Source organism: Muscardinus avellanarius (assembly GCF_963383645.1).
Source record: "Muscardinus avellanarius genome assembly, chromosome: 20".
In the NCBI taxonomy this organism is placed as follows: Eukaryota; Metazoa; Chordata; class Mammalia; order Rodentia; family Gliridae; genus Muscardinus; species Muscardinus avellanarius.
Window position 1 is genome coordinate 3633579 of NC_137806.1, and position 288358 is coordinate 3921936.

Consider the following 288358-nt stretch of genomic DNA (forward strand, 5'->3'; position numbering starts at 1 on the left):
TTTTAAAACAGTATAATTCCATTTTCCTCTCTCTCTTTGCTTTTTTTTTTTTTCTACGTTTTCAATGTTGCACTGGTGTTACCTTACGCTGACTCACAAGATGTGAATGTTAAATTTGGGGAAATTTTGTAATCTGACATTAGTAATAGTGAAAATAACTACACTGGAAGAGCTAACTACTGAGTGTTTAGTAACACACCACTATATATTTGACTTTTACTTGTAAATTCTACTAACAATCATGTGTTCTTTTTTTTAGCTGTTTCTTAGGAAATTAGGAAAAATGTTTCCTTATTGGTTCGTACATTATGTTCACCTTTTCCTTTAAGTCATTGAATATATCTGTAAGAAATTTTAAAATACTAATATTATAATTCCTGTACTTAGGTCATCTCAGGATCTGTTTTATTGATCTTTTCCTTGATTACAAGTCATGCTTTCTTGCTTGACTGTTTAGTGAATTGTGAGTATATGCTGAACATCATGCATAATACATAATAGAAAGTACACTATCTTATCTTTTAAAAGATATTAAATTTTATTGTAGTTACTGACTGGTCTTTTCAATCCTATCAAGTTTCATTTGATTTTTTTATTATTTGTGGAGATTCCTTTCATTCTTGTCCTGTCCTAATGAATGGATCTCAAAGGAGGAGCAAAATAATTATTTTTTGGTCGTACTGGGATTCCTGGAAGCCCTTCTACCTCCGGGCCACACTCCCAGACCTATTTTTACATTTTTATTTGGAAACAGGGTCTCCTAAGCCAGTGCGCACGGCTGGCTTCGAACCTGCGTGATCCTCCTGTCTCTGCCTCCCAAGCGCGGGGATTACAAGCGTGAGCCACCACGCCCGGCGAAGCAAAATAATTTAAAATAGCCATTTCACTTAAATAAAAAGTTATGCTTCTCAGAGTGACATGTGTGCACATCAGTTGTCATCTATGGTCATAGTCTGAAAATAACTACAATATTTCGTGTGTGTATGTGTGTGCATGTGTGTGTTTGTGATTATTAAATTGACTAGGTGCATTCTACCTCTGACCTACAGCCTCAGCACTCCCTTCTTTTTTTTTTTTTAAACAGGGTCTTGCCAAGTTGCTGAAGACCTCACTGAGTTGCGAGGCTAGCTTTGAGACTTCAGTCCTCCTGGTCTTAGCCTCCCAAATACTGAGATTACAGGTGTGTGCTGTCAATACCCAGCTCAAAATAACTAAATTTTTTTATTTTGGTGGCACTGGGAATGGAACCCAGGGGCATTCTACCTCCGGACTACACTCCCAGACCTATTTTATATTTTATTTGGAAACAGGGTCTCTTTTTTTTTAATTTATTTTTTATTGGTGCAATGTATTCATACATCATAGTGGTATAAAGAAAATACTTTTGTAGACATACATGTACATCTCGCCCAGTTAGCCCCTACCACGATCCCCACCCCATTCCCTCCCCATCCCTCCTTCCCACGCTTGGCTTACTGGTTGACATCTAGTATTATAGCAATTTATACAATATTAACATTGATAATCTCACATAACAGTTTCATTTGTCTGGTACCAAACTTTTGATGACTTAAAGATAACATTTCAATATTTCTTTTTGCTTTCTTTCTTACCAGAGAATATTTTTTTCTTTTTTTTTTTAGGTGAAACTATCATACATTTATTTATTTATTTTTCAGAAAAAATCTATCCTGATATGGAATATGGACTCTAGATACCCAAAACAGTCTCAAAGAAGAACAAAGCTAGAAGATGTATATTTTCTGATTTCAAACCATATAAAGCTACAATAATTGAAACAGTGTAGTACTGTTCTAAAGGCAGATATATAAACCATTGGGGCTAAATAAAAGCCTAGAGATAAATTCTTCCATACATTGTCAAGTTATTTTTGACAAGGTTTCCATGAACTTTTGGTGGAGGAAATACTAGTCTTTTAACTAAATATTGTTGAAAAATAATAATAAATGAAAAAGAATAAAATTGGACCCTTACCTAACACATATACAAATATTAACTCAAAATAGATAAAAGACCTAAATATAAATCTTAATACTATAAGCTTTTAGAAGAAAATCTGGGTCATAAAACCTCACAACATTGAAATTGGAAGTGATTTCTTGGATATGATTTCAATGGCACAGGCAAAAAAAGAGTAAATAAACTCCCTAAAAAATAAAAAAATATTGTATATCCAAAGACAATGTAAACAGAGTTAAAAGTTACTGATCCTCTTCCAAGAGTTCCTCCTATGACCCATTTCTCCCTAACTCTCACATATTAGGGAAAGCATCTGATTTCTTATTTTTTGTGCCTGACTAATCTCACTTAGCATAATGTCCTCCAGTTCCATCCATTTCCCTGAAAATGATGTAATTGAGTTTTTTTTGATGGCTGAGTAAAATTCCATTGTGTACATATCCCACAGTTTTGTAATCCATTCATCTGTTGATGGACATCTTGGCTGGTTCCATAGTTTGGCTATGGTGAATTGTGCAGCTATGAACATAGATACACATGCATTAGTTTGGTAGTTTGGTTTCTTTTCTTTTGGGTAGATACCCAACAGTGGTATTGCTGGATCAAATGGAAGATTTGTTCCCATTCTTCTGAGGATTCTCCATACTGTTTTCCAAAGTGGTTGCACTAATTTGCAATCCCACCAACAATGTCTTAGAGTTCCCACTTCTCCACATCCTCGCCAGCATCTCTTATTGTTTGTGTTTTGAATGATGGCCATTCTAGTTGGAGTTAGGTGAGATCTCAGGTAGTTTTGATTTGCATCTCTCTGTTTGCCAGTGATGTTGAGCATTTTTTCATGCATTTATTGGCCATTTGAATTTCTTCTTTTGTGAAGTGTCTATTTAGTTCATTTGCCCATTTTGTTATTGGATGCTTTGTTTTCTTAGTGTTGAGTTTCTTGAGTTCTCTGTATATTCTAGATATTAGTCCTCTATCAGTGGTGTAGGTGGCAAAAATCTTCTCCCATTCTGTTGGCTCTCGATTGAGGTTCTTGATAGTTTCCTTTGCTGAACAGAAGCTCTTCAGTTTCATGCAATCCCATGTATTGATTCTCCTTTTAATTTGTTGTGCCTTTGGGGTCTTGTTGAGGAAATGTTTGTCTGTGCCTATGTGTTGTAGTGTTGGACCTATGCCCTCTTCAAGGAGCTTCAAGGTCTCTAGTTTAATTTCCAAGTCTTTGATCCATCGTGAGTTGACTTTTGTACAGGGTGAAAAAGTGGGATTAACATCCAATTTTCTGCATATGGTTAACCAGTTTTGCCAACACCATTTGTTGAAGAGGCTATCTTTTTTCCAGTGTATGTTTTTGGCCCCTTTGTCAAAAATCAATTGGCTGAAAGTGTGTGGACTTGTTTCTGGGTCTTCTATTCTGCTCCATTGGTCTATATATCTGTTCTTTTGCCAGTACCATGCTGTTTTTATTACAATGGCTTTGTAGTATAGTTTTAAGTCAGGTATTGTGATTCCTCCTGCGTGGTTTTTGTTGCTGAGAACTACCTTGGCTATTCTGGGCTTTTTGTTATTCCAGATAAATTTAAGGACTGATTTTTCTATGTCTGTGAGGAATGATCTTGGTAGTTTAATGGGCATTGCATTAAATCTGTAGATCACTTTTGGGAGGATGGCCATTTTAATGATATTAATTCTGCCAATCCATGAACATGGAAGGTCTTTCCATCTTCTAAGATCTTCTTCGATTTCTTTTTTCAGTGTTTTATAATTTTCTTTGTAGAGATCTTTTACTTCCTTGGTCAAGTTTATTTCTAGGTATTTTATTTTTTTGTGGGAGATCCTGAGTGGAAGTGTTTTCTGAATTTCTTTTTCAGTGGATTTATGTTTGGTGTACAGGAAAGCTTCTGATTTTTTAAGATTGATTTTGTATCCAGATACCTTGCTGAATTTGTTGATCAGTTCTATATGCCTTTTGGTTGAGCTTGTTGGGATTTCTAAATATAGTATCATGTCATCTGCAAATAGTGAAAGCTTGAGTTCTTCTTTTCCTATTTGTCCTCCTTTGATTTCCTTTTCTTGCCTTATTGCTCTGGCTAGAGTCTCTAGTACTATATTGAAGAGAAGTGGTGATAGTGGACATCCTTGTCTCATTCCAGTTTTTAGGGGAAACTCTTGAAGTTTTTCCCCATTTAATATGATGTTGGCAGTGGGCTTATTGTAGATTGCCTTAATAATGTTGAGATATGTTCCTTCTATTCCAATTCTCTGCAGTGTTTTTATCATAAATGGATGTTGAATTTTATCAAATGCTTTTTCAGCATCTATTGAGATGATCATGTGGTTTTTGTCTTTGATTCTGTTTATATGATGAATTACATGGATTGTTTTTCGTATATTGAACCAGCCTTGCATCCCTGGGATGAACCCTACCTGGTCATGGTGAATGATTTTCTTGATGTGGTTTTGAATGCGTGTTGCTAGTATTTTGTTTAATAGTTTTGCATCCAAGTTCATCAGAGATATAGGCCTGTAGTTTTCCTTCCTTGAACTGTCTTTATTCGGTTTGGGTATTAGTGTGATGTTGGCTTCATAGAATGTATTTGGGAGAGTCCCGGTTTTTTCTATTTCCCGAAATAGTTTGAGTAGTATTGGGATTAGTTCTCCTATAAAGGTTTTATAGAATTCACTTGGGAAACCATCTGGTCCTGGGCTTTTCTTTGATGGTAAGCTCTTTATTGCTATTTGAATCTCTTTGATTGTTATTGGTTGGTTTAAGTGTTCTATATCTTCTTGACTCAGTTTAGGAAGGTTGTATTTATCTAGGAAGTTGTCGATTTCCTCCAGATTTTCCATTTTGTTGGAGTATAGTTTTTCAAAGTAGTTTCTGATAATCCTCTGGATTTCTACGCTGTCAGTAGTAATGTCTCCTTTTTCATCCCTTATCTTCATAATTTGGGTTGATTCTCTCTTTTTTTTAGTTAGGTTGGCTAGTGGTTTATCAATCTTGTTAATTTTTTCAAGAAACCAGCTTTTGGTTTTGTTGATTTTCTGTATTGTTTTTTTATTCGAAACAGGGTCTCTTAAACCAGCTGAGGCTGGCTTCGAACCTGCGCGATCCTCCTGTCTCAGCCTCCCAAGTGCTGGGATTACAAGCGTGCACCACCACGCCTGGCACTACTAAATTTTTAATAGAGCATGAAGCTCATTGAGCAGACTTATGAGTTTTGGCTTTCGTGCAGTCACTGGAATCCCTATCTTCTGCTTGGTAGATCATACAAGTCAGTTCCATTCATTATTAACTTTCCTGAGAAAATCAAATTCAATTTCAATTCCTCATAAAATAGTTTTCTTAAATCATTGCTCTGAATGGTGAAAAAATGTCTTTTTAAGTACCAAACTATAATAGTTTTAGATTTGTACTATAAAATGAACGACGGCCACATGACGGCAGGAAGGACACATGGACCACTCTTTACGTTCTCTGGAGCAGGAATGCTCAACCTGTAGCTCCTACACATCTCACACACCACACACACACACCTCTTACAATTTTCTATTTCCAACTGTCAGTCTGATGACTACATGCACCTTAAAAGTCATAACAAGGCTTAGCTGGCTGATACAGTGGGAGGCGACAATAACCCGTGTCAGAACCTTCTACCACTTTCTGAAACAGAGCTACTTGGCCCTCACCATTTGTGTGCAGTGGGACTCGGTGTTACCCTTGGACGTCCAGCATACTGTTCTCAAAAGCGAAGTATTAGTTATCTTCAGCCCAGAAAGTCTCAGACAGAGGCTGTCGACAATGATCTCTCCAATTTAACCATCTATTAAGCTCATTACAGTGAGAACTTTATACTCAAACCTTTAACACCAAGAGAAAAGGATATCATAGTAGAAGCCATAAGGTAAAGCGAAGGTCTACTCGACCTCCAGCCATGTTTTATTTCATTTTATTGGTACTAGGGATTGAACCTAGGGGCGTTTTACCTCTGAACTACATCCTCGGCCCTTTTTAGTTTTTATTTTGAAACAGGGTCTTGCTAAGTTACTGAGGGCCTTGCTAAGTTGCTGAGGCTGGCCTTGAACCCGAGATTCTCCCATATCACCTTCCCAAGTACTGGGACTACAGGCATGTGCCACCACACCCAGTTTTCTCCAGGCTTTTTATTTTTTATTGGTGCATTGTAGTCATACATCTCCATGGAGTACAAGATGGTGGATTCACACATGCACGCATCACTCATTTAGCCCTTCCCCAGTTCCCGCCCCTTTTATCCTTCTCATGTTTGGCCTAGTGATTGACTTTGATACATTTGTAGATGCACATCCTCTACACCAGGAAATTTGCCTCTTCCTCTCTCCCATCTCCCCATTTACGTCTCTTTATTTGCTCATCTATAGGATTTCCTTCTTTATCTAGAGTCCCTCCTCTGACCCATTTTCTCCCTGGCTTCCCCATATGAGGGAGAGCATCCAATTTTCTACTTTTTGTGACTGATTAATCTCACTTAGCATAATGTTCTCCAGTTCCATCCATTTCCCTGCTAGAAGAGCCCGCCGCGGTGCCTGCAGCCGCAGTAGTTAGAGGCGGGTGGGTACTCGTCTGCTCTCTGCTCTGCCTTCGAGCTTTTTTTTCTGCCACCTTGCACTCGTCGGTGCTCTGTTCACATTTTTGCTGGTTTCTTTCTTTTGTCAGAACGCTGTTTTCACTGCAGTAGAGATCAAGTGTCAGCAGGACTGATATGTGGTGCTTCTGAGGTTGCCATATTTCCAGAAGTTTCTCCAGACTTATTTAAATGCAACTATTTATAGAAAAGCTAATAACATTAACTAAAAACCATACTGACGCTACTACCACTATTATATTATTATTATTATTATTATTATTATTATTATCATTTATTATTATTATTATTAATTTTGCAGTACTGGGGATTGAACCCAGGGGCATTCCAAGCTACACTCCCAGCCCTATTCCTTTTTAATTCTTTATTTTGAAACAGGGTCTCACTAAATAGCTGAGGCTGGCTGCAAACTATTAATTTTTTTTAAGTATGTTTAGAAGAATTTCGATAAATGCTAATATAGTAGTACCCCAAGAGAAATGGCATGCCAAGTAAACTAAGATCACGTTCTAGCTACTGTTAGGTGAACTATACCAAGTATGCTGGTGTGCATCTGTGATCCCAGTGCTTTGGAGGCTGAGACAGGAGAGCACAGGTCCCAAACCAGCCCCAGCAACTTAACAAGGCTCTCAGGAACTTGGACTCTGTTTCAAAATAAAAATAAAATAGGGATGGGGTTACAGTTCGGGGCAAAATACCCCAGGAGTTCAATCCTTAGTACCCTGACACATACACACATAAATTGTGAAATGCTCAAATTGATTAAAAAAAAAATCCGAAAGCCATATAAGGAAGAAATGATAAGTCTCCACAACTTGGAAAATGGGGCTGTTCTTGAACACTAAAGGAGAGAGTTTCTATTCGGGCTCAGTCTTTATCTCTGCTTTTGCTGATTTTTTTCTTTTTACCTCTTTCCAAACATGATGTATGTTTATTCAACTGCCCAAAGGGATCAAATAGACAATATTTAATATCTCTTCTAACCACCCCATGTTATGGTATTTTTCTCTGCCCTTTTTAGCCTAATGCATCAAGAATCAGAAATAAATCTGTAGCTGGGTGTGGTGGCACATGCTTATAATCCCAGCATTTGGGAGACTGAAATTGGAGGATCGCAGTTCGTGGACAGATTAGCTACTTAGCAAGGCCCTTTGCAACTCAGTGAGACCCTGTTTCAAAAAATAGAAAAGACTGAAAAATAGGGCTGAGAGTGTAGCTTGGAGGTCTAATGCCCCTGGGTTTCATCCCCAGTATCGGAAAGGAAAGGAAAGGAAGAAAGAGAGAAAGAAAGAAAGACAGAAACCTATATTTCACAAAATAGGTTTGAAGCTATTTTAATATTTCTCATTACCATTCTTTCTTATGCTAATAATTCATCACAAACTATACTGAAAATTGTATAATTCAAGTGCTACACCACAATCGTCCAAAACACCTCCTGTTTTACTTGTTACTATGAGTTCTACAGATAATTACTCAAAGTATGAAATGAAGCAATACTCATTTTTCTTGGCCCAACATGTCAATCCCAGAGCTATTTCTCAGGAAAACAACTCTCCTATCTCTAAAGAAGTCCAGTACTCTGTTCTTCACCCCTTTCCTGTGCGCTGACCCGGCACTGGCAGTTACACTAGTTGATTTGCGTGGCCTTCATTAAATGTCTGTTGATTGGCGATGGCAGTTAAGTGCCGAGGGGGCTCATCAAGCCAGATATCTACTGTTAGTCTCGGCCACTTGCTGAGATGATAGTTTTCAACCCTGGCTCCACTTCAGGACTGGCCCCTGAACCTCCATCTCATGGGCAGTTCTGCCCCCGGGCTGGCCTTCTAACCCAAGGCGCTGCTTCTGCTATGCCGTGGAGGCACAGAAACGGGTCCACAGGAGGGGAGATGTACCTGATCCTGATTTGGGTCCCTAGGACCAAATATAGTACCCCAAACACAAGTACAAGATTAGGAGCTGCTGCTCTGAGCTCGCACTGTTTCTGGATAGTTATCTGCTCAGTCTCACCCCGCCTCAGCTAGCTAATTGCTCACCAGGGCCTATTAGATTCACCTGAATGTAAGCCCATAAACCTCTCTGTCTGTCTCTCTCTCTCTCTCTCTCTCTCTCTCTCTCTCTCTCTCTCTCTCTCTCTCTCTCTTCTGGGAATTGAATCCAGGGCATTCTGAAATACTGAATACTTTATAACAAGTACTAGGTGTAAGCCTGAATCTGACATCTATCAATGCAGCGTGTTGAATTTTGGAAGTAGGCATCAAAACCCCAATAATTCTCTTATTACTTTACTTCTTTGCATCTTTGTCCCCCAAAACATCTCTTCCTGAATTTCTGTACCAGCTCAGTTGAGAACCACAAGCAGCCTAATACTAAATGCTTTATAGAGCTACTCATCTGAAATTCCGCTGTAGTCTTCTGTGGAAAGTAAGTTTATATTAAAGCCTTCAATTTCGAAGTGTTATCATTGCTACCCTCAGCCCTTTAGATTTTTTTTAAACAAGGTCTTACTAAATTGCTCAGTCTAACCTCTAACCTGTGAACCTCTTATCTCTCATCCTCCCAAGTACTAGGGTTACAGGAGTGGGTCACTATGCCTGGCCATTAATCTCCCTTCTGTAAGGTCAAATAAAATAGATGTTATGGATTTTACCTTTAAGGTCAGAAATCCTTGGGATTCATTTCTGTATTCTATCTTCAGTTGTGTCCCGTCCTGTTACTAAAAGGAACACAGCGTCCCCTCAGCCAGCACTGCGAGGCGAGAGGGGCTGTGAGCACATCCATGGATCTGATGGGGAAACTCAAATAACGAAAAATTTAAAATATCAGGAAAATATGCATGTACAATAAGTATGAGTACTATTTCCTGAATCGCGTATGTGTGTGTGCATGCACACACGCTCGCGCTAACCTCTGAGTTAGCCCTTTTTTATTTTTTTGTTTTAAAACAGGGTCTTGCTAGCCAGGCATGGTGGCGCACGCTTGTAATCCCCGCACTTAGGAGGCGGAGACAGGAGGATCCCGCAGGTTCGAAGCCAGCCTCGCTGCCTTAAAAAAGACTGTTTCCAAATAAAATATAAAATAGGTCTGGGAGTATAGCCCGGAGGTAGAAGGGTTTCCAGGAACCCCAGTACCACCAAAAAACAAAACAAAAACGAACAAACAAAAACGCAGGGTCTTGCTAGGTTGTCGAGAGCCTTGCTGAGTTGCTGGGGATGGCCTTGAACCTGTGATCCTCTTGTCTCAGCCTCCCAAGTACTGGAATTACAGGCATGTGCCACCATGCCTGGCTCTTGAAACATGTCTTTAAGTTGTATGAGTGTGAGTGGATACCATGGGGTATAATGTCAAATGTATTTTTTTTTTCAATGAGAAGGAGGAAGAGGAACAAGAGGAGGAAGAGGAGGAAGAGGAGAAAGAGAAGGAGAGCCATCATCTTGAGTAACTCAGGATATTTACAGGAAAAAAAAAAAGTAAACCCATTTGAAGGCCTGAGTGGGAAAATGATGATTTATGCCTTTAACTTAATTACTAGAATATGTAAGTTGCAAAGGACATGTTTTGGCTCCATGAAAGAACAGCTCCTTCAGCTCAAGCATCCTCAGGGGGTGGGTGGGTTTCTGTTTAAGAAGCAGCACGCTGGCCTCCTGCGTGTGCTGTGGGAACTGATTTCTGATGTTGGGCAACAGCCCAGTATGATCTAGTTCAGGTCTTTGGCTGGTTGAGGCAATTGTCTCTCTACAATGACCCACAACTCCCCAAGCTGCCGACCTTTGCTCTGGAGCGCTCAGTTTTTAAGCTCTTCTGCGTGTGTTTTACAAACAATTTTTATAACTTGAACCTTTTTCCACACTTTTATATAGTGCTTCTTATTTTAAAATAGTACTTCTGGGGTGTGGGGAAGAGTAATTTCAAAATGGTAAAAAAAAAAAAAAGTAATGGCTTTAAATGGAGACGAGTACAGGTAATGTTCCATTTTCCTTTATTTTATTGCTCCAAAATATAAACTGTGTGTTACAAAATGAGCAAGAACAAATAAATAATACCAATTGTAGTAAGAACATTTTGAAATCAGAAGTTTTAAGAATAAACTTACTTTTCGCAGAAGACTGCAGCGTAATTTAAGACGAGAAGCTCTACAAAGATCTCAGTCTTAGAGTGTGCGCAGTTCTCAGCTGAGCTGGCACAGGAAGTCAGAAAGAGATGTCTGGGAGACAAAGATGCCAACAAGTAAAATGATGTGGGTATTTGTGTGGGCTTTCATGCCTATTCCCAAGATTCAAAATGCTGCATTGATAGATGTCAGGTTCAGGCCTAGACCTAGTACTGGTTATAAAATTTTAAGTATTTCAGATAGAAAAAGAATTCTAAGAATTGGACAGAATTCCGCTATGGGCTCGACAAAGATCATTTTAGTAATGAAAATTTGCATTTGAACATCAACCCCTGTTTCTCAGCTCAGGAAGGTTCTAAAAGGTAGTCTGTAGAGAGAAGACAGTCTGGGAGAATGGGTCTTCCATCTCCCACGGTCTCTTCAGTTCTATACTACTCAAGCTTGTTGTTCCTGACTGCCAAGGGACCGTGAACTAAGTCATTCGTGATCCACAGAGAAGCACAGACCATCTCGTCCTTCAGAGAAGAAGATGGAAATAAGAAATGAGTTTCTAAAGTGAACCATCGATTTGCCCTGACGGAACAAGTCACAGAAGATTTTCACATGTTCCCAAGCTTTAAAAAATTCAAGATTCATTTTGTATTAAGTAAATTAAAAAATCTCAAGTGCAGGAAGTATGCTTTTCCAGTTAGCTCCATTACATAAGAGAGGTGAACATGGACTTCCTTACAGACCTTCTTCTGTATGCTTGGGGGTTAGAATATCCATGGACTTTCTCCACAAACACACATGACAACGCATGCCCCTGATAGAGATACCCTCATTCCTCACTTACTCCAGCTCCCCATCAGCAGTGAAATCTCCTTTATAGCTTTAAAGAAATCAGTGTCCATATACATAACTGTCAATGCCAATCTCAATATCACATAAAGAGAAGGGGAGGAAGTGGGGAGAGTCGGAGGAAATTCACGAAGCCCTGTGTCAGTGCATGTCCCTGTCACCCTGAGCCCCAATACGGTGGGAAACTACAATACACCAATAAAAGTATGTTTGAAAAAAAAAGAAATCAGTTGGAAAAATGAACGAGTTATAAGAGATCTAGAACCTTCTGAGTTTCTTTCCCTGTGCTCCTATCATAGAGTAGAAAAACAAGAGTTGCTCCGAGGGCCAGGGTTCCTCGGGACTAGAATTTAGGATTCCCAGTAATTATCAACAGGCTCACCCTGTTATACTTATGTCATAAGTATATACAAATACTTATACTTAAGTCACAAGTATATACAAATGACAGCCACCATTTGTCTTTGCAAAAGGGTATGAGAACTTGCACATCCTCCTTGTCACGACATCTCATTATATCCGCAGCTTAATAAAACATCCTCTCATCCATGACCTTGGCCCTTTCCACCGCTAGGAAAAATGTTGTGTCTGCTGAGCAGGATTTTTCCTTCTCTGTGTCCAGTGTGCTTCTTACCCATTAGAACCTCTGCAAACGGAAGGCTATTACTTTCCTCTGACGTCTGTCCTCTGACTATACGCACCGTTTGCACTTTCCTTTTTCCTAGCCCCTAAACTTTCTGCTATCTTCTGGAATAAAGCCCTTTTAACAGCGTGAAATCTCACAGTCACTCTTGGACTACGGGTACTTTTCACCCCAGTTGCTCCCTCACTGATGAATCTTAGCAGGCTGAGAAGTCTCTAATCTCTGAGGCCCCCACACGATTTTCCCAGGTTCAGATGGAAGCAGTGTAGACCATCCTGCTTTCTTCCACTTGTCTATATAGAAGAAGGTCTGCTGTGTTTAATTACGCTGTCTCTTAGGATGCTCCCAAGTTTGCGCTGCACTCATGAGTTTTAACTCTTCCTTCTAGTGACCCGGGCTGACTCCATTTCCAAAATCCACTTCCAGAAGAACTTCTACTAAGTATGACATTCTTATCTTCTGCCATCTATCAGAGCATGTTCATGGCCTAGCTGATGGGCTCTTGGGCTTTTTCCCCCCTAGTTTTCATCAGGCTTTTTCTGATTTTATATCTCAAATCCACTCTTTTTTGTTTCTGTTTTTGTTTTCTGGAGGGTGTGTGTGTGTGTGTGTGTGTGTGTGTGTGTGTGTGTGTGTTACTGGAAATTGAGCCCAGAGACATTCTACCCACAACCCTGTTTTGTATTTCTTATTTTAAAATGGTCTCCCTAACTTGCTGAGGCTGGCCTTGAACCTGTGATCCTCCTGTCCCAGTCACTCAAGTACTGCGCCTGGCTTAAATCTGTTTTGACTTGAGATGCCAATCACAATTCTGTAAGGATGTGATGCATCAGTAGCAGTTACTCTCCACCCCCCTGTTCTGTGCCAACAGGGCAGGGGCAGAGGTGAAGGTCAAATCCTGTTATCCTGTGTAGGTGAAGGTCAAATCCTGACAGCTGCACCTCTGGTCTGTGCTGGGAAGCACCGGCCACACCCAAGCCCAGAGGCCTGGCCAGCTTTCTGAGTACTTACTCTAACTCCAGGGTTGCCCGGCAGAATGTGCTGTGGGTAAAGGACATGATCTAGAGTCATTTGCATCTCACCGCTACTACCTGCGTGACCTTGGGCAAATCTTTAGTATTTCAGATCCTCCACCCCCTGCTAAGGATAGGATAAGGATGAAGAGAAATGCGTATAAAGCTCTCAAGCCTGTCACACAGAGTTAGCTTAATTATTAATTATTATTATCAATAGGACATCAGCAAAGCCTTCATTGAATCCCGTTTATTTATTGAAAGTCTTTGCAATTTTAGAGCATATTCTCGGGGTTTTCCTGTAGGTCAACAACTACGGGCACCTTTATATATCTGTTACCGTGAACTGGACCACTTAAAGGAAAATCACTTAAGACTCCCCAGTAAAAAAAAAATAATAATATTTGTTGCTCAGAGAGTATGTATGTTTCTCCAGGATACAGGTTTGATTTGTGTGTGTGTGTGTGTTTTCCTGCAATTCAATCAGTAGCTATCATGGAAAACCCAAAGAAGAGATAACTTATATTCTGGTTCTGTGAGGTTAAAGGCAGTTCAGGAACTCAGACCCACATAGACAAGTGGTCGTTGGCATAGGCTAGAATATAACGTGGTGTGTGTGTGTGTGTGTGTGTGTGTGTGTGTGTGTGTGTGTGTTACTGGGGATTGAGCCCAGGGGCATTCTTTTTCTGAGCTATACCCCCAGCCCTATTTAAAAAAAATAACAGGATCTCACTAAGTTGCTGAGGCTGGCTTCAAACCTGCAACCCTCCCATCTCACCTCCCAGGAAACTGGGATTCCAGCCATTGGAATATAATTAAATGCCTATAGAGGCAAGCTATAAATTATGAGGAGCTCTAGTTTGGGTCACTGAATACAACCAATGCTCATTAACTCCTACCACTAATAACAAATAACATCGGGAAAATAGAAACTGGACCAGTGCCATCCCAAGATAATAATTTCCAAAATATATAAATTGGTCTTCCTTTCCATCCATATTGATAGGGTCTATGAAAACTCACTTCTTGATAAAGCAACATAAAAAGTAAATGCCCAGAACCATCAGAGTTGGTTCAGTACAGAGCTAGATTTGGAGGAATGGAGTGAGAACCTTCCCTCCTGCATCCAAGCCATTGGAACAATGAACAATTGATACATATTTGAGATCCTGTGATACTCAGACTTTCTGAACCTATGTAACAATCCTATCAGCAAGGTCCCCTCTGAGTTTTCCCACAGCACTCACCTCTACAAAGCCTTAGATTCTTGTCAACATTCCCAACAACTGCTGAGAAGCGACCAGCAGCCCGCAGGTAACCCGTGGCATATCTACTCGGAACAGAAAGCCACTAGAAGGCTAAGAGAACACAATGTTGTTGTTTTTTTCTCAGCTAAGCACCTCTCCTTTGTTACTTAATCCTCATGTCTAAGAAATCTTATGGCTCAAAAGAGAAACCCTCTTATAAAATGTTTATATGAAAAGAGTTCAAAAAATTACCATTTACCAACCCAAAGCAGTATTCAGTTACATAGTACAAAGAGAAAATCTGTGTTGGGTAGAAATTTCATTATCCTACCGGATATTAAAATCCTGATATCAGACTTGTCAACATTGTGATAACAAATACAGCCCTAAAAGTGATTGCTTCTTCGAATATATCTTTCAAGATCATTTGTAATGCAGTAATATCTGTACTACCCGAGCTGCTAATATTGATTAGCAGCCAAGGACATTAATCAACTGCATACAATGAGAGACAAAAACAAAAAGGAGCCCAGGAGCGACCTTAGCAGGACAGTTTCTACCAAGGGAACAAAGATCGTTTGTTTTTTTCAGCTTCTGGTTTCTTCTGAATGATGTTAATAACCAAAAGGAAGGTGCAGTTTCAAAAGAGTGAAAACATAGGGCGGAAATGGAAAATACACAAGAAATGTATCATTCTTAGCTTGACTTACACATTCTAAATTTAAGAACAAAATGAATCAGGCACGGTGGCACAGTACTGGAGAGACAGGAGAATCACAGATTCACAGACCAGCTAGCAACATAAGGAGATGCTCGGCAATCTAGCAAGACCCTGTTTCAAAACAAAGAATAAGGCCAGGCGTGGTGGCGCACGCTTGTAATCCCTGCGCTTGGGAGGCGGAGACAGGAGGATCGCGCTGGTTTGAAGCCAGCCTTGCTGGTGAAAGAGTCCCTGTTTCCAAATAAAAAATATAAAATGGGTCTGGGAGTATAGCCCGGAGGAAGAAGGGTTTCCAGGAACCCCAGTACCACACACACACACACACACAAAAAAAAAAAAAAAGAATAAAAAGGGCTGAGGATGTAGCTTAGAGGTAGAATATCCTTGGGTTCAGTCCCCAGTACCACAAAAATAAGAACAAAATAAAACCAAAAGTAATAAAGAGATCGTTTCTGAAACCTTTAGTAAGAAGCTCCTTAGGACAAGATTCAAACATCAAGGCAAACTTTCTTAGAGGATTCAAACAGGCATGATGGTATGTAACACCCCACGCCATCCCAGGTTTGGAGATGGGCCAGATAGGGTTGATATTTGCTTGAGCGTGTTTGCAACACATAACTCCAACATGCAAGCAAGCAACTGAAGGGAGAGCCCTAGTGGCACTCTGTTCTGTCTGTGCAAATGGCCAGTTGTGATCGCTGGACCACCTGCTTCTAGAATGTCTTCTCTTGGTTGCCAGATAGTACGTTAGCAAACCCCAGGATACAGATGCGAGGAAAATCTGGAAGATGACACTGGATGGTTCTCCAGATCAGCAGTCTCCCCAGCTCTGGTCTCACATGGTAACGTAGACTTGGAGTTGAGCCCCGGTGAGTCATCACCTCAAGGGCGAGCAGGTGTGAGCATCACCCGTGTCGTTCTCACCAGACCACAGTTCCTGCTCCTGCTAGAAATAATTCTTGCCATTTCCAGGTGGCCCTTTGTATCCATCTGGGTCAAAGGCGGCTTCTTTGAAAAAGCAACTGAGATGTATTTCCCACTCAAAATAGAAACAACGGTGTAAAAGGGACTGAGAACAACCGATAATAGCAACATGAAAAACCACACAATGAACCTTTAGTTGGAGGATATTGACGTGTTCACAAGAGTGGGTGTGTATGTGCGTGCGTGTGTGTGTGTGTGTGTGTGTGTGTGTGTGTGTGCATGCACTGGCCTGCAATCCTCCATCTCAGCCTCCTAAGAACTGGGATTACCGGCATGTGCTACCACACCCAGCTTTGTTCTTAACCTTAACTCTCAAGGATTCCTCTGGTGTCTTGTGACCTTCAGATCCCAGGGCACCTTCTGAAGTTTTCTAATCCTGTAGTCTAATGACCTCTCACAACTCTGCTCACCAATTTGGAGAGGCTCTTTCTTTTTTTCTCTGTGCTTTGAAAGTCAAGTTAATAATTTCTGGGAAAAGGTTCAAAGAAAGAAGACTTCTTCCTTAGAAATAGCACATTACTTGTTTACAATCTATCCTGAAAAATTAATACTCCCTCACCTCCCCCATCACACACCCGTAACTCTGGTACTGGGTAAGATGAGCATCCATAAAACAAGGAGACAAAGTCAACAGGTACTAAAAGGCAGGCCTTTGTCTTGTCACCACTGAGTTTTGGCTAAAGCTTCAGAGCTGACACCAGGGCATCCATATCTCTCTCTCTCTCTCTCTCTCTCTCTCTCTCTCTCTCTCTCGCTCTCTCTCTCTCGCTCTCTCTCTCCCACTCTCACTCTCACTCTCTTTCTTCCTCTCTTTCCTTCTTTCTTTTTTTGAGACATGGTAGCCCGAATTTGGCCAAGCTTTCCTAAACATGCAATCCTCCTACCTCAGCTTTCCAAGTCACTGGGATTAACAGGTGTGCAATACTCTATCCAGCTAAGGGGTGAATTTTGTGTGTGTGGTACTGGGTTTGAAAACCAGGGGCATTCTATCTCTGAGCTACATCCCCAGACCTATTTTATTTTTATTTTTTATTTTGAAACAGAGTCTCACTGAGTTGCTAAGGCTGCCCACAAACCTGTAATGTTCCTACCTCTCCCTTCCTAGTCTCTGGGATTACAGGAATGTACCACCACACCTAGCTAAGAGGTGACTTTTTAAGAAGCAGAGAGGGTTACCTTAGCCCCCGTCCCTTGCTTCAAGTCAAATAAAAAAATTCCATAGACCCACTCTTAGACTATAGAATATGTTCCAGGAGGGAGCATTGCACAGTGGGAGGCTTGCCAAGATATGCGAATCCATGGGGTCCCTGTCTATTAAGAGCCCAGCAGACATGGAGATGTTATCTTCTAAGAGCCTGATGTGGGTGCCCTTGAGTTTAGGAGACTCAGAGATTGGCGCCTTGAATTCCTTGTAGGTAGAAAGGATGGAGAGGAAGAAGCATGCCTTCACACATACTAAATCACCAATGGAAAAGAGTTCAGATCCCACAGAAGTCATCTATTGCGGTGGAAAACAGTACCAGCAACTTTTTCTTGGTGGTACTAGGGGTTGAACCCAGAGGCATTCTACCTCCAAGATCACCTCCAGCCCTGCTTTTTATTCTTCATTTTGAAACAGAGTCTCACTAAGTGGCTGAGGCTGGCCTTGAACCTGTGATTCTCCTGTTTCAGCCTCCCAAGTACTGGGACTCCAAAGGCCCACCACCACGCTCTGTTAGTACCAGGAACTTCTAAATCAACACACACCTGTTGTCTCCGTGATCCCGTGGTCAAGGGGTCAAGGAGGCTTACCTGGGTCCTCTGTAAGGTTGTAATTGAGGTGCTGCTGGGGTTGTGGTCCCATTCAAAGCTCGACGGGGGAAGGACGTGTTTCTGGTCTCACGCTGTTGTGAGCAGCATTCAGCTCCTGGTGAGTATCCTGCAGAGGTCCTTAGAGTCTCGGTGGCTGCCAGGCAGGGGCCACCCCCAGCTCTGTGTCACACAGCTCTCTCCACAGACAGCTCACAAGATACCCACTAGTTTCAAAGCCAGCAAGGGAGACAGACTCCAATCTCAAGGGGAAGGGGAGTGGGAGGGGGAGGGAGAGAGCTTGTCATGAGAAATAGCTACATAGAATGTTTACTATCACCAAAGCCCTTGAGGACCAAGGATGAGCTGCGGACAGCACCAGCTGTTTGAGACATTATTACTCTCTCTATCCTTCTCCACTTTCACTCATCCTGGAAGATCCAGAAGCCAGAGGGAAGGATGTGTGTAAGACCTTGGAATCCCCTTCCCTACTGGGAGCATCTGATCCTACAAGGCACTCGGAGCTGGAGGACGCAAGGTGAAAGCTTTAAGGTAAACAAGAGGTTAAATATTCTTCCTAGTGTAAACTGCATATGGCTGTGCATACCTGTGATCTCCGTACTCAGAGGCTGCGACAGGAGGATCGGAGGTTCGAGACTAGCCTCCACAACATCGTGAGACCTTCATCAATTTAGTGAGACCCTATTTCAAAATAAAAAATAAAAAGGGTTGGGGATGTATCTGGGATGTAGAAAGTTCTTGGGTTCAATCCTTGGTGCCACAAAAGAAAAAAAAAAATTAACAGTGTAAAAGGAACATCCAAAAGGAAAAAACAGGAAATACACCTGGAAATTATCAGCCCTTCGGGACTCAGCCTTTTTATCTTTTCTGACTTTTAATTTTTTTTTACTTTTTAGAATTTTCCTACAATAAGCACTTGCCACTGAAATGTATAAGCTTTCCCAACTAGAAAAGAAAAGTAAAGAAAAGAAAAGAAAAACCTGAAGAGCTTGGGTTTTCTGCTATTTCGCAGTTCTATAACCTCGGGGAAATTTTAAATCTTGCTTAGGCCTCATCTCTCATTCTTAACCTTTGAATAAATAAGCTAATTGTGAGGCTCAAGTGAGATAGTAGACAGCATGTTTAGTGATTATCAGGTACTTGGTATATCTGAGGGGCCAGTAAGCTATTATTACCACTACGATCATTATTATTATAATTATTATTAGTGGTGATTAAGTAAATTTAGAATAGCAGCCTATTCCAAAGTAATTAAATAAAAGTCCCTCTTTCAGATAACCCATAATTGAAATGGATTAGAGTCATGCATGGTGGCACACACCCACTACGTGGAGGAGGAAGGAGACAGGAGGACTGCAGGTTCAAGGCCAGTCTCAGCAACCTAGTGAGACCTTGTTTCCAAAACAAAAAATAAAAATAGCCGGGCGTGGTGGCGCACGCTTGTAATCCCCGCGCTTAGGAGGCGAAGACAGGAGGATCACATGTTCGAAGCCAGCGCGCTGGCTTAAGAGACCCTGTTTCCAAATAAAAACTATAAAATAGGTCTGGGAGTGTAGGCCAGAGGTAGAAGGGCTTCCAGGAACCCCAGTACCACCAAAAATAAAAATAAAAAAAATAAAAATAGCTGGGGGTATAGTTGACGTAGAATGCCTCTGGACTCAATTCCTGGTATGAAAAAAGAAGGGGAGGGGAGGAGGGTAAAGGGGGAAGAGAAGATATTACAGTTCTCCAGAAAGCAAGCACAAGGAGTGAGGAAATAAATGTGACAGGTTTATTTTTAAAATGTTTTTTCTTGAGCTGGGCATGGTGGTGCAAGCTTGTAATCCCAGTACTTGGGAGGCTGAGACAGGCCGCAGGTTCGTGGCCAGCCTCAGCGACTTAGTGAAGCCTCTGCAACTTCATGAGAACCTGTTTCAAAATGAAGAATAAAAAATAGGGCTAGGGTGTAGCTCAGAAGTAAAATGCCCCTAGGTTCCACCCCCAGTACCACAATAAAGAAATAAATAAAACATACATACATACATACATACATACATACTGCTTTTTCCAGGCAGCCTTTGAGTAGAGATTCATTTTCAATCAGGGGAAAAAATTTATGTATCTGAAATTGGTATCTTGCAAACAGTGCTAAGTACTCTGCCGGAGCCAGCCGGCAAGAGTACGGGTTCTGAAGAGAGAGGCGTGAGGATGAAGAATTTTTAATTCTAATGCGGGGGAGCCACCAGCCTCCTATCTCTACTGGCCGACCCCTGTTTCTGGGTCAATATTTCCTACTGGTCGACAACTATGCCTGGGTCAGTATTCTCTATAGCGCCAATGCTCCTGGCCGACTCCTACTTCGGGGTCAATCTCATCTTTGATGCACTGACACCGACGCTGGGTTTGTTTTTCCAGAGGTATTTATACACAGCTACACATCATCAATAGTCTCGTGCTGTCACCACCGGAATACAATACAGACCAATACAAAACACATACATCACAGATATGTCAGTCAGTACCCTCGTGCCATCACCATCTGATCTCCCCAAACCTTGTGGACTCTGGGCGAAGGACAGTCAGCTGAGTCAGAGATATTAATTGAGGGGAAAGCCTTAATGGCTCCCCACAGTACTCTCCGGGTTTTCCTGGTGAAACATGATTACTAGAACTTTGACATCAGACCAGTATAGACTGTTGCTGGTTGTCACTAATACTTATTATCTGGGAATTCCAATAGCTAGGGTCCAAGCTATGGTTTATGTTTGCGTAAGGTTGATTGAGCAGTCTTCTATGAAAGTGTCTCCTTGTCGAAGCCCATCCAATTAGAAATTCTCATTCTTTACGTTTTTGGCTGATATAATCTACAGATAATTTCAATTGACACATCAAATTTTATAAATCAAATATTAAATTTTAAAAACGTTTTCTTTCTATTATATATATATATATATATATATATATATATATATATATATTTGTGTGTGTGTGTGGTACTGGAGATGGAACTCTTCTCCAGACTACACTCCCAGACCTATTTTATATTTTTATTTGGAAACAGGGTCTCTGAAGCCAGTGAGGCAGGCTTCAAACCTGCACGATCCTCCTGTCTATGCCTCCCAAGCGCGAGGATTACAAGCCTGCGCCACCATGCCCGGCTATAGCTATTTTTTTTTATTTTTTTTTTTTTGTACTGGAGATGGAACCCAGGGGCCTTCTACCTCTGGGCTACACTCCGAGACCTATTTTATATTTTTATTTAGAAACAGGGTCTCACTAAGCTGCTGAGAGCCTCACTAAGTAGCTGAAGCTAGCTTCGAACCTGAGTGATCCTCCTGTCTTAGCCTCCCAAGTACTGGGATAACAAGCATGCACCACCATGCCCAGTCTATGATAGATAATTTAACTATTTAAAACCTGGATCCCCTCATTCGGGGGGCTGAGATGAGAGGATCTGGGTTCACAGCCAGTGAGGTCCTTTGCAACTTAGTGGGACCCTGTTTCAAAATAAAAAGTAAAAAATAGGGCTGGGGATATAGCTTGGAGGTAGACGCCTCTGGGTTCTATCCTCAGAACTGCAAAAATAACTAACTAACAAACAAACAAACAAACTTGGAAGTAAGACTCCATGTAAGTGAAGAAGCTAATGAGACCATCAAAAATATCATCCAGAGCCGGGCGTGGTGGCGCACACTTGTAATCCCAGCATTCGGGAGGCTGAGACAGGAGAATCGGAGTTCACGGACAGCCTCAGCTACTTAGTGAGGCCCTCTGCAACTCAGTGAAACCCTGTTTCAAAATAAAGAATAAAAAATAGGGCAGGGGTGTAGCTCGGAGGTCGAATGCCCCTGGGTTCCATCCCCAGACCCTCTAAATAAATACATAAATACAATAATAAGATGATATAAAATAAAATAAAAATATCATCCAGGGAAGACCTTGGAGCTAAGAAAGTGTATAATGTTACTTCTGTTTAGCTCAGTTTATTCATTAAGTATCTTTTCATAAACTCATTCAAGAGTCTTCAAGAATTATTGAAAAACAGGAGCTGGGCGTGGTGGCGCACGCTTGTCATCCCAGCATTTGAGAGGCAGAGACAGGAGGATCGTGGCTCAAAAACAGTCTCAGCGACTTAGTGAGGCCCCCTGCAACTCACTGAGACCCTATTTCAAAATAAAGAAGGAAAGATAGTGCTGGGGGTGTCGCTCAGAGGTAGAATGCCCCTGGGTCCCATCCTGAGTACCAGAAAAAAAAAAAAAGGAGAGGATTGTATCCTAAGTGCTTCTAAAATCCCCTCCTTCCAAGCTGGGCGTTGTGGTGCAGGCTTGTAATCCCAGCATTCGGGAGGCTGAGACCAGAGGATTGTGGTTCGCAGACAGCCTCAGCTGCTTAGTAAGGCCCTTTGTGACTCACTGAGACCCTGTTTCAAGATAAAGAGAATAAAAAATAGGGCTAGTTGTAGCTCGGTGGTAGACTGTCCCTGGGTTCCACCCCCAGTACGAAAGAGAAAGAAAGAAAGAAAGAAAGAAAGAAAGAAAGAAAGAAAGAAAGAAAGAAAGAAAGAAAGAAAGAAAGAAAGAAAGAAAAGAAGGAAGGAAGGAAGGATAGGGTTGGGTAAGTCAGTGGTAGCATGCTTGCTTAGATGCAGGAGGCCTGGGTTCAAACAGGAAGAAAAGGAGGAGGGGGGGAGGAGGAGGAGAAAGCAATAGACACAAGAGTCACTTTAAAATGAAGGAAAGGAAGAGTGGGTAAGAAGAAAGAGAAATAAGAGGCTGGGAGAGGAGAGAGGAAAGCAGGGAGGGAGGAAAAAGGAAGGAAACAGCCTTGCATTCAGATGGCGTCTTTCTGAGACGTCATGGGGCAGGCCCAGGTGAAAACAGGTCTTTTTCTGATTTATACCTGAACAAGTGTGATTTGTTCTTAAAACAAATTAAAACTGAATTCAAATGCAGAGTGGATAGTCTAGGGGAAAGTGAAATTACCACTAAATCAGTAAATCATTCCCTACTTCTTTGGGTTACATTCACCTCTAGTTTTGCTCTAAATACCATTCAAAAAATCAATTTAATGTCTCATGGCAGTAGATGTGTTCTCTATGCTTCATTAGTCAAAAGAAAAAAACACAAAAAGTTCTTTTTTTTTTTTTGTCTTACTGGGAATTGAACCCAGGGTGTTCTTCCACTGAGTTACTAAGTCACCCAGACTGGCCTCGGACTTACAAACCTCTTGCCTCAGACTCGTGAGTCATTGGAACTACAAGCATGTGCCACCACACCCAGCAAGCACCAGAGTCTCAAATGGCTTCTACTGGAGGAATGAAATTAGTCCCTGTTTCTCATCCTGCACAAGAATCAACTCAGGATGAATCAACTAGAAATTAGACCAGAAACTGAAATTACTAGAAGAAAATATAGGACCAACTCTTCAAAATACAGTCACTGGTAGAGAGTTCCTCTACAGACCCCAAAGCTCAGGAAATAAACCTGAGAATCAATGAATGGAAATGCACAAAATTAAAAGGCTTTAGCACAGAAAAAGAAACGAGTCTGAAGAGAGGGCCGACAAAAAAGAGAAAATCTTTTACCAGTCACTCTTCCGGTAGAGGACTAATCTCTAGACTACATAAAACCTTAAAAAGCTCAACACTAAATAAATAAAAAAATCCAATAAAAAATTGGCAATTGTACTGAAGAGGCACTTCGCAAAAGAAGAAATACAAATGACTAATAAATATATGAAAAAATATTCAATATGATTGGTATTCAGTGAAATGCAAATCAAAATAACATTGAGAGCCCACATAATTTTAGTCAGGATGGCTACCATCAAGAATACAAACAATAATATATGCTGTCAAAGATGTGGGAAAATGGAAACTCTTCTACGTTGCTGGTCGGATTGTAAATTAGTAAAACCACTATAGAGATACTGTGAAGAACTAAAAATGAAACCATTATATGACCCAGCTACAACCCTCCTTGGTATCATTCCTCACTATGATATTTAATTATAATGCAAAAATAAAAGACTTAAAGCCAGAATATTATAGTGATACATGCTCATCTGTGTTTATCACAGCACAATTCACAGCAGCCAAATTATGGAACCAACCTAGGTGTCCATCAAGATGAATATATAAATAAAATAGGGCATATATACATGTAATGAAACCTTACTCATTCATAAAGAACAGAATCGTGTCATTTGCAAAAAAATGGATGGAATGAGAGAATATGCTTAGTGAGATCGGCCAGTCTCCAGTTAAGGGTCATATGTTTTCTCTAATAAGTGCAAACTGGAGAGAAAACAGGAATCAAAAGGGACTTCAGGTAAATGAGAAGAGAGACCTTTTTCTGTACCTTAAACTTAAATATTATGCATTTCTTATTAACTTTTCATTATGAAAGATTTCTCATTCTTACACCAGGAACACATGGTCAGGACCCAGCCATCCTTCCGTTATACTTAGATTGCTACTTTTAGTTAAATAATCAGGATTTCTGCATTAACTTGTATAAGTAGATGTAATATTTTTCCTGCAACATCAAGTATAAATGTGTGATTACATTTTAGTTTTTGATTCATTTTTTTTCTTAGAGCTTCTAGTTGTGTTTTCTAATCCTGGTTTAAAATATCTTTCATACTTGATACTTCCATAAACAGCACATTCCTTTCCAGAATCTCCTCTTTTCTGGGCATCTCTCCTCTGGAGTCATGCTTTTCCCTACTTGATGGGTTGCTTCCTAAGCCTACTGCGTCCTATCATCCTGGGGCTTCTAATTGGCCTACCGTCTGGGTCGGATTCACTCTTTCCATGAGCTTATGTTTTCCTCTAATTTGGTTTACTTTCTTGTCCTCTTGAAGCACATTTTCATCTTCCTTCAAAAAAATTCATGGAAAAAAATCCCAAATTTTGTTTCATCATCATCTTCAGATGAAAGTTACTCTGAATTCTTTTTAACAGGGCAACAAAGACTTTTAAGTATATTTAAAGTATTCAAACAAATACTAAACATTATTTGAATATGACTAAACTATTAAAACTTGAGAATACCTTGCCTGTAGACTTTTAATGTGATAATAAAAGTCCTCATAGAGCCAATTTTTTATTACTTAACAAACAAAATCTTCCTAGCCTCTACATATTTTCTGAGAAAGTATCAACATGGTTTAGGCAAATAAGGCTAGAAAGGAACCAATCTCCAGCCCACAGTTGTATACTTTACACTAAGTAACAATAATAAAATTATTTAATAGATGGCTAAATTGTGCTATTTTCTTTCATGTGCAGGAAAAATATCACTTTAGATTTTAATTGACAAATTTACCATTAAATGTATATGTTAAAATGAAGGTTAATGGCTAAAATAGCAAAGCACCTCAGATTCTAAATCAGTTCAGGGAAGTAAAAATGTATAGAGAAAAAATTAGAAATTCAACAATAGTCATGAAACAGCAGTGAATAAAGCAAAATGTTAAAAAAAAGGAATTTTAAAAATGTTAAACACAGGACTTCCGGGAAGATGGCGACCGAGAAAAGCGGGGCTTAAGAGCCCCGCTAACAACCAATCTCCATTACCACAAAACCAGCGCCTTTCATAGCCAGAAAACACCATCACCAGAAAAACAAAAAAACCACCAGGCTCCAGAGAGAAAGCGGACTGAGAACAGAGCTCAGAGCCACAGAGGAGATACACGCACCCGAGGACGCGGCAGCAGCGCCATACTGCCGGCGGTAGCGGCAAACTCACCGGACGGCTACAGCAAGTCAAGGTGAGCCGCTGCGGAACAGCCAGGCGGGATCTTTCGGCGCAGAGAGCATTTAGAGCTCCCAGTGGCTGAGCTCAGCACACGCTGCAGGAACTCAAAGTGGAACTCAAAACCAGAGAAGAAAAAATACGCCAGCCTCACGGCCGAGGGCGTGGCAGCGGCGCCATATTGCCACCAGCGGCAGCAGCAGTGAATTCACCGAGTCCAGTACAGCTACATCTGCGTACTCAAGAACAGTGAGTCAAATTGCGGGACACAGAGGAGAAATCCCAGTACTGTACCCCCTGGGACTTGACCCAGTGGGGGAGTGGCGTTGGAAGAGATATCACACCAGAGGAGAACGTGCAACCTGGCACCCCCCATAGTTTAAAGCAGCCTCTATCGACTCCCTGGGTCAGAGACTCTGTGATACAACCCAGTAAAGGAGTAGTGGGGTCTGAGATACTACAGACTCGAGATCCAGAGCACCTTAAGTGAAGTCATAGTGACCCAAGGGAAGAACCCAGAGAAGACACAAACCTCCGAAATCATGGGAAAGAGGAATAACACTGGGGCAATGAATGCCCACAACCCCACAACATCAGAACCTGATAAAACAGAAAATCAGAGATTTCTAGAAGATCAAATCAGGAAAATAACTATAGAAATAATAGAGGTGCTTCGAAAAGAACTCAGAGAGAGCCAAAAAGAGATAAAGGATGCAATTAATGAAGTAAAGGCCTCAATTCAAAGCACAAACAACCGATTAGACCACATGGAGAACAGAATCTTGCTCTTAGAAGATGAGCAATCCAAAAATGAATGCATAGTTTCTAATCTAGAAAAAATATACAACAGCAGGAATCTGACATTGAAGAAATATGGGCCCATCTTAAGAGAGCTAACCTAAGAATAATTGGAATAGAGGAGGGAAAAGAAAGTGAAACCAAAGGGATCAACAATCTCTTCAAGGAAGTAATAGCAGAAAATTTTCCAAACTTAGAGCAAGAGGTTGATACACAGGTCCAGGAAATTTATAGAACTCCCTTTAGACAGGATCGGAGAAGAGAATCCCCACGCCACATAATTGTCAAAATGACCAATGTGGAAGCCAAGCAGAAAATCTTAAAGGCAACAAAAACAAAGGGCCAAGTGATATTCAGAGGCAAACCAATTAGAATCACTCCAGACTTCCCAAACCAAGTCATGAGAGCCAGAAGGGCTTGGAGTAACATATTCCAAACTCTGAAAGAAAACAACTTCCAGCCAAAAATGTCCTACCCAGCAAAACTTTCTATCAAATTAGATGGAGAAATAAGAAGCTTCCATGACAAACAGAAACTGAAGGAATTTATGTCTTCAAAACCAGCACTAGAGAAAATACTCAAAGAGATTAACTACAAAGAAGAAATAGGTAACACTCACCAGAACTAGAGAAACAAGATTTTCCATCCAACAGACAACTAAGATTGGTTATCTGTGGAGATTCATTACTTATGTTAGTCTTTTACCTATCTCTAAATTGTATTGTTTGCCTTTATTGTTGTTAATTTTTAGGATTTCTAGTTGGAATATTAATATACCTTCAGATATAGCATTTGGAAATATTTTATCCAATTCTATTAGTAACTTTTAACTCTGTTTACATTGTCTTTGGATATAAAATATTTTTTTATTATTTTTTAGGGAGTTTGTATATTCTTCTGTTGCCTGTGCCATTGAAATCATATCCAAGAAATCACTGCCAATTTCAATGTTGCGAGGTTTTATGACCCAGATTTTCTTCTAAAAGTTTATAGTCTTAAGATATATATTTAGGTCTTTTATCTATTTTGAGTTAATACTTGTATGTGGGATTAGGTAAGGGTCCAATTTTATTCTTTTCCATGTAATTATTATTTTTCAACAATATTTAATTAAAAGATTATTATTTCCACCACCAAATGTTCATGGAAACCTTGTCAAAAATAACTTGGCAATATAGGGAAGAATTTAGCTCTAGGCTTGTATTTAACTCCAATGGTTTATATATCTGCCTTTAGAACAGTACTACACTGTTTCAATTATTGTAGCTTTATATGGTTTGAAATCAGAAAATATATATCTGCTAGCTTTGTTCTTTTTCAAGATTGTTTTGGGTATCTAGAATCCATATTCCATATTATGATAGATTTTTTTTCTGAAAAATAAATATATAAATATATGATAGTTTCACCTAAAAAAACAAAAAAAAATCCTCTGGTAGGAAAGAAAGCAAAAAGAAATATTGAAATGTTATCTTTAAGTCATCAAAAGCTTGGTATCAGACAAATGAAACTGTTATGTGAGATTAACATTTTTAATTTTGGATACATTGCTATAATACTAGATGTCAATCACTAAGCCAAGCATGGGAAGGAGGGATGGGGAGAGAATGGGGTGGGGATTGGGTGGGGCTGACTGGGTGATGTGTGCATGTATGTCTACAAAAGTTTGTATCCCACTATGATGTATGAATACAGTGCACCAATAAAATAAAATTTAAAAAAAATGTTAAACACAGAGATAGTAAAGTAGTATTAAATAAAAGCCTATATATTTCAGAGTGAAACTATTAAAGGTATTTAATTGTACTTTTAAAAACTATGTATTAACTATAAAGAGATAACACTAAAACAAAACTTACAAAATGGTTAAAAAGAGAAAATATCACACAAATACATTAAAAAGAAAGCTGTTGTAGGAATATTAATAATAATTAGGAGTTAAAGCAATCGAAATTTAAAGACACTAAATACTAATAAAAGAAAAACTACCTACCAAAAGGATACATACATGGATCATAAACTTCCATATACCAAGTATTATGCTGAGAGATAGAATATTCCCTGAAGAGCTCATGTATTAATGCTCAGAGTTGATGTAATCAAGCCACAGGGGCTGTAATCTCATTAGTGTGGAGATCCACTGGGATAAATTTACCGGGCGGTAACCTAGGTAGGCAGATCTAACTGGAGAAGGTGGGTTCCTGGGGGTGGGGCTTTAGGGACTGTGCTTTTGTCTGTGAACCCCCTTGTTTGCTCATTCTCTCTTGCATCTTGATTCCATGATATGAGAGCAGGGGCTCTGCTCCCTCTCCTCGCTCCCTCTCCTCCATCTCTCTCCTACCACTATGCCCTGAGGTCCGTAGACCTGGCTTCACATGGACTTAACCCTGAATCTACAAAGAACTGGAGCAAATAAAGCTCCCTTCTTCTCTCTTGCGTGGTCAGGCTTTTGGGATTATGACAGTGAGGATGCTGTCCAAGACACCTAGTAACATGGTGCCTAGATGCATATGGCAAACAGACACAGCAGCAATAAATAATAAACCTACAGCCACCATGAGAGGTTTTAACCTTCTCTACCAATTTTAGTTCTGACTTCTATAACAAGTTACCATAGAATAAGTGGTTTAGACAACAGACATAACTCCCCAAAGTTCTGGAGGCTAAAGTTCCGAGATCCAAAGTCTGGTTGTTATGTATAAGAAAGAGATAATCTCTGTCTTATCCAAGCTATGTCAGAAAAATAGATAAAAATTCTTAATATCAAAGACAGAAACAATCTAAATGCACACAAGAAGCAGGGAAAGGTATGGGGCCTCCTACCTTGTTCCCTGGAGACATCCTCCCCAGACCTCACTCCTCTGGCCCATAGTATAATGAAGAAGCCTGTGCTGGGGTATAAACACTCCTGCCTCACACAGCAGGGAGAATTTAGATTGCTAATTACATCCATTTATAGCCCAGATAATTCTGTATATACATTCCCTGCATTTCACAAGTCCATAGATTCTAGGTTTATAAAATTATATTTTATTTATTTTGGTACTAAAGGATGAACCTGGAGGCATTCCACCTATGAACTATACTGCCAACCATTTTTCATAGCTTTTATTTCTGAAACAGGATCTCACTGGGTTTTTGAGAGTCTCACAAGGTGCTGAGGCTGGTCTTGAACCTGTGACCCTCCTATTTCGGCCTCCCAAGTATGTGGGATTACAGGTGCACCGCCACATCCGCATCCTGAACCGTGAGAAATAAACGGCTGCTGTGCTGCTTTCTCGTCTGTGGTATACAGTGACAGCAGTCCAAGCAAACTAAGACCAGGATCGTGGGATATACCCTTTGTGTTCTTTGGCGAGTTGGACGTATCTTAATGTTTTAACATGCATAAATTGGTAGGTATTATGCAAGGGCCCAAAACTGTATGGAGCAGACAAATAAGACATTTTCTCTGGAAATGTGTACGTGTCATTCCTTGGACAATTCCTGTCCTGAGTCCACTAAGCAGCAATGTTTTTGTGGAACTGGGGATGGAACCCAGGGGCACTCTACCTCCGAGATATACCTCCAGACCTATTTTTTATTCTTTATTTTGAAACAGGGTCTCACTAAGTTGTGGAGGGCCTAAGTAGCTGAGGCTGGCCTCTAATCTGTGATCCTCCTGTCTTAGCCTCCCAAGTACTGGGATTACAAGCATGCAACACCACGCCTGAGTTGGATCTTGTTTTCCTTAGACTTCTATCCTGTTTAGGAGCAAAGAAGCTCGATGTCACAGCTGTGCCTGATAGTTAACTTTTTTAGTCAATGAAGTAGTTCTTTGTGAATTACCATGCACCACAAATGCAGACCAAATGACTGGTGTTTATTTTATACTTCAAATTTTTAAATGCTAATGGAATATTTCTGCAGCAAAACAACATTAGACTAAGAGGTCCTCGTGATAAAATCACTATTAAAAACTTAGATAAATTAAAAAATAACTCAATAGGATTTTATAAAATAAACTCATTTACCCTGAATTTCTAATTTAACAAATACATGCATCTGCTAGATGAGAAACCTTTAGGAGGAAAAATATAAAGAATAAAGAACTCTTGAGGAGTAAAATTGTTGGGTCGCAGGCAGTAGCTTGGGCTGATAAATAACCTGGAAATGCTTTTTGAATTCTGTGAAATATTTGCACTAATAGCTGGGGAAAATATTCTCCATACACTGCTCTAAGTCCAGAAGGCCAATTTCTCTGGGCCCCACATGGATATCTTCACACTGTTTAGAGAACTGACCTCAGACTAGAAAACTGAATTAATCTACAATCATCAGCTGCCACATAATTCACTGAGGAAATATCTTAGGTTTAACTGGCTTAGCATCCAGAACATGAAATGGTTGATGTTTAGTGATATCGCTCCCGTATGTACAAATGTGTGTGTGCGTGTGTGTGTGTGTGTGTGTGTGTGCGCGCGCGCACGCGCATCTTCAGTATATGGCAAAGGGTGAGCCAAGCCTTTCTAGTGCCATAAGCGCTTATTCATCTAGAACAAAAAGTACAAGTCATTTCCATTTTCAGTCTAAATAATGCACACCCTCTCGTCAGATGATGACAAATGTTTTGTGCACATCGCCTCTAATAAACACTACAGACGCACTCCCTGTTTGAATATAAAGATGCATGCTGCGCACAGGTCAGCACAGCCGAGCCCATTGCCACACCACATCACAGGGCGCGGCTCTCCCAGCCCTCACTGGGTCACAGCCTGGAGCTGACTGCCTGCAGTTTGCAGCTACATCTCCCCGCAAATTGCAAAGCTCCGTGTTGCCTGAGGCAGATTTGATGTCAGGTTACTTTTGCTCAGCCTGATTTCCTGATCATTCATTGCTTAGATGGCTTCAAAGTAATCTTGAAGCTCCTTTGTGACCTTTTAGCATACATCTATCCATTTCTTTTAGCATACATCCATCCAGTTCAAGATATTGCATGTGCTCTGCTGAAGGGAATCTTTTAAAAGACTAACTCACTCAATCTCTTGATATTTTTCAAAGGAGTTATCTTGCATAAAGCCAATCAGCAGATGTCTCATGCAGGCTGGTCCGAGGGGTGCTTTTGTGACCAGGAGGGTTCATCCCAGGACCTCTGCACCAGGACTTTCCTGTCATGTTGTGACCACAACTGAGGCTGAGGTGACACTGGCTGTCACTCCCACCCTCACCATCCCACAGACTTCCTTAGCCTCCATCATATTTGGGACCAAGGCCGAGAGCCCTGGGGTCCAAAGGAGTAACACCTGGGTGGCATCACAATCCCAGACTTCAAATTATACTATAAGGCAACAGTAGTAAAAACAGCATGGTACTGGCACAAAAACAGGCAGACTGACCAGTGGAACAGAATAGAAGATACAGAAACAAATCCACACACCTGCAGTCAATTAATCTTTAACAAAGGGGCCAAACTCATACACTGGAGAAAAAACAGCCTTTTCAACAAATGGTGCTGGGAGAACTGGCTATCCGTTTGTAGAAAGATGGAACTAAATCCTCACCTCTCACCATGCACAGGAATCAACTCTAGATGGATCAAAGACTTAGAAATTAGACCAGAGACTGTGAAGTTATTAGAGGAGAGCATAGACTCAACACTACAACATATAGGCACAGGCAGTAACCTTCTCAACAAAACCTCCAAAGCTCAGGAAATTAAAGCAAGAATTAACAAGTGGGATGGCATCAAACTAAAAAGTTTCTTCTCATCAAAGGAAACCATCAATAATCTAAAGAGGAAACCTACAGAATGGTAAAAGATCTTTACCAGATCTTTTACTTGGATAGGGGGATAATATCCAGAATATACAAAGAGCTCAAAAGACTCTACACTAGCAAAACAAACAACCCAATCAAGAAATGGGCAACTGAACTGAATAGACACTTCACAAAAGAAGAGATACAAAGGGCCAATAGATACATGAAAAGATGTTCTTCATCACTGGCCATCAGGGAGATGCAAATCAAAACTACACTGAGATTCCATCTAACCCCAGTCAGAGTGGCAAGCATAAAGAAATCAAACAACAACAAATTCTGGTGAGGATGTGGGGAAAGAGGAACTCTTTTACACTGTTGGTGGGAGTGCAAACTAGTTCAGCCACTATGGAGATCTGTGTGGAGATTCTTTAGAAAACTGGGAATAGATCCACCATGTGATCCAGCTATACCACTCCTGGGTATCTTTCCAAAAGGGTTGAAATCAGAGAACTACAGCAACATATGCATACCTATGTTTATAGCAGCACAATTCGTAATAGACAAAATATGGAACCAACCCAGGTCCCCATCAACAGATGAATGGATAGCAAAACTGTGGGAAATACACACAACGGAATTCTATTCAGCCATAAAGAAGAACAAAATCATGTCATTTGCAAGAAGACGGAAAGCCCTGGAGAGCATTATGTTAAGTGAGATCAGCCAAGCACAGAAGAAGAAGGGACATATCTTTCCTCTAATATGCCCAAACTAGGGAGCATTGGGGATACCAGAGGGACTCCAGATAATGGAAGGGAAATCTCAGCAAAGTTTGAATGGAAAGATAGGAGAGGAAGAAGGCTAAACTTGATTAATGAGGGGCTACTTCCAAATATGTGTAAAAGTATGAATATAGCACGGTTACCCTGGACAATTATTGGTGGGAGGTGGGAAGGGAAAATGGGGGTGGGGGGAGAGGGCAACAAGTAGTTTAAATGTATACTATTTATTTTCAATAAAAAAGTATTAAAAATCTAACAATAAATAAAATAAATAAAAGACTAACTCACTCAATCGCTTGACATTTTTCAAAGCAGTTATCTTGCATAAAGCCAATCAGCGTATGTCCCGTGCGGTCTGGTCCGAGGGGTGCTTTTGTGACCAGGAAGCTCATCCCAGGACCTCTGCACCAGGACTTTCCCGTCATGTCGCGACCACAACAGAGGTTGAGGTGACACTGGCTGTCACTCCCACAGACTTCCTCAGCCTCCATCATTTTTGGGACCAAGGCCAAGAGCTCTGGGATCCAGAGCAGTAACCCCTGGATATTAGGGGAGGCAGAACTCTCCACTGAATGCTGGCAAGGAGCTCCTCAGGCCGTGTGCCTTCGTGTTCTCCAGAAAAAAGCAAAAACAGGTAGACAGAGAGAGAGAAAAACAAGTACTTTTAAGGATTTGCTTACACAGTTCTAGAGGCGTGGAAATTTCAAGGCCTATGGGCAGAAAGCCGTAGCTGATGGTGTACACTGCACTCAGAAAATCCAGCAGGAAAATCCAACAGGAGATGAGATTTTACTTCCTTTTCAAAAGTATAAAAAGATCAACAGCTCAGCTCAAGCAGCCAGGCAGGGGTTCCTCTTGAGAGAGAGTTGGCCTTCTCTGTTCTAATCAGGCTTCCGTCTGATTGAACGAGGCCCACCTGGGTCAGCGAGGGCACCCTGCTTTACTTCATCAACTGATTCATGTTAATCGTACCCCACAACACCCTCAGAAATACATCCAGAATAATACTTGACCAAATAGCAAGGCAGCTTGCCCGGGCAAGTTGACATGCAAAACTAACCGTCACACTTTGAATCAGGATCTAATCTGTAAATAAGAATCATTTCAGAGTTCTTCAAAATCCAGATGTCAGGCTTGTATCGCAGACCTATTTAATAAAAACCGCTAGAAGATGAACCAGCATTACTGCTTTTAAATCACACCCAGGTACTCGCAACATAAGTTCCAGGTTCAGAACCATTGCCCATGAAACCACCCTAAATGAAATTACCTTTTTCTCTAATCTTTGCTTTGCACCTGGGCATGATGGGAGCCAAAGAAGGAGGAAGGTTGCGTGGGCTTTTGCTTTCTCTGTAAATTGGAGCGGATACAGGAGTATCTAGCTTCAGAAGTAGGAACAAGAACTGGGAGAGTAGCTCAGTAGGAGAGCACTTGCCTAGCACATGCAAGGCCCCGGGTTCCATCTCCAGCATTGCAAAAAATAAATTAATTAAAGTAAGAGTCATTGAAGTCCCCAGTACACGTTGCTAGCAACAGGGGTGGTTCCACGACTACATGAAGTTAATGCGTGGACATCTGAGCTGACTGAAGCCTCTGTCTGATTGGTGGTTTCCCAACCTTTACCTGTGTTGATTGATGGTTTCCTTGGCCAATACTTGAGCATGGGTCTTGGAAACAACCTTTGTCTGGTTACCTGACACTAAATGATTAGGAGACTAAAGAATATCTCCAAATAAAGCCCTTTCCTGTTTGCAAACAAGTGCCCTAACCAATCTATCTGCAAATCCCACACTGGCGTACCTATCTCTCCTCCCTGTTCCCAGTATATCTGGATTTTCATGTTCCTGATACATCAGTCATCACGCGCATAACATTAACAGGGTGCATCTGTCCACCTGCTTGCACTGCTAAGCTATAAACATCCCCACACTCTGTCTAGATCTCTTGGGCACCCTCTCTCTCGGGAGTTAGGAGAAACCACCAGGAAACTCAAGCCCCCATGTGGAGAACCAGTGTCTGGGCTTCCAGCCTCCAGGCCCTGCAGAGAGCCCAGCTGAAAGTACATCACCCACCAGTCTCTGAAATACCTGAGCCTGCACAGATCCCAATTCTGCAGCTTGCGGTCCTTCCCAACGGAGGCCGCAGATATTAAAGAGCAGAGACAAGCTGTCTCCACCAGTTCTTTCCAAATTCCAAACTGTGGGGACTGTCAAAACATGGTGTTAGAATTCCTTACCTCCTCCTGGTGAAAACCACGGTTATATGAAAAATAACTAAGCATGTCTTCGAAGATGCCTCATGGTCTTACGTAACTCTGTGCCCTGGATGGTGGCCACCGTTGCTCTGATTTGGCAAATAAACTGGTCACAGCCTGTCCAGAGGGTAAAAGTATCTTGCAGAAGCGTCTTATACTCAGCCTGCCCCAGTGCATAAATAAAACCGAGCATGGTGGCCCATGCTTGTAATCCCAGCACTTGGGAGGCTGAGACAGGAGGATCACAGGTTCATGACTAGCTTCAGCTACTTAGTGAGGCCTTCCACAGCTTAGTGAAACCCTGTTTCAAAATAAAGAATAAAAAAAAAAAACTTGGCTGTGAGTGTAGCTCAGAGGTAGAATGCCTTGAGTCTAATCCTCCAATACCACAAAAAAAAAAAAAGAAAATATGTCTTACTCCACCCTCCCTCCCCAGCTCCCTGTTTCTTCTTCAGACTGGCTAGATCAGGTGCAAACCTCCCCAGCCTTGGTCAGTTGCACAATACAAATAGACAAAATATATAAGTATAATGTAATGCTTGCTTTATGTCTCTACATTTTCTGGTTAATATTACACAATAATGGTAATTGGTAGAAGCCGCCAATCATTGTCCTCATTGACTTCATCCCTAGCAATCTGTCATTATTCTCCAAATGACTGTTAGATACATTTATTGAGAAGACTCATAATGATATATTCTATTCATGTTTTTTTTTTTTTTTTGGTAGTACTGGGGTTCCTGGAAGCCCTTCTACCTCCGGGCTATACTCCCAGACCTATTTTATATTTTTGAAACAGGATCTCTTACACCAGCGTGGCTGGCTTCGAACCTGCGCGATCCTCCTGTCTCCGCCTCCCAAGCGCGGGGATTACAAGCGTGCGCCACCAGGCCCGGCCTATTCATGTTTTTGAAGAGGCTGGGTCGACGAACTCCATTGACAGGAGAGTATCGTGAGCTCCGTTTATTGATGCGATGTTGATGAATCCACATAGATACCAGACTAAATGTTTTCAATTAAAAATTCAAAACCAGCCAGGTGTGGTGGTGCACACCTGTAAACCCAGCACTTGGGAGGCTGAGACAGGAGGATCGCAGGCTCACGGCCAGTCTTTATCCAGCTGAGTAATGAGGTCCCATATGGCTGCGTTTACTTCTCCAGTTATCTCTGCATGGTCGCTTTTCTAGTGGGATTGGGAGGAGAAAGACAGGCGACAATAAACGCAGTGGCGCCACCACCAAGCAAATCCCAAGGCACAGCTTCCTGGCTACCGCCAATGCGGCTTTGTAAAAGGAGCTGCCTGTCTCTGTTCAATAAACCTTTAGGTTATTGGCTTCTCAAGGTCCACTAATTGTTTCCTGGTATTAATAAAAGTAACTGGTTACTTTTGTGTCATGCAAATCTACTTCTTCCACACCAAGATGCAATGAATGGCTCCATGCTCGTTTATTCACCCGACAAAAGAAGGCATCACAGTCTCTGAAACTGTGTCAAGAAGCAGAAATGCATTTTCTTTCTTTTTTTTTTTTTTGGTGGTACTGGGGTTCCTGGAAGCCCTCCTTCCTCCGGGCTACACTCCCAGACCTATTTTATATTTTTGAAACAGGGTCTCTTACGCCAGCACGGCTGGCTTCGAACCTGCGCGATCCTCCTGTCTCCGCCTCCCAAGCGCGGGGATGACAAGCGTGCGCCACCACGCCCGGCTGGAAATGCATTTTCAATATCGTTTTTCTAGCCAAAAGTTATGAATGTGCAGGGAAGATCAGAGACACAGGATATAGTTTGAGTCACGTCATTGTCATGAACTAGCTTTATGGCCTCCAAGAGGGCCTCCTTGTCCTTCTTTTTGTTCTGAATCGATGATTCTGAGACATATAGATTTGCTCTAAATTTATGATTCTGATCTGCACCCCTTTGGTTAAATAAATGTGCTTCTGTTTGTAATTTTTTTTTTATTTTGCAGGTCTGGGGATGGAACCCAGGGCCATTCAACCTCCGAGCTACACCCCCTGCCCTATTTTTTATTCTTTATTTTGAAACCGGGTCTCACTGAGTTGCAGAGGGCCTCACTAAGTAGCTGAGGCTGTCCGTGAACCACGATCCTCAGGTCTCAGCCTCCCGAATGCTGGGATTACAAGCGTGCGCTACCACGCCCAGCTCTGTAATCCTTACCTTTAGTAAATATTACAAATATCAAATTAAATTTTAATTTTTTGTGATAACTCAAGTCATAAGATCTTAATTCCTGACCCAAGCAAGAGTACCTGGGCTAAACAAAAGTATTTTAAAAGATTTTTTTGCTCTCAGAGAAGCTACTTACATTTCCCAAATTATATGTGATAATTTTGGTAAATAGGAAGCTACATGAAGCCATGTATGGTGGCACACACCTGTAATCACAGTACTTGGGAGGCTGGGACAGGAGGATCCCAGGTTCAAGGTCAGCCTCAGCAAGTTTGCAAGACCCTGTTTGGCATGAAAAATAGAAAAGACTGGGTATATAGCTCAGAAGTCAAATGCTCTTTGGTTCAATCCTCAGCATGGAAAAATAAAATAAAATAAAAAGAAGCTACACATGAGGACTGGTAGTGAGAAACACAGAGAGAGTTTTTGCTTTATAGCTATGACTATTGGCCACAAGGCTTTGGGTTGCCTTGGCTCTTCATTGCTTTGAGTTACATTTCTTAGTCTTTAGGATTTGGTTCAAGAAAACAAAAGAGAAAATAATATTTATGATATGAAAACTATCTGTCAAACAGCTAATCTTTTTCTGGAGGAAAAAAATAACCTGGCTTCAGTTTAGAAAATAATTCTGTGAGCTAAGATCACTTCCCCAAGGTCATGCGGCCTCACATAATAAAACCAAGAAGGGACCTGGTGTCGGTCGCAGTGATGACTCTTACACGATCTTCCTCAAGCAGTTTTATTACCCCAGCTTCTTGTACAGTTCCCGCAGATCTTCTCTCTCTCTCCCCAGAAATCCTTCCCTTATATAGAGCCCAACAGCCAATCAGCAGACCGTTCACGTGTACAACTCATGGGCACAGCCAGTCCATTGGCTGTTGCCCTATGGCATGCGGTGTTCCCGTGTATCTCATGCTCTTGTCGTCATACTTCCTGAAAGTTGTTTACCACCTAAGCGCTCTGGGGAACTTCCGCTCAGCGCCATCTTAGCTCTCGGACTTACTGGCTGATGGGTGGGGCCCGTCACAGTTCCCCCCTTTTTTGTTTTTTCAGACAGGAGAGGACAGAGGACTCAACCCCTGTATGTTTGGAAGGGGCTTCTAGGCCCACCACCTTTTGCCAGGGACGGGACAAGAATCAGTGGCAACCCGTATGCAGTTGAGCATGCCCTCCTCGGGATGCACCCTCCCGGGGTCCCGAGTGCAGTCCTGGCTGGCATCCTGTCATTAAGACTTTCCCATCGCCGCAAGCCATATTTGAGGGGATTGTCCCAACTCCATGGCTGCAAATGCCTGAGCTATGAGCACTTGATCTGTAGCGCGCTGACGGATTAGTTTTCTAAGACAGTAGAGACATAAGATACACAGTAAGACCAGACAGAGACCAAGAGCACCCAGTCCAGCCCACTCTTTTAAATGACGAGCTGCTTGTTGGATCCAGGACATCAAGGTGCGGGCCATCACCGGGTCAACTCGAGTAGTATTGGTTTTGATGATCTCCAACCGCAACTGTTTTGTCAAATTGTCAAATTTCGATGACCAGTTACCTGTAAGATATGCAGAAAGCTCGCGAGAAAGATTAGCGGCAATAGACGCGTTATCATAGGGAATTCCGGTTAGACACAGAGCCGTGGAATGCCACTCACAGCCAAGCTGTGCCAACCGCCATAGCACATCAATTTGTTCTTGTATTAAATCAACTCTTTGATTTAATATCATTATAAACAAGTAGTATTGGAACAAGACAAGGTATCATTTTGCAATGTACCATTAGACATAAGAAACAGGAAAGGTGAAACAAGACACACTAGAGTGGGACCAAATGTAATATTTAGGCCTGAGCGATTAAAGGAAGCGTGATCCTCAAACGTCTCAGAAGTGTTCCATATTATTTTAGTATGGCCCAGGGAACCACCATTAATCATGATAAGGGGAGCTAAATCCGTGCAACTGCCATCTATCCCACAAAGAAGCCACAGATCAAATGGGTTAGAATGAAAGGCCATGGTCGGGCTCTGATAAGTAAAATTATAACCTGCAAAAGTAGAATTTGCTCCTGTGCCAATTTTAGGGGAAAAGGTAAAAAGATTAGTAGTCCACTGTGTAAGCCTAGATTGGCATCCAGTTCAGGGTGGAGAGATTGTTTTGTCAAAACGAGAGCCTTGGCAGCGAGGGGCCCAATATGGCTGCCTTGATGGTCTAAGACGGGTAGAATTTATTTTGTTAGAAAAATTAATGGGCCAAAAGCCTTTTATTCAAAAGGAGGTAGAATTAGCTATACCATTGGTAACATTTGGTCTAGATAGCCAAGCAGCAGTTTAATTATACAAGCTAATGCAAGGAGGGGGACCAACATCAAGCAGGGAATGATTATGAATCAAGGAAAAGCGATCAAGAGAGCGCTTAGGTGGTAAATAAGCGGGGGAAAACTTGAGCAGAATGACTCAAAGGCAATGGAAAAGGAAAAGCAGTCAGAAGCCCCCATTGTGGATCACTTCCTATCCTTGGAATCCACAGTATCATGGTCCCCAGAAGAATCAGTCGATGGCTCATCATCCTTTTGTTTCACCAGACGAGTCAGCCGCTCCGGAACCCAGACAGGATCGGCGCCGTCCAGCCAGCTGCCCTGGACTGCCGAGGTTCTGATCAAAGCGAAGGTCCCCGTACGGGCCACCACTTGTCGGTCGCAGTGACGACTCTTACACGATCTTCCTCAAGCAGTTTTATTACCCCAGCTTCTTGTACAGTTCCCGCAGATCTTCTCTCTCTCTTCCCAGAAATCCTTCCCTTATATAGAGCCCAACAGCCAATCAGCAGACCGTTCACGTGTACAACTCATGGGCACAGCCAGTCCATTGGCTGTTGCCCTATGGCATGCGGTGTTCCCGTGTATCTCATGCTCTTGTCGTCATACTTCCTGAAAGTTGTTTATCACCTAAGCGCTCTGGGGAACTTCCGCTCAGTGCCATCTTAGCTCTCGGACTTACTGGCTGATGGGCGGGGCCCGTCACAACCTGGTCCTCCTCTGTGGCCAGAGAGTTCATTTCCCACTGTTATGCCAAAAGGCATTGGCAAAATATTGGAACAAATGTTGACCTCTATGTGGCTTCCTTTCTTCAAGATATCTCATTAACAGGCATATTTATGGAACCCTAAGTCGCATATTATTGCCATGATTGATTTATTACAGCATATCATTGATTGATTCCCATTCAAATTACAATAGTCAGGTGGGGTATAACACAATGCTACAGCATGTGCTTAAGATGTGTGAGGCCCTGGATTCTATCCTTACATCATAAAAATGAATAAACAAATGAACAAACAAACAAGAGAAACAGAGCAGGCAAAATGGCACACAACTGTAATTCCAGTGTTTGGGAGGCTGAGACAGAATTACAGGTTCAAGGCCAGCCTCGGTGACTTAGGGAGACCAAGTTTCAAATACAAAAAGGGCCGGGGGTATAGCTAGGAGGTAGTATACCTCTGGACTCCACACAGTAGGCAAAATCAAAAGAGAGAGAGGAGAAATAAAATAGCAATCACTACAGAAGATCAAAATTATGCCATTTTCATGGGCATTCAATTATTGTATGTCATGTATGTACACATTAGAATACTGGAAGTGTTCTGATAAAGGCTCTTTGCTAAGTGAGGAAGGCAAGAGGCTCAGATATCCCTGGAGTAAAAGAATTCATCGTCCAGGATGTGCTCATAGAAATGCAAACCTTTGCTTTCAGCCATTCACAAACAAGCGTTGATAACAGAAGAATCTAGAAAGGAATGGGAAAAAGTCCAGGAAGGTTTCAACTAAAAGATCACAAAGTTCATCAGAGGATTGGGATGAATGCTGCCTGCAGGTTCCTCATGTAGAGAAGAAATGCTAAAAAAAAAAAAAAAAAAAAAAAAAAAAGAATGCTTTCTTCAAGGTCCCCCGGAGAATAAACAAATGACTGTCTCAAAGTGCGTATTTTGAGAGTGTCATCCAGAAACCAATTATAAAGTGTGGACAGATGTAGAGGCCCACACAGGACCTGAAGTCTCTTCATGTTAGTTCCAACAATGCACTGCGCTACCCTCCCTAGACAAAAAGGAGCAAAGAAAAGAGTGGTTGGGGGGCAGCAGGCAACGGCCACATCGGGCCTGAACCCTCTGCCAAGGAACGCTGCCCACCACTAGTGACTGTTCCAGTGAACCAGGAAAATCAACGGCCCGCTTCATTCTCCACCCCCAGCCCCAACCACCACTGGCCATTGGCCAGACCCAAGTAGAAGCCAGAGGTCAAAGGAACCAGTTGGCATAACCAGTTGATGACCCAGCTTCCTAGGACAGAAAGGAGAGTGGGGAATGGATCTGAGCGGGCAAATGGAAAGTGTGTGAACAGGGAAGGAGAGACTCCACTGATACAAGTCCACCGTAGCGGGAAAAGACGTAGGTAGCAAAGCCTGACCTGAACTCTAGCTTAAAGAACAAAACCGAGGTAAAAGCCCCTGGGCTCAATCCCCAGTACTTAAAAGAACGAGGGATGTGGCACTTTTGATTCTATGCTTGATGCCGGCAGTCCTGTCTGCGTAGCTCATGGAAAATACTTCATCTTCTGGAGGAGACAATGTAGAGGAAACAATGAGCCACTTCTGCTTGGAGAAAGAACAATTGTGTGTCTTAAAACTCATTACAGGATGGAAAAAAGAACAATTCATCAGAAAGCTATGCTCCCCATCTACATCCACAGTACAGAAAGGCTTCCAAGCAAATTATCACAGCTGAAAAGAATGTGTGCAATCCTTGCATTTTTAAGGCCAAAAATACACTTTCCTTGGGAACTAAAAATAATAACGAAGTGATAAAGAATCAGACTTCAGATGTCGCACCAGTTTTAACCAACCTTTAAACCATGTCAGGTGCAAAGGTGTTTTATTGTTTCATAGAATTAACTAGAATCAATTGGCACCTGTGCTTCTCTGCCTCACTCTTTAAGCTTGTCCTGCTGGATCTTCCTTTCTCATCCTGGTATGGAAAAAAATCCTCTTTTCTAAGCACTTAGATATTAATAAATATTAATAAGTAGCCCACTATCAGGTATGCCAATGTTCAATCTGTCATCCCATCTGTGGCTCATTCCCCTTCCCACAGCTCAGAGCTTAACCATATTCAAAAACTTGGAGTAGGAATATTTTGTTCTTAACAACAAATCTTTACTCAAGGTTCCTCTACAGTTGAAGCTGGAGGATCCAAGGAAAGCAAAAATAAAAACAGCCTGAGAAATGTAGCAAGACTTTCTGAGCCCTACCAAGACTGTTTCAAAACACTCACACATACATGCACACATACAACATAGCATCGGGAGTGTACCTCAGAGGTAGAGTAGTCCTGGGTTTAACGTCCAGTAATACCAAAAAACAAAACAAAAAGATCAAAACCAGATTCAGAACTTAAAGGTTTCCCATGGTCTCCGTCTCTCAGATATATAAAGCTCAGCAATGCTCAGATAGCGGTGGCCTCGGACCCCAAACTGTCAGTCAGTTCTTTCATGTATGCCTCAACGCCCAATTCTACTTTAACCCAGTTATAATCCATTCATTATCAATAGGAAAATCTGACGGTTTGTTGGAGGTTTTCTGAAATTTCCAGTTTAAAAAGCTTTGTGATAAAAATGAAAAGCTCAAAAAAGAAATACCAGAAACATACTAGAAACATACCAGAAACATACTAGAAACATACTAGAAAAATTACCTGGCCACATAACTTCAGGTGACACTATATATCAAAGACTCGTGTACTGACCTCTGTCGGGGAGCTGCTCCGGGTGGTGGAAACCCTCCAAACTACTGAATTGGGAGTTGTGGCCCAGCTGAGTGATCTTGAGTGATTTTTTTTCCTTTCCCTGGAACTCTTTATCCACCTTCCCCAATTTTTCTCATCAATTTCTTCAATTTATCCAGTTTTGTACCTCTCTTCAGCGAGGTTTACTGGCACCTCTGTCAAAACCAGCTGACCCCAATGCATGGAACTTTCTACACTGCGTTCTGTTTAGTCATCTATACTATATTATTAGCATAATCTCATTACCCTGGTTCAAAATCTCAAAGGCAAGTGGTTTAAATTCTCCAACTTTATTAATTAAAAAGACTTTTTCAACTATTTTAGGTGCTTTGCATTTTTATACCAAAAAATTTTTTTAGTACTGGGTATCGAACCCAGAGATATTCTACCTCTAAGCTACACCATCAGCTCTATTTTTTTAATTTTTTTTTTTTTGGGTGGTACTGGGGTTCCTGGAAGCCCTTCTACCTCCGGCTACACTCCCAGATCTATTTTTACATTTTTATTTGGAAACAGGGTCTCCTAAGCCAGCGCGCGTGGCTGGCTTCGAATCTGTGTGATCCTCCTGTCTCTGTCTCCCAAGCGCGGGGATTACAAGCGTGCGCCACCACGCCCGGCTGTTTTTTTTTTAATTTTTAAAAGGGGTCTCACTAAGGTGCTGAGGCTGGTCAAACCTGTGATTGATCAACCTCTTCCTCTCAAGCATTGGGATTACCGGCTTGTGCCACTATGCCTGGCTCCATACAATTTCTGCCCCAAAAATGTTATATTGTACTTGGTTAAATACAACTTGTGTTAAATTTAAAGGTTAATGTAAGGAGAATTTATGTGGTAACAATATGGGGATTCCCAGTCCATGACCAGCAATATTTTATAATTTGTGATAAAGCAATCTTGACCATATTTTAAAATTTATTCTTAAGAATTTTAAGTTTATATGCCTCTGAAAATGGTTGTGAAGCCTGATAAAATTTCAGCCCTTCTCCTATGTTTGTAACTTCTATCTCCAAACATTTCCTGGTGTGAAAGCCCTCCTTCCCACCTCTGCATATGTGCTAGCCAGACATATTGATCAAAGATGTCTCTTCATTAAATGTTGCTTGAGAAAAATATTCCTTGGGATATTGACTTGGGAAACATTAATCTAACCCACTTGTCAGAGTCAAAAAATACACCTGAGCTATTAGTTACACATATAAGTCATAATATTAATATTCTTAAGCAAGTGATATTCATAAAGCAAGTTTGGATCATAAAGTGCTCAGGTTTCCAGTTTTAAGAGCCTGTTACTCGTGTTTTTAGTTTGTAGGGTAAAGGGGTGTCTCGGTCAAAACTCCCACCATTACAACCCAAAACTGACCACATTACTTTGAGCAAGGAAGATTTACGTGCTCACCAGTTTGGGAAACATCAGGCTGAGTCCACATGAGGCCGGGGCATCAGCTCAGTGCACGGCACCAGGAAATCAGGAAAGGAAGAGAGCAGGGCTCTGCTCTCACGTCATGGAGGTCAGAAGCGAGAGAGCAGGCGAGCAAGGGATTCACAGACACGAGCACGGTCCCCCAGGCCACCCCCAGGGACACACCACCTGCCTAGGTGACCACCCAGAAAACCCATCACGATGGACTTGTACACCAATGAGATTACAATCCTCATGACTTAACCACATCAATCTATGAGCTCTTCAGAGCTTTATAACCTTAACAGGGGGAATTCCGTGATTGACACTTTTTAAATTTGTAGACATGGGGGTTACTATGAAAAAGGACAGGCAGAAAATAATAGAACTTTGTTCAGTCCTATTTGCATCCACCCATTCACCAACCCGTACCTCTGCTGTTATGAAGGTCACTCGTCCTCTCAAGAAGTAATTGCTCCCATCCCTAAACTCCTACAACCTCACACTTCCCTATCACTACCTGTCTTTATTAAGTGCATGTAGTCTCACTTCTACTAGATATAAATTATTTGAGGGCAAAATCTCCGCTGATTTATTTGTTTGTGTCTCAGAATCTGGGACACCACAGAAATATAATAAATGTTAAGTGAAAGCAAATTTTTCATCTCCTTTCCTACAGTGTATAATACAGAGTTTGTCCTACATTTGAGCATGACTCCTCACCCCTATATTCTTCCAAGTGCACGTTTTTATTTTTGATTTCACTATAAGCATTTCATCCTAAGTGACATCCTTATCTTAACAGCAAAAATTTACTCTTACTGGATTGTATAAATCCCTCTCTTTAAGATTTTAAATCTCCTTTTGGCTAGATAGCACCTACACCAAAGACATTTAACTACACTTCTAGTCATTGGTGACAACATTTGCTAAATTACTTTCTTTTATACCTATTAATATATTCCAAGGTTTATTTGTTATACCTGTAGATATCTAGGGGCATATTTTGTTGTTACCGCAACCACTTACCCTACGGCTTTTTTTTTATCTTAATGTGTTTAGACTGTCAAATTGGCTGGAGTTAATCATGCTTCAAAGTACTGTGCAGTCCTGAAACTCAGGCAGGGAGAGAGGAAAGTGGTAATGCAAACTCTGCTTCAGTAAATCACTGCTTAAAGCAGGGCCTCTGTCTCCCAAGTGCAATGACCATAATGGATTACAGGGGGTAGAAATTAATTTTCCAATCTCAATGTAGCATCCTATGGCATGGGTGTTGGGATTTTGCATCTTCTTTTAGCCATAATTTCTTTGCAAACAGAACTGAAGGAAAGTCAAAATTGATTCTATTTGGAAGTGGAGACTTAGCTAGGAAACAAATTAGTATTGAGTTATTATGCAGAGAATGCCCCCCACCAGATGATGCTAATCTGTTCACTGGACCTTTGTATGCTAAGGGGTTGACACAATGTGCCACGGTATCTGTCCTGTCCACTTTTGGTGTTCATAATCTGGAAAATGTTCATAATCTAGAAAACCTAAATATGAAAATAACAAATCTTCCAAAGATTTATTATTTGTATCCAGGAAGATCTTGGACTGGGACTGCCTAATCTGTATAAATAGCTACAATGATGACATCCGTGTTATCTTATAAATTATGGCACTAACCCAATGTCTCATCTTGAAACAAACAAAATCCTTGTTACGGTTGTTTTCATTCTAGAACTCCCATACTAGAAACATCTCCTTCAGAGATATAGAGACTATCCTTGCCAGATACATTTAATCAGAGATGCTTTTTCAATAAATATTGCTTAAGAAAATGATTCCTTGGGACCCTGTCTTAGGAAACACTTGTCACAGTCAAGAAATATGGCTGAGTTATCAGTTATACATTTAAGTCATGATGTTAATATTGAAGAAAATGAATATTCATAATGCAAGCTTGGGTCATCAAGGGCTCAGGTATCCAAAATCCATACTTTTGAGAGCCTAATCATTTATTTTCAGTTTGTAGGGCAAAGGGGAAATTCTATAAATGTCACTTTTTCCATTTGTAAAACATGGGAGTTACCACAAGTAAGGGCAAGCAGAAAAAAATGTGACTTTGTTAAATCCTACTTTAATAAAAGACAGTGTGGCCGTTTATGTACAAAACAATAAAAGTGAAGCTGAGACAGGAGGATCATAAGTTTGAGACCAGCCCCAGCAACGTAGTGAGAACCTAAGTACCTTAATGAGACTCTGCTTCAAATTTTAAAAAATTTAAAGGGCTGGGGGTGTAGCTCAGAGGTATAATGACCCTGGCTTCAATCCCAAGTACGAGGAAGAGAGAGAGAGAGAGAGAGAGAGAGAGAGAGAGAGAGAGAGAGAGAGAGAGGAGAGGGGGGAGAGTGGGAGAGAGCGGGAGAGAGGAGGAGAGAGGGAGAAAAAAGAGGGAGAGAGAGGAGAGAGAAGTGGGAGAGGGGAGAGAGAGAGGGAGAAAGAGAGAGGGAGAAAGGAGAGGGAGACAGAGGAAGAGAGAAGAGGGAGAGAGAGAGGGAGAGAGAGGGAGAGAGAGGAGAGAGAGGGGAGAGAGAGAAAGGGAGAAAGAGAGAGAGAGAAAAGATGAGTATTTAGATAAGATAAACAAAAAGTGTTCCAACCTCCTTAGGAAAGCTCCATAAAGAACAAAGAGCAAGAATATTTTTCTTTGGGTATTGGCAATGGTAGAATGAACTAGTGGATGAAGCAAGAATTCGATTCAGACAGACCTAAGATAAACTGAACTCTGCTGCTTTCTATAAGTACAAAGGAGCATCATAAAGAAGAAATGCCTGTATGTTGGGATGGTGTAATGGTAAGCCTCAATGCAAAGGTATCTCCTAAACCAAGGCCTAAAAGATCATAATATCTTAGCCAGGAAAAGCAACGGGGGGAAGGGAGTTCTAGGCAAAAGAAACAATACAGTTGAAGACCTGGAAGCGAGAGTGAGTGTACCATACTGGAGACACTGGAAATGACCTGTTCCGGCAGGAGTCAGAGTGAGAGCAGTGGGAGCAAATGATGTGAGATCTAAGAAGAGCGGTGTCGTGGCGAGATGTAGAACGTCCCCTGAAACCTCATGTATATGTTCAAAGTCGATACGATCGGGTCATGACGACTGTAATCTTATTGGTAGAAAAAATCCATTGTGATGGATTTACTGCGTGGCGATCTAAGCCAGTGGGGTACGGCTAGAAGAGGAGAAGGTGTGGCTTTGAGAACTATATATGAACCCTCTTCACCCTGCTCATTCTCTTGCTACTGGCCTCCATGATATGAAAGCAGAAATGTGTTCTTCTCCTCTTCTCTGCTTCCTGCTGCCATGCTCTGAACTCTGCAGAGCTGACCCAACATGGGCTGAACCCCTGAAATCTCCAGAACTGTGAGCAAACAGGTCTTTCTTCCTTTAAGTTGCGTGGGGTCAATTGTTTTGGGTCACAGTAGTGAGAATTCTGACTGAAACAACTGGATTTCATTCTGTTCAATTTGGTCTAAATCTATCTATATGCTTGAGGAACAAATTTTTCCCCAAAGTGTCCTCTATACATCGTGAGCAAAACCCTAGCTTGATGTACAAACAGATTATATAACTAGAAGTATATACCCTTTACTCGAACAATTGAGTCTCAGCCAAATATAGCAGAATAACCTTCGGCCAATTAGAAGCTGAAAGCTGCCCAAATATGGCCACATAAGGCAAATGCATTATAGCCAATCAGGTTGTGTCTGTCACTGGCTATAAATGTGGCATGCACAAGTGGTAGAGTGGGGCATTCTGGACCACCTTGGTTTAGGAATGCTGTCTAATTCTAGAAACTTCTTGCTTCAGTAGACTTTGTTAAATTTAACTCATCTCAGATTTTTCTTTAATGAACCAAAATGTAAAGACTTCCGTTGGAAGAAAAAGGTATTATTGAGATGTAATTTAAAAAAGAAAGAAAATAAATAATTTTTTTCTCTGTGTAGATCCTTAGGAGGAAACAAAGAGGGAGAAGTCAATTGAGAGTGACTGGAAAAAAAATCCAGAATGTAGATGAGGCGTCCATGAAGCCAAGTTGTAAGCAGAATTCAACCTCACTGTTAGATCTCCAAGTATCAGCTGCTGGAGGAAGCAAGAGCAGAAAGAATCACAGAAAACGAATCTGACTTTTCCAGCCACAAGTAAACAGGAGCATCCCATCAGTAAGCTCTAAGAAGAAGAAAAGGGCATGCCATAATACTCTATTAAGTGTTACTGAAATAAACTTAAATAATGGGGTCAGGTTGAAACCCTTCTAAAAGACTCCAGTATCAGACATCTCAAAAATATTTTTAGCATGAAGAACTATTTTAGAAGCCAACTGTCTGTTCTGCCTTTTAAACACAAGAGTATCTATGAGCCTGGAAAAGTTTAGTTTCACCAGCTAGTGTTGCAATACCCAAAGGGTAGAAGCCACTGGAGGTAAAAGAAAAATTTTAGGCTCTGTTAGGCTTAGTAATAGTATAATAAAAGACTCTGAAACTTTCCAAGTAGAGCATTGAAGTGGTACTGGTAGTGAATACAATTTCTACGGGGTGTTGGTTTTAAGGAGAAATAGAGTTTTTTAAAGACTTTGTAATTTTTTTTCCCTTTTAGATGGCTATTTTAATGGTTTTAAGGTTAAGGGCTTAGAAGCTGCTCCTGTGAAGAAGTCTCTATTTATGTGTTTCAGGGGGCAAGAACTTTAAAAGTTAGAAAGGATGAAAATCTAGCTCCCTTCCCACCACTTACTTTGCACAACTATTTTACTTTTTAAAAATTTTTATTGGTGCATTATATTCATACATTTTTAATGGGCTGCACGATGGTAGATACATACATGCACACATCACCCAATTAGTCCTTACTTAGCTCCCACCCCATTCTCTCCCCCTCCCTCCTTCTCATGTTTGGCTTAATGATTAATATTGATGTTTGTTAAAGTAGATCACATGCATTAGAGATTGTCCATCTTCCCCCTCCCTTGCCTTATTTGCTTATTTAAAGAACCTCCTTCTTTGTCTAAAGTTCCTCCTATGACTCATTATCTCCCTAGCTTTCCCATATTAGTGAGAGCATCTGATTCTTATTTTTTTGTGACTGACTAATCTTACCTAGGATAATGTCCTTCAGTTCCATCCATTTCCCTGTAAATGATGTAATTGTGTTTTTCTTTATGGCTGAGTAAAATTCCATGTGTCCATTTCCCACAGTTTTGTAATCCATTCATCTGCTGATGGACATCTTGGCTGGTTCCATAGTTTGGCTATGGTGAATTTTGCAACTATGAACATAGATACACATACATTAGTTTGGTAGTTTGGTTTCCTATCTTTGGGGTAGATACCCAGGAGTGGTATTGCTGAATCGAATGGTAGATTTGTTCCCATTCTTTTGAGGATTCTCCACACTGTTTTCCAAAGTGGTTGCACTAATTTGCAATCCCACCAAGAATGTTTTAGAGTTCCCACTTCTCCACATCCTCGCCAGCATCTGTTGTTGTTTGTGTTTTGAATGATTGCCATTCTAGTTGGAGTTAGGTGAAATCTCAGGGTAGTTTTGATTTGCATCTCTCTGATTGCCAGTGATGTTGAGCATTTTTTATGCATTTATTGGCCATTTGAATTTCTTCCTTCCTGAAGTATCTATTTAATCCACTTGCCCAATTTTTATTGGGTTATTTTTTAGTGCTGAGTTTCTTGAGTTCTCTGTATATTCTAGATATTAGTCCTCTATCAGAGGAGTTGTTGGCAAAAATCTCCTCCCATTCTGTTGGCTCTCAGTTGAGGTTCTTGAGAGTTTCCTTTGCTTTACACAAGCTCTTCAGTTTAATGCAATCCCTTGTACTGATTTGCCTTTTATTTTCTTGTGCCTTTGGGGTCTTGTTGAGAAAAATTTTACCTGTACTTATGTGTTGCAGTGTTAGACCTATGCCTCTTCAAGGACCCTCAAGTTCTCTGGTCTAATTTTGATCCATCCTGAATTGACTTTTGTGCAGGGTGGGAAAGTGGAATTTATTTTCATTTTTCTGCATATGGTTAACCAATTTTGTCAACACCGTTTGTTGAACAGGCTTTTTTCCTATGTATATTTTTGGCCCCTTTGTCAAAAATTAATTGACCATAAGTGTGTGGCTTTGTTTCTGAGTCTTCTATTCTACTCCATTGGTCAATGTATCTGTTTTTGTGCCAGAACCATGCTGTTTTGTTTTGTTTTGTTTTACTATGGCTTTGTATTATAGTTTAAAGCCAGGTATTGTAATTTTACCTGCATGGTTTTTGTTGCTGAGGACTACTTTGGGCATTCTGGGTTTTATGTTGTTCCAAATGAATTTAAGGAGTGATTTTTCTATGTCTGTGGGGAATGATCTTGGTAATTTAATGGGTATTGTGTTGAATCTGTAGATCACTTTTGGAAGGACACCCATTTTGGTATTTACTCTGCCTATCCATGAACATGGAAGATCTTTCCATCTTCTAAGATCTTCTTTGATTTCTTTTTTCAATGTTTTATAATTTTCTTTGTAGAGATCTTTTACCTCCTTGGTTAAGTTTATTCCTAAGTATTTTATTTTTTGTGGGAAAATCTGAGTGGAAGTGCTACCTATTTTGAGAGATAGAATCAGGCTAGATAAGTGAGACAAGCCAGGTGTGGTGGTGCACACTTGTCATTCCAGTGCTTGAAAGCCTGGGACAAGAGGCTTGTCGGGGCCCACTCGGCTGGACCGAGATGGCACCCAGGCTTGTTGCCAGCGTGGATTCGAGATGGCACCTAGGCTTGCAGCCAAGTCATGAGACTCACAAGATGGACGTCTCCTTGAGCATGCGCAGTGTGCCATGCTACGTGCCTGCAGAATGATCAGTGACGCAGCACCTCGTGCTGCCACCAGCCTGCCTATTAGAAAGTCAGAAGTGTGCATGCCCTAGCTGTGGGAAGCTTGGGGTTGGTAGGGAATAGAGGGAGGGATTTTGATGCTGATATATATTGTGCTTGTTGTACGCATTGTCAGACATATTAAAGGAGGAAGAAGAGACATATTATTGAGACATATTAAGGATCCATTAAAGAAGAATTCATATTTCAGCTGAAGAGGTGTCTGTGTCGTTCTCTAAGCCCCTGCGGGTTGGAGTCTTGGGGGACGATAGAAGCTCACAGGCTTGAAGCCAGCCTCAGCAACTTAGCAAGACCCTGTTTCTAAATTAAAAAAAAAAAACAAAATAAAATAGGGCTGGGGGTATAACTTGAAGGTACCGCTCAATTAAATCCCCAGTGCCACACACAAAGGAATCAGGCTACATAGGTACATGTGGTCCAGCCTTGACCAGAGTCTCTAAGCAATTGCTGAAATGCATGCATCACCTCTAGCCCTCTGTTCATAATTCTACTCTGTGTTTTGGCATTTGATGCCCTTAAATTTCAGTTGTATTTCCTATTTATCTCTCCAGGGGAACTAAGGTGTCACTGGGATGGGTTGCTTTGGTCACCAGGCCTCAACGTGAAGCTACACTTGAGTCTCATGCCTGTGCTATTCTGCTGCCTCCCTCCTCTCCACAGCTGCTGACCACATTGCCTGGAGCTACAGTCACATCGAATTACACAAGCAAAACAGAATGAAGACCCGGGATGGCACATCTTCAGCAAAGAGCACGGCTGGATTCGGTGGACACTTATTGGCATCAAGTCGTTCTAAAAGAAGCCTTCATTGTGTACCAGGTTTAGCACGTTACTGGAAAACATAACAGATATACCTTTCATTGTTTTTTGGAAGAATTCAACGTGACAGCCTAATCAAAATGCAGCATTTAATAATACTAATGGAGCAATGATGGCCCATACAGTACTTTTCCCAGTGATTGTAGATTCCTTTCTCCACTCATGCCCATGTGTGTTGTCTCTACCGCCTCTAATAGACTCCAAAAAAAAAGATTCTAATTGTAGGAGACAAGGATATACAGCCGCTCCTAATGCCTCAGCAGCAAATCTCAATGAACAATCAACTCCTTAGAAATTCTAGTTCCCCGAAACACATGAAGCTGGCAATAAATCTACAGGCAAAGGCCAGGTTCGCATTAGCAAAACGAAGCCAAGAATTAAAGCAATTATCTAAATAATTCATCATGAGCCTGGGGTAGGAAGCCGAGTTACTTAAATGAATATTTCAGGGGAAATGCATTTTGGGTTAAAGGCCTTTGAAGACCTGCTATTGGCTCATTGCTTATAGAACAGGAAAACTGCTGTCATGATGAAGTCTGTGCAAAACAGGAAGATACCCCCGCTCGAAGCTTTGCTTTGAAAGTGGGAAACTTTGAAAGTGTTGTGGCGCTTTTGATTTTTTTGGCATTTGTCTCAGAAAAAAAAATAATAATGAGGAGCCAATAATGGCTTATCTGCCAGGGATCTGGCTGTATGGGGATTCGGCTCTATCCTCCGTTTGTGTCCTGAGCTCTGCAGTGTGAAGAGCCGGAGCCTTCTAGTTGCGCTCTGTTGCCGCACTCAGTCCAGGCTGCCAGAGACAAGGGGCTGTGGGAGTGCTCCCTGGTGGAGAGCGCAGCTTCCCTCGGTGCACCAGCCTCTGAGGGAAGGTCTAGCTTTGCTCACGTGGCCCTAGTTCTCCCACTACAGGATCAAGGGTGCCCCGCCCTCTGAACCAGCCCAAAAGATGCAGACTAAGACTGTGTCCCAAATCAAGTACTGTGGTGCAGGCCTGTATAATCTCAATAGTTGGGAGCCTGAGACAGGAGGATTGCAGGTTCAAGGCCAGCCTCAGCAACTTAGCAAGATCCTGAGAAACTCAGCAAGACACTGTTTCAAAGTTAAAAAAATAAAAATAAAAAGGGCTGGGGGTGTAGCTTGGAGGTAGAATGCCTTTGGGCTCCATCCCCAGTACAAAATAAATAAGTAAATAAATAAATAAATAACTCTGTGGCCCAGACTATAGAGAATCGGCATCCACGTCACCTGGCAGCAATGTTAGGAATGCAAAATCAACGGGCGTGGTGGCGCACGCTTGTAATCCCAGCACTCAGGAGGCTGAGACAGGAGGATCGCACAGGTTCGAGGCCAGCCTCGGCTACTGAGTGAGGCTCTCAGCAACTTAGTGAGACCCTGTTTCCAAATAAAATAGAAAATAGGTCTGGGAGTATAGCCCGGAGGTAGAAAGCCCCTGGGTTCCTGGGTTCTACCCCCAGTACCACAAAAAAAAAAAAGAAAAAAGAAAAAAAGAAATGCAGCGTCTCGGGCCCCACCCAGCCCTGCTGCATCAGAATGGAAGCAGCTGCCTGGGAGAGGAAGGTTTACAAGCTCAGATCTCAATAGCACTGTGGGCCTAGGAGAACAAGGGGAAAGTTTGAGCAGACCAGCCAAGGCAGAAGAGAAAAACAAACGTATGGAGGTTCACGGAGGACTATGAGTTACTCCGAGAATAAGCAACACAATGTAGAAAAAAACCACCACCAAAGACAAAGTCATTGGATTGTCAGTCCCTGGATTGACCCCGGCACCATCAGATGCTTCCAGCCCTGGGTCCGCATGTCTGGGCCACAAGTAAGGATCAGAGTCAAGTGTTCAGACCTGGCTGCAGAGGTGTCTCCTTGTTAGGGATGGCTGCATCGCTTTGGGTGGCTTCCGAGAAATGCACGGTCCTTCTCCTTGACAGGTGATTTGTACAGAGGATGGCAAGTCCAGGTGACATTCATTAGAAGCTGGAGGAGAGTTGAGTATGGCGGAGACTGCCCGCTTTGAACACTGTTTTTACCTGAGTTGAGCATGATGCAAACATGCTGTGTCCGTGGTCTATGTGGTGGGAGTTTTTATTTGAACGCGTGATTGCTGCTATTAATTATTTTCTTTTATGGGCTGGTTTTGCAGAGTTCGCATCCTAAGGCTATACATTGTCCCTTTTGTTTTTAAACAAGTAGAAAGCTCACTTCAGAGTGAATATACGGATGTGGCTGAAACCCATTTCCTTTTGTTTTGACCTCAGAAAGGATGGAAAGCAGCTGGCTGGCTTGCCCCACATAAACTTAGAGGGCATGACTAGGTCACACGGATATCCTCATGTCTAGGCTGCAAAGCTCCAGGCCTCCTTCCTTCTCCGTAATATCAATGAGAGCCACGGACTGCGGTGAGCACGTACGGACACTGTGCTAAGTTTGGTCATTGCACCTTAATTCCATAAAAGACTCAAATTCCCTCCAGGTTCCAGTCTCAGCTCCAAATGGCTTCCCATTTGCCGAGGGTCTCGCTAAATTGCTCTCTCTGCCTTAATTTACCCACCCTTAAAAAGGTGACAAGACTGAGGATTAAAGAGCCCCCATAGGGTAGGGAGGCAGTCGGGCATGTGCGGCTTCGTGTTTCCATGGAGCGTCCACATTCATCTCAGCTGCTTCGTGCCCCCCGTAGACACGTGTGTCTAGGAAAAGGATGCAGAGCTGTCACAGATACACAGGTGTCTGCGGAGGACCACTTCCTGCTGCTGCACCCGGCAACGGCACCACTGCAGACCCCAGTGAGCCCTATATCCATAACCGCCTACTGCTGGCTCACAGGAAGCCGGTGCTCCACCTGGGTCGTCAGACGGTCTGTCCCTCCACGACACTCTTGCTCATTATGAAATCTGTCAAACTTTTGTTGTTGTTCTTTCTTTTGTTTTAGTAATAGGGATGGAATCCCGGGGACATTCTACCCCCCCGGCTACACCTCAGCCCTATTTTTTTTTTTTCAGTACTGGGGATTGAACCCAGGGGCTTTCTACCTACAAGCTACACCCCCAGCCCCATTTTTATTTTTTATTTTAAAACAGGGGCTCACTGGGTTGCAAAGGGTCTCACTAAGTAGCTGAGGCTGTTCACTAACCTTCAATCCTTCTGTCTCGGATTCCCAAATGCTGGGATCACAATGCAGGGTGAATTTGGACACAGATACACAGAGAGCGAAGACATCGAGAAGAAGGGAGGAGGAGCAGCCAAGGAGAGAGGCCTCAGCCAGCTCCTGCCTCACGCCTGCACACTTGGGGCTTCCGGGCCCCAGAACCAGGAGGTTTTGTCATTTCTGCCACCCACTTTGTGATACTTTAACAGCTGTAGCAAACTAATACAGGTAATAATTTTCAACTTTATTTTATTTTATTTTGGTGGTACTGGGGTTCCTGGAAGCCCTTCTACCTCCGGGCTACACTCCCAGACCTATTTTTACATTTTTATTTGGAAACAGGGTCTCCTAAGCCAGCGCGCGCGGCTGGCTTCAAACCTGCACGATCCTCCTGTCTCTGCCTCCCAAGCGCGGGGATTACAAGCGTGCGCCACCACGCCCGGCTTAAAGAAATATTTTTAAGTATCTTTTGGGTACCAGATTCTTACTGGGATAAAGTAGTGAAAATATACTAGCTGAAGGCTGTCCTAGCCTCATGAGGAAAAGAGCCAGGAACATAGACATGCAGGCTCAGGTGTGCTCGGGTGTGCACAGGGTGTGTGTGAGGACAGCTTTCCCAGAGGAAGCATGGAGAGGTGGACGGACATGGTTCTTTCGGATAATTTCAGGTCACTTAGAATGGCAGGGTTATGAGGTGTCAGCGGATGTGGTAGGAGAAACAGAAGGAAAAGGATTTTCCTAGGGACACAGTAGAGGCTGATGTTACACTTAGATAATGCAAAATACCAAGGGTCATTCCAAATAAGAGGTCCCTGTAAGTGCTAAGTGTCCTCACTTGAGTAAGACTAACCCAGAAGCTGTCTGCTTGAAGACTGCTCTTCTTGGATCTTGGCCATTCCAAGAGTTGCGCTCACATATTTCTGCCCCTTTAACACACATTGATTGAACTGGTTTCCCACCCAGTTGTTTCTATTGATGTGGACATACGTGTGCACTTTGCAATGTCACATGTGTGCTTCCTTCCAGTGGAATTTTCTACTTGAGGGGAATTTCTTTGGTGCTGGAGACTCAACACAGGGGCATTCTGCCTCTGAGCCGCCCACTTCTCCAGCCTAATCTTATAAAATAGGGTCTCTCGAAATTGCTGAGGCTGTCCTCCAACCTGCAATCCTCCTGTCTCAATCTCCCAAGAGTTTATAGTCATGTACCACTATACCTGGCTTTTACTTGTGTTTTCATTTCTTTTCTCTCTCTCTCTTTCTTTCTTTCTCTCTTTCTTTCTTTCTTTCTTTCTTCCTTCCTTTCTTTCTTTTTGCGATACTGGGGATGGAACCCAGGGGCATTCTACCTCCGAGCTATACCCCCAGACCTATTATTTATTCTTTATTTTGAAACCAGGTCTCACTGAGTTGTAAAGGGCCTCACTAAGTAGCTGAAACTGCCCTTGAACCTTGATCCTCCAGTCTCAGCCTCCCAAATGCTGGGATGACAAGCGTGCGCCATCACGTCCGGCTTTTCACCTGTGTTTTAAATGCTTTAGACTCTGCCCATGGTTCTCTTTGCTAAAGTAGACCAGTGGAAGTCTGAAGGCGATTCAATCAGACTCAGCTCCTTTGAGGACGGGCAAAACAGGCTGAATCCGATGCAATGTTGTTTCATTCTTGGTCTCTGCTTTACATTGAAAGTCCTCAGGTGGCTTTTTACTTTCAGTCTTTCAAAAAATTGTAAGGTTGCATCCTATAGAAGCTCAGAGAAAGAGCACACACCTGCCACTGGCACGTGCCCCCTCCCTCCCCTCCCCTCTGCCACTCTTGGAAGACACCGTGAGGACCACTGACCTCCACGCTGCGTGGGGAGTGCCTGCAGTTCCAACGGGAACACAGAGACTCTCCGACACCTCACTGCCACTGCCCCAGGGGTGTGCAAGCACCATGCATCCAACCGCCACCCAAGCTCCTCTGGTCAAAGCAGCAGCTCTGAGCCCAGCAGTGCTGTTGCGAATCTAGTTCCAACCCTGTCGGAAGAGATGGAATTGCAGGATCACACTTGTCTGAGATTTCTAAGCCTGAGTCCAAGGCATACTTATTTTTAAAAACAGCAAAAGCAACCCAATTCCAGTAACTAACTGTTCTTTGTATAATGTGGCTTCCAGCCTTACTCGGCACCTTGAGCAGTTTCTCCTGGATATATTCCAGTTTGCCAGATCCTCTTCTAAGAAAAACAAAAACATAAAAACCCAAGTTAATTCTCCATTAGTGGAGGACAGTATGAGAAGTGCTTTTCTTTTCTCTCCTCTTCATTTCTTTTCATGGGAGAGGTGTGGAAGCCATAACATTTAGTGGTGTGCTGGGCACTCCACATATGCAACATCTAATCTGTTTTGTTCTTTTGGTACTGAGGGATTAAACCCAGAGGCATTCCACCTCTGAGCTATACTCACAGACATTTATTTATTATTTTATTTGTTTTGAAACAAGTTCTCACTAAGTTGCTGGGAGTCTTGCTAAGTTGCTGAGACTGACATTGAAACTATGATCCTCCTGCTTCAGCCTCCCAAATACTGGGATTACGGGTGTGTCCCACCATGTTCAGGAAACATCTTGTAATCTTTATGTAACAGTTAACATGAGGGTAGGCTGCCCATACAGAGAGAATGTTTGGGGGTTTCTCTCTCCTCTCTCCTCTCTCCTCTTTCTCTCTCTCCAACAATCAAAACACAACAGTATTCCAGGACTGGGCTGCTTTTTGGATTCCTTAAAAATATAGCACCTTCCAGCTCATTGGTCTGCCATCTCTGGCAGATGGTCTTCAAATGCATAATGAGGAAGCATCTTCCTTCCTGGTGAAAATATTTAAGAAAAAAGAGGGACAGGCAAGGAAAAAGTGCCACCTTTCTCTCAAAGGAGCTTTCCAGAGGCTTCCATCCAGCTTCTGTGTCTCCTTGAGCAGAAATCTGTCCTGTGCACATACCTAGCTGCAAAGAGCTCAGGACATATTTGTCATGAGACCATTGACTCAACCATGATTCATTTTACTCTGGAAGAAAGGGAAAACAGACATTTAGAGACAATTGGTAGCATCTATCATTATTTACAACTCCACGGAGGAGGTATTATGGGAGTCACTGAAAAACTAGAGAGATGAAGTCACAAAATGTTTAAGTAACTTGCTTGAGGGCATTCAAATATGCTGTAGCTACTAGCTATGTTAAGATTATTTTTTATACCAAAGACTATTATTATTTTATTTCCTCTGTATGTTCCCATGATGAATAGAAAATACCCTTCTGTAAACATATTCTGTTGGATTTTCCAGTATTTGTTTTATCTCCTTGGTTATTTATTTTTTTAGGTGCTAGGGATTTAACCCAGGAGAATATTACCGCTAAGCTACATCACCAGCCCTATTTTATTTTTTAGTTGAAAACAGAGTCTTGCTAATGTTAGCTTTAAACCTGTGATCCTCCACTCTCTAAGCCTCCCAAGTACTAGGATTGTAGGCAGGCACCACCATGTGTAACTGTCCTTGTTTTTAATATGCTTGTAGGGAACTAAAACATATCACCTTTCTCTCATATTTCTCTGACCACCTCTGCCACCTCATATAAGCCACAGCACTGATTATCACCACTGCCTATTAATGAGATTCCCTATTCTTTTCTTGTTCCCCTCCTGTTTCTTCTATACACAGAAAGAGTGGGAATTAAATCATAAAACTCTGAGTATTCTACTTCACTGCTCCTAATCCTTTAATAACTTCCCATCCTCTTTGGACAGAGACCAACACCATCCACACGGCGTCTAAGCCTTACACAGTCCGGCCCCACCTGCTCCCTCAACTTCCCGTATTATGATTCTTCATCTCTCTTTCTTGCACTGCTCTGGATTCATGGATACTCCATGGTTTCTCCTATCTCAGGGCCTTCTCCAGGCAGTCCCCTATGACCTGAGTGTCTTCTCCTATATCATTTTCACCTTTACATTTTAGATCTCAACTCAGGAAAATTCTCTTGACACCGAATGTTTGGTGCACGCTGTCAAAGTACCCTGTACTTATCTTTCTGGATACTAAACACAATCTGTAGATAGATAGATAGATAGATAGATAGATAGATAGATAGATGGAATTAAATATATGGATAGATGGATGGATGGATTCATAGAATGCATTTACATTTCCTTTGCTAGTCTGTAAGCTCCATGAAGAAAGGATCATTCCCTTATTATGGTACCTCCAGATTCTGTCAAATAAATGTTTGTTAGAAAAAATACAGTTCAATTTATATAGCTATTCCAATTTTTATAGTTGATTAATATGAGAAATATTGCATGTATCCAGTCATTTACTCAAAATACATATTGAGCGCCTACCATGCTTTAACAGACTGTGTCTACCTTCAAAGAGATTACATTCCTATGGAAAAGAAAGAAGGGAGGAAAGAAAGAAGAAAGGAAGGAAGGAAGGAAGGAGGGAAGGAAGGAAGGAAGGAAAGGAAGATTAATGGAAGGGGGAAAAGGAGAAAGGGAAACAGACTAAAGGAGACTTCCCTAAGTGCTATGGAGAAAAGTAAAGTCGAATGAGACAAGGAGAGTGGGTGGGTAAGAGGGGAGATATTTAGGCAAAATAGTCAGGCAAGGCTTTGCTAAAGTAATCTTTGAACAAACTAAATTATATAAAAAGCAAACCATGTGCTATGCTTAGATACGGAATGTCCCCTGAAGAGTTTATGTTTTAATGTTCAGAGTTCCTGTAATTAAGTCATGAGGGTTTTCATCTCATCGGTGGATAAACCCATTGTTTGATTTACTGGGCAGCAACCTAGGCAGGCGGGGTGTGGCTAGAGAAAGTGGGCCCCAGGGGTGTGGCCTCGGGAAGGAGCTTTTGTCTTTGAATCCTTGGCTTGCTTCTCTGTCTTGCTTCTGTCCTCCATGACATGAGAGCAGAGCCCGTGCTCTCTCCCTCGCTCTGCTTCCTGCTGCCAGGCCCTGAGCTCCATAGACCCAGCCTCACATGAACTAAACCTAGAATGTCCAAGAAACTGTGAACAAGCAAATCTTCCTTCCTCTAAATTGTGTGGTCAGTTGTTTTGGATTTTAGTGGTGAGAATGTTGACTGAGACACCAAAAACAGATGTGAAATCAGAACAAAGGAACTAGAAGAAAGGCACTGAAGTGGGAAAGGCCAGGCCACCGTGCCTAGGGCAGATTCATACCAATCTGTTCAGCTAAACATGAGATCTTGCATCTCCAAAGAGGAGAATTAATTCACTTTTTAAAGTTCTCTATAATCTGGCAAGCATGCCAGGTACAAAAACAGAGCATGGTGACCCATCATTTTAATTAATCCCCTAGGCCATTCTCGATTAAAGCAGCAGGTTGTGTTCAAAACAGTAACTTTTTTTCTAACAAATGTCTGAAAAAGAATTAACAGCAGTCCCACACAACCTCTTCCAGAAAAATAGAAGAAACACTTTCCAGTTCACTTTATGAAGCTAGTATAATGCTGATGCAGAAGTACAAGAAAGGAAAATTATAGATCACTATCTCTCATAAATATAAATGAAATATTTTCATTTTATTTATTTATTTTGTGGTCCTGGGGATTGAGCCAAGAGGCATTCTAAATCCAAGCTGTACCTTCACCCCTGCTTTTTATTCTTTATTTTGAGTCTAGTAGTTGCAGAGGGCCTCACTAAATAAATGGGACTGGCCACCAACCTGCAATCCTCCTGCCTTATCCTCTCAAGACATGTGGCACCACACCCAGCAAAATCTGTTTTTTAAATCTTAGCAAATAGAACTCAGCAATATTTAGAAGAAGTAGACATTATGACCAAGTAGGATTTATCCAAGCCTGGACCAACATATAAGAATCAAGGTCAGCTGGGCACAGTGGTGCACACTTGTAATTCCAGCACTTGGGAGGCTGAGACAGGAGGATCGCACAGGTTCAAAGCCAGCCTCAGCTACTTAGTGAGATCTAAATAAAGTATAAAATAGGTCTGAGAGTATAGTCAGGAGGAGGAAAAGCCCCTGGGTTCCACCCCCAGTACCACCAAAAAAAGAATCAAGGTAGCCCATAATATTAATAAGATAAAGAATAAATATCATATGGTCAGATCAACAGGTACAAAAGAAATGTTTGATAATATTCAGCACCCCTTCATAATTTTAAAAATTATAAATTAGAAGTAAAGGGAAGTGTGCATAACTTGATAAAGAATAACTACAAATATATGCTGCTTGCAAGAAAACCACCTTACAGCCAAAGACATTCATAGGCTGAAAGTGAAAGAATGGAAAAAGATATATCATGCCAATGGAGACCGAAAACAAGCAGAGATAACAATGCTGATATCCAACAAAACAGACTTTAAGCTAAAACACATCAGAAGGGACAAAGCAGGGCACTTCCTTTTATAAAAAGAAACAATTCACCAAGAAGATATAATGATAGTAAATGTTTATGCCCCAAAACCCTTCAGGACATCAGGTCTCAAATAGACCCAAATACAATAATATTGGGAAACTTCAACACACCACTCCTGCCACTAGATCGATCTTCAAGGCAAAAGATGACTAAAGACTCTTCAGAACTAAAAAACAAAACAAAACAAAAAAAACTCACAAAACTCTAAACCAAATGGACCTAATAGATTTATACAGAATATTTTAACCAGGAACAGCAGAGTACACATTCTTCTCAGCTGCCCATGGAACCTTCTCCAAAATAGATCACATCCTGGGTCACAAAGCAAGCACCAGAAAATTCAGAATATGTAATATAATCCCCTGCCTCTTTTCATATCACAATGGAATGAAAGTTGAAATCAGCAACATAAAGACCAAAAGAAATTACTTAAATACATGGAGTTTGAATGATACACTATTGAATGAGGAGTGGATAAGATCAGGAAAAAAAGGGGAGAAATAAAGACATTCCTGGAACTAAATGAAAATAGAGACACAATATACCAAAATCTATGGGACACTTTGAAGGTAATGTTAAAAGGAAAGGATACAGCATTGAGTGCCCACATAAGAAGAGCAGAGAGTCTTCAAGTAAACAACCTAATGACATATCTCGAGGACCTAGAATAACAACAACAGTCTAATCTCAAACTAGCAGAAGGCAGGAAATAATTAAAATCAGAGCAGAAATAGATGAAATGGAGAATAAAAAAAATTTAAAAAATTAACAAATCAAAAAGCTGGTTCTTTGAAAAGATTAATAAGATTGACAAGCCCCTGGCAAACCTAACCAAAAGAAAGAGAGAATCAACTCAAATTATTACAATCAGAAATGAAAAAGGAGACATCACCAAAGACAGTGGGGAAATTAAAAGGATTACCAGAAACTATTTTGAAAAGTTATACTCCAATAGACTGGAAAACATGGAAGAAATCAAAAGATTTCTAAGCACATATAACCTACCTAAATTGAACTACAAGGACATACCAAGCCTAAACCAACCAATAGAAAGCAAAGAAATAGAAATAGCAATAAAACTTCTGCCATCAATGAAAAGCACGGGCCCAGATGGGTTTCTAGCTGAATTCTACAAAACTTTCAGAGAAGAACTAATCCTAATACTTCACAACTTGTTCTAGGAACTTGAAAGAGATGGAATTCTCCCAAACTCCTCCTATGAGGCCAGTATCACATTAATACCAAAACCAAATAAAGATACCTCAAGAAAAAAATTAGACCAATATCTTTGATTAACATAGATGTAAAATTCTACATAAAATACTAGCAATATGTGTTCACAACGATATCAAGAGAATTATACACTATGACCAAACTGATTTTATCCCAGAAAAGCAAAGCTGGTTCAACATACACAAATCAATACATGCTGTTCACATGTGAATAGAACTGAGAACAAAAGCCACATGGTCATATCAATAGATGCTAGAAAAGCATCTTTCAAAATCTAACACCCATTCATATTAAAAAAAAAAATACTGCAGAAAACTGGAATAGAAGGAACGTATCGCAACATCATTATGGCAATATATAATAAACCCAAAGCCAACATCATATTGAATGGGGAAAAGCTACAAGAATTTCCTCTAAAATCACGAACAAGACAAGGATGCCCACTCCTTTTCAATATAATCCTCAATACTCTTGCCACAGCAGTAGACAAATGAAGACTATCAAAGGAATTTGAATAGGAAGAGAGGAATTAAAATTATCTTTGTTTGAAAACAACATGATCCTTTATCTAGAAGGCCATATGAACTCAACCAAAAGACTACTGGAGCTGATAACCAATTCAGCAAAGTTACAGGATACAACTTAACCTAAAGAAATCAGTTGCTTTTCTATATGCCAACAATGAATCCACAAGGAAAGACATAAAAGTATTTTTAAAAATAAAATCTCAAATGATCTATAAAAACGCATAGAGCTAATTATTGGGATACAAGCTAAACAAACAGAAATCAACTGCATTTCTATATACTAGCACTGAAATACCATGTTCATGGTATGGTAGCCTCAAGATTGTAAAGGTGTCAATTCTCCCCTAAGCTTATATATGTTTTATGCAATCCTTATCAAGATCTCAGAAAGATTTTTTGTAAATACAGACAAAATTATTCTTATATATTGAAATGCAAAAAACTAGACTGATTAAAAAAACAAAAATAAAATAGTAAAGTAGGAGGAAACAATCTAATCAATTTCAATACTTACACAGCTATGTAATCTAGACTATATTGGGGAAGGAAAGATATATAGATGGAATGGAATAAAAAAAAAACAGGAATAAAACTATAAAATGTCAAATTAATTTTTAACCAAAGTGTAAATGCAGTGCAATAGAGAAAGAATACTCTTTTAAACAATGGAGCAAAGAGATATCCATCCATAAAAACCTTGAGTTAAATCTCACATCTTATATAAAAATCAGTTCAAATGAACCACCAACTTAAGTGTAAAATACAAAAATACAAATCATTAGGAAGAATCGGAGATCTAATGCTAAGCAGATTTCTTAGACTTGATATCAAAAGCAAGATTCATAAAAAATAAAAATTGTGGTGCTTGACTATCATGCACAAGGTCCTGGATTCAATCCCCAACAATACACACACACACACACACACACACACACACACACACAGAGTTAAAAATTTTAAATTGCTAAGTTGAATATCACCAAAATTAAAAACATTTTTCTATCCAACACCTGTTAAGAAAATGAAAAGACAAGCTGTATGTTAAGACGAAATATCTTCAAATCACATATCCAATAAAATACTAGTACAATGTGTATCTGTAAAAACACCACACTTAGAAAAACAATCTATTTAGAAAATAACATGCATAGGTATTACACAAAATAAAAAATAAGCTCATGAAACCATGTTCAACACCATTTGTTCATAAAAATGCAAATTTAAACTATAATAAGACATCACTACCCACCTATCAGAATATCTAAAAAAATCTTAAATGACAATACCAAATGCTGATGAGGATGCAAATAAATTAGATCACACTCATGCACTGCTTGCATGAATATAGAATGGTACAGCCATCTGCAAAATTGTTTGGCAGTATCTTGAAAATACAGGCATTTGCCTAAGAGAAATAAAACCTTATGTTTGAGTGACAGCCTATACGCAAATATTCTTAACAGTTTTATTTATAAAAGACCAAACCTAGAAACAATCCACTTGTTCTTTGTTGGGTGAATTCTTAAACTGTGGTGTATTCATATCAGGGAATACTACTCAGTAATAAAAAGGAATGAACTTTTGATAGATGCAACAGCACTATTGATCCATGCAACAATCTGGATGAATCTTCCAGAAATTAAACTAAATAGAAATAAAATCCAGTGGTTACTAATTGTATACGTTCATTTATATATATCATTTTTAAAATCACAGGATCGGAGAAGTAAAGAAAAGACAAGTGGTGGTCAGGAGTTAAGGATGGAGAGGGGAGAGCAGGAAGGAAGAGGAGTGCAGGTGAAAGGAGAATGTGACGAGCTTTGTGGTAATGAACTTCTCTGGATTTTGACCATATCGATGGCAATATCCTGGCTGAGATACTGTTTTGCAAGATTGGGGGGGAAACTGGAAGATACACAGGATCTGTGAGTATCTGTTCTTAGCAGCAAATGTGAATTTACAATTATCACCAAGATAAAAGTTCAATAAAAAGTAATTTTAAAAATAAAGTTTACATTAAATCAATAGCTTTTTTCTGGGTTGTTAAGTGTCCATTGCAATATGTTTAGCCATTTTTCTCTACTCACCATCTTCAAATATTCATCTATATTCTCTTCTTTTTAATCAAATGATTTTTTATATTTTCTGATATCTATTTTGGAAATTTGATGTTAAAAAACAACTTGTTTTGTTCCAGAAAAAATATTTCTTTTTTATTGCTGCATTAAAATATACGATAGCAGCATCCATTGTAACTTATTTGTACATGCACATAACATAATTTGATTTCATTCCCCAGCACCTCTTTTCTCTCTCCCCCTCCTCCCATCTCACCCCCTTCTACTATTCTACTGGTCTCTCCTAATCTTGATTAGACTCCTTTTTTTATCTCTAGTTTTCAAACATGAGAGGAAGCATATGGCCCTTGACTTTCTGAATCTGGTGTATTTCATATAGCATGATGTTGTCTGGTTCCATCCATTTTCCTGAAACAAAAATTAGAATTCTTCTTCTTTATGACTGAATAAATTTCACTGTGTGTATACCACATTTTATTTCTCTAGTCATCTGCTGACAGACACCTATGCTGGTTCCACAACTTGGCTATTGTGAATGCGCTGCTGTGAACATGGGTATTCATATATCACTTAGCATGCTGACTTTAATTCTTGTTTATAAATATTGCAAAGTGGCATAGCTGGGTTAGATGGTGGTTGTTGGGATATACAGGCAAATAAAACACAGGCCAACAGCAGAAAACAGGCTTTATTTAGGAATAAAATCGGAAAGAAGGCATCTGACTGGGGAGAGAAGAGTCGGAAAGCCACTTCCTTACAAGATGGGGGCTCCTGATGGGGCAAGGAAGGGGTAGTGCAGAAGCAGTCATGTCCGCTGCTGTTTGGTGTGTTAGTAGACAGGTCATCTCTGGCAGGGCGATGGTCAGGGTGTTTCTCTTTCGTTCTCTGTCCGACTCCGGCGTGATCTCTGACCAGATCTCACAGTCAGACCTCCCAGTACCCACAGTGGTTCTATTTCTTGCATTTAGAAGAGCCTCCACACTGATTTACATAGTGACTATACTAATTTACAATCCCATCAAGAATGTTTAACTAAAAGAATACATATTTTAAAAGCTAATTTTTAATTAATTAATCTCTCCTCTACCAGTTCGTGGTGTTTCATTTATCATACACTAAATTCTGAAATACACTAGAAACAGTTTTCTTAATCATCCTTACTATTTATTTTTCTATATGCACTCAGAATCTTAAGTCAAAAAAATTTAATGATTTTATTTAGACCCATTAAATTTGTGATTAACTATGGAAGAATTAAGATATTCACAATGTTTAATCTTTTTATTCAGGAACAGAGTTCTCCATGTATTCATATTATTTTATATCTCTATCATTCAGCAAAATCTTATAATGTATTTGAGACAAGTATTCCTAGATTTGGTTGTTCTTGTGACTGGTGTCTTTGTTCCAATGAAAAGGCAGCAGATGTCTAGTTTTCTAGTTTGTATAGATTTCTTGTTTCTAAAGCAGGGACTAAATAGTATAAGAGGAAAGAAAGGGTATTTTGACCTACATCTAAGCAATCACTTATAGGTTGATAATTGTCATTACCGTTAGCTTTGAACTTAGTAGAAATAGTGCTATGATGCCAGCAATAATGTGGCAGTTGGTTCTAATTTCTGTTGTGTCTTCTAGTGAGAAATTACAAGAAGCAACAAGAGCAGACATCAAATGTCACTGTGAATTGAACTTCTTCTATTCTGAGCACAGAATTTTCAAACAAACCCTATCCATCCCCACAAATATTTCCATACTATTTATATGTTGCTCTGTTTTCCACAGTAATATCTTGGCATGCTAGATTTTACCAAACATTTTCCTAAACCAAGACACAGTGGTACTCTGTGAGTCCCCTGTGAGTACCAAGACACAGTGGTACTCTGTGAGTCCCCTGTGAGTACCAAGACACAGTGGTACTCTGTGAGTCCCCTGTGAGTACCAAGACACAGTGGTACTCTGTGAGTCCCCTGTGAGTACCAAGACACAGTGGTACTCTGTGAGTCCCCTGTGAGTACCAAGACACAGTGGTACTCTGTGAGTCCCCTGTGAGTACCAAGACACAGTGGTACTCTGTGAGTCCCCTGTGAGTACCAAGACACAGTGGTACTCTGTGAGTCCCCTGTTCTACCAACTCAGTTGAAATGCCTTCACAAAAGATGAGGACACTTTGGCATAACTTGTGAATTCACACCTTCCGGTGGTCAACACATTCTTTTGAAAGTGCTCATCAGACATCTGCTTAACATTCTGTAATTTGGCCAAATTTTGTGCAAACTTACTTGTCTGTAGTTTCTAGAGTCCACCCTTTTTGAAAACGTGTGCATTTATTTGTCATTAGTGTTTAGGTTCCTCTCTTATTATATGATTTTTTAAAGATTGCCAGTGGCCACTCCCTGGTTATGTATTTCAATTCCTTCAGCACCCTTGGGTGAAACTTGGCTGCACCTGAAGACGTGACCTCATGAAGGGACCAAGGCTGGCGCCCCTCTCCCACTCGTCCTGGGATAGGATTCCTTTCTTACATAGATTGTGCTGTGGTGCTGGAATGCTGCAGCTCTCGAGGGAACCAGCAGCTCCGGATGTTCTTGTACTTCCCAGGAAAGTTGTTTTAATCCAACCACAAGGACAAACTGCTTCTTGAAGCATGGTCAGCAGTGATATCGGAGTCCTGGTTGGTATGGTTTACTTTCTGACCTGGATGCCTTTCTCAGCTTCTCCGTTTGCTTTCACTGGATTCCCCGATGTGCCATGCTTTTTGAATGCTCTGCCCTTCTCCATCCCCAACTCTAACTCCTAAATGCATATCTTGCTCCCAGTGCTTAAAATGGAACTAACACCAAGACCTGAGGACAAGCGCCCTGCCCTTTTGTTTCTAGAAGAGTGGTCCCACAGCCAGTTCTCGGGTTCTTGAGTCTCTAAGCCAGGCTACCTTCCATCCAGGACTAGTCCCATTGTACTTTCTCACTGAGAAGTCGCACACTTGGTACACCATAATCCTGACTGGGTCTCAGTAAGACTCCCAGTTCCTTTGGTTTCACTCTGAACTTGTCAAATTGGCATGCCAACCGATAGCATGAACTATCAACCCATGGCCCAAACAGCTGCTCTCATACTGGCTCCTATGCCTAGAATGCTTAGAAACACACACACACACACACACACACACACACACACACACACACACACACTGCCATCTCCTCCCTGATCAGTTAGTTCTGCTCAAGGCACCCTTGATGGATTACTCGCATCCATCATAAACTGGACCTTGTCACATGCAGATCATAAATATTCACTGAAGTGCATTAAGTCCTACCCACCATCTATACGCACTTTGGAGCAGGTTGTTAAGTTTAGTAGACACCTGCCTTTACAAAGCTCATGCATCCTGCTCAGGTCAATGCCAACTCTGCTGCAGCATGGGGACGGTACAGCTCCAGGCTGATCTGTGCTGAGACGTAGCTCTTTTTCTCACTGTTTCCACACAGCTACACAAACTGGACATAATGCAGACCCTGGCCATTCTAGGCATCCTTAGAGTATATTATCTTAGTGCTCAGCATTTGCCTGACCCTCACAATGGGACCCACTGCACAGACTTCACACAACTTCCTCTGGTACCTACTGTGGGTCTCAAAGAACGACATGGAAAGGTACCGGAAGTAAACCAAATCCTAAGATATGTATGGATACAGGAGCTGAGAAATTCCTGCCAACCCTACAGGATTGCTAAGCTCTGCACGGGATACCCACTTCATCCTAACACAAATGCTTCTCCGCAGGACCAAAATCTCCAGCAGTTTACGAAACCACCACTTATCCCCCCAGCTCACTTTCAGATCAGTCAAATCACTCTTAAGGCATCAACAGAAAGTTCTGTCTAAAGACAGATACTATCAAAAGCTACCCAGTAGGGCGTTAATAACATCCTTGCTTGTTGACCATCGTCAGTAAGGATTTGAGTGGTATAAAGCAGAATTAATGCGGTTCTAATTAAGTAATTTTATTGCATTCATACACAACATTTATTAAGGACAATTTCCCGTTTTTCTTATTCTTCATACACTCAATTCTAGCGTAATATGCTGGAGCAGACAGGATTCAGAAATAGTACGCAGCTGCCCTCCTGTGTCTCTTTCATATAATTAAATCTATTAGTGCTAACTACCAGAGATTCAATTAGCTACACATTTTTTAAAGTCCTGGCGTATCACTCCTCCTTCATTTCTGAAATTAATATCCTAAATGGTCATTCACAAATTAGAACATGTGAAAGTATACCAGGTCTCTCAATGGACTGAAATGAAACTTATTGTCATAGACATCTAAATATTGAAGAGTTGCTGTAATTCCCTCTGCCCAGGTCCTCCCTTTATACAAATGCCTAAGCTGTCTTAACATGCTGTGGTGCCATCTCTCTATATTTAATTAATATTCAATTAATATTTAATCTGTTTTTAATGAATGTGTGCATTTATAAATCTACTCGTTGACCCCATTGGAGGTGAAATGGAAATGAGCTCTCCTTTATAAACATTGACAAGGGCACACTCCCAGAGGGCCACTTGTGGTTTCTACTGTCTTTTATGTCACCCTACTTTGAGCTGAGTACTGTGCTGAGTCTCTACAAGCATGATACCCAGGAGCGTTCACGAGATAGAAATACAAGCATGATACCCAGGAGCGTGCACGAGATAGAAACCTCCCTCCATTCTACAGATGAATTGTTACCAGCTCACAGGTAAAGGTGATTCCGTCTTCATGCTGTAACTTTGAAGACCAAGACTTGTTCTGTCCAGCCTTCAGCATCCCTCTGTCATCAAACATGAGTTTAGTCAGGCAGGGATTCAGCACACCAGAAACTACCTTGCTAAAAACTCTCATTTTCCAGGTACAACTGCAATCTCAGTACTTGGAAGGCTGAGATAGGAGAATCACAGGTTCGAAGACAGCCTCAGCAACTTAGCAAGGCTCTAAGAAACGTAGTAAGACCCAATTTCCAAATTAAAATATAAAATAGAGTTGGGGGTATAGTTCAAAGGTAGAATACCCCTGGGTTCAATTCCAAGCACCAAAATATTTAAAAAATGAAAATAAATCTCATATTAAAGATTAGACAATGGAGATAAGTTTATCTCTAGGACACGAATGAATTTTCTCTTTGTCATACTTTTGTGTTTCCTTATTAAGCACTACAAGTCAAATATTCTTAATCTGAAAATGCATAATGCTACAAACTAGGAAACTTTCTGAGCATTAACTGGATGCCACAAGTGGAAAATTCCATTCCTAACCTTATGCAATAGGTCACTGTCAAAATACAGATTCACAGAAAGTGTTGTATACAAGTATGTTCAGGTTATATGTATGATGTATCTATATAAAAGATAAGTGAATTTTGTATAGACTTGGTACCATAACTCATTATGTATATACAGATATTCTAAAACTTGAATATCTGCATATACATAATGAGTTATGGCACCAAAAAAATCCCAAATTTGAAATACTTCTGGTGCCAAGCATTTTAGATCAGGGGATACGCAACCCATACCAGGTTCTGGCTCTGTTCAGGAGTTCTCTGCATGAGAGCAAGATGGTGTGAACCATATTTCCATTGCTATAACAGAATACCTGAGGTAATTAATTATAACGGGAAAGGGCTTGCTTTGGCTCACAGTTCTAAAGGTTCTAGTCTATTTGGGGACAGATCCATTGCTCGGGGCCTCCGGTGGGGTGACAGATGGCAATGTGGAGAGTGCACAGCAGAGCAAACGACTCATCTCATGATCAGGAAGCAAGAGAGGAAGAGGAAGGGCTGGAGTGCATCAATCCACAGCCCTTCCTGCAGTAACTACCTTCCTCCCATTTAGCCCACCTCCGAGAGGTCCCACCCTGGGGCCCACAGCTCTGACACATGGGCCTTTGGGGGACATTTAACATCCACACTATATAATAACCAGATCTAAAAAATAGCAAACTCATCCCATTTGGGTCATGTTAGGAGCTAAACTTTCTCACCAAGGAACAACAGTTTGGTGGGTACACCCAATACCCCAGTGGATAAAGGTCCCATTAGTGGCAATAGAAGACAAACTGATTGTGTAATCTCAATTCCTCATCTCCTGGGAGGCTGAACCTCTGGAAAAACTTACTGCAAAGAGATAAAAACAAGATGTTATGAAAATATACCAGCGGAGGGACAATATCCTGTGACCAAAACCAGAAGTCATGAAAACGGAAGTGAAAAATCCCGGGGGAGGCCTTGGACAAGGGGATGGGAAGAGATGCAGGGCTAAGAGGATCCTGTGTTTCTACATTGAATTAACACACACACAAACTCCTGCACTGTGGTGGGAGATGGGCTCCCTCCAGAGAGGGTGTATAAAGAAAACCGGGCTTTGCTACATTGACTCCACCTCCATATGTAGAGGAGAGATGCCTGCAGGAGGGCCTGGTGGAACACCAGCCTTCCAGAGAGTGCCACATAGCAGCAGTGGTTTGGGGCCCTCATCAGCGGATTGCCTGGCTCAAGATGGCTACCAAGGGTTAGAGTCAGAGGAGGAGCCACAGGGGCACAGCCAAGCTGCAGAGCCAAGCTTCCGTCCGAAGTGGGGTTGGGGGTGGGCAGGAAGACATGAGAACAGAAATCCTTGTCCCAGTCTGTGGCCCCAGCTCTGAGTAACTTGCTGTGTGGCTTTGGGCCAATCACCCATCCTTTCTCATTCTCAGTTTCTTCATTGTTCAAATGTCTTTCTTGAAGATTCAGGAAATATCTCCATTCTTAATTATCTCTTAATTAATTCCCTTCCTAGCTATAGTGATAATGTTTTGTTACCCACAGGTACTATTATTTTATTCCCAAAGGGGCTGAACTGTTCCAACCTCCCCTAAAATAAAACACCTCACAGGTTGAAGCCATACAATCTAATATTTTATAATGTGGCTTCATGAGGAGATAGGATCTTTAAAGCGGTAACTAGGGTAAACTGAGGTCATTTGATTATCAATATGATTAATGGCCTTACAAAAAGAGGAAAAGATGGTGCATGTTTGTAATCCTAGTACTTGGGAGGCTGAGACAGGAGGATCACAGATTCAAGCAATTTAGCAAGACACTGTTAAAAAATAGAAAGACCGGGGAGTGTAAAGACCCCATTTTAAAATAAAAAGAGCTGGGTGCTCCCAGTGGTAGAGCACCCCTGGGTTCAATCTCAGGAAGGAAGGAAGGGAGGGAGGAAGGGAGGGAGGGAGGAAGGAGAGAGAGGAAGAAATGAGGACACAGGTTCGGAAGATGAGATGACCTTATAAAAACAGGAGAAGATTGCCACCTCCAGGTCACAGGAAGAAGCAAGCCTGAGACATCGCCATTTTGCAGACACTGGGTCTCAGACTTGCCGCCTCCACACTGTGAAGGTACCTGTGTTATTGAAGCCTCCCGGTCTGGTTATCCATCACCTTGATGCATAAGCCCCTCTGCATTTTCCTTTCTCTTTATTCTCTCACTTAGCCAGCTTAAAGGGCTATGGGCAAAGCATTCCCTATACCTTCTACTCTCCACTCCCCCACCCACAAAGTCTCGCTCCTTTTCTGTATGTTTACTATCTCTTGGGTTTTAGCACACAGCATTTGCGTGTATAAAAGTGAGGCCATTAACATGCACCGTTTACGAAGCAGGTTCTGTAAGTTAAAAAAGGTACTCAGAGACACGGCCAGTCTACGTCACAGAAGGCTTGATGAGAGCCACACACATGAGCTCTAGGTAGGAGCTTATATGCATATATTTTTTTCAGTACTGAGGATTGAACTCAGAGGCATTAGACCTTTGAGCTACACTTCCAGCCCTATTTTTTTTTAATCTTAAAAAAAGAGTCTAAGTTGCAGAGAGCCTCGCTAAGTTGCTGAGGCTTGCCTTGAGCCTGTGATCCTCCTGTCTCAGTCTCCCAAGTACTGGGATTACAAGTGTGTGCCGCCACTCCTGGCTTGCAGAAACTTGTTGGGGAGGGGACAATTTTGCCACATATATAAGAACCTGAAAAAATTCTTTCTAAATGCTGAATATCCCAGGCAACAAAATGTAACACCAGAAAGCAGAGGGGCAAATAAGTTGTAAGTGGCTGATCTCACTGGCAATCACAGAAATGGAGACGCATCAAAGAGAAACAATCTGAATCGGTAAATTTTGCTAGCTCACAAATGAGCAATTTTTAGCTAAAGCCTTTGTCCCAGAAATCCCATTTAGCCTAATTAAATAACAATGAAAAAATATGAAAATACTCACTGCAACATTTTAAGAGGGAAATCATATCAATGACCAAGGTTAATTTATCATTTATCTATATTTGGGTAATAGTTCCCCCAAAAAGTTTAATATTAAAATAAATTTTCATTATATAATGTTAAATGTAAAAAAAAGTGCAATTGCTAATGAAACAAGTATTTAGAAATACATTAACATGAGCCAGGTAAGGTGGCACATGCCTATAATCCCAGTTCTTGGGAGGCTGAGACAGAAGGATCACAAGTTTGCAGCCAGTTTCAGCAACTCAGGGAGATTTTGTTTCAAAATAACAAAAACAAAAAAAAGATGAGAGTGTAGCCTAGAGGTAGAACACCCCTGGATTCAATTCCTAACATAAAAAAGGAAAAGGTAAAAAGAAATATAGGAATATGTATAATAAATACTCTGGAAGGACATGCATGATCACGCATCATTCCTGACACTGAGTTTATAATTGACGTTTTCCTTCTCTATACTTCTGACTGTTCTACAGGGAGAATAAATGACTCGCTTATTATGTTTTTTAAATTTTAATTGCACAAAAACACGGAATAGAGAAGTCAATACAGGTATACAGTAAAGATCAAATCGGAGCAGAAGTGCAGAACCAATACATTCTTTAGAAAATAGAAGGGATGGTAAAGGAAGAAAAGACAAAGAAAGGCCTTACACAGCTACAAAGTGGTGGACTATCACGACGCATCAGAGAATCTCATGAGTCTAAGACTGAACCCAGCTGGCATTAAGAAATGCTCGCTGAAGCCAGACATGATGGTGTGTACTGATAATCCCAGAACCTGGGAGGCTGAGACGAAAGGATCACAGCTAAAGTTTGAAGCCAGTTTCAGCTTCTTAGATCCTCAGCAACTTAGAGAAACCCTGTTTCAAAATAAAAAAATGAAAAGACTGGACTAGGGATATAGCTCAGAGGTAGACCACTCCTGGGCTCAATCCCCAGTACCAAAAACATAAAAATAAAAATAAATGTTTGTTGAAATGGTGTTAAAACACACCGGTCAGAAGTGCTGAGACAATCTGCAAATCCCAAAGGGTTTTAGTCGGGACCATCAGGGAGCTTAGTGGGCCCTACTGAACCGAGTATTCTCACAAGCATCTTAGCAGGCATTGATTAGGACCAAATATGTCCCAAAGTTACATTCATTGATTTGAATGGCCCAAGGTAAAGCATGCATCCATACTGTCAGACTAGTAAAGAAGGTAGACAGATGTCCAAGATCCTTGCTAGAATTTTATAAACAAAGCTACGATGTGCCTCTGAGCAACGTTGTGTTCTAAATGAATACCAACCGCTCTCGTGTATTGAGAATAATTTTTCCCTGTTTTGCCCAGGCAATGTAGCATAACTAACTCACATCTTATATTATATGGGAATGACAATTCTTGGATTGGTGAACTCTAAAACGGGACAGAACGGAATTTCATTCGACGGCCGTGCTGCAGATAGTATTACAAGGAGCTCCAGGAAACAAATACTTTCCAAAAGTATCTAGGGAGGAAGTAAATACACAGGAAAACCGATATGATGACCAACCACCCCAAAAAGGACAGGAAATAGTTCACATGTGAACCTTAACCTATATAGTTAACTTTGCAATGTGCTGTGTGTGTATGTGTGTGCTGGGAATTGAACGCAGGGACATTCTACTTTTGAGATACACCCCCATCACTATTTTATTTTGAAACAGGGCCTCACTAGATTGGTGACACTGAACCTGCAATCCTCCTATCTCAGCCTCCCAAGTACTGGATTACAAGCGTGAACCATCATGCCCAGCTCTGCTGAGTATTTTTAAAGTGGGATAAGTTATAATTAGAGTAACAGAAGAGTGTATATACACATAAATTTGTGCATGTGCACCCCCTGACTTTGGTCCACCAAGAATTGTACTTATTTACCAAGTTTATTTATTCATTTATTGGTACTAGAGATTCTGCCTCTGAGCTGTACCCACAGCCCAAGACTGGAGTGTCTCTTCTGCTCATCATCTTACGTGCCCAAAGCCAAAATGGACTCGACTGCATCCACCTGCAGGTCCAGAAGCTCAGCTCCAAGCAGCTGCTCCGCCGCGGCCCACACCCTCCCGCAGCCTCCGTTCCCGTCTCTGTTTCAGCCCTGCAGCTCCGAGGATGCCCAGCAAGGCCGGCAGGTTTCTCTGTCATCACTTTCTCTTCAACTGTAATTAAGCAATTAATTGCAGCAATGCATAATTAGTTGTTTAATATCAACTAATTATGCGTGTGTTTAACATTCTCCGCCATTATGCATGCTTTGTGAGGGAAGTTCCTTTGTTCTGTGCCTTGACTTGAGTAAATACAGAATAAATATCTGCTGCGTGAATAAATTACAGCTATTGCCTTCTACCTCAAGAGTTATCACTGAGTGAGCCCGGAAGGCTCATTTCTTTTCGGTTTTTGTTTTGTTTTGCTTTTTTTTTGTTTTGTTTTGTTTTTGGTGGTACTGGGGATTGAACCCTGGGGCATTCTAACTCTGAGCTACACCCCCAATCCTATTTTATATTTTATGATGAAACAGGGTCTCACTGAGTTACAGAGGGCCTCACTAAGTAGCTGAGACTGACTGAGAACCCGTCATCCTCCTGTCTCAGCCTCCCAAGTACTGAGATTACAGGCATGTGCCACTATGCCCAGCTAAGTATCACTTCTTTATTTTGTTTTGTTCTTGTGGTGCTGGGGATAAAACTCAAGGGCATTTTACCTCTGAGCTATGCCCTCAGCCCTATTTTTTATTCTTTTTTTTTTTTTTTCTTTTTCTTTTTGCGGTACTGGGGATGGAACCCAGGGGCATTCTACCTCCGAGCTGCACCCCCAGCCTTATCTTTTATTCTTTATTTTGAAACAGGGTCTCACTGAGTTGCAAAGGGCCTAAGTAGCTGAGGCTGGCCACAAACCGCAATCCTCCTGTCTCTCGAATGCTGGGATCACAAGCGTGCATCACCACACCCAGCGAAGAGTTATTTCTTAATAAAACTCTGCAAGCAATTCAGCTCTCATCTGGCAGTTACACAGGGTCTCACAGTGGCCGCGGCCATCCCCCGTTTCTGTACCAAACATCTAGAAATACATGAGGGCATTCTCTAAATCCCCGAAGCCTTTCTGTCTCAACTAGTGAATGTTAAACTCCTTCGATATTATTAATACCCTTCCCAGCACCCAGAGAAACATATCTTAACTACAAAAGTCATTCTCAATAGTATACATAAAATAGACAATAGAACTCAAGACAACAACAGAATCCCATGCCACCCATGTTACCTTTTGGCTGGGACAATGCAAGTGGCGTGCCAGTCACCTCTGCCATTTGGTGCTGTCTTGGGGGTGACACTGCGCAAATCTTGCCATCACGGGTGGAATCTGTTCTTTGTCCAGTTGCCCATTACTTCATCCGTCAAGGACGCCGCCGACAGCTGTCCCAGTGCATGCTATGGAGGTTCTGTTGGGCAAGCTGCTGAGATTGCAAGGCACAGACACACACACCCCCAAACACACCTCCAGGAATGGAAGGTTTGCATGCAAAGGTGGAAAGGGATGGAGAGGGCCCCTCACAGGGCCTTACGAGGAACTCAGGGACAGCAGAGGGGGTGACCTCGCGGGTGGGAAAGCTCCCAGGGCCTGTGATGGAGAGTGGGCATTCCCCTACAGGGGCTGTTGGCCCCAAAAGGAGCTGCCCTTGACAAGAACCCATTTCTCCCCTTCCTTCTCTGGTCGCTGCTACTGTCAACCTTCTACTCTGCGTGCTCCTTACTGTGTCCACTCTCAATATCCTTCCCCATCTCAGGATTCCTCTCATGCATGCTTCCCCCTCTCTGCTTAGTAACAGCACATGCATCCTCCTGACTTCTCTCCCTATGTCTTTCAGGTGTTGTGTTTTTATTGTGGCTTTCTTCTTTTTTAAGGGGGTGCCAAGGATTGAACCCAGGGGCAGCCTATCTCCAGGCTATACCCGAAGCCTTTTTAACTTTTTATTTGGAAACAGGGTCTTGCTGGGAGTCTCACTAAATTGATGAGGCTGGTCTCAAACCAGCAATCCTCCTGACTCAGCCTTCTAAGTACGAGGATTAAAAGCATGTGCCATTGTACCTGGCTTGTCTTTCCATTTTTGAAAAGAGAACTAGTTAACCAACTTCTGCATGTGTTGAATTCAGGTTTCCTTAAGGAGACTGGGGGGCTCAGTCCTCCTCAGTCTCCCCCACCCCCATTGGAAAAGTCTTGTGCAGCCGTACTGAACCACCTTGACCTAGTCAGCTATGACCAGAGAAGAGATACCATGTGAGACAGAACACGATTGGCCACGTAGGAAACACATTAATTGGGGCCACACGGTCTTAGGCAGCAGCCCCCTTGGACACGAGGCAAGAAGTGTCTCTATCTTGGGTCAAGAATCAGAAACTCATGCTCTAAAGGAGCACCCAGCGTGGGACGCAAAAGCACCTCCCCACCCTCTCAGTGGGAGCGTCAGGACCTCTGACTTGGCTCATTTCTCTATTTCAGGCTACTATTCTCTTTCAGGTTTGCTACTCAAAAAATAAATAATAAAGAAAAAAGAAGCAAAAGCCACAAAGATCAAAATGCCATAGCGTAAACACAAAATCAGCAACAGGGCGCTTTGTTCTAATACAGACTTTTTACCCTTTCGACCCATTTTCTCATTGTTTTTTTTTTAATCCAATCTTCACTGCTCTCAGATATAAATACAATAGACAAAGGACTGAGAACTTTGCCTAGAACTACAAAAAAAATCACTGAAGTTCACCCACCCTCGGACTGTGTGCAGTTTCCTGGCACCGCGAAACCCTTACTCAGTCCTGCTGTGCAGGAGAAGCAAATTGTATAAAGAAGAAAAGGAAAGCTTCCTTTTATCTTTTCGATTCATTATGTCTGAGTATTTTTGTAGGAAGATACTTGGAAAAGCTTCTGGTGGTCATTTATATCTCAATCACTTGTATAACTTAAAATATATACACCTTAAGTAAGTCTATATAACTTAAACATATAAACTTTTAAACTAGGATGATAAAATTATAGACACAGCATACTCCAAGGCTAAAATTATTTTAGGTTGGAAGAAAGATATTTTTAAGCTAATTATTTCCTCTGTGGCCTAGATTCTGAAGAGTCAGTTCATAAGCATGAAAGAAGAAAGTCTTCAAGAGAGAAAAAGGGCATTCTTCAAACCAACACATAATTGTATTGCGTTGTCATTTCAAGTATCACGAATATGTCCAATTCATAATATCACATTCAATTCATACTTTTTAAATGTAAAAAGCAAATAATTTAAAAATGTGTTAAAGTGTTTATTCTATGAGCAGGAGTCATCCATGAAGTTTATCAATTTATAATTAGAAAGGATTATGCGCCAAAGAGGGGACTTTTACAAAATAACGCAACAGGGCTAAGATCTAATCTACTGAAATGTATATCAGGATAGAAAAATTCAAAACTAACTCACTTTTCCAATTGTGGGTAAATTAGGGGGAAAGTAATTATGTTCTATGATAAATGAGCCATTATTAACTCAGAAATGAGAGTATTTTTTCATGTACTCTATTTGTGCTTTTCTAAATTTTTTTTGCCTCCAAGCTGCTTCTTTCATCTTACAAACTCCAGAAAATTAGAATTGTACTCGTGAAGACATATGAAGAATTTAATCCTGAGAGAAGTTCAGTACACAGGCACATTTTTGCATCCATTTGATACGAAATCAGAAAAAGATTTGAGCTTGAAAAAGTATCGTGTTGTTATCTCTTAAAACTCAGTTAATTTGGGGGCGGGAAACACACTTGGAATGACTCTGAAGCCAGCACACGTTTCTGATACAATTTGATGTTAGTTGTCATGATAAACCTGATACCCGTCACCCATGTCTAGTGACCCACGCTCCAAGAAACCCTGGTGCGAGCAAAGAAGTAGAAAGAGTTCATCATATCCTGCATTTATTTAAGCAAACCAAGTGTGTGGAGATAGGAAATAGTGCATCAGAATGTTTGACAAATACAGAAAGAGGACACAAAATTTTAAGACCCCAAGGGGAGTACACGCAGGTGACAAGGCAGTTCCTCCTGGGAGGCCACCTGCAGGGCATCGCAGGCAGACCCAGCATGCCTACTTGTCAAGAGATAAGTCAGCAACTGGCTTTGAAACAAATACTGATGCTAAGGAGTACGGTCATCTTGAAGGGCTTGTGAAAGACCACACTCTATGTACTGGGCTTCATTAGTGATTTCAGTGCCACTGTAACATACTGCAGGAGAAAGCATGTCTTTTATGTGTTTACTGCGACATCCAGTAACGAGTGAAATTGTTTGCATAGGTTAGTCCTTTGAGCAGCACGGTGTTATTCTAGTCCACCAAGGCTTAAAGATTCACAGTGTAGAGGAAATAAACATGAATTAAAGCCTTTCTACTAAAATATAGTTTAATAGCTGGTGTTAACAGTTCGCATAACAAAAGCCAAACTATGTGAATAACAATGGTATCATTCTTTAAGCCACTGCACTTGAAAAAGAACGTTACATGTTTCCTTCAAAACTGGGATGCTCTCAAAGTTAGTACAGTCTTACAAATGAGCCAACCGCAGTTCTACATATTTTGAAAACAGAAGCCAAAGGACACAATGATTTCAATCTGCATTTTTATCACAAGTCAAAGGCCAACAGTTCCACACATATCATGCCTGTAAAACACTTGGCGCTGCTTCCAAAAATGCTCAGCAATTCATTAAATGGACACTAAAGAATGGGACCACAATGCAGTTTTGTTTTTCCTTTAAAGTAAATCATTCTTAACAGCAACTGGATTACAGTGAAGTAAATGCTATGCAAACCAGATATCATAGAGCAAACACAAAAGGCATATGGAAATCCCATGAATATACCAAAGTAATGGGAACAGTTGGGAAGAAAATTCGCCCAGGATCCTTCCAGGCTGTGGGTCCCAGGAGGCTCAGCATCCTGAAATGAGACCACAGACGCAGGGCACAACGTCTCGTCTGCTTTGATCAGTGATAATTGACAGTTGACTGGAAAGGGACCTAGTGGACAAGGAACACTTCAGAAAGAGACTTTCATCTTAGCATCTGCAAGTTAGCTTACGTAGATTCTTACTTAACTATTATCACCCTCACGTTAGGTTACCCAGAGCAGCCGGCGTCTAGCCACTCTCAGGTATCGGAAGCAAACAGCTATGGTAGAATAAACATATAGAGTTCAACTTAGGTAGTGAATTCAGCCTCATAACAGCACTATTCTATCTTACATTAAGTATTTTAAATCCCAAACCTAAAGTTACCATTTGTGTATCTCAGCTATATGTAAATCCACAAAACACTTTTCAGAAATAGATGGAAGAAATTGGCATCTTATAAAGTTCTAAGTCTTTAGAGGTAAAATACAACCAGCTACCACCTTAATATGTTAGGAGTATTCTATTTCCCCAGCACAAAAATACTAATCATATAATAAAATATTACTATAGAGTAGGTAGAAGCTTGCTCACCTGCCTGCTTGGTTTTCTTTCCAAGACCACAATGGATAAATAAGGGTAATCAAAAAGGCACCTATGTTTGTATACATCTGAATTATGGTTTTGGTATAAACCCTATCCACTTTATATAGGAACATGTTATTGATAATCACACCCCATTTTATCTTTTCATTATTAACATCCCACCAGAGGTGGGTGAACCTGAAATCGAGGTACGCCTCTTGAATTTCCGCTACCTCTTTTAGAAAAGCCTTCTTCCTAATGCTCAAAGTGTAGCAAAGCTGACAACGGAGAGGATCGGGAGAGAGAAACTGGTAAAACCGGCAAAACCTCATTTTCATTATCTTCAAGCAAGGTATGGAATAGCAAGAGGGGCTGGTCTAACCTCACCCATAGTCCTACAAGGTGCTTATGGAAACTGTGCTTACAGATTCCTGCGTGGTCTGTGGCGGCCGGGCCGGGAGGCACGGCGGTAAAGGGCCTCCCTGGGAGCTGGCAACCAGCTAAATATTTCAAATGGGGCTACACTGCAGATATGCAAACAAGAAGAAGAAGACATGAAGAATTCATTTTGCCATAGGTTAGAGATAGAAAGCTCGGTAGAGAACAAGAATTAGTAAAAACATTTACTACAAAAAACAATAGATTCTGTTGCTCTACTTTTCTCAAGGGAAAGATGACCCACAGCCAGCCTGGTTTTCAGAACCTCTTACATAGGTTCAAATTGTCCTTCACGTTCCTGCCAGGCTTGAAGTGCACGAGGAGCTTAGCAACCGGGGCATGCTCTGTGCTTAGATTTACACAGCCTTTTGAATTTTATTTGTAAAAGATTTGTTTTTAAACTCTTCCTTAGCTGTGTTTACCTGTATTTGTTGTTAAAGATAGGCAGGAGGCATGTGGAAAGGAGGAAAACTGCCCAAGAATGTTGATTGTAATAATGATTCCATAAAAGCATTTGATATTATGCATCTTATAAATGCTATTAAGATGCATTTGGTACCATGCATCTTTGTTATATTCTGCTGAGAGCATTAGTATCTTGACAAGTATTCGTAACGGCGCCACCCCTATCAACTGATAATATTAGGCGCGGGCAATGTCGTGTTCTACCTCAGTCTTTATTAAAAAATAACTGCTCTCTAGTTGAATTTGATCATATATTGATTCCTACGGGCTTGAAGCTTAAAGTTTTGAACGCTTATCTCCTAAATATGTGTTGACTTCTACATTCAAGGAATCTTGATTTTGAAATCAGTAGATGGAAAACGTGGACCATCAAGCTCTTACTTTATAGTAACTTTCCTGACTACAAGCATTATTTTCAGTCAGTTCTTTTGAGATTCCTATACATGTGCTATTTATCAAAAAACTGTACCTATCCTTCAGTAAGTATGTAAATTTAGTCAACAACTATTCTTTTTTGTGATCACAAAAAAGTATGCATGGGTAAAATGTAAAGAGATACTTAACAAAATAAAATTAAGCAGGCTTATTGCCCTTGGTTTTATTGCACAAATATTTGCAAAACTTTTGCAAATTCAGATTGTAAGTTTGTGTACAAGACACCAAAGCAGAAATGGATTTTCATCAGTTTAATCAGACTGGCCATGTTAATGACAGAAATCAGCTAAGCTGGTCATGTGGTAATCTGTAAAACTCCTTCCAAAAACACCTGCCTGAATTTTTCTCTTTTGCATTTTATGTCAATGTCATGCAGCTTTAGTGTAATAAAGCTCGTTTTGTTCTTTTAACCTAGTAAAATGAAACTATCGATCTTCAAAAGTATGTGCTAACTCTTCAAAGGTACTGATGACCCAGCTTTGGCCTTTAGACTAGTAAACATTTCAATAAAAGATGTTGTAGAGGATGTTTTAATTTCTTTGAATGTATCATATAAGGTAGATATCTCCAACACCCATACATTTCATTTTTGTAAATTTGCTTTTTTTCAGTTTCATCACAACTAGACAGATTCCACAGGAATGGTACCCTGTTGCCAGTCACAATAAAGGACACAGTCAGTAAAACAGGCCTGCCGAGGAACAACAGTCTTCTGGTGACCTTGACCATCGACTCAAGGTCAAATCTCAAGACTCACCAGCAAGAGTTGCACTTCTGACTGTAAAAATCAAGCCAATGAGTGAAGAGGCCCCCAGAACAGGGCAACAATTTATTTCTTTTTCCAGTAAACAGCCTGTTGGGCTTGTGATTTTCTGAAAGATGTCTGATGGGATTTCTATTTCAACCCCTGAAGGTGATTGAGAAAATATAAAAAACAGAGTGGAAAGGAAGCCTTTTGATTAGCCAGTCTGAGTGACTAGACTTCCATGTCAGAATCTGAATACTCTTTTCCAAAATAAGAAACCAGGCCATCTCTGTGCAGAGTTGGTGACTTTAGTTTGCTAGGTGTTTTCATTTTTTCTTTTTATATTCCTTTTTCTTAAACCACATCCTCATAAACTTTCTTCACTTCCAAAACAACAGCAGTAAGTTAATGAAAGCTGTTTAATAAATACCTATATCACTTATGTATTAGATGCGTGTATTTCCTAAGGTGTAAATCCTTCGGGACTAGAGCACAAGGCTGCGGGAAAAATCTCAAGCCACTTCTCAAAGTGTGTTTTTCTGATGAGCTGGCAACTACAGGGAAAGGCTTTTAGATATCAGCCACACTGGTTGCTTTAATAACAGAACTGGCAGCGTGGCTGTCTATGTTACAGAAACTTGAACTCACATGACATGCAATAGGGTAGAGGCTACACGGGAAATAATACAGATGACGTTAAGCTTTGCCCTTGGTAGAGTAGCTGTAAAGTTATTTGGTCCTGACATACTGCAGAGCCAATCAGAACCTGGTCCATAGAATGTAAATGGGATATGCCTTGGTATCAATGAGAACTAAAGAGACCCCTGCCAGCCTATGGGAAGATGGAAATTTTCTGTTTGGTCCCTGAGGCCACCAGTCAGTATCATTTTAACCAGTCTCAATCTGCCATTGTTTATTTTTATTGTAGTAGGCAATTCCTACTTGATTTTGAAATTGCCTATTGACTCAAAAGCTAAATAATTTTTTTTAAATTATTGGCTGTGTTACTGAATTAAGAGAATTGGCTTCTGGTAATTCCAAAGTGACAGCTAAGAAGTTTCATCCACTGGGTTACACTGAAGGGACAATCAACATCTCTATTAAAGTCTACAAAAATACATTTCCCAGAAGGGTTCAGTAGCCACTCAGAGGAAACCATAAACACAATTAGCAGCACCAGGTCTCCAGACAGCAAAGACTTTGTGTACGGGAATTACTGAAAATGCTACAGCTGTCAACCCACAAGTCCTCCCTCCTTCCTGGTACCTGTGTGTCTAATTGTCAAAGTAAGGATACACTATTGTAAAATAATCGCCAGGTAGCTTAAAAGTATCTTCTATCTTTTAAAAAGATTAGGTTGAGAATACATTAGAATAAAGCTCAAAGGGCAAGGAGAATTAATTCACAAACTCGATGTAGTTTGCGGGAAGCATGCCCGTCCGCCCTGTCCTCTGCACTGTGCCATACATCCAGCCGTCGTCGATGGGCTGCACGTTCACGATATAGTCACCATCCCGGAAGGAGACCTCGTCTTCATCCTGGGCGCTGTAGTCGTACATGGCTCGGTAGGTCCTCTGCAAAAGGAAGAAGGCGTTAGACAAGGGATACGTGAATAGTTACAGCCAAAAGGCTAATCGTAGCAAACCAACCCATGCATAAGGGAACTTACTGGAAAAAACTTTGTTTTTGAGCATGTCTATTATTGGAAATCTGTAAACCAGAACCTAACATCTGTGTTGATCTCAGGTTTATGAGTCTAAATAAAACTCAAAATATCGGAACATCAGAGAAGAGATAAAGGTAACAGAATAGCCAGAAAAGATAGGCATGGCGTCACAGCTCTGTAATCCCAGTACTTGGGAGCCTGAGACAGGAGGAGCACAGGTTCTCGGCCAGACTTAGAAATTTAGCAAGGCCTTCTGCAACTAAGCAAGAACCTGTTTCAAAATAAAACAGTAAAATAGGGCTGGGTGTGTAGCTCGGTGGTAGAATACCCTTGCCTCTGGGTTCAATCCAAAGAAAAAAGAAAGGGAGGGAGAAAGGAAATAAAGAAAGAAGAAAAGAAGGAAGGATACTACTGAAAGACAATAAATGCAATAACTAATATACCAAAACGTAGGTTATAAACAATAAAGCCAGCTCCTAGCTTCAGATAATCCTTGGAACTATTAGATTATATAGATTCTTGCCAGATATGGTGGCACACACCTATAATCTCTGTAGTTGGGAGGCTGAAACAGAAGGATCACAGGTTGGAGGACAGCCTCAGCAACTTAGTGAGAGAGACTCTCAAAAACTTATCAAGACCCTGTTTCAAAATAAAAATAAAAAGTGCTGGGGGGCAGGTGTAGCCCAGAGGTATAATGCCCCCTCCCTCAAGTTCATTTCCCAGTGTCAAAAAAAAAAAAAGAATTATGCAGATTCTCCCCTGTTGTACATTCTTCAGAAAACAAAACCCACTATTTTGGCAGATGGACCCAAATCCCATTGGCTTCTTTGGTTTCCCCTTAAAAATACATAAATTATATAAAAAAATTAGATACTTTATAATTCTGTATCACAGTGACAGAAAGCTAGTTTTGGCTTCTGGATATTGAAGCATATAACTAAATCTGTTATAATGAGGGAGTTTTAAACTGAGTTTTCCTATGTTTGTTTCTGTTGGAGGCTAAGAATTTAACTAATAGGCACAACCATAAAATCTCAAAATCGAGAGCATCATGGCTGGCGGAAGCCTGGGTGGGAACATAAAGAAACTCACAACAATTAGAGTTACTTCGCAGCTTAGAAGAGTCTCCTGTTTCTGAGCGTCCAGCAAAGGAGGAGATGGAGGAACGGCGACGTCAGAGAAGCAGCGTCAGCCTGGGGGCCACGCGCAACTGGCTGATCTCAAGCCCCGCTTCTGAACTTACCCCATACGTGTAAGTTTGGGTCAGTATTTCAAGATTTCCAGGAGGATGAGAAGAGTTTTTTATTAATATATATATATATATATATATATATATATATATATATATATATTTTTTTTTTTTTTAATGGACACACAGTGATTGTACAAATTCATGGGGTGGGATTTTGATATATGTATAAAGTTGTTTGGGGTGTGGCGTGTAGGTTTTCATGGCTGTTTTGATGAGTATTAAGGCTGACTCATCACTCTGACTACCAAATTCTTGTACCTTTTTAGTCCTAAATGAAGTTTATAATTGGCTAATATCAATCACAAAGTAACAATCTGGTTATTGTACTAATAGCATACTTGTATGTTTTACTGCCCTACATAAGTCTTTATTATTGTACGTGTAGAGTCCTTTAGGTTTTATTGCTTTATATACGTGTGTGTGTGTGTGTGTGTGTGTGTGTGTGTGTGTGTGTAGCACTGGGGGTTGAACGCCAGGGTCATTCCACCTCTGAGCCTCACCCACAGCCCCGTTTTATTTTTTATTTTGAAGCAAGGTCTTCAAAGGTCTGGTAAGTAGCTGAGGCTGGCCTTGAATCTGTGATTCTCCGGTATCAGACTCCCTAGTGCTGGACTTACAGGCATGCGCCACTGCACCTGATTTGCTCTATACGATTCCCACTGCCTTCTTTGATCTACACTTCACCTCTTTACACCTCACTTTTTGCTTCCCTTGAGAGAGCCGTAGAAATGGCAACACATCTTCATTTATCTGTATATGAAAATGCCCCCTATTCAATTCAACTCAACCCACGTATATTTCATTTCTGAGGTGAAAGGGAAGCGCGGGCTGGAAGGGACACTTGCGGTTGACACTTACTAGATTTGGTGTGTGCGGCATCGACCTCATGGAAGACACACTGGTCTGGTGCATGTACCCGTAGCCTTGCGGATGGCCTGGCTGGTAAGCTCCGGGGAGGACAGGCGCTGCACAAGGATCACACACACAGAGTCCTTAAAGTCAGCCTCAACTGCTCTCCCCCAAACCCTCGGCGCGACGCCATGCTCTGCTAGAAGTGGAAGCAAAATGCTGACTGCAGTGTCACGTGGACTTCAAGTAGCAGCTTTATTCGTGTTCTCTGGATTAGTCCAAATCTTGGCAATTAAGTAGCTCTATTTAAAAAATCAGTTTAGGATGGAGTGAATTATAGTTATAGTACTTTTACTTCTTTATTGCAGATTGCTGTGTCAAAACATTGGAAACACGAAATAAAATTTGCCCATAATCTCTTGAGAAATCGTGGTTTTCTCTGCTTTTTTAGTTACGTCATTATTTTAGGCGTTTTTCCAAAATAAAAATGGGAACGTTAAGGGAATTTAATGGGATTGCCAAGCGAATCACAGAGTACCAAGGTTTTCGCAGAGGATGTCTCAAGTCCTAGATACTGTGAAGGTTTAGGAGCAAAGATCTGGATGTTACCTGCGCAGAGACGGCGGGCATTCACACGTGCAACAATCTGCAGCGGCTCAGCAATAAATACGAAGACCGTACCCTTTAAAGGAAACTTTACTTGGAACGTATTAATTCTCTTTTTCATTTTGAATAAAAGTCAAGATTAGTAAGCCAGTCAAATACAGTTCACTAAAGTCTGAGACCACTTAAATAATTCCGTAGACATCATCCTCCCATGTTAAAAGCATCCGAATTAGATTCACTCGGTTTGTGCCGTCCTCATCGATAATTGTGGCATCCAAAAGAGATTTCTTTTGAAAAACCCTTGATTTCTAGAGAAACTAACAAAAAAATATAGATAAAAACTGGACAGAATCAAAAGATTTTGTGTTTTACATGTGCCTGTGTTTCTTCGTGTTTAATATTTGTAGCCAGAAGCATGAGTTACAAAGGAAGGAATTTCAGTAGTATCTCTTTCCTCACACTGAATCCAGGGTGCTCTGCCTCTGATTTACACCCCCAGCCCTATTTTACTTTTTTCTTTTGAATCAGGGTCTCACCCAGTTGCTGAGAGCCCTGCCACACTACTGAGACTTCTGTCTCCGTCTCCCAACTACTAGGGCAAATTCACTTCTGATGATACCTGAGATCATCGATATGTCACAGGGGTCCAGGTCATACTCAGCCAGCAGGTGGCTGATTTTAAAATGGACACTTCTTTCTCCTTTTCTTTCTCCCTTCTCTCTTCCCTCCCCATAAGGGAAACAGGATTAACTTACTTATCCTGTCCCTCCATTGACTGACCACAGAAATAAAGGCTTGGTGCTGGCAGGTCTGAGGATATTATCATAGGATACTGTTTGGGCATGGATTATGTTTCCTAATTAACTCACAGAGCCAAATCCTTGGATTTCTTTGAAAACCTCAGGTTTTTCTCTTTGGAATAGGAAAAGCAGCTATTTCTAAATGGTAGTTCACTATATTCCCTACTTCCTCACAAATCAACTTTTTTCCTTTTTCTCAAAACCTTGTCCGTGATTATTTGAGTTTGCTTTGGGAACAAAAACTAAGCTTCCATTATCAGATACTTTGAAGAAGTATAATTATCAGAAAATTACCAAAAAAAACTTAATGTTCTCTCTGAATGATAATGTTAGGTTGAACAGGGATTCCTTTAATAATTCTTGAGTGAATTTATATCACAGTGCTATTACAAACTGCATTTGATGTCCAAATAGAGCCTCAAAGACAAATTTCCAAGCTCTTTACTTGGATTATAGGACACTCTAAGGTTATTAAATGTCATTAAACATCAAATATTTCAGGAAACAATATTTTTAAGGCTATTCATTCAATTTAAATGGTTAAGGTTGACGGATATCTAGGATGTCATAATCTACCCACAAAGCAAATTAATGAAATTCCCATAAATATCTAGGCCCTTTTACTTGAGTAGCTGAGTAAAGGATGTTTCCTGTATGTTGGAGGTCGGAATCATTGCCATTAATGTATTCTTGTTTTGAACTCTCAGAAAGTACTTACAAATGCACACACATAGCCTGCTACTGTCAGCCTCACAGTGAGCCCTCATAACTGACTGTCTACTCTATTCAAGGCATGAGAGGCCTAAGAAGAATGATAAAGTTTCCCTCCTGGAGCCGTCATCACCCTGCGCAACTGACCCTTTACCCAACTAGGCAAAAGACTCTGGATATCATTTCCAATTAAGTACAAAATCAGTGGTTCGAACCTCACACCCCAGCAGATTGATTAGACTTGGACTTTTTTTGTGTGGTGCTGGGTATTGAACTCAGGGCATTTTATCTCTTAGCTACACCTCCGGCCGTTTTTTTTTTATTTGGAAACAGGGTCTTGGTAGGTTGCTGAAGAGTCTATGTTGCGGAGGCTGTCCTCAAATTTGTGATCCTCCTGTCTCCTAAGTACGAGGATTACAGGCATGTGCCACCACATCTGGCTCTGAACTTGTTTTTAATCATTTAAATTAGTCATATGTTCATTCATCATTATTTGAATCTATTTGTAAATTTTAAAGATTTAATATAAATATCTCTCTTCATTTACCCAAAAAATAAATTCTAATCTACTGTTACACTATCTAACCATAAACTTTACACTTTGATGCACAGTGTTAAATAGAACAATCTTAAAATACTTTGGGAAAAAAAACCTTCAGGAAAGGACATTGACAAAATGCTAACTCAGAACCTATAACACATTTATTTTAGTTTATACACTGCAATCCCAGTTTTGTGTCTATAAGATTGACAGTATAAGAATGTCTCTTAACAGTATTCCCTAATTTTGATTTTCAAATCATAGGTATGGCTGGGCATGGTGGTGCACACCTATAATCCCAGAACAAGGGAGGCTGAGACAGGAGAACAGATTCGAGGCCAACCTGAGCAACTTAATGAAACCTTGGTTTAAAACAAAACATAAAAGAAAGGGCTAGGGGTATAGCTCGGAGGTAGAATGCCCTAGGTTCCATCCCCAGTACAACAGCAGCAACAACAGCAAAGAAACAAGAAAACACTTGTATGTTTATACGCATTCAATTGTTCAAAACTGCCCTTCAAAGGAAGCTTAGTAGCTACTGTCGACACAGCAAGAGAAGGCAAAGTTATGTTATTCCCAAACAGGCTTGGGTTAGAGAAGATCCAGAACAGAGGACGCAGAGTAAATATAACCTGTCTAGCCTTTAGGGTTTCTTTTCAGGTTTTTATTGATTATTTTGATTTCCCTCCCTGGCTGAATGACTTAATAGAAAGTTCCTTTGGGGTTAGAAACTTGTTATCTACCTTTTACCTGACACAATAAAAGAGTTTTTAGGAAGCTCCTATTAAGGTTGTGAAAAAAATATAAGCAAGTACCCAGAGGCATCAACTTAGTTAGAAAAAGGTGCCAGTTTTCAAAGAGGCATGTGGACACTGCTTTTCTGTTGTTATACCACATGGATGACTGTTTGGAAATTGATTTAAAAAAAAAAAGGTAAAAGGAAATTTGATGGCTTTGGGATTTTTGGTGTAAGAATTCAGCTGAAGGACAGCAATTCATGTATGAGAGTCCTTCCATGAAATATGGAACTCAAGCTCTTTTGCAAAAGCAAGTTGTTCAGCTAACTGTTCACAAACAAGGACTTCTTATCAAAGAGGAAGACACACAGTGCCCTTTTATTGAATTAGTAGTCATCTGGATGCAGTGGCACACACCTGTAATCGCAGTACTTGGGAGGCTGAGACAGGAGGATTGTAGGTCCAAGACCAGCCTCAGCAACTTATGAAGATGTTCAGCAATTCAGTGAGAACTTGTTTCAAACTAAAATAAAAAATAGGGGTGGGGGTATAGCTCAGAGGTAGAATGTCCTTGAGTTCAATCCTTAGTACCACAATAAATAAATACATGAATAAATAAATAGAAAGGAGATGAAATGAAAAAGAAGTACACAGATATGAAGATCAGGAAATAGGTGAGAAGGAAGAGAACATATTTAAAAGGCTTCACAAATCTGAAGCTGGAAAAAGGAAATAGAGCTAAACGTACAAAGATTAGACTAAGTGAATTAAAAAAAACTATAATAAAGGGAAAAAGTTACCCCAAGAGAAGTCCAACTTGGGGACCACACCTGGACTGAAAGAGAACTCACGTTGTTGGAGAGAATTTGGTGTGCATGAGGCTTTGCATGCTGTTCTTTAATTATCACAACCATCCCAAATAGGAAGCATTCCCACTTTACATAATAAAATACAGATGCCGATCAAGAACAGGATGGCAGCAGAATGGATATTCTTGCCAGGGAAGACACAGTGTCGGCCTCAGTCATTAAAGACAAATGGGAGGCTCTGAGGGCCCTGCAGTGCCCACAGAGTTAGTAGATGGCCAAAGTCCACTAGAAAAAGAAGGATAAAAGAAAATATTTTATTGACCATAGATATAATATGAAATGAGAAAATAATTTGGGGTTTTCTTCTACTAGGTTTACTTTTTTTTAAAATTCACAATAAGGAGAAACTCACCCTTCAGAGATTTTCCAATAACAAACAGAATACAATAGAATTGCCATTATTATTTTTTAATACTTGAGTCTTACCAGCTGATGCATGCCAGAGAACTTAATGTTTTGTTTTTAGGATAAGGACTCTCCTTTTAGACAAAGAGAAATTACTAAAAGAAACAGTATGACAATGCTGCTCGTTTGAACTGTCCATAATATGAATTGGACCTTTCTCCTTAAGTAGCGTGCACGCCTCTGTGTGCGTGCATGCGTGCGTGCGTGTGTGTGACTGGAGATTGAACCCAACGGTATTCTACCTCTGAGCTGCATCTCTAGCCCTTTCCTATTTTTTGTTTTGAAACAGGCTCTCACTAGGTTGCCAAGAGTTTTACTACATCGCCGAGGCTGTCCTTGAACCTGCAATCCTCCTGTCTTGGCCTTCCAAGTACTGGGATTACAGGTGCCATCACACCTGGCTCAAATAGCTTTTAAATGTGTCACTGAGTTTGATGTCAGAGCCTGAAGCCCTTTCGCATCCGAATTGCCTCTCACAAGGCTAAGTAAGCATTAAATCCACAAAATCTATATGTTTAATTGAACAAGGTGACATTTTTTAGTCTGAAGGAATTCTCCACACCATAGAAAATTATTTTCTTCCCCTACAGAAAACAAGCCAGACTGCCTCTAGGCTTGATCTTGTTGGTTTTTAATGGGAAGCTCTGACTATACAACTACCTGGGAAATAAGTCTGCTACATAATAAACTAGACACAGGCCTCAGACTTAGAAAATGACACAAGCTAGCCAGGCCTCATGGGGCACTTCTGTAATCCTAGCGTTTGGGAGGTTGCTGAGACAGGAGGATCATGGATGAGGACAGCTTCAGCAACTTAGAAAGGTTCTCCACAACTTAGTGACACCCTGTTTCAAAACAAAATAAAATAAAATAAAATAGGGCTGGGGTCTAGCTCAGAATGGCCCTGTCCGCAGGAGCAATAAATAAATAAATAAATAAATAAATAAATAATCTACAATTGAGTTAAAAGCATCAACAATTGTCCAGAGTCTTGAAACCACAGTAAAAGCAGTAATTATTTTATATACAGAGTTCAACCCCAGCAGAAGCAACTAGGCACAGGGGGGAAAAAAGGACCATGAAGACAGGCAGTTGCTGTGGTCATTTCAGTCCTAACTGTACATTAAATTCACTTTGGATTTTCTAAACACACATGTTCAGGTCCCCAGACCAATGTTGCTGAGGGAAACTGGATATTGGCGTTTCTTTGGAGCTCCCATACGTTTTGAATGGGCGGCAGTGGTGAGGTCTGAGCTACCTTCGGCTTTCTTCTCCCCCACCTAAGAGAACTTTAAAGACATGTGCAGCCCTATTTTGCACACGCTGTCCTCAAGTCCCCCACCACCACTCTGCCCTCCACTGTCTTGGGGTTGGTGAGATGCACCAGGATGTCTCCAAGGAATGATGGTGGCGACCATCCATTCACCTTTGGACAAGGAAACACAAATCACACCGAGTAGCATTACTTCTGAAGCAAAGAAGTACGGGTGTCTTTGGAGTCATTTTGGAACTGATAGGGGAGGGAGGAGAAGGAGATATGGATTTTGTTTGATTTTTCTCACTGCCTACAGAACTCTATTTTATCTGGATCAATTATCACTCACCTTACCCTGTCTACGTAATTTCAAGACTGTTCGATATCGCAGCTCCCAATGTGATTTCGACCACTTTCCAACTGAGCAATGACTATCGCCATAAAGACATCATCTAACAGTCTTCAGAATCATTTAGTTTAACACAGCCCGAATAACCTTCCCTCCCCCGGCAGAAAAACATCAAATGGAGAGAAGCATATTTGCTATGAACATATTGAAGATTTGGCCCAAAATACAATTAAGTCCTGAAGATTATTTCACCATTTTCTTCCCTAAATTTAAATAATTAGGCATGTGACTCTGCCTACAGTACAAATTGAATATTTAAAGATTGTTTATATGCCGGGCGTGGTGGCGCACGCTTGTAATCCCCGCGCTTGGGAGGCAGAGACAGGAGGATCGCGCAGGTTCGAAGCCAGCCACGCTGGCATAAGAGACCCTGTTTCAAAAATATAAAAATAGGTCTGGGAGTGTAGCCCAGAGGTAGAAGGGCTTCCAGGAACCCCAGTACCACAAATAAATAAATAAATAAATAAATAAATAAATAAATAAATAAATAAATAAATAAATAAATAAATATTGTTTATCATCTCTCAGCTCCAAAAGGAAACATACACACATTGTATATTCTTAGTCACACACAGCACATGTTGGCATTTTGCTTATATATTTAGCTTAGTTGTCTAAATCAGCACATGTAAAATACTATTTGAGGAACTCTGGCAGTTCCTACTATTGAAAACATACAAAATTGGTTATATTTTAATTATCTGTCAGTTAAATTTGATTGGTTCCACAAGCCCAGAAAAGCAGTACATTATTATTTCAAAGATAACTGATTTTTTCTCTAAAAAATAAGTCTCTGAATGTTCTCCGACAGAACTGAACTAAGACAGAATAGAGTTTAAGCAGACTAGATAGCATCGGATTTAAGAATATCTAGTATTTTGCTTCAAAATAATCTAGTCAATTTACTACTATATTAAGATTTGAGTTTCAGCTCAGATTCTTATTTTGTTCAGATCTGTTTCACATTTGAGCTATTTAAGCCAGAATGAACTCCTTAACTTGTAGCCATAATTTACGAATATAAGAAGGCACATCACTGAAGGAAAGAAATTTGCCCTAATGACAGTCTTTAGTAATATTCCCACAGCACAAAATCTTTAGAGTAGATTTCTGTGCAAGAGCACAAAGTGCAGTAAAGATATATACACACATATACACTCTCTCCACACACATACATATATACATGCATTTATGTATATTTATATACATGTACACACAAACACTGTACACGTATTTCTTCTGACTAGAACTACATACTTTAGGGAAGTTCCTTGATAAGATGAAAGCTGTAAAGAACGTCACAGCGGCAGGTAGACGGAGATGCTATTTCCATCTAGGTAGCTAATGTCACTAAGAATAGCTGTGGTCACAGATTATGCCACGATTGAAGATCAGCTCATAGCTCGGCTCAGCCTCCCTCAGTGAACACTGCTACTGTGTGGTGCACATCAATCTTTTACATGAGGATTCATTATTCAAGTACAATGAAAGAAATACGCATTATACCACTGCAGAGGGCATTCTATAAATACTGAGGATCTGTGTGTGTGTGTGATATTTGTTTTGAAGACTTAAAATGGACTATGTATTTGTTTTCTTTTTAATGTTGATTCAAATACTGACTCCTAGAGAATATCCTCAAGTCCCAAGGCGTTTCCATACGTACTGACAAGCCACACTACATACCGTATGCAGACACAACTCAGTATTGATGGGATTGCTGAATGACTCAACACGCCCCTGACATGCTTGAAGGGGGACAAATGTGGGGAAATGGGTGGAACTGAAGGTCTGGGTCTCACCGAGCCCACGTCATCTATGTTCATGGTGAACACCAAGGGCTGGAGAAGCAGGCGGGTGTGAAGAGTCACTGTGAGGCAGGGCTGGTCCCCGCAACAGGCGACTGTGACCAGAGGCACACAACCCTAAAGACATTCAGACAAGAATGAGGTAAATGCCCGACAGATTGCTAAAGAAGTTAAGTACACACGGGTCAGGTCCGCCGTGCATGATAAGAGATCAGGGATCAAATGTCTGAAAAACACAGTGTGGGCACCTCAGGATATTTCGGAGGGAAGATCTGCAGATGGGCAGGCAACCTCTCCAGGATGGGAAGCAAGTAGCAAAGAGCCTGGCAACCGGAGATGGCGGCCTCGGCAACGCAGAAACCCAAGGCAGCCGTCCTCCTAGGGCTCGTTTCCAGCCTGTGGAAACGTTAGAGAGCTCCTGCAAAAAAGTTATGTACAGATGTGAGAATACAAGGCCGATCTCAATATCATGTATGAAGGGGGTGGGGAGGAGCTGAGGGGACGCTCACCAGGTGGCGTGTGCACGTATGTCATGATCCCTGCTGTGAAGAGCATCAGGACGTGAGGCTACGATGCGCCAAACCAATAAAAGTGTGTGTGTGTGTGTGTGTGTGTGTGTTTGTGTGTGTGTACACATATGGAGAGAGAGAGAGAGAGAGAGAGAGAGAGAGAGAGAGAGAGAGAGAGAGAGAGAGAGAGAGAGATACTGTAAAGCCAGGCTCCAGCAGCATGATCTGCCAGCTTAGGGCTTAGCACAAGACACAGGGCACTGGGTCAAAAGCTAAGTGGGGGCAGGGGGGTGGGAAATTTGTGATTCTAAGGACAGCATTACAACTTTACTGTTTCATATATAAGACAGATATGTAAACATATATATCCAGCTAATTATTCTTCTTAGACATCAATTTTGGTCTGTAAACCTCAAAACTGGTCAGGTGTGGTGGCACAGACCTGAAATCCCAGTACTTGGAAAGCTCAGACAGGAGGATTGTAGGTTCAAGGCCAGCCTCAGCAACTTAGGCTCTCAGCAACTTAGCAAGACCCTGTTTCCAAATTTAAAAAATAGGACTAGGGTATAGCTCAGAACTAGGATGCCCCTGGGCTCAATCCCCAGCAACACACACACACACACACACACACACCTACATAAACCCCCAAACCACTATTTTCCTTTTCTTTGCTAATGGTCAGCCATAGGAAAAAAGATGATCTATTCCTGCCTTTACATGCATGTCACTTAATGACTTATAAAGCTCTTCCAAAAACTTTTCTCACTTGACACATATGCTGTAGTCACACTTATATCCTTCCTAACAATCAAACCTTTTCCCTCTTTGAATTAACTCAGATTCACAGGACACAGATTGATTGACTGTGTGTGTGTGTGTGTGTGTGTGTGTGTGTGTGTGTGTGTGTGTGTGTGCTGGGCACTGAACCCAGAGGCATTCTACCTCTGAGCAGCACTACCAGCCCTATTTATTTTATTTTGAAACAGGGTCTCACTGGTTGATGAAAGTCTCTCTACTTGCTGAGGCTGTCTTCGAACCTGCAATGTTCTTCTCTCAGGCTCCCCAGTACTAGGATTATAGGCATGTAATTCCACACCCAGCTAGGACATAGGACATTTTTTAAGTTCTATTTTTTGCTACTATAAATGCTAGGGGTTTTTTTCTTTTTTCTTCCTGAGCACACAAAGACCTTTGAGTCATGGCGAACTGATGAAAGCCACACATGCATCCTGAAACAAGCACAATTCATTAACACTGGACGCTCTTGTCAACTTCTCACCCAGAAAAGAATATGGAAGACATATATTTCATTCCATTCCTACCAGGAGTAAGAATGTGGGTTTCTCTAAAGACTGCAGGTTCAATCAGGGGCGTGTAACTAACAGAACTCAAACTTTCTAGCAGTTTATAATGTGTGCTTGCTTTATGGGCTAAATGTACTGAATAGATGGTTGGATATGGTGATATAATAGTTTACCCACTGGGTTTCACATTATAAGTGAAGAGTAGTCCATTTTCCTATTGATTAGTTATACCACGTAATTTATTATATTGATCAGCAACTCTTCACATCTCTATTATTATAAAAATGTATTATACTAATCAGCAGTTCTTCAAATACAAATGAAGATACTAAAGTACTTTTTAAAACAGATGTTAACAAACTTCTCAAATTCCATTTGTAAACAGCATCAAATACAGTTGGAAAGTAGCACAACTGAGAGTGTCTGGTTGCATGTATTTTCTTTAGGAAAGTAGGAAAAAGTTCGATCTTTCTGGGGGAGAGGGGAGAGGCGGGGTTAAGAGGTCACCACTCAGTCATTGTAGATAGTGGTGCCTAAAATAGAAATATTAGCAAGTCTAGTAAAAGATAGATAGTTCTAAATAAGTGAGAAGTGTGTTTTCCTTTTTCAAAAACACATCTTATTTTGTGTGTTGGAAGTTTAAAACATGATGCTACCAAATGCATATAGATAATAAAGTAGTTAAAATAAAGCAGAATAGCATATGCATCTTTTTGCAAGGCTACTTTGTATGTGACAAGTGCCACTATCACCTACTTATTTAATAAAACCTCTAATAAAGTATAATTTTATTTACTCTAGCCCTCATGTTTTAGATCAGATCTCTCTAGACTCTTATCCTGAGTATCTGCTCCTCGGTACCCACTCACCTTCCCTTCCCACTCCCCCTTGGCCCCCTTGGTAATCACTTTATAGTCACTGTCTCTGTACACAGGTACATGTATGTGTGTGCATGCATGTGCATGAGCACGAGCATGAGCATGTACATGTGTGTGAACAGAACTGAATCCAGGGGCAGTCTAACTCCAAGCTCTACTCTCAGCCCCCTTTTTATAATGAGCACTTGCTGAGTTGCTGAGGCTGGCCTTGAACCTCTGATCCTCCTGTGTCAGCCTCCCAAGCATTAAGATTATAGCATTATTTTTGTATAGATTTGAAGTCCTTCAAAAGGATGTTCCACATATAAGTCAGCTTATACAGCATTATTCTGTGTCTTGCTTATCTCAGTTAGCATAATGTCCTCCAGGTCCATCTGTGTTGTGGCAAATGCCAGGAGCTCCTTTTGAAGGATGAATACTATTCCCTTGTTCATGTGCATACCACATTTTTTATTTACCATTGATGGATATTTAGGTTGTTTCCATAGCTTACTGGCTGTGAATACTGCTTCACTGGGCACAGAGTGCTGGCAGCTTAGCAAGGTGGCGATTTCTTCTCCTTCGAGCATCTACCCAGAGGAGGGGCTACTGGGCCCTAGGCTAGTCCTACTTTCACCTCCTTCAGCAACCTCCATACTGTTTTCCATAATGGCTTTACCAGGACATTCCTGGCACCGGTGTATTCGGGTTTCCTTTCTAGAGGTATACTTTCTAGAAGGATGTTCTGGTCATCGAAATTAAAACTATGCTCGTGATTAAAAACCAGTAACCCTGCCCCAGGGGCAGAATGCCATCTATACATCATGAAGCCCCATGCAAAGAGAAAATCAATAGGAAAATTAATGCAAACGTTAAGAAAAAGATTAGAATTTTATGGACATTATTCATATTCAAAGAGATTTGCTGCTGGTTGGATATATATCCATCACTGTAAAAAATATATCCATAGGCTGAGCAAGGTGGCACACACCTGTAATCCCAGTACTTGGGAAGCTGAGTCTCAAGGCCAGCTCAGCAACTTAGTAGGACCTTGTTTCAAAATTATAAAGGACTGGGGATGTGGATTGGAGGTAGAACGCCCTAGATTTCAATCCCCAGTACAGAGAGAGAGAGAGAGAGAGAGAGAGAGAGAGAGAGAGAGAGAGAGAGAGAGAGAGAGAGAGAGAGAGAGAGAGGAGGGAGAAGGAAGAAGAAGAAGAAGAGGAGGAGGAGAAGGAGGAGGAGGAGGAGGAGGAGGAGGAGGAGGAGGAGGAGGAGGAGGAGGAGGAGGAGAGGAGGAGGAGGAGAGGAGGAGGAGGAGAGGAGGAGGAGGGAGGAGGAGGAGGAGGAGGAGGAGGAGGAGGAGGAGGAGGAGGAGGAAAGAAGGGAGAGAATTATTGTATCACATAGTTATCATGCACAAATATAGTTTGTCTCTTGTGCCTGTGTTTATTATTTAATGGGAAACTTTCTTTTAAGGATGTTTATTGTCCTGAGAAGCTTATACTACATCCAGTGATGTCTTCTGGGCCTAGGAATGTGCAAGGCTGTTGCATTCCTATCCTACTCATTCCCTGAGCTTCCAGAGGTCCTGCACGAGGCAAAGCTGAGTGATACAGGCACTGAGCTCCATGGAGTTCCTGATCTTTGTAATGAACATAGGTCAAAATTTTGTTCCAGATGTCCATCATATATGACTGTGCAAAAAAAAAAAAAACAAAAACAAAACAAAACAAAACAAAAACCTCTATTAAGGGTTGGGCGTGGTGGTGCATGTTTGTAAGCCCAGGATTTGGGAGGCTGAGACAGGAAGATCACAGGTGTGAGGTTAGCCAGCAACAGTAACTTCCTGAGACTCTGCCAACCTAGAAGATACTGTTGCAAAATTTAAAATGGCTGGGAGTATAGCTCAGAGGTAAAATTCCCCTGAGTTAAATCCCCAGTGCACGTACAGGCACGCATGCATACACACACACACACACACACACACACACACACACACACACACACACTAAATTGAGCCAGACATGGTGGCACACACTTGTAATCCCAGTACTTGAGAGGCTAAAACAGGAGGATCACAGGTTTATAGGCAGCCTCAGCAAATTGTGAGATCCTATTTCAAAATAAAAAATAAAATAGGGCTCCGAAGTAGAATGTCCCTGAATTCAATCCCTCGTACCACAAAAAAAAAAAAAAAAAACTATGAATGGTATTATTGGTATTATTATCTTCAAATGTAATTAACTTTCATTAGACACTTAATACAGTCTATTTGAAATTGTATTAATTTTACACATGCAACAAAGATGCTTCTTTACATAATAGAGATCAGATGAATAGAAAGCAGACAGACAGCTCATATTCTAAAAGCTCGTATTCTGGGGGAGATTTGTGGATATTAATAAATTTCAGGTAATAAAAAAGAAATGGGGAAAAATGAAACAGAGTAAGGGCAGAGAGTTGTATGTGTGGGATAAATGGACAAGGGAAGCCAAGTTGGCAGGAAGCACCGAATCAGAGACCCAAAGGACGGGACAATAGATACCCCAGGCCGTCAGATTTGTTACTTTGAAACAGCATCTTGTTAAATTGCTGAGACTGGTCTCTAACTTATAATCCTGTCTCAGCCTCCCAAGTACTGGGATTACAGGTGTATGTCACTGTGCCCAGCAGGTGTAGACTTTTAAAGGGTCATTCTGGCTGCTGGGAAGGCCCAGCCAATAGAGGCCAGAACAGAACTACAAAGACAAGGAGCCTCTTTTACAATCTCAATGAAACAGGCTGGTGGCTCATGGTTGGATGTGGGACAGATCTGTTTTGAAGGCAGAACCATTTAGTCTTATAGATGAGTTGGTTGTGACACTGAAGAGGAGGAAGGGTGATAGATTGAGCCCAAGGTTTTTGCCAAATACTGGGTAAATGATCATGTCTGTACCTGAGCTTGTGAGCACAAAGACAGAACAGGCAAGGATTTCTTTGGGGGCAGGGAGACAGAAAATAATATGCTGGTTTCAGACATAAGATGTGAGATGTCTATTACAAATCCTACAGGTAGGTATTCTGTCTGGAGTCTAGAGGTTGTAGAGTAGGAAGGTGCCTTGGTTTTGATGTTCTGTTCTTTTACATAAATGACAAATGTCAAACATCACAATCCACAGGCTGCTTCTACTTCCCTGGCTCCTCTAGAGGACCGCTAGGAGAATCTCCTGTTCTTAATGGCTGAGGAGTCCATTCTCTTAGTGGAATGTGAATTGTCTAATGCAGTCCAGGTTCTTAGAAAACCTCCAGAGCAGATTAAATCTCCAGGGAGAGACCCACCTGCGAGTCTAGGTAAGTGGTCCCCTACATAGCCTGCAATTCTCCTGCAGGACAGAGCCCCAGGAAAGGGCCAGGGTTCTATCCTACTGACGCCCGTCTCTGCAGAGGCTAAGCTCAGCACTGCCTCACTCTGCCTCTGGGCTTTGTAGCGCATCTTCTAATCTTCTAGACATGCAAAGGCCCTGGGCTCACACTCTGCTTCTGGTCTCTTTAGATCATCTTCTAGACACAAAAAGGCCTGGGGCTCAAAAGACACTAAATTACCACATCCCCAATGGACCATGCTCGCTACTGTGCAAATGTTTGCCAAAAACACTCCTTCCCCATTTCTCTGTATGGCTAGTTCCAACCCTAGGCGATGCTCCACCACGTGCCCTCCTCAGCACAGTGATCTATGCATCTGATGCACCCAGCAGAATACAGTGAGTTCTTTGAAGACAATAACTGATTTTTTTTTGGGGGGGGGGAGATACTGGATCATTCTACCTTCAAAGTACACCCCACCCCTGTTTGTCTGTTGTCTGTCTGTCTGTCTGTCTGTTTGTTTTGGATCTCACTAGGTTGCTGAAAATCTCATTACATTGCTGAAGCTGGTCTTGAACCTGTGCCCCTCCTGTCTCTGCCTCCCAAGTACCGGGATCACAGGCATGTGCCACCATGCCCACTAACTGTATCTTTCCTTTGTGTGTTTCCAGCATCTCACAGCTATGGGAGAAAACAGGTGAGTATTTGACAGATGGAATTATGGGCAGCACCACATCGCCAGGGCAACAGGCCTCTTTTGGAGAACTGCCATCTGGGCACCCTGGGGATGATGGACTGAGAGTTCCAGAACATGCTGAGACATCTCTTGCAAGCTCATCTTTTTCGAAAATATGTGACATTTGATAGAGTACCACAGGCCCAGCCTGGTGAGGCTGGGTTAAACTTCATGGAATTCAAAAATTCACATTCAGTCAGGCAAGGGGGGTCCCAGGTCATCCTAATAAGATTCTTTTGCAGCAAAATGAGAAAGTTCACGAGACTGGAAAACTGAAAAAGTCTGTTTTGAAAAGTGCATCTGCTTCTCATTCCCGGAAAACAGAAACATGCAAAATCCCTAACGCCAAACAGGACAGGAGTTCAGATGGGAGGGTTGTCCCTGGCTGACACTGCAAACACATAAAGTACAGCTACGGACAACGGCAAGCTGAGGGAGACCGAGGAAAATACACAGTGGTACTGGGAGCTGACCGCGTGCAGGAAGTGGGGGAAAGAAGAACAGAGATCAAAGAAAACCTCCCAGAGAAGTAAGACTGCCCGGCAGCTTATCTCCACTTGAGGAGCCGAGTCAAGAGAGTAACAAGTTAAACTAAACTAATACCGAAAGGCAGTAAAGATAATTTTAAATAATGCTATTCAAGAATCAAGACGAAATTGGATGAAGCTGAAATAAAAACCTCTGTTATTGCATCAAAGGCGAGCAATAAAGATGTCAAATGAAAACCCCTTGGTAACTTAATCCATTACAGAGCAACCTGGGAATTAAAGAGAGCCCAGAAGGCTCACAAAAAGAAGGGAAACAGGGCGTGATCAAAGCGAGAGAAAGAAACAGCAGGAGAGACACGCAGCTAAAACAACCATCAAAAATAAAAACCTGGAGAAGGCTTGCGTGTTATGCTTGTGAAAAATAAATATGCGCCACGAACACGGTGCTCCAGCCTCAGGAAGTAACTGAGTGTCTAACTCTCTGTTCCAGCAATCGGCACTGCCTCCGGCACCCAAGGCGGACTCCAAGGCTGGAAGTGTCACAGCTCTCCATCCACTGAACCCACCTCAGACAGACTGCTGGCAGAACACAGAAAAGTACAGCTGAGCACGGTGATCGCCTGTAACCCCATACTTGAGAGGCTGAGACAGGAGGATCGCAGGTTTGAGGCCATCCTCAGCTACTTAGTGAGGCCTTCCACAACTTAGTAAGGCCCTGTTTCAAGATAAAAAATAAGACTTCCGGGAAGATGGCGACCGAGAAAAGCGGGGCTTAAGAGCCCCGCTAACAACCAATCTCCATTACCACAAAATCAGCGCCTTTCATAGCCAGAAAACACCATCACCAGAGAAACAAAAAAATCACCAGGCTCCAGAGAAAAAGCGGACTGAGAACAGAGCTCAGAGCCACAGAGGAGATAACCGGCCTCACGCCTGAGGATGTGGCAGCAGCGCCATACTGCCGGCGGCAGCGGCAAATTCAACGGACGGCTACAGCAAGCCGAGGTGAGCCGCTGCGGAACAGCCAGGCGGGATTTCTCGCCGCAGGTAAAATCTAAAGCTCCCAGTGGCTGAGCTCAGCACACACCGCAGGGATTCAGAGTGGAAATCAAAACCAAGAAGAAATACGCCAGCCTCACAGCCGAGGGTGTGGCAGCGGCGCCATATTGCCACCAGCGGCAGCAGCAGAGAATTCACCAAATCCAGTACTCAAGAACAGTGAGTCAAATTGCAGGCCACAGAGGAGAAATCCCAGTACTGTACTCCCTGGGACTTGACCCAAGGGGGAAGGGGCGGTGGCAGAGATATCACACCATAGGAGAACGTGCAACCTGGCACCCCCCACAGTCTAAAGCAGCCTCTATCGACTCTCTGGGTCGGAGACTCTGTGATAAAACCCAGTAAAGGAGTAGTGGGGTCAGAGATACTACTGACTCGAGATCCAGAACACCTTAAGTGAAGTCATAGTGACCCAAGGGAAGAACCCAGAGAAGGCATAAACTTCCAAAATCATGGGAAAGAGGAATAATACTGGAGCAATGAATGCCCACAACCCCACAACATCAGACCCCGATAAAACAGAAAATCAGAGATTTCTAGAAGATCAAATCAGGAAAATAACTGTAGAAATAATAGAGGTGCTTCGAAAAGAACTCAGAGAGAGCCAAAAAGAGATAAAGGATGCAATTAATGAAGTAAAGGCCTCAATTCAAAGCACAAACAACCGATTAGACCACATGGAGAACAGAATCTTGCTCTTAGAAGATGATCATTCCAAAAATGAACACATAGTTTCTAATCTAGGAAAAAATATCCGACAGCAGGAATCTGATATTGAAGAAATATGGGCTCACTAACCTAAGAATAATTGGAATAGAGGAGGGAAAAGAAAGTGAAACCAAAGGGATCAACAATCTCTTCAAGGAAGTAATAGCAGAAAATTTTCCAGACATAGAGCAAGAGGTCGATATGCAGGTCCAGGAAACTTATAGAACTCCCTTTAGACAGGATCGGAGAAGAGGATCCCCACGCCACATAATTGTCAAAATGACCAATGTGGAAGCCAAGCAGAGAATCTTAAAGGCAACAAAAACAAAGGGCCAAGTGACATTCAGAGGCAAAACAATTAGAATCACTCCAGACTTCCCAAACCAAGTCATGAGAGCCAGAAGGGCTTGGAGTAACATATTCCAAACTCTGAAAGAAAACAACTTCCAGCCAAAAATTTCCTACCCAGCAAAACTTTCTATCAAATTAGATGGAGAAATAAGAAGCTTCCATGACAAACAGAAACTGAAGGAATTTATGTCTTCAAAACCAGCACTAGAGAAAATACTCAAAGAGATTAACTACAAAGAAGAAATAGGTAACACACACCAGAACCAGAGAAACAAGATTTTCCATCCAACAGACAACTAAGACTGGTTATCTGTGGAGATTCATTATTTATGCTAGTCTTTTACCTATCTCTAAATTGTATTGTTTGCCTTTATTGTTGTTAATTTTTAGGATTTCTAGTTGGAATATTAATATATCTTCAGATAGAGCATTTGGAAATATTTTATCCCATTTTATTTATCCATATTTTATTCTATTAGTAACTGTTAACTCTGTTTACATTGTCTTTGGATATACAATATTTTTTTTTATTTTTTAGGGAGTTTGTATACTCTTCTGTTGCCTGTGCCATTGAAATCATATCCAAGAAATCACTGCCAATTTCAGTGTTGTGAGGTTTTATGACCCAGATTTTCTCCTCAAAGTTTATAGTCTTAAGATTTATATTTAGGTCTTTTATCTATTTTGAGTTAATATTTGTATATGGGATTAGGTAAGGGTCCAACTTTATTCTTTTCCATGTAATTATTATGTTTCAACAATATTTAGTTAAAATATTATTATTTCTACCACCAAATGTTCGTGGAAACCTTGTCAAAAATAACTTGACAATATAGGGAAGAATTTAGCTCTAGGCTTTTATTTAACTCCAATGGTTTATGTATCTGCCTTTAGAATAGTACTACACTGTTTCAATTATTGTAGCTTTATATGGTTTGAAATCAGAAAATATATATCTTCTAGGTTTGTTCTTTTTCAAGATCGTTTTGGGTATCTAGAGTCCATATTCCATATGAGGATAGATTTTTTTTTTCTGAAAAATAAATATATAAATATATGATAGCTTCACCTAAAAAAAATAGAAAAAAAATATTCTCTAGTAAGAAAGTAAAAAGAAATATTAAAATGTTATCTTTAAGTCATCAAAAGCTTGGTATCAGACAAATGAAACTGTTATGTGAGATTATCATTTTTAATTTTGGATAAATTGCTATAATACTAGATGTCAACCACTAAGCCAAGCATGGGAGGGAGGGATGGGGAGAGAATGGGGTGGGGATTGGGTGGAGGCTGACTGGGCGATGTGTGCATGTATGTCTACAAAAATTTGTATCCCACTATGATGTATGAATACAGTGTACCAAAAAAAAAAAAAAAGTAAACAAGATAATGGAGAACAACTAAAAAAAAAAAAAAAGATAAAAAATAAAATAAGGCTGGGGGCATAGCTTGAAGGTAGGCTGCCCCTGGGTTCAGTCCTTAGTACTGTGTGTACACATGTGTACACGCACACACAGGCGTGTGTATATGCACACATTTTCATACACGAAAGAGAATGGATCAGAGTTAACTGAAATGTACAACACTTAGCTTAAGAAACATAAAATAATTAAAATGTGCCAATAAAAGTATATCTAAAAAGAAATAAATCTTAGAAAGCTTCTTGTTCCGCACCCTTCTTGCCAAGAGGGTCATAGGACCTCCCGGAGGACGCAGCCCAAGCAGGACAGTGTCACGTTCAGGTCTCCGTCTTGGCCCTGCTCAGTGTCCTGACACCCGCGCATGGAGCCAGAGACACCCCGCCAGAGCCAGGAGACAGCCGAGTAGGAAGGCAGCTCCCTGGGATGTACACATTTTAGCAAATAATGGCCTAACCTAAATTTAAGGGAATCCACAGGATTTGGAAGAAAGAATCGCATTTTGAAATACTGAAGGACATCTTTTTTCTTCATGTTACCCCTAACAACTGTTATAAAATGCTTTTCTGTGGTGAGCCGCCATTGAAAGATGGCGCCGGCTTCCTGCCTCTGAGCTTGATTAGGCACATGGCTGTGCAGGAAGCAACTCCATATTTGGAGGCTAGGGTTGCGTAACACATGACGTGGTGGTGACCTGACGAGCGTGAGCCAGTGAGTGAGTGAGATGTGGCAAGAAGTGATTGGGAGAGTTAATGTTTATAATGCCCTGCGCGAGGCAGATCTTCGCCATTCCGCCATTACTAGTATCCTGAATAAACGGCTTGCAAGAAGAGCTTCGTGTCGTGTCTTAATCGCTGGTCGAGGGACGCGACACTTTTCAGTTTCTCGGGCGGTTTCAACAAGCGCATGTGATCGGCTGTTACTGCAGAAGACACAAAAGGATTCCACCCAGCCGCGCGGTCACCAGTCTCCTTCCACACCGCCAGTGCACGCCCCACCCGAGCCCCGGCGGCGTTTCAAAGCGGAGCCTCCATCCAGGCCTCTGAGGAGCCATGGCTACTGCGTCTTCCCTTCCCCACCAGGAACAACCGGAAACCAAAGCAAAGAATCCGCTGAGAATGTTTCCCATGCTTTTTAGCAATGCTTTCGTGCCACTGAAAATAAAACTCAACATCATCAAAAGTGGAAGAACCTCCTTTAACGCCTTCTACAAGGGGATTTGTATTTCACAAAAAATAACTCCCGATCTCTAGCCCTTTGGCTGTTCTTGTTTTTAAAACATTCTCTTGACCATTCCATTTCATCACCAAATATTTGCTGGACTCCTAATCTAGGTTCAGAGCAGCCCCTAGCCCCCAGGAAGCCGAGGGGCACCTGGAGGTGGGGCTGGCTGGGACCCGGCAGTGGGGGGCCACTGTAGTGGGCTTGGTGGCCGGCTGCTGGGGTGTGCCTGCACAAGTCGGGCCTCTGGGGCTGCGCCTGGGGGATCACACATGGCCATGGCGTTTCCCCTCCCCCCTCTCTGGCTTCCAGCTCCATGCTGTGAGAGCAGAGACTCTCTGGGCTTCTCTCTCGCTCCACTCCTGGTGCCCTGAGGTCAGAGGTCTTCTGCCTCACAGGGACTGAACCCCATCATCTTCAAGGAAAACCACAAGTAAACAGATCTCCCTTCCTCTAAGTCACGTGGTCGGGTGGTTGGATTCTGGCAGTGAGAATGCTGAGACACGCTGGAAACAAAACTGCCCATGTCCTGGACCTTGCGGGGCTCACAGCGCGGCGGGCAGAGGCAGACCAGCCAGGAGATGAGGGGCAGGCGCAGCAGGGCCGAGGAAGAAAAGCACGGCGAGGGCTCTCTGGTAGTGAGAGCGGGCCTCCCTGTCAGCGTGTCCTGGGGACTTCCTCGGGAAGTTTGAGTGAAGCCAGGAGACACAGTGAGGGGAGTGGGAGGTGGGGACCTCCCAGGACAGCAAGAAATGCCAGCCGTGCAGCCGCCAGGGCCCAAGATGGAATGAGGCTTGGAAGCAAAGGTGAGGGCCTGGTTCTATCCAGACTGAGATGGCAACAGAAGATGGATGCCGCCTGACTGGGCTTCAAAGGGGCTGAAGCAAGGCATGCCATGTGGGAGGTGTGGATAGTTAACAAACTGCCCGAGCCCTGGTGTCATAGGCACGTCCATGAACACGTGCGCAGAGCACACTCTCCGGGACCTTGGTGTCAAGATGGACTGGCTACCCAGCTACAGAGCAAGCCCACCATCAGTTGGTCTTGTAAGCGCATAGGGGAGGCCACGCCCTTCCTCAAGGAAACTGGCCGCATCCTTGGGAACACAGACTAAAGGAGCCTCACGTGGCTCAAGTCGTCAGAAAAAGTATGTACCCCTGAGGACTACACTAGCTGGTCCTTACTTTAAAGGACTCTCTGAGGAGCGTAGACTTTGAGGTCTCACCCATTGAGAGAACCCACACCTGCAGGGACCCTTAGACCGGGGCTCTGGACAGCTGTCTGCAGGGACTTCCCAGCCCATGAGGCCAGATGTTTGCCTTGGTGTGGCGAGTGTGCCTATCGTATACAGTCTGATGCAGCACTATTATGTATTTTTTTCTTCCTCAGCTCGCTTTTATCATCCTCCATAATAAATCACTCTTGTCTCTACCAAGCGAAGTCTCACAACTTGATTCTTTCTCTCAAGCAGAACATGGGTGTATAGATTACTTAGCACTTGAGGACCTGTATGATCAGAAAGGGCCATTTGGCCTGACTTTCCCTGCATGCACAAAGCTTAAAGATGCTTCAGAAGCAGTGCCCTTCACATAGCAAGGCTGAACAAGGCCCTGGACTGCCAGAGACCGGCAAGCAGAGCCGCAATGCACCTGGAAAAACATCTAGAGGGACTCTTACCTTCTGCCAGCTTCTACTCCCCCATCTATTTCTGAATAACATCCCTGGAATTTTAGCATCCACTCCAGGTAATCATGTGGCCCATCCACGTTCTTCCAAAACGTACTGACCTGAGCTGGGCATGGTGGCGCACATCTACCTTAAAGCTGTACTTCCAACCCTATTTTTTATTTCTTAATTTGAAACAGGATCACACTAAGTTGCGAGAGCCTTGCTGAGTTGCTGAGGCTGTCCTTGAACCTGTGATCCTCCCGTCTCAGCCTCCCAAGTACTGGGATTACAGGCGTATGCCGCCATGCCCCACTTAGACTTTTTTTTCCCCATGGAAACACTTTCTCCTCCCTTCAAATAAGATCCTCTTACTAGAAATAAGTAGAAGAAAAAAGAAATGGTGGTATGAGAAAAGAAAGAAGAGATATACAGTCAGCAGCGGTGGGTTTTCATAGCCAGGGAGGAGGGAACGTAAGGAGACCAGAATCCTGCATCAGGCAGGTGTTTCTGAACTCTCTGCTTCTACACAGACGCTTCCAAAATCACAGACCTGGATGACGACTTCCAAGTGTGTCCCCAGCGCAGCCTGCTGCTCCGAGTGCCGGTCGCCGGCTTGACACCTCCTCACACACGTCTCAGTGACCCAGCATTGCAGCGCTCTGTTTTGGACACAGCTCCTCCCAAAGCCCCTCGGTGGTCTCATTAACTTCTATCAGCATTCAGATCTCAGGCCAAGCATCCCCTCCCGGAGGAAGGCTTCCCTGACAGTGGGCCAAACAGAACTGCCCTCTTATACATCCTGGAGTCCCCTCTCCATCCCGTGAACCTGAACCCTGTCCACGGTCATCTGCTACTTGCCTGGGTATCTGCTTGGCATCAGCTGCCAAGCCCCTTGCAGCAAGCCTCTGCCAGCTTTGCTCACTCCTCGAAGCACTGCAGATCCAGGCTCTGGGCAGGTGCACAGTGAGCGCCGGATAAACACGAGTGAATAAGAGAATGAGCCCAGCATGATGCGCACGGACATGGAGCGAAAGGTTGAAGCCGAGACTCCGTGGTCCCTCACATTTGGGCGAGGCAGCAATGGCACTAGGCTGATCTGGGTATAATTTTTCCTTATTTTGTCATTTAGGGGAGTAAACCTATTGCCAGGGATTGAACTCAGGAGCCTTTTACCTCTGAGCTACACCCCCAGCTCTTTTTCATATTTTATTTTGAAACAGGGTCTCACTGAGTTGCTCAGGGTCTTGCTATGTTGCTGACGTTGGCCTGGAACCTGCAATTCTCCTGTCTCAGCCTCCGAGCAGTAGGGATTACAGGCACGAACCACCAACCCGACTGGGTAATATTAAATAAGGTGACTTGGGAAGTTACTAAACCACTTGTTAGTGAAACAGACACAGAAAGGGGAAGGCATCTCGTAGGCATTTTAGTGAGGAGAATAAGGGAAACTGGTTGATAACTGTTTCTCTAGAATTACGGGGAAAGGACGCCACTGACAACTTTCTAGTCTGAATTTATCATTCAAGATGTGTAGCATACAAATGATTTTATGCTCATTCGTTTTTTATTGGAATGGATACAGAACCTGATTGCATCATTAGTGCCAGGCCCCCAGCAGCACTGCTCTGTCCCCAGGCACTCGGTCTCCCATCCTCCAAGTCCCCTGTGTTAGGGGTGGTGGAAACTTGACTTCTGTGGTTGAAAAGGAAACTCAATATTCCCCTAGTCTTACGCACTTTGTTCCTCTCCCGGTACTGAAACCTTCCATAATAGCTTTATCAGCACGGTCAGCTCAACATACTAAACACATGTGCACTCAGATTCTGAATTTCATTCACTAGGTTGGACACAGCAAGGGGGAGAAGGTACAGGCAAGAGGTGGGTGAGTAAAATAGAGAAGATTATTAATAATCAATAGTACTTTCCACTTTCAAAACACTCATCTCCTTAAGTATCATGCCCCATTTCTTTTTGGCAAGACCCAGCTGTGTCTGTAAGTTTATAGCAATATTTAGACACATACCAATTCCTAGTAACCTCTTAGCCTCTCAGACATTACTCTAAGATTGATTTTTATTTCCATTAATGGAAATCAAGACACGAACTACTCAGGCGTTTCCAATGTGACTGTGTAGATATGTCACACACAATTCCTGTGAGACGGACTCTCGGAGCAATCCTGAGACCCGTCTGCCATGACAGTTCCATTCACAGTGATGACAGTGAAGTAAAAATAATAAATAACATGCAAAATGCAAATTAGTGGTTTCTTAAAAAGACATCTAGCTTTCTATGTTTAATATTAAATTTTCAAATACATCCAAGCCAAATGTGCAAAGGTGAAAAATACGTTAGGGGCACTCGTGACACCCTGACAACGTGGATTAATTTTCCTTCAAATGTCTACAGTCGATACCTCCTTCATCAGATGGTCTTGTTACCTCGCTGCAGCATGAAAAGCTAGGGTACATCTCGGAGATTTCTGACTTGTCATCTCCCAGACCTGTACCAAAAGTACTGCTGGAATGAGATTGAGACCGCTGCCTCCGATAGTGACTCGCCCTTTCTGTATCGGAGGAGAAACATTCAGACATGTAATTAAGTGACCTGAGGAACAGAAGTACTTAAAAGCTTAAAAAGAAAAAAAATCCTTATCACATAATAATCTAGAATCTCAGCTATTGTGAGGTTCTAGTTCCCTGTTCCCAAACTTGAACATGCATCATACAAGTACGAAAATGATGTAAAGGTTATTTACACTCACTTTAACTCTAGATGTAAAGGGAAAGGCCGGGGCTAGGAAATTGCAAAGACTAGGAAAAATTGGGCAAACTAATGAATCCCTACCGAATGTAATTTCTGGTTACAAATACTTGCTTGAAAGTGTCACCAGGCATATAGTGCTTATTGCTTTTTCTTTACTCTTAGAAAATTAAATGATGCAGTGTGGTTCACTCTGTGGACCAAATTAACTATAGGAATATGAGAATCCCTACTTTGCATTCGATTTTTTTTAATCAGCAACTAAATATAGAATAAAAGAGGTAAGAGCGGGACCATAATAACACATCTACTGTATGTGCCTTGTTTCAAATAACTGCATAGTTGTCCAACCTTGTTTGGATTTTTATTATTAAACATGGCGTGAAAGTCTGAAGTGTTAAATCATGTATCACGATACCCAAATCATTCATTTTTTAATCTTCAATTACACATATGCCATCTAAGTTAAAAGTCAAGTTTCCTACAGAAACCATTCATTTTATATAAAGACTCGGAGATAAATTTTAAATATTTAGTAGTCTACTTAACTTTAAGACATTTACAATACTATATTGAAAGCCTTTCTACTCTTCTATATGTAATTCTTTAAATCTATATTGAAAATAGTTAAAGCATAGTTCACAAGTGATTTGGCCACTTAGTGCAATCCAAATAACTGCATCTGTAAGCCCAGAAAGTCAGATTCACTAATAAAAGTGAAGGCAAGTAAGCGCTAGACATCCTTTCAAAACGAATCTGCAGCAACTCCTTCTAATTTGTTAAAAAGCTCTCCTGCAAGTTTTATTTTCATAACTAATTAATGGTATTTCAAAGTAGCATAGCACTTTTCTTTGGGTTTTCGTATTCTCAGCTTGAAAACGTCTATTACTTGGTTGCTACAATACCCCTACAGTTCATAGTAGCTTTTTACTTTTTTAGGGGAAAAACACACACATAAAGGGAGAGGGACTCAAAACGTGAGCAGTACCAGAGAGCATGTGAAGACTTCTGGACTGAATATTGTCTTCCAAAGGATCAATGTCGAAGACGGAGCCAGGATCTGTGCGCCAAACTTTGAGGTCTTTCACCAAAAGGAAGAAACCAACAAATCATGATGGAACTCTAAAAAGCCAGCACCAAAGACCAGCAAGCAGAAAGTAAACCTGGAAAAGGCACACCCACTGCACTGCGGAACTCAGAGAACAGAAAGACATTCACGCTCACAGGTGCCTGGTAAGAAAATGCCGTCGTGTTTAAGTTGCCTGGTTCCTTCTCTGCCACCCGGAGCCTCACATAAGTCCCTGCCATCTGTCACACAAAGCGCGTGCACAGGAGGCGGCCACGTGCAGCCCCCAGAGCCCCTGAGACTCCCGGTTGCTCCTGCTTCCCACCCACTGGAACATACAAAGGGCTCAATTAAGAAGTTTTTGCTAGCCAGGCATGGTGGCACACACCTGAAATCCCAATACTTGAGAGGCTGAAACAGGAGGATCTCAGGATCACAGGTTCAAGGTCAGCCTTAGCAACTTAGCAAGCCCCTGTTTCAAAGTAAAAAAAAATAAAAATAAAAAGGGCTAGGAGTGTAGCTTGGAGTTAGAATGCCCCTGGGTTCAATCCTCAGCACCACAAAACATTCAAACCAATTCATTATCGGTGCTGTAAGCAAGGTATCCAGCAAGCAATAGTGGGGGAGATGGGTAGAAAGCGAAAAACCAGCAGCTTCCTGGTTGCAGTGAGCCCCACATTCATCTCCAGAGGTCGGGGTCGAGACTACGTAAGCTTAGATTCAGCCTCACCATATTTTAGTTGGAGGCAAAAATCCAGATCTAATAGCTTTCAAATTTATCAATTGCTCCAGTTAATGGGGACCCCTAAAATGAATTTAGAGTCCTGACAATGATTTAATGGGGATATGCAATTGGAATATAAGAGCCTAGTTACGGATATATGGCAGAAATAAGGCTTGAGTAAAAACATTTCAATTTAAAAACTGGAATGGAAAAGTTGTGCTCGGGTTTTCACTAATATTATGCAGAGCAGGAACTACTGTCAGTTAAAGCTAACTTAATTCAGCTTCATAGATACTAAAGCAGGTACTATTATCATCATCCCCATTTTATACATAAGAGAATGAAGGCACAGAAAGACTGAATGGCTTGGCTGAGACCGTGCCACTCATAAGTAGCAGAGCCTTCAACAAAGGTAGAGACAACACTGGCTGGCATCTCTGAGATTTGCATCACTGGTGTTGGCTGATGGACAGTGTCAATGCTTGGTGACTGTGCCTCACAGACAAGCACTCACTGGACACAGGTCCTCCCAGCACAACGGAAGGAACTGATGTCTGGGTCCCCCAGTAAGTATATCATTTTTTCTTAAATGGTAAGTGCATGTCAAAGGTTTTGAGTCATGCATGCAAGAACCCAAGACAGCTTCACAGTTGTAGCATGGTTCTTCCTAGCCCCTGCTCGCTGGGACCCTGGAGGAAACACGACCCCTAGGGAGATGAATCCGACCTTGCACTCTTCCTTAGGAGATAAAAGCCTGCAGCAATGACACTCTCTGCTTCTGTGCTACCTTTTGTAAAACATCACAGTTCATCCATCCTACTTAACGTGATCCTTTGAAGCAATCAAGTTGGGAAGATCAGTAAAGCTACCACTTGTCTAAAATTTTGTTTGGAATATCTCTTTGTAAAATACTTTGGTGGCTATTTAAGTAACTGGGCACTCAGATATTAGTACTCATTTTGTACCAAGACACTACACTCCTTGTCAAATATGTAATTTCCCATGCAAGTCTCCACTAAATGGCCTTCCACGGTTCCAAAATATAAGCTCTTTCTCTTGAAGATTAAGAGCATTTAACAGAGGTAACTGAGAAACATATCCATGGTTATTAAAGCTATTCTCTAAGCTACACAGCAGCAGTAGCTACAAAAAATTCAGTGGCTAGTACTCTGAAGGAGCCAATAGTCAGTAGTTGCATATATGTAGAGAGAAATTACTAATTTTCCTTTCTAGCCCTGTCTTATATGTCAAGATGCCTTTTTCTGATATCTCAAGCCACGTTTGGTACTATCTTCCTAGAAGTTCCCCTGGCTGGCTGTAAGGAAGGGCTGGGAGGAAGAGAAAGTTCCTTTCTAAATGATGGGACTTTTTCAACTATTCCAGTCCAGAAACAATATTGAAAAATACAAATGATTCACGTTGTGGAATATAGCAGAAATCTTTCTATCATATCTGTTGGCAAAAAAGGGATGGACCCATATGTTACATAGTTATTTCTGCCACCCGTGCACACAATGTCTATAGTACAACACTGTGACCAAGGGCACAAACTAAAAGAAAACAAAATAATTGCTCAATAATTGGGATCCCTTATGTCTGAGCTGCTGCTTTTTGTTTGTTTGTTTTGGGGTTTTTTTTTTTTTTGGTATTGGGGATTGAATCAGGGGCATTATAGTTCTGAGCTACACCTCCAGGGCTATTTTATTTTTTTCTTTTGAAACAGAGTCTCACTAAATTGCTGAAGGTCTAAGTTGGCCATTAACCTGTAATTCCTCTGTCTCAGCTTCATAAATATGATGATTACCAGCATGCACCACCACGCCTGACTTGAGTTACTTCTTTGTTTAACAAGTAGGAATATTAAGACCAGAAATCTACTAAAGACAGAGAAAGTCTAAGAACAGAAAGCATTTTCTATGATACCTGGTGAAAAGCATGAATCCCATTTGACATAGTACCAGAACAACCCTTTGCCTGTAGTCTACTTGAGTTGGCAAACTCATCGAACATTTCGTTAGAATTCAAATGTGTAAAGAGGCTGCTTATAACGTAGAGCAAGCACAATCCTTTTTTCCCCATATTTTATTTATATGTGGAACATATTGAAAATGGTGTACATTTAGATTGTGCTTCGTGACCTCTCCCCCCCACCCATTCCCCCCCCCAATAAAGAGTGTCCAGGTTAACCATGCTATATTTATACTATTACACATATTCGGATGTAACTCCTCCATTGAACAACCTCAGCCCTCTTCCTCTCCTATCCTTCCGTTCTAGCTTTCCTGAGATTTCCCCTCCATCATCTGGAGTCTCTCTGGTATTACCACTGCTCCCTAGCTTGGGCATATTAGAGAAAACACATGTCCCTTCTCTTTCTGAAGCACAATCTTTTTGAGCACAGATGCCTGCTGAGAGAGCGATGCTCACACACTTACCAACAATGATCCCCGGTCTCCTGTCCATCTCTACCACGTGAGGCTGGACGCCCTTATAGGCAGCACCACTGACGACCTGGGTGTTCTTCCTGACCCTCTCTGTCACAGGATCGTCCACAACAGGAGTAAAGCCTCTTCCCTTGGTCTTCTCAAAATCTTCATGATATTTTACCTGAAAAAGGAAAAGACACTAACTCAAACTGAAATTTCCTGATTGCTACCTATCTCACAGGGTTTTCCTTTTTAAGAAACCAGGGTCTCACTGAGTGGCCAAGGCTGGCCCTGAACGTCCAATCTATCTGGGCCTCCCGAGGACCGGGATAGCAAGCATATGCCACGGCACTCAGCTTTTCACAAAGTTTTCATAGAATGCCAGACGTTACTACAGAAGCTGCATCTAGATTACTTACTGTCTACACATGTGTATTTTTTCCAGTTATTCTAAAATCAATGTCAGAAATCAAGAGCTGACATTTTCACAATGTTTTTAATCATTTTGGTTAGTGTCTCTTTTAAATTATACATATAAATCTATATATCAACAAAATGCAAAAAATAAATATTTTTAAATCTTAGCTTACTTCCTAGGATACGCTGATTTACAAATTACTTTCCTATCTCTTAACCTTCAATATGCAATAAAATAATAAGCTATTTACACATAACTAGTCAAGAAAATATTTACAATTATATTAACAGTTATAGATAATGATAGACACAATTTTTGACTTACAAAAATTGTATTTATTGGCAAATAGACTTTTTTCATATTCTGAAATTTCGTATTCTGAAATAAGAGATCTATTACTCTGTAAGTTATACTAGAAACCATTGAATTAAACACTTTAAATGGATGAACTTCAGGGAACGCAAATTAGATCTCATGAAACTCTTTTTAAAAACATACTTCTTTTTCACATTTTTATGACATGCAAACATACCAAATTCTGTCTTAAAATGAATTAGAAAGAAGTCTAGACAAAAGCTCTTAAAATGCACTTATAGTAGTTACGTTAGAAATAAAAACACACCAAAAAATTCACTGAGGGAAATTATTTTATTAGGTTATACATATTTTCATCACATTTCAGTGTGATTAGAATACCCCAAACAAACAAACAAACAAACAAACAAACAAAAAACCCAGGCCCCTCCCAGTTTCCATGATTGGTTAGTTATCCGGATTAATGGTGAATCAGTGGCGTCAGTGTGCTGGGTCTTGCTGTTCCTTAGTACTTTTAGTCATGGAATGAATCATCTGGTTGTAGCCTACCATTGAAATATGATTTTGTGCCTCTTTAACATGTCTCAGACCAGGTGTATCTAAAATCAGACTTGGTCTACCTTTCATCAGCTTATAGTCCTGGGTATACTTTACCTGCAAAATAAATAAGAGACATATTTATAATGAGACAGTTACAATAAAAACCATGGCAAACCTTTCTAAGGGTCCCAAATGAGTAAAACATATGCAGCTCACTCAAAATGACATCCAGGCAACTTCTTCAAGAAATTACATATTATTCTAGAATATAAACGTACAATTTATTGTAGAGCCCTGATAAAGGCTATTGCAAAAATGACTTAAATCTATCAAAGAGAACAAATATGTGTGATCAAAAGTAACTAGCAATGTAGTCAATAAAGCTGGTTATCATATTTAAATAGACAAAGTCCAAAACTAAACAGAACCCCAGTTTGTTTCTAAGTTTCTTCATTTTCTGCCATAACAGCATTGAAGAATGCATACCAAGTGCCCCTCTCTTGTTTTTTATTTTCTTCCCTCTTCAGAGAATGAAAAACAGCAAGAAACAAATCCAGTTTTCCTTCTAAACGGTCACAGCTTAAAGGCAATTTATGTTGAATACATGCAGTATCTCTGGACAGAAATGCCAGCGGACAGCTAGAATTCATCAGGCCTTGCTGATCCCCAGCCACCCAGCTCTGCAAAGTGTGCCAGGCACAGAACCTGGCTTGAGAGCTGACCCTCAGAATGCTGCCCTTCACGAAGCCGATTAGGTGTACGATCAGGACATGGCTAACTGCAGGTCTGAGGGCATACCTGCAACTAGAGATGAAGCCCGGATATTCCCAAAGAGAGTGCCTGCTAGCCAAAGAAGACTCTGATGTGCACCACAGTTACTCTCATGAGTAAGTGAATTCTACACTTATATTTTTCCTCCAAGTCCTTTCTTTAGAGTAATGCCTCATTTTTTTATTTTGTTTTGCAGAAAGTTACTTACCAGTCTGCGTTTAATGAAATATATCAGTGCAATGACAATTATTTACCTTATGCATCAAAGACTTAATCCTTTTCAAAGATACTGGCTAAAATAAGAAGGATCGTTGTTTAAACTTTAAGTGTGACCATCAGTCACATCTGGAAATATCAATGAAGGGTTACAGGATAATGAAATTTATACAGTGGAAGCTTTAGGAAGCCATCCGAAATAACACGTGTACTTATTGGAAATATCACAAGTAACATTTCAAAAGAAAAAAACAAACCAGACTGCAAGTAAATTTTAAAATACACGTTCTTTGTGATAGTCCAAATCAAATAAAACCACTTGCCGAGCTAATATTTTCTTGATTCTTCTTTACTCTTTCCATTTCAGGAATTACACTTAAAGCCGTAGCTCTTCCCAGCTGACTTTTATAACAGACCTATCATTTCAGAGAAGAAACAAATTGAGTCCTATCAATCAATTTAACTCAAGAGTCTCATGCATTTATTTTTAAAGCATTAGCCAAGGAAAGGAAACAAAAAGGAGGATACTATCAGATGTTTAGTCATACTTGACATGACTGCATGAGAAGCAGCTGTTTCATTACACCTCAATAGCAGTGTACATTTGTTTAAATCTTTGTGGGTGTACTCTAATGTACAGCCACAACATCAAAAAACCTGTAGTAAGTTTTTAATCACAGGGGAATATGAGAAGAAATGTCTCCATGAATTACTTACAGGCCCTCTTCCCATTTAGGATGGTACTACATAATTGTGGTTTCTTAGGAATTAAATGTGGGAGAACCTTACTCTTTACATAGGTGGCCATGGTCACCCATTGACAGTTCAGGGTGTTTCCCAATACCCATTCCTCCTTCTCAATAGCCATGTTTCTTTTATTTTTTAATTAATTTTTTTATTGGTGCATTGTATTTTATACATCATAATAGGGTAAAAAAAACTTGTGTAGGCATAAATGCACACATCACCCAGCCAACCCCCACCCAGTCCCCACCTCACTCCCTCCCTCCCGTGCTTGGTTTAGTGGTTGACTTCGATATGAATAAGTACATCATGTGCTTTAAAGCATTTCCCTCTCCCCCCTCCCATCCCCACAGTTAGGAGCCTCATTTGCTCCTCTGTAGGATCCTTTTTCACCTGGAGCTCCTCCTAGGACCCCTTTCACCCTAGCTTTCACATATTAGGGAAAGCATCCGATTCCTTACTTCTTGCGAGTGACTAATCTCTCTTAGCATAATGTCCTCAAGATCCATCCATTTTTGATAAAGGAACCAAAAACATACACTGGAGAAAAGATAGCCTCTTCAAGAAAATGGTGTTGGCAAAACTGGTTAACCATATGCAGAAAACTGGAAATTAATCCCACTTTCTCACCCTGCACAAGAGTCAATTCAAGATGGATCAAAGACTTGGAAATCAAACCAGAGATCTTGAAGCTCCTTGAAGAGGGCATAGGTCCAACATTGCAATACACAGGCACGGATAAATACTTTCTCAACAAGATGCCAAAGGCACAACAAATTAAAAGGCAAATCAATACGTGGGATTGCATGAAACTGAAGAGCTTCTGTTCAGCAAAGGAAACTCAATAACCTCAATCGAGAGCCAACAGAATGAGAGAAGATTTTTGCCACCTACCCCTCCGATAGAGGACTAATATCTAGAATATACAGAAAACTCAAGAAACTCAACACTAAGAAAACAAAGCATCCAATAACAAAATGGGCAAATGAACTAAATAGACACTTCACAAAAGAAGAAATTCAAATGGCCAATAAATGCATGAAAAAATGCTCAACATCACTGGCAATCAGAGAGATGCAAATCAAAACTACCCTGAGATTTCACCTAACTCCAACTAGAATGGCCATCATTCAAAACACAAACAACAACAGATGCTGGCGAGGATGTGGAGAAGTGGGAACTCTAAGACATTGTTGGTGGGATTGCAAATTAGTGCAAACACTTTGGAAAACAGTATGGAGAATCCTCAGAAGAATGGGAACAAATCTACCATTTGATCCAGCAATACCACTTCTGGGTATGTACCCAAAAGAAAGTAAACCAAACTACCAAACTAATGCATGTGTATCTATGTTCATAGCTTCACAATTCACCATAGCCAAACTATGGAACCAGCCAAGATGTCCATCAACAGATGAATGGATTACAAAACTGTGGGATATGTACACAATGGAATTTTACTCAGCCATAAGAAAATACAATTGCCATGTTTCTTTTATAAAGAAATAGAGTCACATCAAGTGCGACTTGAAATCTTTAGGGAAAAGATGGACATCTACTTCTCCAAAATTTGGTTGTTAGGAAAAGGATCAAATGATAACCTGCCTTTGCTTCATAAACTGGTCCAATGGCTTTAAGCATTTGAAGAATAAAAGACTTCTCTGAATGTAACAGATTTCCAAATTTCTTTTCCAAAGAACCCAATCTATATGTTAATGACTTCAGAAAAAGCTTCTCTCAGTGAACCGTATCCGTGGATTTCATAAACAAAAGGAAATTAGACACAGAGTCAGTGTCTAAGTAAAATCTGCCAGCAGCAGATCAAGGGCCCCTAAATTGGCCCCGTTCCTTATGATCTAGTCAGCCGTGAATACTTTATCATTTCTCCCTGGACTTGGCCCCCAAAATAGAGTAATAATCACTGAAAATGGAAAATAGGGGGGAGGCCAAAGAATAAAACATATGCACGTAGAAAAGAGAGGAGTGAGCCTGGTTGTAGAGCCGAGACACCAGAAGTGACCCCTGCCTCACTTTGGGGGGAACCATGGCTAAAACAAGATAAAGAGGGTTCACAACGACCTCCAGGAAAAAGCACCCTCACGGTGTGGCACCGAGAACCCTGAAACCCTCTGAACAAATTGTTAGTCACCAAGAACGGAACAGCAACTCAAAGTTAGGGAGACTAGAAATACAGTGTCTTCACAGTGGCACTGCACGTGACATCAAAGTAAGTGAGCAGCATGATCGCACATCACTGATGTTCTTCTGGTTCTCCTTCGCCCTCTTCAGCTCGGGGGGGTCAGAAATGGCAGTGGCCTGCTTCATCTCTCCTTTGTATTTTACCTGCGGGGGACAAGAAAGAATTTTAACGGACTGAAGAATAGACCCCATGGAGGACGTGACTCAGAGTTCAGCCTGTCTTCACGTGCTCTTCTGAGGTAGCTCTCCACTGGCCTTCTTGCCCAACATCTAGATTCCAAATGGTCTGCCTCCGTGAGCACAGAATGTTGGTCGTGCTGATTATAAACGGGAGTTGTCAGCAAACACTGCTCTTCAGTGTCAAAACTACCTGCAAATCCCACCAATGTAAGCGATGGGAATGTAAGGAAGCGGCTTGAAACCCCAGAGTGAAGTCATGACAGCAGAAGAAAATAAAGTCACAAGGCGTCCTGGAAGGCTTTTTCCTTTCCTCCTGGCCCTGGGCTTCAGCCTTCAAAAGATCTGTCTCCCCACCTCCCAGGGATAGTACAAGGATGAACAATGTTGAACTTGATTTTCTCTTCCACCAGGGAGAATTTGCTCTTAAAATCTAAGCCTTCAAAAATTACATGATTTGAAGGAAAAAGGCTATTGTTTGCACCGATCAAAACTTCATAAAAAGGGCAGACAAGAAGAAAAATAACCATCTGTGGACACCTTGAAGAGATTTCAAGAGACCTGGGTTGAAATCCCTTGGCCCTTAGCAGTCATGGGTCCCTGGCATATCCAGTGATCTTAAGAGTCAGTTTGCAAAGCCACCAGAGAAATAAATTCTGCTGAACTTATGGGTTCACATAACACAGAGCACAGGGTCCAACACATACAAATACCTTACAATCACTAGCTTTTCTTCCTCATTATCAGTAGACTCGCAAATGGTTGAGGAATGGTGTCCTTATTCAGACAGTCCCTTGCCCCAACATTATGGCTAAGAATGCCAATCAAGCCAGGTCTTCTTTAGTCCTATGTGAACAGGCATGTCCCCCACCCCACCCTTTGCAATTGACAAGAGAGCTAACTTCCCAGGTCCTAAAGCAAACATATTACAGAGTTACCAAAATATTGAGAAGTTCAAGGCCCGGGTCTTATCCAGCTCCCTGTCCCTATGATCCGAACAATGGCTGGCACATTTAGGTTCTGAATTCACAGTCCCGAGCATCCTCGACTCACACAAGAGGACCATAGTGCTCTTCACTGTGGGAGTGTGTAAAGGAGCAATCACGTGGGCAGAGGTGTTTATAGCATCACAAAGAGCATTTAAAACATTTTTTATTTTTATATTTTTAATAAAATGTTAAGTACAATGTAAAAAGAAACAAACTACTTACTGCACTCAGCTGCTCCTGGTTTCTCCTCACTCTCTCTATCTCTGGCGTCACGCTTATCGGTGTGGCTTTATAGTTCTGCTCTTTATACTGGAGCTAAAGGGAAAGATGCAAGACAGGTTGGGATTATAGGAGATAAATCGATACATTGGGACCAATAAAAGGAAATGCCACATGGCATGGATCCCGCATCAGTAAAATCTTCATTAGGATTTCATAGTAGAAAATGTGTTGCTAATAGACCTGGTCTTCTCATAGTGATCCTAGTCTCTCAGATGGTCCTTGTCAAATGTTTAAATTTATATTCATTGTTATTCTACCTTTGGGGAGGGTATTGGAGATTGAACACAGGGGCATTCCATCTCTAAGTTATATCCTGTGCTCTTTTTATTTATTTATCTTATTTGGAATCAGGGTCTTACTGAGCTGATGAAGGCTGGCCTCAAACGTGCCGTCCTCCTATCTCCACATTCCAAGCACTAGGATCACAGGGTTGCACGACCACATCCATCATTCCACTGCTATTCTTGCAGCTGCTTTATTTGCTGGTGGTCTCCCTGAGTTCGGTCTTCTCAGTAATAACGAGTTAGTCCTTCTATGAATGTGTTGCTTTATAGCATTGAAGTAATGAATTCCATTTTATATACAAAAACAGTGATTCTACACTTGTATCACTAAGAAGCAGGGTTGCACAAATTCTCTGCCCCTACTTCAGTGGCAGATTGTCACTAGTAAAGAAACCATGAGACTCCAACTTCCCCTCTCTATGAAGTTCCAACACTGGAACGTCTGCCCTCTGACCCAATGTCATGAAGATTTTCTTGATCTACTGAACAAAGGTATTTTTTCTGAGCTGGGGAGATCAGAATCCGCTGTCTGTAGCGAACTTTCCTAGCAATTCCACAGTGCAGCAAGGGGAAAAAATGAGTATGAAACACAAGGAATCGAATGCATATCTGTAGAATTAATTTTTAACAGGTAAAAGCAGAACTTCCTTTAAGATCCCACTGCAAGACATGCTGCAAGGACAGTCGTAATGATTTCTCAGTTTAAATTTAGCATTAGGGACTTGCAGACAACAGGAATTTAAAATGCATGCTCTCCATAGTGAACATGCCAGGGAAGAGAAGTTTGAGAAGCCTTGAAAATAAATGAAAAGAGCCTGGGCTCCTTCTGATGTACCCCTTCTTTACAAGGAGAGACTTTCTTTATGCCAGGTACACAGCCGAAGAGTTCAAGCACATTCATCTGTCTGGGACAACTGACTCAAAGTGGGAAAAGCTTCCGTCTAATCTAGGAGGATTACCCTGGCCAGAGCTGAGAAGGGTTAGAGCTGTTGAAGAGCTCTACTGATGTAGTGAACTTGTAGCCACTTTCTCCTGGATGTAAACCCAGGGGCATCAGCCTGATAAGGAGTCTCTTCATGTATTGTGTTGATGCATCCACAAACAAAGCAATGTGTCTTTTAATCCTCTTCTAATCCCCGTTTTACAGAGGAGGAAATCGAGGAGCCCAGAAATCAATGGTCTATGATGATTCTATGGCAATAAGGCCTGGAGCTGATATCAAAGCAAGCAATAGTCTAGGGCCCATGTCCCTACCAACCACCCCAGGGTTACCTAAGGTTTCCAAATTTCTACTTTTTGCACACCATTTTTTCATATGCCATGTCACATAAATTCTATAAATAACACCTACCTATTATTTATAGCATTAATTTTTCATTAAATCAACTCATTATTATTTTCAAATAAAGTTGTTACTAGGAAGAGTTAAGGTTCTACTCTAAATTGAACACCAGTTAGTTATCCTTCCTTTAAAGGAACTTGCTTTATTTTTTATTTTTCTGGTGGTGCTTGGGCTTGAACCCAGAGGGTCTTGCTAAGTGAGTGCTGAGGCTGGCCTTGAACCTGCGATCTTCCTGTCTTTACCTTCCAAGTTCTGGGATTGCAGACATGCGCCTCCATGCCTGTCTGTTATCCTTCCCTTAGAAGATGGGCACTTAGACACTTTAATCATTAAGTCAACAGGAGGTACTGAAAATCTTCTTGAATACCATATTTGTGTATGAGCCACATCACACGCACACCGTGGGACTTCATACTCCACTGCTATGCCTTTTATCCCAACTCTCCTTCCCACCATCATCCCTGCCACCTCTCATCTCCAGGACCCATCACACTGAACCCTCTCCTTCTCTAACAGGCCTTGGGTCCTACCCTCTACTCTGCCAGACAGGCCGTAGCTCACAAAATCCATCCTAAACTATTATTTGTTCTTTTGTTGTACTAGGTTGAACCAGAGGCATTCTACCTCGAAACTACATCCCAGCCCTATTCTACCTTTTTTTTTTTTTTTTTTTGAAACCAGGTCACACTAAGTTGCTGAGGCCGTCCTTGAACCTGCAATCCTCCCAAGTACTGGGATCAGAGGCGTGTGCCCCCACACCAAGCTCCAAACCCTTAATTCTTTGGTATCTAACTCCAGCGTTGTCCCTTCTCTATGCTGTTCCTCTCTCCCCTGATGTAGTATTTTCTTCCTCTGCATTTCCACAGTGCTTCCCAAGAGGTACCATTACTTAGGAGTCAATGAGAAAGTGTGTGTAAAGTACTCAAAGCTCAGTAAGCACTCCGTCCAGACTAGCACGTAGCATTTACGCCTGCGTTACGTATGTCATGTCTGTTCCTCCTAGAGACCTTGAGGCTACCCACAGCCCTAACCTCGCAGCGTGTCTCACTCACCTTAGAACACCCCCAAGACCAAAAGAGAGTGGACAGTCACAAATGCCATGAAGCACTGACCATGTGCTGAGCGCACCCATGTGTGAGGCGTCACCTCCACTCCTAATGAGTGACCCACTGCAACGTGCCCATTGTAATGGGATTTTATCCGTACAGGTGGCGCGCCCTCGTTACATAACAGGACTCAATAAAATGAAAGAATACTTAGGGAAATCTCATCACATTGCTTATGTTCTTCTGGTTTTCTTTAACTCTCTTCAGCTCCGGAGGATCAGGAATGGGCGTTGCATGTTTAATCTCCTCTTTGTATTTCACCTAAATAATTCATTTAAAAAAGTCAGATGTTAATTTTATTCTACAGGAAGCTTAAGAATAGTTAAGAACCCTTCATTTGTAACTATTGTGCAGTTGACTTTTCTTAATTCCCAACATTGCTTTTCCTTCAATGGTAACACACTCTTTTTATCTGATGCTTTCAGAATTCCTTTATCCTGATATCCAAATAAGTACATATCTGTTCACCTAGCTATTACTATAGGAGTTCTTTAATTAAGCAAATGTGGCTTAGGAACATAAGTGTTATCATCAGGCAGATACAGAAAACAAAACTTGGAAATTACCTGAAATAACATAATGGTTTATTTTTTCTACCTGAAAAGCAGTTTCTATTAATATGCCCATTCAAATTAAACCTGTATTTAAAGTCAAACATCAGACTCAATGAACCACAGAGTCTTGGGAACACTACTTATCTGAGAACACACAAATAATTAAGAATAAGGAGAGAAAAATAAGTGATTACAAGAAAAGAAGAAGATAGGGGAGGTGGAGGGAAGGTACACGGAGCACAGAGAGACGCGTCCTGATCACAGTAGGAAGACCGGCCCGGAAAGCCAGGAAGTGCCTCACGCAGTGGTGCATGTAGAGCCCCGGGGTCCCTGCACCACCTCAGCCAAAAGACGCCCCTTCAGATTTGTTCAGACAAGCTGGGTGTGACGGTGCATGCCTATAATCCCAGTGCTTGGGAGGCTGAGACAGGAAGATTGCGTATTCTAGGCCAGCCTCAGTAACTTAACTTAGAGAGCCTTAGCAACTTAGAACTTAGCAAGACCCTATTTAATATATATATATATATATATATATATATATATATATATATATATATATATATATATATATATATATATATATATATGCCGGTCATGGTGGCGCACGCTTGTAATCCCCGCGCTTGGGAGGTGGAGACAGGAGGATTGCACAGGTTCGAAGCCAGCCTCAGATACTGAGTGAGGCTCTCAGCAACTTAGTGAGACCCTGTTTCCAAATAAAATGTAAAAATAGGTCTGGGAGTATAGCCTGGAGGTAGAAAAGCCCCTGGGTGGTTCCATCCCCAGTACCACCAAAAAAAAAAAAAATGTATACACACACACACACACACATGGACTAGGAGTGTAACTTGGAAGCATCGGAGGCAGAATGCCCCTGGGCTCAATCCCCAGAATATATATATATATATATATGGAGAGAGAGACTATATTTATATATTGTATAAAATGCATAAATATATATTATATATAGGAAGATCAATTAGACACATGGTAATCTGAGCATGCAGCGATGCATGGTCTCAGAAACAGCTCTTTAAACTGACAGCAGAACGAGGAAGGTCGCCCTTTCAGGTGATATTTTCGTACATCTACAGCTCATAGAGACTGGGCTCAAGGAAAAGGACCTGTACTTATGTTAAATGCATGAAGATATATGCTGCACTTAAGAAGCACATGTCAAAACTTAGCAGGGATCTAAACCTACACAAAATCTATTTTAGAAATCACTCCATGATGCTTAAAAAGACAGAAGGCCAGCTGAGGCCTAGGCGGACCGTCATAAAGAGCGGGCACTCCCGTGTGTCGCCAGGCAGCAGAGTCATCCATGTCTCAGAACCGACAGGTTTAACGTGAGGAGCAGTAGCCGACCAGACCCAAAACGGTTAAACGGAAAGTTCACTGCGACATCTACCTCTAACTAAAATACAAAAGCAGTGCTCAGCACAGAGCGCTAATGGGGGAAAGGCTTACAGTCAGAGGTGGAAAATGTCGAGGCGCTTAAATGTTAGTGCATCTCCTCTAAGCCTGACAAGTCTGGCTAATTGAAAGGGCAACTTTCCATTTGAATACTAAGCAGGAGTTCGTGGCCCAACCTTGGAGATCCAGAGCTCCGCGTTTACTGTTTGCTAGAAGAGGCTTTGGGGTGCTGGGAGGAGAAGCGACGGGCTGTACGACTTTGTGTGGTTTTCCTTGGGAGAGGCTCAACACGATTAAAGAAGCACATTTCTGTTTGTCTTAGGATTCTGAACTAATCAAAAAGGCACCATCATTCACCATGGGCTGTAGAATTGTACACTATCGGATGCTCAAATTCAGTTCACTGATGGGTACATTTCAAATATTATCATTTGAAAGCAAAGGAAACAAACATTTGACATGTCTTTCCCAAACTCGCTTCTGTGCCAAAGCCGAGCGCGGCCTGAGCGTGCTCTTGCCCTAATGGTCAGAGCGATGCTTTCCCGGCCCCCGCCAGCCGGAGCCTCCGGGCCCAGCCTTCGTCTGGAAATAGCTCACCCATGCCCCACGGCTTTTACTGCACTTGTATTCTGCAGAAGTTTTGCAATTTCATTTTAACGTGTGTCTCATTAGAGCACCACCCTGTCCCTCTTACTTTCTCCACCCCTGCCTCCAGCACACTCTCACGTTCTCAGAATGCCACAGGACTATCAGGGTCACCCTCGGGCGAATCTCCTCAGGACAGTTCTACCTGGATTACTGCAAGGAAAGATCTAGAAGGTACAGTCTCCAAGGGTGAAGGTAAAGAGATATGTCAGGAAAGAGGATTTAAGAGTCTTTTCTTTTTGACTTTCTCAAGTAGAAAATGAATGTACTAAATACACAAGGAAGACTACTGATAAAGAAAGCAATTATCCATGGTCGATGTCAAGCATGGAATAGAAGACTTTTTTATTTATGATAGTAAGCATCTCTTCCACTACTCCCCTTGGTCCAAAAATAATTGGAGAGTAAACGTTATTTGACTATTTATAATGAAGGCATGTTTTTCTTTTTTTCTTTTCTTTTTTTTTTTTTTTTTGGCTGAGAAAAATAGAAGGTGATTGGGGCTGGAAAACAGAAATAGAGGCAGAAATATGTGGAAGAAAAGCTCAGAAATATGATTAGTGTGGGATAAAATGAATTAGTATTCTAACACTTTTTAAAATCTAAACCTTCACTTTAAGCCACTAACTTAATGTTTTGAGGTTTTTGATCATTCGATTGGGGTAAAAGGTTTCTTTCTTTCCTGTAAAGTAATGAAAGGCACTAAATGTATCCTTTCTCTGCAAAATTTTATAAAGTTAAAGTTCTGTTAAAAAAGATGAAATGTAACCCTAGATTTCATTAAAGTGGCCTATGCCCTCGTAACTTCGATATACCAACATGAAATGCTGTTTCAGATTCAAGAGGAATGTGGGCCTGGTTCTTATTCTGAAAGGTAGATTGGATAAAATCATACTTCAGGAAAGTGAAGAAGAACGAGAAAAAGGAGCCTGCTGGGTAAAAATCTAAAACCTGTATCTCGCTCCTGTGTGCTTTTGTAAAGGATAACTAATGTTACTGAGAACTTACTGAGCTAATATTTTGCTGATTTTTCTTCATGCGCTCCATCTCTGGAGTGTCTTTGACTGCTGTGCCAGCTCCTACTTCTTTCTTATAAAAGACCTTTATCATAAGAGAAGAAAAAGAAAAACCATTGTTCTTTAGGATTCAAGAACCCCACTGTTATAAAAAAACCATTTCTTAGATTTTATAGCAATGTGAATTCTGCTTCTCTTTATAAATATCAACATTATATGAATCAATTAAGTAATCCGTTATGATAATAGATGGGACTTTGGTCTCATATTTCAGAACCTTACAAGTAAACCTCTCATACTTCCCATGAGGCACGACTGGTACCTTCAGAGTACATGTCACCTGTACATTGAGAAAAATCAACTCATGTTACAAAAGCCACTAAAAGCAGTTAGCAGTTAATTCAAACAGCGTTCAATTTTTAAGCAACTACTATTCTCTCAACTCCAAGATGCCGCATCCTCTTCCAGGAAAACATTAGCTCGACAGTCGACATTCACACTCGGCCCACGTAATAATCTCACCTTCCACCTAGGCGTCACTTTCCCCGCCCCATGTCTCTCTCTCTGTTTTCCTACATCTACCCCTTCCAGACACAAAGTAAAACAAAAAGAACAGAAGCATGCTACAGAAAGACATAAATGCTACGAAAGGCATGTAAAGATAGAATCGCTCCCTCCCTTGACATTTGATGATGTCGTGGGTACCACTGTGGGTGGGGGAGTGTGGCATGGAAAATATTTCCTCCAAAAGTTAAAAATCTGCAATACCATAGAATCACAGGAGTCAAAAGCCAACACAGCCTCTTTCTCTGATCCTTCCAGTAATTTTCCTTCTGAAAATTCCAGAGAATTTTCCATTTCTTAGCACAGCCTGTCTCTCCCAGGGAGACCCTGGAAGTACCCGAGCAGCACGCCCTGAGAGCTAAAGCTTCCAATTAATCAGAAAGTATAAAATAATCCAGAGGCCCTCAAACTTAATAGAAGTCACATTCTATTAGACCCCTGTTTAACTACTGACTGAAACAATTTTTCATTTCTATATTGACCATATGATCAATTTTTATAACTTTATTTTATATTTTTTATTATTATTCTTTATTTTGAAACAGGGTCTCACTGAGTTGCAAAGGGCCTCACTGAGTAGCTGAGGCTGTCCGTGAACCGCGATCCTCCAGCCTCAGCCTCCCAAATGCTGGGATTACAAGCGTGTGCCACCACACCCGGCTCAATTTTTATAATTTTAGAAAAAAATGCAAGCTTATACACCCATTAATATGATCCAATCAGTTAATTAATAATGTTGATGTAATTCCTATTCTTCAAAATAAAAATATGAAGGTTTAGAAAGTCATTATAAACTAGTAAATCTCTAGATATTTTTGTAAATAGTCAAACAGCAGGAAGAAGTCACTTCATATGACTATGTTCATCTTAGCAAAATCTGTGTGGAAGCCAGGCATGGTGGCGCACGCTTTTAATCCCAGCATTTGGGAGGCTGAGATAGGAGGGTCGCAGTTCACGGCCATCCTCAGCTACTAGCGAGGCCCTTTGCAACTCAGTGAGACCCTGTTTCAAAATAAAGAATAAAAACTAGGGCTCAGAGATAGAATGCCCCTGGGTTCTATCCCCAGTACCGCAAAAATACAAAACAAAACAAATCTGTGTGGAAAATTAAGACTTCTACATTAAATTTTAAAATTCCATTAATGTGTCGTGTGTGCCTAATGTAAAAATTTAAATTGTAATTCCATAATGGTAATGACAAATTATGACTTATGAAATATTTGATACTTCTGTTATTTTTAAACATAATGATAATAAGGATATTATTTCTATTATTATATTTTTGGTGGTACTGGAGTTCCTGGAAACCCTTCTACCTCTGGGCTATACTCCCAGACCTATTTTATATTTTTATTTGGAAACAGGGTCTTTTAAGCCAGCGAGGCTGGCTTTGAACGTGCAACGATCCTCCTGTCTCCGCCTCCCAAGTGCAGGGATTACAAGCGTGCACCACCATGCCCGGCTATTTCTATTATTTTTGAGAAATAACGATAATACTAATAATGATGAAAAATTAAAATAATATAACAGAAAATCAGAAAATAGAGAGAAGATTCAATTCCTTACAAAACACAAAATTTTAATAGGGCAACTGAAAGGAAACACAGGTTGGGCATCCCTAATCTAAAAGTCAGAAATCTTCCAAAATCCAAAGCAAAACAACAAAAAAAATGCTAGCAAGTGGAAAATACTACACCTAACTTTGCGATAGGGTTGCACTAAAAATATTACTAAAATTACTTTTGGTCCATGTGCATAAGGTGTACATAAAACGCAACTTAACTCTGTTTGGACTTAGACCCTCTCCCAATAACCCTCGTTTTATATGTGCATAGATTCCAAAATCCAAGATGCTTCTGGTCCTCAAGCCCTGCGTGTGAGGGTACTTCACCTGCACCAGCTACTCACCGTGCTGATGTTTTGTTGCGTTGTCTTAACTCTCTGGATTTCAGGGGTATCTGCCACCGTGGAATACTTAGAAAGCATTTTCTCTGCTTCATCTTTATACTTTTTCTAAAAATAGAAAGTTAATATGAGATTCTAGTTGCCTATAAAGAAGAACAAAATAATTCCATTCGCAAGGAGATAGAAAGACCTGGAGAAGCACAGAAAGAGAAGGGACCTATGTTTTCTCTAATATGCCCAAGCTAGGGAGCGCTGGGGATACCAGAGGGACTCCAGACGATGGAGGGGAAACCTCAGCAAAAAGATTTAAAAAAATCTGGGTTTGTTAGTGGTACATTTCTGTAACTCCAGTGCTTGAGAGGCTGAGACTGAAGGATTTCAGGTTTGACGACAGCCTTAGCAATTAGGAAGACTTTCAGAAACCTAGCAAGATCCTATTTCTAAACAAAAGATAAAATTGGGCTAAGGGAGCAGTTCAAAGGTAGAATGCACCAGGGTTCAATGTCTAGTACCACAAAAAAAATGTTAATCTCAATTATCTATCCACTAAATGAATTACAATGAATTCCAGCAAAACCTGGGCAATACTTTATACTCTGTACCAGTATGTAGATGCTTGGTCTGTAATCAGTACTGTCCTGCACACTCAACACACAGTAACTATTTAATCCCACAAGCATATATTATTATCCCCGTTTTACAGATGGGGAAACTGAGGCAGGACTAGTAAGTATCAGAGCTAGGATTTAAACTCGGGTACTCTGGTTAGTGACGTTAACTCTTCAAGCACACGGCTGTTTGCTAAGGAAAGTGACTACTGACCACGCTGAAATGCAGCCCGGTGTCCCTCCAGCATCTTTTCTTTTTTTGGGGGGGATACTGGGGATTGAACTCAAGGGCACTCTACCTCCCTGAAATATCCCCAGCCCTTTTTTTTGTTTATTTTGTATTTTGAAACAGGGTCTTGCTAAATTGCCAAGGCTAGCTTTGAGCCTGTGATCCTCCTGTCTCAGCCTCCCAAGTACCAGGATTACAGGTGCGCAACACCGTGCCTGGCTCTTAACGATTCCGTTGTGTCCTAAAGCACCTAAAGTCCCTTAAAGTCAAATGTATTATCGTGTCAGACTCAAAACTTCAGCACTGGCCGGGCGTGGTGGCGCACACTTGTAATCCCGGCATTCAGGAGGCTGAGAGCAGAGGATCGCGGTTCGCGGACAGCCTCAGCTACTTAGTGAGGCCCTCTGTAACTCAGTGAGACCCTGTTTCAAAATAAAGAATACAAAATAGGGCAGGGGGTGTAGCTCAGAGGTCAAATGCCCCTGGGTTTCATCCCCAAACCCCACAAAAAAAAAAAGAAAAGAAAAAGAAAACCTCAGCACTGAAGGCAGATCTCCCTCTGGGGAGACTTTCCTGGGGCTCAGGAAGAGCTGATGATGGACCACTGAGCGTGGCCTTTCTCCCACTGACTCCAACGTCCGCTTACTTATTTTATGTACCTCATCAACTGATCCAACATCTCTAATTTCACAAGCCATCGAGAGGCACCAAGGACGGGAGAGTGTGGACTTCTGCACTGTGGACTGCTGTGCCATCCGAGGAGGCTGAGAAACACACGGCCTCTGAAATGGAGTCTGCCGCGTGTGTGTGTGTGCGTGTGTGCGTGTGCGTGCGTGTGTTAGAGATTAAACTCAGGATTAAACCTGGATTAATCCAGAGATTAAACCTTAGATTAAACAAGTTCTGAAATTGAAGAGGGCCTCACCGAGGTGCTAAGACTGGCCTCAAACCTGCGGAGCCTTCTGCCTCAGCATCCCAGGTACTGGGATTATAGTCATACACACCACACCTGGCTAGAAGTCTGCCATCTCCATAGTCTCATTTTAACCAATCTACCTTTAGGCTCCTTACTCATGTGTTAAACAGAATTTTAACAAATCTGATAAAATTTTGTCAAAAATTACTTTCAGCAAAAATTTCAATAACCAAATTTACTTCTTTGCTCAATGTCCTGTAGCTATTTTAATTTTTGCATTCCTCTACTATTTTATTTAAAGCAAATTATTTTAAGACTATTATTTCTTTGTGTGTGGGGGTGGTACTGGGGATGGAACCCAGGGGCTTTCTATCTCGGGGCTATAGCCACAGACCTATTTTATATTTTAATTGGAGACAGGGTCTCACTAAGTTGCTGAGAACCTCACTAAGCTGCTGAGGCTGGCTTCGTCTCAGCTTCCCAAGTACTGGGTTTACAAGTGTGCGCCAACATGCCCAGCCTAATACTATTATTTCTTATGAAATGGCTAAAAGACAAATCTTTGGAAATGTGCTTCTGTAGTATGGGTAGAGAACATTCAAGCCAAGTATGTAACAGAGTGAAAATTCAACATGCCCTGGGACAGGGAACCACATCTGTGGGGGCTTGCCACCCATGTCTACTGAATTAAATCTGCAGCCGTCATCCTTTCAATTAGTAAGGTCAATCACGGCTGGCCAATGGTTTCTGAGTAACAGATGCACTAGTTCTGCGGGGCCTTTGTCATAGAGACACGAAGCACAGGATGAGTGGATATGAGGCCAACGTCGGCTTCTCCACAGACCTGGCTACAGATCTCAGATGCTCGCTTGGCCCGAAGGACATCAGGAATATCCATGCTTACTTGCATTCCTTTTCCCTTAATTTCATTTCCTGTCTTTCTTATACTGTTTCTAACGGAAAGACATGAATCATAGCACTTTGCCCAACCTCCCAGGGCCGTGCAGGTTTGCACGTGTCTGCTCATCAACGCTGCCTCGTGGAAGCGACACGGCGCCTTCCACGCAGGGCCCGGCATGCTCGCCTGCACCCGGCCGCGCTGCGTCCTCACCTGGCTGGCCATGTCGGACGCGCGCTTGGCCCTCTGGACATCGAGAGTGTCTGCGCTGACCTGCATCCCTTTCCCTTTAATCTCACTCTCCAGATCTCTTTTGTAGTCTTTCTGCAGAAAAACAAAACGTGGAGTAAACGCTCCGTGGCCATATTTAAAACTGTGCTGAAACGCTGTGACATCAGGACGGTGGTCTCTGGAATTAGGCTGAACGCCTCTTTCTTACATTTCGATAGAACTAGGAGGCTTTCGTGTGATATAAAATACCTTATGCTTTTGCCCACTAGCCTGGATTAAGAAGGAAAAAACAGCTAGGTGGGGGAAATTTTTATATTTCAACATCATCATTTTGATGTTATTTCTTCACCGACCACCAATGGAAAGCAATTAAAAAATGATCACAAAACTGTTGCTTTTTTACAGTGGATGCAACCCATCACTCCGCCTTCTAAAGGATGTGACCGGAGTGAGGCGGGCGCTCGTCTTTGGTCACTGTGGGGCTGCAGTAAACCACGCGCCCAGCCCCAGCCCTCCACACTGGCTCAGGAATGGGTGTGCTTCTTCGTCCATAGAAGACAGCAGAAGAGACTTTCTCTTTTTCTTCTGGACATAATGAAGAAGGATCCAGGTCTGGAGCCGCTTAAAGTTTCTTTGCAATAAAAAGAGAAAACAAATCTGTCTGAGAAGTAAAAATGAGAAGGCCAAACTAAAGCACGCCACAGTTAAAGATCACTCATTGATGAGGATACGTTCTGAGAAATGTGCCGGTCACTTCTATGGTTGTGCGAACATCGTAGCGTGTACTCACACACACCCAGATGTTATGGACTACCACATCTATACCTAGGCAGTGTGTCTACGTGTGATCGAGCCTACTGTTCCCGGGCCATGATGAACAAGATAGCAGAAGATTAGATCAAGCCCAAGGGAGAAGGACGTGGCCAAGAGACTCAGCACCTAGTACCTGATGCTGCCGCCCACGGGACACGGCAGGGTGTTGGGCAGCAGTATTTTTTTTTGTACTGAGGATTAAACCCAAGAGTATTCTACCTCTGAGCTATACCAACAGCCCTTTTTACTTTTTATTTTTGAAAGAGAATCTCACTAAATTGCTGAGTCTTGCTTAAGTTGCTGAGGCTGGCTTTAAACTTGAAATCCTTCTATTTCAGCCTCCCAAGTACTGGGATTACAAACATACACAAGCACACCTGGCTGTAAACTGTGTGTGTGTGTGTGTGTGTGTGTGTGTGTGTGTGTGTGTGTGTATGTGTGTGTGTTAGCAGGAATTGAACAACTGAACACAGGGGCATTCTACCTCCAAACTGTACCCCAAATCCTTTTTTTAAATTTTTTTGTTTTGAAACAGTGTCTCACTGGACTGCTGAGAGCTTCCCTAGTGGCTGAGGCTGTCCTCGAACCTTTGATCCTCCTTGTCTCAGCCTCTCAGGTACTGGGGTTATAAGTGTGCACCATGATGCCCAGCAGTAAGCTTTTTTAAAATAAATAGAAGGAGTACACTCTAAAATAAGAAGTTGTATGTTTTTTCTTATATATAGAAACTAAAAAGAAAATATAAGGACTTTAAATGATGTGGAAAAAAAAAACCAGAATAGTAGACAGGATGGGAGGATGGAGTCAAAAAAGGAAAAAAGGAGATTCAGAGATGGAAATACTTCAAATAATACTATGGTAATATCTGGAGATACTAATACTAAGTTTACTAGCATGCATGAGGAGTGAAGAGAGGGAATGGTTAGAATGTAGAAGGAAGATCTGTGTGCATATATGTTTTTATCACACTGAACCTCACTATCATGTATAATTATAATGCACTAATAAAATTTTTTTACAAATGATTAACTATATCTAATTAAATTTCTTTCTAAGCAGTTATTTCCTATTATGCCTACATATTAAGATTTGTAGACTTTCTACTACAAAAATATTGATTTGCTTATGTCTGACCTTCTAAATAAGTTGTTTACACATTTTAAATAAGTTATATTTAAATATTTTAAAACTTTAAGTTGTAAACAAAATTCTCAGCATCAGAAAAATATTGTATTTTCCCTATCTTCTACTAATAACTCTACTCATTTTTTTAACTTAAATTCCCAGTTTTATTTTTCTAAATAAAAGCTCATGTACCAATGTTTAACATTCTAAATAATAACATTTGATTATTACATGTCTGTAAAATGCTCTGTTTTTAGTAAACTTATTTAAATCCCTAAAACAACATGCTTCAATTTTAAGGACAACATATGAATAGTAGAAGTATGTCACTCTATTTTCCAGTATGAATTTTCAAATTTAAAGGTGTCTGAAAGCACACAGGCTACATCAGATATAACATCCACTTCAAGAAGTCCCCAACGACCACCAGGGAGACTGTTACCATATGCAAAAGCAAAGAGCCTTCATTAAGCTCAGACTCTCAGGCCTCACCTATGCAGCAGATCCATACAGAGAGCCCCCAGCAGCAGTTAGACAAAGCTGTTATTGCGGTAGGGGTGGAGGAATTCCAACTTAGCAATTACATCATTGGGCGACTTTTAAGCAGGGGTGATTTGGCACAAAGGGATTGGCCCATAATTACCACATCAACTTAAGCATTTTCTCTATTTTATCCAGGAAGCTTTTGGTATTTTCTGCTAGCTTCTGATTGGCTTGTGCCACGGGTGGTGCATTCTGGGAACCCTTTGTGGTTTTCCCAAAACCTTGGGGTCAGTTAGTGGGCAGCTACAAAATGGAGCCTTATAACAAAATGGACTCACAATTGTCAGGGTTCTTTATTAACACTAGTTACATTACTGATTAACTATGGCTGCTATAAATATAGGTGCGACCAACCTAGGTGTCCATCAGCAGATGAATAGATTACAAAATTATGGGAAATGCACACAGTGGAATTCTACTCAGCTATAAAGAACAAAGTTATGTCATTTTCAGGAGAATGCAGAGGCCTACAGAACAGTAGGTTAAGTGAGATTAACAGGTCACAGAATGTGAGGGTCTTCTGTTTGCTCTCATCTGTGGAATCTAGGGAGCAATCGAGATACAAGGTAGAATTTTAGCTAAAGAGGAGAGACCCCAGTGGCGAGATGGAGGGGGTGTAGGGGAGAACGGTGCTGAGGAGTGTGGAGAATTATTGAAGGAAGCACTTCCATTCACATCATGTACCTGTATGAGAATACCGATGCCAGTCTCAGTATCAAGTGTGGGAGGGGAGAAGTTGAGGACCGAGCCGAGAAAGCTCACCAAGGGCTGAGTGCATGCATCACCACCGCTGTGAACTAAATAGGACGTGAGGCGACAGTGCACCAGTGTAAGAATAAACAGTGCCCCTCAGCTGGGCGTGGCACTCCATGCCTGTAATCTGAGTACTCGGAAGACTGAGGCAGGAGGATCACAGGTTAAGTCCAGCCTCAGCAACTTAGCAAAGCCCTCAGAAACTTAGCAAGACCCTCTCTCAAGACAAAATAAAACAAAAAATGAGCTGCACATGTAGCTCAGAGGGAGGATGCCTTTGAGTTCAATCTCTGGTACCAAAAAACAAAAACAAAACTCAAATGCCTTTCCCCAAGCTTCCTTTGCTGTACTTAAGGGATGTGGGCAAAGCAAAAACTATAGAATTCAAGTAAATATCATGATCTGAAATGGCTTCCATTCCAAACTGTCAACTAGCTTCAGAGTTCAGAGAAATCCCATGTGCTGACTGAGTTGCTGATGTGATTTGTTAAGTTCCAAAACAAGTTCCCAGGTGTGCACGCCCATGCTGCCCTACCTCGCTGGCCAGCTCTGTAGCTTTCTTGACTCGCTGGAGTTCAATGGTGTCAGTACCAACCTGCATCCCCTTTCCTTTAATTATTGACTCCAGGTCTTTCTTGTATTCTTTCTATAAAAGGCAACATTTTACAACATTCAGACACTCTGGGAACAAACATATACTTATAGTCAGTGATACCCAAAAACAGGTAAACATATTTAAGGAGAGAGCACAAGATTTACTTTGTACTATGGATGATCTCACTTAGAGCTAAATTTTCTGAACAATAATCAGTATTCTCTCTGAAGAAGGGCATATAAAGCTCTGAAGATTTTTAGTGTTAAAAAGGCAATTAATTGCCGGGCGTGGTGGCGCACGCTTGTAATCCCCGCGCTTGGGAGGCAGAGACAGGAGGATCGCGCAGGTTCGAAGCCAGCCACGCATGCTGGCTTAGGAGACCCTGTTTCCAAATTTAAAAAAATGTAAAAATAGGTCTGGGAGTGTAGCCCGGAGGTAGAAGGGCTTCCAGGAACCCCAGTACCACCAAAAAAAAAAAAAAAAAAGGCAATTAATTGCCAGGTGAGAATTCTCACCCTTGGCACCGGAGGATAAAGAGGATGATGTCAATGGGTTGAAGTTGTAACATGTATACCCATACTTATAGTTACACAATTCACAATAGCTGGAACCGACCCAGGTGTCTTTCAACAGATAAACAGATAATAAAGAAAATGTATATGCACACAATGGGCTTTCACTCAACCATAAAGAAGAACAAAATGATGCTGTTTGCAGGAAAATGGATAGAACTGGAGAATACTATGTTCAGTGAGAAGAGCCAGTCTCCAAGTCAAAGGTCACATGTTTTTCTCATATGTGCAAGTTAGAGAGAAAATAGGAAACAAAAGGGATTTCGGATGCATGAGGAGAGAGCGCAGTAGAGTCGTGGAAGAAGGCTGCGGAAGGTAGGCAGGGAGAGGGAAAAGGAGGCTGGATGAAGGACACAGTTCAAACAACGCTATGTCTGTGTAAGAAGGTATCGCTACCAATCTCACTAACATTTGCAGGGGGTGGAGGGGAGTGTGGTGGGATCCAGAAGGAAACACGTTAAGGACCACGTGCGAGTATATTTATATTACATTACCATCACAGTGACGGATAATTACAATGCACCAGTAAAAATATATTAATTTTAAAAAGAATATGCAAATATTCCCAAATCAAAAAAGTCTAAAATATGAAACTTCTAGTTCCAAGCATTTCAGATGAGGGATACTCAATCTGTATTCGTGTGATTAAAAGAATAAAAAATAAAAGAGCACTGATTTTGAGGACAGAGCACTTAATAGCTGTGAGGTACTGGAGAGATTTTTTTTTAACATCTCTGGCTCACTTATCTTTGAACAAGGGATAATAACAGCTCCCTGAGGGTCAGGAGCTGGCAATCAGTACAGAGCCCAGAACACAGGGGGTGATCGAGAACTGGTAGGCTTTTGGCTTTTTATGTCTAGTCTAGTCCTTTCTCCTCCTAATAAGGACCTTAAGAGAAAGGATAAGAAACAGATCCTTACTTTCCCCTGGGATTACTGGTAATAGATATATGACTCTTCATAGGCTATTCTGTCACCAGCGGGGTGATCACATGGAGACAGCCTCCAAAATATGGAGCCAATAGAGAGGAGAATAACTTAGAAGAAAAATACTTATTTGAATCCCCACTGGAAGAAGGACACTCAATGTTATTTTGGGGGGAGGGCCATGACTTACATACTTCCTTCCTTTCATAACCCAGTGACTTAGGTTTCATTCATCTGATAACTGAAACAGTGTCATTATCATGACTATAATTTAGCACTATATGGGGACAAAGCCTTAAGCTTTTTCCCTGCTAAACTTAGCTAGATTCTCCTCAAAGCACACCATTAACAGGATGCCAAAGGGATGACATAATACAAGGATTAAAGGTCTGAAAATACTTTGGAGACATTTCATTTCCTCTTATAAAGTTCACATAAAATAAGAGGTGGCCACTTTCATTTGATAAAGAGGTTTAACTGCACCCATTCAGCAGCGAGGCGAGGACCAGGAGTGTCCACTGGCTAAGAACAGGAGGGCATGAACTTTTTAACTGCAGTTGCTGACAGGTGGTGAGAATTCAGCTTCCTAATCTTTCGTGTTTTGCTTGCTTAAAAGATCAAGTCAAATCTCAGAAAGGTATTTTGTCTTATTATACAGATTTTTTTCTAAAATGAGGCCAATGGTCATTTTTCTCATAAAAAGGAGATTGTGAGTACCCATTGATTTTTAATCCAGTGTCTGGGAAAAGATTAGTAGGACATAGCTGCTTATTATCACTTACATCTGTAAGTTTTGGAAAAAAAAATATATATATTATATATATTTGAGAAAGATGTAATGGTAAGGAAATCAGCTTAAAATTGACATATGTCAAGCTGTTAAACAAATTTACTCACCTCGCTAGCCATTTCAGATGCCCGCTTCGCTCTTTGAATATCAAGAACTTCTGAGCTAAGATCCATTCCTCTCCCTTTTATTTCATTTTCCAAATCTTTTTTATATTCTTTCTGTAAGACAAGGATATGACAGTTCCAAACTTACCAGAAATTGCTTTCACTGATGTGCTATTTTATGTTTTCTAAAGATCGCAGACAGGAGAAAATATTACTGGGCAGGAAGTGATTAGACGCGGAGCACCCTCCCTATTTCCTGCAGACATTTCATTTTCTCCTTTATCGAATCAGAGCGACTTCCAATATCATCAGTCTTTTCCTTTTCGTCCTTTCTCCCAAAACGTCTTGGTACCATAGTGGGCTTTTAAAAAGATATCTTCCCTTTAAATGGTATAGAAGATCTTAAGAATACATGATTATTTGAAAATTTTTTGAGAAATATCTATTAAATATGAATTAGCACAAGAACATAGTTGAAAAAGAATGGAAAATGACAGAATCAAAAGGACAGCTCTAATCAGTTCTTTTAACCCATTTTATTCAATGATCTATACAACCAAATAATTTTCTATAGATGGATAATATACACTTTAAATTTCTCCTATATTTATTTATTTATTGCTTTGTTGTGGTACTAGCAATGGAGCCCAGGGGTGTTCCACAACTGACCTAAACCCCTCCCATATTTTACTTTTTATTTTGAAAGAGATTCCCACTAAGTTGTTACGGTTGGCTTCCAAGCTGCCAGGCTTCTGTCTCAGACTCCCAAGTACTGAGATTCCAAGCGTGTGCCACTGTGCCCAGCTCGAATGCCCCCTATTTTAACATTATGTTTGAAGTAGATAAAAAGGTCTTACACAGATACTTATATGTAACTTGTTTTTCTCGGCCAACGAATTGTTTTCTTCCTTGATTACACTAGGAAAACAATAAATGTTTTATCCCCATTTAACTGACTTCCATTTTTTATGAATTTGCCAGATGAAAGATGAAATTCCTTTTAATGATAAAAAATCGAGTTCCAGTTCATTGTGGGGCTCGTTTCCCGTCACTGCCCCTTTGTCTTGCGTAACTGAGTTGGCCTGCCCTCGGCTCCGCGGATGCTTACTGGACACTGGTGTGGCCTGTGCGTGCTTTTGCAAAGGGCTCGGAGCCCGGTGACCTGCGAGAAGGTCAGAGCTCTCGGTTCGGTCCGTGACCTTCTGAAGGACTTTATGTGATTCAGCCTTGATGTCCTCGGCAAGATGAGAACAAAAAACGCATGTTCTACCAAGGCCAACGGGGACCAAATGAAATCAAGTATAAAACGATACTCTAGACACGCCAGCTGGCAATCTAAATGGAAAAACCATACAGTAAGGGATATAATGCTCATTTATAGCTACATACATAGACTTAGGAAGAAAAGTTATAATTTCATTAAGTCACTAGGTACTGGTTTTAAAACAAAACAGCACTATAATTTAGTTAAAAGTTTTAACGATGGCTGTTTTGGACTAAATGTTCGTATCCTTCTATCCTCAAATTTATGCAGGCCTAACTTGCAATGTGATGGTACTTGGAGTTAGGGGCTTTGGGAGGTACTTAGGTTTAGCTGAGGTCGTGAGGGTGGGACCCCCAACATGGGATTCGTGGTCTAATAGGAAGGGAGACCCGAGAGTTTCAAAATACCTCAATTGTATTATACTCACTAGAAGTGAAAAAAATAAGTTAGTAAATGAATTCTTATAGAAATTATATGCCTATTTCACTACAGCATGTGTCATAACAGCGAGTGGCCTTAGATTTCTTTTTCTTTCTTTATCTGGGGGGGAGAGCAGTACTGGAGACTGAACCCAGGGGCATTCTACATCCAAGCTACACCCCAGCCCTATTTTACATTTTATTTTGAAACAGGGTCTTGCTAAGTTGTTGAGGCTGGCCTCAAACCTGTGTGTGATCCTCCAGTCTCAGCCTCCCAAGTATTGAGAGTACAGGCCTGAGCTATTGCATCCAGGTGAGTTGAACTTCTAAAACTAGTTAAATGGTAAAGGACAGCTAACATGTACTTATTTTAAAAGTTCATAATGGACCAGGGACTGAACCCAGAAGCATTCCACCTCCAACCTACACCTCCAGTCCTTTTTACTTTTTATTTTGAAACAGGGTCTTGATAAGTTGCTGAGACTGGCCTTGAACCTGCAACCCTACTGTCTTAGCTCCCAAGTACTAAAATTACAGGTGTACACCATCACACCCAGTTTTAGTTAGAAAGTTTATAATAAAATGGAATTTTTACTTCCCATTAAGTGTACATATCCCACTTATAATATTACATGTATCCCATTAATATATATGTATATATATTATATTATCCTTACTGTAAAGAGAACCTATTTAAGCAGAATTAAAAGAACTTTGTTACCTTAGCCATGTTTTTAAAGAGACAAACACTAACACAGATGAACTGTGAGCACAGAATTTTTGTTAGATTTAAGGATGTTGATGTTCAGATATTTAATATATTGATTCTGAGGTAAAATGCACCTTTAAGTTCTGGGGGAGAAAGTCTGCAAGAATGAAATGAGACCATGGACATGTGTTCCTCTGTTCTATATGCTAACTCTAATGTCTCCCTGCACAGAAGATAAGGAATTTATAAATAATGGACCATTTATCCAGACTTCCATATGTGAACACTATTTCTGATATCGAGTAACGATGTAGAGAACTACAAGGAAATGGAGGTGGTTCTAATATATGGCTTTAGAATAACTACAGTTTTTTAAAAATCAAGCTTGCCACACCTATATTCAAAACAGATTTTAAATAACTTCTATAAGCTATACATGGTGGCACATGCTTGTAATCCCAGCATTCAGGTGGCTGAGACAGGAGAATCGCGGTTCGCAGACAGCCTCAGCTACTCAGCATGGCCCTTTGGAACTCAATGAGAGCCTGTTTAAAAATAAAGAATAAAGCCGGGCGTGGTGACACACGCTTGTAATCCCCGCGCTTGGGAGGCAGAGACAGGAGGATCGCGCAGGTTCAAAGCCAGCTGCACTGGCTTAAGAGACCCTGTTTCCAAATAAAAAAATATATATAAATAGGTCTGGGAGTGTAGCCCGGAGGTAGAAGGGCTTCCAGGAACCCCAGTCCCACCAAAAAATAAAAATAAAAAATAAAGAATAAAATATAAGGCTGGAGCTGGAGCTTGGAGGTAGAATGCCCCTGGGTTCCATCCCCAGCACCGCAAAATCAATAAGTAAGTAAGTAAGTAAGTAAATAACTGCTTTGAAGTTATAAATTCACTACTTATATAGAGCTTCTGAACTACAATCAAAATACAACACCAAAATATTTTTCAATTCTTTTCAAGAAATTAGGATAATTTTTCCCTCAACTCTGTGTGTGTGTGTGTGTGTGTGTGTGTGTGCACGCGCGCGTGCTTGGTACTGGGGATTGAACACAGGGTCAGTCTATCTCCAAGCTACATCCCCAAATCTTTTTATTTTATTTTGTGGTACTGGGGATGGAACCCGGGGGTCATTATACCTCCAAGATACACCCCAGCCCTATATTTTTAGTCTTTTTATTTTTGAAACAGCATCCCACTGAGTTGCGAAGGGCCTCGCTAAGTAGCTAAAGCTGTCCAAGAACTGCGATCCTCCAGTCTCAGCCTCCCAAATGCTGGGATGACAAGCGTGCGCCACCACGGCCGGCTTTTTTTGTTTTGAAATAGGATCTCACTAGGTTGCTAAGAGTCTTACTAAATTGCTGAGGCTAGTCTTAGACCTCCAATCTTCCTGTCCCAGTCTCCTAAATATTGGGATCACAGGTATGCATGCGGCAACAAGCCTGTCTCTCCCTCAACTTTTTTAATAGATATGTGAACACACACTTTTCCATATTAAATGCAAATGCAAGATTTTATCATTAAATGTCAAAATGAAGGAAAGAAATACACTAATGTCTCAAATACTGGGTTAGTAGAGAATTGTTAAGTCGTTAGTTTTCTTTTGTGGTATTAAGCAGTACCTCTCTCAGAAGGCTGGTGATGTACTTTACATGTAGAAATTCAGGAGTCTTATCTAAATCCAGCGAAGACCTGCCTTTGATTTCCTTCTCAAAGTCTTCTCTGTAAACTTTCTGTTAAGTGAGACCATATCATTTAAGTGTAGGAAATACTAGTCATTTGAAAAGACACAAAAACAAGAGATTCCATACCAAAACTGATGCTGTTACATAATTCCACCACTTCAGAGTCCTCTTATCAATAGGAAAGAAAGTCTAACTGTGACATAAATGTCAGGATGCCACCAAATAAAAGCAAAATCAAGTATCACTACCTTCCTCTTCTAAACCACTCTGAGTGAAGATGCTTAAAATACATCTTCCAGTCTGTGCTCAACATCATCCCATTTTATTATTATTATTTTTTTTTTTTTTTGTGGTACTGGGGTTCCTGGAAGCCCTTCTACCTCCGGGCTACACTCCCAGACCTATTTTTTACATTTTCATTTTGGAAACAGGGTCTCCTAAGCCAGCGCGCGCAGCTGGCTTCCAACCTGCGCGATCCTCCTGTCTCTGCCTCCCAAGCGCGCGGATTACAAGCGTGCGCCACCACGCCCGGCTACATCATCCCATTTTAGAGGAGGAACCAATAAGACTGCTGATTGGACTGGACCACCAGATGAGTTCGATCCCTTTAGTTCAACCCAAAGGGACTGAATCTTGCACAGGGAAGACAAGCGGTGGCATAGAAGCCATTCAGGCCACGGTAGCTTTAACAGCCACGGCTCTTTCTCTTCTCACCCTTTGTGGATCCAGGAAAGACTCTATCAAAAAATACAATGGAAGCTGGGTGTAGTGGCGTACGCTTGTAATCTCAGCATTCGGGAGGCTAAGACAGAAGGATCACAGTTCGCCAGACAGCCTCAGCTACTTAGTGAGGCTCTTTGCAACTCAGTGAGACCTTATTTCAAAATGAGGAATAAAAAATAGGGCTGGGGGTGTCGCTTGGAGGTAGAATGCCTTGGGTTCCATCCCCAGTACCACACAAAAACATATATTCTATATATAAATATATGTTAATAATTATAATAAATTATATATATATAATGCAGGAGGCTCTTGGGGAAGGTGTTTTTTGGGGGGGTTTTTTTGTCTTCTTTTAATACTTTTACTGGTGTAATGCAATTATACATCTTAGTGGAATTCAGAGTGACTCGTGCACACAGCCCTTGGTGTAGTTCTTGTCTATGCCTCTGCTCCCCTCCTCCCCCTTCCTCCTTCCCTACACCTAATTGCACGGCTGGAAGCTTATTTGAACTGTTCTCTAGCTCACTCGTTTTCCCCTCCTCTGCTCCCTCCCCCAGTCCTCCTCCATGTTCCCCTGCTCTCTCTCCTCATTGGCCAAAGTCCCTTTTTCTTTTCCTATTTTCTCTCTAGCTTCCACATATGAGAGAAAACATATGATCCTTGACTTTCTGACACTGGCTCATCTCACTGAGCATAATATTCTATACTTCCATCCATTTTCCTGCAAATGACATAATTTTGGTATTTTCATTTAATGATTTGGGCATTAAAAATATTTTTCTACCATTTATGGAATTTTTCAGGGATCAACTTACACTGTGAGAACAACCTTGTCTTGAATCTGACAAGTCCTTCTTTAGATAAGAAACAGAGCCAGGTGTGATGGAGCACACCTGTAATCAGGGAGGCTGAGACAGGAGCATTGCAGGTTCAAAGCCAGCCTCAGCAACTTAGTGAGTCCCTGCTTTCAAAAGATAAGCCGGGCGTGGTGGCGCACGCCTGTAATCCCCGCGCTTGGGAGGCAGAGACAGGAGGATCGCGCAGGTTCGAAGCCAGCCGCGCGCGCTGGCTTAGGAGACCCTGTTTCCAAATTAAAAAAACGTAAAAATAGGTCTGGGAGTGTAGCCCGGAGGTAGAAGGGCTTCCAGGAACCCCAGTACCACCAAAAAAAATAAATAAATAAAATAGGGCTGGGGGCATAGCCCCATGGTAGAAGGCCTCTAGGTTCCATCCCCAGTAACACACACACACACACACACACACACACACACACACACACAGAAAAAGGATTCAGATGGTGATTGTGGAGAGCCGAGATCCCCAAACCTCTCTCTTAGACCAGCTCTGAGACTCTTTGACGATGACTCTCTATAATCTAGCCTTTGAGCTATGCATTTGAAAATCAATGATCACTCATTGCTGCCACTATCAAGACAGTCTAAGCCCCAAAGGTATTCATCTAGGTGGAATATTTACTCAGTGAGGCCCAGATTTTACCAGCCAAGTACGCCATTCAAATTGCATCATAAAGATGATGAAAATAAATGAATTCGATATGAGATGGTTATTCATGGTAAATGAGCAGCTATTGCCAGGTTCATTATGTATTTATTACAGAGGAAAGTAACTGTAGCCATAAGGAAATTCTCCATACCGTGAGAAAAGCACGTTCCCCCTCACTTAGCATTTGTGTTACAAACTTGCTCAATAAGTAACGTGTGCAGAGCCGTGAGGAGGGGCTACCATGGATGACCTGCGGATCTGATTTACAAGTTGCATCCAGAGTGCGCTGAAAGGTCTAGAGACGCCAAAGAACAATAATGGGGAGCTGTCCTTTGTGTAATTTGAGACTGATTGGCATAGTGTGGTTATAAGGCTGAAACTAGGACATTTCAAGGCCAAAAGAACTCTTTCCAAAGTAAAGCTTAAGTATGCATGGGTATTCATTTATTTATTTGTGGCACTAGGCATTGAACCAGGGGCATTCTACCTCTGAGATACACCCCAGCTCTGTTTTATTTATTTTTTAAATTTTGAAACAAAGTCTCAATAATTTGTGGAGGGCCTTGTTAAGTTGCTGAGGCTGGCCTTGAACCTGTGATCCTCCTTGTCTCAGCCTCCCAAGTACAGGGATTACAGGTGTATACCTCCACACATGGCTTATTTATTCATATTGGCTATTTTACTTCAAAAATTCTCTCCTGCAAAAAAAACAATCACTATACTGATGTATGTCATTAAGGAAAGCTGATTATGACTTGAGCTGACAAAACAAAAACCTTTGCTCTGCTTTTTGCTGGGACCGCTAATTTATGAAAGAGAAAATAACTTCTTAAGGGCAGATTGGAAGAGTTTCTTCTAGAAAATACACAGAGTAAATCTCTATCTGGCATTAGAAGAAAGTGAGGTGAGCAGAAGGAAAAAAATTACACTAAAAATGCTGATGGCAGCCGGGCAGGTGGCACACACCTGCGATCCCAGTGTGTGGAGGCTGACATGGGAGGGTCACAGGTTCAAGACCAGCCTCGGCAGCTCAGCAAGGTCCTCGGCAACTCAGAGGAACCTTTTCAAAATTAAAAGAAAAAAACAATATCCAGGCGTGGTGGCTCACGTTTGTAATCCCAGCAGTTGGGAGGGTGGGACAGGAGAATCATCATTCAAAGACAGCCTCAGCTACTTAGTGAGGCCCTATTTCAAAATAAAGAATAAAAAATAGGGGTGAGAGTGTAGCTTGGAGGTAGAATACACCTGGGTTCTATCTCTAGTACTGCAAAATAATAATAATAATAATAATAATAATAATAATAATGATGATGGCTGGGGGTGCAGCTCAGAGAGAGAATGGCCCTGGTTTCAATCCCCAGTAACACAAAAATAAATGGCTTTTCCTGGAATCATAAATACTTAGCTCTACCTATAGGAAACTACTCAGAAAACAGAGTCAAACCAGTATCTGTGCAGTAGGAGGAACAGGCGGCTCTTTTAAGGCCACTTCACTGATCCCATATGTAAAGGAATTTTCACATCAAACTTGGTCTAAGATTTCTAGACACTTTATAATTCGAGACTTCAGAATTTAAATTTGGTCCAAGAATATTTTCTATTGTAAGAGTTTGCTCTCATCAAGTCCCGCTGAGCAGAGGTACGATTGAGGAACCCAAAAAATAAAAATCTAATGGGCACTGGCTGTAATCGAGGGCAAACACACCTCGCTTGACAGGAGGGAAAGAATGTAGTTGGTGAAGCGAAGACAGACAGACAGATAGACTGACTGACTGACTGACTACCATCCAGGATGGGGAGCTAGAATCCCAAGTCAGAAGTTACTGTCACTTCTAGTTCAGAAGCAAGGCATTAGAGCCAGGTGTGGGACCACGCCTGTAAACCCAGTACTTGGGAGGCCGAGACAGGAGGATCACAGGCTGTGTTCTAGTGGGGTCTAGTCCGGTCGTAGAACGCTCCTGGGTTCTGTGGTAAGTGCATGTGTGTAACTACCACTATGAATTACATTATACTATGAGACTATAATGCACCAATAAAAGTATAAAAATAAATACATAGAGAATGCCCCTACGTTCAATTCCTGGTTCCAAGAAATAAGGCCTGTTAACCAAGACTTGGAGGGTCCAGGCTTGTTGGTGACAGGAAAGTTAACCAGGTGGAGTAACAACGACAACTAGAAATCAAGGGGCAGCCGATGAGACTGGCAACGGGCCGGCGGGCAAGCTTCTGCGGCTGAAGATGGCGGCGAGGTGGAGTCAATGCGGGGGGCGGTGGGTGGCATCACTCTCCTCCTATGATTTTCAGAGAAGTGAAGTGATTTCGGATCCCCGTATCTTTTAGTGAAGTGTATTTAAATGTTAAGCTCTGTGTCATGGTGAGCTTCCAGAGAACCACGAAGGGAGAGCACAAGACAGCTCTGAGCGGTGGAGCCCTCTCTCTGGGACGTGAGAACGGCATACTGTCCCATAAAGCAGGAACTTCACTGGAAGACTGCTTCTAGACCACCTGAACTGGACCTCCACAGCAGAAGACAATGAAGCCTGAATACAAACTTTATATATTACCTAAATGTAGAAAAGTGATTCAAGTATGCATGAATATAATTTATGTAACACACACACACAGATCAGCATAACACATACAACACACACACACCTCACGTATGCTAGGCGAGCATTCTACCACTAAAATACACCCCCAGCCCTTTTTATTTTGATACAGGGTCTTGAAAAGTTGCCCAAACTTGGCCCAAACTTAAGTTTTTATGTAGGGCTTCTGCACTTTGACCAAATTTACTGGTTCTGTTAATTCAGCTCAGGTAGTCAAAAACAGGAACCTGACATTTATCCACTTCACCTTTATTGGCTTAAAAATATATAAGACAGCCAGTGTGGTGGCACGTGCCAATAACCCAGTACTTGGAAGGCTGAGAAAGGAGGATCACATGTTCCCGGCCAGACACAGAAAATTAAGCAAGATCCTCTGCAACTTAGTGAAACCCTGTTTCAAAATAAGAATAACAATTTAAAAAATAGGACTAAGATGTAGATGAAGTTAAAATGCCCCAATACTCTGTGTCAACAAAAAAAAGTAAAAATAAACATAAAAAGAAGATACAAGACATAAAAAATACAAGCAGTTCTCTTTTCCTCTTTTGCTTAAAGAAGAAATTAAGTAGCTTTGACTATTCATTCAGCAAGCCACAGCAATGCCTGAGGGCCCCTTTCCCCAAGAAGTTAAATTATTACATTTCAACAAATAACAAGTAGCAAATGGCAAATAGCAATTCCTACAAAATTCCTACAAGAGTTTTCTGTCCACATGTTGTCAGTTCTCCATTTTGATGTTGTTGTTGGAGAAAAAAACTTTGGCCACTGACCAGGCCTAATGTGTAATAGCAAGCTACCATCAATCACTCTTTCTGTCTGAAGTAATAACTCAGTGGTACCCACAGAGTTGATAAAACCTTATGTCTAGAGACGCCAAAATTCAGAAAGCACAAAACAAAGAAATCTCACTAAGATTGAGAAAACCCAGTTTGAAGAATATCTGGATGTGACTTAGATTAGATTGAATCTAATTAGATTAGATTAGTCTGCATTATCTTAGACTGGAAACAAGTAAGCAATTGGGAAGAGCTTTTAACTATTTCCTGGGGGAGAAAAGGAACCAATTTAAAAAGTTTTCAGAAAAATGAGAATCCCATATGATTTGACCAGGTCCTAAAACATTGGCATTTGCTGGATAGGTAACTTTATTTCAGGCAATTAATTTTAGTGGATATATTATAAATGTAGGGATAACACCTTCCTAGAGTCATTCTTTGATGATTAAATGATGTGATGTATTTCTAGCACAAAATAAAAATTGAATATGTGCTAGCGTTATTTCTAGCACAGAATAAAAAATGAATAGATGCTGATTCTATTGTCATTGTGAAATAAATAGTAAAGCAATGAGGTCATTGTTTTCTCCTTGGTTCTTAGGCACCGTCATAGTTTCCCGTTGACGGACGGCAGTCTTAGGGTGCCGGTTGTACAGTCGTGTCAGCTCCTTTGGCTTGATATCCATGTTCTGCACATGGGGCGCTCGGCCACCTGCTCAGCAATGGGGCAGCAGGGCTGGGCGCAGCGCCGCCGGGTCCTGAGCTGGCCCAGAGCTGTCCTCTTTCCCTGGACCCACTGGACAGCCCAGGCCCTGGCTGGCTCCCTCCCCGGGATGGAGCATCACAGACAATGATGTAACTGGCAAAAAGCCAGCGGCCCACCTCGCTTCTCATCTTCTGCGCCTCCTTGGAAGCCTGATAGGACGGCGTCTCGGCAAACTCAAGCATTGACCTCCCCTTATTTTTTTCATAATCTTCTTTGTATTTAACCTTCATTGAAAGAAAGAAATATAAAAAGCATATAAAAACGAGGGCTGGGGATGTGGCTCAGTGATACTGCACAGGCTGGCATGCGTGAGGCCCTGGGTTCTATTCCCAACACCACACACACACACCACACACATGCACACCACACTACACACACCACAAAACACACACACACCACACACATGCATACCACACACACCACAAAATGCACACACTACACACACACCACACACTATACACATATACCACAAAACACACACACACCACACACACGCATACCACACACACACCACAAAACACACACACCCCACACACACGCATACCACACACACACCACACACTATATACACATACCACAAAACACACACACACTACACACACACCACAAAACACACACACACCACACACATGCCACACACTATACACACACCACAAAACACACGCACACCACACTATATACACACCACACACACACAGCACACACACCCCACACTATACACACACACACCACAAAACACACACTACACACATACCACACACTATACACACACCACACACACACACCACACATGCACACCACACTACAGACACACACCACAAAACACATACACACCACACACACACTACACACCACAAAACACACACACACCATACACACACCACACACCACACACTATACACACACTACACACTATACACACACACCACAAAACATACACACTACACACACACCACACACACACCACACTATACACACACACCACACACACGCATACCACACACACACCACACACCACACACACACTACACACATACCACACACTATACACATACACCACAAAACACACACGAACACCACACACACACCACACACACATGCCACACACTATACATACACACCACAAGACACACGCACACCACACAACCCCCCCACACACACTACACACACACCACAAACCACACACACCACACACTACACACCACAAAACACACATACCACACACACACCCCACACACACACCCCACACACACACAGATGCAGAATTTTATCTTAAGACTAGATGCTGGAAATAGCATATTTAGCAACTTTATAAATTTAGAATGTTTTAAAAAGTAGATACTGGCTTTGAAGTGTTCTAGTTAAAGATGTTTATTTTCCAGAGGTTACGTAGGATTTCAGAGTTGGAGAAACATTAATTTGAAATACACCGGCAAGGTTGTTTTCCCTTTTCAATGCCATTTCTAATTGAACTGAGAAATTGTAGCAAACCTTGCACCTGGAAAATCAATTTTGCAGCTAAAATGACAAATCTGTATGCAATAAAAATTTAAATCATCAAGAAATTTGACTATAGCTTAATTAGTTCCTATATTTGAAGTTTTTAATTATGCGAAGTAACTTATTTTATGAAATGACTTTATACTGAAACCCAGTCCAAGCTCCTGACCCCATAAAAAGATAACAAGTAGTGTCTGAGACTTTTTTTTCAAAATAGCATGGATGCTCGGGGTCTATGCTTTCTGCAGCAACCCTGCAGTGTGCATCGCAGGCGGGTCCTGGCAGCAGGGGGCGTGCGGCCGCAGTACCTGGCTCTGGAGGATGGCATTGCCTTTGTGGTGCAAATGTTCCGCAGCATCCGCATCGAAATGGTACATCCCTTTGTTTTCCTCAAAAAGCTTCTTATATTCTCGCTAAAATGCAGAGCATACAGATGAATTTAGAATAAAGGGAACTGAAGGCCCAGGATACTTAAGAAGGGCGTCGACTTTCAGTTTCCATTCATGGCCAGCGGCACACAGGCGATTCCCAGCACTGCGCTCAGCAGAGATTGCAAGATAGGCCAGCCCTTGTGGTTAGTCCAAACAGCACGCAAAACGCCCAGGACAATTAGCTACGAATACAAGGGGGAAAGGATGTCCGCAACGCCGCGGAGCACTGCGCTGAAGCCAAGGATGTGCCCTGTGGACAGGCAGGGGCATGGCGCGTGTCTTGCCCTGATAGCACAGGAACCTGTTGGCCAGAACCCACAGGGAGAGAGAGGACAGAGGGAGGGGAAGATGGAGACAAGGAAAAAACCAAGAGCCATAAAGAAACGTGGGAGTCACAAGGAAAACCAGAGGAGGAGAAATAATTCAACTCAGTGTCCTAATTCCCAGGCAAGTACTGGAAAGCTGAGGAATCGGGGTATAGTTGGTTGAGATTTTGAAGAGAAGAAATGGGATTAAGGCTACTTTTAGGACTAGAGATGAAAAGGTCAATTTGGAAGAGACCAGAATGGAGGAGGATGCGAAGATTGTAAATACAAGAGGCGGCAAGAAGACGGCAACTGCTTCCTGGTTTCCGTCGCTGGGGATCGAACACATGGCTCTTTGCCCTCTCTGGAAAGGACCTTTAGAAGGAATGATTCTCAGCGAATCCAGGCTACAGAGACCTGGCCGCTCACTGGCAGTGAGTTTCAATGAAGATAGTGACGTTGTACAGAGTGGAAAGAGACATGGGCAGCGCTGGCAGGAAAGAGCTGGGCATGGAGAGCTTTACCCTGCATCTTAGGAACTGCCCCGAAGGCGGGAGGGGGAGGAGGGGTGGCGGCGGGGAGGGGGAACCTGGTCCCAGGGTGGCAGGAGGGAGGCTGCGGGGCAGAGAGCGTCCACAGATGGGGCTGGGCCTGAAGTGCTTCCTGTCAACTAGGGAGCAAAGATGTCTGACCCCCAAAACACTAATCAGGCCGGGCGTGGTGGCGCACGCTCGTAATCCCCGTGCTTGGGAAGCGGAGACAGGAGGATCACTCGGGTTCGAAGCCAGCCGTGCTGGCTTAAGAGACCCTGTTTCCAAATAAAAATATTTAAAATAAAAGTAGGTCTGGGAGTGTAGCCTGGAGGTAGAAGGGTTTCCAGGAACCCCAGTACCATTAAAAAAACAAAAAAAAAAACAAAAAAAAAAACACTAACCAGAATAAAATGGGGAGAAAACAAACACAGAAGGAAAGTCTTGACTACAGTCACATTTTACGGCATGACTGAAGAGAACAACTTTTAAATTGAGGCCCCCTCAACTGATTTAAAACTAAAGTAAAGGCCAAGCATGGCAGTATATGTGTACAAGTACTCGGGCGGCTGAGATAGGAGGATCGTTGGTTTGAGGTAAGCCTCAGGAACTTAGCGAGACCCTGTTTCAAAATAGAAAAATAAGCCAGGAGTAGGGGTAGAATCTGTAATACTGGTACTCAAGAGGCTGAGACAGGAAGATCACAAGTTCAAGGTTAGCCTCAGCAATTCAGTGAGACCCTCTGAAAACTTAGTGAGACCTTGCTTCAAAAAATAAAATAAAATATGACTGAGGGGAAAATAAAATATGGCTGAGGGTATACCTTGGAGGTAGACTGTCCCTAGATTCAATCCCCAGTACCATATACAAAATCAAAAATAAAAAGGGCTCGAGGTTGTCGCTCGGAGGTAGAATACTCCTGTGTTCAGTCTCTAGTACCACAAAACAAAACAAACAAAAATAGCAAAAGCAAAATCTTAAAAAGTAATTATATATGTAGAGACTTTATAATATGGTCATAAATTAGCTCATTGGCCAGGCATGGTGACTTCTGCCTGTAACCTCAGTACTTGGGAGGCTGAGATAGAAGGGGAATCACAAGTTTGAGACCAGCCTCAGCAACTTAGTGAGTCTCTCAGAACCCAGGAAACTGGTTCAAAAAATAAAAAATAAAAAATAAAAATAAAAAAGGGCTGGGGGTGTAGTCCAGGGATAGAATTCTTCTAGGTTCAATTTTCAGTACCACAAAAAAAAAATAAAAGAGAGAAAAGAAATTAGTTTACCAAAAATGGGTATTGTATAGTATAATTATAAAGTAAGCATGTGAATGCAGTAAGTAGACACTATGCCAATACTGAGTTAGAATCCAGAACTAAGAAAGCCTAGAGCATTGCATTTGGAATAATGAATACATACTGAGAAAGAATCAGTAGCTATTATTCCTGACACAGTTATCATAGCTACAAAGAATTCCAGAAACTCAAAAACAAAAACAAAACCCATTTGAACTAAGATCTGCAAAAGTTTCCACTCCAGGGACTTGCTTTTGGTATATAATAGTCTCTGTTGCCTCCTAGTGGAAGTTGTGATGAATAACACAAAAAAAATATTTTTTCATTTTTGCAAAATTATAGAAGAAACTGAAAATTATAAGAGCTTTAATTTCCACGGGAAATTTTTCCCTCAAAAATTTAACTAATATGTCTTTTCAAGCTCAGAAGGTACTAATTCCATCCTACATCCTGCATGCTCAAATGAATTTCAAACAGCCATCAACAATAAACTGACAATTAGGGCAGAATATCTCTAATGAGCAACCTCTTCTTCAATCTTATTTTTTTGTGTGTGATGCTGGGGACAGAACCCAGGGACATTCTACCTCTAAGCTACACTCCTACCCCAATTTTTTTTCTTTATTTGGAAACAGGGTCTCACTGAGTTGCCAAGGGCCTCACTAGTAGCTGAGGCTGGCCGCGAACCGCGGTCCTCCTGTCTCAGCCTCCCAAATGCTAGGCTTGCAAGCATGTACTACCACACCTGGCTTCTTCTTCAATCTTCTAATAAAGTTAAGTTTCCTTTATAAATCAAGAAAACTTAAATTATCTTATATTAAAATTAAAAAAACTATTCAGAAATATGATAAATTCAAGTTAATGTACTATTGTAAAATTTTAAAGTCAATACTTCAGAGTAATGCATATTTTAAGTCAAACTTTCTCACCTATGAAGTCATCATTCAGTCATAGTTTAGCTGTGGAGAAAAAAATGGCCTGTGCTCTAGGTAAAAGCACCACACGAGGGTTGGAATTTTATAAATGATGTATTAAGTGAGAATAACACATGACTTAGCTGGGGCTTCTCTGCCGAAGAGTTGACAGAAACTACAATAAACTGATCTTTTTCCTGTTACTGTAAAACAAAAGTCAACAATACTCTTGAAAAGACATGTTGCGTGTGAGTGGCATACATTCTTCTAGCCACCAAACTTTAAGAGATGCTGGAGAGGCCGAGAGGTGGGCCCTAAGGTCAATGAAGGAGCTTGACATGGCAGGACAGGATGCAGGTGCTCTGGAACCCAGGCTAACTAACTATCAGCCTCCCTGCTCACAGGCTAGAAAGAATAACACACTGCTTTTCATCCAATGGCCAGGGGCTGGAAAATAAATAAAACTAAATCCTCGCGAGTATGAATTATTTACACGCATTATACACTTTAAGAAGGATGGCAATGGGGCAGGGCGTGGTGGACCATGCTTGTAATCCCAGTCCTTGGGAGGCTGAGACAGGAGGATCACAGGTTTGTGGACAGCCTCCACAACTTAGTGAGGCCCTGTTTCAAAATAAAAGAGTAAAAGAGAGCTGCGGTTACAGCTCAGAGGTAGAATGTCCCTTTACCACACACACAAAGAAAAAAGAGCCAGAGTGTGGGTCAGAGGAAGGATGCCCCGATTCAACTCCCAGTACCACAAAAAGAAGGAATGATAACAGTGAGGCTGACGTGGGAGAAATGAGACGTGCGAGGTAATGAACAGAAGCGTCAATGGATCAAAGCCAGATATAAACACTTAGGAAACTGAACGGATGCTAAGCCGCGTCACTTGGGTGTAGGGACCATTTTTGATTCTATATACAGCTTTAGGTTGATAAGCAAGAGAGACTTCACTTTTCCTCCTTCCTCACCCAACACTTATCTCTTTGTGCCCGGTACCAATTCCATGAATGAGAACGATTCTGAGCGCGTGCCTATTAAAACAGGCATGGAAGTAATCTCAAGTCAGATTCCAGTTTGTCATCCATGGGACATCCCGAATGTAGGAAATGGAGCCACACGTGGCCTGCCGGGCACCAGCTACAGGACCAGTGAGGTCAGGGTCCGACGCACAGAGAGTCGACTTGGCATCCAGGAGGAGAGAGTCCTGAGGGACCAAGCACCTGGTCAGTGCACGCAAACACCTCCATCAGGACACCTGGCCCTCGCCCTGCCTCGGCAGACGCCATGGAAACCGTGACAGGACTAAAGGGCAGCCGCGGTGAAGTGCGCGCACCTTTGCAACTTATATTCAGACAAGAGGTAAAGAAGATGAAGGCGTACCGAAGACACGCAGGTCTAGCCTGCGTAAGGCGGAGAGCCAATTCACTCCTGAGTGGCTAGACCATGAACTTCTAGTGGCTCCAGTCGACACGGATAGAGACATAAAGACAGAGAGAGGAAGGCAGGAGAGGCGCTCGCACAAACACCTGCAAGCGCAGCTGTACTCCGGAGATGGATAAGAGCTGGGAAAACCACCCTGGAACGGCCACGGCTTGGGGGGGAGGGGATCTGCAAGCAGAAGGCTACTTGCTGGTGAGTTAGTTACTGGGGGGAAAGGAGACGTGCGGGCTCCTCTCGGGAGGCGGGGTGCTCAGGAGCTCTGCAGCCAGCCCAGCGAGTTGCTGCCCCGAGCCACACCAGGGCGAGGGTGCCTTGGACCCCCACTTACTCCACTCAGCAGCTTGCTGGCTTTCAAAGCATGGTTTAAGAACAACAGGTTTGGGAGGGCTGAGACTGGGTCGTGCATATTTTGAATGTCTTTCTTGTACTTCACCTAGGAGAATAACAAAATGCCGTCCAGGAGAAGAACACATGTATTTGCATTATTGCCTTTATTACTGTTTTGTGGTACTGGGGATTGAACCCAGAGGCCTTCTACCTCTGAGCTCTATCCCCGGCCCCGTTCCAATTTTATTTTTTAATTTTGAGACAAGGTCTTGCTAAGTTATTACATGCTAGTCTCAAACCTATGATCCTCCTGTCTCAGCCTTCCAAGTAAGGGGATTACAGACCAGTACCACCATGCCCGGTATAACATTGTTATTATTGTTGTTGTTGTATGGGGCTAATGGGGATTGAACCCAGGGTATTCAACCTCTAAATAGGGTTAGGGTATACATCCCTAACCCTATTTTTTTCTTTTTCTTTTTTTTTTTATTTTGAAACAGTGTCTCACTAAACTGGTGGAAGGCCTCCCTAAGTTGCTGAGGCTGGTGGCAAACTTGCAGTCCTCCTATCTCAAGTACTGGGATAAGAGACCTGTGAGACCACACCCTGCCCAATATCTTTTTTTTTTTTTTTTTTTGGTGGTACTGGGGTTCCTGGAAGCCCTTCTACATCCGGGCTACACTCCCAGACCTATTTTTACATTTTTATTTGAAAACAGGGTCTCCTAAGCCAGTGCGCGTGGCTGGCTTTGAACCTGCGCCATCCTCCTGTCTCTGCCTCCCAAGCGCGGGGATTACAAGCGTGCACCACCACGCCCGGCAATGCCCAATATCATTTTTAACACATCACAAAAACAATACTAGTTAGTGGTAAATTGATAAAGAAACTGACAAGTAGCCACTAGATGGTGCCAATTCACTACTGAATGCCTAAAAATAGTTTCGTTTTTATGGATTTGAAAATATTTTCATAATTCCTTTTACTGTTTACATACTCAGAATGGGCAATGCTAACAGAATCAAAAAAATTACAACAGAAAAACTGCCTTCAAAAATAAATAGAATAGCTATTTTATTCTTTAGACATTGCTATGCTTTTTCAATGGTACTTTGTTTTTATTTTAGGCTACTGGTTCTTTTCATTTATTGCTACATAGACTTGTTTTGGTCTGCTTTAACCAGCTGCTTTGAAAATATAATACCAGTAATAAAAACAATGAAATTTTAACAGTAGCAAGAATGCACTTACTCTGGGCTAGACACTTTTAAACATTTCATATGTGTATAGTATTTTATCTCCACAGTAAAATGGTGGAAGTAAATAAATGGTAGGTGAGTACTTGAAAGTATTCCCACTTTAGAGATGTGGAAACAGACAGAGGAGGAGGGAGGCACAGCGGTGCGCGGGACGGGCCAGCCCAGCGCCTGGCTTGACTCTCAGCGCTAGCGTCTGGGTCTTTTCAAGCACACCTCATCTCTATTTCCTTTGCGTTTGTCCACAACATACACATAAAGACAATCCAATAGAAAAAAGAAATCATTCTGATATTCCCAGCGATTCTAAAAGACAAAAATATCTATTTTGAATGCTGAAAACAAAAGAAAGTTGTTTAGTGAACACAAATAACAATAGCATATATAAAAATAACATAAACAAAAGTGCATCAATGCAAACAAAAGTGACCAAGACCGAAGGAGACGAGACTTTGTGGGTTTAAACAATCTCACAAAGAAATGGTCTGAGAGTATTTAATCCTCACACTGGAAAAGGCTCTCTATACATTTTCAACTATAACAGTAATCAATTTTTTTTCAGTATTTATATTATATTATTATATTTTACTTCTAATAAGAAATCCTGGTTATTTTTCACTTATTTTATATTTTGCTGGTGCTTTTTTTTTTTTCTTTTTTTGTACTAGGGTGGAACCCAGGGGCTTTTCTACCTCTGGGCTATACTCCCAGACCTATTTTATACTTTATTTGGAAAACTCACTAAGTTGCTGAGAGCCTCACTAAGGAGCTGAGGCTGGCCTCCTGTCTCAGCCTCCCAAGCGCGGGGATTACAAGCGTGCGCCACCACGTCCAGCTAGGGCGTCGTAATTATACATCACAATGAGAGTCCGAGTGATTTAAGTGTCCGTGCACGCAGCGCTTGGCGTTCCCCTTTGCATCCCATCCTTTGATGGGATTTTAAAACATGAAATGAAAATAAGTCTTAGGTGACGCATTTCACAGCACTTACATATGAGACGTGAAGGAAATTATAAGCCATACCAGTATAATTTTGGGAAACTTCTTTGTAATAATTTCCCACGCACCAGACAGTACTTAACAATAAGTCCTATTTTCTGAGCATAATTATCTGAGTTAATTATAGTCCTATCTATTAATTTGTGACAATACACACTTCTGCAAAACTCTACAATCAATTTCTACTCTTGATCAGATATTTATTTGTAATACTATTCCTACTAATTAACTAATTACTAATCAGTAACCCTTAAGTCTAAACTATAATAATATATTTTTCTCAAAAAAAAAAGCTTCAAAAAACTATGCCTCCGTGTTTTCAAATACAAATTACTTGGAAATTATATGATATTGATTAATTACCAGTAATTACAATACAGTTCGTTCTAAGAACACAAGAATCAAAAGATATGGAAAATTTGTTCTCTGTTACAACTTACATTACTTGCCAGTATAGTAGCAAGCTGATTTTGTTTAAAAGACACACTTTCAAGTGGATTGTAATGATGTTTCTTATCCTTCATTTCATTATCAAACTTTTCTTTGTATTTAACCTGTCATGAAAGAAAAGTAGTAAAAATTAACACATTTAAGTGGAAAGGCAACACATTTAATTTTTAAAGAGATCAAGTAAAAGCTACCTTTAAAATGATTGGTAGCAAAATTTAATTTTCCAGTATCCGAGCTTGATTAGGCATATAGTTTTTAAAATGTGTACTCGAACGTTATTCATAAATTCAATTACATGTAAACTCAAATTGTTTCTACTAATGAGAATTAGGCATTAAAATATAAAGACTTTTAAACTTAAAACATCAATTTCCATTTCTGCACTTTTCTAATCAAGTAGAAACCGGAACCACAATGTCTCGTGGCTGACCACATTTAGAAAATGGATCCTTAGTCACAGAATTTGAATATGAATTTTCTAAGGAAATTATTTCAAATAAAAATTACAGTTTATAACCATGATTTTTCTCATGATTTCCCATATTTCATTTGTTTGAAATTATATTTTTAGAAAATAAGTTTTCTAAAATGTCCTCGGTGTATATAATTTTTTAAACATTTCTCTGCTTTAACTTCAGAATTTGTTCATCAGGAAGACCAGCTCTAATATTTACTCTAAATATTTGTCCTCTTTTTTAAATAGTCATAGGACAACAAAAAGGATATCTTTCTCTATGAGTAAACAAGTAAATGCATATTATAATAAATTAATTGGAATACAGATAAAACTTCTCTACCAAAAATAAACTGAGATAATCATATCTCATAGCCCTCAAATCATGCAGCCAGGAAAGGGATGTACAGAATGTAAGAGAAAAAGTAAATCTCTTACTCTATTTTTACAATATTATAATTTTTGTAGTATTTTGTTTTCCTACAACATCTCATGACACACATTTATTCATATGTTTTAAAGCTTTTCCTTGCAGAAATCTTTATTAAACAGCAATTCAGGAACAGCTCACGTCATCTATTTCAATCAAGTCTGTCTAGGATGATGTGTCTTGAGGGACATGCATCTGATGCCCAGAATGAAGAGCTACTGAAAATCTTGATGGGAACACAGTATTGAGGATATGTTTCAGCTGGGCATGGTGGTGCATGCCTGTAATTCCAGTATTTGGGAGGCTGAGATAGGAGGATTGTAGGCTCAAAGCCAGCCTCAGCAACTTAGTGATGCCATCTGCAATTTATTGAGACCCTGTTTCCAAATAAAATAATAAAATAGGGCTGGGTGGGTGTATCTCAGTAGTAGAACACCCCCGAATTCAGTCCCCAGTACAAAAAAAGAGGAAGGAAGAAGGCAGGCAGGTAGGTAAGTAGGCAGGCAGAAAATATTTATTGTTTTACTACTATATTTTATTTAGTTTTAATTTTTTATTGGTGCATTGTAGTCATACATCTTAAAAGAACAAGATGGTAGAGGCACACATGCACACATCACTCAATGAGTCCTGCAAATATTTTAAGAAAGCTTATAGAAAATAGTTTCCATATAGATCCATTTGATCATAATAACTTTCTGATTCATATTGCCTTATTTTTTGTGGTACTGGAGATGGAAACAGGGGCATTTTACCTCCGAGCTACACCTCCAGCCATATTTTTTTATTTTGAAATAGGGTCTCACTAAGTTGCTTGAGGGCCTTACTAAATTTCTGAGGTGGTCCTCTACAATTCTCCTGTCTCATCTTCCCAAGCACGAGGATTACAAGCATGCACTACCACGCACAGCTATAAATTTATTTTTAATAACTGGTGAGGCCTGCCTACAACAAAAACAATTCTCATTTTTTAACAATTATTGTTTTAGGCAGGTGTGGTAGCCCACACCTCTAATCCCAGTACTTGGGACAGGGAGACCAGAGGTTCACCAGTTCAAGAAAGGCTTCAACACCATAGTGAGACTCTCTAGCAAGACCTTGTTTCAGAACAAAAATACAAAGAACTGGGAGTGTAGCTCAAAAGTAGAATGCCTCTGGATTTAATCCCCAGTGCCACAAAACAAAAACTTTTTACACCTTGAGATTAGAGACAATAGCACAAACAGAAAAATTTAGATTTCCTTCACAACTCTACAGAGCAGCTGGCAAAAAAAAAAAAATAAAAGGCTTTCCCTACCTGGTCCTCCCTAAACATAGGATTCTACCCCGTGACTATGGGACATTTCACCGTATTTTAATGACTCATTTTGTCTCTCCTAGGTTTGAAGAGCCTGATGGGAATTCACTCCGCCATGATGACCATGTCTTTAACTGGCTCCCACTTACACGATGCTCCTGACTCAGCCAGGCACCCAACACACGCTCCCCTTTCTGTGTCAAGCCTTCCCCCACAGCCAGGCACGTGAGGGCTCGCGGTCAGTGGCCTTTATCTACCCAGCCTGCAGTGCTCACTCGTATCCAGTCTCCTTCAGGGCCATATTCCCCAACCTCAGGCACCACGAGTGTCTTAGCGATGACATGTCAGCTAAATGATGGGAGAAGTGTCTGTGGTCTTGCTTGCAGACAGCCCATGCAACCCTTCCTTTGTTCCCAAGGCTTCCCACACAGGGAGCAGGGGCAAGGCAGGCTGCTGTTACTTGGAAATGGAACATGATAACTTCTTGCCAGTTATTAGGCCTGGCATTTGCTCTGCTAAGGGAGTACATATTTCTGGATAACAACAATCAATCTATCATTCATACTTACATGGAATGCAATAATGACAGAGGGTTGTACAATACTATCTCATTCCAACCTTCAGTGGTTTGAGGGACTTGAGTCTAGAGAGGTTCCACAAAATAATATCAATAGACACTGTCTGGGCATGGACACACAATGGTTTCCTTTTTCACTTTTTCTGTAAGATTTGCAAGTACATGAACTGAGAAAACGACTGAATGGTTTAACTGAGCATACCTTTCCCTTTATGACTGGTCCGCTCCATGATTATATAGAAAACTCAGCCTTCTATACTGTCTTCAACCTCCAGTTCACACACCCAAGCACCTACCTCACCACTCCAGCTCAGTCTCCTGGGAGACCCCAGCAAGCTTCTCCTTGAACATAACTGGTCACCCTACCATGTAACAAAAACACGTCCTTCTGATTGCAAGACCATTTGAGAAAGGGAGAAATTGGTGTTCGCTTTATATACTGAAGAACTCGATCCATTATTTTGGAAATAAATTAAGTTACTTCTAGTCCATATGGCCAAATGACACCTCACCATGAAGACCAGCCACGAGTCCTTCCCATTTTGGACGATATTCAATTATCCATGGGCACTGGGTATGGTGGTGCATGCCTTTTGATCCCAGGACTTGGGAGTTTGAGACAAGAGGATCACAGGTTTGAGGATAGCCTCAGCAATGTCAAGAAACTTTCAGAAACTTAGCTAGACCCTATTAAAAAAAAATTAAAAAAAGAAATCAATGGCTTTTCTTTACGCCAACAATGAATTCACAATGAAAGAAACAAAGAAAGCAATTCCATTCACTATAACCTCAAAACCAATAAAATATCTAGGAATATACCTAACCCAAGATGTAAAAGACCTCTACAACAAAAACTATAAAACATTAAAGAAAGAAATTGAAGAAGACCTTGGAAGATGGAAAGATCTCCCGTGCTCATGGAAAGCAGAACAAATATCATCAAAATGGCCATTCTACCAAAACTGATCTATAGGTTCAATGCAATTCCCATTAAAATACCAGCGACATTCTTCAGAGACCTAGAAAAATCAATCATGAACTTCATATGGAGAAAGAAAAGACCCAGAATAGCCAAAGCAATTCTCAGCAATAAGAAACATGCAGGAGGCATCACAATCCCAGACTTCAAATTATACTATAGAGGGGAAATACAGCAAAGCTTGAATGGAAAGATAGAGGAGGAGGAAGGCTGAACTTGATTAATGAGGGTCCACATCTGAATATATGTAAAATTATGAATATGGCATGGTTACCCGGGACAATCATTGTTTTATTGCTGGGAGGGGGAAGGGAAAAAAAGAAAAAATAAGTAAAGAATACAAAATAGGGCAGGGGGTATAGCTCGGAGGTCAAATGCCCCTGGGTTCCATCCCTAGACCCACAAAAAAAAAAAAAAAAAAGAAAAGAAAAAGAAACAAAAAATCAGGATGTGAGTATAACTCAGAGGTATTAGAATGGCCCTGAGTTCTAACCTCAGTACCACCAAAAAATAAAAATAAAAATCCTAAAAGTGGTCAAGAAAATAGTACAAATAAATATTTTTGTTTTAATTTGCACCAAATGCTCAAAATTCACAAAAAACTTTAAATGGTCTCTCTATATTTAATGATGACTTAACTCTGTTTTTCTATAACAGTGGGTCAAAGGTACAGAAGTCCTGTCTCCATGGACCCTGCCATTTGGTAAGTGGAATTGATATTTCAAAAATACACACACACACACAAACACACACACACACACACACAGATGCCTACTACAGACTGTAGCAAGAACTATAAAGAAAGAGAACAGAGAGTAAAAAGAGTGATACCGCTTACATCGGCAGATCAGGGATGTGACATTTAAGCTGCTATTTGGTTGTGAGGAGGTTGGAGGAGGGTGCGTGTGCCAGGAAGGGGAACGGGAGCCCATCCAAACCAATTAAAGCCATTACAGTTTAAGGACAATGTTTATTTCTAATTTTTATGTCGATGCATAGTGTAATTTTCAGGTTTAAAACTCATTCCTATCTTTATAACAAATGCAATTTTAGAACAAATACTAGTTATTTAAATACATAAATTTTCCTTGATGTTAAAAAAAAACAAAGAATTCATCCATCACATAAGACAAGCTCCAAGTAGTAATTTAAGATGATATATGAATATATTAATAAATTAACCAGTATGAATTTTTAAGCTCATGACTGTAATGAAGACTGTACTCTCGTTGGAGATACTTATAAAACTTTTATTTATTTTTTTACTGATTTATTTTATGACTGGACCATAATTTTACATGTTTTCCAAACTTAAAAAGGGAACATTCACAACTGAGATTAGAGCTACTGCACAAGTTAACATCAGAAGGGTCTGGAGTGTGCGTCCACTCTCTCTTTTGGGTAAATCCGACAGCACTGGGCCCCAGGTGAGCAGCGCACCCCGCATGGAGCCCACCTGGCCACACAGGCACCGCGGCCGCGGCCTCCTCCCTGCCTTTTTTTTTTTTTTTTTTTTTTGCTATCTTTTCTCCCGTTTCCTGCCCCTCTACCAGCTCACTGAAGTCCTTGATCATTGCCCTTCCCCGTATCTACCGCCTGGCTGATTAGCTTGAGTGCAGGAGAGTACACGACCTTCAAAGTCATCAACACAAGTCAAAAAACGACACCTTTTGCCTTTCTTTCTGGCGGACACTCCTAAGGACGCAAAGGAATCGCACCCAGAGTCTCCCAGGCGGACCGCTTACCCCTCTGTTCTGAGTTTACGCACCACAGGAGCAGCTGAGGTGCTCCTGGGTTCAGTTTGACTTGCACCTTGCAATCCGCTTCAGCGTCTGGTCCCTCAGCCATAAATAACTCCAGATTAAACATATGTGCCTAATATATGTTTATATATTAAATATCTGTTTATATATACTAATATATTGAAGTACTTACTTATATATTTAAATGTGCTTATTAAGTATCTGTCTAAATATATTAAATATTTACTTACTTTATATATGCTTACTTGTATTTAAGAGTGCCAACTTATTTGTTTATAAATTTAAATATATTTGTTAAATATATGTGCCTAAAATATATAAATACATATGCCTAAAATACCTAAAATATATGAAATATATATGTATGTATATGGCTTAAAAACTATAGAGATCATATGTTGGGATTTTTATGGACTGAATTTGAGATGTAAAAATAAAAAGCACAAATACCAAAATTTTCTTCTAAGAACTCTCTAATAGGATTATGACGGCAGGAATTGAAGTCCAGAATCTAAGCCAGGCATAATAACACGGGCGTGTAATCCTAGTACTTGGGAGGCTAAGGCAAGAGGATCTCAGGTTCGGGGCCAACCTCACCAACTTCATGAGGTTACCTGCAACTTAGGGAGACCCTGTTTTAAAATACAAGAACAAAAGAGGGCTGGAGGGGTATCTCGGAAGCAGAATGCCCCTGGGTCCCATCCCAGTACCACACACACAAGACCAGAATCCAATATTCAGGGTTCCTGTTCCTGCTCCCTTCTGTGTATGCATTCATCTAAAATGGCAGAAGAGTCCACAGCGAGTGTGCCGTGCATTCACAGCCCCAGCACACCGAGCTGCAGCATTCTATGGGACCAAAGTGCATCAATAAATAGATGTTTTGAAAAAAGGTAGAAGAGGAAATACTCTGCGTATCTAAAATAAAATGCTTCCTCTGAAGTTTCGTAATCCTCCGCGGGCCGGCCAGTTTTTAGGCGCTGTACTCACATTCGTTCATCTTAGCCCACAACCCTGGGAAGGAGGCATTAGTGCTGTGGACCCCATTTTATAGGACGAGGAAACTGCAGACGAGAGCTTAAGCGACCTGTCTGGTGCTAGCCAGCAAGAGCAGCAGGACTTTGCCCGGGGGGCCCTGCTCCGGGGCTGCTTCGTGGCCACTGGACTAGACCAGATGGCTTGTCCACCATCGGCTTCGCAACTAACTGCGGGAAAACCTTGGTCCCCAGAAAAGGGGGGAGCTGTAAGGAGTCAGGGGCTCTGCTGAAAACCTAAGGCGGTGCCACCACCTCCTGCCTCTTCAACGGGCCTTCTCAGGAGCATGCGAGCTTGGAACCGCAGGCCTTCTTGGCCCTTGGACGGCAGCACCGCCCAGGCTCTTCCGCACCAGCCGCTCCTGAGTGACAGAGCTGTCTTCTAAGTGGAGTGCCCTGTGAACTGTGCGCCTTCCTGTCACCCACACACAACCAGACTCCCAGGGACTGATGACTCGTGTGTGCTCGCCACAGCTGAGCCCAACGGGCTCTGGATTTCCCTCTCCTGCAAGGCTGGACTTTCCTGCACGCACTTTGACTCATGTCATTTGCACAATCCTCCCTTGCTCAAATTTTCAGTGATGACTTATTTCTTATCTTAAAGTAGAAGTGATCTGAGACACTATGGCTTAAATGTTCTCTTGGGAATTTAACTCTAAATTGTTTCTCATGGCTACATTTATAAACTTTCTCCTTTGCCTATTTCTTCCATAGATCAGGTTGTTCTGGGCAGGATGTGGTAGCATCAAGGAACAGGTAGAGTCTCACTGCCAAGGGAAAAAGGCACCCCAGAGATGGTAGCATGTTATGAACCTGTTTAATACCACTGAACAGAATGCTTCACATGGCTAGGGTGGGAAATTTTATGTGTATTTTATTACAACCACAAAATTGGAAAGCTGGGTGTGGTGAAGCATGCTTGTAATCCCAGTGTTTGGGAGGCTGAGACCAGAGGATCACAGTTTGCAGACAGCCTCAGTTACTTAGTGAGGCCCTTTGCAACTCAGTGAGACCCTGTTTCAAAATCAAAATAAAAAAATAAGGCTGGGGGTGTAGCTCGGAGGTAGAATGGCCCTGGGTCCCATCCCCAGTACTGCAAAAAATATTGAAGGAAGCCAGGCGTGGTGACACACGCTTGTAATCCCCAAACTTGGGAGGCTGAGACAGGAGGATCGCACAGGTTCGAAGCCAGCCTCAGCAACTTAGTGAGACCCTGTTTCCAAATAAAATAGAAAATAGTTCTGGGAGTATAGCCCGGAGGTAGAAAGCCCCTGGGTTCCACCCCCAGTACCACCAAAAAAATAAAGAAATGGAGGAAAATTAATATATATGGATAGATTATTAATCACACTGTACTTTCTAAGTCATGGCCTACAGTCAACACCAAAACAATACTGGCTCACTGCTATCAAAGCCCCAGCTTCTGCCAGGTTCCTGATTACGTTCATGACACAGGCCGCTCTGCTCAGAACCCCTCCTGTCACCAGACTTCCGCCCTGGCGCCCTCGCTCCCAACCTTGATTCGCGGCTTTCCGCTTGAAATCTAACCTGGCTCGATGCCGCCCCTACAGGAACCCTTTCCCCGTCCTCCTCCTCCACACTAAGGAGGCACAATGCTGATCGGTGCCAATGGCATTTTGCTTTCATATTGTTGGCACGTGCTCATCTGCTGGACAATTTGAGCATCTTTTTACATGTTTATCGGCCATTTATATTTGCTCTTCCGTAAAATGTCTATTCACCCTATTTTCCCTCCTTTTTCTACCACGATGTTAGTCTTTTTTGCTTCTATCTTAAAGAACTTACATTTATTATAGATATTACAATATTCTTATCGTGTATCTGATACTTTTCCTTCATCATTTTGGTGGTAATGAATGGGGATGGAACCCAGGGGCATTCTACCTCAGAGCTACACCCCAGCCCTATTTTTGTTATTCTTTATTTTTTTAATGTTTTATTGGTGCATTGTAGTCATACATCTTAATGGGATGCAAGACTTGTGTAGACATACACGCACACCTCGCCCAATCGGCCCTTTCCAGTCCCCACCCCATTCCCTCCCCCTCCCTCCTTCCCATGCTGGGCTGAGCGATTGACCTTGATATGTTTCAGTACATCCTGTGCTTTAGAGAGTCTCCCTCTCCCCTCCCATCCCCTCAGTTAGGCCGCCTTATTGCTCCTCTATAGAATCTCCTTCTTCATCTAGAGTTCCTCCTGGTACCCATTTCTCCCTAGCTTTCACATATTAGGGAAAGCATCTGATTTCTTATTTTTTTGTGACTGACTAATCTCACTTAGCATAATGTCCTCCAGTTCCATCCATTTCCCTGAAAATGATGTAATTATGTTTTTTTCTTTATGGCTGAGTAAAGTTCCATTGTGTACATATCCCACAGTTTTGTAATCCATTCATCTGTTGATGGACATCTTGGCTGGTTCCATAGTTTGGCTGTGGTGAATTGTGCAGCTATGAACATAGATACACATGCATTAGTTTGGTAGTTTGGTTTCCTTTCTTTTGCGTATATTATTCTTTATTTTGAAAGAAGGTCTCACAAAACTGTGGAGGGCCTCACTAAGTGAACCGAGATCCTCTAGTCTCCGCCTCCCAAGTACTGAGATTACTCAGTACAAGTAAAGCCCGGCTTTACTTTTCCAAATGCTTGAAGACCACTGCTTTTTCTTTCTGTGTTTTTATTTTTAAGTCTATTACCAGACCTACCCTTATTGGTATAAACTCTAATTTATTTAACTTATTCAAACATTTAATTTCATTCTAATTTTGAAAAGACTATTTGAATTATAATTGAAATTACACGGCATTTTCTAAAATCAGTTTGTGAAGATTAATATCTGCCTTTAGAATAGTACTACACTGTTTCAATTATTGTAGCTTTATATGGTTTGAAATCAGGAAATATATATCTTCTAGCTTTGTTCTTTTTCAAGATAGTTTTGGGTACCTAGAGTCCATATTCCATATTAGGATAGATTTTTTTCTGAAAAATAAATATATAAATATATGATAGTTTCACCTAAAAATAGAAAAAAAAAATATTCTCTGGTAAGAAAGAAAGCAAAAAGAAATATTGAAATGTTATCTTTAAGTCATCAAAAGCTTGGTATCAGACAAATGAAACTGCTATGTGAGATTATCATTTTTAATTTTAGATAAATTGCCATAATACTAGATGTCAACTACTAAGCCAAGCATGGGAGGGAGGGATAGGGAGAGAATGGGGTGGGGATTGGGTGGGGGATGACTGGGAAAAGTGTGCATGTATGTCTACAAAAGTATGTATCCTACTATGATGTATGAATACAGTGCACCAATAAAAATAAATAAATAAATAAAAATTAAAAAAAATAAAAAATAAAAATGAAAAAAATAAAAACCAAAAAAAAAATAAAAATAAAAATAAAAAGGCAAAAAAAAAAAAAAAAAAAAAAAAAAACATCATGATTGCATTGGGTATTGAGACTTGCAAGCCAAGAACACAGTATTTTTTCATTTTTTATTTTTTATTTTTAGTGGCACTGAGGACTGAACCTAGAGGTGTTCTACCTCTGAAATACACTTCTAGCCCTACTTTGTTTTTTTTTACATATATATACTTTGTCTTGTTTTGTTTCGTTATGCTGAGGATTGAACCCAGAGGCATTCTACTTTTTAGCTACACCCCAGACCTTTTTTATTCTTTTGTTTTGAAACAGGGTCTCACTAAGTTACTGGAGTCTCACCATTGCTGAGGCTGTCTTTGAACCTGTGGTCCTCCTGTCTCAGCCTCCCAAGTGCAGGGATTATAAGCATGCGCCACCATGCCCAGCTTACTTTTTATTTTTTGTGTATACTTATTTTTATATGTGTGGCACTGGGGGTGGAATTTAGGGCCATTCTACCTCTGAGCTACACGCTCAGCCCTATTTTATTCTTTTATTTTGAAACAGGTTCTCACTAAGTTGCGGATGGCCTCACTAAATTGCTGAAGCTGGCCTTAACCTGTCTGTGATTCTCCTGTCTCAGCCTCCCAAGTACTGAGGTTACAGGTGTGCACCGACACACGGGCACAGTACGCCTTTTCACTTGTTCAGTGCTTATTTTATTTTCTTCAGCCAGACTCCATTTTCTCATCATTTACATCTCCCCATTTTAAAATAAAATTCAACTAATACACTGACCATCTTCATACTTTTACAGGCAATTCCTATCCATACAAACTTTAAGACCATTTTATACACGTAAATAGTCCAATATACACACAGAGATTTTATCTGTGTGTGTGTGTGTGTGTGTGTGTGTGTGTGTGTGTGTGTATACACATACATACATACATGTGGTCCAATACACACACACAGTGAAAGAGCGTGTGGGGGGTGGAGCATCCTACCTCAAGCCCCCAGCCCTATTTTTTTTTTATTATTTTGAAACAGGGTCTCACTAACTTTCTGAGGGCCTTGCTAAGTTGCTGAGGCTGGCCTCAAAACCCCAATCCTCTTGTCTCAGCCTCCCAAATATTGGAATTACAATGTGCACCACCACATTTGGCCTTGAAACTGCATGACATCTATATGGTAATTCTGGGAGAGCTGAGATTTTTATCTGTGAATACTGCCAACCAAAAACATGGCATACCTTTATACTTTTCCAGGTTTTTACGCCCATCAATAAAATTCCAAGGTTTTATTTATTTTCATCACCTTTAGTCATTTTATGGTTAAGAAATTTGAAAATTGGGAAATTAGCATTATTATCGAGCTAAAATTGTATATGCATGCACGTCTCAGCATGCATATATATATATATATATATATATATATATATATATATATATATATATATATATATATGGACTGAACTGCAATTAGTTGATATAAGTATTGATTTCCAGAAGTTTCTGGAAATTCTGGAAAATGTGTCAACATGGCCAAACCAAAAGAGGTTTAGATCTGAGCCTAGAGAAAAGAAAATTCTATCATCCTTAAAACTAGATATTCTTTTTTCTTTGCTGAAATTTGTAATTATTGCAATCCTATCTGAGAGATTTGAGAAATGTGATCTCTGTTTATTCTTGCAATTATAGGTATTACCTAAAATGGAATATTCTCCTGGGCTTTTAGAAACAAAATATTTGAATGACATCACTGGAATCATCACTCCAGAGTCTTACTTGGCTGGAAAGTTTAGAAGCTTCCAGGGCGTGTTCAAAATCTGACCTTCCAAGTACGGCAGACTCTCTCTTCGCTGTTGCTTGTCCTTTCTTGTACTCTGCCTGAAATTGATAAAAAAAAATTATGAAGTAACAGAACTTTCCAATGAATAATTACACTGACATTAATCAAAATAAAACATGCTCTCATTCCATTAAAAATATGCCTTATAACACATGAAATACTAAAATATTGACTGCTAAAGTATGAACTGATTTTATACTATAGTTATTTAAATAAGCTTTATTTTTAGCAGTATAATAATTACTAATTTTGACTCTAAGTATCTAGTTATCATCTTTATATTTACCTATCAATACTGAAAAAAGACATGTAAAGGGACATTTCTGGGCAATTAAGACCTGCATTCTTCATACAGCTAGCATTTATGGGTTGTTTGTTTTGTTTTTGTGTGGTACTGGGGACTGAACCCAGAGGCATTCAAACTCCGAGCTACACTCCCAGCCCTATACTTTTAAACAGGGTCTCACTAAGTTGCAGAATGCCTCCTTAAGTTGCTGGGGCTAGTGGAGAACTGTGGTCCTCCTGTCTCAGCCTCCCCAAAACATGCACCGCCATGCCGAGCTGCATTTAGTTTTGACCAAGTTTGATTAACATGTAATAAAACTTAGCCATTATTGATTCTCTTAAAGTATATTTAGCTTATGTCATTCCAGTACTTCGAGTTGAATCGTCACTTTAAACCAGGACTTCTGGCATGCAGTGGTAAAATGGTACAACCTAAGGAGGGTGTCTTAAAGAAGAAACAGTCCTGCCGTGCAAGGACCGCACAACCGTAGGCGTCGAGGGAAGAGAACCTTCACAACTAACGAGATGAGAACAAGGCTGAGTTCTGGGCAAAGTGAGAAATTATCCTCATCGGAAGACTGACAACACTGGCTTGTAACCTGAGGCCTCTGAATGTGACCTTACCCCGAAAAGTATTTAATCCTCTCCAGAGAACGGTCAGAATAGAGCCCGGTTCGGGCTGTTTCTGCGTATACCCAAATAATTTACATAATCGCATGGATGATTCAGGAAATTTTCAAGATATAATTAATTTGGATTCATTAATTGCACTCATTAAATTAACTATCAAGTACCAAATCTGTGCTTTGTCTCTTACAAAAAAAAAAAAAAAAGTAAGTCATTTCTGTACAAGATTAAGAAAGACAAATTACATTGCTTATGATCTTGGAGTTGTGAGTTGCTTTCTTGATATCCGGTCTGTCGAGCTCCGCCACGTATGTGTGGGTGTCCTGCGCATCTTTTCTATAAGAAATCTGATTCAAGAGAAAGTTTTGATTCAAAAAAATAAAAAAAAGAACTTAGTAACTTCATTTAGCTATAAGTCTTCATGTCCACATTACTTTTCTTTGCCATCACAGCTTAGAGAACCTACTGGCCTTGAATTGCTATTTTGTTTCTACATACAACTATGTCATTGCATAGGAATAACTCTTTATACTATACCTATGTCTCATAACATTAGCATATTTGAAATGGATTTATAATGCCTAAAGTTTAGAAGATCAAGAATGGGGACAAAAAGCAGTCTTGGGGGATTTTACGTGTAGCATTCTATTAGCATGCCTGTGTGTTGCTATATTCAGGCATGAAATAGCCAGCACGTCAGCTCATTCTCACATATTCTCAGCCTCAGTGGGTTCGAGATCATTCCCAGCACAGGAGCACTGGAGACCACTTCCAGAGGTGGGGTGGGGCAAGGAAGCGCTAGGACTCTTTGGTTTTACCCTCTAGACTCCCCCTTTTTCTTCCCTTTCTATCTGGGCTCTTTAAAAGTTTAAGATGAGCCAAGCATGGCGGTGCACACTTGTAATCCCAGCGCTTGAGAGGCGGAGACAGGAGGATCGCACAGGTTCGAAGCCAGCCTCGGCTACTTAGTGAGGTTCTCAGCAACTTAGTGAGACCTGTTTCCAAATAAAATGGAAAATAGGTCTGGGAGGATAGCCCAGAGGTAGAAAGCCCCTGGGTTCCACCCCCAGTACCACACACACACACAAAAGTTTAAGATGGGCATAGTGCAGGCCTGTGATCCCAGTGCTTGGGAGGCTGAGATAGGAGGGTTGTAGGTGCAAGGGCAACCTCAGCAATCTAGGAAAACCCTCAGCAACTAAGAGAGACTTAATTTCAAAATAAAAAGGGGGGTGGGACTGGGGGTGTAGTGCAGAGGTAAAATACCCTGGGTTCAACCTCCAATACCAGGAAAAAAAAATTACCCAGGCAGACCTAGTCCTAGGTCATAGTTATAGATAAACGTCACTCTGATGGGCTGATCCCCCAAATCAGAACAGTGATATTGAGGGGTACTCTCCCTCTGCTATAGAACACAAAGATTTAAGGAGAAAAATAAATAAATCTGCTAATTGTAAAGCCCTTCATCCTGCCCATCACTTACAGTAACTTGACTGACAAATGGGAAGCGAGATGGGTGTGGAACTGGTGCCATGTCTGATGGTCAACAGTGCAAAATGCCCCAAAATCTGCCATGAGCCAAAACACTAATTGCCAGATGTGGCTCTACTGAGGCCATCCCACCAGGGGCTGGCTCGCTTCTCTACTCTAACACATTCTAGTCAAGTTATAACGCACGGAATGCAGGGACGTCCACGTGCAAAATCCATTTTCATTTTATCAGAGCACAGAAAGGGAGAATACAGAAGTGCCGCGCTGGACACCTGCACAAAATCCACAATTAATTACAGTTTGTACAAAACAAGAACTTCTAATATGGCCTGTAAACTTTCTGCATGAGCACCATTTGGCCTACTAATAAAATATTTTTATTCCTAAAGTGAAACCACAATCCTCTAAACAGAATTCCGGTAGGGGCTCAAGAATCTGAGGTCGGAGTATTTCCCAGCTGCTCCACATGAACCAGTGTTCTATGTAATTCTGATGCATCTTGTTATTTACCTTTCCACTTTGCAGAGCTAAACAAAACAAAACACTCCTACTTTCTTATTTCTTTCAAAACTAATTATCATGTGTAAGAAATGACAGCTCATTAATACTTCAACAAGTTCCCTTTCCAATCCATTACGCCAATGAAATGTTTATTTCCACATTTACTTACTCTTCATATGCTTAAATTTGCTTACTACCAAGACTATTTTTTAAACAGTTTTTATAATCATGAATCTCACAAGTAGGCACAACTTATGCACAATTAGTATAATTTCAGCAAGAACATCTGTTTTCCTCAGTATTTATATTTTGCAGACTTTACCTTGACAAGTAATTTCAGGTAGGTTTTGTGCATCTAGGTAGCAAAAGAAACCACAAAAATAAGCTGGAAACTGAGTTATTTGGTTGGATAAGTTTTAAATATTCAGGGATTTAAAAACAGGCCAATTTCATTGGTTTCATAAAGCTTCACACTCATCTAGAAACGATGGTAGCAACTGGACCTCAGTCTACGCCGAGTTAAACACAAGCTGTGTAAATAACAACCTGCTCTCTGGTGAAAACAAACCCGACTTATTACCCACCTCCAGGGCTGCTCACTGTTTCGAAGTTTCCACATTTGCTGGCAAACCACCCAGGTGGGAGGATGTCTTTTTGTTTAGGAAAGAATGAGGGAGAAAATGGATACCCTTACTTTTTGAAAATAATGGCAACCTTTCAGAAACCTCAGCGTCACACCGGTTACCTAATTATCTGCCATTCAGCCTGACAGCTGCGTGGCAAGAGGTGGCCGGCCCCGGTTGCGCAGGGACAGGTTCTGAATGGGGGCCCATCACCCATGCAAATTGCAAATTCGAGTCCAGTATATGCAACAGCGAACAAATGTGAAGACTGAGACGAGCTGTGCATTCAAACTGGAGGACAACACAGAGCCACACGGCGCCTGGTCACCGGGCACATCTTCCAGAAGGCGCCTGCAGAGGGACAGTCACGGGGAAAGGAGGCGGCGGGCGGCCCAGGGCAGCGAGCTCCCAGGCCCACTGTGCGAGATGGCAGGCGCGACCCCTGTGGCAGGGTGACCTGGATTCCTGAGCAGATGGCGCCTCGCCCTGCACCTAAGCTGCTGGGGGCTTCCAGGGATGCGCCCGGCCTCCTTCAGACATCTCAGTGTGGACATGTTCCATCCTGCACCACATCAGAACCCCGAAGAGCCAGAATGGCGGGGGTGGGTGTGCACACTCGTTCTTATGGATTTCCCACGTCGATTCCAACCCTAGGTCATGGACGGTGGGTTGGCCGCCATTCATCCCTCCGGCTCCTCCTGACAACGTGCTGATCTATACTTTATTGCTTTGAATGAGAGCACAGCAACTAAGGCATCCTTGAAAATCATCAACCCAGGACGAGCAGGTTGACGGTGGCTGATTTTCTGTTCTGTTCCTTGCTTTTCCCTCCTTCTCCCTCCCTTCCTTTCTCTCTCTCTCTCTCTCTCTCTCTCTCTCTCTCTCTCTCTCTCTCTCTCTCTCTCTCCTCCTCCTCCTCCTCTCTCTCCCCTCCCCTCCCCTCTCTCCTCTCTCCTCCTCCTCCTCCTCTCTCTCTCTCTCTCTCTCTCTCTCTCTCTCTCTCTCTCTCTCTCTCTCTCTCTCCCTCCCTCCCTCCCTCCCTCCCTCCCTTCCTCTCCTGCCCCTTTCTCCCTTTCTTCCTATGGTATGAGGGATGGAAACTGCACTATACCCCCAGCCATATTTTATTTTTAAATTTTGAAACAAGTTCTCACTAAGTTGCTGGGGCCCTTGCTAAACTGCTGAGGCTGGCCTACGCCCTATGATCCTTCTGCCTCAGACTCCCAAGTACTGGGATAACAGCAGGCAACACTATGCCTGGCTTTAGGTTATTTAATGTTTTCCTCCTTACTCTATTGCCAGAGGACAGGAGAGAATGAAGGTGGAAATGGGAGAGGAGGAAGAAGAAAAAAAAAGAAAAACAAGAGGAACAGGAAGACAGGCATGAGGAGGAAGAATTAGTAAGACACGTCCCCATTTTAGACGATTATGTGCCATGTTAAGGACATTCCTCTGAATTTTCTTCAAATGACCATAGTACCTGTTAAACCAAGCTCCCTTTCTACTCTTCTATTTCAAATGTTCTCTATTTCAACTATTTATTCTTCGTAATGAGCACTAGAAGCGTTTTAGTACCTTGCACAAAGAAAATGACTAGAATTTCAATGGGTGCTGCACTCGTTCTATCAATCACTTAGGGAAAATTGATATCGCAACACCACCTCAGCCTTTCTCTAGAAAATGATGCCATAGGCCCCCAATTCCTTATGCCTTTTATTATACATTTCAGTGAAATCTTGTCATTTTCTTTGATAGGTCCTGCCTGTGCAAGGCAAACTAATAATTACCATATGAAGAGAATTTTTATACATTTATCTTATACCCAAGATGATATGCTTTACTTTTTTAACAGTATATAAAAATATATAATCTCATTTGCAAATAGTGATTCTGGTCTTTTCCATAGGAATCCCCCAAATCCTTATTTTAAATGTGCAATCTCATCATTTTGTCTCTTTCTTTTATTGAGTTTACTTGTTTGCTCTTTTCCAGATTATCTGGGTTATTTTCCCAAATTATTCCCTTTGTAGTAAACACATACTAATTTTTTCCTCGTGTTTTAATTTGGAAATCTCTTTCTGCTCACTCCGAGTGGCCAGGCAGGGCTCCTAAATGTAGACTTCATTCCTCTCCACCCCAGGGTTTCCCATCAGATGCCACACCCACTCAGAAACCATGAAAAATACAGGCACATGCACATCCCAGGTGGGGCCAGAGTTTATGAAGGGCCGGCGCTCAGGTATGAGAACTGCCCGACTTTTCTCTGGGGTCAGCTGCTCCAAGATGATTTAAGTTTGGAAGCAATATCTGTCATTTTAAGTCCTTATAGACAAGTCTGTTTCAAAGAGGCATCATACAGGGGCCAACAGAGCCAAGGTGTGGGGCAGAGGAGTCTCAGCGATGCCACGAAAGCTCTCGGCTCAGTTATGCCAAAAGCTAGCTTTAACCTTCTACTTGTAGTTGGCCCTCCTTATTTAGGGGTTTCACATCTCGGATCTGACCAACCGTGGATTAAAATATTAAAAAGCTGCATCTATCCTGAGTACATGCATCCTGACTTCCTGTCATAAACATTATGCATGGCAACTATTTACTCAGCATTTGTTTTAGGTGTTAAAATATATATGATATGATTTTAAATATATATAGATATGCAGATTATATGCAAATACTATGGACTTTTTTTTAATAAAAGACCTGATTATCCACGGATTTTTGGTATCCACAGGTCCGGGGACCCATCCCTCGTGGATCCCAAGGGAAGGTTATATAAAAACCAACCAATGCTTCTTTTTATCCTAACTATAGATGGATTCCTGTCACTAACTCTAGACAGATCCATTTCATGATTTTCTGCAGTGTCAAATCCGCTTCTTACCACCTCCAAGAACTGGATTCCTCTAAGATCTTTGAATTTCTTCTTTATCTAAGATTGCCTTTGCCTGGCTTATATTCCCATGCAATTTTACTGTCTTTTAATCTCAGTTTACTCTCTTCTTATAATCTTTCTACTTCTGCTTCTTTGTGTGTGTATGTGTGGTACTGGGAACTGAATCCAGGGGCATTCTACCTCTGAGCTACACCCCAACCCTTTTTCTTTTTTGTTTATTTGAATCAAGGTCTCAGGAGGTTGTGGAGAACCTCACTAAGTTGCCGAGGCTGGTCTCAAACCTGTGCTCTTCCTGTCTCAGCCCTCCAAGGACTGGGATTAGAGGTGTGCACCACCACGTCTGGCTTACTTCTGTCCTTCAGAGCCATGTCTTTGGCATGATTCCTTTGTCTCTGCAGCCTGTTCAGTGTGTCGGGCACTCTTCTGTACCTAAATTTATGTGCCTTCATTCATGACATCCTCACCTAGGCTGTGGTTCAGGATTATCTGTACTCAGCTGGGCTCCATCAATACTCCCTGCCAAGGCTGGACCTACATTCTCCAGCATACCTACCCTTCCTTGCATAGTTACAGGATAGACTTGTTCAATTAAAGGAACTTCTACAAGATCCAGAAAGTAGAAATTAAATGGTTTCCTTTATTCTCTAAGTACAGCCAGACAAAAGCAATGTCAAAAGGACAGAAACTTTTTTTTTTTTTTTTGGTGTGTGGTAATAGGGATGGACCCAGGGACATTTTACTTCTGAGCTACAACCTTTATCTTTTATTTTATTTTATTTTATTTTATTTTGCAGGTCTGGGGATGGAACCCAGGAGCATTCGACCTCCAAACTACACCCTCTTCCCTATTTTTTATTCTTTATTTTGAAACCGGGTCTCACTGAGCTGCAGAGGGCCTCACTAAGTAGCCGAGGCTGTCCACGAACCACAATCCCCCGGTCTCTGCCTCCTGACTGCTGTGATTACAAGTGTGCACCGCCACACCCAGCTTTATCTTTTATTTTTGAAGCTGACTCTTCCTAAGTTAAAGAGGGCCTTCTAGAAACTTTTTTTTTTTTTTTTTTTTTTGGTGTGTGGTAATAGGGATGGACCCAGGGACATTTTACTGCTGAGCACATCCCTACTTTATCTTTTATTTTGAAGCAGACTCTCACTAAGTTAAGGAGGGCCTCACCTAGTTTCTAAGGCTGACCTCAAATCTGTGATCCTCTGGTCTGCCTCCTAAGTACTGGGGATTATGGGCATCTCATACTCCCAGTCCCACACCTGACCCAACAAGCTTTTTACAATGATGACTTGAGACTCTTTGTGAGATCTTAACCCAGATTGTCCATAAGGTGAACAGGAAGCACTTGGAGGTGAGAAGACTGGGGCTGAGGAATGGCAGCCTCCAGGGAAGCCGCAGACAGACAGACAGACAAGACAGACGGATAACTATGGGGGCTGAGTGTTGCTCAAGCATTTTACCTGGAAGGAAACGAATCCAACCGGGCCAGAAACAGCCCTTTGCTACTCGGCTGAAGGTGAAAGTGCTTCTTGGTGAGAAGAAACTGGAACCGACATGAGCATTTGTGGACTCCAAAGAACTAGGGCCTGGAAGTCCAGGTTCACTCATTCTCCAGAAAACCTTTGAGCATCTTGTAAGAGTGGTTCAAAAAAAAAATCAAAGATCTGGGGGTATAGCTCAGCGGTAGAATGCCCTGGGGCTTAGTTCTCAGTGCCACAAATAAACAAAAAAACAAGCCAAAGAGAAAGAAAAGAAAAATGAAAATCTCTCCTCACGTCGCAAATTGTCACAGTAGAGAAGCCCCCCGGGGAATGAAAGATAGGCACATGAAATAAACATTCTTTTTTTGTTTGTTTTTTTAATAGTGTTGGAGACAGGACCCAGGGCCTTGTGCATGCTAGACAAGTGCTCTACCACTGAGCTACATCCCCAGCTCCTGAAAATTATACCATTAGTTATATTTATTTAAATATTATTTCCTAAGCTGGGCATGGTCGTGCACATTTGTATTTCCTGCACTTGGAAAGCTGAGACAGGAGGGTCACACAGTTTTGAAGCCAGCCTCAGCAACTTAGTGAGACTTTGTTTACAAAAAAAAGTATAAAATAGGTCTGGGAGTATAGCCTGCAGACAGAAAAGCTCCTGGGTTCCACCCCCAGTACCACCAAAAAAAAAAAAAAAAATAGTAACAAATATTATTTCCTACTTGAAAATATAAACCTTTTAAACATAAGTATAGGTAAAATCTGATTCTATTCAATAAACAACATTTTTCGATCTTCTAATAAAGTAAAATATGTCATGTCTAGAATAATTTATCATTGTTATCATCATTGCTTATAAGTTATTTTATATATATTTGGTCCTGGGGATCAAGCATAGGGGCATCCTCCCTCTGAGCTATGCCCCCAGCCCTTCGTTTTGTTTAGTTTTGAAACAGGATCTTGCTAGGATGCTGAGTGGCGAAGTTGCTGAGGCTGGTCTCGAACCTGCAATCCCGTCTCAGCCTTCCAAGTACTGAGATGATAAGAAGGCACCACCCCACCCAGCTTTATTTTATATTTTATGTCAGTTTTCTTATTCGTGGTTTAGTTTGATCACCACCACATTCTTGAGGAGAGAAGGGGTACTAATGGTTCTGCTGAGTGAACAGGAGCACTAACAATCCCATACCATGGAGTCCTAAAGCACTGCCCCTCTACATCTCATGGGGGAACACGTGGAGTCATAAATGGTTTTACCAGTATCATTTTACTGATCCGTCTTCAAGCTTTTTCGCTTCCTGATAGAACAGGAATTTGCCTACTCATAGGTTTGTATGAATTTTAAGACAGTACATACATCATTCTTGAACGTTGAAGTCTCTTTTTTTTCCCCTGCTGACTGCTTCTTTTAATACGTGTTGAGTTGGTCACTAATACAACTCTTTGGAGCAGATGGCCAGTCCAATTTCATCACGAGCCTGTGTAGACGACACTACTTATAAAACTTAAAATGGCAATTTAAGATTTATTTGACTTCCTTCAGAACTATTGACCTTCATGTCTCTGATAAGATTGATGAAAGCTAGTAATGTAATTGAAGTTTTCATTACCAGCCCATCTTTAGGGGCAAATCCTGGAATGGAATAGCTCCAGTTTCTCTAATTACATTAAAAAAATTTGACAGGGGTATATCCCTTAATATACAAAAGGATTTAGACTGGCTGTTTTTAATCAACTTTTTATTATTATATCAATGAGATATGTTTGGGAACCTTCTGAATATGCGTTTCTGACCTAAACAGTTTTTCGTATTAATTTCATATTGACTTGGCCCTTTTATAAACTAAACCTCTTTTAATTGTTCCAGATTAACTATGATATCACCCTTAACTCTCAAATCAGCCATCAGAAACTGAAACAGGATCAGATACGTCTAATATTTTACCGAGTGGCAGGGTGCTTTACACATATTAACTAATTATTTTATTTACTACTTGCAAGAGCCCTGGGAGATATCAATGTCTTCATTTTATAAATGAGAAAACCAAAAGATAGAGATTTGGGGTAATTTGTCCACATTCATCTGCACAGCAGATAAAGCAAGCATTTTAAACATGGTTTGGCTCCAAACTCTCTTTCTCCTGGCTGCTATAGTGGAAGATATTCTGAGAAATATTCCCCCCTTTTCTGTAAATTCTGGAGTGATAAAGACACTACTGTCCCCATAATACCCTTCTCCTTAGACACCTAAGTTATTCAGAGGTAAGGATTCTATTGGACAGTCATAAAGAATCCTCTCTCCCTCATTTGCTTACTCGTATACCTGAAAGTATAAGGCAGAGAAAGATTCTAAATGAAAAATCACACCCTGAAATGGTTTAGATTTAGAATGTCCCCCTAGCCCTCGTGGAAACAAGGTGGTGATGTTGGAGGAGGGGCTCGCTTGGTAAGGAGGGGTTCCTGGGGTGTGGCCTCGGGGGCTGCATCCGGCCTCTTCTCCCCCTGCTTTTCTCAAGCTTCCGGCCTCCGTGATGTGAGCAGGGTCTCACAGTCCCCCTCTCTGCTTCTGGCTGCCACATCTTGAGCTCCACAGATCCAGCCTGACATGGACTGAACTCTAAAATCTCCAAAAAGCATGAGCAAATAAGTCTACCTTATTCTAAGTTGTATGGTCAGTTGTTTTGAGTTAGGACAGCAAGAAGGTTGACTAAAATACCCCCCTTTCACCCACTACTGACCACTCTAATGGAAGATATAATCAGAAAGGAGGCAAAAATTAAAAGCTCTGCACCACGATTGCCCCAATTTCTTTGCTCACTAATGGAACTTAGAAAGCTGACTTGGTTTTGGCAGCAAGAGAAAAAAGGTGGGCAAAGACACCAACTTTCATTGTTTTCAGGTTGAGTGGTCTCTCATATAATACATTTTTATTTTGAATTAAGTCATTGATAGAGGGCAAAGTGCCATTCCATATTACAAAAAGATACACTGCTGTAAGTTTTCTTGGGCTGAAGCTTTATGAGACATAGGGTTTTGTCTTTTACGGAGAGTCTGCAGATCCACCTACTAAACCAGGAGAGGTACACACTAGCTCTCCTGGCATTTTAAGACCTATGTTTAAGTTTCATATTGTAGGGACAACCAATGTATTATTCTACGTGGCTTGACTGGAGAAGTACTAACTGCTTCAAAGGTAGAATACAAATGTCATTCTCATTGTAAATCTGAGTAAATAGTCTTAAACACTTCCTAAATCCTATTATATGTACAAACTTTGCATGTAAAGGTTGATCTAGGCCAGCAGAGGAGTAAAAGTAAACATTTCCTTTTCCCGTAAGTACACAATATTGAGTGGAGGAGAAAGGGCTTTCTACTCTATTCCCTCAACCCCTCAATCAAAGACCTAATAATAGGGCTGAGTTCTATGATAAGGAAGTCCCGTATTTAAATTTCATTAAATTATACAGTTAGAAAAAGCCTTCCAGGAATCCATGTAACATCAGCCCTACCCGGGGCACTTGCCCACTCTTCTACCCTGGCTGTTTATATGAGTCCAAGGTTCCCTTGGATAGTAGAAACTCAGTGGAAAATACTGGGAACTCAGAGTGTCTAGGTTATCCGTTCCTGCAGCACATCTGGATTCTAGTGATAACTCATGGTTGCAGCAGAGAGGTGGCTTTGGAGTTTGACACTTGAGTCTTATCTGTACCTACAAAACTGCAATCAGTGCTGGGTTTCTGTAAGAATTGAAAATGAGTCGGGTGTGACAGCACATGACTGTAATCCTACTACTTTGGACAGAAGGATTGCAGGTCTGAAGACAGCTTTACAACATAGTGAGACCCTGTTGTAAACAAACAAAAAATAAAAAGGGCTGAAGTTGTAGTTCAGAGGCAAAATGCCTCAGGTTCAATCTCCAGTAACATATACAAACACATACAAGCCTTAGTCTCACCTTAAAATAACAGCCCTGCTGATAAATACATGCATGTAGCTTCCACACCTCCTGCCAGTCTTAAGTTATCACAGAGACATGTATCAGCATATGTTTACACATGTGGGTTAGACTGTCAACCTTACTCTTGTTTTTATGTAAGCACTGACCTATTATATTACTATTTAGTTATTTACTTACTTAGTCTGGATATTGGGGATAGAACCCAAGGGTATTCTATCTCTAAGCTACACCCTGAGCCCTTTAAAAAATTTTTTATAAATTTTGAAACAGAAGAACTGGACATCGTGGCACACACTTGTAATCCCAGTCCCTGGGAGTCTGAGACAGGAAGAGCATGGGTTTGAGGCCAGCCTCAGCTACTTAGTGAGTCCTTCTGCAACTTAGTGAGACCCTGTTTCAAACTAAAGAATATAAACTAGGGCTGGGAGTATACCTCGGAGGTAGAATGCCCCTGGGTTCAATTCCCAGTACTGCAAAAAAATAAATTGAAACAAGGTCTAACTAGATTGCTAAGGGTCTAGATAAGTTGCTAAGGCTGGTCTTGAACCTGCAATGCACCTGTCAAATACTGTTACCATCTTGCAAAGGACACTCTGCATCTCTAGGACCTGGAGGCACAGTCAGCAAAATTCCTTCAGTAAGTAAAAGGATGATGAGGTCGGACAGACTCTGCATGAGACGGTAAGAACAGATTGGGAACCTTGCCAAGAAAGGGAGTTTCTTAACCTAACATGGAGAGACATTTTATGAAATTCTAACCCACCAACAGTCCATACATTTCTTCTGGAAAGCAGAGAATTCACAATGAAGGGCAAATGAGCTTCTGCTATCCTTTCTGTGAGGTCACCAGGAGAATGGGGCTGTCTACATAAATGCATGAAAGCCTCCATGGACCAGGAACTTAGACTCAAAGAAGAAATTCATTTTCAACTGGATAACTTCCTTCCTCTTGGCATATTTTTGAAAAGCAAACATTAAGCACCTTTGTTTTCCTATTTTGTATCTATTGGCCTTAAATTTAATAATTTGATCCCCACGAGCATTACAAAAGAAAGAGCAGCGGGTGCGAGCTACCAGTGTTCGTGACTGATCCTCCTGAGGGTCACTGATGGCTGGTATTTCTGCTCCTGTGTGTCTAGACTGAAGACTATGAGCTGCAGTGCCAAGTCAATGAAGCCCTGGACATGTTACTAATCCAGTAGAACAAAGAACCCAAATTTGTCTTCTTCAAAGCAAAATTTTCAATGCCCAACAACTCAAAGATATTCCACAAGGTCAACTGTCTTCATCAGAAGGTTGAATGTTTACCATCTGAACAATGCAGGTGTATCTCTTATTGATAAGGGAGCAGCAGGATAGAAGTGCTGTGATATTTAAATCTGAACTAAACAATCACACTTCCTATGTGAGCTAACTAAAGCCTTCCAGAATATGCTGATACAGGTGTTCCTTACGTTACTCTGGTGTTTGTTGACCTCCATGGCATGCTTGACCTCGGGCGGCTCCTTCATGTGGGCATAGTCTGAGAATCCTCTGGCAGCAGTGTGCTTTTGCTTGTAGGCAACCTTTAAGAACACAAGTACGCATTAGGAGCCACACAGCGCAGGGACCATAGCTCAGCGGTAGAGCACAATACCAGGGGTTCCATCCCCAGCATCACCAAGAAAAGAAAGGTTTTTATAATCCTGTAGAGCTATATGAAATTCCAACCTGTTGTATTCCAGTGTTCTGCTAGGATTTTACATATTTAAATGCCATGACTGACAGAGAAATTTGCCTGAGCCTCCCTAACAAGAAAATATACATAATGCTCTCATTTTTGTACTTTAAGATTCCTAATTCTAACTCTGTCATTTACTTCAAAATATCCTTGAACAAAAGATTAAATATTCAATTCTATTCATGTAGTTTAAACCTCACGTAGAGTTGTAGAAATTGTCCACATCTGGGAACTTTCACATATAAATATTCAAGGTTTAAATGTTAAAAATTGAGTAGGTAGGGGGAAATTGGAGAATATTTAAAATTACTTGGTTTTCTTTTTTTTTTCTCTCTACTGGGGATTGGACCCAATGGCATTCTACCTCCAAGTTACACCCCCAGCCCTTTTTATATTTTATTTTTAAAAAGGTCTTACTAAGTTGCTGAGGCTGGCCTTGGACCTGTCTCAGCTTCCCAAGTACTGGGATTACAGGTTTGTACCACTATGCCTGACTCTAAAATTACTTGTTAAAAAAAAAGGTTCTTCCAGGCATGGTGGCACATGCTTGTAATCCCAGTATTCAGAAGCTGAGACCAGAGGATCATGGTTTGCGGACAGCCTCAGCTACTTAGCGAGGCCCTTTGCAACTCAGTGAGACCATTTCAAAAATAAAAAGACAAAAAATGAGGGTTGGGGATGTAGCTTAGAGGTACAATGCCCCTGAGTTCCATCCCCAGTACCCCCCAAAATAAAATAAAATAAAATAAAAGGTTCTGATTTTATGTAGACACAGCTATATTATAAACCTCATTAAATGCCCAAACCTTCAAGAGAAAATACAATGTGTAGACAAAATTCTCACACATGGCAAGCCTTGTTCTCTCTGAACATCACACCCATACCAACCACTACTAATCACCATGCTAATTTTGTTCCACACTGGACGGGGATGGATGGGGGGTACAGAAGAGACACAACTCCTAAGTACATGTAATGACCACACTTGACAACAAAGTTGAAAATTAAAGATCCTGAGGACAGCAACCAAGTTATCCTCTCCATCTCTATTCATACCCTTATTCATTTATCTGTGTCACAATTTTCAATTTTTTTTTGTTTAACTTCTATCGAATTATTTATTGTGTGCTTTCCCTCCTGAATGTAACTGTCCCGTTTTCTGAATCCTCAGAGCCTAGAATATTATCTGGTTAAAAAAAAAATTAGCATCAGTGAATATCTGCTCAGTGAACGAGTCAATAAATGAAAGAATAATGATGAATGGGAACAAGACAATAATGAACAAAGCAATGGAAAAATTAATTTTAAAATATATTAATGATAAAGGCATGCTGAATAGAATTGAAATTTCATGAGAAAATAAAGGCAACGTAACAAGCATTCTAATGGTGTTCAGCAAGAACAAAACGAGGTCTACATTTCAATGAGAAGAGAATGTATTTAAGGAGAAGTCTTTCCCCCCTGAGCTCCTTGAGAGCTGGGTCTCTATCAGAGACATCTGTTGAGTCCTGAGCCCACCGCAGAGAGCAACTCAGAGCAGAATGCAAAGAACACTTAGTGAATGGGTGAAAAAATCAGTTATTCCAAACTTCTCATAAACTTATTCCCTCCTATTTCTTTTATAAACAGAATTAACCACCCATTTATTTAACTTAGATAATATACCTATCAAAAGGATTAAAATAATTGAGTGCAATGTTTACAAATAATTACTCTTACCATCCGATAAAACCCCACTAGTCCCATGATCAATGTTCCCCACTTCGTTTTTCTTTAAAACTTTTATTGAAAGATAACTCAGTCTCAAATATCACAGTCTCTAAAATTTTATTTATTTAATTTGCACGCATGTGGTGCTAGGGATTGAACCCAGGAGCATTCTACCTCTGAATTATACTCCCTAGCCCTTTTCATTTTTTATTTTGAAACGGAGTCTTGTGAGGTTGCTAAGAGCCTCACTAAATTGCTGAGGGTGGTCTCGAACCTGTGGTCCTCTTGTCTTATGCTACCAAGTTCTGCGATTATAGATGTGCACCATCACACTCAGCTCTGGTCTAAATTTTGAAAACTCTGATTGAAAGTTCTTCCTTTAACTAAACTGCAATCTGTCTCCCCGTTGCTAGGTCTCCACGGCCACGGAGAAAGCCTAGTTCACAGCACAGAGTTTCCAGGCGACAGCCATGAGGGACTGCCTGGGGGCTGACTTCTGGTCACCTCAGTCTCTCGTAATCCTAATAGAATCACCTCATTTAATCCAGGCTATTATCTTCCTCCTGCTAAATGTGAGGATGTATCCACAGGTCATGACGTTTCCTTTTGGATGGTGATGGGATTCCTGTCAATTAATGCTCATAAGCCTTACTCTGTCCCTCCGGGCCAGGTTCCCACGCCCAGCCCTACATGCTCGGTGGATCGCCAGGACTCAAACGCGGTGCCTCGTCTTATTCCAGGTGTAATACATCTTGCCGCGGTCTGTCCATTCATTTACTCCATCGAGGTATCTAATTCTCATGAACATGTCTTCACATTTTCACCAATTACTTATGCTAAATGGAAACCCCTTAAGAGCCCCTGGGAGAAAGTCCATTATCTCAGACCTATTATATTTTATAAGTCTGAGGGGAGGGTGGGGGAGTTTCACGGCTGGCAAAGTCTATATAAGGCAAAAAAAAAAAAAACTTCTATATGATTTGTTCCTTCCTCTTAAATAGGGAGAGCTGGCTAACATACGCATTGTCTATTTTTTTTATATGTTGTATTGGAGACTGATGGTCCTACTTGTGCCTTTATAAACATAACCGACACAGCCGATCATTTTGTGAGTTATCGTGGACGGGGTGACTCACCCAAGCGCCATTTCGAAGAGCGCTCTTTCTCAGAAGGGCTACCTCATTTTCTACTCACAGCTCTAAAACAGGCATTTCACTTCCAGCTGCTACTTAGAACCACTTAGAATTAGGGCTGCATCATGTTGGAGGGAGCTGCGCTTTAATTCATCCTGTTAATCTTCTTCTTGTTAATCTTCTTCCTTAAAATAGCTAATGGAAAATTATGTCGAGCAAATAAATTTTCGGGTACATTCAATCTCTTAGGATTTTCCATTATTATGTGATATTTCCCTAGAATAAAACCATTTTCTTCACACTGAGATGTGAGATCGCCGTGGTCCTGGACACCGGGAGCATGAAGGGCACTTTTAATAGTCATATATACTTTATATAAAAATGTTTATGTAAGCAATGCAGACATTTACCTTACATATATTATCTCCTAGTAGATTTGTGTGTGTGTGTGGGGGGGTGTCTGGGGATGCAACCCAGGGGTGTTCAACCTCCGAGCTACATCCCCTGCCCTATTTTTATTCTTTATTTTGAAACAGGGTCTCACTAAATTGCGGAGGGCCTCACTAAGTAGCTGAGGCTGTCTGTGAACCACGATCCTCCAGTCTCAGCCTCTCGAGTGCTGGGATTGCAAGTGTGAGCTCCACACTCGGCTTCCTAGTAGATTTTTATGTCCCATATATGCTATGCATACATATTGCCCATGTGTATGTTTAAATTACAGCATACTTTCTACGCACTTCATAGGTAAATGTGCTTTTAGCCCCATACATAGATACCTATGAACTCCTAAACAGAATGCTGTGGCCTCCGTTGATAAAACCACAAGCCCTCACAGAGCTGCTCAGTCTGGATGCCCGTGAGCCTGGTTACTCCTGGGATGGGGGACTGTATACCCTTTTCCTGAAACTGCCACGCTGGGTGAAATCTTACCACTTCCTGGGAAAGGCCATTCCATTTCCAGGTTTCTTTGGGATCTTTATTTATAATCTGGGGGAGGAGAGGGAGGTAAATGGAGTCATTCTATCTCCAAGCTACACTCCAAGCCCTCTTTTATTTTTTTTTATTTTGAAACAGGATGTCACTAATTTGCTGAGAATCTTGCTATGTTGCTAAGATTGGCCTCAAACCCGCAATCCTCCTGTCTCGGCCTCCCAAGTATCCAGTATCTTTGTTAATAAATTTTTGCAAGAGGAAATAGATAATAAAATGGTTTCCTGAAGACACCAGGACTCTCTTTTTAGAGGTATTTCTTCCTATCAGTTATTTTCTACCAGGAAAAACAAATCTAACTAAAATTGCCTTTTGCACACTACTTTGAATTTCAGCATTTAAAAGTATACTTGAACTGTTTAAAAAAAAAAACAGCTTAAAAGTTTGTCAAAAGCTGAGGAGACTTTTTGTTAGAACCCAGAACTCCATTCAATTTGAGAATTCATGTAATATTATATTGAGATTACCCCAACTCTGAAGTGACCTGGACACATACACTATCCATTGCCTGATGGTCAGGGACACTTGCGGTGGCTCTTCCTCTTCCTTGTCTCTCACTGCCAGGCAGACCTGGAGAGTCACAATCCTCCCTTGTTGGAGTACTGGGCACTTCACACACTTTCAACAGTGATAAAAATTGGTGCATGTAAATCTAAACAAATTGTATTAAAATGATGCAAATGTTTGAAAAAAGCACGTTACCAAAATCCAGGTCTTTCTTACTAACATGTTCACAGTCTAATAACAACGAAAATTAGTGCTAATGGAGAGTGCAAGTGTGCCCTAGCGGGATCTATTCTATCACAAGGCGACACAAGCCCACAATAGAAGTGATACCCAAAACCAGTATGACAGACCTCAAGATACCCGATGTGATTGCTCTGTCACGTTCCATACTGCAAGTGTCTATGTTCCCTAGACACGTATGCTATTAGAAGGTGAGAAAGGAGCCCTGCGGGCCTTTAATCCTGGCTACTCAGGTTGGGGAAGGCAGAGGCAGAAATATCTCAGGTTTGAAGCTGAAGTGGACAACGGATCTCAAAGTAAAACAGGAGGGACTGAGAAGTAGCCAAGCATGCTCGAGGCCCTGGGCTCCATTCCCAGCACCAAGAAAGGGAGAGAAGACATGAGGATGCAGATATCTGAAGACTTCCCAAGTAAATATGAAACCAATGCCGGGCGTGGTGGCGCACGCTTGTAATCCCAGCGCTTGGGAGGCTGAGGCAGGAGGATCGCACAGGTTTGAAGCCAGTCTCAGCTACTGAGTGAGGCTCTCAGCAACTTAGTGAGACTCTGTTTCCAAATAAAATATAAAAATCCCCTGGGTTCCACCCCCAGTACAAATATATATATATATATATATATATATATATATATATATATATATATATATATATATATGTATATATATATGTATATATATATATATACACACACACACACACACACACAAACACATAACACATATACCTATATATCTATATATAAACATGGATTCATTTTTTATCTTTACTGCAGACTGTTGCTTGTCCCATATCAAGTGTCGCATTATAATTCTGTGTTTTATAAAGTGGTGCATATTATCAGCAGGAAGCCAGGTGAGCAGGTGTTGGCAGGCAATACGGAGTGCGTGCTGACCGTGATCAGCCAGGCTGAGCCTTCACATCATGTATTCTTAGCTTCATGGGACACAGCTGAGATTAACTTACTGTCAAGTAAGCTACAGTGATGTTTAAATTTGTAATAATGAAGAACTGAAAGATGTTCTGCAAAGGGTAACCATGCTCAGTATTTTGTGAGAATAATCAATTTCAGACTATTTGATAATTATCAAGGTATCTTAAAAATAAAAAGATTCTGAGAAAGAGGTAAGTTTGTTCAATAGGTAAAAGAGGAGTCAGGAAAAGATACAGGGTAGCATGTGGTCATGAACACACACTTTGAGCCAGATCACAGTCCGTACTCCTGCTGGGGCTGCCATTTCCAGGCGGTGTGACCCTGGGCAACTTGCTTAAATTCTCTCCGCTCTGGTTTCCACATCTATAACATCAGGATACCTCATGGGGTTTCCATGGTGATTAAATGACATGAACACATGTTAGAAATGCATAGAACAGCACCCGACACATTGTCAGGACTTCTGTGTGTGGACTGTTGAGACCAGCTATGGAAAGGGAGGCATGGCCTGAGGATATCAGTAAACTCAACAGTCTACTGTGTAAGTGTTTACTGAATCGCTGGTCCTATGCCGAGGGCCTCCCCAAGCACAGGACTAGATGAGGAAGGAGACAGATGGGGTCTCTACTCTTGTGTAGCTGGGAAAAGCGAGTAACAGATTCACAAAGAAACAACAACAAATCAGATTGCAGTATAAAGAAACAAAACAATGAATCAGAAGCCAGAAAAATATTCTATTTTGAAGTTCTTTTTTAAGAAATACAAGATATCAATGCAGTAAGAATGCTTTATGTGTGAAAGTCTTAGAAGGAGAAAAAAATTGTCCCTATATTCCTCTGGATTCTAAAGAAATTTTCAAGCTAACAGTTCTTAAGTTGGTCTGCAACTCAGAATCACTAAAATAGCCACTTCTGCCTGATAGAGGCCCTGCTGGTAACCCGAGAAATCCTAGGTGAGAGGGTGAGCCATGGAGGAGGAAATTCAGGAAGTGTTTGTCTGACAGATGAAGCAGGGACCTATGGAGTCCCGAGTTCAGCCATTATCCCCTGCCCTCCCCCTCCTCCTCCTCTTCTCTCTCTCTTTTTTTTTGTTTTGTTTTTATTTTTGGTGTGTGTGTGTGTGTGTGTGTGTGTGTGTGTGTGTGTTTGTAGTGGTACTAGGGACTACCTCTGAGCTATAATCCTCAGTCTTTTTTATTTTTATTTTGAAACAGAGTCTCACTAGGTTGCTGAGGCTTGTCTTGAACCTGTGACCCTCCTGTCTCAGCTGCGTATTGGGATTGCAGGCATGCACCACCAAGCCTAACTTTCTTTCTATAACTACTGATAGCCTGTTGAAGTGTTCTCCACTTAAGTATCATATGTTAAATCAGAGAATCCATCATTCAGTAGTTGCTACAGACACTAGGGAGGCTGATCCAGGAGGATCACAAGTTTAAGGCCAGCTTGAGCAACTTTGCAAAATCCTGTCTCCAAATAAAAAACTGATAATCATAATAAAAATTGTCGGGGTACAGTTTAGTAGTTTACTCCCCAGCACAACAACAACAACAACAACAACAACAACAAAGAATCTCTGCTTTGTAGACTGACAAAATAAGACTAAAATTATCCATGTCAACACAATACACAGAAGTGTGAATTCAACAGAATCCACAATTCACAACAGTCAAATTATGGAACCAACCTAGCTTTCCATCAACAGATGAATGGGATACAAAATCATGAGGCGAGACTTCCGGGAAGATAGCGACTGAGAAAAGCAGGGTTTATGAGTCCCGCTAACAATCGATCTCTGTTGCCACAAAATCATCACTTTTCATAACCACAAAACACCATCAGCAGAGAAATAAAAACTGTAAATGCAAGGGACAGAGAAAAAGAAGACTAGAAGAACAACCAGAGACCAGAAAAGAAACCAGCCCGCATTGCAGCAGCAGAGCTGCGCCAGCGCCATCTTGCCTCGTAGCACCAGGCTCCAGAGAAGAAAGGGACTCAGAACGGAGCTCAAAACCAGAAAAGAAATACGCCAGCCTCACAGCCAAGGGCGCGACAGCAGCACCATATTGCCAGCAGCTTTGGTGAGTTCACCTGGCCCACAACTGCTCCAGATCAGCACACTCAACAACCCACCAGGCTCCAGAAAAGAAAGGTAAACAAGAAGCTGAAGTGAGCAGCTGTGGATCATTTGGATGTAGTTGAGCAGTTTTTTCAGCGCAAAGAATGTCTAAAACTCCCAGTGGCCAAGTTTAGCACACCCTCCAGTATCAGAATGGAGCTCAAAACCAGAAAGAAATACGCCAGCCTCACACCTGTCGAGGGTGTGGCAGCAACGCCATGTTGCCAGAGGCAGTGGAGAGTTGACCACGCCTGTGACAGCTCCAGATCAGCAGACTCAATAACCGTAAGTGAAATTGCGGCCCCTAAAGGAGAAATCCCAGTACTGCACCCCCGGGGGCATGCGCAGCTTTGATAATCTCCCTGGGTCTGAGATTTTGCAGTCCAACTCAGTGAAGGAGTAGCGGTGGCAGAGATACCACACCTTAGTCGCAGCTGCCCATGGGAAAACGCCCAGTCCGGCACCCCTACGGTCTCGCGAAGCCTCGATTCACTCCCTGGGTCTGAGACTTTGCGATACAACCCAGTAAAGGAGTAGTGGTGACTGAGATTACCACAGACTTCAAATCCAGAGCACCCTAAGTGAGGTCGTAGTGACCCAGGGAAGAACCAGAGAAGGCACGAACGTCTGAAATCATGGGAAAGAGGAATAAGAATGGAGCAATGAACGCCCACGACCCCACAACATCAGAACCTGATAACACAGAAATTCAGAGATCTTCAGAAGATCAGGAATATAAATGTAGAAATAATAAGGAACTTTGAAAAGAATTTAGAGAGAGTTTAAAAGAAATAAAGGATGCAATCATTGAAGTAAAGGCCTCAATTCAAAGTATAAACAATCAATTAGACACATGGAGAATAGAGTCTCGGTACTAGAAGATGATCCCTCCAAAAAATGAACGCATAGTTTAAAATTTAGGGAAAAAAAATCTGCCAGCAGGAATGTGACATTGAAGAAATATGGGCCCATTTTAAGAGAGCTAACCTAAGAATAATTGGAATAGAGGAGGGAAAAGAAGGTGAAACTAAAGGGACCAACAATCTCTTCAAGGAAATAATAGCAGAAAATTTTCTAAACATAGAGCAAGAGGTTGACGCACAGATCCAGAAAACTTATAGAACTCAAGGAGATTAGCTACAAAGAAGAAATGGGTAATACACGCCAGAACCAGAGAAGCAAGATTTCCCATCCAGCAGACAACTAAGCAAAGAAGAATAAACAGTATCTCAAACAGAAATAAGATCTTAACATGCTAGGAATTGAAAATTATCTCTCTACAATCACACTGAATGTAAATGGCTTCAACTCCCCAATAAAAAGACATAAAGTAGCAAAATGTATTAAAAACCAGAATCCATCCATCTGCTCCTTACAAGAAACACACCTTACAAGTAAAGATAGGAACAAACTCAAGGCAAAGGGCTGGAGCAAGGTAATCCATGCTAATGTAATTCAAAGGCAAGCAGGAGTAGCAACTATGATATCAGACAAGTTAGACTTCAAACCCAAACTTATTAGAAGAGACAAAGAAGGTCATATTTTACTGGTAAAAGGAATAATCCAGCCAGAGGAAATAACAATAATCAACATCTATACCCCAAACATAGGTGGAGCTACTTTCGTAAATCAAAATCTTTGTGACATGAAGTCACACATAAATCCCAGTACAATAATACTGGGACACTTCAACACACCTCTCACAACATTAAACTGATATTCCAGACAAAAGGTCAGTAAAGATGCCTCAGAACTAAAGAACACCATTAATCAAATGGACCTGTTGGACACCTATAGAATATTTCACCCAACTACAGTGGAGTTTACATTTTTCTCAGCTGCTCACAGAACCTTCTCCAAAATAGATCACACACTGGGATACAAAATGAGCACTAGCAAATTTAAAAAATGTTACATACTTCCATGTGTCACTTCAGACCATAATGGAATGAAACTAGAAATCAACTATAAGAAGACCTACAGAAACAACATAAACGTGGAGACTTAACAGCACACTTCTGAATGAAGAATGGGTCATAGAAGATGTAAGAGGTGAAATCAAGAAATTTCTAGAAACAAATAAAAATAAAGATACAACATACCCAAACCTCTGGGACACTTTGAAGGCAGTATTAAGAGGAAAATTTATAGTGCCAAGTGCTCACATAAGAAAAACAGAAAATCTTCAAATAACCTAATGACACACCTCAAAGCCCTTGAAAAGCAGGAACAATCGAACCCCAAAACCAGTAGAAGACAGGAAATTACTAAAATTAGAGCAGAAATTAATGAAATAGAGAATAAAAACAATACAGAAAATCAACAAAACCAAAAGCTGGTTTCTTGAAAAAATTAACAAGATAGATAAACCACTAGCCAACCTAACTAAAAAAAAGAGAGAGAATCAACCCAAATTATGAAGATAAGAGATGAAAAAGGAGACATTACTACTAACATTGTAGAAATCCAGGGGATTATCAAAAATTACTTTGAAAACTATACTCCAACAAAATGGAAAATCTGGAGGAAATTGACAACTTCCTAGATGAATACAACCTTCCTAAACTGAGTCAAGAAGATATAGAAAACTTAAACCAAACAATAACAATCAACAAGATTGAAACAGCAATAAAGAGCTTATCATCAAAGAAAAGTCCAGGACCAGATAGTTTTCCAAGTGTCCTATAAAACCTTTATAGAAGAGCTAACCCCAATACTCCTCAAACTATTTCGTGAAATAGAAAAAAGTGGGACTCTCCCAAATACATTCTATGAAGCCAAAATCACACGAGTACCCAAACCAAATAAAGACAGTTCAAGGAAGGAAAACTACAGGCCTATATCTCTGATGAACTCGCATGCAAAATTATTAAACAAAATACTAGCAACACGCATTCAAAACCACATAAAAAAAATAATACACCATGACCAGGTAGGGTTCATCCCAGGGATGCAAGGCTGGTTCAACATGCAAATATCAATTCATGTAATTCATCATATAAACAGAATCAAAGACAAAAATCACATGATCATCTCAATAGACGCTGAAAAAGCATTTGATAAAATCCAACATACATTTATGATAAATAAAAAACCACTGTAGAGAATTGGAATAGAAGGAGCATATCTCAACATCATAAAGGCAATCTACAATAAGCCCACCACCAACATCATATTAAATGGGGAAAAACTTCAAGAATTCCCCCTAAAAACAGGAACGAGACAAGGATGTCCATTATCAGCACTTCTCTTCAATATAGTACTAGAGACTCTAGCCAGAGCAATAAGGCAAGAAAAGGAAATCAAAGGAGGACAAATAGGAAAAGAAGAACTCAAGCTTTCACTATTTGCAGATGACATGATACTATATTTAGAAATCCCAACAAGCTCAACCAAAAGGCATATAGAACTGACCAACAAATTCAGCAAAGTCTCTGGATAAAAAAATCAATCTTAAAAAATCAGAAGCTTTCCTGTACACTAACCATAAATCCACTGAAAAAGAAATTCAGAAAACACTTCCACTGAGGATCTCCCACAAAAAAATAAAATATTTAGGAATAATCTTAAACAAGGAAGTAAAAGATCTCTACAAAGAAAATTATAAAACATTGAAAAAAGAAATCGAAGAAGACTTAGAAGATGGAAAGATATTCCATGTTCATGGATTGGGAGAATAAATATAATTAAAATGGCCATCCTTCCAAAAGTGATCTACAGATTCAACACAATGCCCATTAACTACCAAGATCATTCCTCACAGACATAGAAAAATCAGTCCTTAAATTTATTTGGAATAACAAAAAGCCCAGAATAGCCAACGTAGTTCTCAGCAACAAAAACCATGCAGGAGGAATCAAAACACCTGACTTTAAACTATACTACAAAGCCATTGTAATGAAAACAGCATGGTACTGGCACAAAAACAAATACATAGACCAATGGAGCAGAATAGAAGACCCAGAAACAAGTCCATACACTTTCAGCCAATTGATTTTTGACAAAGGGGCCAAAGACATACACTGGAGAAAAGATAGCCTGTTCAACAAATGGTGTTGGCAAAACTGGTTAACCATATGCAGAAAATTGGAAATTAATCCCACTTTCTCACCCTGCACAAGAGTCAATTTAAGATGGATCAAAGACTTGGAAATCAAACCACAGACCTTGAAGCTCCCTGAAGAGGGCATAGGTCCAACACTGCAACACACAGGCACAGACAAACACTTTCTCAACAAGACTCCAAAGGCACAACAAATTAAAAGGCAAATCAATACGTGGGATTGCATGAAACTGAAGAGCTTCTGTTCAGCAAAGGAAACTATCAAGAACTTCAATCGAGAGCCAACAGAATGAGAGAAGATTTTTGCCACCTACCCCTCTGATAGAGGACTAATATCTAGAATATACAGAGAACTCAAGAAACTCAACACTAAGAAAACAAAGCATCCAATAACAAAATGGGCAAACAAACTAAATAGACACTTCACAAAAGAAGAAATTCAAATGGCCAATAAATGCATGAAAAAATGCTCAACATCATTGGCCGTCAGAGAGATGTAAATCAAAACTACCCTGACATTTCACCTAACTCCAACTAGAATGGCAATCATTCGAAACAAACAACAACAAATGCTGGCGAGGATGTGGAGAAGTGGGAACATTGTTGGTGGGATTGCAAATTAGTGCAACCACTTTGGAAAACAGTATGGAGAATCCTCAGAAGAATGGGAACAAATCTACCCTTTGATACAGCAATACCACTTCTGGGTATCTACCCAAAAGAAAGGAAACCAAACTACCAAACTAATGCATGTGTATCTATGTTCACAGCTGCACAATTCACCATAGCCAAACTATGGAACCAGCCAAGATGTCCATCAACAGATGAATGGATTACAAAACTGTGGGATATGTACACAAGGGAATTTTACTCAGCCATTTAAAAAAACTCAATTACATCATTTTCAGGGAAATGGATGGAACTGGAGGACATTATGCTAGGCGAGATTAGTCAGTCACAAAAAATAAGAAATCAGATGCTTTTCCTAATATGTGAGAGCTAAGGAGAAATGGGTCATAGGAGGAACTCTAGATGAAAAAGGAAATCCTATAGAGGAGCAAACAAGACAACCTAAAGGAGGGGATGGGAGGGGGGAAGAAGGAAATTCTCTGAAACATGCAATGTACTTAAACATATCGAAGTCAACCACTAAGCCAAACAAGGGAAGGAGGGATGGGGAGGGAATGGGGTGGGAATTGGGTAGGGGTTAAATCGGTGATGTGTACATGTATGTACACACAAGATTTTTACAACAATATGATGTATGAATAAAATAAACCAATAAAATTTAAAACAAAAACAAAACAAAAAAATCTTTTCATATCCTAAAAGAGTTGTTACAGAGGCCTTGCTCATGCTATTCACTGCTTCAAAATTATGATAGTAACTAGATATAGACATTAATGTTTAAAGCATTAAGCAAGGAGCCATTGTTATTGTGTTACAATTAAAAATATTAATTTATTTCAAAAAAGTAAATGCATAAATAAATAAATGCATAAACACATAGAAACAAAAATTTAAAAAAACAAATTGATGAGGTATTTTTCAGGGAAATGAATGAACCTGGAGAAAATTATGTTAAGTAAGATCAGCCAGTTACAGAAAGGGAAGGGTCATATGTGTTCTCTCATATGGGAAGCGAGGGAGAAACTGAGATACAAGGGAGACTTAATGGAGGAGACACCCCAGCGGAGCGAGGGAGGTGGTCCAGCGGGGGGCGGGGGGTGTAAACATTTCCATTGAAGATATGTACGTACATGTGTGAGAACACCAATGCCAACCACAATATCTCTCACACACACACACTCACACACACACACACTCACACACACTCACACACGGGGGAGGGGGAGGAAGCTCACCACACACTGTGCACATGTGTCACTATCTGAGCTACCTTATGGCTGTGACTCCAGTGCACCCCTAAAATACATTTTAAAAGAGAACAATGAAGCTGGGCGTGGTGGCGCACGCTTGTAATACTAGTATTTGGAGGCTGAGACAGGAGGATCGCAGGTTCATGGCCAGCCTCAGCTACTTAGTGAGGCCCTCTGCAACTTAGTGAGACCCTGTTTCAAAATAAAGATATTTTGAAGATATCTCACTATTGTAGCTCTGGAAATTCTGGGTTTAATCCCCAGGACCACTAAATAAATAAATAAATAAATAAATAAATAAATAAATAAATAAATAATAAATAAATGAAAGAAAGAAAGCAATAAAAGGAAAAGCAGCTACACGTGAGTGGCCGCCCCTGCATGTCCTGTTCGTCTTCTGCCATTCTACCCGTGAGCACAGATGGCCTGGAAGCCAGCTGTTTCTGTTGTTCACTCAGTGTGAAATATCCAAGGTAAACAACTCTTACTGAAATGCTAAATAACTTGTAAAAGGCTCTAAGTTTGATCTACATCGTTACATAGCAATCTGTGACCCACACACCTCGCTCTGAAGCTGGGAAACCTCTCTTGCAAAGACGCTGTCGATGGTGGCCGGCATCCGCTTATAAAGGGAGTTGGACAGGTCAGTCTTGAGTGTGCCCTTGTATTTTGCCTAGGATAAATAAAAGAAAAAAAATCAATTTTTTTCCTACTGTGAATATAAAAAGAAAAAAAACTTTGCTTAGAAACAGAATTGATTTAAAAATCTCCAGACCATTTTAATATTAGATTCTAGATCTGAGGAACATATTCTGAAGAGAGAAATGAACTCAACTTGTGATGAAGAAAGCTTTACAATGAGACACGCAAGAGCATAGAGATGATTCTTCTATCTTACCCCATGCACATATCTAAAGCACAAATCTTGTGGATGCTGACAGGTTCATATATGTGTTTCACCAGCGAAGAACAATCTGAGAACAATGAGATGTGAGCTTGTTCCAGAAAATACAAATCCCTAGAATGTACTATCTAGAACCTAAAGGCATAAAAGAGCTGCTAGCGGCGGGGACGCGGGGGGACAGGAGGGCGCGGGAGTGTTGATCAACATCACCAAAAGAGATTAAAGAAATAAGCTCGGCCATGCATGGTGGTGCAGGCTTCTGATCCCAGCATTCGGGAGGCTGAGACAGGAGGATCGGGGTTCGTGGCCAGCCTCAGTTGTTTACTGAGGCCTTTCACAACTTAGTGAGACCCCAAATAAAGAATAAAAATAAAGAATAAAGAATAAAGAATAAAATAAAGAATAAAGAATAAAAATAAAATAATGAATAAAAATAAAGAATTCAAAATAAAGAATAAAAAATAGGGCTGGGGGTGTAGCTGGAAGGTAGAATTTCCCTGGGTTTCATCCCCAGTACTGCAAAAAAAAAAAAAAAAGAAAAGAAAAAGAAATAAGCTCTGGGCTAGAGCACCGGAGGGCAACTATAGTTTATAAGAACCTATGGTATTATGTGTTTTAGGAATAACTGAAAGGAAGGAGATTGAAAGTTCCCAACACAAGGTAGTGCTAAGGAGAGGGAAGTGTTAATTACCCTGATTTCATCAGTACACAGTGTACACGTATGTTGAAAGGCAAACTGTAGGTCATGAATATGTATAATTATTATATATTAAATCAAAAGAAATTTTAAATGTTTAAGGAGAGGGTCAATTACTCTGGTTTGATCATTACAAACTGGATACATGCATCAAAATTTCACCCGTATCCTATACATTTGTATGATTAAAATAATTTTTTCTTTTTTGTGGCACTTTGTTTTTCGTGGTATTGAGGATTGAACCCAGGGCCATTCTTATTTCTGATCTACGCTCTCAGACCTATTTTATTTTTTTAATTTGGAAACAGGGTCTGGCTAAGTTGCTGAGAGCCTCACTAAATTGCTTGAGGCTGGTCTTAAACCCGTGGCCCTCCTAACTCAGCCTCCCAAGTACTGATGAGTCACCAAGCCCAGCTGGTTAAAGTCGTAATTTTGTCCACATTTCCTCTAGTCAAGTTTTCTCAGCCTCTGCCTGGGACCACCGCGTGGGTGGGGGCTCGCTCGTCTGCTGTTGGAGAATCTCCCACCTCAGTCCTCACTGGCTCCCTGGAAATTCAAGCGTTCCTGGAAAAGACTTGTTTACCACTTCCTATTATGGAAATTCGGTTCCAGGGAGCCCAATAGCTCAGCCACTTGCAATTTTTTACTCAGCAGCTGAAGCTTCAGGAAAAAATAATCAACTGAGAACACCGAGGATTGATCCGCACCAGAGAAATAGCATAGGATGATATAAATAAACAAAACCATTTTTTCTCCTCCTCACTTAGTCGTGTACAGTGTGAGCCTTTTGCTTTCACAATCCTGGGTGTCGTGAAAGAAAATGTATTGATTTTTTTAATCGACTCATGTAACAGATAATATTAAGAACATCATGGCTTTCCCCGAACATAACGCGGGAAACACTAGAGGTCAGTCATCCACAGCACTGCTTTCCTCCGTCTTCTCTCTCTCTCTCCACAGCACGGGAGGCCTGTGGACAGCGCTCTGCGAGGCAAGCTCGTCCCAGCGCTCGGGCAGAGCTCAGGCGTTTTCAGCTGGGAATGTATCATGCGTGTTTTTCACTGTGGTTTCATAATAGCTATCTCTGTTGAGCTGAATTTTACCTGGCTCAAAAAATAATTTAATTTAAAATTCTTTGTCTGGGATACCACATTTTATGGCGGCAGCTAATAAAATTTACTTGTTTCCAAAATGATAACTGTTTAGTACATCCATTAGGAAATCAATAATTTGCTCTGTGCATGCGTGTGTGTGTGTGTGTGTGTGTGTGTGTGTGTGTGTGTGTGTTGCCAGGGATTGAACCCAGGTCCAAAGCTACATCCCAACCCTTTTTATATTAAGTTCTGAAACAGGGTCTTGCCAGGTTGCTGAGTCTGTCCTCAAACCTGTGATCCTCTTGTCTCAGACACGCAAGTACTAGGATTACAGGCCTGCAACACCATATCCAGCTAATAATTTGCATTTTTTGGGAACCCAGTGTTTTCTATTTATTGAATAAAAATATTCCTTTTCAAGAGTAATTCTATATAAGTAAGAAAGGACTGGAGTAAAAACATAAACATATAGTATATAATAAAGTATACTGGCCAGCCGGGCTTGGTGGCGCACGTTTGTAATCCCAGCATTCGGGAGGCTGAGACCTTACAGACAGCCTCAGCTACTTAGTGAGGCCCTCTGCAACTCAGTGAGACCCTGTTTCAAAATAAAGAATAAAAATAGGGCAGGGGGTGTAGCTTGGAGGTCAAATGCCCCTGGGTTCCATCCCCAGACCCACAATAAATAAATAAATAAATAAATAAATAAATAAATAAATAAATAAACAAATTGCCCAAATACAACAAAATATATCAATTCATATAAACTAATTAACCTATTACATAGAATTAGACAATGACCTATATATTGCCAATATTCAGTGGTGCTTTTAAAAATATGCTCCAACTTTATTGCAAAAATTTTATCTATTCAAATAGAAAATCGCTAGTCATTTTTCAGGTTTCTGAGACCTTACCTCTGAAATAAAAGCGCCTACATTTTTAACACGGGTCAGCACAGGAGTGTCAGTCACAGATGTGCACTTGTCCTTAGACCTATTGTACTCTTCTTTATAGTGGATCTAGAAAAAAGAATATTTTGAATATGAGAGAAAGAAGGAAAACACCTGCAATGGCCTTACCTGAAGGCCAGAGAGCTGGGCTGAAAAAGTCCATTCTCTCCAGTAAATACTCAAATGTGGAGCAATCTTTAAAAGAGACAAAGTCAAATAAATAAAAATACAACCTAGGATTGCCTAGGTGACAGGGCACAGCAAGCAAAGACTGTTTCTTTAAATAAGCAAGGGTGCAGTGGTGCATACCTGCCATCTCAGGTACTTGGGAGACTGAGGCAGAGGGGTCACAAGTTCAAGACCAGCCTGAGAAACTTAAAAACTTAAAGCAAAAAATTTAATGCTGGGGGTATAGCTCAGTGGTCGAATACTCCTGGGTTCAGTTTCCAGTACCACAAAAAATTTAGGGTTCCGTTATCCTTAAGGGTCAACACTAGGAATAGCGGGCCACAGACTCCAGGTCCTGTGTGCCCGGCAGAATAACCAAACAGGCTCCATCTTACTCTTCCAAGTATCCAAATTTATTGCCATTTTGAAGCCACTGCCCTTCACAGCTAAGTCTGTGCTCAACCAGAAGCCGCTACCTACCTCAACAAGCAGTCGTGGTAGAGGCCCAAATTAAACAGATGGAGATTCCCATCACTTTATTACATATACATGCTGGTCTGGAGAAATGGGCTTTGATGTGGCCCAAATGGGCTGCCTGTTACTAGCGAATTTCCCCCAATCAAACTTACCCAATTTTTGAACAAACTTTGCCTCCTTCTGCCCCTCCCCTCCCCACAACCACAGCAGAACGTGCCCAGAACGCTGTCCAGGTGGTGGAGATTGTTCCAGGAGGCCCCATTGCTCTCGACAGGAAGACCAGACAAAGAAAGCCCGGGAAGGTTTGGCTGAGAAGGATCCTTTCTTCAGTCAAATTCAAAAGCAAAAAGAATTACAACTTTGTCCTTGGAGAGAGGGCAGGATTGTTCTCTTGGGGGAAGACCCTGGACAGACAGACAAGCCCAAAGAAGTCTGGAAATATGGAGAAGGACTTAAAATATGGCTCTGCGGTCATGCGCATTGCTGCACAATCAGGAAAGGCAAAACTTCAGGGCAGGTGAAGAGCAGGAAAATTGCTAGAAGTCCCACAGTCCCGTAATAAAGTTACGTTTATCTCCCCAAGACTGAATGCTCAGGCTAGAGAAAGTCTCAGTTCAGACAATAAATTACACGGTCTCCCCAATTAAAACCCAAAGTGATGTTTAATTGGCTCAGAGGCCGTGATTAATGTGAATGCCAGACCTCACATTCCATGGAGAATCTGCCATGTGCTAACCTGATCCGAGGGCCCTACTTGACCTGGGGTATCACCAGACACGAATATATTAAGTGAAGTTATTTCAAAATTCTGTAAAACACTGCTGTGACTCCTAGATATTAATGCCCACCCCATTAAACACTAGCTTTATTCATGAAATCAACATGAGAACATATTTATCTTATCTGAGCACTAAATTACTTTTTTCTTCTCAGAGATTAGCCATAATTTTAGGTTCCTGCAAATCTCCCTCCTCAGTCACTAGTAATTAAGTTGTTAATGGCAGTATGATAAATAGTAGGCTATTTTGATCATAAGGAGGGGGAAAAGGGGCCTCCGTTATATAATTAAGTATGAGGGAAAAGGTAGTCTATGATTAGGCTTAAGTTTGACTCGTTATTTTTATCTTTGGCCACCATCTTCCGGACACCCCCACACACCGCACCACAGTGGCATATACAATGTTCAGGAGCTGAGCACCAGGCAAGAGCGAGGCAGTTACCTCCTTTGCTAGGCAGGCAGCCAGTTTAGTCTTAACTGCCAACTGCATTACTTTCTTTGGTCTTCATTAAAGGATGCACACAGCCAGGCGTGGGGGCACACGCTTGTAATCCTAGTTCTTGGGAGGCTGAGACAGGAAAACCTCAGGTTCCCAGCTAGCATCAGCTACTTGGTGAGGCCCTCTGCAACTTAGTGAGACTCTGTTTCCAAATGAAAAGGAAAAAAATAGGTCTGGGGGTATAGCTCAGAGGTAGAGAGCCAGGAGTGGTGGCATAACCCAGTAATCCCAGTACTTGGGAGGCTATCACAAGAGGATTGCAGCTTTGTGAGACTCTGTTTCAAAAGAAAAAAAAAAATTTAAAAGGCTGGGGGTATATCTCAGAAGTAGACTGCCTCTGGGTTCTATAACCAGTAACACACGCACGCGCACGCGCACACACACACACACACACACACACACACACAATTTTTATATTTTTTAATTGAAGGTAAATTTAAAAACTAACCTAAGATCAGCCAGGCATGACGGTGCATGTCTCTAATCCTAGTTCTTAGAATTAAATGCTAAAAAAAAATAAGATAAATTAGAGGAGGGTGTGGTGGTGCAAGCTTCTAATTCTAGTACTTGGGAGGCCGAGACAGGAGGATTGTAGGTTCAAAGCCAGTCTCAGCAACTTAGTGTGGCCATGTTTACACATAAAAAAAATAGAATAAGGCTGGGGACATAGCTGAGAGGCAGAATGTCCCTGAGTTCAATCCTTAGTACCATAATGAATAAATAAATAAATAAATAAACAGATAATATCAGATGGGATGGGGGTATATTTCAGAGGGTGGAATGCCCCGGGTTCAATCCCCATGTGAGCACTGTGAGGTCTGATTGTGAGGTCTGGCCGTGAGGTCTTGTCAGAGAAAACCAACAACAAAGGGACCCAAGAAAAGCTCGAAGACAGACAGACGCCCCTGACCATTACCTGCCCTGAGATGCCCTGGTCACTCGTCCGCCAACCAGTGACATACAAGACTACTCTTAAACCGCCTCCGCTCCTTGCCCCGTACAAAGTCCTTCCTCTGTAAAGAAGGGGGCTCCTGACTCTCACGGACTGTCCTCCCTGCTCAGCTCCCCCCTAGACTTCCCCTCAAATAAAGCCTGTTCTGGTCTGTAGAGCCATTTCCTTTATGCCCTTATTTCCCTGATCCTCCAATTAGAATTAGCATTTAATTCTAAGAACTAGGATTAAGAGGATCGCAGATTCGGGACCCTGTTTCAAAACTAAAAAAATAAAACAGGGCTGGGGGTGTAGATTAGATATAAAATGTTCCTGGGTTCCATTCCAGTAACACAGAAAGAAAGAAAGAAAGAAAGAAAGAAAGAAAGAAAGAAAGAAAGAAAGAAAGAAAGAAAGAAAGAGAGAGAAAAGGAAAAGAAAAGAAAAGAAAAGAAAAGAAAAGAAAAGAAAAGAAAAGAAAAGAAACAGGTGGAGAAGAAAGCGACCACTGGGCAGGTTCTGGACTGAGCTGAATGATGCTTGAATGTCATCCACAACCCTGCCTTGCCCAGGGGCCTCAGAAGAGCCCTTCGGCTGAGCGAGGGCTCATGGAATCATGGCATATGCTGGCTTGGTGCAAGACAAAAATGTGTGTGGCGTTCCTGGCACTCAGCAGGGGAGACACCCTTAGCCCAGGCCACACAGAGCCGATCTCCAACCCCAGAGCACCTGCAGCATGGAGGGTGGCTGCTGCTCGGAGCTTCAGGCCCGGCCGGGCCAGGAAGGCAGAGTACCGAGCTCACCTGGGACCACAGGCTGAAACAAGGCTGCCTGGAAACAGACCAGAGACCTGGGAAGGACGCGGTGCCGCCCCAGGACAGAACAGACTGCTGCACGTGTGCTTTAAATTTAAGTTGGAGCCAGCACAGTGGCACACACCTGTAACCCCAGGGCTAGGGACATTGAAACACGATGATCCCAGGTTCGAAACCTGCCTCGGCAACTTAGGAGACTCTCTGCCACCTGCTGAGACCCTGTTTTAGAACAAAAAATAAATAAATAAAAAGGTCTAGGGTCATAGCTCAGAGGTAGAACACGCCGGCTTTCAATCTCCAGCACCCAAAACCAATAATAAAAGCAAAATTATAAGTGTGAGACCACAGAAGGAAAAGAAGTGATGCACAAAATTAAATGCAGGGCACCAATAGATGTGTGTAACTAGAACTTGGACCAGGTGTGTGCAACACTCGCATCTCACCCACTGTGACACTGTGCCGACTCCTGTCTGCTCTAGGTCCATGCTGGCGCGTTTTAGATAAGGCTCCAGCCGCGCAGACTGCGACAGGGATAAGAGCTTCCCGTGTGAGCTCTTCCGCTGCGTATCAAAAGGTTTAAGCCACATGTTTTGGCGCATGTCTGGAATTTCAGAACTTAGAGGGCTAAAACAGAAGGATCACAGGTTCGAGGCCAGCCTCATCCACTTAGTGAGACCCTGTTTCAAAATAAAAAATAAAATAGGGTTGGGGTATAGTATGGAGGCAAAATGCCCCGGGGTTCAATATCAAAAACAAAAAAAAGGAAATAAAATAAAATTTAAGACACTGAGAAAGTTATTACATAATACCACTCGGTAAACAAATGGCTCAAAAGCTAAAAATTTAATATAGTCTAATCTACCAAGTCCTTCAAGAAAGAATTTGAATTTGTTTTTTTTTTTGGTGGGTTTTTTATTCATTTATTTATTTATTTATTTTGTGGTACTAGGGATTAATCTCAGGGGTATTCTATATCCAAACTATACCCTTCAGCCCTATTTTTTTTATTCTTTATTATGAAACAGGGTCTCACTAAGTTGCAGAGGGCCTCACTGAGTAGCTGAGGGTGGCTGTGAACCTTCAATCTTCCTTTCTCAGCCTCCCAAGTACTGGGATTACAAGCATACGCCGCCACACCCAGCTAAAATTTGTTTTTAAAATGAATGGTCAACCAGGTATGGTGGCACATGCCTAAATTTCAGTACTTGGGAGGCTGAGACAGAGAGATCACAGTTTCTAAACCAACCTTAGCAATTTAGTGAGACTCTCACCAACTTAGTGAGACCTTGTTTCATAAAAATAAGATAAAATAGGGCTAGGGCTGTAGTTCAGAGATAGAATACCCCGATTTCAGTTTCCAATACCACAAAAAATAAAATAAAATGATTTTATAAACTCCTTTCATCTCTTAAAAAAAGATTTTTCTAGATTCTCATGAATATAAAAATCATTGAATAAATATTAATGAATATAAAATTATCTATCAATATAAAAATTACACAAGGAATATAAAAATTATAAACCTGGCATCATGGCTTATAATGGTGTCACGGACTTGTAATTTTAGTTTTGGGAGGCTAAGACAGGAAGATCTCAGGTTTGAGGCCAGTGCAGGCTAACTTAGTGACACCCTGTTTCATAATAAAAAGTAAAAAAGGCAGGGTGTGTAACCCAGTGGTAGAATACTCCTGGGTTTAATTCCCAGTACCACAAAAAATTAATTAAGTAGCTAAAAAGTCTAAAAATTAACCAAGTATCTTAATAAGTATAGAAGTCTATTTGAACAACACATGAGCATATACATGATGTAAGTTCAGCCACAGTAACCCTGTCTAAATATTTACATGGCACAGACATTCTGCCACACAACATAAATCTACAGGAAACAGAAACTCCCCCCGCATCTGATCTCAGCTACAGGGGAGTGAAATAAGACGGCTGTGGCTTCTGCAGAATGAGACAGGGCACCGAGCCGCACAGATGCGCTGCAGGGTGACTGCCGCGTGGCTTCCCCCAGGCTGCTAACCAGGCCCCACTCCCGTGCCGAAGCTCACCCGGCAAAGCAGCTCAGCAGGAATTATGCTCCCATAAAAACATATCCAAGCTGGAAGAGGTAGCATCTCCAGAGTTAGGAATTTAAGGTTTTAAGGGACAGCAGTACTATTACTAATACTAACCTAATAGGTAATAATAAAGCGCAGATACGCACTAAATGGAAATCTACAGCCGAGATGATGCGGTCAAGGGAGGGGGCTTTGGTTCAGTCAGTCCGCTGCTTAACTGCGTGACCAGGCAAGATGGTGGACACCCCTGTGCCTCCATCTGTGCTTCTGAGAGGGGAAAACGAGAGGACCTACCTGAGGAGGTCAGTGCCTGGCAGAGTCCTCGACACATTTTTAACCTTCATTGAAGTTGTGCCTATTGCCATTCTGTTATTAGTGCAATTTAATTATTAGTGCCACTAATTATTAGTGCAAAAGAAACTTATTACTGTTCAGTAATAGTACAGAGTTTGGGAGAATTTTTGTTTGTTTGTTTGTTTGTGTTTGTTTGGCCAGGGGCCTTCTACCTGTGAGCTACATCCCCAGCCCCTTTCTATTTTTTATTTTGAAACAGGATCTTATTAAGTTGCTAAGGGTCTCACTAAATTGCTGAGCTGGCCTCACACCTGTAATCCTCCTGTCTCTGCCCCCCAGGTACTGGGATTACAAACATGTGCCACTATGCCTGGCTACAGACAGAAATTTCTTAATTTAAAATTTAATTCATGTCAGGTGCACGAGAAGGAGTATAATTCACATCACCAACCTCTGGCTCTCCCTGACAAACCAGAAGGCAATGAAGAGTTGTATATAGAACATGACTTGACAGTGCAAAAGTCAGTATCAGATGGAGTAGTGAGTAACAACTAGCATTTATGTAGAGCTCACACTGTTGCAGAGAACATGCTCAGCATTTGGGATATGTGGCAATATTTAGTCTCACTATTAGAGACTTTGAGCTTAAAGAACTGAGCCCAACCAGAAAGATAAACTTCCCAGGGACACTGTCCAGTCAGCTCAATAGGTCGACTCTGGAGGACCTGCGAGCCCTCTCCCGATGCCCAGGATGATTTCCTTTGAAAATATTTTTCACGTACTGCTCTGCTCATCAGTAATAACAGAAACAAGCAATATTGTGCTTGTTTCGGAAACATATTGCATATGTTACAGAAACGAAATTTCCTTTGGACTTGCTCTCTTAGCCCTATTAATGAGGATCGGCTGACTCTTCACCTCCAGTGACACTTTTCCTTCTGCTTCTAGGACTCTAGCTGACATAGTTGATATATAGATGCTGTGCCTGCCTGTTAAATAATTCTCAGTTTCCCCTGAAATGTACCAGAAACTAATCCCAGTTGCTGAAAAAAAGGTCACAAGAAAAATACTCCGCTTTATGAATATCACCATGTAGATCAGGGCTTTTAACATGCAATTTAGTAATCATCAATCCTAAATTATAAATAAATGTCAAATGCATCTAGGAGTATCCATTTTCTTTTGTTAAAAATGACCGCATTCATCAGATTCTCCAAAAGGTTCTCAACATATTAAAAATCATTGATTTAGATAACGGTCTTCCTAAGACAAATTACATCATTAGACTGATTTTAAAGTCTTCAGGGTTCTCAGAATAAGCTCTGCAATTCAATGCCTTAAGAGTTCATGCCAGCATTATAACAAAATTCACAAGAGACAGGGCTCTGGACTGAGAATGAGGAGACTTGTTTGAGAAGAAAGTCTCTATAAAGGTGACCTTGGGAAAACGGCTTACAATCGCTGGCCTTAGTCCTGCGGGCTGGAAAAGAACTGCATTTTAATTGATGATTTCAGGGTTTCCTCCCCCGCTCTAGGATGAGACACAATCGCTCCCCACACGCCAAGCAAAACGGGACAAAAGTCACTAAAGCCACTTACGTTACTAATGAGTTCAGTACATTTTCTGGCCAGTTCCATGCTTAGGTCTTCAATAACAGGCTTCAAGAATTCCTATTCGGGGGAGAAAAAAAAAAAGGAATGGGAATATTGTTGTCCTCATCCGTTACAGGAACAAACACCATTCTTGGGCAGGTGGATTTGTTTTCAATTACCTTGTCTTCATCTTCTACTTCCTCTGTTTTTTCCTCTTCTGTCTCATCTTTTACATCCTCGAACCCAGGGACCTTCATTTTTACCCTGTCAAAATGTTTATAATTTTAAACTTCGCCCGTGTAGCGTCCCTTTAGGACCGACGGAGTCCTTGGGCGCCTGGCGCCTGGGCGCTCTGGCAGGAATGACCTTGCCGGCCTTCTCTGTTTGGCTCACACTCTGCCCTCCTTATCTCAGTGAAGTGTGAGGGAACGGAGAGGGCGCCAGGGCCAGCCCCACAAGAAGCAGTAACATTTCCTCAGGTGAAGTTCAATTTTACCAACTGTTAGTCACCACTCTTCAAACTGGTAAAGAAACCCAAAAGAGAAAATTGATTTATTTTCACTCATTGAACTCATTCATGAAACAGTTTAAAAAGGACTTAAACGATTCTAGGAAAACTACTTAGCTCCAACACTCAAGATATCACAGTCTCTTATCTTAGAAATTCCTTAACTCTGTCTAAAAAAAGCTTAAAGCTTGACTGGAATGTCAGCCATCCCATCGCCCATCTCTTATTATACAGAAGAAGGAACGTGGATCGTTCGATCTCCTTTCATTAACTAAATTAAATGTTTTATGAAACAGATACGTACTTCTCACATTCTACAAAATTACCCACCTTATATTAGCTGATTGGTGGCTAGTTGTTTACTGTGAAATGCCCTTTGAACTATTTTGGAAACTCTACTCTGAGTTAATTATGATTGCTAACCTTATATTGGAAAGTACTGTATTAATTGTACATATAATTAAACATGAGAACCTGCAGTGAATATCTGTTGATATATCATCTGAAAATTCTAGAAACATAGCTATTTAAAAAAAATTATCCTCCTTTTTGAATTATGCTCATCGTGCCCATTTTTACACATTTACTGGCTAATTATTACAGATTCACTGGTTATTAATATATTCCTCAGTGCTTACCACACACCCAGAAAAACTGAGAAAATAATCCCTTGGCATATTTATTAAGTGGTACACATCACCAGGTAGATCATCAGAAATATATTTTTCACAGTGAATCCTTTGTATTGTCAGTTTGGGCAGTCCTAAGACTATATAATGAGCAATTTATTCATTTGGTTATTTAAACCCTACAGTGAATCTATTTTTACAAACCACAGCATATAAGTGTTAGGCATAAAAAATGCCCTATGGTGCATGAGGAAGTGAGTGACATAAAGTACACCTTTTTTCAAAATAATGTATCACTCTACTATCTAGTTTTCAACTTCTCTTATTTTTTCTTGTTATTCTTTCTTTTTTCTTGGTGTGTGTGTGTGTGGTAATGAGGATTGAACCCAGGATCATTCTACCACTGAGCTACACCCCCCAGCTACCTTTTAGTTTTTTATTTTTGAAACAGAATTTCACTAAGTTGCCAAGTCTAGCTGCAAAACTGTGATCCTCCTGTCTCAGCCTCCCAAGTACTGAGATTATAGGTGTATGCTATAATGTCTGTCCCGTGTAGCAATTTTTAATGATACCTTCTACCCCAGAAAGCCAACTTGTAGAAATAGTACTTAGGGAAACATTGATGTTGGTTGTGCTCTAAAAGAATTGTTGGTCTTGTCATAAAATACTTGTTGTTGTTGTTGTTGTTGTTGTTGTTGTTGTTGTTGTTGTTGCTGTTGTTGTTTTTGCAGTACTGGGGATGGAACCCAAGGGCATTGTATCTCTGAGGCACCACCCCAGTCCTCCTTTTTAGTTTTTTATTTCTGAAACAGGACCTCACTGAGTTGCAAAGGGCCTCGCTAAGTAGCTGAGGCTGTCTGCAAACTGCAATCCTCCAGTCTCAGCCTCCCGAATGCTGGGATTACAAGCAGCGTGCGCCACCACGCCCGGCTCTGAAACTGTTTTTGATACAGGTTTAATGAATGGCATGAAAATAAATGACTAGCACCACACATCCTGCTTGCCAGCAAAATGCCAAAGAAGAACCTGTGGCGTGGCATGCTGGATTTGCAAACCTTAAGGTAACAGCAATGCCACGCCCGCCCAGAGCTTCAGGTTCTGCAAGGAAATCCGCATACATTCTCCGGTTTCCACAGTGGGGTCAATGTGGAAACTCTGCTTGTAACCCTCAAGTCCTTTGCCCAAAGGCTGCTCTGATATTCTAAAGAACATCTGTTACATATTGTTTAGGGAGGAAACAGCTCCTTGGGAGGAACAACTTCCATAATTTTTCCTTGAAAACCTCTAGGCATACAGAGAGCAAAAGCACGCCAAACCTAAGACACGCCTCTTGGCTCATCCCTGAGCCGGCCACGCTCGGCTGCTCACGGCGACGTCTATTCCTCAAGAACTGTGTGCATCCAGCTTGAGCGGCAGCTGTCTTCTCATTTCCCATCATGCAATGAGTTCCCATTGACTCCTCTGTAGGGCAAGAATATGATCTGTTGAGATTAAATACACAAAAGTTTCAAAAACAACTACACATGGTGGCGCACCTATAATACCAGTACTTGGGAGGCTAAGACAGGAAGATAACAGGTTCGAGGCCAGTTGTAGCAACTTAGCAAGACTCTTAGCAACTTAGGGAGACCCTGTTTCAAAATAAAAAAAGAGGGGGTTGGGGGTGTACCTCAGAGGTAGAATGCCCTTGGGTTCAATCCCCAGTACCAAAAAAAAAAAAAATGTCAAAAGCAAAACCAAATACCACCTGCTTATGAGCACAAATCTTCCATTTGAGATGCTGGAGTCAGAATTGTAAAGCCAAAGGGATCTTTAAGAAGTCGATAAACTTAAAGTGCTTCCTTTTACAGAGGGCAAAATTAAAGCCAAGGGAAATTAACTGTCGTATTTTCAAGGTCACGCGATGGAGAGCTAGGGTCAGAGCCTAAGGAGAGCCCTGTTTGTTCAACCAAGAGCTGCTGTCATGCCGGACACTGTGCTTGGTGTTGGAGGCACGATGGTGAATAAAACATGCTTCTGCTAAGATAAGGCAGGAAATAAAATCCCATCCCTGCACACCTGCTGGATGAACTCTTGATGGCCAGTCTGTGGAGACGCAGACACCAGCACTGTTGAATGCATCTCCCTTCTTCCACCTATGAGTATAAAAGTTCATGTCGACTTTTCTCCAAAAAATTTTAAGCCCTGCATTTTATCACAGCAAAGCTCCCCTATCAATCATGATAAAATCTGACTTGGGGAATAAGAAAAAATATATATTCTATGTACATACTTATCATGTTTCAAACTCCATTATCTCTCTCTCTCTCTCTCTCTCTCTCTCTCTCTCTCTCTCTCTCTCTCTAGCTAAGTTTAATGTTGTATTTTGACACCTATTTTTCAGCTTGGGGCACTCTAAAAGGTATAGTTGCTAATCCCTGTTATTTACTGAGCACTTTATTTATGTTGTCTTTTTTTCTTAATTTTGGTCATCTCTCCATGCTTTGATACAAAATGAGACCAAGATGGGGATCCCATTACTTATGTTGAGACCCACAGTGTGCAGATGTAGCTCTACACCACACCTTTTAGGGCAAATTATTGAATCCTGCTCTGCTTCTAATTCTGTATAAACAGAAAAACTGAATTGCCAGAAGTTAATAAATGGAAAACACTGGAACAATTTTCAACTATCCAGTAAAGTCACATCATTACAAGAAAACCTCTCATTTAGAAGGGTGAGACTCCAGGCAGCGATATCTCTTCAGAGGTAAGAAAGGTCCCTCTCGCCCTGAGAGCTGACTTCTGTATTTACGATAACAGAAGTCTTCGCATCTTTTTATAGCTTGACGGGTACACAGAAGCAAACGTATTTCCATAGCAACTGCCAAGTAGGTAACACTGGTCTCTGGAGACACAGTCCTTGGCCAAGAAAACCCCCCTGTACCATCATCTCAGTCATGGAGTGCCTGGCCTGGCTGTCCCCGGTGCCCTGCGGGCCACAAGGATCTCTTGGTTCTGACAGACACTCCATACTTATCTCACTTTCTCCTTTTTTTTTTCTTAATACTGATATAACATGTGTTTCTGTCCAGCATAATGACAAGTGACTTGTAAATGAAAACCCAGAATAAACTACTGATCAGTATTCAGTTCTGAGTTGAGAATAAAGACATCCAGGTGATGTCACCCTAAAGTACAGTGCCTTAGTATGTTGGCCATTTTAGACAGAAGGAACCCGGGAACCCATAGGTGCTGAATCCTTTATCTACTACGTGGAACATAAATGCCTTCTACTATTTCTGTTATTTCATCAAAAAAAAAAGAGTAAACTCCTAAGCCAGATGTGGTAGAGCACAACTGTAATCCCAGTACTTGGAAGGCTGAGACAGAAGGATGACAGCTCTGAGGGCAGACTCAGCACCTTCGCAAGGCCCTCGGCAACTTAGTGAGATCCTGTTTCAAAATAAGAAACAAACAAAAAAAAAAGGGCCATGGGTGTATTTCAGAGGTACAATGACCGTGGGTTCAATCCCCAGGACCACAAAAAAGGGTAATGTGTGCATGTATGCCTCTACCATCTTGTACTCCATTGAGATGTGTAAGACTACAATGCACCTATAAAAGAAAATGAAAAAAAAATAAGGAAAAAACAAATTCGTATCGCAGGAGAGAATGAAAGTCAAACATCATAACCCAAAACCAAACAGACTCAGGACAATTCATCTCCCGTAAAAATCATTTCCGCTAAAATTGCTTACAACTCCCGGTTTCCTGTCCCCTATGATGAGGCATATTAGCTTCTAAACCTCTCTGGATTTGGGGCACTCACTGTCCTGTACCCCCACACCCGTGCACCACTTGTCAGTTTTGTGTGTGTGGTGCCAGGGATTGAACCGCAAAGCATTCTACCTCTGAGCTACATCCCAGCCGTACTTTTTATTCTTTATTTTGAAACTGGGTCTCATTAAGTTGTAAAGAGCCTCACAAAGTAGCTGTGGCTGGTAACAAATCTGTGATCCTCCTGTCTCAGCCTCCCAAGTACTGGGATGAGAAACCTGTGCCACCACGCCCGGCTAGTTTTTCTTCTGTTGATCTGTCTGTTGTCAATTTATTTCAACAGATCCAATGACTGAAACTTCAGAGGGCAGAGGGGCAGTTCTTTCTCTCCACAGGAAATCATACAGAGATAAACTGATTTATTTTTAAGTTTAAAAGGTGCAACACTTTTTACTGTAAAATATTCACCCTCAATGAGTAGGTAAAAGAGGAACTTGTTTGCCTGCCTTCTTTTCCTGCCTTGACAGTTGCCCTGCATGTTGTGATCATCCTCCAGAAAGTTCTTGCTTCTCTGTCAAATTCCTGGTTATTTTACATTTACCAAATATTTACACACCATTTGGCATCTGCCCAAAAAACGTATGCTAAAAGATTAGGGAGTAAAAGACAAGAAACATAAGCAGTCTACAGCAACTTGCCCTCCTAATGAAAGAAATTAATTCTGTTTAATATTAGCCTAATTTATTTTTAGAATTCATATTCATTAACGTATCTTTTTTAGGGAGGAAGAATCAGGGGATTGAACCCAGGGGCTTTCTACCTCTGAACTATACTTCTGGCCCCATCTTATTTCAGTATTTCATTTTTTATTTTTTATTATTTATTTATTTATTTATTTATTTTTGTGGTACTGGGGTTCCTGGAAACCCTTCTATCTCTGGGCTACACTCCCAGAACTATTTTTATACTTTTTTAAAATTTGGAAACAGGGTCTCTTAAGCCAGCGCAGTTGGCTTCGAACCTGCGCGATCCTCCTGTCTCCGCCTCCCAAGCGCGGGGATTACAAGCATGCGCCACCACGTCCAGCTCGTTATTTTCTTTTTTGAAACAGGATCTTGCTAGGTTGCTGAAGGACCTCACGAAGTTGCCTAGACTGGCCTTTAACCTGCGACCCGCCTGTCTCAGCCCCCCCAAGTATTGTGGTCACAGAGGTGTGCCACCATACCCAGCGATGTCTTCTTTTTGATGGCTATGTCACTGCTGTTTGTTCGTTAGAAATCAAAAGAATACCAACCTGCCTCAGTAATTGTCACTGTTACCACTCATGCTACTAAAATAAGATTTAGTATACGTTTCCTATATTTATATTTCCAGCTTCACAAATAAAGATCCCACTTACAAGTGAGACCTACATATGGAAGACTGATACTGGAGGAAGAGAAGAAAAGGCAACTGTGAATAATTCGGGGCTCAAGGATTTCCAGGTTGGCGTGGGGTGAAGTCAATTAAACGGATGCTGAACTGTGCTCACGGAGAGCGGGGGAAGGCGTTCTTCCTCACCGTTTCCATTCACAACATCATCTGGGGAACCGAAAGTCTTTGGTGCAATAGGCAACCTGTTTGAAATACAATTTCCGTGTCTGCATCAATGACACTCATACCGTCATGGGGCTAGCAGTCCTCACCTCCAGGATAAGCCTGAGGTCAGAGTGGCCTCTGGGTGGCGAAAAGCAGAACCAGGGAGTCAGGCAGGACCTAGCAGCTGGAATATCACCAAAGGTCCCCTCTTGTGATACTATCCCTCCCCTAGAGTTTGTTGTTGTTGCGGTTCTTGCTGATTTCTTTTTATTGTACTCCGGATTGAACCCAAGAGAGCTCTACCTCTAAGCTACACCCCCAGCCCCATTTGGCTCTTTATTCTGAAACAAGGTCTCACTGAGTTGCTGAGGCTGGCCTCGAATCTGCGATACTTCTGCCTCAGCCTCCCAAGTACTGGGATTCCAGGAGTACACCCCCACTCCTGGCTCCTTTCCTAGAGTTTTGTGTGAGGTGTGTCAGGAATAAGATGAAAGACTTTGAAATTGGTATATGCCCCCAAAATGGCTGGCCGTCTTATCGGGGGTTCCTTTTGGGACCAGACCAATCCTTCAGTTGTCTTTGAGCTACTTTATAATTCCACAAATTGTTGAAAATTGGAAAAAATACAAACTGTCCTTATTCACAGACATGCAAATTAATTGTGTCCTGGGCAAAGCAATTGACTGGTACCCTGAAGACTGACCCTCTTTGCATCTTCTAAATTAATTCCAGCATTCCTTATTTCTCGTTTCTATGTAGCTCTTCAAATTCACCTTTGAAGCCACTGGAATATTTCCTGATGCTCTCATTTATTAATAAGTTAAAGGGCTTTGAAATGTGCTTACTTATACTTTGGAAGAAGCATATATGTTTTTAAGTACCTCCTTCAACAACTGAGAATGATTTGCGTATCCTCATTTCTTTCTTTACCATTTAGCAGAATCAGAAAAGTAAAAGGGATTATTGGAAGAAGCTCTTTTCTCTCAATTATAAAATATAGCTGTAAAATCTTTTGGCATTTATTGAAGTCAGCTCTTTGCTTTGTTTTGTTTTGAAGCCTGACCTCTTTTGACGGCTGGCAAATGCCACACGTGTGGTTGTATACATGTACATTCACAAGCACAACACAGACACACGCACACGCACGCACATGCACACTCTAGCGGAGTTAATTCACCACAGCTGCCAGCGTCTGCTTGAAAAGCATAAAGGGCTTCAATAAATGCAAAGACTTAATTACTTCTCACATCTGGAAAAACTTGAATACAAGAGTGGATTTTCTGAAGAGGCTCCGGGCTGGCTGTCAACGCTGTGCCCAGCGCCAGAGAGCGCGCAGGCTTGATCGCTCTTGGTAATTCTTTAACCCATTCAGAGAGAGTCGATCTACCGATTAATTCATCACACGGCCTGTTTACATGAGTTAGGGATTTTATGAAAACACACTAAGGCAAATAATGTCCTAGCAACTTGTGGAGGAAAGCTGTTCTTGCTGTTTCCAGGGGAGTAAGACGCGTCCTACTTCGAGAATAGTGAGAAAGTCCTGATACTCGAGGACACAAAGGAGAGGTCTTGCGGGAGAGGGAGAGCGCCCTGAGAATGCCAGGAACAATAACTTGCACAAACACGTGCAAAGAGCCAGATAATCTTGTGGCAGATTTGCCCTGGAATGGACCAGTTCTCCCCCAGAAAAGAACATCTAAGCTGGGATTAAGCAGAGTGAGGGGTGCAGGGAAGACATCAAGAGCATTTGAGAAGACCCAGAACCAGAGTGGAAGGGCCAGAAGCCAGGTCACAGGGCAAACACCATGGGAGCGGAGGGAGGGAGAGGAGCAGAGGGGCCGGAGGAGAAAATGTACGGAGATGGCTCGTGCTAAGACGCAAGGGGACGCTTTGCAGCCCACCCAGGTCCTAGTCGACAGCCGCGGCAGGGCGGCTTTACGGCCACTCCAGTCCTTTCCACGCCCTGAACTTAAGTTTCACCCCTTTCTGTTATCACTAGCCAAGTGAAATATCCCTTGTATGTCTGAACTTTATGAAAAATCTTAGTGAAGGAAGTACTTTCAGTTTTATTAGTCTATAAAAGAACATACTCAAGGGAAATCCATTTGTATTATGTATATCCAGAAATAAATGGGATTTCTGTTAAATGCATTTTTAATATAGAATCCACACTTTCATATTTATATAATTATTATTGTATTATAGAAATATTCTTCTCTATTCTGTTTTACTAATAAGTGATATTGATGTTTGTACTTGAATTTTAAGCGAGTTACAAAACCCATATTCACTAAGGATTTCTTCTATCCTGAAATCCAAATTTTATCACACTCTAAACCAGGGAAAAGAATACAGCTGGTGATCACACATAAATAATTACTGAAACATTAATTCTCGAGTTTTATTCCAATTATTTCTGCAGATATTTTTTACACTTAACTCAAAATATATGATAAAATTAAAGTGAAATTATAATTAAATATCCCATGAACACAGCTATAAAGGTGGTAATGCTTTAAAATAACTAATATGCTCTGAATAGTGACAGTTACTTAAACATCTACTGGTGATAACTTCTCTCTGAGGAATTCCCCTTTATTACATGCATGTAAGTGGGTGTATCTTTATTCATGTGATTTCATTTAATGATATTGCTTATATGCATTTATAGGGTGAGCACTATTAAAATCCCTTCAGATGATTAGTAAACAAAACTGGGAAAAATCCCTACATCTCTCTTCTATTTCAATGAAACATCCATTCATTAAAAGTAGGTGCTCACCTACTTCTTGCCATGCATTGTACTGAGTATTTTGAATATTTTAGTATTTCAAATCCAGGGGGTTTAAACTTTACAGTTGCAGCACATTTAACTGTGACTAGCCACACTGTAAGTCTCAGTGCTCAGACACGCAGGGCAGTCGTAAGGAGAGCCATGGTACAGCCACACTGTAGGAGTAGAAAGCGGTAGCTATTTTTCCATTTGAATGTACATAACTTAATATGAAAAACACCTTTTTTTGGTAATAGGACTGGATATAGGGGTATTCCAACTCTAAGCTACACCCTCAAACCAATTTTATTTTTATTTTTTTTCTTTGTTTTGAAACAAGGCCTTACTAGGTTTCTATAGTAATGAGGCTGTACTTGAACCATGGTATTCCTGTCTCCGCCTCCCATGTACTGGGATTACAGGCATGCACCACCAAGCCCAGCTTGATCAATACATTTAAAATAAACCGCCTAAACATGTGTAAAATTATGAATAGGTCATGGTTTTAACCTGGACAGCCATTGGTGGGAGGGGGGAAAGGAAAACGGGGGCGGGGGGGGCATCAAATATAGTGTAAATGTATACTATTTACGTTCAATAAAAAAATTGTTTAAATAAAAAAAAGAAATAACAAAAAAAAATAAAATAAATAAAATAAAATAAACCGCCTAAGATATTGAACTCATAGTTCTAGCAAGTAAGCAATAAACTGTTCTATCTACTTTAGTTTCCAGACCTATGTACATCAGAGTCTTCTATATGGGAATGTATTTTATCAACAGCATAAATTTTTATTATAAATAATAGTTTTAAATTATGTTCTAATTAAGTTAATGAAAAATATATTTTCAAAATGCTATTCTGTTTCATTGATGAGAATGACATCAGGACAAATATTCACTCATTATTTTGCTACCTATATACATAAAGTTCAAAGAGTAAAATATCCTCTAGTGATACTCTCATTTTTAACTCAAAAACCAAACTTAAAACACATGAGCAATTTATTCATCAAACAATAAATAACCAAGCAAAGTCTTCTTAAATTATGTTTAGAAGCAATATCTCTGTAAAGTATGAGCTCTTAATAAAAAGTTGAGTATCATTCAAAGCACCTAAATATTTTACTGAAATGAGATTTTGTTATTAAAAAAAAAAACCTTTAAATTTTCAAATACTTGGCAAAAAAGATCTTGAGCTATCCAAGAAAGACAGTATTGCTCATTTTGATTCCTCAGCAGAACTGGATTTTCTCAGTGGAGCCAGCAAAATAGACACTTTAAAACTGTTGTAGCTGAAAATGGTGGCACATGCCTGTAATTCCAGTACTTGGGAGGCTGAGACAGGAGGATCACGGGTTCAAGGACAGCCTCAGCAATGTAGTGAGACTTTCATCAACCTAGTGAGACCCTATTTCAAAACAAACAAACAAACAAACAATAAATAAATAAATAAATAAATAAGTAGGGGTGGAGGTGTATCTTGGAGGCAATATGCTTCTGAGTTCAGTCCCTAGTAACACACACACAAAAATAAAAACCCTGCTGGAATCTTGAATACCATCCACATGCAAGGAAGTAACTCGACTCTAACATACTACTGCACAAAACGATACTCAACATCTTCAATTTTACTTGTGTTATCACTCACCCAGGGTCTGCTAAAAATTTGGGAGGAAGATGAACTCTATATGAAAAGGAAGGGGATTAAGTCAGAAATTTTTCGAAGCCTCCTCTACTGATCCCTGCCACGTGCCGTGAACAGTCATAAAACCTATCACCATGCACGCGGAATCCTACTTAATCCTCACAATAACCATTTTACAGATGAGGACACGGGACCCGAGAGCGATAACTCACCCAAGCCCTCGCAGTAAGACACTCACACCCAGGTCTTACTGCTGCCAAGTGTCTAAAACCTGCTGGCCACAGAGAGCGGGCAGTGCGCTCAGCTTTACTTCTTTCTGGCAGTGATATTATTATTTTCTACCATCTCCTTCAATTTCCAACTTCAAAGGAAATTGTCATTACTGACATATTTAAAGGAAGTATACTCCTTGCTAGATGGAGACAGTCCCTTGATCTGTGGAAATAAGACTCCGTAGGAGTTAGATACAATGGTCAAAGCAGAAATAATAAATAATTAAGACACTATGAGGAATCTTGACCAAGCAGGAATCTGATTTGAGAGACTCGGCTTTTCATTCATTAAGGATAGACTTATAAGTGGTAGTGAACTGGTAAGAGTTTAACAATCATCTCTCCCAGCCATTAAAGTTTTTAATTAAAAAAGTTTATTTTGCATTTTTTTCAAAAAAGCCCTGCTCTGCAACATCATCGTGGAATTGGGATGAGACCTGCGCAGTCAGCTCCGGCGAGCGGAGTCAGCACCCTAAGCGACCACAAAGGCCTAGGTCTAGTGCTCGACGCACCATGAGATGCCAGTCAACCTGGGGCCCATCCTCCACGTGTTACTACTGGCATTTCGAGGCATGTGATTATGCTGTAGACCTGTACCTTGATGAAGTCATTTGAAACAGTAAGATTTCAACCTCGTCTGGGCAGCACGTTTTCTCTTGGTTGCCCTGTGCTAAGACCATAGGTCTGTGCTGTGCGTGGTGATGCTCTTAACCCCAGTTAAGGCTGGACGTAAGAATGTGCACACACCAACAAGTCACATGATAGGAATGCAATTGAAGAAAGAGCTTGGGAGGCTGAGACAGGAGGACCACAGAGTCCAGCCTCAGCAACACGGCAAGACGCTCCACAATCTAGTGAGAACCTGTTTCAAAACAAAGACTTGTTTAGAAGTGCTGGGGTGAAACTTAGCCATAGAATGCCCTGGGTTAAATTCCTGGTACCACACAATATAAAAAAATAATAATAATTTAAGTGGCATATGTCATCATATCCAAATAGCTTCTGTGTTTTACATATAGCAGTCTTAATAACCCCCCAGAATCTGAGGAGTTTTTGTTAAATGGGATCTACACATGAAGATTGAGAAAACAGTACATGCTTGCGGACAACAGTGTCACAGTGGTGACTATTACACTATTCACTTTCTGATTTACAGGAAACTGATAATATAATTGGTGAACGAAATCTCAAGAGTTCTCGCAATTTAGGGTAGAATATTAGGAGAAATTCATCCCAAAACATTTGAGCAATGATGTCTATCTAAAAGAAACAGTGCATAAAAGCGTGTGATTAATCTGTAGTGCTAGTCTACTCCTTAACGGTACCCTGATGAGATCATTTGAAACAGTAAGATTTCCACCTCATTCTACAAATGTATTTTGAGCCAAAATGGAAATTTCATTTAACAAAATAGGCATTCTTTTTTCTGGTCCTGGGGATGGAACCCATGGACATTCTACCCCCAAGCTACACTCCAGCCCAGCCCTTTTCATTTTTTATTTCAAAACAAGGTCTCGTTAGGTTGCTGGGAATTTCACTACACTGCTGAGGCTGGCCACAACCCTGCGATCTCCTGTCCTAGCCTCCCAAGTACGGGGTTGCACAGCCACGCACTATCACACCTGACCACGACACAGGTACTTTTTAAAATGTATGCCCTCTATCCATTTCTTATAAATCTAACCGTTTGAAATGTACAGAGAAGCTGCTTTAGGGTTTTTTTTTAAAGACAAACTCTCCCCCAAAAGTGAACTTTTTAAATAATGTGACCATATCCTAAAGGTCTTTTTTATATCAAAAATGTTACCGAAGTATAAAGTTTGCTAAAAAGGAGGTCTTTTTTACTAATATCCAGTGAAATAGAAAGAATATTGTTATTCATAATTGTCATTAAGTTTTGAAAATAGATGAGTATTATCACAATTTGGTTATAGTTTTTCCTACAGAAATATCACTACATGTGCTTGAGATCAGAGCTGCACTTGGTTCCTGATTTTAATCACAATTTTTATTTCCTTTGACAATTCTTTATGGTATTTACACTACTTTCTCTTCTACAAAGTGTAGGGACTTTGTAGAAAGAAAGCTCAGATATTAATTTAATCAGAGTACATACCTAAACTGTATTATCTTACTTTAAACAAAGTATCCATAAGTGTGTGTTTTAAAAATGCATAATAACTTCACATTTTCTTAACAAATTTCACAATATTTAAATTTTCTGATTCAGGCAGGTGTATTGACACATACCTATAATCCCAGTACTTGGGAGGCTGAGACAGGATGATCACAGATTCAAGGCCAGCCTCAGCAACTCAAGAGAACATGTTTCAAAATTTTAAAAAAATCTGGGAGTGTAGTTCAGAGGTAGAATAGCCCTGGGTTCAATCCCCAGTGCCCCTCACACACGAAAATTCTTATTGCCAATTAAATGTAGCCAACTCAAAATACAAAATTGTCATCTAGTCATGGTGGTGCATGCTTGTAATCCCAGTACGTAGGAGGCTGAGACAGAAGGATCACAGCCTCATGGCCAGCCTCAGCTACATAAAGAGGCCCACCACAACTTAGTGAGACTCTATTTGCAAACAAAATATAAAATAAGTTTGGGGTTGTTGCTCAGAGGTAGAAGAAGTCCCCTGGGTTCCATCCTTAGTACCACAAATATACATACATACATACATACATACATACATACACATATACATATTTCTATAAAATGGGAAATTAAATATATATATATATTTTTTGGGGGGGGGCAGTATCAGGGATGAAACTCAGGGGCATTCTACCTCCAAGCTACACCCCTAGCCCTATTTTTTATTCTTTATTTTTGAAACAGGGTTTCACTGAGTTGCAGAGGGCCTTAGTGGTAGCTGAGGCTGTCCACGAACCACCATCCTCCAGTCTCAGCCTCCCAAATGCTGGGATGACAAGCGTGCGCCACCACGCCCGGCTTGAAACTTTTTGATTGCCAGCGTGATGCTGAAAGATCTCAGTTTGTGGGAAGTGTCACTGTCAAAACCCTGCTGCACTGAAAATATTGTATAAAATACTGCATACCTTCAGGCCAGGGTGCACGGAACATAAGTGAATTCCGTATTTACACTTGGGGCTCACTCCCAAGATATTTCATTATGCATACACAAGTAAGTCTGAAATAATTCTTTTGGCCCTAAGCTTTTCAAGTAAGGGATAGTCAACCTGTACCCAACCAGGGTACAGAGTTTAAAGGTAAAAAGTCATCTAGTAGCAAATTATTTTGTCCCGATACTTTTTCTGTTTCTTTCTAGTTTTTTTTGTTTGTTTGTTTTGTTTTGTTTTTTTGGTAATCTGTCTGGGCCAATGGAGAAAAGAAGTAATCCATGTTAAACAAAAGGCCATGGTCAATCCTTTACCCATGTTATTTCATGAAATGCTCACGAACTCTAGAAAGTAAGTAGCATTAGGATCCCCAAAATAAAGATCAAAAGTAATATCCACGAGTCTTGAATAGAGATCTCCTAGAGGATTACATATAACCTCACCATATATACCTACTGTGTGCATTCAATGCTGAAATCATACAGCTAATATGTAGGGTGTGTGTGTGTGTGTGTGTGTGTGTGTGTGTGTGTGTTTGTTTTACTAGGGATTGAGCCCAAGGGCATTCTACCTCTGAGCCATACTGCAAGCCATATTTTATTTAGTTAGTTAACTAATTTATTTTTTTTATTGTACTGGGGATGGAACCCAGAAGCATTCTACCTCTCAGCTAGACCCCCAGCCCTATTTATTATTATTTTGAAACAAGATCATCCTAGATTGATGAGAATCTCACTACCAGATCCAAATGAGGCTGTCCTCAAACCTGTGATTCTCCTGTCGTAGCCTCTCAAGTACTGGAATTACAGGCCTGCACCACCATAGCTAGCTCCTCTATTTCACGTACATATGTATATGTGATGTATGTATTAGTGTGTGTTTGGGGAGGTTACTGGGGTTGGAACCCAGAAGCCTTCTACCACCAGGCTTCAACCCAGACTTATTTCATTTTTTATATGGAAATGAGGTCTCACTAAGTTGTTGAGGGCCTAAGTTGCTAAGGCTGTCAGAAAATCTGGGAGCCTCCTGTATCAGTCTTCCAAGTACTAGGATTACAGGTGTGCACCACCATGTCTGGCTTGGAATGTACTTTTGAAAACTCCCTTTGTAAGGGGTTGAATTCAGAGAAATACAGCAACACATGCATACCTATGTTCATAGCAGCACAATTTGTAATGGCCAAAATATGGAACCAACCCAGATCACCATCAACAGATGAATGGATAGCAAAACTGTGGGAAATACACACAATGGAATTCTATTCAGCCATAAAGAAGAACAAAATTATATCATTTGCAAGAAGATGGAAAGCCCTGGAGAACATTATGTTAAGTGAGATCAGCCAAGCACAGAAGGAGAAGGTACATATGTTTCCTCTAATATGCCCAAACTAGGGAACACAGAGGATACCAGTGGGACTCCAGATAATGGAGGGGAATACTAGCTAAGTTTGAATGAAAAGATAGGAGAGGAGGAAGGCCGATCTTGATTAATGAGGGTCTACACCTGAACATGTGTAAAATTATGAATAAGACATGGTTAACCTGGACAACCATTGGTGGGAGGGGCGGGGGGGAGAGGGCACCAAATATAGTTTAAATGTATACTATTTATGTTCAATAAAAAAATTGTTTAAAAAAAAAACTCCCTTTGTAAGCCGGGCATGGTGGCGCACGCTTGTAAGCCCAGCATTTGGGAGGCTGAGACCAGAGGATCGTGGTTCGCAGACAGCCTCAGCTACTTAAGTGAGGCTCTCTGCAACTCAGTGAGACCCAGTTTCAAAATAAAGAATAAAAAATAGGGCAGGGGGTGTAACTCGGAGGTTGAATGCCCCTGGGTTCCATCCCCAAACCCGCAAAAAAATAAAAAAAATAAAACTCCCTTCGTATAGTGACCCCAGTTTATGACCTAGGTGGGTTATGAACTAATGGCTAATAAAGTAGAAGGCATTTATAAAATCCATGCATTCAATATGTCATTTTTTTTTTTTTTTTGGTGGTACTGGGGTTCCTGGAAGCCCTTCTACCTCTGGGCTACACTCCCAGATCTATTTTATATTTTTTTATTTGGAAACAGGGTCTCTTAAGCCAGCGAGGCTGACTCCGAACCAGCGCGATCCTCCTGTCTCCGCCTCCCAAGCACGGGGATTACAAGCGTGCACTACCAAACCCAGCCAATACGTCAATTTTTGACTGCTCTAAGACTATAGATTTTAGCTAACTTACAGGAAATTCTTAGTCTAGTTTTAAAACATACATTTAACACAAGTACATATATAAGAATATGTAAGTGGGCTTCTGAATGCACCTAAGAGGGAGATGTATACGCGAGGCATAGGACACGCATGCCTCTATGTTCCAAATCAATATCAACATAATCAATGGGAAATTGGATTCCAATGGAGCCAAGAGGCGGCTTTGAAGAGCTTTTAAGCATTCGACTCCACAACGATCTCCAGGGAGTCAAAGCTCGCTTTTCAGGCAACAACAGCGTCCAAAGCTCCACAAGGCAGGTATTTATCATCACATTCAATCTGCTGCAAAATTTCTTGGCAGGTTGAATCATTATAAGAAAATGAAGTTTTTGTGTCCTCACAAACGGGGGTAGAAATGATTATCTTGATAAACACTAATTTTTCTTTATCCTCCAGTGTAACAGTGTCTATCTTTTAAAGTTGCAATAACTTGTATTATTCTTCACACTAACAATATTTTAGTTTTTCTGCAAATAGGAATGCATAATAAGCTAAAAATCACATTTTTGTGGTACTGGGAATTCTGCCCCTGGGCTACACTCTCAAATTCTATTTCTTGATTTTGAAACAAGGACTCACTAAACTGCAGAGGGCCTTGCTAAACATCTGAGGCTGGCCTCGAACCTGTGATCCTACTATTTCAGCATCCCAGGTACTAGGACTACAGATATAAGCCACCATGTAGCTTTAAAAATCACTTCTTAAAAAGGAACTAGATGACTCTATTTTACATGGGCTCTTTTTGATGTTTTCAGTTATATCAACAGTTCCCAAAGGAATGTTTAGAGACTGCAACTTCCAAGAACAAATCGATAGCACTGATATTTCTAAATACAATTATATGTTGCTCATGTGTACGTTATGTTCAATATTTGATTTGAATGTTGATATTTAGACTATGTTCAGCAACTACAAGAAATGTAAGAACTGGATAAAAGCTAGCCTTTCCTAAGTCTATGTGTAGAGAAGACACAATTAGGTGACATAACGGAGTCTAAAGAGCGGGACCGAGGAGGGTTCGAGGACAGAAATCCTCCAATCAGGATGATATTGTTTCATGAGCACTGCCTTTTCAAAGTATACTTTTCCTGTGCACTGCAGCACACATCATATGAGGCTGAGTGTGGCCAGAACACAAGCACACAGTGCTCCCTCTGGATCCTCCCTCCCGCCCTTCTCATTCAGAGGAGGGGAACCGTCCTCGCACCTTCACGAGTAGACACAGGCCTGTGTGGACTGACTCCTTCGCTGAGCGTCCTCCCTCCCCACGCCCGCTTCCCGTCCCCTCCCACTACTCTACTGGGACCTCTCCTCACTTAGCTGAATTCCTTGGGCTCCCCACTATCTCTGCAGCTTCCACATACGACAGAAAACAGGTGACCCCTTCGCTTTCTGAGTCTGGCTGGTCCCCCTGGGCAGAACGTCCTCCAGTTCCTTACATTTTCCTGCAAATGACATAATCTTCGTGTTCTTGTTGGCGGAGTGAAAGCCCATGGTGTGTACCTACCACACTGTCGTGATCCAAATGGCCTCCTGTTTTCTAGGCGAGAACGGGATACAATGACTAAGAGGATTCGCAGTCATCTAGTCTAACTCTCGTCAGACAAGTCTGACGACTGCAAACTGCAGGATTGCAGGGTTCCGGACTGCGGCGAGAACTGCGGCTTCCGAGTACCCAAATCTTGGTCAGTGCGACCCCAAGATCCACTTGGCAGGAAACTAATTACAAATGGGGAGGAGCGGGAAGTGGAAGCAAACTATCAATTTTAAAATAACTAAACTCTTAAAAATCTCAGCGTATCTCGAGTTCTGTTATGAAATCTTTCTTGGAAAACAATTGAACTTTTAAATCCCCCCTTGATTAGACGCTTCTAAGCTTGCTTAGGTCTAAATGTGTCGTGGACTGTAGCCCCCCCCCCCCCCGGACACAGGCTGAGATGAACTGGATGTTTGAAAAGGAACAAATGGTATCTATTCTGCAGTGCGCTGACACATAAGGAATGTTATTAGAACATCAATTCACCCTAATTTGGCCTCAAATCTTAAGAAAAAAATCTTTACTAATTTGTGGATCTAGAGTAGCAAAAGTATGTAATTTATAATAAATACAAAATATACTAGAGAAGGTGGTCAGACTATTTATTGAAAGAGAAGATAAGGTAAAAGAAAGTGCATCACTACGTAAATTGTAAACCTCCTGGTGATAGAACTTGTGCCTGGCTAAGCCTAATATCAATCGTGTCCCTAACACAGAGCTGATCAGAATACGTATTAATTCTTATTGTTTTTTATTTTTATTTTTTATTTAGAAACAGGGTCTTTCTAGGTTGCTGAGAGTCTCATTACATTGCTGAGGCTGTCCTCAAGCCTCTGATCCTCCTGTCTCAGCCTCCAAAGTACTGAGATTATGCCTGGTAAGGAAAAATATTTTAACTTCCTCTTCTTAAAATATGGTATGAGTAATTTAATGCTGTTTAAAAAGATGGTACTATAAGTAAAATTTAATATGGCCATTGAGAAAATAATATGAAGTGCTCTCTTAAAATATTAATAAATTAATAGGATCCAAAGTGATATATGCGGGACACAGGAAGCAGAGAGGTTAAAAATGATATTGGTATAAAAACGGGAATCAGGGCTTGAGCCATCATTCACCAACACTGTGAAGTCGGGCAGGTTATTTAATTTCTCAGAAGCAAGCATTCCCTTCCTTATCAACAGTACTGCAATAATGAAAATACAATCTCAGATGGGGTTGTGATAGATCAGATAATGGATTGGAGCACTTTAACCATTGCACTTAAGTAAGTGGTAAAGAGATACTTAATATTTTGTTTTTCTCTCCAAATTTTTTCCATTAACATGATCATAGTAAAGCAAAATAGCATGGGTAGAAACATTCTGGAAAGAATTAACCAAAGTAATATATTTCTTGGGGTCAGCAGTAACGTTCCAGAATTTTCCTGTGTATGATTACTATTGCCCATTTCGAAAAGTTTCCAGTTGTTCTCAAATGCGTATAATTATGATTAAAGATAAACTAAGAAAATATTTTATGGCAAGAGAGGATGTCAATCTGTGTCCTTGTTGGGAGATTGGTCACCCATGTCTTACAGGAAAATAAAGTATGTTTTAGAAAATCATGGGCTATATTAGTTGAGAACATAGATCTGAGCATCACTCACCAGCTGGGTGATGTTGGATGAATCAGTACAAACTCACTAAACCTATTTCCTTTCCTTTCAAATGGACTAAAACTAGCCCATTCAAGCTGGGCATGGTGGCACACATCTATAATCCTAGTACATGGGAGGCTGAGACAAGAGGATCGCCAGTTCCAAGCCAGTCTCAGCAATTTAGGGAGACTCTCAACAACCTAGCAAAGCCCTATTTCAAAAATTAGAAATACAATAGGGTTGGGATGTGCCTCAGAGGTACAACACTTCTGGGTTCGATCTCCACCCCTCACATACACAGAGTATCTCTAAAAATCCTTCCATTTCAAAATAAGTCTGATAGTCACAAGAATCCCATTTCTATTGCTTTAGTTTCAAAAGAGTTTTTGGTGCATACTACAAAGTTTCTGTTTTCAGAGACATGTGCTCCTGGGGCATTAACGGGGAGAATAGGAGAAATAGAAACAAGCCCCGCGTGACTGGCAGGGGCATCCAGGATGACTAGGAAAAGACAGATGCCTCAGTGAATACTGCTCCCGCATTACAGGGAAGCACATCATTGCACCAATTCCTCGCATAGCAAGCAACGTTCTACGTGGAACCCAAATGGAAAATGTGAAAGCATGGGAGAATACTGGGGGGAATTACTGGGAGCAAATCCTAGGAATGGAAAACCATCCCTAGCTCGCAACCAAAGCCAGACGGGAAATAAGGACCACTTGATATGGACAAAAAGATGGACAAACAATTCATAGAGGGTGTAGCTGCAATGGCGTGGTCCCCTAAGAACACGTTAACCTTGTCAATGAGAGAAATCTAAATTAAAACACATGAGATCCAGTTTTGTACTTTTTGAATTGGCAAAAGTTCCACAAGTTTGTTGAAACTAGAGAAATGGACCCAGTCACATTATTACTGATGGGATCACAAACGGTTCAGCCTCGGTAGAGGGAATTCGGCAGTATCCCGCTAATGACATACGAACTGACTTTTTTAACTCACTAGCTCCCTCATAAAAACCAACCCTCAAGGTTACTATCCTGGTTAAAAGAAGCGAGTTGATGAATGTACACTATGACTCATGAGAGCAAAGAACTGCAGATAAACCAAGTGTCCATCAACAGGGGACCAGTTAACCAAATTGTAGTCCAACTGCACAGGCGAGCTGTCAAAAGGCAAAGCAGATCCCCGCACACGCAGGGAGTGATGTCCAGGATCCAGCAGGGAGGGAGAAAAGCAAAGGGCAGGAGTGAGTGTGCCGACCGCCACCATCTGCCTGAGAAGGGAAAGAATATGTCCACATAACACACTGACCTACACAGTCAAAACAAACGAGGGCAGGCTCGACCAAAGGCACTTAACAGAAAAATCAAAACAATTACCAACAAACGGGCAGGAGAGAAAAGCAGAAATGAAGAGAAAAGAAGAAATGACGATAAAAGCAGTCTCTCTCCACGTACATCACATAGATGGGGGTACTGGGGGTGGAACCCAGGGCATTCTACCTCTGAGCTACATCCTAACCCTATTTTTTTGTTGTTTTGTTTTGAAACAGGGTTCTTGATAAATTACAGAGGATCTTGTTAATTTCCTGAGGCTGGTTGCGAATGTCCGTTCCTCCCGTCTCGGCCTCCCAAGTACTGGGATTACGGGTATGTGCTGCTATGCCCAGCTAGTATATTTCATACATGGTTTCAATTTCAGAAAATCATGCTAAGATTTTATATAGTTAAAAATATAAATAACACAAGCCGGGCGTGATGGTGCACGCTTGTAATTCCAGCATTCGGGAGGCTGAGACCGGAGGATCAGGGTTCACGGACAGCCTCAGCTACTTAGTGAGGCCTCCGTTACTTAGTGAGACCCTATTTCAAAATAAAAAATAAAAAAAACAGGGCAGGGGGTGTAGCTCTGAGGTCAAATGCCCCTGGGTTTTATCCCCAGACCCACAAAATATATAGCACAAAAAACAAATGACCTCTGAAATTAAAAATCAAACCAAAATAAGTAGATCTACTTACATGTATCAAATTAATCATAATATCATTTTTCTAGTATTTTGGCATTCTACACTTGGTATACTTAGTTTTAAAAAGGTTATTTTGAGCTGGGCGTGGTGGTGCACGCTTGTAATCCCCACGCTTGGGAGGCTGAGACAGGAGGATCACGTAGGTTCGAAGCCAGCCTCAGCTACTTGGTAAGGCTCTCAGCAACTTAGTGAGACCCTGTTTCCAAACAAAGTATAAAATGGGTCTGGGAGTGTAGCCCGGAGATAGCCTCTGGGTTCCACCCCCAGTACCACCAAAAAAATAAGTAAATAAATAAAAATTTAAAAAATAAAAAGGTTATTTTGAAAGCACTGTCTTTTTATCTTTCAAAAAATATGTGTTAGTTGGTGTGGTGGCGTATGCCTGTACTCCCAGTACGTGGAAGGCTGAGGCAGGAGGGTCAGCAACAACAACTTAGTGAGACCCCGTCTCAAAATAAAAATTAAACAGGGCTGGAGGTGTAGTTCAGAAGTAGAAAGCTCCTGGGTTCCATCCCCAGCACCACACAGGCATCATAAGCACACACGCACGCACGTACACACGCACGCACGCACGCACACTCGCACTGCATTTATTAGCTGTCTCCTGAATCCATCCAGAATGCTGCTATCCTATTGTTTAGAAAGGCTATTTTCAATCTTTGCGCATGAACACTCTGAGATAACCACTGAGTGAATTAATTTATGCCTTGTCCTAATTCGGAAACACACACTGACACTCTACACTGTTCAGTAAATACAGAGGGATGCTGACCCAGGAAAAATGTTCAGGTCTAAGGTGATGTTAGGAAACTAGGGAGACACACACACACACACACACACACACACACACACGCACACGCGTGCACACACACACACTCACACACACACACGCGCGCACACATACACGGTTAGTCTCCATCTACTTCGAAGCCAGCACACGGTCTCCCTCCTCTGCCCGGCTCCAGGTCCAGGGAGACACCCTGAGCTCCAGGCCGAGTTCCTGCAGTTCCCTGAGCTTAGCTCAGGGGAGAGGCCCAGGAGATAAGGGGCACCAGTGTGGCCTCCCCGGCCTCCCTTCTTGGTGTCCTGCCCCTCCCCGCAGCTTCACCCCACAGGGTGGCTGGCTCCTGCTAGGCTCCCCCACAGGCCCAGTGCTCCTTGGCTTCAGCCAAAGGGTGGTCTTCACTGTCTCCCGAGTCTCTAGGCACCCCACAGCCCCTCGGCCATGCCCACAGCTCTGTAAACAGCCTCTTATCAACTGGGATTACTGGCTGGGTGTGCTGGCCCATCCCTGTAATCCCAGCACTTACGAGGCTGAGACAGGAGGATCGCGGGTTTAAGGCTAGCTTCAGCTACTTTGGCAAGACCCTGTCTCAAAGTAAAATAATGCTTGGGGTATAGGTCAGAAGTAGAATGCTTCTGGGTTTAAACTCCTTTAACCCCTGCAAAAAAGTGAGTTCACTGTCTTCTGCTGCACTTTGACCAATATGCATACACACACACACACACACACACACACACACACACACGCATACACAAAAGCTCACATAATACACATACATGCATAAGTAAATGTACCTGTACGGGGAATGGCCTAGGAAGATTTGAGAAAGCTCTGATTATTAATTAATATATTTCAAAAATAATTGTGTAAAAATGGCAGACCTGCAGAAAGACTTGGTTTCGGGTTTGGTCAGGAAGCAAACAGCTCCTGAAACTTAAATTGACTTAGCAAAAAGTAATTAGCAAGTTGACAGGAGAGGGGAGCTACACTTCCTCTTTCTAAAGACAGGTCTACATAATAATTGGATAATCTAGCGAGGATGGGAGGAGGGGGTCACCTTCCTGAAAGGAGGCACCTCGGCTGGGGAGGCACCTTACAGGGACTTTTACTACGACAGAATTACGTGAAACAAGATGGAGGGTGTCATGTGTATAAAAAGTCTGTTCGTGTTTTGTACTTGGGTGATTTCATTCGTTAGGCTGTAACGATCTTCTGTATTTCTATCTTTTTAATAAACTTCTTTAAATCTCCAGCGAGAGTCCGGGCTATTGCATATCTATCTAAGGATGCTCAGGACAAGAACCCGGGCTTTCTGTTTTTTGTGGGTTTTTTTGTGTTTTGAGGGAAATTGTGTCCGGGAGCCAAACAGGGGTCCACGGGGACAATTTCCAAAACTGTAACATCTTCTTTAAAACCATAACAGTAAACGCATGCATAAATATAAATACTGAGGTGCATGCACATACACAACTATATATGCACACACACACATACAGGCGTTAACACAACATATACAAAAATACATATACAAGTATCCATGAGTATCCCTGTGTGCCTGTATGCGTGGCAACAAACCTTACTGCAATTTAACGTGAAAGTCTACTTTTTTGAAAAGGGAAAATGAGCAGGTAATGGTCTCTCCTAAGTAGAGCCTCCAAATTGCTATGGATCTAAAATTTTATGATTCCAAATAAAACATCTAGACGCTGTAAGATGGGGACCCCACAAAGCAGCCCCAGGGCCGGGGGTGAGGGCTGCCCTGAAGCACGGGTACTAGGGAAGGGCACCCCACGACTCAGCTGAGGACAGAGATGCCTCCGCCCTGGGGACGGCAACAGGACGGCAACATGCCTCTCAGACACTAAAAGCGTAAGAGCGATTTACCTCGTTCTGTATAACCGTGGTCTGTGCAGCGAGATGCCAATAAATCCATAGCATCCTGGTGGTCCCTCCCCCGCCAAAAAGCAAAGGAGAACGTCTGAGCACTCGAGACAGAAACAAACCTGGACAGAAAAATCAGTCGGCAGGACGGGCTCAGAGCCCCTCCGGCAGGTGGGCAGGCAGTTCTACCGCTAAGACCTCCAGGGCAGGAGGCTGCACACGCCTCGGCGCCGCTGTGCACTGTGGGTAACTCATAAATGCTGGAGAGTTGGTGGGGCCTCGGGAAGGAGCGCAGCCGGCCTGGGCTGCCAGGAGCCTCTGTAAGCGAGGGAACCTTCCCAACACCCTGTCCCGCGACTCTCCTTGTCCTTGTAATTATAAGTGGCCCCCCGGAAATCGAGAAAATTAAGTAGGAATTCACAGAGAAGATTCCATCTGGGCACGATGGTGCACGCCTTAGGAGGCTGAGACAGGAGGATTGTGGGTTCAGGGGCCGCCTCAGCTACTTAGTGAGAGCCTGTGTCCAAATAAGAAATAAAATAGGGCTAGCGGTGAGGCTCAGAGGTAGAATGGCCCCAGTGAGGCTCAGAGTAGAATGGCCATGGATTCAATCCCACATTCAATTCAAACATACATGCATGCATGCATGCATACATACATACATACATACATACATACATGACTGTGCTAGTAGGAAAGATTCTGAATGATGTGACATAAAGTGATAATATCACACACATGGAAACAGAATCCTTCGTGCAGAAATAATGGCAGGGAGGATGGAAACACTTTCCCTCCTGGCACATGGTGTCCAGTAAACCTCTACTATGGATGTTAAGTATTGCGCTCTGAGGGGTCCAGCCGGCTTCATCCATAGAAGGATATACTGAGTGCTGTCTTGATGTCCATGTGGCAGTGGCCACGCCGGTTTAATGTGAAAGCAGGCTCCCGGGCTCCGTGTTGCCATTCTCCCTGCACTCACTCCCAAACCTCTTCTACCAGCGTGGGTAGGCCGCTTCGCTCCAGGCCCTCGAGCGCCTCCTCTCCAGGAACCCAGAAGGAATAAAAGAAGAAAACTGGCCCTGGATGAAATGAGCCCACACTTGTTTATGGATGGTTATCAACTAGGGCAGCTTTGCCCTAGAGGGACATGTAGCAATGTCTAGAGTCACCTTTGACCACACTAAGGATCTAGAGCCGTTTAGAGGGCCGGGGCCAAGGATACCGCTAAACCTCCAGAATATAGACATTGGTGGGCCCAGTGCAGAACTATGTAACCCCAGGGGCAATGCCGGACAGCCAGGCACTGTGCACGCCTATAATCCCAGCCCCGGGGAGACTGAGGCAGGAGGGTCACACGTCTCAACCATCCTGGGCAACTTAGCGAGACTCTGTCTCAAAAGCAGACAGGGCTGGGTATAGCTCGGTGGTGGAGGCGCCCCTGGGCTCAGTCTCCAGAACCACAAAAGATGACGACGAGCCCGAGGAGCCCTGTGCTAGCTTCAAGTCCTTTCCACAGTGCCTTCTGGAACCATAAAGCTTTCGTCTCTGACAGCTTACAGCAACCTATGGGCCACAGTGCCCACACGGTAACGTACCGATTCAACAGATATTTACTGAGGTCTATAGCTCTCTAGTGGGCATTCCAGCAAAGAAAAGACAACAGACTCCAGCAAAAGAGTTAGGAGCTAGCTGGAAAGCAAAGTGCAAAACAGTGTGTATCATGCAGAAAAGCAAAACAAACAAAAACCTGACATAGCCACGCACATCACTCTGCGTCGCGTTTCAGCCTTTTCTGATGAAAGAAGGGAGACTGGATGGATAGGGTCTCCGGGGATAAGTCTAGAGTTCTTTTCTGAATTAAAAAATAAGGAGGCAACAGCTATGAAGTAGAGAAAGCCTGGGCGCAGGCTATTTCTTTGGTTTAGTGCACTTTCTGGAACGCTGTAGTTTTCCGCATAGAAAGAGATTATGAATGATGGTTTGATTCCAGGTCAGCCCAGAACTTACTTGACCATAATTTGGCTGAGGTAATAAAAGTGGAAGAGTCCTAGGGTACAAGAGCACTGAGCTTTGTACCTTAAAAGAAAAACAGCAAAGGGATAGCGTGGGCCCTCTCTGCTTCCCTTGTCCCTCCTTCCTTTCCCCTCCCCTCCTTATACTAGACATAAGAATAATCCTAGAACATTTTTAACTAGTTCTTTTTGAAGAGAAATCAGCCAGGCATGGTGATAAACTCCTATAATCCCAGTACTTAGGAGGCTGAGACAGGAGGATCACAGGTTTGAGGCCAACCTCAGCAACTTAATGAGATTCTTAGCAACCTAGCAAGACCCTGTTTCACAATAAAAAGTGCTAGGGGAGTAGCTGAATGATAGAATGCCCCTGGATTCAATCCCTAGAACCACACAAAAAAGAAAGAAAAAGGAAAAGAGGGGAAAGAAGAGGGAGAGAAGAGGTGACTCAGATCACCTGGACTCCTTCTCAGACACAGTCAATGTCTATTACATTTCTTCCATTTTCCGATTCATACTCTCAAACATGTACAGATGTATACGCCAATTTACCCTTCACATTCTGCGTAGAAATAGGAACATACTATTCCGACTTCTGTGAGCTTTTTGTACCCACATATCTACCTGCTTTCTCTGTGCCTGCAGGGTGCCCCACTGCTCGGCACCATTGCTATCAGCACCAAGATGGCTCGCAGGGTGTTGGAGAAGCAGAAGGCTGCCTTCCTCTCCTGCAGCCTAGCGTCCCCACGCCTGCCCCCAAAGCAGAGCTTCCTCACCCTTCACCTTGGTGGGGTCTGCTCTGTGGATCCCCTTCCCCAGAGCACCCATACCCCGAAAGGATGGGCTCCCTCACTTCACCAACATACGCGGCTCCTTTCTGAGGCTGCGCTGACCACCTTGCTCAGGAGAAGCAAAAGAATTGACGCTCACGGCCCTCGGCTGTCACACACAGAAAGGGAGAGGCTTAGTTGGGTCCCTCACTGGAATTCCACAGGCAATGACCAAGAAGAAAATATTTCTTAAGGCATAATAGAAGCTGTCGAGAGCACATAATCTGGGGTTAGCAGGCCAGCCCTACTGGCTATTGACTCTTGCCAGAAACTCCAGGCACAGATGCTTCTGCTAACGGACAGTATTTTGGGCAGCTTCTTCTTTTCCTCAAAAACTCTCCATTTTTTCACAATGCCCTCATTCAGTCAGGGGCTGGGACCCTCGGGCCGGCTGCCTCTGTGTACGGACCATTGGTAACTGGGCATCTGTAACACAGACTCGCCATCCCAAGACTTGCCACTAGGAAATTGACAAAGAGCAGAAAAGAACGTTTTGTTTTGCTAAGCTCTCCATCATGCCTCCCATGAAATCCTATATGCCATACATAAAAAGCAATATCTCTTCATCAGATGCATAAAACACGGCCCGAGTAGCTACCAGCCTCTAAGTTGCAGAGAGAATAACTGCTTGCCTTTCAGCAGGAGCAAGACCAAAGCAGCCTTATTGCTGAAATGATATCCTGTTTGGAGACAGATCCAAAGAAAATGCTAACGTTACACAGTAAGGCGGAGCGTGCTCTGTGAGTGCCATTTCTATTAGCAAAGCAGGAATTATATTAGTGAGGTTCTTCTGCTCTCCTTTATGAAACGACTGGCTTTCCCAAAAGACATGAACGAATTTGCGATTTGACCATATTAAATTCAGTTCCTTTTAAAGCCCCTTCCTCCACCCTCTTGCTTTTTCTTAGTTTCCTGTTGCAAGTTCTGGCTCATAAACAAGGTACCAGATGCTGGCTCTACCTGTATACCTTTATGAAAATTACCCGCAGTCTGTCCCCGGCAAGAGTATCAGATATTATATTCTAGGGACTTCTATCGCATTCTATTCTCCAGGGGCATATTACCGTAGGACTTAAACACTCAGAAAGAAATCTGTCCCTCATTACCTGGGGCAGCTGGGGAGGGGTCTCGGTTGAAGCCCTGTCAGCTGACAGGTGGGGGGGGCAACCTCATCTCAGCAAGGGGCCGTAGCACGGCCACCGCTCGTGCATCACAAACTGAAGGGTCCCGCGGTTCACCTCGGCGAACAGTATCCCGGAGGGAGAGTGCAGATGGGAAGGAAGCGCGCTTCAGTTTCAATTTCTGAATAAAACCGATACGCAGCCTATGGATATTCCCATCAACTAAGCACAAGCTTTCAGCCAAGACTCAAAGGGCACAGATAAAAGAGCCCAACGCCCCTTCCTGAACAAGATCACAGAGGAGCAGAGAGGATGAATGATTAAAAACAGCACTAAATCCCGGCTAGGTGGGAGCAGGACGGTCTGAAGGACACAGAGTCAGGGGTCCGGAGGCCAGGGAGCTGTGGAGAGGAGCCTGGCCTCAGGCTGGGCTGACGGAAGGCAGGAGCTGAGAAGCGATGAGCCTTCTGCCTCGGCAGCTGGGCAGCTGGAGATGGCACCAAATGAGGCAGAAATGAAGAGGAAGGGGATGGTTAGTGGGTGCAAGTTTGGGACGGGCTGCCCAGAGACCAGCAGGCATGCCAAAAACTTTAGCTCTTTAAAAACTATATTACCATCAACCTTATGATTAAGGGATTGAAGTCTCAGGGTGGTGGGGAGAGGAGGGTATGGGATAGAAAAAATAAAATAAGTAGGTAGAGAGGAGACACACAGGAGAACAAGGGAGATAGTAACATTATGTAGAGTCCTGGGACAAGGCCAGGTCCACCCAGAAGCTCCCACTGACCACCCGCAGGGAGGCCCCTATTGATCAGACAACAGAGGCCACACAGAAGGGGTGTCTCAGGGGAGATGGCACTATGTCCTCAGACATAGTTAAACGTCCTTGAATAGCTTATACCAAATGGACACATGCTGACAAGACCGTGAAGGCCAGGACCTGGGGGCTGACCACACGTCCTAAGTCCCCCTGTGACTGTGGGCTGAGGTCATCCTCCACGCCTCCTCCACCCTCAAGAAGGCCCCTTATAAATAAGAGCCCTGCACTCTAAAAGGCGCCACCCCTCTCCCTTTTAGGGTAGCCCGTGTTCTCCCTCGAACGTGTATTTCCTGCTTTCCTAAATAAATTTCTGCCTATGCCTCTGGGAAATAAAATAAAATTTATATTAACTTAAAATTATTCCTTTAAAAGTACATAGATCTTTGCTTAATGAGGATTTTAAATGAAAGTGTAACAGTCTTAGGACCAAGGGAAACTATAATCAAATATGGAAGTCCACAGAAACTCTTGGTGTTAGCTTATCTACTATGTGGAGGAAATGATGGTCATCACAGTAATAAATAAGAAATATGAAAGAGTTGGCCATTAGTCCTTAAGCTCAGGGACAAAGAGGGGCCTCGGTATAAATTCTAAATCCTCAATTCAGTCAAAGCAAAATCAGTAACAGTACATCAAAACCCTACCCTGCTGGTCATAATTTCAATGACTTGAGTTAAAAACCCAAACATATCCTTTAAGTGTTCGTGTAAATATCCCTTGCTAGTGTAAACATAAAATAACTCTAGCCAAACAATATCTAGAATGGCTTCCATGGCATGCATGGTCCAGGGCACAGCTGGGGAGCAGCCAGAAACCAGGGTTCCAATCTCAGTTTTGCAGCCTGGAGATTTTAAGCAGTAGTTTAAACTGTCTGAAGCCCTTTCCCCAAACTGTCTCTGTTCCTAGTGGTGACGTACGGATAGCTCTGAAGCAGGCATGACCAAGTACAGACATCACACGTGGACTTCCTGTCATCTAAAACGGTGCCGCGTGATAGGAAAATGACGTGAGCTGCATACTGCATTGAGCTTTGCTGGAAGCTACTTTGGCTTTCTTGCTCGGTGTCTATTGTGCTTCTCGTATTGGCGCTTTCGCAGCAGGTGGCTTCAAAATCTTTGGGGAGGCATGTGGAGCTATATAAATTCTACGCAATCAATAATATATGAAAGTGGTTGGAGCAGGGTATCAAGGAAAAGGGCGTAGTTCATTGATTTCGGGCTTATGAAGAGCGGAAGACTCAGAGTTTCACCTGATCTGATTGCGCCCATCATGCGACGCTTTGAATGGTTACAGGAGGAAACACGCAAACACGCTAAGGAAGTTTACCAACACTTGTCATTCAAGGCAAACTTCACATGAATACACACACAAAGCACATTACCCCCACGGATGATTAGGAGCCCCACACACACACTTTGTACTGGAGGCTGAATTCAGAGCATTCTATCTGTGAAGCATCCACCCTAGCATTCATCCTATCCCTGTTTATTTTTTGTTTGGGAACAGAGTCTCCCCAAGTTGCTAAGAGTCTTGTCAAATTACTGAGGCTTATCTTGAACCTGCAAACCTCCTGTCTCAGCCTCCCAAGTACTGGGATTAACAGGCATGCACTACCATGCTCAGCTTACAAACTACTTTTAAAAAGAAAACTTTAAAAAACGTATGAAATCAATTAACAATCCATTTTAAATTCAATCTATTTAAATCAATGTCTTTTCAACATGTAGTCAGTGTAAAAGTACAACAAGACAGTTCCTGTGCTGTTACTGCAACTTCAGAGCCACTGTACCGGGTGCATTTACAATATATCTCGATGCTACTGAAAACCCTGGTGTACTTGAAAAGGAGATTTATGCATTTAAGTTGTCCCAAATATAGAAAGTTTCTTTTTCAATAACCGAATTGAGAATCGACTACTAAATTGAAAATCAGTATCATCAAATGCTCAGTTCCTCAGTGATCACAGACATGTTTCAGGGGCTCATGGCCAGCGGGCACCATTTTGAGCATCTCAGTACTACAACAAAGGAAAAGCTTTGAGAGTTGCTCTGGGCTATTACATGCAGACACTCACATGAGGCCCCGTGCATGTAAAGAACAGAATGTAGAATCAATTCTTAGGCACTGAGGAACGATCAGAGGAAGAAGGCAGGAGGCAGGAGGCAGGAGGCAGATCCAGCAGAGCCCACAAACAGACTGCAGAAAGCAAAAGAATCTGCTGTCGTCTTCGCAGCCCTCATAGTTATCTGTAGCTATAAATATATTTTCTGTTTTCCCGTGTATGGGTGGGGGGATGGAACCCAGGGGCATTCTACCTCCAAGCTACACTCACAGCCTTCTGTTAATTTTTATTTTGAAACAGAGTCTCATTGAGTTGCTGAGGTCCTCACTGAGCTGCTGAGGCTGGCTGCCAACCTGAAGCTCTCCTGTCTCTGCCTCTACTAGGATTACAGGCATGTACCACCATGCCCAGCTGTTTTCTGATCCAATGGAAGAAATATTCCTGGATCCAACCAAAGCTATCTCTAAGCTTATACTCTGAATTCAATCGCCTCCCATCCCCCCGACACAATCTTCTCTAGAACTTCCTTTCTGCTCTTATCTTTCTTCTACATCACCATTCTCTCCTGTTCTGCTAGATCAATCCATCCATGTTATTTCAAACATGCTTTCAAAGCCCCCTTGTTAAAAAATAAACAAGCTCTGAGCACAGCGGTGCGTGCCTGTAATCCCAGTACTCGAAAGGCAAAGACAGGAAGATTACAAGGCTCCAGGCCAGCCTCAGAAACTTAGTGAGACCCTCAGTAACTTAGAAAAACCCTGTTTAAAAATTAAAAATAGTAGGCCGGGCGTGGTGGCGCACACTTGTAATCTCCGCGCTTGGGAGGCAGAGACAGGAGGATCGCGCAGGTTGGAAGCCAGCCGCGCTGGCTTAAGAGACCCTGTTTCCAAAAATAAAACAGGTCTGGGAGTGTAGCCCGAAGGTAGAAGGGCTTCCAGGAACCCAGTACCACCAAAAAAAAAAATTAAAAAAAAGAATTAAAAATAGTGCCGGGCGTGGTGGCGCATGCTTGTTATTCCTGCACTTGGGAGGCGGAGACAGGAGGATCGATCATGCAGGTTCAAAGTCAGCCTTACTGGCTTAGGAGACCCTGTTTCCAAATAAAAATAATATAAATAGGTCTGGGACTGTAGCCCAGAGGTAACAGGGTTTCCAGGAGCCCCAGTGCCATCCAAAAAAAAAAATAAATTAGTAACAGGGTTTCCAGGAGCCCCAGTGCCATCCAAAAAAAAAAATAAATTAAAAATAAAAAGGACAGAAGGTGTAGCTAGGAGGTAGAATGCTCCTGGGTTCAATCCCCAGAATGAATGAATGAATGAACAACAAATAAACAGAAGCAGAAGTGACTGATAAATACAACAACATCTTTTGACCTTAAGCTGCCTCCACCTCCCACCCAGCTCCTCTACATCTTGAATGGGTTGTCTCAATTCACTACTTCCAACTCCTCATCTCCTCTGCTGACTTCCGTCTCCAGATTCACCCGCATCCTTTGCCATCTCACAAGAGCCAGCTCTGCTCGCTCGGCAAGTTCTCTGCAGGCTGCTGGACTCCAGGCTTGGCCCTGGGCCCTCTTCTCATCTCTGTTCACGTGTTCTCACTGGGCAATGTCATCTCACACCAAGGTTTTAAATACCATCGAGCTTCTGAGAACTCTCAAATGTGTACCTTCTTCCTTGCCCTTTCCCCTGGGTTTCATACAAGGAGGAGGAAGGGCTAAATGGCTGTCCCTACCCACGTGGAGTCCACACCAGCTAAAACGGAGTGTCCACTTTTTATTTCTCCCTTACCCATCCTTCCTTGCCTAAGTTAAATGGACATACCATGTGCTAGAAGAAAAATGATAAAGGACATCACAGTTTCCTTCACTGTCTCATTATATGCACATGCCATCCTTCAACATGTTGTACTAAGCCTGGCTTGGTGGTTCATGCCTGTAACCCCAGTACTTGAGAGGCTAAGACAGAAAGATCATAGGTTCAAGACCAGCCTCAACAATAGTAAGGCTGTCAGAAACATACTGAGACCCTGTTTCAAAATAAAAAGAGCCGGTGGTTGTAGCATTGATGTAGAATGCTCTTAGGTTCAAACTCCAGTACCAAAAAAATAAAAATTAAAACGCAAACATGTTTTGTTGGATCTGCCTTTAAAGCGAAATTTGAATTTGCCTTCTTTGCTCCATTTCTGTTGTTACCAGCTAAGTCCAAATTCCTTGACGTCACCTGTCTCCCATAATCAGTCCCTGTGCACATTCTTGCTCCAAACATACATTCTATTTTTACCACACAACTGCCAAGGTAATCTTTGGAAAATGGAAATCTGTGTCATGTCTTTACCTTAAAATTTTTAATGATTCATCTTGCCCTATATCCTGGCGCACCGGGTCTCCTCCTATACCCCACCCTGCTCTCCCCTCAGCCTGCTCACTCTGGCCCTCTTCCTATGCCGTTGCCATGTCCATCTCCCTCTTGAAACCTGTTTTGGGCAACATTCTCACTGTTATGATCCAAACGGACTGACCACACAGCTTAGAGAAAGGAGGATGTATTTGCTCACATTTTCTTGGAGATTTCAGGTTCAGTCTACATGAGGCCAGGGTTTGTGGCTCTCAGAGCATGGTGGCCAGAAGCAAAGAGAGGGAGACATGGGCTGTGCCCCTCACACCACAGGCCAGAAGCAAGGGGACCAGCAAGCAGAAATTCAGAGCCACAGGCACAGTCCCTACGGCCACACCCCAGGGACCCACCTCTCCAGCCACACGGCACCTGCCTAGTGACCAGTAAATCCATTACACACTGATGAGAGAATGTGACACCCGTGACTTAATCACATCAACCCTGAACATCAATAAGGAACTCTTCAGGGCACATTCTATCGCTAACCACAGCACAGCAAACTTCTGCTACCCCGGCTGCCTGGCCCAGAACGCACGTCTCATGTTAGAAGTGAACCAGTGATAATGAAAAGGACAAAATCCTTCTTAGGAATGATCATGAGCCCTGTCCAACATGCAGGAACATGTGTGACCAGGACCCAAGTTCTATACCACGGGATTTGCCTAGAACGACGCTACCTGGGAGCAATTCAGAGCAGGCAATACCGTGTGCCCATTAAAGAGGGGGACACTTTAAGCAACCCACACCCGCTGGATCAGTACTCACAGACTTACTCTCTAATATGAAACATGAAACAAAAGCTGGGTGAGGTGGCACACACCTGAAATTCTAGTACTTAGTACTCTCGGCTGAGACAGGAGGATGGCAGGTTTGAGGTCAGTGTCAGAAACATAAGGAAGACCCTGTTTCAAAAAAGAAAAAGGGGCCGGGCGTGGTGGCGCAAGCTTGTGAGAGACCCTGTTTCCAAAAATAAAATAGGGCTGGGAGTGTAGCCCTAAGGTAGAAGGGCTTCCAGGAACCCCAGTACCACCAAAAAAAGAAAAAAGAAAAAAAAAAGAAAGAAAGAAAAAGGGGGGTAGGCATTCACCAGCATCACAAAAACAAAACAAATACATAAGGACATAAAACAAAACCCTGCATCCGTCTAATATTATGGGAAATACATACTACTTGAGCTCTGAGTAGAGACACAACTCTAAGTAGTTTCTTTCAGATCCACACCTAAGCTGGATGTAGTGATGCACACCTGTAACACCCGTACTTGGGGGCTGAGACAGGAAGCAGGAAGACTGCAAGCTTTAGACTAGCCTTAGCAACTTGGTGAGACTGCTGGCAACATATCAAGACAAAAAAATAAAATAAAATAGGGCTGGGGGTATAGCTTAGAAATAAAACACCTGTGGGTTCACCCCCCAATTTCCAAAAAGGAAAATAATATGGCTGGAAAGATACAGCTCAGTGGTAAAGTGCCCCTGGGTTCATTCCCCAGTACAAAAAAGAAAAAAACCATTCATAGTTTCCCCAACCCTTACTTTCCCACAAAACAAAACTTGTGCCTTGGCCTGTCAGCTCAAATCAACTCACCAAAATTTCAATGGGCATATGTTGTTTAAGTACGACAAAAACACACCATGACTTTCAATCCCTTCCACACAGCTGTTAGAATTTAAATTTCTCAGAAATGGGGCGGAAAAAGGAAAGAAATCTTTCACACATCTTTAAACTGCAAAATTGGTATTTCAGAATCGATTCTGTTTATTCTTGGCCTCCCATGAACTGTTTACACAGGGACTGAAGATACATCAGTATATAAATAAGTAAGTTTATAAATTAAGAGAAACACTTTGCCATTTGAACCTAGTAAAGAGACAAGCCAGAGTTAGAAGCATACGAGATCAAAGAGAAATTTCCCTCTAGATGAATATAGATACGGGTCGGGGGTCAGTAGATCACCAAGCAATGAGGACGGTTGACTCTTATTTAACCCAGGGCAGTGATCCTGAGGGGTCCAGGCCTCCTGGGGGAGGCCTTTTAGCCTCGAGGGAGTGGACTCTAAACACGGGGGTTTCCAGCCTGGGAAAGACTGGTGTGCCGTACAGGGCAAGAAGCAAGAGCCTGCGAAGGGAACATGAGTGATGCTATCAACTTAGGTATGGAGCTGGCATCAACACCCTTCCTCTCGGCCACCCTGCAATAAATCACCGTGTGTGTGTGTGTGTACGTGTGAGTGTGTTTACTGAGGACTGAACCCAGGAGCATCCGATCTCTAAGCTGTTTTTTTTTTTTTTTTAACCGAGTCTCACTAGGTTTTGAGTGTCTCACTATGTTGCTGCGGCTGTCCTTAAATCTCTGATCCTCCCGTCTCAGCCTCCCGAGTACTGGGATTACAGGCCTGCACCACCACTCCCAGCTGTACTTTGCATTCTTATTGGTATCCTAAAGAAGGCGGATAAAACACCAAAGTGATCAAGACAATTTATTCCTATGGGTCAAATTCAAACTAAAATAGGTAGGAAATCGAGAAAAAGACATCAAGTATTTCCTATAAGAGTAATTGCACTGCTAGCAATGTCTTATTTGTATTGGTGGTTTGTTAGAAGAAGTGTGCTTTGTTGACACTAACACATATTATGAAATATGTATTTTAAAAATTCTGTCACTGAAAAAGAGCCTCAGTCGGCGCAGTGCTCACACCTATGGCACAGTTAAAACCCCATTTCATACGTCAGTAGTAATGGCGGTACTCTTTCTCTGCATGCTTTTTCTAGCCAAGAGGATTTTTTAAAAAGGACAAAAGTCAAGAAACTGTAACCTCAGCACTCGCTAACTTTGGGGACTTATCCCCTGGCACAAATGTTCATGCATATGCATATTTTCATCACATATGCAGACAGATGCCCTTGCACTGATTTGAATGCTTGCATAAATATTAATGTGTACAAATTCTTGCATGCAGAAACCCCGTTTATGAACTATCCGACTGCATAAATTAGAAACACTAAATATTAACTGCATTAACACTTCATAAAATACATGCTGGATCCCCCAAAGAAGAAAAAAGGCACAATCTATTGGAAGAAGCTAAATCCTCTCAATGTGTTTGCCACTGTGCAGGCAGACACTGAGGTCTCCATAAACTATGGAAGCCTGGATATTACGCATGCTTTTCTGTTTACATGAATTCTCTTGGTCTGAAAACTAAGCCCTCTTTTTAAAGCAAACTTATAATGGTCACCTAGGATTCCAAGAGAAAGTATCAATTTATAAGTAATCAAATGGCCTTAGGAAGCTGGTGTGGTGGTGCATGCCTGTAATGCCAGTATTTGGGAGGCTGAGACAGAAGGATTGTAGGTTTAAGGCCAGACTCAGAAACTTGTGAGGCCCTCTGCAACTTAGTGAGACTCTATTTCTTTTTTCAAATATACTTTTATTGGTGCATTACAAGAGGCTCTGTTTCAAAATTAAAATTAAAAATATAGAGCTAGAGGTATATCTTGGAGGTAGAATGCCTCTGGGTTCAATCCCCAGTACTAGAAGGAAGAAAGGAAGGAAGGAAGAAAGGAAGGGAGGAAAGAAGAAAGGAGATTTATTTAACTTTCTACAAACAGATGGCCAGTAACTAGATAACTTGTCTTTAACTGACTAGACATATCAACTGAATTCCCAGTTGCCGTCTTCTTTGTCGATCCTTCTCCTTGTGATTTTTTCAAAAGAAAAAGGGGAAATGGCTCAGGAACTACCTTTTCATAAAGAACATGACTCGAAGCTAATTTTCACAAAACATCTTACCTGTACATCATTTTATGTGTGGTCATTCTTAAAAGTGGCAAGTGAATATAAACTCTAAAAAGCCACAAAAGGAAATACGACTGAGCCCCACGACTTACTACGTTTGGCTTCAACACAACTGGCGGTAACATGGCACCTGTTTCCCCCAGACACAGTTCCCAAATGGGCACGGCCTCCATTTTTATCCTGGGAGGGTGAGTGTCCTGAAAGGCACTTCCTTGTGACAATTTGGAGTTTCTCAGTTTCATTTGGGTCCATGACTGCTGGGTCCACGACAAATTTTATTATCTTGAATTTTATTATCTTGACTTTTATGCTTTTCGTAAAAGTACAGGTTTACTCTTAATATATTTTAAACAACTCTTTGGAGGGATATTGGGAGTTAATCCCAGGGGTGTTCTATCTCTGAGGAATCAGGCATGGCTTATTTTCCTTCTGAAACAAGGTGTCTCATCATGTGACAGAGACCCGCCTGCTCAGCCTTCCAAGTACTGGGATTACGAGCGTGCCCTACCTTTGGGAAAGAAAAGAAAACACAAAAACAGTGAGTCTGCACGTCAGACTTGAGCTCTGCATACCCTACTTGGGATACGGTAGCACAGGCTCACGGCCCGCTCCAGAGAGGACATTACTTTTGCCAAGGACCGAACCAGACTTGGGAAAGAAAACCAGCATGCAGCCCAAAGAAGTACTGCTTCTATGCAGAGTACCTACTGCGCCCTGAAACTCAAACGCAGGCCTCAGAGAATGCGGGGCACGCAGGGCCCTTAGCACCATTTCCACCCAGCTTAGGACAGACTTCCTCATGGGTGGGTGTGCAGCAGCAACTGACTCGTGCACCAAGACTGACTCCCTGCCACGCTCCCTGGCATAGCCTGCTCCTCTTCCAAACTTCCTGCGGCGAGCGAGTCCACGTCACTGGTTTCTGTCCAGCAGAATATGGGTGGGCATGGTGGACACGGCTTTTGCACCTAGCCCTACAACCTCTCGCAGCCCATGCCTGGGCCTCCTGTGCTTGTCTGTGTACCAGATGCAGTTAGCTCATCAGAGATGCCCAGGCCCGACTGGACACTGGACTCAGGGGCCTGGCTTGAGGAACGACTGCATGGACCAAGCCCTGGATCCTCCCTCTCTGCTACTGAGCTGTGCCAGGCTGTGATGTGAGAGGGAAATGAACCCTTACTGTGCTCAGATCTAAGGACTATTTCATCCATTCGCCTCCTGACTCATGCAAGCCGCCACCATTAGCACAGACGATGCACCTGATAGCTCGTTAACAAACAATCCTAAGGACGGCGCGACATGTCTCGGTCAGGAGCAAAATGGGAAGAGAGGAGATTCACGAGAGTGGCAAGACAGGATGGGGCTTCACAAAAGTCTTGAACAGAAACGAACTCACATACTAGGCAACAGTGAAGTGCCACACACAATTATATTTCTTAATGAACACATGCCGTGTCTGGTGCTGGGTTAAAAATAATTAGTCACGTTTCCTAAGCCCAACAAACGACAGTCTAGTTGGCTTGGAAAAGGGGAAATTCACACAGAAGGGTGGGCGTTGGAAAAATCTCCCCAAGGAAGCATCTACGCCTCCTCGCAAATGTGGGTTCTGTGTTACAATGCTGGTATCTGTCGCAAAGCTCTCAAAAGAAATTCATTTCTGGATGAAAAAGAACAGAATGTTGCATCTGCCCAGACTGTGCTAAATATGACAGTGGCACTCCTGACGTACGAGGAGCATTCATTCCTGGGAATGCTGCAGCGGAGCCTCAGTGGCTCTCTACGGAAGTCACCGCGCACTGTGTGAACAAAACACAGGTAACAGAACTGAAGATGCCCAGAGCCCACCCTGGCAGGTGCCTGAAAACACCTCTACTGCCTGCAAACAGCTGGCCCTGGGTGATCTCCTCCTGCCTGACGACACTGTGGCCAGCCACTAACCTGGAGTCCCGACCCTCATCAGCAGACGCACAATGAGAAAGCCGTTACCCTTTTAAGTTACAATACAGTATTCCAGCGGAAATAGGGGTTCTCTTCCACCCCGTCCTCACCCTGGTGCTCCTCTTAATGCTTAAAAGGAAGCAAAACATCACCAGGGAATTGTCTAAAGAGCTGAGGGTCTGAGCCCAAGTTAGAAAACGCTTCATTTTTAATGTATAATATCTTATTTTGTAACCAGCTGCATTAATAAGAGGAGGTTTTTCATTTTGAATAAGAAAAACATTAAGCTGGAATGTGCATTCTCATCTAAAGGACCAACGTCTATGCTCACCAGAAACAGTGACTTTGTGTGTGTGTGTGTGGCACCAAGGATTGAACCCAGAGCCCTAACTCTGAGCTAGACCCTCAGCCCTATTTTATTTTATTTTTTTTGAAACAAGGCCTCAAGTTACTGAGGGCCCTGCTAATTTGGAAAGGCTGGCCTTGAACGTGCAATCCTCCTGTTTCCGCCCTCCAAGTACCCACCACATCCAGCATAAAACTACTCTTTAAAGCATTTTCTTGCCAAAATATTTCTCCGATTTTTTCATTTCTTACGTGATACTAACAAAACTAAACCTGGCTTAGTGACACATGCCTATACTTGGGAGGCTGAGACAGGAGGCCAGGAGGACTGCAGGTTTGAGGACGGCCTCAGAAACATAGTAAGACTTTCAGCAACCTAGTGAGACCCCATTCCCTAACAAAAAGTAAAAGAGGGCCGGGGGTATGACTCAGAGGTAGAATGCCCCTGGATTCAATCTCCAGTACTGCAGAAAAAGGGGGGCACAAAGAGAGTATACAGTATAAAGCACTATGCTGAGTCCTTTACATATCTCCTAAGAGTTCATATTTAATTTTCATAAATGTCCTGTGAGTTAATTTTTTTGTGGTGGTACTGGGGTGGAACCTAGGGGCTTTTCTACCTCTGGGCTATACTTCCAGACCCATTTTATACTTTATTTGGGTCTTACTAAGTAGCTGAGGCTGGCCTTGAACCTGTGTGATCCTCTTGTCTCAACCAACCTACCAAGTGCCGGGATTACAAGTGTGCGCCACCATGCCCAGCCAAGTTAAATATTTTTATTTCCATTTTACGGATGGGGAAACAGACAAAATGAGTTGGAACACTGGGTCTCCTAGGGTAAATGAGGTATAAAGGACCTGCTGGCCTTTGAACTCAGGTCCCGGTGGCTCCTAAAGTCAGCTCTGGACGGCCAGCACTCTGCTGAGCAAGGAACCCAGGCGGCGGTGAACAGCAGCGGTGGAAACGCGGCGTCGGGATCTGAACCCGGGGCTCAGCCCACGCCTGCTCAGGTCTGAACCACGTAGGCAATGGCGTCTCTTCTCCACTTCATTTTACAGTTAGCTCCGGCTCACCACCATGAATTAAGTGTGAGCTTAAATCCAATGGACAGCTTCTTCTCCAGTCTATAAACACTCCAGATAAGCAAAAAGGCAGCTGCCTCCGCCTTGGCAAGTTCCCATTAAAGCCAAATAAATAATGCAGTGTTTTCTGTGTTTTAATTTTCTTTAGGATTACTGCTCATTACGGCTCCATTTCTGTGTGTTTTAATTATTGCCTATGCAGTCCTTCTACATGACCGTGTAATCCAACGGTGTTCAATAGGCTTGGACATTTGCCCGTCTTATGAATAAGGGTTAGTCGACCCTTTCCCAGTGCAATACGCATTACTCATCTCAAACATTCTTCACGGGAATAAAACATCAAGGAAAAAAAACAGGACCTTTAATAAAACATTTCACTCTCTTTTTTTGCCCAGTATTAATCTCATTTCAAAAGATAACATTTTGGGCTCCTTGAGAATAATTACTACCACTTTGCTTTCGACTCTGGAAGGATTCAGAAGAATCCCTGCCAGGTGAGCCCGCTGGTGGGTGCAGCTCTCCCCTCTCCTACACCAGGGCGCACACGTTTTCCTGGCTCTCGCCCACCACACTAAACCTCTTTTCTCATGTTTCCCAATTATATTTTAATAAAATTACCAAAGTCCAAAAAGGAAAGCCAATCGCCCCTTTGTGTAGTTATCTCCAGAGAGTGAGCTCGATTTCGTGGTTTCATTTAATTGCCCTTCTTCTGAGTCACATCGAGGGCTTTTCTATCATGCCTGCATCAATCCACTCAACTTAAAGCAGAAAATATTATCATTCCCATCTGAGAGGAGCAGGAGAAGAGAAGCATCGTGGTTGAGACATAATGCTCTACTAAGTTAAACCACTTTGGAAGCTGGAAGAGCCTTATGAATTTATCAGACAATCCCCATGCTGTAAGAAGTCATTTCTTGTGTCTTACATGCTTTGCTGTGATGCAAAACTAACTTCCTTTGATTTTTAACTAGGATCAAATTCTCAATCCCTGCCGCACAAAAAACGAAGTTGTTCAAAATGATTCAATGACTAGGATTTCCTCTGCATTCTGACTTCAAGAGTCAGAGGTGAGTGATCTTAAACATTCTCATAAGCCAGCAAATGAGATATTCCCAGGCAGCACTGAGGACAAGAGCGGTGCAGGGCCCTGTCCACTCTACTGGCTTGTGCTGGCTGAGACTCTACTCTCCACATTTTTAGGACGTGTGCAGCACTGGCATACAATGCTAACGGCATGCCTATTTATAAGAGTTTGGACTGCTCAGACCTGCCAACCTGAGACTGCCTGAGCCTCACGGAGCAGGAGCACACCACGGTCCTGTTTTCATAGCATGGAGTCATGTGTTCAATGCGTGCTACTCGATTCTAAATCAATGCAAGAAAACTAAGTTACCTTTTTAGAATTGTATAGCTTAAACATACAAAGATGTAAGAAATCATAATAAAAATGCAAGAAATCATAAATCAAAAGCATAGGCTAGGGCTATAATTATCCCAGACTGAAAAGACAGACATATGGGTCCCCAAGATGCAATGGTATCAATTACACTGAAATCCAACCCACATGGGGCCACAAAACTAATCCACACTGAATATTTAAATAAATAGTGATCCTAAAATCTAGGGTAATTCTTTCACTAAAAATATCTTTTAGTTATTCTTCAAAATCCCCAGGATAAAATTAATATTTGCAGCTTAAAAATACTATGCAATTTTTTCTATTTTATATATACGAAACATATATATAAATATATAGAGAGAGGATTGAACCCAAGAGCATTCTACCTCTGAGGTATACCCCCCAGCTCTTTTTTGTTTGTTTGTTTGTTTGTTTGTTGTTGTTTTGAAACAGTCTCGCTAAGTTGCTGAGAGTACTGCTATGTAGCTGAGGCTGGCCTCCAACCTACTATCCTCCTGTCTTAGCCTCTCAAGCACTGGAGTCACAGGCATGTGCCACTACACACGGCCAGTCTCATTTTTATGACTCCTTGCAGATGTGAGTCCCTAGGGAGGAAGTGCCTTGCCACCCACCTCTCACCACCCATCTCATGGCCGGGCTTGATGGCGCACACTTGTAATCCCCGCACTTGGGAGGCTGAGACAGGAGGATCTCACAGGTTCGAAGCCAGCCTCAGCTACTGAGTGACGCCCTCAGCAACTCAGTGAGACCCTGTTACCAAATAAAGTATAAAGTAGATCTGGGAGTGTAGCCCGGAGGTAGAAAAGCCCCTGGGTTCCACCCCCAGTACCACAAAAAAATAAAATAAAATAAAAAGTCATCTCATGACACCCCTGGAAGCCAGCTGCGCCAGTCTCCAAACCCCAGCGAGTTATGCGTCCCATTCCACACGCTCCAAATCCCTAAACCCGGTCCATCTTACAGCATCCCTCAGGCTGTGCGGGTGCTGTGGGCTGAGGACTGTGCTCAGATCCTGTATCTCAGCCCCTAGTACATACAGAGTGGGTATCACGCACATATGGGCATCTTCTGAGAGTCTGGGACTTAAGAAGGAAAAAAGCCTTAAACCTCAACATCCCAGAAACCCACCACATGCACAATGTGTGCCGACAGCAGCACCTTCGTGTATCTCGTGTGCACAGGAACCTTTGGGAGTCTACGCCGGGTGAAAGGGCTCTGTTCCTCGAGTGAAGCAACTTGAATCTCCTCCATTCGGCCCTAATACTCACTATGTGGCTCTGAAATGCCACTTAAGAATAAATTAACTTCCGAGCCAGCAAAAGAAAACTAATATCTCTGACATTTGCCCTATGGCACAAGGACTCCAGGGGGGGGGAAAAAAAAGTCTGAGTAATGTTTCCAGCAGAGGGGTAATGTGTACTTTGAAGTCAGGGGGGAAAAAAATCCCACAACCCCGGCCTTTGATCCCAGCTCTGCTCTTCACCGGCTGCGTGCAACTGAGTCATTTACTGACCCCCGCCCCCGTTCCAGCTCCCTGTCCACGACTGAGGATAATGGTGACGCTTCCAGAGACTGCCGGGAACCTAATGCTGTAAGGAACGTGAGAGGCTTCCTGGCACACGCCACCACGCGGGGCTGCTCTGGGGGATCCTGAGTGGCCCCCAACGCTTAATGTTGGCGGCTCGGTCACCAGCCTGCGGCACTGCTGGCGGTGATAGCACCTTTAGGAGGCAGGGCCTGGGGAGGAACCTGCGTCACTGGGGTGTGCCCTTGGAAGGGAATTGGGGGCCCAGGCCCCTCCGGACTCTCTCCCTTTGCTACCTGGTCACCATAGGTGAGCCTGCCGCCAGGCTGACTATGCAGTGAAGCCTTGAACTGTGCGCCAAATAAAGTTTCCCCCCCCCTTTTTTTTTGTGGCAGGTCTGGGGATGGAGCGCCAGACCCAGGTATTCAACCTCCAAGCAACCACCTCTGCCCTATTGTTTTATTCTGTGTGTGTGTGTGTGTGTGTGTGTGTGTGTGTGTGTGGGGGGGGGGGGGGGTACTGGGGTTCCTGGAAGCCCTTCTACCTCCAGGCTACACTCCCAGACCTATATATATGGTTTTATTTGGAAACAGGGTCTCTTAAGCCAGCGCACTGGCGTCGAACCTGTGCGATCCTCCTGTCTCCGCCTCCCAAGCGCGGGGATGACAAGCGTGCGCCACAACGTCCGGCTTATTGTTTATTTTGAAACAGGGTTTCACTAAGTTGCAGAGGGCCTCACTACTAGTAGCTGAGGCTGTCCTCGAACCATGATCCTCCCGTCTCAGCCTCCAGAATGCTGGGTTTACAAGCGTGCGCCACCACACTGAGCTAAACTCTTCCTTTTTTAGGCTGCCTCAAGCATTTCCTCCCAACAATGGAGATCAGACGGACACGAGGCAGCAGGTGTCACCTAAATACAGAGGGGCGCGGGGCTCAGGTCCTGAAAGCCATGCTGGAGGAGAATCAGAGAGGTGAGGGGCTCCCTTACAGGCGACGTGAGTTTTGACAGTTCAAGAAGTCAATGTGTTTTCTCCAAAATCCATACATCATTTCCAGACAGAGGGATTGGATGCTTAGATGATTACTTCAATGGTTCACAAGGACAATCGGCGTTTTCCAGAAGCTGTGGCCCTTGTTCTGCTCAGGGAGATGAGGTATGAGCCTAGGGATGACAAGGGCCTCGAGGTTCTCAAATGTTCTGGCTCTTGAGCTGGATGGCAGGTGCCTGGGTACCGATTTTACCACCATCCTTAAACCTGGGCATACCCCTTTACAGAGTGTTTTGTATGTATGATATTGTCCACAATTTATAAGGAGAGTATACTTTGAATAACAATAACTGGTCAGGCATGGTGTCGCAGGCCTATAATCCCAGTACTTGGGAGGCTGAGACAGGAAGATCACAGATTCAAAGCCAGCCTCAGCAACTTAGCAACCCTGTTTCCAAATAAAATGTTTTTAAAAAAATAGCCGGGCATGGTGGCGCACCCTTGTAATCCCTGCGCTTGGGAGGCGGAGACAGGAGGATCACACAGGTTCGAAGCCAGCCGCGCTGGCTTAAAAGACCCTGTTTCCAAATAAAAATAATATAAAATAGGTCTGGGAGTGTAGCCCGGAGGCAGCAGGGTTTCCAGGAACCCCAGTACCACCAAAAAACACACAAAAATAAATAAATAAATAAATAAATAAATAAATAAATAAATAAATAGCTGGGGGATGTAAATCAGAGATAGAATGCCCCTCTGTTCAATCCCCAGTACCACAATAATAATAATAATAATAATAATAACAACAACAACAACAACAACAACAGGAGATTGGCTAGGCATGATGGTGCATGCTTGTAATCCTAGTACTTGGGAGGCTTAGACAGGAAGATCCGGGTTTGTGGCCAGCCTCAGCTACTTAGTGAGGCCCTCCATAATTTAGTGAGACCATGTTTCAAAAAAAGAATGAAAAATAGGGCTGGACATCTAGCTCAGAGGTAGAATGCCCCTGGGTTCCATCCCCAATATTGAAAAAAAAAAAAAAACAAATAAAATAAAATACAGGAGACTGAAATCAGGGTTCATAGGCATAGAAATGCTGGTGTCATTTAACTCATGATAACACATTTATTCTTTTTCACTTGAACTACTGTTTGTTTGTGTCACTGATGATATCCTAGGGGATTTTCGGTTTAATACTTGTAAGTTTTTTTTTTAAAGGGTCTCACTAAGTTGCTAAAGGTCTTCACTGGCCTCGATCGTCCTGTCTCAGCCTCCCAAGCACTAGGATTACAGGCGTGCGCCACCACGCCAAGCCAAGTTTTTTGGTTTTTTTTTTTTTTAAATGCACCTTCAAAATCTGTTTCTGAATGGCTGCACATTTCAATGATGCCTACGGAAGTGGCTCCAGGAGTCAGGTATCCAAAACAAATGGCCAAGTGAACTCAGGTCAGAGCCCCTGGGCGCTGCTCCTAAGCCTGACGAACGGGACCAGGTGAGCAGGGAGCTGGCTTTTCAAGCGTCCAAAAAGCCCGGGCTATGGTCGGTCGTGCCGTCTGGCTTCCCCGCCTCCCCACCTGTGAGGGTGATGGCAGACAGAAGCTGTTTTATGGGGCAGAGGAAGGCTGCTGAACTAACACCACCCCCGCTTCTCCCAGCTTCCCGCCCACCACCCATTTGGGGCATATTTGGGGCAAGAAGTAAAAAATAATAATTTAATTAAAAGCTATTCTAACAATCACAGCCATGATCTATGGAGCCATCTGCAAAAGTTAAAATGGCACCGTTGTTTATCACAACTGTGTTGTGCTGTGCCATTTGCAAATCAGTCACAGACATTTTTACTGAGATCACACACACACACACACACACACACACACACACACACACACACACACACGGGGTACAGGTGTCAGGAGAGAAGCAGTATCGGTGTGGGGAGCAGCCGGGAGCACTGCTTCATGAGCACCCTGCGCTCCTGCCTCATAAGGAGGGAGTGCAGGGCCCTCAATCCAGAGAAGAGTTCAGCAGACTCACAGATGACAGCAATCACACAACCTCGTTATTTACTTTCTGGCTATCTGTGTGCTATGCGCTTTAGAGTTTAGGGTTGTTCTTGCTAATTTTGAAAGCCATTTCACTTAAAGAGTGAAAAATCTTTGTAGAGTTTAGAACCTTTTTGATCTAACGCTAGAAGCACAAAATAGCAATGAAAGAAAGGCTGGAGAGGACGCCGAGGAGCGCTATTCGTGGGTCGTGCAACACTGCAGCCTCTGATCAGCTGTAATACGCTCATGTGCTTGTCCTAAACAACCCAGTGGTGTGGCTTATTGAATCCGATTGGTGATACTGGAGCCCTTTCATTTTAAAAGTACAAAAAAAATGGTTTTCACCGTTAAAGAAATCAAGTAAATAACGACTTCTCCTTCACAGGACTTAGTAATTCAATGACTCGCACGGCTTATCTGGCAAAACACGAACGTGAAATGAAGTGATGGAAGTGTTTATAATGAAGGCACAGGGGTGGGACGGGGCAACTTGAGGAGAAAAGGAGGGAAATAATGGTTAACTGGCAGGACACAGGCTCACTCCGGAGGACACAAAAGGCTCGCAGCAGTCGTTCGATTCGTTTAGAGGCGCACTTCAGCTCTCCGACTGCGCTCCCCAGCTAATCTGTACTACACCGGCGGGACTCCTAATATTCTCAGCAGGACTGAGAGTCGGGCCACACTGACTCAGCCACTGAACCTTGCAAGAGAACAGCATTTGGCAGGAAAAGACCCCGCAGCCCTGAGGGATGCCCGGGGATCGCTGTGGGCAGGGAGGGGGCCAAGACCAAGGGAAACAGTGCCGGCCACGGCTCGTGTTCTTCCTACCAGCTCTTACCTCGAACACATTCGCACGCTCTACATATGTGTGGAAGAACACACTCTGCCTTAGCAGACATGCCTACTGCAGATATGTGGGGGGGGGGGTCTTTGTTGGGGGGAGGAGGGTGTGCTGCAGAATGAAGCCAGGGGAATTCTACCTATAAGCTATACCTCCAGCCCTATTTTTTTTCTAATTTGAGAACAAATTCTCTTATGCTGAGAGCCTCTAAATTGCTGAGGCTGGCTTCGAACCTGTGATCCCCCCCGTCTCAGCTTCTCAAATCCTGGGATTACAGGTGTGTACCACTATACCCAACTACATGTATCTTTTTAAATGACAAACTTTTTCCCTATATGTTGGGTACTATCATGAGAAATTTTTTAATTTAAAAGTATCACTACAGGAATTGGAGGCAGGAAGAGAGAGGAGTAAAACTGTTCAAATTTTTCCTTTTCTAAAAATCTTAAACACTGAGCCAGGCATGGTGGTGCACGCTTGTAAGCCCAGCATTTGAGAGGCTGAGACAGGAGGATTGTGGTTTGCGAACAGCCTCAGCTACTTAGTGAGGCCCTCCGTAACTTAGTGAGATTCTGTTTCAAAAACTAAAGAATAAAAATAGGGCAGGTTGAATGCCCCTGGGTTCCAGCCCCAGACCCGCAAAAAAAAATGTGTAAACACTGGAGACCAAAATAGTTAAAGGCATATATGAAAATTTAAATATGTGCAAGTATTTAAGACACTTTTTTTCAGCTGACCACAACTGAATACTCTCCCACAATTGAACACTTTTGACATTTTGTATATAAGACAATGTTTTGACTTAATCTTGTGTTTTATGGAAGACAACTTTTTCTTTTATAAACTTCTGTTAAGCACATGTACTAGTTCAATTTGTTTTATTTTATTTTTTGATACTAGGTGCATTTTACCTCTGAGCCAGACCCCCCCCCAGGCTTATTTTATTTTTTATTTTGAAATGGGGTCTCGCTAAATTGCTGAGACTGGCCTCTAACTGGTAATTCTCATCTTAGTCTCCCAAGTACTGGGATTACAGGCATACACCACCATGCCTGGCCTTGATTTAATTTTGAATGATATTTTCGGGAGCCCATACTGACAGGCAAGCCAGGAATAGGAAAATGATACCTAGAAAATCATTAAAAGAAAATTTATAGTATCTCCTCCTATAAAAACAAACAGTGTAAATCACTATTCAAGTTGGTAACTCAGTAAAACTCTGTAAAAAGTGTCTTAAAATGATAATGCTGAGTATGTGAGTTCTTTGGCTCTTAAACCTGGGTTAATTGCCCCACTGGTATGAACAGTGTCTCCTTCTTTTGAGCATTTATTGCACTTAGATGATTAAATGTATTATCTAATAGATGTGGATAGTTGCTACGGCAACCACCTGCTCCCTCTTCAGAGGCTAACTGCAGGCTTCCTGAGGTCAGAGGTCACGTGTATTTTATCCATCAAATAACCCATCTCCTGGTAAAATGCCTGCTACACAGGAACACTAAGAAATGTTTAAGTGAATAATTAAGTTTTTAAAAGGAATGCTATACAGAATGTTTATTTTGGATTTATAGATCCCTCAAATATGCACATTAAAAAATATGATCGCTGCGTCTTCAACCTTAGCTCAACCCACATGCCGGCCAGCGATGGCGCCTCTCCTGCGCCCTACAAGCGGGCACCAGTTTCTACCTGCACTGTACGCATCCTCCTCTTTATTTTCTCCCGCAAAGATATCTTTAGGGTCCGCTGAGGTCTGCCTTTCTCCATTAAGGCTTCCCCAGCCACTTGACCTGCCACAGCGTAAGCATGGAAGGCAAACCAAAACCCACGGGGCCTGGGCTCATGTGATCTCCAGAGCCACGGGGCACTGGATAAACGTGTTTACTGGAAACATCCATGCATGCGGGAGCAACCGGGAAGACAGCTCCTACTTTTATCTTATTCTTCACTGGCAAAGCATTGTGTCCTGGAAGTTGTTTTTTTGTGTTTTTTTTTTTTTTTTCTTTGAAACAGGGTCTCGCTGAGTTGCAAAAGGCCTCGCTAAGTAGCTGAGGCTGTCCACGAACCGTGATCCTCCCGTCTCCACCTCCCGAGTACATGTGCCACCACGCTCAGCTTGTTCTGGAAAATTCTAACACAAACTATAAACCTGGCTTGGTGGTACAGGAATGTATTGCCAGATATTTGGGAGGCTGAAGCAGGAGGATGGCTTGAGCCCAGGAGTTAGAGGCCAGATTGGGCAATATAGCAAGATTCTGTCTAAAAAAATATAAACTAGAACCAACCACACAGCTTGCTCTCGAAGGCCTCATAGCAAGTATAACAAAATTAAGTATTTAAATCACTTTGTTTGGGGCAGTCAATTCTCTCTATCCAAAGTAACACCCTGTGTGTGGTGGTGCACACCTGTAGTCACTACTCAGCGTCAGCTTTAGCGACTTAGTGGGCCCCTCAGCAACTGGTAAGACCCTTTTTCAAAGTAAAATATATATCTGAGTGTGTAGCTCAGGTCTGGGTTCAATCTCCAGCCCCAAAATAAATAATCTCCTGGGTTTAATTCCCAGCACAAAAATAAAAAAAAAAAATAGTAAATGTTAAGAATAGGGGCTGGGGAGCAGGGAGTAGTGGCACACACTTGTAATCCCAGTAATTGAGAGGCTGAGACAGGAAGGTCCTGGGTTCGTGGCTAGCCTCAGCTACTTAGTGAGGCCCTCCACAACTTAGTGAGACCCCGTTTGGGGGGGGGGGTGGATGGGGATGGAACCCAGAGGCTTTCTATGTCTGGGCTATACTCCCAGACCTATTTTATATTTTATTTGGAAACAGGGTCTCACTAAGTTGCTGAGAGCCTCACTAAGTAACTGAGGCTGGCTTCGAACCTGTGCGATCCTCCTGTGTCAGCCTCCCAGGTACTGGGTTTACAAGTGTGTACCACCACGCCTGGCTGTGAGACCCCGTTTTAAAATAAACAATAAAGCCGGGCATGGTGGTGCACGCTTGTAATCCCTGTGCTTGGGAGGTAGAGACAGGAGGATCGCGCAGGTTTGAAGCCAGCTGCACTGGCTTAGGAGACCCTGTTTCCAAATAAAAATATAAAAAATAGGTCTGGGAGTGTAGCCTGGAGGTAGAAGGGTTTTCAGGAACCCCAGTACCAAACCAAACACACACACACACACACAAAAAAAAAAAAACAATAAAAAATATGTCTGGGATGTAGCTTCATGGCACATCTCTTGCCTAGCATGTCCAAGGCTATAGGTAAAAAAAAAAAAAGAGGAGGAGGAGGAGGAGGATAATTTTTAAACTATTTTCTAGACCTATACTTTTTTCTAGTTTGCTAAACATGGCAAATTTTAACATGCCGTTAGTTGTAAGAATGCGATAATACAGAGCTTAATTTGAACAAGGTAAAAGTTAACTCTGTTACGGTTAATACAGCAACAAAAGGAAAACTCAGTCAAGAAATACGGACAAGCCCAAAGTGGACCCCAATGTGCCGTTTCCTGCCCTCGGGACCTGCGCAGACTGGGAGTTCCACACAGCAGTCGGTCCACCCAACAGCAAGCTCATACAAACAACACCCCGTGTCGCACAAGAACAGCCCGATGCTATACAAAAGGGACTGAAGACAGCCCTGGCTGCCAGGAAAGAAAGGAAAGCTGCGGGACAAAGCTTGAGTCAAAGGACCGAGGGAGCTCAGCTCCCTGACGCCGTGTGTCCAGGAAGATGAAGCCCAAGACAGAGGCCGCAGCCGGGCACGGCTCAGAAACCCGCGCCTTTGCTTCTAACCTCCACTCCGGGAAATGTCCTTCAACTGAACACACTCAGCTCGATTACCAACAGGGTTTTAGATAAATCCCTGCACAATGTTTCCCTTGATTCATAAATAAGCTAAAATAACACTTGACTATTTCGTATATTAACTAAAAAAAGTTTTAAACTTACACCCCCAAATCCACCGAAATCATGATTATGTGGCCAATTAGAGAGTCACTTCTGGGGCTCTACAAATTTCTATGCAAGATTCCCACTTTTCTTCAATATTCAAGATATTCTCACTGTAGACATGTTCCAAAAATAAAATCTGGAAGGAAATTGAGTTGTTTTTTTAAAGTTTTAAATCTGAATAACACGTTGGAAAATTAGGAACTGTTCAAAGGCTAGTCTTTAGGAGACATCCTCGTGGCCTGGGAATGTTTCTTCCCTGCCGCCTCCCTCCTCTACCTCCTTCTCCTCCCACCTTTTCAGACCAAGCTTCCTCCAGGACATGTGAAGTCTGTATTTGGAGCTAAATAATTTGTCCACAACCTGAAGTGTTTTTAAAGCTAGCTACTACTGACGTGTTTGTTTCTGTCTATAACTATGGCTCCAAAACTACAAATGAAAGATTTTTCAAATACCAATTAATTATTAGAAATAGAACCTCAAGAGATCTTGTTGCTGGTTTTGTTGGTGCTAAGATTGTTCTGGTTGAAAATAAGAAAAAAATAAATAAAAGCTTGAACACAAAACTTCTCTGGGCTGACTGGCAGCAGGTCTAGGGTGGTACCATCTAACTCCACTAAGAAATCAGGATGGTAACTCACAATCTCATCAAGCTTTGGACTTTTCAAAGCACCTTCACAGAAATTACCTTAAAATTTCCCTGTCATTTAATTACCTTAAAATTTCGCTGTGATATATTTAGACTGTTTCTCATTCAGCACTGTTATAGACTGAATTGAACCCTGTCACCAAAAAAGTTCACTGGAGCCTAAACACCAGTGACTGCGTGAAGACAGGGCCTCTAAGGGTGTGGGTAAGGTGAAATGAGGTCACGGGTGGAGCTCCCGGCCTGTAGGACTGACGTAGAAGCGAAAGCTTGAGAGAGATTGGGAATCAAGGACTTCAGATCAGGACGGGAAGATGCCCGTGGGACCGCGGAGAGGGGTTTGGGAAAGGAGGTGGAGAAGAGGAAAAGGAAACCTGCTCAAGAAAGCAGTCCAAATAATGCCGTGTTCACATATGAAGCGCCTGAGAGCAAGCTCGTGACGCAGAGTGGGGGCCGGAGGGAAACACCGGCGCCCTGGAATGGAGGCGTCATCGCTGGGAGCCTCACCATGACCTGTAATCACAGTGCACCGATAAAAGTATACTAAAAAAAGAAGCAGAGGAACACCAGATGACTTTCTTCTTTACTCTCCTGCCACGTGCACACACCAAGGAAAGACAGTGAGGAGAGGGAAGGCAGAGGCAGCGGCCTGCAGACCACAGCAAGAGCTGGCCCCAGAAACCAGCACTGGCCTGGGTCCAGGAGATATGGCTCCCGGCGCTGAGAAAACAGAGGTCTGGCATCAACCAGCCAGCCTGTGGGCCAACCACCCCACCCGTGGGCCGACCACCCCGCCCGTGGGCCGACCACCCCGCCTGTGGGCCAACCACCCCACCTGTAGACCTACCACCCCACCTGTGGGCCGACCACCCCACCTGTGGGCCGACCACCCCACCTGTGGCAGCTTGTGCAGCCACCCGGCAAACTGATAGAAGCCCTATGCTTTTAGGTACTTAAGTTGGGTGCAAAATAAAATTTTCAATTTCTTGTTTACTGTGTCTGATGTGCATATAAATGTGTGTGTGTATATATATACATTACTATATGTGATGTATAATACACAATGTGCATATCACTGTGTATGTGTATGTAACTATACATCGTATGTGCAGATGTTACTGTACACATACAGAGTAAGCAATGATTTTATATACACGTGTATACTAGAAGGGTCATGAGGAAGCAGCAGGCCCTGCGTCTCTGAGGGAGCACTGCTGAAATCTTTCAATAAAACTAAAAATTGCTGGATATCTAAGTAGCAGAAAGCGAAAAGACGGATATCAAAGCAGCACAAACAAGAATGAGAAAATTAACACAATTAAAAAAAAACTTACAAGGAGGTGTTTTATGAAGAATACACAAAATTAATTAGCATTTTATAAACTGCTGCCCTGACTCATTTCTTCAGTGCACGTCGACTAAGCACCTGCTGTATACCAAGCGATCCTGTGTTGAAAGGGCAGCCTGGCTTCCCTTTCCACTGTGGCGCAGGTCCCAGGAAAGGCCGTATTTGTCCACAGTGAAGCAGGTGGAAAGACAAACGCTTTGGAAATACAGGGGGACCCACCTGATTGATTTGTCTTCAAACCTGGCACAGTGCTAGGCCATGTATTCAGAGTTCAGGCTGGGAGTTAGAGAGCTCATGCGCTGCTGGAGCGGACCATGAAGCAGAGGAGGGAGGCCAGGGCCGGACAGAGGAGGCGCGAGGCCCCGTGGCTGGGCAGAGGGGCGCCGGGCGGGAGGGCCCACGCAGAGGTCTTGGGTACCTAACCTAACACGGCACCACAGAACAGGCACACGTCACAGCACTCAGCCAGCCTGAGACAGGAGGGTCGCAGGTTCAAGGCCAGCCTCAGAAACCCAGGGAGAGCCTCCGCAACCCAGCGAAACCCCCAGCAACCCCACAAGAGTCTCTTTCAAAACAAAGAAAATAAAAAGGGTTGGGGGGTCAGTTCAGAGGTAGAATGTCCCTGGGTTCAATCCCCAGGACCACTAGATAAATAGGTAGGTAGGTAGGTAGGTAGATATAGAGGGTACAGCTGTACCACAAAGCACAGCAATAATCCAGAGATGAGGAATACTGCTGTAGCTGGTGTTAAAATGTGTGCCTGAGATCAGAGAGTTGGGATCAGAAGTGGGAAATTATCCTAAGTAAGAATATTCATTTGCTCACTTTGGCAGTACATACTAAAATTTGAACGATACAGAGAAGATTTTCAAGGCCCCCGCACAATATGACATGCAACTTCATGAAGCGTTCCATTAAAAAATATTCATTCATGTTAAAGTCCAGAACAAAGGAACCAGCCCCAAAAGACATGGACAAAGAGTGCTGACAAGAAGAGAAAGATGCCAGACGCGGTGGCGCACATTTGTAATTCTAGTATTGGGAGGTTGAGACAGGAGGATTGCAAGTGCCAGGCCAACCTCAGCAACTGTACGAGATCTTCTGCAACTTAGTGAGATCTTGTTTCAAAATTAAAAATGGGGAGGCTGGGGTGCAGCTTGAAGGTAGAATGCCCCTGGGCTAAATCCTCAGTACTACCAAAAAAAAAAAAAAAAAGGTAGAAAAGGATTTTGTACAAATTGCAGAGGGTCGTTCAAGGCAGAATTAAGGGAGGAGACTTTGTCCCATTCAATGTGGGGATCTACGATGGTTTTCTAGTGGGTCATAATTGGGGTCTTGATGAAAGAGATCTTTTGAAAAAAGAATTTTTTAAAGATTGAGATTGGCCCGGCATGGTGGTGCACGCCTGTAATCCCCGCACTTGGGAGGCGGAGACAAGAGGATCGCGCAGGTTCGAAGCCAGCTGCACTGGCTTAAGAGACCCTGATTCCAAATAAAAATATAAAAGAGGTCTGGGAGTGTAGCCCGGAGGTAGAAGGGCTTCCAGGAACCCCAGTACCTCCCCCCCAAAAAAAAAACCAGATTGCTAAGTAACTACAGTTATCTAGACTTTGATTAAACTCTTAACTAACACAGATAATCTTCAAATTTTTTAATGACTAATAACCTCAAAGTCATTTATTAAAGATGTTATAAAAGAGAGAGAGAGAGATTTACCTGAACCAGGCGTGGTGACACCCACTTGTAATCTCAGCACTTGGAAGGCTTAGACAGGAGGATGGCAGGTTCGCAGCCAGCCTCAGCATCTTAGTGAGACCTTAGTGAGGTCCTTTTTCAACATAAAAAAAGGGCTAAGGGTGCAGCTCAGAGGTAGAATGAGCCTGGGTTCCATCCCCAGTACCACCAAATTCACCTGGTGATAGTGTTTGAGATACAGTGGAAGAAGCAGAAGGCGCCTGAAAAAAAGGGTTAGACCAAGTTGGTGCGCCTGGAACCCAGGAGGGAGAAGAACGTGAACACAGCATGTGGAAGAGAAAGGAATGAAGGATAAAGGCTTGCACAAAAAAAAAAAGGTCTTTGGGAATGAGCTGCCAGATCCGTCTTCCGTTCCCACCAAGCCCTCGGTGCTTCCCGCACCACAGGGTCCACCCAAGCCTCCCTCTACACAATGCCGTTCTACAGGGCTCTGGTCACGCACAAGGAAGTACTGGTCTGGGATGCATTTGTTCCTTTAAGTGACTGTGACTAAAAAATTGAGAATGAAAAAGAAGAGACCAGCCTTTGAAGTTCTGCCCTACATGGAAAAATAAAGCAAATCCAGGTGTAAGGGAAACCACAGATTGGAAAGAAAGGACCAAGAGGTAATTTTCCATACGTTTTTCTCATGAAAGTATAAGTGTTCCTCATAGAAGTCCTTTCTCTTAAGAGAGGCTGTTCAGAGGAGCTAATTAAATGGAGTAGGTTAAAGTGTTCCACAAAGTATTTGTACACATAATGTATTATAAGAAAAATATGTGCTAGTTCTCTGTCATTTTCTTGAACATATTTGATCTGTGATTTTAAGATAATGCTACTGGCCTACTATTGCTGGTTAAGATGCACTGGGGGAAGCCGGGCATGGTGGCGCATGCTTTAATCCCAGCATTTGGGAGGCTGAGACAGGAGGACTGCAGGTTTGAGGTCAACCTTGGCAACTTGGTGAGACCCTAATTTAGTGAGAACATGTTTCAAGATAAATAAAAAGGGATGAGAGTGTAGCTCAGAGGTAGAATGCCTCCCCACACAAAAATTATATTTCTTGAATAAGTAAAAAAAAATAGCAATCTATTTCCATGTTGAATGTCTTTCTCATTTTTACATTCCCCCCGCCAAAAAAAACCCAAAAACTTTTTTATATTTGCTGACAACAAAAAGAAAGTCCTCCTATGTCAGTCTTTGGGATTCATATAAGACCCGATTGCTCCTACATGATAACTGCACCACCAGTTTACAATTAGCATGCATTTCTTCTCACGCATGGGTTGACCCAATTACATAACAAATCTTGCCTGTGGGGATCTGTCCTGACTGCTTGTCTTCTGTCCAGTGTACAACTCAATTTCACACTGTCAGCAGCCTGAACGTGGCTACAGTCAGCCTCTGTCAAAATGATTTATCTAAATTACAGAGACCAAATCCCTAGATAATCATCCCCCCCACACGCTCACCTTACACTCCACCTCACGTGGAATCAAATCTTTTAATAGTGCCTAGACACTATATTCAATTATTACACGATGTACAGTTCTAATAATCTAATATTTGTGAAGCTAACTTGCAAAATCTCAGGGAACTAAATCAGCAATATCCACATGAACTTATTAATGAGCCTATAATTTATTTTCCATTCTAAAAAAAATTACGGTGCAGTATCAAAACAGTTGCTAATTATAGCACAAGCAATTACACTGCAATATCAAATTATGAAAAGATCTTTCTAGAATGCTAAAAAGGGCTTCGATCTTAGTTTTTATTGTAAAGCAAGCATTTCTTACGAACGGGTATGCTGGATGGAAAGCGGTAACGGAAAAGGATATTTTGGAAACAGGATATAGAATAAAAATAATGGAAACTGACAGGGAAGGCAAGAATACAGGGACGGTGAACACAGTATAGTTTGTAGGCCAGAGATCTAATAGCAGATGTGCGCGTGCATGAGTGCACACACACACACACACACACACACACACACACACACACACACACAGAGGCAAAACTATTCCATGTATGGGTCAAAGACAGACACAAATCTTGAAAAATCAAATAAATCTACTTACTATTTCAGCCAGTCTGTAAAATACATGATGTTTTTTCTCAATTTTTTCCTTTTCATTTAATATTTTTCTCCCCCCTGAAATAAATTAAAAAATAAATGCCTAGTTTTTATCTACAGCACAAAGTCTATACAAGTCTCTGGGGACTTGGCCTGACTGCTTTATATCACGATTTCTCCCCAGACTGTCTCAGCTAATTGGAGTGCAGCTTATGCGAGCCAGTGAGGAGGAGGAAGGGAACGCTCCAGCATCCTTCCTTCCCCAGGCCACAGTCCCTCGGATGCCCGGCGAGGGCGCCACTGTGCAGCCCCCCACAGGTGCCATGACCAGGCTCCCCACAAGCCTGAAGGTAACAACCAGCAGAAACCAGAAAGCGCCCCCAAAGAGCCAAAGGTTTATTAAAAAGGCCCACGGGCAGAGGAGTCTTCGATTCACATTTGGACACCGTCCTCTAAAGACATTCCCCTAAAATACCGTTAGAGGATAATGCAAAGATGTATGGGGACATTTCTGCTATTTCTGAATTAATATCCTCAAATTTGTGGATGAGAGGGAAGAGATGGCAATTACACGACTTAATTGTAAAAATGTGTGGGACACACGATCCCTAAGTCAGCACTGTCCACGAAAGCTGCCAGGCAGCATTCTCTTGAAGAAATAAGCAAAACGAAGTCTGGACTTGTACGCGTTATCCGCAGGTAAGTGGTCTGACTGGACATCCTGACTTCCCATGAACAACTAGTTTTAAACTCTACCTGAAGACTAATGATTAATTGGATGAAATGAAGACATCCTTTCATCTGGAATATCACTGGGGGGGTGGGGGGGACAGCTCTGCCTTGTTTTAGAAGCAAGTTCTGTTTCTTTCCAACCCGAGTCATTTCTGAAATCCTGCCCCTTATCTTTCTGCAGCCATACCAGCTAACGCAGCAGAAGAATTTTACATCGCAGCATCTAATCAATCTTCCCTGTTTAACATGCTGTCATTATAGGTGCGTTGAGAGGAGGCAGGGCTAGCCCAATCTCACCTCTTTTATTACACACAATTTGAAATTTATAGTTGTACACCCTCCCACACCTCAGCAACGCATGCAGGCTAAGTCGGCATAACCAAATGACTTCGAACCCTAGACAAATGAGCGAGAGATCGGCTGGAACTTTTTTTCATACCACTGACACAGACACAGGCAATCAAAAATGTTCCTTCAGCCATAACATATTACCCCCAAACACCTAAGAGTTGTCATTGAATTCACTGCATATGTCTTTATACTTACTTTGGCCCAAGAAGGATTAATGGCAGCTTAGAAAAAGCCACACAATATTCAAAGATAAAATGAACCAAAACAGATAAAAACATGGAGCAAAGGGAGAGATCAAGATTGCAAAGATGGTGGGCATGGTGGCACACACCTGCAATCCCAGTACTTAGGGGCTGTAACAGGAGAATTGCAGGTTCAAGGCTAGCCTCAGCAACTTAGTGAGGCCCTCAGCCACTTAGTGAGACCCCCTGTTTCCAAATAAAAAAATAAAACAGGGCTGGAGAAGGTATGGCTTTAGAGGTAGAATGTCCCTGGGTTCAGTCCCCAGTACCACAAAAAATAAGATTTGCAAGGACCCATTGGTTAATCCACCTAGAGTAACCTATATTGAATTTAGACCTCTAATCTGAGACGAATCTACGACCCACAAATCTCATGGCCCTTATACTTTTCAGGATGAGTAAACTCCATTCCAGCATCTGCAGCAAAAATATTCTGGGGTCTTCCCAGTGGAGACCCTTTCTCACTTCTCCCTCTCAAAACAGACACAGTCTAGGCCACTGTCAAAAACCTGTCTGGGTGTAAGCCAAATGCGTTCGGCAGGTTTAAGTGGCGGTGATATGGAAACGAGACTAACCAGACTGCCGCTTTGAGGATCAACCCAAGTTTCTTACAGAAAAGGATCCCCAAGTATTATGGAAAACCCAGAGAGGTCACGCGAAAGTCCAGAAGTTAGAGTCTTACAGGTGAGGAGTAAGTTTTCCAGAACGCAGGATAAGCAACAGCTCGCCTTACGCATGAGAAAGTCCTAACAGTACTATGTAAAATCTATATTTTTTTACTGGTATTCAAACATTAATATGCCTTTTCGTGACGAAAAGGACTACTCAGAAGACTGCTAAGGTTGCTAACATCAAGATGACACAGAAAAAAATTTGTTTAAATTATATGCTTTAAAAGTTCAGCATTGTCTAAATTATAGGCTAAATTTCACTGGTATTTTGTATATATGTTTTGTATATGAGATATAAAGAATAATACATACCTGCATTATAAGGCGATTTTGCACAATTAAGAATGGATCCGCAAACCATCTCTTGCATTGAATAAACTGTATATTCCTGCTAATGATAAAAGTTGATAAAATAATCAGTTCTTTTCTAATTATTCATGAATATGAAATTAATTTGAATATAAACTAAAAGGCTTACCTTGGAATGGACTACAATCTTTATGGCAGCTGTCACATGGATGTCTTTTGTAGAAATGTTGAGTTCTCTTTGAAATAAATTTCTATGATCATTGAAGATTTATGATATAACTTTGTGGAGATTTTTTTGCAGCACTGATTATTTTTTTAAAAATACTTCCAAAACGACTGAAGGAAATGTTGCTCAGTGTAGCTGATGGTATAATATATCTCTAATTCCCATTTTTGGAAGCAAAAATGTGTTTTAAGGCAAGAGTAACAAAGAAGAAAACTGAGAGAAATGACCCTCGCTATTCATGAATGATCAGGTTGTCGAGATGCAGCAGAAAAGCTAAGAGACAAATGTCATGAATTTCTAAACTTCAATTCTTTCTCTTTAAGAAAAAGTCTTTCATGATGTAAACACCATTTAAAGACCACACAATGGGGAAACCTTAGAGACGATGATAAAGGAAAAAATGTGTGTTCTGCCTCCTCTCGCCCCTAAATACATCTTTAAATTACCAAATATTTCTTTGTGAATCTTTGACATGTACAATTTTTCTCTAATTATATACCGTACTTCTACCTGCAAACCGCATGCTTGTATAGGTATGTATATACATATGCAAGTACCTCGCATGATGGCCAAATCATTAGAGTTGACATCCATCTGCTAATCGAACACTTCTTACAAATTAAGGCTACATCATCTATTACAAGTAGACATACAAAGTTTGCGCACGTCTCGGGAAATGGTGCGCACTTTGCATGTCACCCAGCTGCTGACTTTAACTCATATTTCCTCCTGGATCTCTAACAATGAAGATTTTTTTGTGGGAAAAATACATTTTGACACACTTCGTCTAATACTTCAGAAGAAACCCAAGTGTATGTATGAATTACAGAAATTAAGAATGAGCTATTTGTCCACCTTCAATAAGTCCTAGACTTATCCATTTCCTGTCTCTGCTATGTTTTGAATTTCTGCTGGTCCCAATTTTATTTAAAGGAAAATATATGACTGAGCAAGGTACAGCTCTCAAGTCCAAAGTAACTACATACATAAATATTTATTTCAAAACTTAGATATAATTTATGATTCAGCAAATATGAAAGGGTTCAATATTAAAGTATTAAAGTATATGCAATTGGCAAATATGAAATGTTTCAAGATACCTAACTACAAACGTGTATTTTTGTATGCTTATCCACAGCCCCCTCGAAAATAATATAAACTATCAGATTCTTAAACGTAGTTACAAAAATCCTATCTTGGAGAGATTCAAAATTCGAGAGCCATTCGAACTATATGGGTAAGACCCTGCCGGACCATCGTGAACGCCGGGCTGCAGTTAGCGGGATGGGATTGGAGAGGAGGATTGGATTGGAGTGAACCACGAGAGCCGGGAGCGCTCGCCTAGGCAGAGTGCACAAGTTGTGAGTCCCACAGACCCCGCCTCCGCCACAGACACACTCCAGGTGGCCCAGCCTCCCTCGCGCACCCAAGGAGCACAGGGCCCCGGGGCCTGAGGAAAACCTACATTACTGATCTGTTCCTGTGTCCTCTTCAGTCTCTGCAGCTCTGGGGTGTCTGTCACGATGCTGAAGCCCCTCCCTTTGCTTTCCTCAAAACCTCTTTTGTATTTGACCTAACAAAGAAGGAGGGAAATGGGGAGAAAGAAGAAAATAAACAAAATTAAACAGAGGTACCACAAAACCGACTCCGGACGGCCATGAAGCTGCCTACAGACACCTGGTTTGGCAGGAGGCGCCCTGATGTCAGAGGCTGCAGCCAAACACCTGCTTTGTGGCCCGGCAACTCAACCTACTGTCTCGCAACTTCTGGCAAATCGCTTGACCCCTCTCTGCCTCGGTGGCCTTATCTGTCAAAGGCGACAGCAGCAGATTTCCCTGGATTAACATCATCATTACCGCTATTACTGTTTTCTTGGTGAGTGGTACTAGGGATGGAGGCCCGGGGCCTTCTACCTCCGGGGTACACCCCCAGACCTACTTTATATTTTACTTGGAAACAGGGTCTTGCTAAGTTGCTGAGAGTTTCACTAAGCTGCTGAGGCTGGCTCTGAACCTATGATCCTCCTGTCTCAGCCTCCCAAGTACTGTACTATTACTATTACTAAAGAAAAAAAGTGTGGGGGGGGGAGAAAGCTAAATCTACCACTCCCCAGCAAACCTGTCTTGGCTGTGAATAAGCACCATTTGGAGCCTGACGTGCAGAGGGGCGTGAGCAAAATCAACATCCAGTTACCGTCCCTAAGAAGCTCTCATCCAGGCTGGGGACTCAGCTCAGCGACAGGGTGCCTGCCTAGCACTCGGGAGGCCCTGAGTTCAATCCCCAGCACTGCAAAAAGAGAAAGATTCCATCCTATTTTATAAGCAAAGCATATGGATGTGATTACACAACGCTGCATTGCCAGATGTCGAGTATATAAGTGCTTATGAAAATATTTATAAAATAGGCCAAAGGATTAAAAAGCTCCTAACACATGCCCTTGGCAAAAGCATGCATCTAAGACTCTTTTTAAGTGTTCAAACATGCTTTTTGCTAATTACAACCCAATGAGGCTGAATTTTACTATTTCCTCTGGGCAACTTGAACAGCCACTGCTTAATCTTGCTGAGTTCCACCTCTTGTAATAAGCGTCATGGCAATAACTCTCACAAGAATTAAATATTCTGCTTGTCAGTGACTGCGGTGGCCGCGTCACTTTGTTCTTATTTTCTTAAGCCTGAGTATTAAGCAACATGGAGGCTGGGTGTGGTGGAATATACGTCTGTAATCCCAGTCCTGGGGAGGCAGGAAGATCACAGGTTCGAGGCCAGCCTCAGTAACTTAGCGAGACCCTATTTTAAAAAAAACCTTTTAATTAAATAAGGCTGGGGTATAGCCTGAAGGTCAAACATCCCTGAGTTCAGCCCCCGGTACCACAAAAAAAAAAAAAAGAATAAGAAAAAGAAATATGGAGATACCTTCTGAGAGCCCATACAATCCTCACTTTACATTCAGAATTACAAATCTCAAATTAGCACTTTAATTATCACAAATGGCATATAAACATAAGATTCTGTAAGTGTAGGTTCCACGTAGGCTTGAAAAGTTCTCTTCGTTGAACGGCTGTTTTTAAGTCGCCATCTGAACTTAAATACTGGATTCTCTCCAACATCACTAATCCTGGGGCTACTCCAAGAATGTCTACCAAATGAGCTTGAAAGGAACAAACATCCTGATAACCACAAATACAAAGATCTGGAAAACTCTTACACTTTCAGCTTAAGAACGTCTAATTTTCTCTCCACACTATCATTTAAAGTTATGCAAGTTCCCAAACCCTCGCTTTATCCCCATAAACATAAAGTCAATAAGTTGCAATTATTTTTACTGGGGATGGAACCCACAAGCATTCTACCTCTGAGTTACATTCCCAGCCCTTTTTATTTTTTATTTTGAAACAGGGTCTCAGTGGGTTGCAGAGGGCCTCACGAGTTGCGAGGCTGGCGGAGAACCCGGGATCATCCTGTCTCAGCCTCCTAAGTACTGGGATAACGGGCGTGAGCCACCACGTCCAGCTACGACATTTTTATTTCAGAGAAAATGCTGAGCGAGTGTCGCCTCCTGACCCTCCACCTCCCGGCACGTGTGAGCACACACACGTGCATTTATTTAGCCTCTGCTTTCTGTCTAACTGAGCAGGAAAGCCCTTTAGCTTGGCGGTAGTACACAGCAGGGTGCACGGCCGAGAAATCATGAAAGAACGGGACCACGAGGTTGGGATGGAAACAGGCAGGAAGATGTAAGAAGAAAAGTCGATCAGCCGGATCCCGACATCCCTCATGCCAGCTTAGTGAAAGCAGAACACATACTTTTTTTAAATATTTGTTTCGGTTTTTTAAATAGTCATTTCTTTTAAAAAAAAAAAAAAGAAAAGAAAACACATTAAATTCTAGAATCAGAGCTTCGCAGCTCACTGTTTTTTGGCAATCCTTTCTTCATGATTGGACACATGAACAATCCTTCCATCTGGGCGTGGCGGTGCTCGCCTGTAATCCCAGTACGTGCGAGGCTGAGACAGCAAGATCACAGGTTCAAGGACAGCCTTAGTAAACATGCCGAGACTCTCAACAACTGAGCAGGACCCCGTTTCCAAATAAAAAATAAAATAGGTCTGGGGGTGTAGCTGGTGTAGCTCAGAGATAGACCGGCCCGAGGATTAATTCCAGCACCACAAAAAATAAAAAAGGAATCCTTTGATTATGGTTTGCCTAGGAATATGACTGGTTTTGGTTTTGAGGAGTGATTCGTGGCATTTCAGACGATATTTGTAACGGCATGGTGCATAGCCAAGCCTCTTACATGCTGGGCACCAAGCCACTGTGTCGTCTGGGGCGGGGAGGGGCCGTGAATGCCAGGAGAGCCAGCCAAGACTCCTACCTCTGGAGCAGATGGCTTTTTGGGTTTTGTGGTGCTAGGATTGAACCCAGGGCCTTCTACCTCCCAGCTACACCCCAACCCTATTTTATTTTTATTTTGAAACAGTCTCACTACATTGCCAAGAGTCTAGCTACTTACTGAGGCTGTCCTCAAACCTGTGATCCTCCTGTCTCAGCCTCCAAAGTACTAGGATTACAGGCATGTGCCTCTATGTTTTTACAATACACTTTTATTGGAGCATTGTAATTACACATCATTATGTAATTCAGAGTGACAGAAACATACACGCACACAACACTTGGTGGCTGGCAGCCATGATGTTCTTGGAAATTAATGGACCTAACATTAACATAGCAATTATTCTTAAGCCTCCCTTGCAAAACTCCTGGTCTTTACCTGGAAAACAAACAAAACAAAACAAAACAAAAGCCTTTTCTTCCCTTGTGCACGCCTGTACTTGGGAGGCTGAGACAGGAGGATCACAGGTTGGAGGACGGCCTCAGCAACACAGCGAAACCCTGTTATAAAACTAAAAAGATAAAGGACTGGGGGTGCATCTTAAGAGTAGACTGCGCCTGGGTCCAAGCCCCAGTAATACACACACACACACACACACACACACACACACACACACACACGGCATGCTAGTACTAAGAGATCAAGAGAGGGGGCGTGCAACATCAGCAAAGTTGATCTTGTCGGCCTCTGGGAAGGCTCAGGAGAGGTGACGCTTTAGCAGGGCCTGTGGGAGTCAGGGCAGGAGGGTCACAGTCTCTGAGGAGAGCTGTCCAGGCAGAGGGAGCGCGCAGGGTGCAGCCCTAGGCCTCGGGAATGGAAGGACAAGAGCGCCTGGCCCGCTGGAGGGAGGCGGGGGAGGGCAGGCGAGGCCCCAGGACTCTGGCTTCTGGAGACCAAAGCCCGGGGGAGGCCCCGGCCAAGCCCGTCCTGCACCCACTCGTGTGATTGATTCATTATGCATTTGTTTTGGTGCTGGGGATCAAAGCCGTGGGAATTCTAAAGCCATGCTACATTCCCAGCCCTTTTTATTTTGTATTTTGTAACCGTGTCCTGCTAATTTGCTAAGGCTGGCTTCCAGGCTGCGACCCTCCTGCCTCAGCCTCCCACGTCCTGGGGTTATAGCGTGCGCCTCCTCGCTCGGCTTGACTTTTAAGGGCTCTCGCACCCCTCACAAAAACCCACTGGGAGTTGCAGGCTGGAACCCGGGAGCCCAGGCAGGGCAGCAGTGCTGAACTACTGCAGTCGTCCTCCGTCACAGAGCAGGCCTGGGCCCACCGAGACAGCAAGGGTCCTCAGAGCCAGCTCGGGACCCCGGCTCCCCGGAGCCCAGCCAGGGGCAAAGTGGACAGAGGAGAAAAAGCAGGACTGAGCGGTCACTGGGAAAATGTACTGGGGTTTTGTTGTTGTTCTGGTCCTGGGGATTGAACCCAGGGATACTCTATTTCTGAGCTACACTCCCAGACATTTTTGGGTGTGCGGTGGGGGCTCAAACCGGGTTCTCACTAGTTGGTGGGAGCCCCATTAAGTCACTGAGGCTGGTCTCAAATCTAGAATTCTCCTATCTCAGCCTCCCAAGAACTGGAATTAGATGTAAGAAATTCACACAATAGGCAATTTGCTTTGCCTTGGTTGTCTTTGAAATCGACTTTAAAGTGTTATTATTATTATTATTATTATTATTATTATTATTATTAGTGGTGGTACTGGGGTTCCTGGAAGCCCTTCTAACTGCGGACTACACTCCTAGATCTATTTTATATATTTTTCTAAATTTGGAAACAGGGTCTCTTAAGCCAGCGAGGCTGGCTCCGAACCAGCGCGATCCTCCTGTCTCCGCCTCCCAAGCGCGGGGATTACAAGCGTGCCCACCACGCCCGGCTTAAAGTGTTATTTGAAGGGCTGGGTGTGTCACTCAGTGGTAGTGTCTGCACGCACAAGACCCTGTATTTGATCCCAAATGCCACAAAAGAAGTATTCCAAATATCGGATGCCATAAAATACCGACATTCTATGTAGGCACATGTGTGTGCACATTGACTTCTGTGTATGCATGTGTATTAAGAACAAGTGCATACATGTTTATCTATGCATACATGCACAATGTATGGATGCATACACTTTATCGTCTACCCAGCGAGTAAACAAAAGTCATGAGTAGAAGGATACACAAGAAGCATGTGAACCAGGAATTCCGGTGATACATCCCGTTGGCTAAAGACGAGCATCTGGACACCCATTTTCAGAAAACTGAATCAGTCACTGTGTTTATTCATAGTTTTTGGTACTAGGGATTGAACCCAGGGGCATTTTGTCTCTGAACTACACCCCCATCCTATTTTATTTTTACTTTTATTTTATTTTGAAACAGGGTCTCCCTAAGTTGTGGAGAGCCTCACTACGTTGCTGAAGCTGGTCAAGAACCTGCGATCCTCCCGTCTCAGCCTCCTAAGTATTGGGATTACAGATGTGCGCCACTGCATCTGGCTAGTTTCTTCATCTTAATGAAGCTGCCTAATTATATCAACAAAGAGTGACTTCAAGAAAAAGGGAAGAAAGATAGTATGATAGGAAATCCCAAATAAGGACTGATAAGGGACAGCGGAAGTTCCAGGAGACTCACGGGGCCCATCACAGGGGGCCAGATTGGTAAGACTCGTGCGGGGCCAGAAAGCAGGGTGGGAGGAAGCACGCTCAGCTCAGCTGCCCGTCAGAATGTGCCGAAGAGAAGCCTGCCTTCTGCAGCCACGCTCACTACTGACTCGGGCTTTTCAGCCCTTAATTTCATAGGCTTCTGACAATGAAATCCTACCTTCCGTGACCGGACAGACCTTCCATCACACCGAAGACCTCCCGTGACATGATAGATACTTCATATTTTTCAAGGTGAGGGTCACGGTATGTTAAAGGTACACGCAAAATTCTTGAGTTTGATTTGCAAAATTTAGTGCTCAATTATGTACCATCTTGTATAGGTCAGGAGATTCTACGACACCGGAATGGGGACCATATGCTTCTCTCTCACCACGTTTTGCTTAGTCTTAAGCACACCTTAAAGGCCTAATAACGATTTCATGACTGATGACTATCTAGTTAGTTTTGAATTTTTAAAATCTAACGTGCAGGAAATTGGTTAGTCTCACAGTACTACATGATAACTAAGCCCCACAAAGGAAAATCTGATTAAGGTTTGTTTTTTTTTTAAAGGTGAAGTTAAATTTAACAAATGTGAAGTCAAAGAAATGAGCTCAAAGGTGAATTTCCTTCTTCTATAAATTAATCTCATAATTTCTAAATATGTGGCTAATTAAATAAATTAAAAATATAATTGCCTTTTAAACATTCAAAATAATCTCCACAGCCTTGAATGCACCTTTTGCACATCTGCAGAGGATCTTAGCAATATGTAATCATTTGGCACGTCTCTGTGTCAGATTTGGGGTTCTTTTACTTAAAAAATGTAAAACCTGTACTTTATTCTACATAAATGCTTTAAATACATAAGAAGGCGTATTTTAATTGATTTCACGATTAGCAAAGATAATTAAAAATCACACTTGAGACACTCGGGTGCAGCTCAGCAATGAACATCACAGGCTCAGGGACTAGACAAGCTCATCCTGAGCCCGGACAGTCCTCCAGCTGCGTGACATCCGCTGAGTCACTTCACCTCCCTGGACCTCCGTTTCCTTGGGTACAAAAGAAGCATCACTGTAATGCGACATTGGCAGTCTTCTGTGAGCATTAAGAGACATGATAAGAACAACGATGCCTGGCCTGTGTCAAGTGTCTACTGTGTGTCAGGTACTGTCCCGAGGACCTTCCATAGGATGAGAGGAGAGACAAGATGGCAGTCCACATTATTACCACGGCACTACGTAACTGAACAACCACAATACAAACTTCAGCATGTGGCAGGCACAGCCCCATCTGCAGCAGAAAGCTCCACCAGTCTTCTTAGGATCAAAATAGGATATAAATACTTGGGAGGCTGAGATAGGAGGATCTCGGGTTCTAAACCAGGCTCAGCAACCTAGCGAGACCCTGATTTAAAACAAAAAGTAAAACAGGGCCGGGGGTGTAGCTCAGAGGTAGAAGGTCCCTGGGTTCAATCCCCAGGACCACATACAAAAAGAAAAAAAAAAAGAAAAAGAATATAAGTAAATATAGGAAATGAAATTTCAAATGTGCTTTATATATATTATCTTCAAATAAATCCTGGAAGGTATGCATCTGGGCCCATCTGACAGACAGAGTCAGCCTGAGAAAGTTACAAGCCTGAGGGCAGAAGTCCCTCTGCACCCACCCACTCCAGCAACTCCTCAAACATTCTCTTTCAATTTATCTGAGAATGAAAAGAATGCCAAAGTAAAGAATATCACATTAAACACAAGATATAACTGATGCTCATAAGTAAGCAAAGATTTTCACCTTTGGAGCCTTAATAGAGGAGGCCCAAAGGCTTGTGTCTCTTAAAATGTCAGCAAATCTACTCCTTGTAATAGACCCTGTAGTGCCACAAAAGTCACAGGAGTAATTACCCAAAGTGAAATTTAACACAGCCTACACTTCCTCAAAAATATTGTTCAGGTTATTTTGAAGGCTAAACTTGTCTAAATTTTCAGTTAATGAAGATTAGGTTGGGGGGCCATTGCCAAAAGCGCAGCATTGGTGAAAATATTGATTTAAATAAACAAAATCCTACCTACATTAATAAGGAAACCCAGTAGCAAGGTGTGGTAGCACATACTAGTAATCCCAGTACTCAGGAGGCTGAGATAGGAGGATTACAGGTTCAAGGCCAGCCTCAGCAACCTAGTGAGGCCATGTTTCAAAATAAAAATAAGGCTGGGCATGGTGGCGCATACTTGTAATCCCAGCGCTTGGGAGGCTGAGACAGGAGGATCGCGCAGGTTCAAAGCCAACCTCAACTACTTAGTGAGGCTCTCAGCAACTTAGTGAGATGCTGTTTCGAAATAAATTATAAAATAGGTCTGGGAGTATAGCTCAGAGGTAGAAAATCCCCTGGGTTCCACCCTCAGGACCATAAATAAATAAATAAATAAATAAATAAATAAATAAATAAATAAATAATAAAAATAGGGCTGGGGGTGTCTCAGAAGTAGAATACCCCTGCGTTCAATCTGCAATGGATGGATGGATGGATGGATGGAAGGAAGGAAGGAAGGAAGGAAGGAAGGAAAATTAATGCCTAAAGTATACACATTAATCATATTTTAAGCAAGAAATTCACAAAAGAAATTTAGTACTTAAGATAATCTATGAATTTTACTTCTGGACACATGTTCTCTTAAATTATTAGTCCTTTAAGGATAACCAGTCTCATCTCACAGATTAGGGCTTTTAAATACCAATAGCTAGCTGGGCGTGGTGGCGCACACTTGTAATCCCCACGCTTGGGAGGCAGAGACAGGAGGATCGCGCAGGTTCGAAGCCAGCCGTGCTGGCTTAATAGACCCTGTTTCCAAATAAAAATATAAAAATAGGTCTGGGAGTGTAGCCCAGAGGTAGAAGGGTTTCCAGGAACCCCAGTACCACCAAAATAATAATAATAATAATAATAATAATAATAATAATAATAATCCAATAGCTAAATATATACACAAAGTGAAATATTTCTGAAGTTATTCTGAACTAGCACGAACCATGTAAGGTTAAATTAAGGACAGAATAAGAAATTTAAACAGGGAACATTCCTATGTGCCTATTCTGAATTAAAAATTATTAGAAAATGGAGAGTTTCCAGTTAGAAAACAACTAATTAGAAAATTAATAATTCAGAAAGAAAGCTGCATCCCAACTACTACGAAGAAAAGAAATAAGGACAAACCAAGATTCAAGCAAATGTATCCACACAAAGTCGAACTAAAACCCACCATGAAAATGAAAACACCCTGTCCTTAGTCTCAACGTGTCACAGCAGATGAAAGTGACGGAGACCCCTGTGTCGTCTTACCTATACTCCCGAACAGATTGAAAATGTCATTAAAATTGTTTCTAACAGGCCCCCTACAGCTGCAATGGCATTATCCATCAAGAAAACACTGACAACCGGGCGTGGTGGCGCACGCTTGTAATCCCCGCGCTTGAGAGGCTGAGACAGGAGGAGCTCACAGGTTCGAAGCCAGTCTCAGCTACTTAGTGAGGCTCTCAGCAACTTAGTGAGACCCTGCTTCCAAATAAAATATAAAAATAGGTCTGGGAGTGTAGCCCGGAGGTAGGAAGTCCCTGGGTTCCACCCCGGTACCACCAAAAACCAAAAAACAAAAACAAAAACAAAAAAAAACACTGACTGCTTTTCTATAAGAAAGCATACATCCTCCACTTCCACTAAACTGGAAGAGAACAAAAAAAGCCTACAACACAGCAAAACTAAAAAAGACACAAAATAAAAACATGTTCGTATAATGAATATGTGCACAAGTATGTTAAAATAGCTCCCGTGACTGGTATCTCTCACCACACACAGAACCCACGGAGCCCCCCGAGCTAATTTAATCAAAAAAACTTAAAAGATCATTTCCTTAATATGGAATTTCATCTAAAATATAAATCTCCTAGAAATTTTTACAAGTTATTAAAAAAGCTATGTTACCATTAGAAATATAGTACTAATTCAGGTCTTCCGCGGGGACAAAACCATTAAAATAAATATATCAGAAGTGTTGAAAAATTGGGTAAAGACTTATGGCTTCTCAGCGAACCCTGAGAACTCACATGATTAAATGTCAGATGTAGAGAGGCGGGCACGCTGCCACCCCACTGTGTGATGGTGGCTAGGATTTATCGAAGACCTCTAGGTATCAGACATGGGACTAGGTTCTTGACAAACCATCTTGCCAGACATTCAAGATCACTCTATAACAGAGGCACTTTACCATTGTTTACATATGAGAGATGAAGGGGAATCTACTGTGGGGTCCACCCTAAACCTCCCCCCTGTGCCTCGGTCCACCCAAGTTTTGACAAGAAGCACCACTTCCTGGCTGACCCACTTTCTTAACCACCACGGACTGGCCTGAAGTAGTCATCCTCTCTGAGCCAGTTCAAGCCAAGATACTGGGGGACTTGGGGAATGAGACCTATAGTGTAAAGGGATTCTCTTCCCCTAGTAACTAAAACTCCAAGACATAAGACTTTGGAACCATCAATGTTCCTGGTTTGCCACCACCAGAACTCAGATGCCTGTGTGCCTAGAAGGAAGCCCTTCTCACGTTAAAATGTGACAGCTTTCTGTCAACTAAAAGGCGTCTTTTTGGGCACATGAGGGACATATGAGTCCTGATTCCCACTATTTCCAATGCCCTAGCAGGCACACTCATGCCTTGGGGATTCTGTGTCCGAGCAGCCACAAAAAAGAAAAAAATAATCATTTTGCTTAAGTTGATGAGGATGGGGTTTTAAAAATTTTTTTAATTTTAAATTTTTAAATATTTTTGAAAGTTTAAAGTACAATTTTATACTTTTACTGGTACGTTATAAGTATACTTCATAGAGAGGTCTAAAGCCATACAGGAGACATGCCCACAGGCCTTGGTGTGATGTGACTGGGTTTCCTACAGGAAAGGGGGTCAGACACTTGAACTCAAAAGGCAGCCCCAGCGCTGGCCAGGAGCATAGTCAGGATTCCAACCCAGATCTGCTGACCCGAAAGCCTTTGCTCTCTTGCCCTATCATGCTTCAAGGTGCCAATCCAAATGTCTTATAAATAGAAAAAGACTGCCACATATAACGAAACATGGTTTTAATGAGAATATGACATTATTTTTTTTAAGAGACTACATTTTAAGCAACAGTGTACATAGGCTCTTCAACAATGTTTGACTGTTCTTACACTCTCTATCCATCAGCTGGTACTGAATGTGTAATGAGTACTTACTCATTAGATGCTCAGTAGGTACGCATTAAGTCAGTAGCAAAAGTAATGACTTCAAAATGATTGCAGCCTGAAAAGCACCAACTTCAAAAGTTTGGAGGCTAAGTCAAAATTTTTACTTTGAAATTAACTCTGATCTTCAATTGGAAAGATGAGATAGTAAATAATTCAAGAAAGTGGCAAAAATTAACCATTCATTAGAAAAGCTACAGCATTATTCATAGGTTATGTTGTCTTCCTATGGTGGTCCAAATTTTAGGATTCAGTATAAATTCATGGTGTTAGAGATACTGTGAGATCTTTCTCCCCAACCTCCAGGTTTCCCCCTCCACCTAAAGACATTGACAGGGTCCAGTCCACTTCTGGATCAGTCTCCTGAAAGGACATAGGGTCTTTATTTTCCCTCCAGAATAAATAGCTCAAGAGGCAATATTATCTTTTCTTGTAGAATTCACGGTTACAAAGAAAACAACAAGAAGAAGCAATGGGACTATAAATACTGGGAATGGGAGAGAGGGACCAGTTTCAGGTCAACGTGGATAATATTTCTACTCTTAATAATCCCAATTTTGCAATATTGTTCTGCCCAGGCCCATGCACATCTCTCCCCAGCATTTCTGCGTCCATGAGAACGTAGCTATTTGAGGAACAGGAATAAGCTGGCACTGCCAATGAGCCAGGTGGTCTCACTGTTTGGAAACCATCTGGTCTCAGTTTTCTCTTTGTCAGCGCCATCAATACATCAGTAGCTAGAGCTATTGTAGATTTTGTGTGTGTTTCTGTTCTTTAAATAAACTCAAACAAAACTACCCTAAATGTAAATTTGTCCTTTGAATTGTGCTTTCAGACTATAGAGAAATCTATGTCAAGATGAGTTGTATTCAAAAGCCTACATTCGTTACTGAACTTCACAATCAAGTGTACAAGACAAGTACGCCTCCATCTCCAGTGGCGTCTTGGGATTACATTATCCTTTAGTGGGGTCACCACGGTCCAACTTATCGGTACAAAATGAGGATTTTACTGCTGAGATAGCTGCCAAGGCAAATCTATATAGTCAATGCGGGCTGTAAGGAGATTAAGATATTGTAGAAGCTCAGAAGTGTTTTTAATCACTTAGGAGAAAAGGGGGGCTCTAAGAAACTTAAGCCTAGACCATCAGAGACACCTACTGGCTCCTCATCCGGTGGACAGCGTGACGAGCCACTGAGCAATCCTCATCAAACCACCTGAAACTCAAGATGACAACCATTTGCCACAAAACATCAGGCTCTTACCCATCCGTGAAATGAAGCCCCAGAGCTTACTAAAGCCAGGAGGCCTTCTGTGGTATGCCTGCGTGCATAGATGCTGCCATTAATAAACCTTGTCCCCTAAGAGCTGAATCTCAGCTTCAGTCAAAGATGAAGTTTGCAGGCACAGATGTTTTTATCAGAATAACCAAAGTCAAACCAGCCTAACTGCCAGCACCTCCCCTCCAAAGACAGGCCTCCATTCCGTTGCCCTTTAGATAGAAGATCGAAGTCACCATGTCACATTCACTTAAAAAGGGACAAATTAGAGAGGTTAAAGTACTAACCTAAAGTTAAAAGAGAAAGACGGTGAGGCTGGGAGAGATTTTGCTTTCTTCTCCCAGCAGGTCATGGCCGCCCCCGCTCTGCACCAATGTTTGACTTGTCAAAATTGCTTTGCTCCATGGGCACCTGACATCTAAATCATGTGACAGGCACAACCTTATCAAATTCTAGTTACAGTACAAATAGAGGTAACAAACCATATCCACAGAAACGGATAACAGCTCGCACAAAGAGCTGGGTCTGCAGGAGAGGGGAGAGCCACCCCACAGGAAGGGAGAAGGGCCAGGCAAGAAAAAAGGCTCATTCTGCAAATCCAATTGGTGCTCCGATGCTCCCGCCCGAGATCAAATCAACCAAAAGGCTCCACACCAAAAGGGGGGGGGGGGTCGTGAAATCAGTGGTGTCCGTCTTCTCCAGCTGGCATTTAAACGTAAAAAGCAAAGGTAACAAAAGCATCAGGAGAGTGCCTGTGGCCTTGTCCACTAAGGGTATTAGGTGCTAATACGCAAAGTCACGTTAGGAAGCACCGTGTCCTAGTCCAGCAAGCAGTGATACAGCCTGGGCTTATTCTGTACCTCAGAGCAAACCTCCCATTCATCCCTAGTGTTTGCTTGGGAACAAGTAGGAAACATAGAGCTGGCTAAAAAGGAAGACAATATTCTAGGTAATAGAGCACTTACAACATCAATTAATCTTAAAGAATGATATGAAACATATATCGTTTTAAAATTCATTTTTTCCTTAATTTAAATGTTTTGGGCTTCATTACTTTTGTAAATACTGCAGAAGAAATTAGTAAAGGAAATTTGAAAGGAAATATGCACTAAGCTAAGCAATCCTCCAATTAGAGAGAGACTGGAAATTAGATTTAAGTTCATCCAACCATAAACTTTCCATCTTTTCTGACACTCCCCTGGTTAGAGACCTTTTAATCCTAGTCCCAAGAAAGGCTCATCTAGGCTTAAGTACTCTAATCAGAACACCAAATCCTTCTGGTTTTGAGTGAAGGCAGGTCAGTAATCTCCCAAAGAATACACAGCTTGTTAACACAAGGTGAGTCGGTGTGTGCATCTACTCGACTCATGACATTTCTTTGTAAATTAACTAGGAAAGGTCACCACAAACAGACTTGGCGATAGCAAATGTTTGGGAAAATGTGAGGAATTCAGTAATCTAAGAGACTGCTCATAAAAGTAGAACCTGAGCCAGTCTGGGGACAATATGGCCCCATGTCTTCATATCAGATTAAATCACCCATGTGTTAAAGCAGGATTGTAGTGAGATCGCTCAGAATGAACAGTTTGTAGGATGAGACACTGAGACTTCAATGGAATGCCCTAAACATGAAAAAGTATTAAAATTCCTACCTCTAATGATGGAGAAGTGGTAGATGTGAGATAAGTTTAGATTATGAGTCAGGACTATTTTGGTGTTTGCCAAAAAACCATTGTCTAGTACTATGTAGGTATCAGCCCAAATCTCATAGACTCTAAAGAACAATCGCTAAAGAAGACATAAAAGGTCAGTAATAAAAGTAGGCCTAGCGTGGTGGCGCACGCTTGTAATCCCAGCATTTGGGAGGCTGAGACTGGAGGATTGTGGTTTGCGGACAGCCTCAGCTACTCAGTGAGGCCTTGGCAACTCAGTGAGACCCTGTTTCAAAATTTAAAAAAAAATAGGGCTGGGGGTGTAGCTCAAAGGTACAATGCCCCTGGGTTCTATCCCCAGTATCACAAAAATAAAATAAAATAAAAATAGAATTATTGGTTCAAGGGTATATCCCGCTATAACAACAGTCTGCTAAAAGTGGTTTCAAACACCACTACAGGTTTAAGCATTTTTTAGAAACAGAAAAACACTTTGATTCCCTTCCAAATACTATGATGAACCTTACAGCATTTCACAAGAAAGAAACAAACAAAAATATGTCCTATTTTTTTGTGACTGACTAATCACACTTAGCTAAATGTTCTTCAGTTTCATCAATTTCTCTGTAAATAACATAATTGCCTTCTTTATGGCTGAGTAAAATTCCCTTGTGTACATATCCCACAGTTTTGTAATCCATTCATCTGTTGATGGACATCTTGACTGGTTCCATAGTTTGGCAATTGTGAATTGTGAGGCTATGAACATCGATACGCATGCATTAGTTTGGTAGTTTGGTTTCCATTCTTTGGGGTACATACCCAGAAGTGGTATTGCTGGGTCATATGGTAGGTTCATTCCCATTCTTCTGAGGATCCTCCATACTGTTTTCCAAAGCAATTTCCTCTATCATCCAGTACTCCATTAAGATGTATGACTCCAATGCACCAATTTAAAATTTTTTTTAAATCCTATATGCTGTGGTCAGCACCCCTTCTTTTGGGAAGAGCTTCCTTTCCTTTGAAAACTCTCCTCAAGTTTCATCAATAGGAGATAACCTTGGAATTGGCCAATCAGAGTACTGTATTCTGCATCTCAGTGATTCAAACAGCACAACATCCAATCAGGGCCATCCAGACGCAGGAACTCTGTTGCTGGAAGGAACTCTCTTCCACTAGCCTGCCACCTACTGGTAGACGGAGGCATGGCAGCCACTCACAACCACATGAGGTCAAGCCAACCTGAAAATGACTTCTGAAGTGTCCCAGAAAATAGAGAGATGGTGACATCTTCTGAGCTCTTCCTGGCAGCCTGCCCAAAAGCCAGTTCCACCCTGGACTCTGTAGGCACCTGAGCCAGAAATTCTAATGCTAGCTGGGGTTGAGATTCCTGGCACTAGGAACAAAAATAGGCCTGGTAGGTTCATCTGCATTTTGTTAGCATACAAAATATCTAAATGGGCTTTAGAGCCTTCCAGATTACTTTCCTTTCAGTATCGTACCTTCCATCTGCTGGCCTAAGACAACACAGCTGTTTCTGATCAAAGCTCAATTACCTAAACTAATGGAAAATAGTTCAGATAATCCTAAATAGTGGATGCTGGAAAGCATTTACATATGGCTTGACAATGTATCATGCACCCAAAAAATACCATCAAATGCTGTTTAAACATGCTTTAGCAAACCTTCGGGTGGGAGTCCCCTCCCCAAAATTGCTGCATATAAATAGAATTAAATATGCATACGTATATTTAAATATAAATTTACTTATAGTCATAAACATACTAGTTATCAGTGCTCACACAAATTGATTTCAGCAAGAGTGTCTTGTCTTTGTGGAACAGTTGAACACGAATTTAGTTTTTCAAAGTTTTCTGGCGTGTCAGCCTATGAGCTGCTGGTGACAGCCACACTTATTAAGCACAGCAAATGATACTATCACCAAAATGCAACTTAAAACAATTTCCAGAAGTGGGGATAATTCCAAAGGAAGACTGAAAACACGGTAAGTACAATTTAGCTGTACATACCCACTGATTTTAGATTCCTGTGGAAAGATGTTTCCTTGATTATGTAAAATTCCTAAGAAGGAGATCTGACAAAAATCCCATTTATACCTTTCCATCACTTAACGTATCATAAAGTATTCAAAAGTTCTTACTATCCCCTCCTCTCTCAAATCTTTTCTCATTAATTTTATTTTTTCACCAATTTAATGTTTAATTTTTCAACCATAGTTCTGTTTAGGAATGCCCATTAAAAGGATAAAAGATAAGTTCTTATATGA

At 41.9% G+C, this 288358-nt stretch overlaps 1 protein-coding gene across 1 annotated transcript; it reads right to left on the reverse strand.

The window, feature by feature from the left end:
- Window positions 1-85127: 85127 nt before the first annotated feature.
- Window positions 85128-211221, reverse strand: NEBL (nebulette; the record flags this gene model as incomplete). The annotated part of the gene is given in 29 exon segments (XM_080716878.1): window positions 85128-85304; window positions 87510-87616; window positions 111722-111871; window positions 113057-113149; window positions 116294-116465; window positions 117567-117671; window positions 118868-118960; window positions 121539-121631; window positions 122876-122968; window positions 125836-125928; window positions 129291-129383; window positions 131771-131875; window positions 134365-134455; window positions 134457-134473; window positions 134632-134742; window positions 138419-138529; window positions 140875-140985; window positions 144889-144999; window positions 151442-151549; window positions 153134-153238; window positions 158072-158176; window positions 160763-160876; window positions 172478-172579; window positions 173699-173800; window positions 185862-185972; window positions 200261-200371; window positions 203311-203415; window positions 210971-211042; window positions 211144-211221. Coding segments are annotated over 29 exon segments (3039 nt in total).
- Between the last annotated feature and the right edge of the window lie 77137 nt (window positions 211222-288358).